Source organism: Phalacrocorax aristotelis, chromosome 24 (genome assembly GCF_949628215.1).
Source record: "Phalacrocorax aristotelis chromosome 24, bGulAri2.1, whole genome shotgun sequence".
Classification (NCBI taxonomy): domain Eukaryota; kingdom Metazoa; phylum Chordata; class Aves; order Suliformes; family Phalacrocoracidae; genus Phalacrocorax; species Phalacrocorax aristotelis.
In genome coordinates this window covers 1,876,317-2,147,217 of record NC_134299.1, presented here as the reverse complement: position 1 = coordinate 2,147,217, position 270,901 = coordinate 1,876,317, and the positions used below count along the sequence as shown (strand labels likewise).

Sequence of the window (270,901 nt, the reverse complement as noted above, 5' to 3'; positions counted from 1 at the left end):
GGGAAGTGTTGCTTGAGCTCCTCTCCTCGTAGCAGGGCTGGGGCTGGGTATTTCACATTTGTTACTAGTTTGGACAAGGTTTTGACTGTTCTCAGAGGTAATTTTATAGGAGATTGAAATTCTGAAGACCACGTACAGTGGCTTGATTGCTTCAATGTGTCGTGGCGACAACTCCAGGGCTCTGATTGCCCGTGGATGCTGCCAGCACCGACCAACATCCGCCGGGGCCTGAGACCCGTGCCAAGTCCCGTTCCTGTCCACGCGCAGGGAGCTCTTGGCTTAATGCTGGGGTTTCCCAGGGCCCCTTCTAGCCCAGCTCTAGAGCCGCTGCCCTGAGGAAGGGGAAGAAGAGGGGCAGCAGCTGTGGTTTGGATCAGGGAACACGAGTGCGAGCAGCTCCCTGGCTCTCACTGCGGAGGAGAAACAAAACAGGCCATTAAAGCAACGCAGAATAACCCGGGGGCGAGAGTGCCCTGGAGCAGCGGGGCTGCCTGCGGCGAGGTGCGAGCCCAGGCTCCGCTCAAGGTCCCTGCAGCCGCTCGGCACCGAAGTGTCGGGCCGTTCCCTTGGGGATGAGGCGCTGAAATCTTGTGTCTTGCTCCCAGCTCTTGTGCTGATGGGCGCAGAGGTGAGCGGTTCTGCACGGTGGCTCCTCGGGTCCTTGCGAGCGCCGGAGCTCTTAGAGACGAGGATTTCTTAACTTAGGGCTTGATTGGGCAAAAGAAGGCGGCTGAGCCCTGTGCGCTGTGGTGTTTTGGGATCGCGTCCACTAGGTTTGGAGCGCTGTGGGTGCCTGTTTTCTAAATCAGGTATCAGACAAGCAGTCTCTTCTCCATGTTGGTGGGGACACCCGGGGAGAGCAGTGGGCTCCAGCCTGCAGGCTCATCTTCTCCAGAAGGAGAAGGGAAAACCACCCTTGTTTTCCGCAATGTTTAAAGCGGGAGGCACAGCTGACCATTTTGGTTTTTTGGGAGGGGTCTCATGCTGTGCAGATGCTCACAAGATCTCTGAGCGGATACTGGACATAAGCCGTTTCCTGTTGCTGTTCTAGCTTCAGCTACAGGCTCTGGGACCAGCATCCTGCAACGCTGAGCACAGGAGGGTCATTTCTGCAGTGGAAACTTTGCTCAGTGGAAAAACAGGAAAAAAAAAAAAGAGGTAAAGATGTGGGTACACTGCTGATTGTCATATTTTTACTAACAGGATGATGCCGATCTCCAGGGCTCTGGGTTCCTACAGCTGACTCCCCGGGGCTGGGATGGGCCGTGGGATTGGTGCAATTGGCCATGGAAGAGCCCTTGGGGCTCTTGTCACTGCCTGGTGGGAGGCAGCGAGTGCCCGGACGGGGTCGAGTGCAGGTAGAGACGAGCTGGAGGAAGGAGGGAACCGCTGGTTGAGCGGCTAACGAGTGTGTGGGGCCCTGGGCTGCTTATGCTCCCAGGCAGAAGCGCATGTGGAAACAGCTTGGGAGTATGTGCTGATGAGTATCTCCTCTTTCCGACGCCCACTGCCCCGGCAAGATGTATTTATTTGGAGAAAGGAGTAAATTTCTTTTCCCCTCCAGGAAGTGTTGGTCCTGGAGAGAAACCGCATTCCCAGAGCCGTCCCTTGTCATCCTTCCATGACCCTCTTCCTCTGCTCCCTGGCGCAGGGTCCTGGAGGCTTCATTGCCTGCTTTTGATCCCTTTTGATTTGAAGCTGCAGTGAGCCGTGGCCTCAGAGAGGCCGAGCCCTGGGGGGAGAGAGGGCTGGGGGTAGCGCAAGAGGCAGCGGGGACATGGGAGGGGGGAGTGGGAAGGAAAATATTGAACTTAGCGTGAAAACCAGTGAAGCAAACAGGGAAGGCAAGAAGGGAAGAGTGTTAACTGCGGAGTGGAGGCCAGGAGGGCACGGAGCAGCGCACCCATGAAGTGAATGGTGTGAGTTTGTGCAGGGGATTCCTCCATGGCGTGGGGTCCCAGGGTCCCGGCAGGCACCAGGAGGCCACAGACCCCCCACGTGCAGGAGGGCCCCATGCATGCCACCACCCTGGACATGGCACCCTGTGCTTGTTGCAACCGGGACGCTACAGCAAGCTGTGGCATCGGGGCCTGTATGGACCACGTGCGCTCTGGACCACGCAGGGATCCAGCCCTCCCCGCTGACTCCCAGGGCTCCAGCTCAGAGCCAGGCTGGGCCGGAGCTTCTCGCCCTCAGGGAGGATGCTCATGTCCACGGGGGCTGCAGCTCTTGGTCCTGTGGGCCCCCACGGAGCCCCAGCCCCTGCCCACGGCTGCTCCAGCTCTGCACCGTGCAGGCTCCATCTCCCTCCCACGCAGGCTCCGGCTTCCCAGGACCACTCCGAGCTCCAGCCCGGGCCCACGGGGGACCCCACCTCTCTCCCACGCAGACTCCCACCCAGGGCGGGCGGGGGGGTGGGGGGGGGCAGGCGAGCCGATGCCCGGGGCGGGGCGGTGCGGGGCGGTGCGGGGCGGGCCGGGGGAGGCGCCAGGGCCGGCGGCGGAGCGCGGCGGGCGGGGGGAGGCGGTGCCGCCGGAGCCGCCCCGGGGAGCGGGGCGGCGGCGGGCGCGGAGCCGGAGCCCGTCTCCCGTCGCCCGGGGCCGGGGCCATGCGGCGGGCGGCGGCGCTGGTGCTGCTGGCGGCGGCGCTGAGCGGCGGGGGGACGGCGCGGAGCTGCCCCGCTCAGAGCCTGGGCTGCAAGTGCACGGCCGAGCGGGCCAAGGCTACCGGCGGCCCCGCCGCGCCCCGGCGGCGGGTGGTCTGCAGCGGCGGGGGGCTCCCGGTGCCGCCCGAGCCGCGCCTGCTGCCCGACGGCACCGCCACGCTGTGAGTACCGCGCCCCGGGCATCGCCCCCCGTCCCCGGGCATCCCCCCCCCGGGCTGCTCCGGCCGGGCATCTCCTGCACCGGAGCGCCTTCGGAGGGGTGGGAGCCCACGCGTGGGTCGCGCCGAGTCCCCTCCGTGGGCCCGGGGTGGGGGGGCTGGAGCAGAGCGCGGCGGGTCGAGTCCCGCATCGCCCCACGCCGGCGGGTCCTGGGCCGCGCTCCCACGGTGGGCAGGTGCTGGTGGGGGCGAGGGAGATGGGGGGCGAAGTCCCGCGGCGTCGGGGAGCGCAGCACGAACAGTTCCTTTTTCCCGTTATTTTCTTCACTTAATAAGTGAATCCGCACCAACAAAAGCCTTGGTCAGTTCTGCGTAACCTTGTTTAAATTGCATTAAAGCGGGGTGTTGTGGCCAAAGACTAAGGGACAGGACCCCGCTCTCCCCACGGCGCAGCGGCAGCAGAGTTTAAAGTGTGGACGTGAGCTGGAAATCCAGGAAACGGGCTCCTTTTCCACGCTTCCCTCCACAGCGTTTGCTGTCTGAGTGCTGGGGGAGGATGTTTTTGTTTGAAAGCGACTGTTCTCACTGGAAATATTTGCTGAAAAGAGATCAGGAGCAGTAAGTGGGGTTTGGGTTTGTGCAAAGCTGCCGCCTGCTCCCTAAAAGCTTTCTCGTGTCCTCGGTGCCGGGGAGGGTTGGGGTTTCGGCCGGCGCTGGCAGCCGGCGCGCCTGCTCGCTGCAGCAGCAGATTGTAGGGTTTATTTATAACTCCGGAGGAGACGTTTGAATTAAAATCTGGTTTGGAGGGTAGGGCCGGCAGCGCCGTTGCTGGAGGGAACATCGCTTTTGCCCCGAGTGTCATCCCATGAGGGTGGCCGTGCCTGTCTGCCTGTCCACGCGAGCGTGCCCGTGGCCTCAGCTCTGCGCCCGCTGCTCCTCGGGCAGGTTTTGCTGGACGCTGCGGAGGATTGCGCTGGGCTGGGGGCTGCCGTGCTCGTGGTCCGGTCTGCGCTCGTGTGTTTGAACCCGCTTGGCCACGTGTCCGCGTGCACGCTGGAGTTGCTGCTATTTCTAAAGCATCTGTGGGTTCCCCTGTGCTGTGCCGCTGGCTGCGATGAGGCTTCATTTTGGGGTGGCGATGCCAGCTTTGTGCAAATGGGGCGGCTGCGAAGGACACCCAGCCGATGCCGCCGTCCTGCCTGGCCGTCACGCACGTGGAGCACGTCATGATACGGGCCTGTGCTGAGCGGGCGCCACGAGCGGGGCCTGAAGCGCAGCGGTCGTGATAAAAGCGTAAATCATCCTGGAGCAAAAACACTGAGCTTGTCCTGAGCGTCCCCTCGATGGGGGACGCTGGGAGGTTGCAGGGCAGGTGGAGCTCTCTCTCTCCACTCGCACTCTCCCTCGGGTGGGCTTTACTCTTTGTTTCTTTCCTTCTATGGCCTTTTCTTACGTGTCAGCCCCTTGCAAATACCTGTGGGGACGTTCAAGTCCTTTGTCAAGTTGTACTGGGAGAAGCATCCGATTAGGTGCCTGCTCCGGTGCGTTCTCCAGCGCAAGCGAGTGTAACTGCAATGTTGAGCACGAGTTGAGCCCCACTGCGGCCCCATGCTGGCAGAGTGGCCGAGGTGGGCTGTGCCCAGTAGGACAGAGGGGTTTGGAGCTGTCTGTGCTGGGGCCGGCTCCCTTGGAGGGGCCGAGATGACCGTGCAGAAGCATCAGGGCATTACACGATCCCACTAAAACGTGACATGAAACCTACAGGCGTAGGCAGAAACCTACAAATATGTGGTGACCCTGGGCTCTGCTCTCGCGCAGTAAACATGATTTATTCTAAACCCTTTCCAGATGGAACAATCAAAACCAGAGGCTCCAGCTTCGGGAACGTCTCCTGGAGCTGCTGGGGTGCAAGCAGGGAGCGGAGGAGGCAGCAGGGCCCAGGCAAGTGGCAAGGGCTGCACGTGCCTCAGGGGACACCCTGGTGGGGACAGCCAAATCTTGAGCTCTGTGGGTGAGCAGGGTCCCAGCAGGGCTCCTATGTGTGCCCCGGGGATGCTCAGGTCCCGTCCGTGTGCCGGGGATGCTCAGCATCCGTGTTGCCCCAGTTGCAGGAAACGCATGGTGTGTTTTGTACAGAATAACGCTTAAAAGCAGAGCCCTGTTCTAGTCTTTGTCCAGCCTGACCTGGAAGCAGGCGTGCGTTGGTGCTAACGAGCGGCGCTGGTGCTGCGCACGGGGCAGAGGCTGCCGACGCGGGATTGCTGCTGTCCCGGCTGCAGCTCCGGCCGCCCGGGCGATAGCTGGGGAAGAGGTTGGGTGGCTGCAGAAGGTCTGGCGCCCTGTGGGTCCCTCACCCTGGCTCTCATTTGGCTTTTTCCCACACTCTCGCTTTGCTTCTTTATTTATCTTTTATTATTAGGCCTGTGCTGAGGAATCCAAGGCTGCCTCAATGGCAGCTGCTGCTTATTTACCCCCTGTGCCTGAGAAATGCTCGCTGGCATCGCAGCCTGCAGATGGGCAGAGCAGGGGACAAGGGATGAGGGATGCCTGCGGCCCCGGGGACCTGCCTTGCAGCTGGTGCTGGACTCGGCCGTGGTGTCCCGACATCTCCGGGGGTCGTGGCTGTTTCTCACGGGGAGCCATCCACCGAGCAGAGCTGCGGCTCCTTTTCTCTTCCCTCAGCCCCTCGCAGGAATTGCTGCTTCAGGAGAGAGCAAACCAGAGCCAAGGCAGTGCCCGCAGATGTGGAGCTGCAGAAATTAACTCCATGTGGGGAAGCCGTGGTGGTGGGAATCAGACCCAGCGCGGACGGGAGTGCTGGGAACCGGTGACCCTGCTCCGTCCTGGTGGTGGGTGCGATGCCTGGGGCTGTGGTGCTCCTCGAGCTGCAGAATGATGGAGGGACAGGGAGACTGGGCACTTCAGTTCTTGCCTAAATATCTACAGCCATCCCAGCTGTGTCCTGCTGGTCCTTGGTCCTACCTAAGAAACTCATGCCGTGGTGAGAAGAGCGGCCAGTGGGTACGGAGCAGCCTGCCAGGACCAGTGCAGGCAGAAGCTCTGCCTTCATCACAGAGCAGGCACAGGGAGCCGGCATGGGGATACGTGTGATGTCCGGTGGGCGGGATGATGCTCACAGGGGTGTGATATCCCTGTGCAACCCCAGCAGACATTACAAGGCTTGTGCTCTCTGACACTGGCCCTGTTTTTATACCTAGAGGTTAATTCTTGTCCACAGCTCATTGTGGGGAGGAAGGAGGGATGCTAGCCCTAATGGGTTGGCTCGTCATCCCTTTTTGACTCGTAGCCCTGCAGAGCTCACCCGGCTGTGGCTGTCTCAGCAGAGCTTGCACTGATGCAGCCTGGGGCACAGCGCTTCCCTCGGACCCTCCATCATGGTCCAGCCTCCCAGGACTGTGGCCTTCTCGCTGTTTGGGGCCAGAGGACTTGGCACCTCTCAGGGACATCCCTCTGGCATGGCTGCGAGGTGCTGGGGCTCTGCAGACATGTATTAACAAGGCTTTAATTCCCTCCCCCTCCAGCTGACCCCTGTGCTAATCGCCTAATGGAAAAAGCACTGTATCCCTAACGAGACCCAGATAGCCGCGCCGGCCGTGGCCAGCCCCGCTGTCACACGGGCGGGAGCCCAAACCTCTTCCAGATGTGGAATCCCAGCACAGGCCTCATTTATGTGCACAGCTTGATTGCACAGAAATTACAGATTGTCTGCAGGGAATAGAGGGCTTTGACTTATGACCAATTTCCAGTTCTACTTGAACTCCCCTTTCCGAGGCCGGTTTAGCCTGGGCCCTGCAGATGGTTTCTTTCTCAAACCTTTTTCAGCTTTTTATTTGTTATTTATTGCGCTGCAGCTCCGACAGGTTTGGTTTTTCAGGGGGCTGTGGGTCACGGTGCTGCCCGGTGCATTGGAGCATCCCAGCCCTGCCGCCCCGCGCTGGCTCTGGAGGTTTCGCCCTCTCTCTGGGGCTTATTTTTCCTGTGCTAACAAAAGCCAAGTGTTGGAACAATAATTTTCACCATCCAAAATAGCCCGGCGTGACGCCAGGCTGGAGGCAACGCCCGGGGCACGTCGCGGGGAGGGGAAGAGTCCCTGAGCACCCAAACAAAGCGGGGACGGGGCAGCCCTGGCCATGTCGGGGGGTCTCCAGTGCCTTTGGGCTGGGAATTGCGGGGTCCCCCCGGGGTTGCTGTCACCTCCAGAGCCCTTCCTGGTGCCAGAGCCCTCGGCGCCTCTTACCAGTCCCAGGGCCCCTCTTTTCTCTTCCTAAAATCCCTCTGCAAACCAGCGAGCTATGCTCGGGGCGCAGCCTGCGCCATATCTGCTGCGAGCATATGCTTTGAATTAATGCACTTGGAGAGCAAAGCAGAGCCGGCCTCCCCGCCCCCACCGTGCTCCCCCCCCCCCCCCTTATTAACCTCTGTGCTGCTGCCTGCGCCTTTCCCCTGCCTGCCCGGGCCAGGGAACCACCGTCTCCCCGCATCCTTTTTTGGTTGGGTCCAGAGGAAGTTTATTGTTTCAGCAGCCCAGTTTCTGGAGCCGTTATTTATCCAAGTGGATTCCAGCACGCTTGAAAAAACAATCTTGTTTTTTTCACTTTTGGCTCCTCTTTTTGAGATGAAAAAAAGAAGGAGAAGAAGGGATCTATCTACCCGCCTGCAGCTTTGCGGGTCCAAGCCCTGGCACTGGCAGGTTGGAGGGAGGAAACTGAGCCCCTTGCAAGGCTGAATCCCCTCGGGACAGGAGGATGCTCTTTGGGGGGGCTCCCTCCCACCGCCCAGCCACCCCGTCCCCGCCTGCTGCCGTGCATCCCCTGCCGTTGCCGTTTGACTCAACGCTCTGGTCCTTAATCCCCGCATTGTCCAGAGAGACTTTTCCAGCCGTCGCTCAATTAGCCGATTATTGTCCCGCCAGCAGGGCTGTCCCTGGCAGGCGGCAGGAGCCCACCCGCCCATGCACCACGGTGCTGGAGGGTCTCGGGGTGGCCGGGCAGGCTGAAGGTGCTGTTTTGGGCGGGAGGATGCTGGAGCAGCACAAGGGCGGTTGGGTGTCGAGCGCTGAGGGTGTGTAGGGGTCCCCCAGCCCTTCCCACCGTACTGTTCTGGACACGTCTCTCCTGGGTTTGGGGCGGGGGTACCTCTTGCCGCAGCATTTACTGGTGCTGCCGAGGTGAGGAGTCCCAGCCTGGGCCAGAGCCAAGGCGCAGCCGAGCAATGGCTCCTGAGGAGCACAGATGTGCTTTTATGGCTTGCCAAGTCCTACGGATGGCTGGGCTGGGACGTGGGGGCACCGCATCCCCTCTGCACCCCCAGCCCCGCACAGACCTCGGCTAGCATCTGGGAAGCCACCGCATCCCCTGCTCGGCACGCTCCCCGAGCCACCGGCAGCAACAGCCACCTCGGCCACGGCGAGCCAGGGGGACAGCAGGGTTTGCTTCCAGCCTCCCATTCATTTCCCTGCCCCGCTGATCCCTCCTCCCGCCGGGCATGAGAGCGGGGACAGCTCTTGGGGTTTGAAATGTGACCGAGGAGCTCGTGTCCTGCCCTGGTCCCGCGTGCTGAGGGCTGGGTCCCAGTGCGGGGTCCCAGTGCGGTTTGGGGGCTGCTCGCCCACGGCCCCCAGGTGCTGGGTCAGGGTGGCCTCATGGGCACGCTTACGCCATCGTATTTTGGGGTTTCTCAGTTGATGGCCTGTAAGGGGATAGTGCTGGCGACCAGCACATGGCTCTGCTGCCTGTGGACGCGTGGGGCTGGAAAGTCCCATGAAGCCTGATGGGAACTTCCTGGGGGGAAAAAAAGAAAAAAGGGAAAACGTTTTAGAACATAATAGCCATAAAAACATCAAAACTAAAATAAAACTGGGTTTGAGGATGTGAGTTGTAACAGCATGACCCTGCTGGCTTCTACAGGACAGGGAAAAGAAGAGCCAGGCTCACTACCTAGAAAAAGTTTATCAGGAAGAAAACTTTCAGTCAAATCGTTCTGGTCAGTGAAATTTTTGTGTGCCAAACACTCATTTTGGTTGAGGACCTCTTCTCCTTAAGGGAGGGCAAACCAGGCGCCGAGCAGTGGGGCATTGCAGGGGTGGGCAGTGCCCGTGGCTTGGGGTGCCCCCTGCGCCGTGCCAGGGTCCCAGCTGTTCCCACGCTCCCTGACAGCCCGTCTGGAGGGGCTGGCGGCTCCGGGGGTGGTTTCGCCCTCGGCCGAAGTGCAACACGGGGAAGGCGTCCTGCGGCTGCTTTCCCGGCCGTCGGCGGGCGGGTTGCTGGCCTGGCCGCCTGGCTGCAGATCACAGGGGAGGCTGATCCCATCGGGGCCGCGGGATCGTTGCCTTTTAAGGCGGGGAGTTCTGTTTTTATGGCAGAGGCGCTGATGGTCCCAGGGGTCTGTGAACAAAGCAAGCATCCCTGGCACCGGGGCTCAGCCCTGGGATGGCCGGGGGCTACGTTCCCAGCTGGGCGCAGCTCTCGGGTGTGCTGGTCCCCGGTGCAGGCAGCCGGCTGCCTGCTCTCTGCCTGCCACGCTGGTGGCATGTCCATGGTCACAATCCTCTGCAAAGCCCATGCGCTGGGAGCCTCTGGCACGGCCGGGCCCAGCTTGCCTGGGGTGTCCTGCTCCCCCCTGCCCAAAGGCTCCATGTGTCCTTGGCCATGCTGGGGACCGCCCCAGGACAGGACACGGGACAGAATGTGGGAGGTCTGAGACCAGAATCTTGCGCACTCGTCGTCTGGTTTCTGCATTTGCAGCTCACATGGCCCCAAAGGGCTATTTCAGCAGTGTCCAGCGTGTACCCCAGCTCAGCCCCCGAGACCCGTGGTTTCTGCTCACCCCTGCTTTAGCGGAGAGCCCCTGAGGTCCCCCCATGCGTGCACAGCCTGTGGAGGCTTTGCTGGGTTGTGAAATCTGCTGCTGCTGGAATTAAAACCTTCTGGAGCCATTGGGGCCAGCATGGCCTTGAGCAACAGCCCCCACCGACACCGTGATGGGGAATCAAGGCGTGCCGTGGGGCTGCTGTGCCCTGGAGCCGGGGCTGCTCCAGGAGCGATGCTGCTCTGGGAGCATCCCTGCTGCCCTCCGCGCTGGGCAGGGTCCTGGGGCTGAGCCGGCCAGCACCGGTGCTCGCTGCTGCTGTGCTGGGGCAAGCCAAGCCCTGCAAAAGCAGGGTCCCCACAGGGAGGAAGGGGTGAGACATGGCTCTGGCCGTGGCGGCTCTGGCCGGCAGCGTGTGGAAGCAATTTGCAGGCTGGCGGGGCTGCCGGCCGCTTCCGCTCCCCACCACTGGCCAGGTCGCGGGGCCCTGCGGACACGGTGGTGCCCGGTGGCAGCTCCTCATTAGCACAGGATGCGGCCCAGGGCGGGGGGCTGCACTGCCTGCCCCCAACCCTTCCCTCCCCACCACCCCTTGGGGGTTTGGCAGCCGCCCCAGCTGCAGCACAGCCCCCCAAGCCGGGTCCTGGTCTTGCCGCTCCCTGGGCAGCCCCAGCAGAGGAGCCCGGCCAAGGAGAGCCGAGCATGGCTGCCAGCGGCTGCCCAGGCTGGGTGTTCGGAGGGGATGGAGTTCTGCAGCACACAGCCGCCATTCAGCCCGGCTGCAGAGCCTGCCCGTGTGTAAACAGCCCCGGCTCCAGTGCTCAATAAGCCCTTTTTTCCCCACGCCTCTCTCCCCTGGCCAGGGCTCCAGGGTGCCCTCCCGGCCCCGGCTGACAGCTGCTCCCCCCTCGGTTTTGGATCACGTTTGCTGGCGGGAGCATCACCAGTGCCCGCGCAGACACCCAGGAGCACTAAGGAAGCACCTCTGGTCCCTGAGAGCCAGCTCCCATCCCCAGGTGGGGTCTGGCTCTGCTAATTGCCACTGATGTGCTTTAATGAGCTCCTGGCTGAATTGTTGGGTGCTTGTGCCTTTTCTCCCTCTCCTGACACCCCACAAGGGCCCCTTTGCCCAGCAAAGCTGTTTACTTTGGGATAAAATCTCAGCTCTGCAAGGTTCCTGGGACGGCCGTGATGCTGTGACTGGAGGGTGGTGAGGCTGGGGAGGGAGGGTAGCAAAAGCTGGGGGTGCTGTGGAGTCTCCTCCTGGCTGCAGGTCCTTGGGGGTGCCCTCTCAGTGCAGGTGCTGGGGTGGGGATCTTGTCACCCGCACATGCAGCTCCTTGCACCCAGGCCTAGGTACAGGAGCGATGCCCCAAGAGACAGCACAGCCCCGGGCACCTCCAGCCCGGTGCTGCCACGCGTGTGGACCTCAGCACGGCATCCTGACACGGCCGTTGCATCCCATATGTCCCCACCTGGCCATGCAAGCTTGTTCCTGAGACTTCACCATCGTCACCATGCCGGTGGCACAGCTGGGGCTGCTGCTTCTCACCGCGGGTCTGGCCATCCCCACTCCTCCTCCAGCCCCACAGGTCACCAGGGCACAGATGGGGCTGCCGGGCAGGTCAAGTAACGGGGCTGCCCCTCTCCCTCTGCTCTTCCCACAGGCTGCTGAGTAACAACAAGATCACGGTGCTGGAGAACGGCTCCTTCTTCGGGCTGCGGGCTCTGGAGAAGCTGTGAGTGCCCGGTGGGCAGCTGGCGGGGTCTGGGCGGGGGGCGTGGGCAGCAGGGTGCAGGCAGGGCTTCTGCAGGGTGTGAGCTGGCAGCACTGTGCAGGTCCTGCTCCCAGAGTTGCCCCTGGGTGCTGGAGTGGGGCCAGCCCGGGGGTGCGGGGTTTGCTGCCGGCACCCGCGGGTGTCCTGGGGACCCCAGAAGCTGTGCTGGGGCAGGAGGCACCGGGAGGGGGGCCACACTCTGTGGGGGCCACTATGAAAAGCGACATTGTCCCCCCAAACAAAGTCAACTTTCTTATCTCTCCATGAAAGGCATCTCTATGGAGGGAGCTGTAATAAGGGGAGATTTATGGCCCCCATATGGGTTTGATCTGTAAGTATGCAGGAGCGGGGACCAGCACACTGAGGGCGTTTTGTTCCCCGCCGCAGCCCCGCGAGGGTCTCGCGCATTCCTGCACCGAGCAGGGCCGGGCGGGCTCCCGCTGCAGGACGCTTGCCCGGTGTGACAGCGGCCTGGCTGCTGGCGTCCGCGGGCATCGTGCACCGCAGCCCGCCTCTGCCCTGGGCATCCCCTACGGCGCGCGGTGCCGGGGCTGCGGTGGTGGAGTCCCCTCGGTTGGGCAGCGGGTCCCTGCCCCGCAGTGCCTGGCCCCGTGCTGTCCTGCAGAGCATCCCTCTGGGTGCAGAGGGGCAGGGGTGGGCGGCCGGGAAGGCAGGGAGGTGAGGGCAGCAGGGCACAGGCAGGGGCAGGCAGCGCGCCCGCGGCTTGGGGACCCACCGGGCCAGGCGTTGCCCGTGCCGCGCTGCAGCTGCAGTGGTGCGCTCAGCCGGCAGCGGGCCTGGGGAGGGTTCCAGCCCTGCCGAGGGTTTGGCACAACCCTGGCATGCTGGCCCTGCCAGCTGGGGGGCTCGCAGGGGGAGAAGGGGCTCCCCAGGGGTACTGGGACCCGCACTGCCTGCGTTTCATTAGCCCGAACAAGGAAGCATTTATTAACGTGGATCTTGGTTGAGTTATACCTGCCTTGCCCTGCCCTGGCCCGCAGCGGAGCCCGGCTGCTCCGGCGGGCACGGGGACTGCAGGGCCGTGCTGCGGGGCCTGGGGCGCACAGTGCCCGCCCGTGGCATTGCTCTGGGACGTGCAGCCTCCAGCGGGTGCCAGCCCCTGGGCAGCACCCAGTGCACAGCGCTGTGCGTGGGGTGCACGGCGTCGGGTGGGGTGCAGGCACCCCGTGGCGCACGGTGGCTGGTGCACAGCACTGCGGTTGGGGTGCATGGCGCTGGGGTGGGGTGCAGGCATGACAGAGCACGCAGTGCATGGTGCACAGCCTTGGGACTGGTTTGGTATTTTAAAGCTGTGGAAACCCCTTTGGAACTGTTTTAGGGGTGAGCGGGAAGCAGTCACCTTGGGGACCCCGTCTCCCCCCAGTCCCAAGTGGCCAGGTCCTCCCCGGCGCAGTTCCAGGCATGGGGTCACCTCCTCCTGCTCCTGGCACCCAGCTCTCATTAGCGGGAGGGATTAACGTTAGCGCGGGCAGGGAGCAGCCGGGGCCGCTGGTGCTGTGCTCGCCGGGAAGGGCCGTGGCGGAGCCGGGGGGCAGCACCCTGGGGGACCACAGCTCTGCAGCCCCCAGGGTGCATGGGGTCCCCCAAAAAGTCTCCGAGCTCTGGAAAAGCAGCAGCCCCACGTCACCTCCCGCTCACCTCTGCTGTGCTGAAACCCCATGCGGGTTGGAGGGGGAGCAGTAGTGCATCTGGGGGGGCCGTGGGCAGCGCTCCCCCATCCCAGGCCGGCCAGCATCGCGCCACGCCGTGCCTGATTGCTCTTGACAGGAGCCGTAATTATTTTCATCGGGTCGATCTGGGGCCACAGCGCAGACGTGCCCCATGGAGGGACTGTGCTGGTGCAGCAGGGACACGGTGGGGGCTGCGGGGGGCCCTCACTTCTGGTCCTGGGGCTTGTGGGACCCAGTGCTCACCCCAGCTGCCTGCTGTGGGTGCTTCAGTGTCCCACTATGATGGGGGGAGGCATTCCTGGGGTGTTGGCGGCATGTGGGGTGCCCCTGTGGACCACCACCCCTCTGGGCTTGCAACTTGGCATCTCCGGTGATTTGTAGCGGCGTAATGAGATTAATGAGTCTGAGCAGGGCCGGTATGCAGCCGGGACGGCCGTGCTCATTAGCACAGCCCCGCTTGGGAACGTCCTGCCCTCTGCTGGGGCCAGTGCTTCCCCCCTTGGGGCTTCGGGCTGTGAGGGGGCTTGGCCAGGTGACAGCGGTGACGGGCATGGAGCCCATCCATCTGTCCATCTACACTGGGCTGCAGTGAGTGCTGCTGCACGCAGGGAGCAGCTCGTGTGGCTGCAGGCTCAGCCCCAGGGTGCTGGGCTCCTTGTGGCTGCACTGGGCTGGATCAGGCCCTTTGTGCCAGGGTTTGCTGCGCACATTGAGGCTCGCTGCCTCGGGGCAGGAGGCGGTTGCTTTGCGGGGTCCCCACACATACATAGTGGCAGGGGTTCCCCATGCACACGCAGCACCGTGCCGCTGCTGGCTCTGGTGCCTGCAGCACGTCACCCCGCCGGGGCAAGGGGAGGAGGGGGCTTGGGATCGGCGGAAACACGAAGGCAAACAACTGCGGTGTGGAGAGAAGAGCCTTATCGTATATCAGCAGCAGCAGCCCCGGGCCCCTGGCCAGGGGGAGGAAGTGGCTGAGCGAGGAAGGCTCCCCACTGGGCCATGCGCCGGGCTGATCATGAGCCCCTGGGGCCCAGCATGGTCCCCAGTGGGTCCCATCCCTGGCCAGTGGTCCCCTGCAGCCCCCAGCCCCGGGCTGCACACCAGCCACAGCCAGGGGCGCTGAGTTTTGGCAGCGGTTGTGTTTTGGCTGCTGTGGCCCTGACCGCTGCGGGCTGTGCTGGTGGTGTGTGCTGGGTGGGTGTCCAGCACGCGGGGGTCCCCGGGGACCTCCGGCTGGCCCCAGGCGGGGGACAGGGCTGGCACGGGTGGTCTCCCTGGCCGTGTATGGGTGGCTGTTTGCAGGACGGCTGTTGGTGCAGCGGGTGTTGGTGCAGCGGGTGTTGGTGCAGGTGAGCGGAGCTGTTCCTTCAGCACCGGCACTCACCTGGCCCCTGTGCACACCCGCCCGCACACCCGCCCACACACCCGCCTGCACACCCGCCCGCACACCCAGCCATCGGAGCTGCCAGGACATGCTTTTGCCTGTTGGGGAAGGTCAGGAAAGGCAGGCGTGGGCAGGGTTGTTGCATTGGCCGAGCACGGCCAGGACGATGCCGTCCGGGAAGGCATCACACCGCGTTTCCCTTCCCTGGGGTTTCCACTGCGGGGCCGTGCACCCCCTGCACCGAGCCCAGCACATTTGGGGGTCAGCTGGGGACCTGCAGAAGCCACTTGGGTGCATTGTAACCTGGAAGGAAAGCACGTCCATGTGTTCACGGTGTGCAGGCAGCATCGCCTGTGTTCCTGCTCCCTGCGTGGCCCCTCATGTCTTGCCAGTGGGACCCCCATGCCCACCTGCACCCCCAGGTCTGCCTGAAGGGTTTGCACTGCTCCCCTGTCCCAAGCTCCAGCTTGTGGCCTTGAAACAGGGGCTGCAGTTCACAGGGTGTCCCCAGGGCCGCACGCAGAGCAGCGGGCGACCCGGCGATGAGCACCGTGGAGCCTGCTATAAATAAACACAGCGTTGCCATGTGGTTCCCATTTCCTCTCCCAGCCGGGGCCGGTGCTCAGCAGGAGCAGCCTTGCCGGTCCTCTGGGAGCGGCCAAAGCCACCAGCGCTCCTCGGCTCCCCGCCGGGCCGGCAGCCGCCCCACGCCGGCGCACGCTTGGCATGTCTCCGATTAGATATATGCCTCCAATCAGGCTAATAAACCAAACGAGCTTCTTCCGGGCTGCAAAGCCCGTTAGGGGGCTGTGCTGGCAATTGCAGCATGCTCTTATCCCGCGCGCGGGAGGTGATAACCCACCGGGATACGGCTGCTCCGGAAACAGCTGTGCGGGAGGGGATGGTGGCCACCGCCGGCGTGCACGGGCGTGCAATGCTCTGCAGTGCGCGTTTGGAGCGTGCAGAGGGGCTGGCATCCCCCCGCCCCCGCGAGTGACGGGCAGCCTCGCACCTTCCCTTGGAGAGATAACGAGAGGGAAATGGGATGGGAAGCTGCTAATCAGGCTCCCGCATGGGGTTTTGCAGTGCCTGGGGCTGCCCAGGAACCCACGCGTGGGAGGTGGGGGCTGGGGGTGCGCTCAAGCCCTCGGCCCCGCTGCGTTGTGCCAGGGCTCCCTGCTGCACACCCTGAGGTCTGCGTCTGTCTCCCCACAGGGATCTGAAGAACAACCTGATCAGCACGGTCCAGCCGGGCGCCTTCCTTGGTCTCCTCGAGCTGAAACGCCTGTAAGTGTTGGCACAGCCCCCCCAGGGAGCACCCGGGGCCGCCCCGGGGGGAGCGGGGACTCCCCAGCCCTGACGGCCCCTCCGCTTGCCTTGCAGGGACCTCTCCAACAACCGCATCGGCTGCCTGAGCGCCAGCGTCTTCCAGGGGCTCCCCAACCTCCTCAGGCTGTAAGTAGCCCCCTGGGGACACCCTGGCCAGCCCCTCTGGCTCCCAAGGAGAGCCCACACTCACTGCCCTGGGACATCGCTGGCAGTTTTGCACCCTGGGGATGTCCCCATGCCGCAGCCCGAGGCCGGCTCCTACCCTTTGCCTCCGGCCGATGCTGGGGCTCCTCAGGCTGCGGCTGCCTTGTGCCCACCCTCGTCAGGTGCCTCTGGGAGGTGTTCCATCTCCCAGCAGGTCCCTGGTCCCCTCCACGCAGCCTTTCTCTCCTGTCCCACAGGAATATGTCCGGGAACATTTTCTCCAGCCTCCCGCCCGGCGTCTTCGATGAGCTCCCCTCCCTGAAAGTCGTGTGAGTTTGCGCCCCGGGATTTCGGCACCCGCGGGGTTCCCTGCCGGAGGGTCTCAGGGCCGGTGGCATGCCCTGGCCCTGTGGGCGCCCCGTGACGCCGGCCCTTTGCAGGGACTTCGCCACCGAGTACCTGACGTGCGACTGCAACCTGCACTGGGTGCTGCCCTGGGCTCACAACCGCTCGGCGCAGATCTCGGAGCGGACGGTGTGCGTCTACCCCCGGCACCTCCACGCCTTCCCCCTGCGCAGCGCACGGGAGAGCCAGCTCCGCTGCGGTGAGCTGGGGCCGGGGCGGGGGTGGCGGCGGCGGGCGGGGGCGCGGGCTCACCTGGCCGGCTGTGTCCCCCGCAGCGGGCGCCCCGGAGCTGCACACCCACCACCTCATCCCGTCGCTGCGCCAGGTGGTTTTCCAGGGAGACCGGCTGCCCTTCCAGTGCACTGCCACCTACCTGGACAACAGCACCCAGATCCGATGGTACCACAACCGCGAGCCGGTGGAGGAGGATGAGCGGATGGGTGTCATCGTGGAGGAGAGCCTCATCCATGACTGCACCTTCATCACTAGGTCAGGGATGGGGGTGGGGATGGGAACGGTGATGGAGATGGCGTGGGGATGGGGTGGTGGCAATGATGGAGGTGGGATGGGAATGGAGGCAGGATGGGGATGGGGATGGCAATGGGGACAGCAATGGAGATGGGATGGGAATGGAGGCAGGATGGGGATGAGGACAGGGATGGGGATGGGATGGGATGGGGATGAGAATGGGGACAGCAATGGCGATGGGATGGGGACAGGAATGGAGATGGGATGGGGACAGGAATGGAGATGGGATGGGGATGGGATGGGGATGGGGACAAGAATGGAAACGGGATTGGGATGGGGACAGGGATGGAGATGGGATGAGAATGGAGATGGGATGGGAATGGGGACCGGGATGGACACTCGTGGCCGCAGAGCTTGCTGGTTTGCAGGTACCAAGTGCCATGGGTGGGATGCCAAGTGTGGGCACCTCCTGTGCTTTGTGATGTGTGTCCTCATGTCCCCAAGCTTGGGGGACTGCAGCCGCCGGTTCGCTGTGGGCAGAACTGCTGTGCCAGCCCGTCCCCTCTGCCCACAGCGAGCTCATCCTCTCCAACATCCACGTCTCCGCCAACGGCGAGTGGGAATGTGCCGTCTCCACCTCCCAGGGCAACGTCAGCAAGAAGGTGGAGATTGTGGTGCTGGAGACCTCTGCATCCTACTGCCCTGCTGAGCGGGTCACCAACAACCGCGGGGACTTCAGGTAGGGACCGGCGGTGGTGTGGCCACGGGGCGGGAGCCACGGCGGGACGGGGGATGCTCATGGTGCATGCCACGTACAGCATGAGCGGTGTGTGCTGGGGCGGGGGGCTCGCCACAGGTGACTGGGCGTCTGGTAGCGATTAGCGGCCGCAGGGAGCACGAGCGCCTTTGAAAGGCTTCCCGTGCCGGCGGTGCAGCCCAGCTCCAGCAGCAGAGGTGTTGGAATTTCTCTGGCACGAGACAAAAGGCTCCAGGCACCCGTCGTAACCCTGGTGGGGCCATTACGGGATGTAAATTACTGGTACAGCCAATGTGGCTTAAATTAGTGGTGTCCCCTCCTGCCTGCTGTGTCCCTCTGTGCTGTGCTGAGCCGAGTGGGATATGGGACTGGGTGGGGGGTGGCTTTCTGGGGAGCATCACCCTCAGCCCCTCCCAGAGCCAAGGGAAGGCAGAGGCTTGTTCAGGGGATTTGGGGGCTGTGGTGCCCATGGGTCGCGGCATGGTGCTGGGCGCAGGGTCCACACGGGGGGAGGAGGCTGGGGGATTGCAGCCGGGAAGGGGTGTTGGTGGCGAATGCCCCACGGTCACCGTGTGTCTGCACCCGCAGGTGGCCCCGCACCCTGGCAGGCATCACCGCCTACCAGCCCTGCCTGCAGTACCCCTTCGCCGCCGGGCCGGCCGGTGGGGGCTCGGTGGCAGAGAAGCAGGCATGGCGGCGCTGCGACCGTGCCGGGCGCTGGGAGGAGGGCGACTACTCCCACTGCCTCTACACAAACGACATCACCCGTGTCCTCTACACCTTCGTGCTGGTGAGCTGGGGGACCAGCAGGGGCTCGGCCAGGCCGGGGGGGCTGGGTGCAGCCGGTGACCGTTCCCCTGCGGCCGTGCCGCTCTGCAGATGCCCATCAACGCCTCCAATGCCCTGACCCTGGCTCATCAGCTCCGCGTCTACACGGCCGAGGCGGCCAACTTCTCAGATATGGTTGACGTCCTCTACGTGGCCCAGATGATAGAGAAGTTTATCGGCTACGTGGATCAGATCAAGCAGGTAATGAGCGCTTCTCCTGTCCGCTGCTTGTCCCAGCCCTGCCAGTTATTTTTGGGATGGAAAAGCATGAATTGGGGTGTTTGCCACTGGAGATGGCAGTAGCTCTTTGTGGAGCCGCTTGCTGTCCTCACAGCTGACGGACGTGATCGTGGAGATGGCCAGCAACATCATGCTGGTGGACGACCACATCCTGTGGATGTCGCAGAAGGAGGAAAAGGCTTGCACCAGCATCGTCCGCTCCCTGGAGAAGATCGCCGCCCACACGCTCAGCAGCAACTCCCAGCACATGGCGGTGGTGAGCAGGGGGCAAGGAGGGGGCTGCCTGGAGATGGGGAGCTGAGGGAGGAGGAGGAAGAGGTTGGGCTGCTGGTGTGGGGTCTCTGCCTGTGCCAGAGGGTCTCTCTGCCCCTGCTGGGGGTCTCTGGCCCTGCCGGGGCTGATGGCCGCCCCGCGGCACTGTGCCCGGCAGAACTCACGCAACATTGCCTTCGAGGCATACGTGGTAAAGCCTGAGAGCTACGTGGGGCTGAGCTGTGTGGCTTTCCAGCGGCGGGACGGGGGTCTGGCCGGGCGTCCCACCCCGGCTGAGCGGGGGGCCGAGCCCATGGCCGACCAGCAGCTGAGGCTGCGCTGCACCACGGGACGCCCCAACGTCTCCCTGACCAGTTTCCACATCAAGGTATGGGTAAGCCGGGGGACTGGGGGTCCTGGGCGGGTGGTCTCTGCTCACTGGCGACCATGTGCCCGCAGAACAGCATCGCCCTGGCCTCCATCCAGCTGCCGCCAAGCCTCTTTGCAAGCCCCGTCCCAGCCACACCGCTGGCTGACTGCAAGCTCCAGCTGCTGGTCTTCCGCAACGGCAAGCTCTTCTGCAGCACGGGCAACTCCTCCCGCCTGGCCGACGACGGCAAGCGCCGCAGCGTGGCCACGCCAGTCATCTATGCCGGGACCTGTAAGGGCTGCCTGTTGGTGGGGGGCTTGGGGTGCCCTATGCGGGGCTTTTCTTGGGGGATGGAGCTCCATGAGGTTCCTTGGGGTGTGTCCTGGTGCTCTTGCAGAGCAAACCCACCCCTGGGGATCCTCATGGGGAGGTGGCAACATGCCTGTGGGATGTAGGGGGGAGTCCCGCATGCCCAGCCTCCTTTGAGGGTGCAGACAGAGGGTGTCTCTTGCCCTGCTCACCACCTTTCTCTGTTGCTGCAGATGGCTGCGGAGTAGGAAACCTGTCAGAGCCGGTGACTGTGTCGCTGCGGCACCCCGGGGAGGGCGCGGACCCAGTGGCCGCATACTGGAACTTCGAGGTGCTGGGGGGTATGGGGGGCTGGAGCGCCGAGGGCTGCCAGCTGGCTGCCCGGGAGCCCAACGTCACCTCCCTGCACTGCCGGCACCTCAGCAACGTGGCTGTGCTCATGGTAAGTGGGGGGTGGGCAGTGGGGTTGGGAGGCTTGCCTGGGAGTTGCAGAGCCTGGGGGGTGCAGGACGGCGGTGGGGTGGGACAGGGGAACGGGGAAGGGTGGCACAGGGTCTGATGGGCTGTGCTGTCCCGTGCAGGAGCTGAGCGGTTTCCCCAGCGAGGCACGAGGCGCCGTGGAGGTGCTGCACCCAGCCATGTACACCTGCACGGCCGTGCTGCTGCTCTGCCTCTTCACCACCATCATCACCTACATCGTCAACCACGGGTGAGTGAGCATCAGCGCCGGCCTTGGCGTGGTGATGGTTGGAGGGGGCTGCGCTTGGGTGGGTGTCTCTGTGGGCATCTGGGGTGGCTCCCCAGGCACTGCCGACAGCCCGGAGGAAGGGGTGCAGGGATGGCTGTCCAGGAGATGACCATCCAGGGGATGGCTCTTCAGGATCTTGCCCTCCAGGAGATCAGCTTTCAGGAGGTGGCCCTCTAGGACCTGGCACTTCAGGACGTGGGCTTTCAGGAGATAGCCCTCCAGGAAAGTGCTGCCAGGCAAGTGGTGCTGCCACAGGAGCCCCTCTTGGGGCAATGGCTGGATGTGTCCTGCCTTTATGGTGTTGGGGGTCTTGGGCTGGTTGGCTATGTCTTGTCCTGAAACATGAGGCGTGGAGGAGGTCAGTAGTACTATGAGGATGGGTGTGAAGACCCCCTGAGACCTTGTTGGGTCAGAAATGGTGAGCAGCTGGGGCTCAGTGATGGGGTCCCCCCATAGCTGGGGCCAACAAGCCCCTCAGGCGGGGGGACGGTGGGGCAGTGGGCAGCTGAGTGGTGGCTGGACAGGAGTGGGAGGGCCTTCCTTCTACAAAAGCAGTGTCCCATGGGCGACCGGGAAGGAATGAACAGGGCACTTAGCGAAGGCCAGGAGCAGGGCCAGCCAGAGCATCATCCCAGGCTGGTGCTGGGCTCCTTCTGGGGCCAAGGGGCCTCCGCCGCTCCTCCATCACCCCTGCAAGGCAGCAGCGGGCAGCACTCAGCAGCGGGTCCTGCTCAGAGCTCCAGGCACAGCAGAAGCCCCTCACTGCCCCACAATTAACACCGAGCCCCCCACCAGGATGCAGAGGGGCTCAGGGCAATAGGCACCGCACGAGCCAGAGTGAGACCACCTCAGCAAGCCACTTACCAGCAAGCTGCCTTCTTTAAAGCAAAAGAACACAGAAATGGTTGGATATAACAATGCAATGCGCATAGGGCCAAAGTAAGAGCCTCCTGCTATAAGTGAAACAAACACTAATGAAGCTGAGCAATGTTCTCGGGCCACATCTATTACCCTGGTGGAAGGACCCAACAAGTATGATGATATCTAACACTTAACAAACCCTTAATGAGATACATGTATATGTATCTCATATGTATATGTATATGAGATGTATATGAGATAATGTAAGGCCAAAACATTCCTCTTGTTGTAAGTGAAACAAACACAAAGTCAAGCAGCATTAGTAGCCCACATCTATTATCAGTTTCTCAGCAATAACCCATTAATAAGTATTATTTTTAACACTTAACAAGCATTTAATGAGGTGCACATAAGGCCAAACCATTCCCCTTACTATTAAGTGAAACAAACACTAACAAAAAGTCAAGCAACGCTATCAGTCCGTATCTAGCTATCACCTATTTGGAAGAACCCAGCAGAAATTATTGTATTAAATGATGAACAGTACTTAATGAGCTACATATAAGGCCAAACCATTCAATTTATGATAAGTGAAGCCAGTATTAGCAGTTAAACCCAAGGAACAATATCAGGCCACATCTTAACTACTACATGGTTGGAAGACCCCATTAATAATTATTATATTTGATGCTGAACAAGTACTTGTTTAGATAAATATAAGGCCAAGCCATTCCTGTTGCTGCAAGTGAAGCAAACACCAGCCAAGCTGGGCAGCGCAATCAGCCCACATCTCGCGGTGGAAACGTGACTGCTGCCCAGCAAAGCCAGGGACAACCCGGAGCTAGGGGCACTAGAAGAGCATCCCTTACCTCCAGCCTGGCTCCTGCCGCCCCCTTCTCCACACCCCAGCACCGGTGCCTCCCTGCCGATGGCCCCGTGGTGGTGACGTGGCCAGCAGCTATGACAAGACCTTCACCCGCATGTATGTGCATGGGTTGTTCGTTAGCCACGCTCCGTTGCCTGGGCAGGGCCTGTGTGGAGCATCCCTCCAGAGCAGCGGAGGCAGGATTTGTGCGGGTGGGAGCTGTGCCGTAGGAAAGGGCTCTCTCATGTACTGCAAATACCTGTGCTGCTTGGGGACGGGCAGGAGCTCACAGCTGCCCATTGTGCCTCTCTTCCAGCACCATTCTCATCCCACGGAAGTGCTGGCACATGCTGCTTAACCTCTGCTTCCACATCGCCATGACGGCCGCCGTCTTCGCAGGGGGCATCACCCTCACCGGCTACCTGATCGTCTGCCAAGCGGTATGTGCGGGGGTGAGGGATGGCCCCCGCACGCTGCTGCTGCCCGGGGCTGCAGAGCCCCGCACAGCGAGGTTTCGCCCCACTGAGACCCGCAGGACGGTGACTGGCGGGGACACAGCCATGTCTGCAGCACCCCGTTTCCCGACTGTCGCCTCTCTCCTGCAGGTTGGCATCATCTTGCACTACTCCTCCCTCTCCACCCTGCTGTGGATGGCCGTGAAAGCCAGAGTGCTCTACAAGGAGGCGACCTGGAAGGTGCCGCGGCAGCCGGACGGGGACGCGTCCCAGCCGGCCCCCAGGCCCATGCTACGGTACAAACACCCCTTCCCTTGTCCCGGCCCCCATAGGGGAGGAGAGAGCGCGGGGCCTTCCCCTGCCCCACGTCCAGAGGCTGGGGCAGGACTTGCTCTGCCGTACAAGCCTATCCCATCCACAGCTGGGCCGTGCTCTCCCGAGGGCTCGCTCCGGGTGTGCGGTGACACCATCCCCCCCATGCAGGTTCTACCTGATCGCCGGTGGGATCCCCCTCATCATCTGTGGGATCACGGCAGCTGTCAACATCCACAACTACCATGACAACAACCCCTAGTAAGTGCCCCTGCTCAACCATTCCATCCTCCCCAAACGGGTGGCTTCCGTCGCTGGGGCAGGGGAACTGGCAGCACTGTGAATCCAGGCAAGGTTGAGAAAGGCCAGAGAGATTTTTCCCAAGAGCTCTCCATATATTGGGAAAAAACCAGCCAGGCAGCCAGCACGCCTCTGCAGAGCCTGTGCCACTGGGGCAGGGGTGCCGAGCATGCCGGTACCACAGGTGGCTGATGGCTGTGCAGGCACCCAGGTCTGCTCATCAAAGCCCCTTTCCTCCTGTACAGCTGCTGGCTGGTGTGGCGGCCCAGCCTGGGGGCTTTCTACGTCCCCGTGGCTTTCATCCTGCTCGTCACCTGGATTTACTTCCTCTGTGCCGGGCTCAGCCTCCAGTGCCGACTGTCACACCAGAAAGACGTCCCCGAGCCGCTGGAGCCCCCGCCGCGGCTGGGGGGTGCCGGCGACCTCCTGACAGACTCCGGGTCCATCTCGGTCACGCTGAACTCAGGGCCACCCTGCCCTGAGGCGGACGGCGTCTACTCCCTGCAGGTGCAATTCTGGGCACTGGTGACCACCCACGCCTTGTATGTCGCCCTGTGGACATTCGGCGCCATGGCTGTGTCCCAGCGCTGGTACCTGAACATCGTCTTCAGCTGCCTCTACGGCATCACTGCTGTGGCGCTGGGACTCTTCATCTTCATCCACCACTGTGTCCGGCGCCGGGACGTCCTCAACTCCTGGTTCTCCTGCTGCCCCTCCTACAGGAACGCACTGCCCATGCAGGCGTACGTCCATCCTGGGCTGGTGCCAGAGGATGGCTCACAAGTCTTCATCGGCTGTGACCCGGAGGCGGCTCGCTCTGGCGCCTCTTCCTCCTCCTCGCCCAGCAGCGCTGGCTCGGCCGGGGGCCGCTGCAAGCTCACCAACCTGCAGGTAGCCCAGAGCCAGGTGGAGGCCCGCCCGGCCGCCTGCCTGGAGCCGGACCCCGCCGACGGCAAGACCGCCGGTGCCGGCAGGCACGCCAGCAACCTCCACGGCCGCAGGAACCACCGGGGCAGAACTAAGCAGTGCCGGGATGGGAAGCACCACCGCTTGAAAATGCTGCGGGGCGCCTCCTCGGAGCATCCCTCCAGTGAGAGCGGCAGCCTCCACAACAGCCACTCCGAGAGCTACCACAGCGGCAGGAACAGCCCCGTCTGCAGCGGCCGTGCGGGGCCGCGGGGCCCCCAGGACGGGGAGACGGCACCCAGCCACTCGGAAGGCAGCGACGGCGGCCGGCGGGCACCCGACTTCGTCGAGGCTCGCCGGAGGAGCGCCAGCAGGGACAACCTGCGGCAAGCCAACGCCGCCGAGAAGGAGGCGAAGCGCCGGTCCTACCCGCTCAACGTGGGCAGCCACAACGGGGGCCTCAAGGGCAGCAAGTACGACATCAATTTGGCCAGTGCCGACAGTGTGGCTGAGATGAAGACTGGCCTCTGGAAGAGTGAAACCACCGTATAAAGGCGGAGAAGGACCATACGGCCGCAGCGCCGCAGCGTTTTCCTCCGGGAGCCGCAGCCGGAGCCGCTCGGGGCGTCTGTGAGGAGGCGACGCTGCGGGAATCGCCACGTGCACTAGTGGGGATGGGCGGCGCGGCCAGGGGCTCTGGCTAACCCCGGGCAGAGGGCGATGCCGAGCCCAACCCGTCCCCCCCCCCCCCCGTGGAGGCTCAAAGCTTCCCGCGGCCGCGCCGGGGTCTCAAGGTGAAAGGCACTTCTTGCTCTTCAGCAGCCTGAATTGCAGCCGTACTTTAATCACTCCTGCATGTCACTTAAGACTGATCCTAAATGCTATTTTATAATATACAGAGGAAACAAATGTCTATTTTTCAAAGCTATATTATTGAATGTATATATGTATAGACAGATCAGTAAGTGATGCGAGTGCCTCGTTACCGACCAGTGTTCTCCGGGAGCGGGCATGCCCCCGGGCACTTTGGCAATAGCCCGCTTGTGCCGCGACTGCAATATCCCCGCTGAGGGGACCACACCGAGCGCCCTTTATGTATAGGCACCGTAGCACCGATGCCTATGTGACCCCAGCCTGAGCAAGCTGCTTTTAACATATGCAGAGAGCAGCTGCTCCATCTGAAATGTTTTTTTACATGCAAGACTTTTCACCCGCCTGTGTCAGACGCCAGGTTTAGCCCTGTGGGTTACACGGCTGCCAAAGTAAAAGCCATATTGCAAAGCAAGCACAAGGTAAGAGGAGCCTCAGCTCCAAGGCGAGGTGATTGTCTGCACTGTGTTAATGCCAGACACTAAAATCATGGCCAGAAAAGGCTCCCAAGCCCTCAGAGGCATGAGCTATGCAATGGGTGGGCTGGCAGAGCCACACCGCTGCCGGAGCTGAGACTGACCCTCTCCGCCAAAGCACCAAAGAGCCGAGCCATGGGCAGAGACCCAGAGCAAGGTCCTTGTCCTGAACCCAGGGGTGCACGCTCACAAAACACTTGGGTTTGCTCTTAGGAAGGCAGAGACCACCCTGCCCCCAGCTACCAGCCTTGCACTTGTGTAAGCCAAGAGGAAAGTGCTGGGGAGCAGGGGCCATTCCTGGGAAAGTGGGAGAACGATGCCGATTAATTAGGGACCTTCCCTGGACAGGCCACGGGATGCATTCAAAGGGCTGGAACTTGGATAAGCACTTATTTTTTCCCCATTTAAAAAACAAGTCCTCCCTTTTTTTTTTTCCCCTAGCATGCAGATAAAAAAGCCACACTGCAGGCAGCAGCAGGCTCTGGGAGCCTTCCCCTGCCTGCTCTTGAAGGTTTCCTAAAGCAAGAGGAGGTTGCTTACCCCGCAGCTGGGCAAGGAGCGCCCCGTCCCTGTGCTGGTACAGTACAGCGCTGCCTGCCCCTGCGCACGCTGGACCGGGGCTGTATTTCACCCCTCGTCCAGCACCGAGCCCAGCTGATGCTGACCACAGCCACAGCGTGATGCAGAAGAGGTGGGACAGAAGTCTGGTGCTTGCTCGGCCCTTTCCAGCCTCCCCCTGCCTCAGTTTTCTCCTGCGTACAAATGGGTTTCATTGTTTAGCTACCTCCCAAGGGGCCGCGAGGACGAGGCGGGGGCCGGCGGGGAGGGGGGGAGCCACAAGTGGAGGAAAAAGCACTTAGTGGCCGATTTGTCTGACCTTCAGAAGCTCTCGGGGAACCCTCACCCCGCAGGGCTGGGGAACCCCTGGGCCTAACGCGGTTCAGCCACTCCCCACCTGCCTCGCCTTCTCTGCCCAACTGACGGCTTAAGCCGCGTTTCATTACACCCGATAGTTAATACAATTTAAATCCTTAGTGTCGATACCGCAGCCTGCACGGTCTTGCTGATGCTGAGTTGTTATATATGCTTGCTGCACTGTGACAGTATTATATAAAAAGCTTTGTATTATTAATTACACTTTTTTTTTTGTCTGTTTACATTACAAGCAAATGACATATCAACAGAGAGCTTCTTGCAATATACGTGGGGGAGGGAGGGGAAAGTATGCCAAAGAAATGTCTTTAAAGGGGTCTTTTTGCATTTTTATATAAATAGAATGTTTCTAGCAGATATGTTTTGTTTAATATATTAAAGATTTGCCAATCTGCCAACACCTACTGTTATTTCTCACAGTCTTCGCGTTTAAATACAAGAGTCCACCAGGCATGGAGAGGGCACTGTTTTATTGAGCGAGCAGCACGCTGCCACCAACAGCACTAGGCACACGCAACCCAAAGCTGCGCCTTCGCCACAGCTTTCCAGCAGCTTCACATCCTTTATTTAACCAAGGATGGGGCAGTTTTCTCTCAGCAAGTTTCTCTCAGTCTTTCCTTGACGCTAACAAACCCATTCTGTCAAAGGAGGTGAAGCAGGTGGTGAAATCATCCATAGAAAAGCTGGAGCAGCGCTACAGCTACCAGTGAAGGTGCTGGAGACCTTCCCCTGGGCATCACCACCGCTGCAAGCCCACAGGCTCACCAGGCTCACTCGTGAGGCCGCCCTGCAGCACTGGAACTCACCAAAACACCTTTTGCCAGAGGCTGCAAAGAGAAACCAGCTCTGGCACCTGTGCTTTTATTGATTGCTAAGAGAAATGTAACATGACCTAAAGCACTTACTCCATAAAATGCCCCACTTTGGTCGAGAACATGCAAGAGGACATAGCCCACTCCCTCCTTGTAACCCCGCCCCCTTGGGCGACTTCCCTGCAGCGTGCGATGGCTCTGTCACCGTCGGGTTTCACACTTTTGGTCCCACAGTCCCCGCTGCCCCGGCGTCTCTGCCACCACCATCCTCTGGACTCTGCCACAGACGACCATCTTCATGGCCAGGCCTTGGCCTTCCTGAAGGCCCGGATCTCCTCCGGGCCCCGCAGGTACTGCTCGATTTCGCTGTCGGAGATGGGCTCATCGCCGGTGATGGCAGAGTCCGAAGCGCTCGGGGCTGCCGTCCGCAGTCTCTTCCTCGGATTGATAAGGCAGGGTGGCAGCAAGGGCCTCGGGCCGCCCTCACGCTGGCGTTTCCCTTCCAAGGGACAGCCCTCCTCCTGCGCTGCCCCTCCTGCCACTGGAGGAGAGCCGGGGGAGCCCTCGCCGGGGGCTGCGGCATGCTGCTCCTCCCCGTCCTCCAGGCAGAAGGCACTTTTCAGCAGGAAAATTCGGTGTTGCAGCAGGTCCCCGATGTGCTTGACCACTGTTTTCTTGTCCATGTTAAACACCCTCAGCCAAGCGAGCTGGGAGGCCATTCTCAGGAGGATCTCGAGAAGCTCCTTCAGCCTCAGGTGCGCCGGCGGCGGCAGATCAACACCCGCCAGCTTGCAGAACCGCGCGAAAGTGCAGGTGAGGCGGGCAGCAGGCTGCAGCGACTGCCACGACAGGAATGCCGCGGCTGTGACGATGGGAACAGGGTGACGGCCAGTGACCAGCCACGTCTCGCTGGCCAGCTCCACAATCTGCATCGTTCGGGCAACCATCTTCTCCTTGTCCTCCACAAATGGGGCAGGGATGTCAGCCGCGTGCTGGAACAGCCGAAAACTGCAAGAGCAAAGAGCCCATCGTTAGCACCAGGGTGCAGGGAAGCCTCACCATGCAGAGCCTCAGCTCAGTGTGGGAGCTGGCTGCAATAAGGTCCTTTAGGAAAAACACACCCTCCTCCTGCAATGGGCTTCTGCTCATGTTACCTAGCTAAGTGCTGCACTGCCCGCTCTCCAAACTGAGGAAAAGGGGGCAGGAAGAGAAGAATCACAGCCCAGACTGTGACAAGGGAGGCAAAAAAGCCATCACAGTCGGTAAAAATGCCATCACACACATGCACCATCGCCCCCAGCCCACCAGCAGACACCAGTCCTGCTCCTTCGGCTGCTCACATCCACCTCTGGGCTACTCTGTTGTGCTGCGATCGTTGGCTGGAGCAAGAACTCAATGGAGTTTGTCGTTCAAGTGACAACAGAGATGCACTCCCAGATCACAAATTTTAGATGCTGCTGCACCAGTACTGCCACCCAGCCTAACGGGCTCTTGGTAAAAATACCTCCCCCCTTAGCACGCAGGGCTGCGAACTGTCCAGGGAGTACTTTTCCAGATGATCTGGTTTTGCCTCAGAGCGCACAGCAACACCACACCTGCATAACAGCAGAAGTCACCCTGTGTGTGCTTGTGGGCTTCTGCCCTGGCCACGGCTGCGTTTCAGAAACTTTTCCACCCATGGTGTCAAAACTCAGGACTCTGAAATGGCTGAAAGGGGCCCCATTACCTGTTGAGGTGTGTCTTCACTAGATCCACCAGGCTCAGGGCTGGCACAGAGAGCCCGAGCTCTTTCTGAAGGCTCAGGTAGACGCTGGCAAACAGCTCCTGCTTCGCGTAAAGGAGGGAGCAGATCGTCCCCATCGTCAGGGGCCAGTTGCGTTGTCGACAAGTCACAAAGACACAGCAGCCCCCCAGGAGCTCCTTCTTCTCCAGACTGACCAGGTGGAAGGAAGGGTGCTGCAGAGCTCTCTGGAAGTATGAGACTGCTGTTTCCTCAAACACCGTTGGGAGCTGGAGGACTTTACAGAGATCCTGGACCCGCCTGATCCCTGTGAGAAGACGCCACCTTTAAAGACCAGCTCAAGCAGCTTCTGATATGCATCTCTCCTCAGTATTACCCTGCAGGCAGCAATCACACAGCCCCCCGCAAAGGTGTAAGAGCCCAGTCCCTGCAGCCCTGCAGATAGTGTGCAAATATCTCCCAAGTCCCTTAGCGCAGGTGAGGCTCTTTGCTGAAGGCAGGCACTGGCTGGACACAGAGCTAACCGCCTTCTTCAGGCTTTACTGCCAGCTCCAAAGGGTTTTAGCATTTCAGAGAGTATTAGAAACATGTTAAACAAACCAGAGTAGCAGCAAGAGAGAATCAGGGTGTGAAGGAAACCGAACGGCACACTCTTACCTCGCTGCAGGCAGCGGCTCAGCTGCTCTTTCTGGCCAGTGCTCTGGGAATATGCCACCTCTGAAAAAACAGCCAGTGTTAGGCCAGATAGTCTCACAGTGACCTTGGGGGACAGTGCCATTTAGATTTTGGGCAACCAGGTGCCTGTGGTACCGGATTTCAATTATCAGAACTGACAGGCCTTTGTGGCCACTCAACAAGAGCTGGCAGCATAGATTAAGTTAATAGTGAGGAGCAGGACCCCTCCACAAACTGAAGAAGCAAATGGACTCGGGGCTGCCCCACTACGCTTATGAGATTTAAATGCCAAAGAGCAGCTCACCACCAGTTCCAAGCCCAAAACTTGGCAGGGAAGTGCTGTCGGTCTGACCCTATAATGGAATAACCACACTGGTCTTTTGCTTAGGGAGGGAGGGGTAAAGCGGCCGGTCTAACCCCGGCAGCTCCCAGCGCCGCCCTCCACACGGAGGCCCTTTCGGACACCGAGACCCGGGGGTGGGGAAGAACAACGGCCCCTGGCCCAAAATGGCTGCTCGGGGAGTGCTTGGTCGCTCAGACCGACTCAGAAGGGTCAAAACAAGCTTTTCACGGGCAGTTCTGCCGAACGCACACGCTCCCGGGACGCTCGCCCCGCGCCCAGCCGTGCCCGTGACCCCGCCGGGGCCGGGCCCCGCCGCACCTCGCAGGTGCTCCTCCTCGCTGTAGGTGGTGGTGAGGAGCCCCTCGGCGAGGACGCAGCCGCAGGCGGCGCAGACCAGCTGCTGCTGCGCGTAGTGCGCGTCCTCCACCAGCGCGGCGGAGCCGCAGCCCGGGCAGTTGCCCCGCGCCGCCATCGCCGCCGCCTCGCCGGGGGAGCGCTGCGGCCGCCGCACCGCCGCCCACCAATAGCGGCGCCGCCCCGCGGTCCGTCCCGCCGCTCCCCCCGGCTGAGGCGCCGCCCCCGCACGCCGCGTTCCGGGCGTCGACAGTTCCGCCCGGGCGGGACCACCGTCCCCGGGCAGGAGGCGGCGGCGGCTCCCACGGAGGGGGACACCGCGCTCCCTCGCTCAGCGGGGAAACCATAAAAACCTTCCCTTCGGGAGATTCAGCAGCAGCAGGTCGCCATCCTCGTTGTTGTTAGAGCTGTCTGTGCTGAGGCGCGTCCTACCCCAGAGTCCCCCGCCCCCCGGTTGCCTCGCATTACGAGCAGAGGATGAGGGCGATGACAGCCCTCAGGGGTCCTAAAGCACAGATGGGTTTCAGGCCAAATGGCCCCGAGGCAGCGGGAGGCTGATTTCTTACTGATTTCTCTGCTTGTCTTCAGCTGCCCGCAATTTCACAGCCATTACAATTAGGGACAGGGGTGATTTAACTGGCTCCTGGCTCAGAACCTTTAACACATTTTTTTTGCGCTTTACAGAAACTCTCGATTCTCCTGATGTGGATGAGCTCGTCCATCAGGTTTCCCCACCCTGTGAGGTGTTTACCATGAACTTCCTGCATGGAAAGCTTGCAGGGATGGAACTAGCCCAAAAATACCTTGAGGATGAGGAGTTTCGGGCAGCAGAGCAAGTCACAAGGAGGGTATGAAGGCCTTTTGAAACTGCTCTTTCAGATAAAAAGACAAAGGGATCAGAACACTGGTTTAAAAGTATTTTTATTTTAGTGTTCCATGAAACCAAAAGGCATTTAAAAACAAGTAACCAGGCTAAAAGCAGACAGTATAAACAGGGAAAAACACATTCAGATCCTTCAATAATAAAACAATACATTTGATTCTTAAGGCCCTTAAAGTCAAAGGTGAAATAACCTTGCTGCACATAAAATGCCCATCCCTTTATGCCAAAGAAGGGCTTTAGCTATTATTGCCAATAAAAGATTGAGGTACAAGGTTTGTGCGATGCTTTCACGGCCATGCGAGTTGAAGCTCTGGCAGGCGGCTCAACACCTGCAACCACCGCAGAGGAAACCCCAGGGGCAAAAGCCAGACACAACCCGGGGCTCACCTCAACGGACATGGCTGTAACTGGCAAAAAAAGGCTGCCAGGAGAGGATATTACAAGTTTTAAGGCTTCATCTCTAAGGAGACGGCCAAGAGCGCATATTACCGCTTTGTTTCTGTGCGTGTAGCTTCAAGGCGCACACTCTCGCCAACAGGAACGCACACGATCCAAGCCTCAAAATCCATGCGCCAAAAGCATCGCACGCATCACCAGGGTGCCTTCTGCAGCCGCGGCTCAGTAGTACCCATATTGTTTTAAAACAAGGCCAGCAAGAGGGAAGAGCCCCATCTTGCTCCCCATGTGTCCAGTTATGACTACCGATAACACCACTTTTGGTTTTTGAACCGTTAGGTCACCGTTCAAAGGCACAACCGGTTTTTCTCTCTGACCTAGAACATCAGAAAGCTGTGGAATAATGTCTAGAAGACAAGTTTATTAGTGAGGTATAGGCAACCTTTTCTTTCCAGAGATCTGCTGAGGCACAAGGAGGAAACAAATTAATCCTTCATCTTCCTCACTATTTCAAGGCACAAGAAGCAGCAGCTGTTTTCAGTAAGGCCAACCAGTACCACTCAAAATTAAAAGCACCAGCCGAGAGCTGAAGATGCCGCTACGACCTTCTGCGTTTCAGACCCTTCATTCACAGAAGGGGGTACAGTAGGAAAGAAATAACCCCTTCAACTGAAGACATCTTCTCAAATAAAAATAAAATTAGAAAAAAGTACCTGAAGCCTTATAAGACTCTCAATGCTTAAGACTTTGTTCAACTCAAGCCTCCCATGAAGGAGAGCTCTGCCAGGAAAGCTCCAGACTTTGGTAGTTACTCAGTTTACAGTAATAAAAATGTAATTAACAGCATTTTTTGAGTTTTCCAATAAATGTATACATCTCTAGGCAAATATATTAAACTACTCTTCACTACAAAAATAGAGTATTTGAGAAGTCTCCAGTAGTTTTCAGTGTTTTATGAAAATAGTAAGCAGACTATTAAGAGGTTGATAGTTGATCCAGCTAGTCTAGTCCCTCAATAAAGTGCTTTGCTATAGAAAAATTAAGTTAGAAACTCACCCCTAAGCCAGGAGTGACCCAACAGACCCTTTCAACTTCCAAAGGTAGGAGCGTTTGCTTTGGTCCTCTGCTACCCTCTCTTTTGGTATTTCAACTTTCTTCTAAGGCTTTTACGGACTCTCACAACCCCGATACATCCCAGAGTTGCAAAGAGGCATCTTATTTTTTTTTGATCTTTGACAAGAGCTCACCAAAAACAAAAAGCCACATTTAGTTTTTCAGTGGAGGAAGCCTGTTGCGGTGGCTGCTCGATAGCGCTATGCTGTTATTTGCTATCCGATGAGACGGGGAGGAGAACATACCTGTCTCTATCGAGCTGCAAAGCAGCCGCACATTAAGGAGGCAAACTGAGGGTACCGATTGTCTAGCAAAACCAGCACTCTCTCTGTTATATAAAATTTTCATTCCATTCTGAGCAGCAAGTCACAAAGAAAACCGCATCAGAATCAGGCACTAGCGCTGTGATGCTCCCACCCCAGCGGAGGGCGGTTTGGTTCCTCTCTTGGCTCTATAACAAATGCAAGTAAGAAAGCCTTGTAAGACTGATCACCTTTGAAGGCCATTCCAAGGAAAGCCCCAGCTCCCAAATCCAAGGTATTTAAATGTAATAAACTGCAACAGTGTAAAGGAAAAATCGTCACAGAACACCCATAGAGCAAGAGACACGGGCCAGGCACGAGTACCATGAAATCCACACCTATTTAAGTCTACAGAACAGAAACCAGGTGTACCTTTGCCTCCCTCATTTGAACGACCTTCAAATCAGGAATTTGAAGTCCATAAGAGGACAGCTTCTGATTTAAAATGCACCTTCGGCCCAAATTCATTACTATCGCTCCTAAGGCAGACAAACGTACCGTGACATCTCAATGTTTCCTGTACCAGAAAAACCTGTAAACCTTCCCCTTGGAGAACTGCTTTGAACCAATACGCACCTTATGAGATTAACTAAGCTTTGCTTCTTCCTTTCCAATCTATGGTTAAACTTGCATTCAACTTTTAGGGCATTAATTACTTTTAAAATACAGCCCACACAGCCCTGGTCTGAAGCACACATCTTTGGACTTCTCCAGTGTAGTAGTTTTTTTTCTTTTTAAAAAACAATCAAATCCTCAAGCTCTACTGTACAAGATTTTATATTGCACTACAACTTAAGATATGGAAAGAAGAGTAATTGATCTATCAAAGCTGCTATGAAATAAAACCATTTAAAAAAATCTTTATAAAGGATCATCAGTGCCTTGCTGGCAAGCACAACACACCAAACCCCCTTCATCCTTCCTATCGCAAACAGCCTTTGGATTAGACGCCTGACCAAACCTTCCGAAATAATGGAAAGGAAACCAAATAAATATGGTAAGTTGACTCCACTTCTGGACTCCATACACAAGACCTGATGTAACTACTAATCAAACCGAGAGTTGCTCAAGGCAGAAACAGGAAAGAGGTCATTTTCTGTGGGCAGCACAACCGGTACCACCTACTTCACATCGTCTCCTTATTAATCAAACTCCACTGGTGGGAATTCAGTCCTTTGTTCCACCAACTTCCCGAGAGCTTTTACATCTTTCCAGCTTTTTTGTTGCCAGACACTGAAACACGAAGGATGTTTGGGGTTTCTTCCATGACTCTGACAAGCAAGTTATCGATGTAGTCTTCAAGCTCACGCACCTGGAGATCCTTCTTGGTAATTGTATCCTTCTGTTTCAAGACCAGCTGGATCAGCTCATCGTGTGTTAGCTGAGCATAAGCATAGGCAGGATCTGAAGGATCATATTTCTTTGAGAGAGAAGAAAAGCAGGGTCATTACAGACATACGGGCATTTCCACATAGCAACAGAATGATACCTGGTAGCTGGCTTGTGGGATTTAAAGCACCAATGAACAACTTCACACACGGTGTTTTCAGAACTACAGCTGCTCTTCAGAAGTATTACTGTGCTTTGTATCTCATTTTAAAAAATAAGTTCCATCCAAACAACATTTCGGAACATCAGTCATTAGCACTTTATGATCAAGAGCAGCAGGCTGCCCAGGGCAAAGCCGCGCAATGGCCAAGGCACTAACAACGACAGGGAGAGGCTGGCAGGCCAGGCAAGCTTTCTGCTACAAAGCACCTTTTGGGCCATTAGCAAACCTAGCCTGGAAAAATTCATACAAACCACTATCTACTCATGCACTGCCAGAATGCAGATTACCTTTCTGAAAGTATTTGGAGGAAAAAAGAGCAACTGCCTCAGAGTAAGTGTGTGCTATTTACGGCACAGCAACACCATTTACAGAGCTTAGGCAGTCTTCTCCAGGACAGGAGGCAGGCTCAGAGCCAGAGGGACATTAAGGACAGTAACCAGGCTGTCAGTTTTAGCATAAAATCTTTGCATAACATCAGTTCTGTAATTAAACTCTTCTCCAGTTTACGCTGAAAGAATGTCATGCTGACTCCAGGCAGCAGCTCATCCAGCTTAGCGAGGGTGCATGCAAGTTACAGCCATGCACCATCAGCTATCATTGTTTACAGACCAGCACAGGGACGGTTGACTAAAACATACCGAAGACTAGGAAAGCCGAATTCAGGTTAAACAGCAAGAAACACCCACCTACGCCTTTAGCATTTCCCTCTTGTTGTGGTTAGCGCTGTGAAAACACATCGCAACACAGTTTCTCCAAGAAGTCTGCTTTTAACCCTTCAGCAGATTTGGCAGGTACTGCCAGTTCCTCCAGCTACCTTTTCAGGCGCTGCACTGGAATGCCAGCCCAGGCTTTTCTTTCACAAGGAGCATGCCTACAACAGGCTCACGTGACTACATCAAGCATAATTTCTTATGTGGAATCAGAATACTAATTACAACTTCTCAACTCACTCAAAATAGCAACATGTCATTTTGAATCATTAACTCGGATTTTCTTCTTTCCCACTTACACCAGGAGGCGGCACTACAGTTATTTTGGTACTAACTTTTCATTTTTCCCAAAAAACCCTTAGAGACAATAATGGTACCCAGGGATTTTTTTCCCTGCTGACCCAGAGATGCTTCTAGCCATTCTGATCAACACGACTTTTAAGCTACGCCTCAAGCCTGCAGGTCTCTTCTGCAGCCAAGATTATGCAAAAAGCCCCTTGATAGCTGAGTGGTTATGCAAGCTGCACAGCTACGCTTTTAGGAAGCGGCTGTGCTTTAATGGCAGGCGCCTGGCTCTCAATCTGCACAGGATATTAATGCAACGCATTACAAGGCAACAGCCACCCTGAGGTTACTTTTGCCACCTTCTCAGCTTTAAGAGCCACATGCTTATTTCAGGGTGAAAATGAGCTTTGGGGACTAACCATGTCTGACAATCAGCAGTGACTAATTTGTCCAGTCTTTGGTGCAGATCCAAGTTACACGGCTCCCACACGTCACCAACGGGACTATCTTCCAGAGGGAGCGCCGCCCGTGAGTGACCCATCAGTCCTGCCACAGCCTCCTCACGGCTCACACACACCCTGCTCACCTCTGGGGTGGTCCGACGGCACCCTGCACACCTCTCCGCTGAGAATCCCCTCCGCAAACAAGAGGCACCCATTCTATTACAGATCAGCTTGCAAGAAAAAAAAATATTTAAAGACTGTCCTCAACTTTGGGGACTGACAAAAAGAAAGGTCATGCCCGCCATGGTCTGATAACCACTGTTCTTTTTCTGCTCAGGATATTTGAGGTATGACGCTAGGCAAACTGTCTTGAATACACAAACTCTAAACCAAAGCCTAAGCAGTAAATTGAACAAAGTGCCGCTTTCCTCCATACCTTCACGTTCATCTCAAGCAGCTTTTCATCCATAGTGCTGATGACATTCAGGTTTTTAGTTTGAGATTTGTTTGCTGTGGCATTCATTGGCTTCACAGGATGGAGTCTGCAATATTAACAAAGGTTTTTAATGCCTAAGTTATTTAGGCAGTACATATAACACCAGCACTACACAGATCTTCAGACTAAAAACAGATATAGCAAGAAATTGCGAAAAACTCCTACCCTTCTCTATCTCCAGAGAGATAAGAGATTCAGCCTCAGGAAGACAAGGCATTTCTGTCTAAGCTATAGGCTTTTTCTAAGTACACACCAGTTCTCTTTCCACTATCTTTACGGACTTAAGGCATTGGAGATAAAGAAGCAAAACAAGGGAAATACATCCTGAATGGTACGTCACAGAAGAGCCAGGCCAGTCTACATGAGAAGGCAGTGCACAGCGGCGGTTACTCTGATCTCACACGCACTAGTATTTGAGCCTGACTTTCCTAACGAGAACATATTTGTGGTTCTTGCAACATATCAAGTACTTCTAACTATGCTGGGACAAGCATGTATTATTCCTTTTCCAATCTGAACTTAAGCCATAAGCTGCCAAAAAAGTCATACCTTCATCTGCTCGAGCAGGGTTTACATATTGCCAATTTCAGTAGAGGAAGAAAATTTTACTTGTCTCAGCAAATGCCGGCCCAGAAGCATCCTAGACCCTAGACGGAGTTCTGCAGATAAAGTACTGAGGGCTGACAGGTCAGCGGCACTGCTCCTCGGACAACAGTACCCCAGCAGGCAGGAGGAGCTGCAGACAGCTCCGGAAAGCAGCCATGCGTTCGAGGCAGAGAGAGGCTTTAGCTGCATTGCTTGCTGCAATTCGCTTCGAGGCTCAGGAGCCCAGTTCAGCCAGGAAAGGAAGCACTGCAGTTTATCAGGCTTCCTGTGACCATTCTCCCATTTCTGAAAAATGGAGGAATTGCAGTCCATTTCCCCAATTTGATGAAATGAGCCTATTTCTAAAAACTGTGACTGAGCCTCCCTAACATTTCTCCTAAGAGGTAGCACCGTGATTAATGGCAGATCCCTCGCGTGCTCTGGGCGTCCTTAGTAGCTATACCAAGACATCTGGTGCCAGCAATGATCCTACGCTGGCATGACAGGACCCAGGCCCTGACAAATCCACAGGCTGGAGGAAGTTAAGGCTGTGCAATGCCACGTCACTGCAAAGTAAATTCCTGCAGCTGGAGAGACAGATCTGCGCTCACAGAAGGAAAAGCAAGGCTCACATCAGCACTGAGATACTTTCTGGGTATTTCCCGTATTTTCTCACCTGTGCTTAGGAGACACAGTTTCACCACTCTGCTGAGTTTGGTTAGGATATGTTTCAGAGGGTGAAACCCATGCCTGAAGAAGCTTCTTCTTGCCAGAATTTCCTGCTTTATCTGCGAAGCCCTCGGCTGTTGGCTTTTTCGGAGACTCTGCTCTACGACTTGGGGCATCAGAGGGGAGAGAATGAGAGAAAGAGTAAGGCTGGGAAGGACTTGACAGGGAGGAAGATGAAACGGAAGGCTCAAAGAAGTCACAGTCTGCACGCTCCGAAACACCTGCGCTTATTTTCAGTTCTTGTTTCTCAAAATGACTCTTACGCTCCCTGGAATGAGATGTCATACCTGAGCCTGAGTCAGCTACCTGGTTATTGACACTGTGAACATCTACTCTGGCAGGCAGCAGAGGCAGTTTGCTTGGCTTGCAAGCACCAGGAACGCTTCCTCCTCCTCCTGGAGCAGCTGGAGTTACTCGGGCTTCAGCAGAGCTATCACAGTGCTCTTTCAGTTCTTCATGCAAAGGCATTAAATCTAGGGACTGCTTTCCTGAAGTGTTTTTATCACCTGCAGTGACACCACAGTTCTCCTGGCAGTCACCCAGCAGCTCGTCATCAGAGCCTCCCTCTGGAATAACTGGAAGACCAGCCAGTTTCGAACCACGGTCTCCAGTAATGGGATTGGCAGACTTTAAATTTGTAAGACAGTCAAATAAATCATCATCACCTTCATGTTTGAAATGCCTATTGCTGCTGCCATCTCTGGGTGTCACTGGTGGAGCGATAGTCTCTAATGAGCCACTTTGGGGGAGGCATCCATGAGCATCCAAGGCTTTCTCATTAGGTAACAGCAGCCCAGGCACAGATTTCATACCATCGCCTGAAGAAGGCACATCACCACTTAACTCACCAGCCTGAGAAACCAGCAGGCACTTTTTCAGCGTTAAAGACATCCGTGGCGCTGGTTTTGGAGTGACTAACACCTCACAGCCAGCCTTCCCTACACTGGCTTCCCAAGTGGATGGTGTGTGAGCTCCCAAGGTTGGTTTGGAGGATCCTACTTGAGAAAGACAGTCATTTTTATCAAGTGGAGTTGCTTGGGGCTCTAATGTGGGTGCACATTCTTCTTGTCTCTTTTCACCAAAGGTCTCCTGCTTCTCATTCAGCTCACCCTGGGGGGAAGGTGGCTGTTCAGCACTGATCTCTGGCAAGAGGCTATTACTACACTTTCCATCTCTCTCAAAGTGTTTGCTGTCCTTTGTGCAGGGTTGAGTGTTTACACCACCTACTTCCATGCCACCCTGAACAGCGATCTTGCTGCCTTGGATGGGACCTGTGCTGTCACTAGAGAGTTTTGAGGACAGGTGGCACCCCACTTCCAGCTCTCCTGTTGCATCTGAACCTGTCAACATTTCACTGAAATCAGAGTGCTGTTTTTCACATTCCTGCCCACCCAAATCCTCATCACCTGATATAACACCCTGTGATCCATCAAGGAGAAAGGACACAGATTTCCCTTTGTCTAGCTTACTACTTTTCAAAGAATTGTCAACCTGAAGCTGGGGAGAATCCCACTGCTTCTTTAGAGCCAGACCAGGGTTGTCAGAAGGGGTGCCGAGAGGGTTTGATACAGCTTTGACATTACTAGTTAAAGCCATATCTGAAGAGCTCCCTGAAGTATTGCGACCAGGGCGTTCTGCTGAGGAACAGTCTTTATCACAAGGAAGGCAGAAAGGGGAAGAACTAGCAACAGCTTGGAAACCTGGTGCATCTTGCTCCCACCCAAGGTTGGACACAAAAGGATTATTGTCATTAAAATGACAATCAGAGGGGCAAGAAGGTGCAGGTGGGCAAGAGAGACCCCGGGAAGCCTGCATATCAGAGCTTTCAGGATCCCGGCCCCGTGAGCTCTGCCCCCATTCAGAAGCAAAAGGATTATTGCCACTACCAGAGACCTGCCCAGGAAGAGGCGCTTTGGGAAGGGAGGCTGCAAGATGATGGGACGAAGGGAAACAGGCAGTGCCTTCAGGATCCAGAGCTGCGGATGCCCTGCCCCACTCAGAAGTAAAGGGGTTCTTGCCATGAAAAAGCTCTGCAGCAAAAGGAGAAGTAATAGATGCAGGAGAACTAGTAATGTTTTCAGAGTCTGGCACTTCAGCTTTTTGTCCCGTTTTAGAAATAAAAGGATTATTGTCACTACTGATATGGTGTACAGAAAGAAAAGCAGGAAGGGAATCAGGTGCAAGAGTAGGAAGCGTGGCTTTGGTTTCCTCCTCTGAAGACACGCCCAGTCTGCAAAAAGGGACAAAAAACTCGCATGTCACTTGCGGATGCAACATGAGGCAGGAACAGACAAGCTTTAGCACCAGACTCCATCAACTCCCAACACTGGAGATGAGTTATACTTGCAAGAGACCTCAGAGCCTATCTGATAGACTTTACACACTTCAATGCATCTTCACAAAGCACTCAACTTATGTCAGAACACTTCTGCTGTAGAGTTTGCACAGGTTACTGTGGCACTGCTTTTAAGCACTATCTCATCTTTTGCACCCCAAGCAATTTTATTAGTAAGACACTTCATATGCAAGTCGTTTAAACATGAGAAGCACTGGAGGTAAGGAGTTAGAGACAGACACAAAACAGACTTATTAGTAGGACACACCCATACATATAAAAACACATACACATGCCTATATATATATAAAAAAAATAGACAGAGAGGGATAAAGGAGCAGGATTTCCGAAAAAGCCTTGTGTACAAATTAACACAAATGTCCTTCATGTTGCTGTGAACAATGCCAAAGCAGAAGGGCTCCAAGATTAACACTTTTGAAGACCACAGCCAAATAAGGAAGAGAAAAGTAGAGATATTAGAACTGGTATTTCAGCCCCTGGGTACGTTCAAGCCACGCAGCTCAGAAGAATGTTAGTTTTTGCAAAAGATCAGCAAGAAAAACCACCCCTACAATACCTGCAAAGATGCCTGCACTCAGAAAACCACTATCTCAGCATCACTTATAAGGAACAACCCTATATCGCTCTCTTTTTCATACTGAGAAAGAACTCAGATTTATTATTTCTTATCAAAGGGCCCAATGGCTAGTTTAAAACCACCAGGTAATGTGCAGAGCAACAAGCTTCAGCTGCATGCAGCATGCCAAGTTGTGAAGCGCTCACTGCTCTGTGGCAGGAAGCAGCCTAGTTAAAGCCTGTCACTGTCACAGCACATCGCTATTTATGTCAGCCTCTGAAGCAAACACGACTGACCTGGGCTTGACAGCTTTGGTCTTCACCGGCACAGCAGCTTTTTCAGGTTTCTGCTCTTCCTCGAAAGGGTTGAGTGTCTGCTTACTTGCAAAGATGTCTTCTGCACAGTGACTGTCTTCTGAGGGATTCCCTCTGCTTAGATCTGCTGGAAGTTCAAGATGTTTGGCCTCTTGTTCTCTTTTCTCTTCCATAACTTTGTTTTCCTCATCCTGAAGGGTCCTGTCAGGAATATTCTCAGCATCACTGGTCTTCACTGCTTCCTTCTTTCCTGTGACCAGAGAGAGCAAGGCAGACTTTTTGTGGTCAGTTTTTTTGGTCTCTTTAATAACCTCGACACTCGGAGGAACACTAGTTTCCAGGTATTCTTCACTGCTAAGCAACTTGTATGATGGCAAAGTCATAGATTTAAAGGTCTCCAAGGATGCAGACCCAGAGAAAGCATGACTAGGAGACGTTCTTCCCGTCTCTTCAGGTCCTTTAGTAGATCGGGAACACAGATCCTCTTCTGAAGCAAAGAGCTGCATCCTCCTGAAGTGGTGAGGAGAGGGGGAAGAGGCTGGTGTGTTGTCCTTCGTTGAGCTCTCTTCCATATATACATGACTGCCATTGATACACAGACTAGACTTGGAAACAGGATCGCTTTTGGATCTAAGGCCACTGAATAGAGAGAGCCCTTCTTTCTTGGTGTGGCTAGTGGCTGCTTGGTTTAGTTGCCTGCTGTCCAAAATTGCTGGTTTACGAGGTTTAAATACAGGAGAAGGAGAGGACTTCTCTTCCAGGGCATTTCCAAAGGCTCCTGGAAAAAATAAACGGTAAGAAATTCAACATGCAAGAAAATCCTGTCCTCTGGCACTTGCTACTGACAACCGCAGCACTTCACAGCCACCAGTGGACGTCAGCAACAGAAATATCCCAAATGTGACTTAATTAGAACTCTGAAAAGTGTGAAAAGCACAAGTGAACCTTTGGAAAAAGGCTTTGTGCTTCACCAGTGTAGTCAGTGCCAATACTCACTTTCTGAGGTCGGAGAGGTCTCAGACTCCTCGTCATCCCATTGCGACTGGAAGTCGCTGGGCCGAAGCCGAACCCTCTCGGTGACAGGCTGCTGCGTCGGTAGGACTGACATGGACTGGGAGAGGGAAGTCTTCTGCAGGCCCGGTTTGGAAAACAGGGTTTTGAATTTTGACTTCTTCTTTTCCTTCTCCACTGACTCATCCTCGCTGTCAGCAGGGGAGTGAGTCGTGCTGGGAATGATTGCCGACGCCGTGTCAGAAAGGCCACTGCTTCTCTTCCCCTTGATCTTATCTTTGAGCTTGCCAAAGGGAGAGCGAGACTTGTCTTTCACGGACAGATCAAACATACTGGCTGTCATGTTGCTCCTCATAAACTGGATATCCACTTCAATCTCCCCTCTCTCCTTTTCCTTTTTCCCTGGTTTGGAGCGAAGCTTGTACCACCTGCAGAAACAAGGAGATTTCTTTTCAAACAAGTTCTTGAGAGGCATGGGTAACTTAGAACAACAGAGGGGGTTTATGTCTTACAAACCAAATAAGCCTACAGTGTAGGGGGAAAAAAAAGCAAAGCCTTTAATCTTACAACTACATCATAATCATATGGCCCCAGGTACCAAGGAAAACATTTCTTATTGTAAATAGAAAGTTATTAGTAAAATCTGTTTTAAAACAGAAGGGGTTAAAAAAAGAAGAAAAAAATGGAAACACAACATGGAATTCCCATATTTCAGCTCATCCACTCTCTTCTCTGCTTTTATCTGGCTTCCCGAAAGAAATTTGCAGAAGCTAGGACTTTGAAGTGAGTGCGAAAGAAGCAGCCTCAGAGAGCTGAAACTGGTACCAGAGAGCTTGCACACACATCCCACGCCCTCATACCTTTCATTCCAGCCTCTTTTCAGTTGTTATCTTAATGCCTCTTAAGCTAAGGAACCCCTAATCAACACAAGGGGAGCCAAACCAAACCTTCCAGAGCGTCTGGGCATTTCCACTCACCTCCCGGAGCTCGTGACTGGGGTGCACCAGGAAGGACATTCCTTACAGACAGAATCTTATTCCTTTCTGAAACGCAGCTCCAGAATATTAAGCACTGCATATTAAGCAAGTGCTCAGGGTATCCTGAACTGCAAAAACACCATCTGCATGCCACTACCACATGTGCTCAATTACCACTTAATGACATTGAAACCACATTAGGGTCAGGGAAGAAAGTTATCAGCACTGCACACCAATACTTGTTTGTCTATTGCTGGAGCCGCAGACTTCCCAGCTCCGCAGAATCGACAGCAAAGGCCACCTAGAAAATGCAGCTTCTTCCTCCTTACCAGCTGGTACATGAAAATAGAGGAAGCGAACACAGCATGCAAATCTGCCTCTCCATCAGATTTGCACTTCATTCCTTTGAAGGTGCACTGGAAGCAATGAAAGAGAATGGGGAAAGGCAATTTGCTTCAGAGAAAATTCAAAACTGATGAGCATTAGCTGAAGGAGATGAATTCAGAAATCTGCTAGAGAGAAACACGTTAGAGGGAAATGAACACTCAAGCACCACGCTACAGTTAGAGGTTCAGACCTGAGGTTACAAGACACCAGCACCAGGGGAGGGATTTTATAAGGAGACATTCAGTTTTGTCAGGTCCCTAAAAGCTGAAGTCCCACAGCAGCGAGGGAAGCACGAATCCTTTGCCTTTAATGCAAGCCAGCACTGGGCGCTTTTGTTCTAAACCGCGTGATTTCTAGGAGCATCCCGCACTTGTACAGCACCACAACTACTCATTTGGCCGGCGCTTTGCCCCGGGGAACGAGCAGGCCCTGTTCGAAAAACTACACGTTCAGCAAAAGGCTGCTTCGCACTGAAACACGGCCATCGCTCTGAGAAGCACACCCCTGCGTCTGCCTCAGAGTGTCTGCAAGCAAACGGCATACCGACAACCTCCCCCCAAAACTACACAATATAAATCTTATCCGTTTATTATGTTAGAGTGCATGTGTCAATCAACACGCATTTATTTTCCAAATAAAGCCAGTCCTTTACAGGTACATGTCACCACAGCAGCTAAGCAATGACAAAAGAAACAGGCTTCAAACAGGAAATCGAGGGCTGGGGGCACGACACTAACAAACGGAAATATCAGGAGTTTTTCCAGGAGCAAAGCTGGGGTTCCCCCTCCCTTCTTTTTTTCTTTGGCACAGACACAAAGAAACCAGGCCGGGAGGACCTGCGACGCTTGCCTCGAAGGGCTGACTCTGTGAACTCTGCTGACTGAAGGCACATCACCCCTCCGCACTGTAAACACATTAGCGCTTGACACAACCTTAATGACAGCCACATTATAATTAAGGCTTCACAAGCAGTGACGGCTTTGTCAAGAAAGACGATGCAGATCTCTGCTTTGGCCAAGCTGGCGTTAATACCTGGATCTGCTCAGGTGAGTGAGAAGAGGAAGGTGACTCACCAGCCACCTCAAGCCACATTACAAGGCTGCTGACTCCCAGTAAAACCCTCCCAGTAACCACCCCTGGGATTTCAGCCCATCGTCCCAGTGTTTACATTCAAAGGAGCAAGTATGACACAGAGCTGGCGCTCGACATTAAAGGAAAACTCTCCCAGCTCGGCGTGCTGCTGACACCAGTGAAGCCAGCCCATACCACACTGAATTGCCTACTCTTACGCATGCTTCGGCTCTGCTAGGTATTTATTAAGAAAAATACATAAGCAGCTGGCTGTAGCCTGTGCTCACTCTCTGTCAGAAGGAGAAGGCATTTCAAGTACATTAAGTTTCTCAGGTCAACCTGCCCGTTCGCAGCGTACCTTGTCAGCACTTGCACATGAATATTGACAAACAAAGCCAAGCACGAGGCAGGACTGGCTGAAAAAGCACCACCTGCATTTCCCAGGCCATCCCAGCAGCCACAGGTCCCAGGACCCCCAGCCTCTTCCATGGGGCAGGCATCCTGGAGCTGTGGGGGGCTGACCCACATCAGGGGGGACCCTGCCCTGAAGGGGCACCCCACAGGCCCTCACAGGGCTTGAGAAGACCCCGTGGGGCACAGGGGTCCCTCACCACAACCCGTCTCCAGTGGGGGACTGGGGTCCCCCACGAGAATCCCAGTGGGGCTCAGGGGTCCCCACGGGGCACAGGGGTCCCCCACCAGAACCCCAGTCCCCTGTGGGACTCACAAGTCCCCACGGAGCACTGGGTCTCCCATCAGAACCCCAATCACTTGTAGGGCACAGGGGTCCCCCACCTGGTCCCCACACAGACACCCACCCCCCCTCCCCGGCCCCCATGAGGCACAGGGCCCCCCCACCTCATGTCCCCAGAGGCTCCCCCTCACAGCCCTGGAGGCCCCCCCCCCGCCCCCGTCCCCTCACAGCCCCGGAGGCCCCCCCCCGCCCCGTGTCCCCTCGCAGCCCCTGAGGCCACCCCGCCCCGTGTCCCCTCGCAGCCCCTGAGGCCCCCCCGCCCCGTGTCCCCTCGCAGCCCCGGAGACCACCCCGCCCCGGGCCCACCTGGTGTGCCGCCGGCCGCCATCGGCCCTCAGGGCCGCCAGATCGACTTCGGCGCGTCCCAGGAACTTGTCGAGGCCGACGAGGGCGCGGTGCAGCACGGTGAGGCGGAGGGCGGCGGGCCGCGGCGGCGGCGGCAGCTCGAAGGTGGCCTCCTCCCGCCAGAGCGGCTCCCCCTGGCACCGCTCCGCCACCGAGGTGGAGAACTTGTCGCGGCCCAGCGCCATCACGGTGTAGGCGTCGCTGCCGCCGCCGCCCGCCGCCGCCTTGGCCCGCAGCCCCCGCGCCCGCAGCACCGTCACCTGGACGTGGGTGGGCGCCCAGGCCGGGGCCAGCCCCGGGCCCGACATGGCGGCGGGAGCGGAGGGGAGCGGAGCGGCCCGGTGCGCGGTGCCCGCCCGGTGTGCCGTGCCCGGCCCGGTGCGCTCCCGCCCCGCCCGATGGCCCCGCCCCTCTCGCGAGAGCACGGGGCGGGGCCGGCGGGGGCGGGGCCCGGGCCCCACAGGTGTGTCCAGGCGCGTGTGCAGGTGTGCAGCGGGTACAGGGGACGCACAGGTGGGTACGAGGGGTGCGCAGGAGCGGGGGTGGGTACAGCCGGGTGGGGGTGTGAGCTGCTTGTGTGTACAGGGGTGTCTGTGAGCTCTGTGTGTGTACAGCTCTGTGTACAGGTGTGGGTGTATACAGCTGAGTGTGTACAGGTAGGGGTGTGTAGAGCTGTGTGGGTGTGTACAGCTGTGTACAGCTGTGTGCACACAGCTCTGTGTACAGCTGGGTGTGCAGGTTTGTGTACGTGTGCATACAGGGGTATGTGTGTATACAGCTGGGTGTACAGCCGTGGGTGTGTGTACAGCCGTGGGTGTGTGTGTACAGGGGCGTGTGGGTTTGTGCATGTGCAGGGCTGTCCGTGTCTGCACAGGGCAGTGTGTGCACATGTTTTGGGGGACACACAGGTGCCTGTGCATGTCCAGGGGTACAGGCGTGTGGGGGGGTGCAGTCCAGGGGCTGTAGGGTGAGCGGTGTGCGTGCAGGCGGGTGCAGGGCTGAGCCGGCTGACCTGTCCTGGCGCCAGCTCTGTCCCCTTGCCCACTCGGAGGCTGCAGGAAAAGTACCGGCGCTTCTCCAAAAATAAACTCGCAGGAGAAATGCCATTTCCAACACCCAATGTGATGAAAGCCGTGTGATTCATTTAATGAAACAGGCAGCTACTTACAGCCATCACGCCAGCAGAAGGCTTTTCACCCCTTCCTCGCACCCCCGCAGGCCCATTTCCTTCATTAATTTAGAATTATGATGCCGCAAGGCGCTGAAGCGAAGCATGCAGCCTGCTGCCCCTCCCACGGGGCTGAGCACTGCGTCCTCAGGAGCTTTGCTCCCCCATCCCACCTCCTGCTCCCCGGGAGCATCCGCCCTGCACACAGCAATGCTGGCAATGCTCTGGTCCCCCCCTCCGAAGCCTGACAGCCTCGGAATGAGGCTACAGCAGCCCATCGGACCGCAGCATCTCAGGGTGACCCACAGAGCAGCACATGCAGGGAGCAGCCAGCCCCGGGGACAGCCCTTGGGCCATGCACGCTGCCCTGGGGGACTGCCTGCAGCCAGGAGGGGAGAGGGCAGCCCCGTGTGGGTGTAGCCTGTGCCCCCCGCGGAGGTGCAGGTTCACCTTTTGGACCCTCACAGGAGGGATGGGCTTTGCTGGGGCTGGTGGGGTCATGGATGCGCAGCTGGTGACAGCTGTGGCAATGTTGCAGGGAAGAGCTGTAGCAAATGCATTTTTGGTCGTGCTGGCTGCTGTCCTGGAGGCAAAGGGAGCTCAGGGCAGGAAGGGAGCAGAGCCGAGCACCCCAATGCAGGGCAGGCATAGGGAAAGATGCTGCAGCGAGTGCTGCAAACCCCTGGGCAGGCAGAAGGGCCACATTTGCCTCCGGTTCCACAGGCAGGACAGGCATCCCTGACCCTCCGGCAGCGGGGAAAGCTCTGCCATGCACGGGACAAAGTGCACGGCCGCGGAGGGTCTGGGGAGTGGGACCCCAGCCTCAGAGCACGCCGCCAGCAGCCCCACAGTTCTTGGAAGGGATGATCTTCCTCTTACAGGTGAACATCTTCCGGAGCTCCCCACGGAAGCGGTCGTGCAGCCAGGCGTAGAGGAAGGGGTTGCAGCAGGAGGAGCTCATGGCAAACCAGTGGCAGAGCAGTTGGATGAGGAGGAAGTAGTGCTTGTTGATGAGGTTGATGTCGATGTCCCGGATGATGTTGAAGACGTGGATGGGGAGCCAGCAGACCCCGAAGGCTGCCACCACCAGCACAATGAGGCGGAAGATCTTCCTCTTCCTCAGGCGGTCGAACTCGGCTTGGCTCTGCGTGGGGTGGCCGGGCACAACGCGGTTCCTCAGCTTCACCGAGATGCAGATGTAGGAGAGGGAAACGGCAGAGAGGGGCAGGATGTAGGTGACGATCAGGGTGCCGTAGGCGTAGGCCAGGCGCTGAGTCTCCTTCTCCATCCAGAACTCCTCGCAGATGGCGAAGCCCTCCTGCTGAAACTCCACGTGGTACGTGTGGGCGATGGCGGGGGCCACCAGCCCGCAGGAGAGCAGCCAGATGCCCCCCACCACAGAGATGCAGCTGGTAACCGAGATGCGCTTCTTCAGGGGGTGCACGGTGGCATAGTACCTGCGGGGAGAAAAATGGGGGAGCCTGAGCCCCAGAGCATCCCCCCAGCAGCCCAAGCCCCCTGGCAGCCCGGGAAACCCACAGCCACCATGGCCACCCCCATGGCACTTCCCAGACACTTAACGAAGGCAGAAGGGCCGGCACGAGGGGCTGCGGGAGGCAGAGCCCCACCAGCTGCTGGGAGAGGGCTGGCTGGGGACAGGGACGATGACCATGTCCCCTTGCTCTGCCATGGAGCCCAAGGAAGCACCAGGTCCCCTTTGCTGTTTTGCAAAGCGGGGTGCCCAGCGGGGCTAGGCGTGGAGCATCCCTCCCACAGCCTGTCTCTGAACCTGCCTTGAGGACCACAGGCAGCACTGAGTGAATAACAATAAAAGCTGGCAATTCCTCTTTTACTTCCTCCTTCCTTGAACATCTTCCACTCCTCTCCACGCTGCCTCATCTTACGATCAAAGGCTTGCCCTAAGCGAGCTCCCAGCAAGGGATCTTCAGAGCCTGTAATTTGATTTTATGCAGCTCCTTCACACACTGAATGCTCTGCCCCCTGCGACAGCCCGTGCTGGTGGCTGCTTCGTATCGCAGCGTTCGCTATCGCAACGATTTGTATTGCAGCGTTTCACATTGCAGTGTCTGGTAGTGCAACACGCAGCGCGGTTGCCCATGCAGAGAAAAGCACCAACAGCTCTTCGGCACATGCTTTGCTTGAGGGCTCACACTGAAGTCCGAGACCGGCAGAGCCGGCGTGGCTGTGTGCTCCCCTCCGTCAGAGCTGGAGGATTTGGGCTGAAATCATCCATTTGGGATAAATCCCAATGACGTTTTATGAATGCGCTGAGGACAGTACAACTTGGTGGCTGCCTCTTTAGCAGGAGAAACATAAGCAAATCAGTTTCACCCCAAAAAAGGGGCTTTGCTGAAGAGCAAAGGAACAACGGTAGCGCTCCTGGGGACATCTCAAGCCCATGGCAAGGGGAGCATGGCTCTGCCAGCAGTCCAGGCTTTCTCAGCTATTCCACTCAAATCTTCCCTTTTATTTGGCCCTTCTCGTCATGGTCCTGCTCTGCTGTCCCCCAGGGACAGAGACGAACCAGCGTGAGAGGCACAAGAGGCACTCCCGCCCTGCCGTAGGCACTGCCGTCATCACACCCATCCCCGCGGGGTTTGCAGCACCTTTTATGAGAGGAGAATCTCTATGGAAACACGGTTTTTAAAACACCACCCCCCCACCGTCAGCCCCTGCTCAGGTGCACTCAGGGAGGTTCAAGTGCTCTCCACTCAGGGGCCAAAACTCAGCGTGATTTGGGTGCAAATTTATCCAGCAAAGTATGAAGAACTGGGTGCAAACTCCAAGAGCCTTGTAGAAGAGCTGTGCCTGCCGGCAGCGCAGAGCTGGCCGCGGGAGGTCTGGATTCTGGTAGAGATGGCTTCATACAGGCAGGCATGAAACCGCACAACATCACTTCCCGACGCAAAACAGCAGCCAGCCGAACACCCCCACTACGCTTCCTCCGCCCAAGGCCGAGTCCTGATGCTAAAGAAAAGCCCACAGAGAGACTGCAAAGATTCCCCTGGATTTTTCTTTTTCAAATTTTGAGTGTTTGGCATGTAACACCCTGAGCCGAGCAAGCAGCAGCCTCAGGGGGACCGGAGGAGGACAGACCCGGACCCCCGAGCCATCCACCCTTCCAGCACTTACCTGTCAACCGCGATGGCTGTGAGCGTGAAGACGGAGACATAGACCGTCATGGGCTGCATCAGGAAGACAAAGTAGCACAAAAACTTCCCAAAAACCCAGCCCTGGGGGTTGAAGGCATAGGCCAGGGTGAAGGGCACGCATGTGGCACACATCAGCATGTCGGAGAATGCTAGGTTCCCGATGAAGAAGTTGGTGACGTTGTGCATCTTCTTGGTCTTGCAGATGACGTAGAGGAGCAGGTAGTTGCCAAAGACGCCGACGAGGACAACCAGGGTGTAGCAGGGGATGATGAGGGGTTTGAAGGACTGGATGAGCTGCACCCCGATGAACTGCACACTGGTGTTGGAGCGGTTCTGCAGGGCGAGCTCGTAGACAGTGGCGTTGATCACGTCCCTGTCCCCATCGGGCTCCATGGATGAGGCTGAGACTTGAGAAGTCCCTCGTTTCGGCCAGCCTCGGCACCCCAAAAATCCGTCGGTCGCAGGTTTCAGCTGTCCATGGGGCGCATCTTGCTCCTCGTCACAGCTTTGCCGTGGCTGTCCTCCCCTGCAGCTGTGTGGGACCCTGCCCCACACCCAGCGAGGCTCCTTGGGACAGCGGCTTCGTCCTGCAGGCTCCTGTGGAGGGAAATGGAAAATCAGGCTCAGGAAAGGGCTGATATTGGTGAGCAGCCCTGCGTCAGGAAGGACAGACAGCCCTGGGCTCAGCAGCAGTTATGGCTTCGGGGGGAAGAGGAGAAGGAGAAAAGCAGCGGGACTGACTGTGGGCTCAGGGGAAGCACTTACCGAAATCTGGCCTCATCAACACCCCTTTAAACGAAGCGTTTACAGCAATCCTGCCTCTGCCCCAGCCCAGCTGGCACAGAGGGGCAGCTGCTGGCAGAAGGAAAAGGGAAGCGGCAGCTGAGCCAGAAAATAGCTCCTAATGTTTCTGGAAATAACAAAGGACATTAATGGATAAATGAATAAAGATGCTCTGCTCCTTTTAAACTGCCTCAAAGCCCCATGCGCCTGCACCCCACTCAACCATCCCCCTAACGAGATTAACCAGGCTCTCCTCAAATGCTAAGTCTGGCAGCAGCCAGCCTGGGTTTCGCTGCTGCTCCAATCCAGGGGCTCAGCCGAAGTATTTTCATAGACCCTGGCACAGTCCTACCAAAAGCAATGTTTTTGTGTAATCAGCTGCAAAGGTAATGGGACGGGGGCCAAGGAGTAAATTCAGGTGCAAAAATTAGATCAGTCCTGGCAGACAAGTCCCTGCCCACCCGGAGCTGCCTCCCATGGGCAGCAGGGTCCTGCCAGGAGCCCCTCGCCGGCAGCCGGCCGCGGGGGAGCACAGGCAGCACCTTTGCCATCCGCAGAAGACAGTGCTCCCTGCCAGACCCCCAGGACCCCCTGCCTGGTGCAGCCCTGCAGCCCTCTCTCCTGGGCTGCTCCCACATCCCCTGCCTTTCTCCTGCCCACTGAATCATCTCACCACCCACTACAGACCATCTTCAATTTCCTGGGCTATTTCCATATATTATCTTCCACTCTTTCCCAGGACAGGACTTGCCACCCTGTTCATTTCTCTCTGTACCAGCTGTTATTTCACCCTTTAGCCCTCATGAACATGGTCTAGTAAGACCAAAACCCAGCCAGCAGACTTTAGAGGTCCTCAGGGGAACCCAATGAAGAGCTGCACCCAGCCACAGTTTTGTAATGTGTCTCAGCAGCCCCCCAAAAGCTCCACAGTCCAAATTCATATTAACTAGGTTTTTAGATCAACTTCCATGCACCCTGCCTGCTTCACCCCACGCGTTTGCAAGGCACCCCACCTCAAAGGATGCACTCGGTGACAGGAGAGGCATTTCAGAATGAAGTACTTCTTATCAAATATTTGCTGCTGAATCCAAAGCTGGCCAACCACCTCCCCCCACAGCCAGCCCCGTGCTGCTCCTTGTTCTGCTCGGGGAGGGATTTTGCCAGCTGAGCATCAGCAGGTAAAAATCCCCTGTAAATAAACTTGTGCGTGCAGAAGCCTCCTCCTGAGATACAGCCTCAGCCCCACATGAGTCCTCAAACTAAGGGCCACTTTTCTAAAGGAAGCATTTGCAGCAAAGAATTAAGTTGTGCTGCCCAGCAGCGTTTAAAGGCAGCTGCCTTTGCTTGGACTGGGCAGGCGTCTGTGCGGGGGCTGCCCTGGGGACGCAGAGGGGAGCAGGACCCCCCCAGTACCCCTCTCACCAACTGCCAGCGTGTGGTGAGACTGCAGTGGATTTGATCCGGCTCTGCCCAGGCAGGCGGCTTGGCTGTGCACCCCATCTGCAGGCTGCGGCTGCCCCTGCTCCCAGAGGGGGGCCGGATCCAGCCCCCCATGCCCTTTGGATGAGGTGGGGAGACCAGGTCAAAACAACCTCAGCTGGGGGAAGTTTGACTTATTTTATTACAATCAACACAAGCTTCTCATCCTGGGAAAGGGTATTGAGACAGCAGAAGGTGTAAATAATTAAAAGGTATTTCGGGAAACACCTCCCCTGTCCTGAGATAGTGGGGGTTCATACCAGAGCTAGCTGGGCACACACCCACACCAACCAGGCACCCAAGGACAGTAATAGGGTGCCACGTGCACATACTGGGTGCCCAGGTTTGCACTATTTAAACCCTCATTCATTTAGTTGGGTACTCATGGGTGAACTGATGGGGTGCTCATGCATTAAATAATTGGCCACTTATGCACAAAATAAACGGGCATTCCTGCATTTATTAATCGGGTGTTTGTGCAGAAGGGCAGGAAAGGCTGTGACTTGTGCCGGGTGGAGGTGGGGGACCACCCCTGTGCAGGGGAAGGCACAAACATTTCTGCACAGGCAAAGCCTGGGGCGAGCCCTCGCTCCCTAGGGGATCTCCTACAGCTCCCCTGGGCTTTAGGGTGTGAGTGTGAACATCTGGAGGACACACACACAGCTGGAGCTGCACAGCACCGGGTACCCAGCAAAGCCATCCCAGACCAGCTCCCAGCCCTGCCATGCTGCGAGCGCTCGGGGCTGAGCATCGAGCACTGTCTTCTTGCTGAGCCCAGGACAAGTCATGCCCATCGCCCTGTGCAAAGCCCATAAACTCCCCAGGGAACAAGTCAGCCTAATAGAAGTCCCTGAAGTAGCTTCTAGCCTAACAGGAGCATCTTCTGTATTAAAATATCATTCTCACCACCCTCTTCTCTGCCAAAACTCTTCTGAGTTATTCCCCAGAGAAAGTCTTTAAGCCACCAGCCACTCAACTGACAGTCCTGCTGCTGTGTCACAGGCTGGCATCCATCCTGCGTACGAACGCTACGAGGAGCTCGGGGCTGCCTCTTCATGCCCAGTACCTGCAGAGCCCCGTCCTGCCCAGGGGATGCTGGCTGCCGCATGCCACCCTTGCAGCAGGGGTTTTCTTGCCATGGGGGAAGCTGAGCCCATTTCGATGCCAGCTGGATGGACACAGCACCAGCTGCACACACCGCACCCAGGGGCCGCATCCTGCGCTGGGGGCCTCCACACCCAGCTGGGCAGGCGTGCAGCCCCACGCCCCACACGCTGTGTTTGTGCCTGTTTTGTCTCCACAACATTGAGACTCATCTATTAATTGCCTGGCAGTTGCCATGGTTATGTCAAAGCCCTCTAGGAGATGCTGCTGTGCAGGATGCAGGACAGGGCGAACGCACCGCTGCCAGGGGCTGCGGGAAGGGGGGCAGAGCATCTCCCCAAGCACCCATCCTTCCCGCTGCCAGGGCTACACTGGCTCCACCCGTGGAGCACGACTGTCCAGGGTCCCACGCTGCATTTGCAGCCATGGCTGTGCATGCCATCCTGCAGACCAGGCTCCAGCAAAGGGCTTGCGCGGGGTGACAGCTCTGTCCCCGTGCACCCACCAGCAAGCACCCAGGAGTTAGTCCTCACACGCTGGGGGCAGCCGGGGGGTGCCTTGGTGCCAGGCCCCCGCCGCTCTTGGGAAGGCACCGGCACATCGGCAGCTGCTTGTGCTCTTCGCTGCCGGGCACTCCCCTGACACGCACTGGGAGTTGAAGAGGCCACTGTGCAAATTCACTGGCACTGACCTTAATCCGCTTTATGTTTCTTTTCATCCTAGATTTCTTTATAGGGCTTAATCTGCACTCAGTGAGATGTCTTAATGCAGCTGCTGGATCGTGCTGAGTGGCCAGCATTCACAAGCTTTCCAATTAACAGCACGTTTCATTCCCGCCTGAGGAATTAGGAGCAATGAATTCATCAGCCTTTATTCCTGCTCCTCGGTGGCTGGCACCCCTGCCTGTGCCCAGCACCTTCAGAGCATCTCTGGGAGAGGCAGTGGGGGGGGTTGCATTGCCCCCAGGCTCACGCAGAATGCTCTGGCCCCTGCAAGACACCTTCAACCTGAGCAGCCCTGGCAGCAGGGTGCAAGGGAGAGCCCTCACCTCCCAGGCAATGCATTGTCATGCTGACCAGCTACAACCAGAGACAGGTCCCGGAGCTGATCCCGGTGGGGAAAACAAGCCAGACTCACCTGTTGCCATGAGAAATGCAAGGGTTGTGGCTCTGACCCTCTCTCCAGAAGTAGCACATGCAGCGTTATAGGCTGGGAGCAAGGGCAAAAGCAAGCCGGATGAATTAATTGATCGTTATAGTTGTGCTCGTCCCCTCCTCTCCCCCCTCTCTCACCTCCAGAGCTCGGGGCCGTGCACAGCGCTGGCTCTCTGCTCCTCGTCCCAGCGCACATCTCAAACCCACGCATAGAGAAGAGGCTCAGGGTGCTCACTTGCCTTCCGGAAGGTGATGCCCAAGAAACCCCTTCCTGGGGCGAAGGCTGCGTGCGACCACCCTGCGATCCTGTCCACAGGACCAGGCACAGCCCACGCTGGGGGCCGACGTGCTGCCAGGCTGCAGCCCATCAGGGCTGGCAGCTGGTTTCACCCAGGCCCACCTCTGGCCTCTCCCAAGCCATTACAGCGTGACGACAGCAATCTTCCCTCCATGCGCCGATCAGCTCATCTCTGTGGCTTTTTTTTATTATAAATGGGGGAAAAAAAAAAAAAAAAAAAAAAAGACCTATGTGCTCCCTTCCCAGCCCACCCCATCTGCAGATTAGATTCAGGGTTCCTCTTTAAAGTCAACCTCGCTGCCAGCTAATATCATGCATATAATGGATTTGGGCAATTTTTACAATTGGGAGTTTTAATTATATTATTTCGGTGGCTGCTTGTTCTGGGCAGCTTTTGGCTGCGTTTCCTGGGCTGCCATGAAGACGGCAACACAACTTTTCCCTGTTTGGATCAACAGGACGTGGTCAGAGTGATTCCTGCCGGAACAAAAGGACCATTAGAAGGAATCACGCAGGATAATTGGTGCCAGAGCTGCATGGGGGAGACACAAGCACCTCGGCATCAGAACACCGTGTCCTCCCCAATACGGGGTGGCTGAGCTTATGCAGACACACAAGCCCCGAGTCAAAGCACGGTGCAGCCACGCTGGGGCTGGGACAGCCCCTGAGCCCCCTGTCCTGGCAGCAGCCCACAGCTCCCCAGGGGCTGCTCGCTGGGATCCCCAGCCCCCCCAGACCCACGGGCTAGCACCACGGCCCACAGCATCACAGCAATTGCACATGTGAAATAACTTTTCCCGGGAGGAGGCAAGGAGGTGCCTGAGGCAGCGGGGACAGGACAGCAGGCGAGAGCAGGCTGGCACGGGAGCACCAGAGCACAGTCCAGACTAACTCCAGGGTATTTGCACTTTCCCATTGTTATTACAATGAAAGAAAGAGGAAAATAGGGCATTTCTGGGAGCACAGTAGGAATGGAGAGGGCAGGGAGAGGAGACAAGGGGCGATATCCAAAGCCCAGACAGTTTGTGTCCCCCATTCAAGGATCATCCTGGCGCAGGGCATCCCCACCATCACACCAGCTCCACTCCAAGAGCCGCAAAGTCTTCTCCAAGCTGCAGCTATTCTATGAAGCTCTAGGATCATCCTCATCACCTATGTCTTCCTCTGAGAGCTCTTCCTCATGGGCATCATCTTCCACTGATAAGAGGAGATGCCGGGCTCCAGTGAGAGGGGTGGCCCTCACCCACTGAGGGGAGGCAAAACCCCCCAGCTGCAAACACAGCCAGCAATCCCAGCCCATGCTGGGAACGGGCACACGGACACCATCCCACCCAGTGGCAGCAAAAGCAGAGCCGAGAGCCGGCACAGACCACCAGATCCATCCCACAAATGCAGACCAGCACTAATCCCCACCACAGACTAGCAATCCCTCCGTCCCTGGGCAGAAGCAGCCCTGCTGAGGGCAACAGCTGCCACTAAAGCCACCACGGGAGCCAGGAGCATCCCCCGTGCAGCCCCCAGCCCACGCACTCGCCCTGGCCCTGCAGCCCAGCGCACTCACGGGTGACGTGTTGCCCGCTGAGATAGACCGGTCCAGCTCCACACTTGAGCACGAAGGTGACAGGAGGAACCAACTCCAGACCTCTGAGGCTGATCTGCAAAGAGTTGGAGCTCAGAGCCGCGCCAAGGCCAGCCCAGGTGGGCAGCAGCCCACATTAATCCCTGCAACACTGCCACAGGGCAAGCAACTCCTCTGCACCAGGGAGGGGTTTGCAGGCAGTCAGATGGTCACAGCCAGAGCGGGAAGGAGCCCCCAGCATTGCCCAGAACCTCGACCATGGCTCAGTAGAAACCAGGCCCCCAGGGTGAGGTTATTGCCCCATGGCTGGGGGCTGCACACCAGGCATTTGGCTGCCCTTACCATAGGGAGGACTGAGGTCCGCAGCGCCGCGATGGGCACCGGCTTGTGGTCTCCATAGGTGTTTTTGGAATCAACAGCCACCACGTGCAGCTCATCCCTGGCCTCAGCCCCCAGGCAGATCTGAAGAGCCAAGCAGAGCCCCCATGGCACAGAGCCTGGCCATCAGCAAGCCCCACTGCTGGGGCACAGGCTCACTCCAATGGGCTCTTCGGCAAATCTCAGATCTCACCGTTTTCAGCAGGACCAGGTGCTCCAAGAAGTCGTTGTCCTCCATCACCATGCAGGTCCGGGTGCCCATGTCCAGCTGGCATCCTGCAGGGACACAGCATCAACTGTGCACGCAAATGCTGCTCCCCCTGTGCAAGCCTCGGGCAAGCCAAAAGCAAAGGGGAGGCTTTGCTGGGTGCACACACCACAAGAAACGGTGAAACACACCCCATGCAAACCCACCCCAGCTGCCCACAGGACACAGCCACTGTCCCCTCGCTCACTCCTGCCACCAGGTCCCACCAAGCCAGCCCGGGGTGTGCAGCTCCGTACCCCACAGGGCAGCAACGGGCCTCTCTGACAGCAACCTGGAGAAGGGAGAAGAGCTGTTCATCCTCCACAGGGGATCCGACACTGGCAGCAGGAACCAGCTCCTGTGGAACAAACACCAGAGAAAACAGTGTTCAGTTGCTCTGCAGCAGAAACACGACTTAGTAGGACTGAGAACAAACTATCCAGCCCCAAGAGCCCAGAGCCAGGACAGCAGCATGCAGACAGCTTGCACCAGGACAGTGGCTGGACCAGCCTCCCCTGGGCAGGATAGCATTGCTAAGTGAAGAATAAAACCACCTAGGCACTTATGCATCCCCTGGGGAAAGGAAAAACCAGTTAAAGGCATTTACAGCCAAAGCCAGCTCTAAGAGGACAAGCAGCCTTTCTGCAGCAGGGGAGCTCCGCAAGCAGAGGCAGCTCAGGGCAGTCGGTGCACCTCCTCAGCACAGAGCAAATTCAGCTAATCAGAGCAGCTCAGGGAAGCATTTAATACAGAGAGCACACTTGCAGGCCTCCAAATGCCACATGGGCACCAAGGGCTTTGCCAGCATCAGTATTTAATCCAGCAGCACAGAGACTAGGGTGTCAGAGGGAGCTGCCCCCTGCCCCACACACAGCAGCAGCCCCAAGGGGCTGCAGGACACATCCCTCCCCACACACTGCCCAGCAACCCTTACCCAGCCAGGGAGAGCAGCACCAAGACAGGCAGGAACACCAACACCTAGTGCCTGCTGCTAATAAAGAAAAGGGGGACCCTCGAGGGAGGTGCAGTTTGGGAATGCAGCGCAGGTGCTTCAGGAGGGCAGGTGGCTCCCCCCAGCTGGCACCAATGCACCCACCACCCCCTCATCACCACACACCCCCCAGGAGGACATACAGCAAACCATTAAGCTTGAAGGCAGAAACAGATCTACTTGAACGAGCTTTAGCTTGATTGCAGGCAAGGATGCCAGCCCTGTGAGCAGGACACGCAGAGAGCTGGGGTCCCCCATTCCCTGGGACAGCCCCCCTTTCAGCCCCTGCCTGGGGCTTCCCTGTGGTTTGGGAAGTTATTCATTAACACGGTGGCTCTTGGGGGGCTAAAGAGCAGCTCCTGGACTGGTGTTGGACTGCATCCCCTTGGCATGTCACTTAGGGTACCCTGGGGACGATGAGGCTGTGGCAGGGCTGGGGGACACGCAGGACCTGTTTGTGCTTGGGGTCAGGTGCAGGGATCAGAGACCAGACCCCCAAGAGCCATCAGAGCCACCAAACTGATGTCTGAAGCTCTAAAATGGAAATGGGCACCTAGAGCTGCATTTTTCTCTTTATTTAGTGATTTCATCCTTGCTGGGTATTAAAACGTGCCAAGGGAGGATCCCAGCAGGGGAGAAACTCAGCACCCCGGTCCCTGGGGCTGCAGCTGGACCCCACAGGTTCCATGTGGGAGCTGGGGCTTCCCCAGTACCAGGAGGTGGCACTGGGCACCTCTGTGCAGGCTCCCGGGGAGGGACAGGATGGCCGGGGCAGCTCGGGGGCCTGCAGGTGCGTGGGGTGCTCCGGGCATCATCCCAGCAGAGGGCTCTCTGCCTCTCCTAAGCAAATATTCACCCTGGTAAAAAAAACTCCTCTTTTATGGTGGGATGGAGGTGCCTACTTTCTGGTGCATTCCCCGGCTGGGGGTGTACAAAGCTCCCTGCAAGGCACAGGGCTGGTGGGTGCTGTGCCTAGCCCTGGGGAGGGACACCCCTGCCTGCTGGGACCCCCGGCAGCGCCTGGCTCTGCCTGCCCTTTCGAGGTGCAGGGAGATGTGACAGGGCTGGGGGCTGGCACGGTGGCACACCTATAGCACAGCTTTTCCCTGCCTGCCCGCTCAGCCGGTCCCTGCCAGCCATATCCCCAGGAGCCTGGGAAGGGGACGTACCCCCGAGCCACGGGCAGCCCCTTGGGAAGGGAACGTGGAAGAAACACCCCTCTGCTCAGCACAGATTCAAAGGCTTCACAGAGTTTCAAAGGTTTATTTCACGCAGAGGGCGGGGGGAGACAAAACAGGACAAAAACTCTACAATCACCGCGACACATTTAAATCATCCCCAAAAGCCGCTGTGCAGCAGCCTAGTGTGGGCACAGCCACAAACACGAGCGCCCGCCTGTGCACGCACCCTGAACCCTGCTCGCACCGCAGGGTGTGCAGAGGAGCTGGACTGGCCCTGTCCCGCTTCCCACCACGCTGGCAGCCCAAGCTGGTTTTGAAGATAGAGCAAATCACCTCCCTGCCCTCACCCACTGCCCCACGTACCCAGACCAGCGTGCAGGGGCCCTGGGATGAAAACCTCCCTTCTACAACACTCTCCCATCTGACCCCACTGCTGCTCCTCCAGCTTCATCTAAACAACCCCCCGATTCCTGAATGGCAGGGAAACACAGACATCTGCCCCGAATGGAGAGGGAGAAACAGGAGATTTGACAAGAGTATAATTCACATTTTTTGCCCAGTCCCCCCTGCTCAGAGCACCCCTCGCTCCCCTGTGCTTTTCCTTTGCTAAAGGTATCACTGCAGCTCCCAGGATTGCACCCAGCCCTGGGAATGCAGCAGCTGGGGCAGGGATGGAGCGGAGATCCTGGAAAGGGCTTGTGCCTGCAGGAGTCTCTTCTCCCCTTCCTGATGGGCTGTCTGAAACCCAGCCCAGGACGACGGGGTCCTTTGTGAGAGAGCCACTGGCCACTGCATCCCAATGCCAGCTGCACCAAAAAGCACCCCCGGGGAGCTCGTCCCCCATCTGCATGGGGAAAGGCACATCTCCGAGCCTGTGCTGCCTCTTGGTGAGCTGCTTGGGAGCTTTTTCCCAGCTGCCTCCAGCCCTCCAGCACCAACTGCACAGACGAGCCAGCTCCTCAGGCCCTGCTGTGACTGCAAGTGCTCCCGAGGAAGAGCCCCTCTCTTCTCTGGGTCGGTGCCTGCACTGGAGGGTCCTTCCAGCGCCGTGGTCCCCAGCACTGCTCCTCTGTCCCCTTTGCAACACCCCGCCCTGCAAGAAGAGGGTGGGATGTGATGCAGCATCACCCACTGGGCTCAGCCCTTGCAGCTGCGTAGCGCCAGGGACAGGGACCCAAAGCAACTGCCCAAGGGGAGCAGCGTGCGTGGAGAGGGATCTAGGACTGGAGCCGGGCAAAAAGCACCATGCGCAAGGTCTGGAGCTCCAGCAGCCTGTAAGCCAACGCAGCAGGGGCAGCCACCCCGACGGGGGTTAAAGCATCCCGGGGCAGGCAGGGAGGTGTCAGCAGATGGCCGGGCTGATGCCAGGCTCACGTGCCCAAAAGCGGGCAGCTGCACGTGGGTTGGCCAAAGGCTGCGCTCCCCCAGGGAAGGCAGCGGCCAAAGCGGACAGAGGAGATGCCGTGAGGGATGATCGCCCCGACCCCACTGCAGGGCTGGCCGAGGGGGAAGCACACTCACTCTCTTCCCAGCTCTCGGCTGCTCCCAGTCAGATGGAAGGACCCGCTGGCGTCTCTCTGCCGGCAAACCTTGAACAGGAGAGCACAGTGTGTGAAGAGCCCAGACATTTCCCACGGTTTACCATCCATGTTCCTAGGACGGGTGAATCCTTCCTCAAAACACGCGACTCCAGGAAACGCTTTCTGGCACCTCTTTCTGCACATCTCTGCCGACAGCAGCTCTGCCTGCGCTCGCTGGCAGGAACCTCTCCTGCCTTCAGGTGCCAGGAGGAGTTTTGGACCAGAGAAAGCCGGTTAAAATCCACAGTAATCAGAATAATTCAGATTTTGCCATACTAATAAAAAACTCAGGGGGGAAAAGCCCACCCTGCAATTTGCAGGAGGTGTAAATCCATGTAAGGGTGCAGGCAGTGGGCTGGGAGGGCAGAGCCACAGCACAGGCACCCCTGCCAGCCCACTGCCCTGGCACGGGGTGGCTGGCTCCAAGAAGCCCACCTCTGTCCGCAGGGCTGACGGCAGTGAGGGACACAGAGTGATGAAATAAATTCCCTCTGCAGAATTACACTCTGTCAGAGGGCAAAGCGACCCGCAGAGCCCAGGCTGGCAACAGCAGCCCCCTGGCTGCCTCACAGCAGAGGGGCTCCCTGCATTTTCATTCTTTAACAGCAGAAAGTGGGAGCAGGGGGAGAAGGGGGGGAATCCCAGGCTTTGGGACACGTTCGTGTTCAGCTTGTTCACTTCCCTATTCACCACCAGCATTTTCTTTACCCAGGAACAGCAGACCCTGTCCTGGAGGGCTGGGGTGTTCCCCAGGAAGGCACAAGGTGGGACTGGGCTGGGACCCCAGTTTTTCAGCCCAGTGGAGGGGCCAGGGTTTTAGGGGAACCTAAAGGCAGAGGGCAGCGGTTCCCAGCCCTGCACCGCTGTGCCTCTCCCATGGACCCCAGGCACTGCCTGCCCTCCAGCTCCAGGGTCTGTCTGCCCTCCGGCTCCATGCTGTGCTGTCAGACCACGGCCCTGCCATCAACATCCCCCCGATCGCACCCCAAAGGGCTGGTCCCCCAGAGCCCCCTGAGCAAGCACCTGCGGGTACCTACTCATCAAGCTGCGAGCACAGTGTGGTCTGGGTGCCCTGCGGCCGGGTCTCGCCATGAGGCCGCTGCCGGTGGCCGTTGCCCTGGGACAGGCTGGTCTCCTCTGTCCGGCTGCTGCAGTGGTTGCTGCTGCTGCCGCCCCGAGCCTCGCTGTCATCCCCAGGGTGCCCAGGGGATGCCACCTTGCTGTCCTCCGAGGGGCCCCCCCGGGGGCTGAAGGCACAGGGGCAGTGCTGCAGGTCCTGTGAGACAGCGTGGAGCCGGCGGTCAGCACGGCGCGGGCAGCAGAGCAGCTTGCGGAAGGCACTCCTGAAGTCAGGGCTGCGGCAGTAGATGATGGGGTTGAAGGCTGAGTTGACGTAGCCCAGCCAATTGAGGAAGAGAAAGAGCTGATCGGGCACCAGCGGCCGGCAGAAGACCTTGATGATGTTGGCCACAAAGAAGGGCAACCAGCAGAGCGTGAAGGTGCCCATGATGATGCCCAGGGTCTTAAGTGCCTTGTGCTCCTTGATGGCCAGCAGACGGGAGGGCCGCCTCCGCCGGCTGCTCCTGGAGCTGGGGCTGGGGGGCTCCTGCAGAAACCTCACCTTGTCCTTGCCAATGAGCTGGACGTGCCGCGTGGCCACAGCGAAGACGCGGACGTAGACGAAGATCATGACGAGCAGGGGCACGTAGAAGGAGATGGTGGAGGAGATGATGGCGTAGGTCATGTTGGTGACAAAGTCACAGCAGCGTGGGTCATTGTAGCAGCGCACCGCCTGCTCATCCGCCCCGTCCCGCCACCAGTGGTTCATGATGGGCAGGAAGGAGATGAAGGCAGAGATGGCCCACACCAGGCACACCACAGCCCACGCCCTGCCCTTGGTCACTAGCGCCTCGTACTGCAGAGGTGATGTGATGGCGAGGTAGCGATCCACAGCGATTGCGCACAGCGTCTCGATGCTGGCTGTGACACACAGCACGTCCAGCGACGTCCACAGCTCACACACCATCGTGCCGTAGGGCCAGTGGCCGCTCAGCAGGATGGTGGCCCCCGGCGGCACCACCAGCAAGCCCATGACAAGGTCGGCGCAAGCCAGCGAGGTGATGAAGACGTTGGTCATGGTCTGCAGCCGCGGCGTCTTGGCGATGGCCACGATCACCAGCAAGTTGCCAGCCACGATGACCACCACGGTGAGGGTCAGGGCGGCCCCCATCGCCCACTGCCGGCTCAGGCTGGTGGTCCCGCTGCAGTTGCTGCCGCTGCCCAGCGCTGCCGCCCCCCAAGTGCTGCCGTTGCCTGCGGGCAGGGGAGTCATCTCGGCCGGGCTTGGGGGGGACGACCCGGGTCCTGCACCCCCGACGTGCGCTGCCCGCGGCCGCCGGAGCCCGGAGCAGCCGCCGGAGCCCGGAGCAGCCCTCGGGGCGGACCGGCGGGGCTGCAGCGGGGCCGGGCTCCCCTCCGCGCCGCTCCCCGGGCCGCTGCTGGGAGGAGGAGCCTTTAAAGGCGGGGGGCGGCCCCGGGCTGCCCCGCTCCGGAGATCAATGAAAGAAGAGCGGGCTGCGGCACCGCCTCCCCCGCGGCCGGGCACCCCCCGGCCCGCCCCGCTCCCCCCGGCATCCCCAGGGTGCGCCCATCACCGTGCGTCCCTGTCCCACGCCATCCGTCCTTCCTGCGCTCCGTGCACACACCAGCCCCTCACCGTGCGCCCCGGTCCTTCTCTGTGCACCCCTCACCGTGTGCTCCAGTCCTTCTTCACACACCTCAGCATCTCGCCCTGCACCCCTTGCTCTAAGCCCCTTACCACCGTGCACGCCGGGACTTTGCTACGTGCCCCCCCCCTCCATACACCCCTCACCGTGCTCTGGCTCTCCCTGGGCAGGACAGGCTGTCCCTGGTGGGGACAATGACACCCCTGTCCCCCCAGCACGAGCAGAAGGATGGCAAGGTGACAGCCCCGCTCCAAAAGATGACACTCAGTGCATCACAGTGTCACTATTTAAATTCTGCATTTATTACCCAAATCCCCTTCTCAGCTGATGGAGGAGAGCGGGCAGACCTTTGCTGCTCCCCCTCCCACTTCTGGGTGGGTGCTGGTGTTTCAGAGACCCGCACCCATGCTGCCTTCTCCACTCAGACTGGAAGGCACTGGGCTGCTCCAGACCCCTGGCCCCGTCGCTGCGCCCAGCTCCGCTCCTCCTGAAGGCCCCTGGGCAGACTCCAGGGCGGGTAATTTTTTCACTATCAGCTATTTATACAAATACTGGAACTTCTAAGAGAGGCACTCTCCAAATATGGCATTTTGAAGTTTCAGCCAAATGGGGGAATGTTGACAAAGAAGAAAAAAAATATGTGTAAAAAATTATCCAGTTGGCATTTCTTCCCATTCATGAGCTAGCAAAACAGAGCCCCATTTTACAAGCTTTATCTTTACAAGACTGTTTTGGTTTCTCAAAGCAATCTGATGTGGGTTTGATGCAACCCTTTTTAGGTCCCAGCTCTGGCATTAATTGCTGGCTTGGACCGAGCCCTGGACTTGCTATTTACAGGGCGATTTGTCTCTCCACTGGAACGGTGCATGGCACAAACAAGATGTGTGCGGGAAAAGTCATCGTCTTTTCATCATGGCTGCACATGAAACTCCAGCGTGCATGGGCACACGGAGCTGCAGCCGGGTTTTGTGTCTGAAAAATAAAGCGAGAGCATCTGTGGGAATGCCCGTGGATAACAAGGGTGTTGGGCTTGGCTCCATGGAGCCGGCAGAAGCTGGGTACAGGGTAGGATGCCCAGCTCTGCTCTCAGCTCTGCCACCCACCACCCTGCTGGGTGACCAGGGGCTGGCGGCTTCCCATCCTCACCTCTGCTTCCCCGGCAGCCCTGGCTGCCCAGTGTGCGCCCACCTGGCTGGGCTGTGCGCTGGCTCCTGGGTACCGAAAGGGTCGCAGGACTCAGCCCCGGCGGTTTTACAGCATATTCTCCCACTGATGGTCCTTCATGGCATGTTCAGACCATCTCCACACTACCATGCCCTGGAGGGGAGTGCTCCTACCACGTTAAAAGTGAGTAACAGACCAACGCCACTGCCCTGGTGGGACAAACAGCCAGGCTTTCTTGAGGCGCTGAAGCAGGCACCCAAAACACCACTTCTGATGTCTTCCCTCCAGCACTTAAATGACACTTTTCCTCCCACTCCCAGACAGGATTGCTCGTTGTCCTCCCTTCCCAGGGAGCTGACTTCACTGGGGAGAGGAAGGGAGGGTCCTGGGCATTTCATCAAGGCAGGGGAAGTAACATGGGTCAGCATCTTTGTCCCAGTTTTACAGCTGGAAAAGCTGAAGCACAGAGATGCTAGGTCTTGCACAGCTCTGACCCTCATCCCTGCTGCTCTAGAGTCCTGACCCAAACCCCCACAGTGCTGGAGACCCCAGCTGCACCCTGCAGCCCAGGGCTGAGGCACCAGGGGAAGCATCCTCTCCCTTGCCTGTCCCTGCCATGGGCCAGAAACGGTGGCCTGGCTCCTTACCTGCGCAGCCACCAGTAGCCACTGCTGCCATGGGCAGAGGGAGGCCGAGCCAGCCCCGGAGAGACCCTACAGAGAAGTGCTGGCCAGCAGGTCAAGTGGCTGTTTAGAAAACTCTGGGAAAATATGTTTATGCCATGGATCAGAGCAGCTTCTTTGGCTGTTGCTACAGAATAAACAATGGGTATTTAAAAATACTTCTTTGTACAGAGAGAGAGCCCCAGGATGGATTAGGGAAGATCCCTGCTTGGAGAGAGCTGGGATGCAAGGAATGAGCTGCGCAGCTTTCCCTGCACATGGAGCTTCTGGTACCCGTGGATGTGTTTTGAGAGAGGAAACAGATGCCTGAGCTGGTCCCAGACAATGTGAGGGGCACAGGGTCTGCCTGGTCATGGCATTAGAGGGGTGAGACAGCTCAAATAGCAGCTATGGAGCCCTTTGCAGAGGGTGTTCCACAGCTCCTCGAGGATGCCTCATCATGGGGCAATTTCACCTGCAAATGGATCCTAGCACCAGAGCAAGATGTCTGCAAGGTCCTGGATTCCTCTGAAGGTGGTGCTGAGGGCAAGGGGCTGCATACCAGCCAGCAGCATCAGGCTTCCCCATGCCCACTGATGCTCAGCACTGCCCTGGCAGCGAGCAGGAGCCACCCCTTAGAGCAGGGGAGGATGGAGCAGGGGCTTCCTCCACGCCAGTGTTTCTCCTGCAAGGAGCTCAAATACCCTTTCATAGATTCTGGGGGAAACAACTTGGGATCATTCAGAGATGCTGGACACAAGCCCACCTTTCTCCAGCTGGTGCACCAGCGTAGCCCCCCATGCAGGGCCAGGGGCACCTGCTTTGGCCAGCCCTGGCATCCTGAGCCTGTGTCAGCTGTAAATCACCCTCCCTGATCCTAAACAAAGTTTTTGCATGCTGTCCCTCCTGTTTAAGTGGATATACAGCCTCTGCACTGTTTAATCCCTGTCCCACAGCCTTATCCACCCCAACCAGGCTGCATGCACACCACATCCTAATTAAGTGTTTCAGGTTCACACATACAGCTCTGGTTCTACTAATCCCCCTCACCCAGGGTGTAGGTGAGGCACGATCCCAGACATGTAAAGCAGATAAACCGGTACCTGGCATTTAGCAGATAGAGGGGAGCTTGTGACGGCTGCAGGAGCTTGGCAGACACAAGCTCTGGCTCCAGCCCACTTAGGGGAAAGGCAATGCACCCCAAGGGACAATGAGCTGGTGTCAGTCGAAGGGTCAGTGCTGCAGCCTGCCTTGGGGCTGCAAAGTGAGCCGGAGATGCGGCGGAGCTGACTGTGTCACCAGCAAACTGGAGAGCCAGACCTTGTCCAAAGCAGGGGTACCCCAGCATGCCTGTGCAGATATGCATGGGATGAGGCTGGCCGAGGGAGGACAGACCATTTCCATCTGCCCAAGAGATGAATCCAGCCTGGGCAAGTGGAGCTTGAGCCTGTGCACAGGCAGCTGGCGGGGAGAAGGCTACCAGCTATCAGATCCCTGCCCAAGCTCCCATGACCTGCCACCTCAGGTATTAAGCACAGTTTTAATCCTCTGTCTCTCAAGTTCAATTCATAATTGCAACTGTGAGCTCACTAAAGCTGGCTGGGTCCAGAGATGGCAGGCAGGCAGGCAGCGAAGAAGGTCTGAGACTCAATGGGAGGAGAAGAGAGAACAGGCAGCAACAGGCAAGCGCCAGCTTTGCCTCCCAGCATCATTAAACGCAGCACATTCAGACTCTGCCAAGGCTGAGCCAGGCTGATGCCACAGTAGGATAAAACAAAAGCTTTTTATAGCTGGGAACTCTTGGTCCCTCTCTCCCCTGGCACACTGTTTGCATACTCACCATTACAGAACAAGCGATAAAACCCAGCACACAGCAGGAGCCACAGCGGCGTTGCTGCTCGCTGCCATCGCCACCACAGGCACCCTGACAGCAGGGATGTGGGCATCCCCCTCTGCCTGGGGCCTCACTGCTCTCCCCTTTTGTCAGCCTTCCTCAGTTTCCCCATTGCAGCAGAGGGTCAGGAAGCAAACCCAGCACAGCAAGTGATTGTACTGAAAGCGCCAACAGAGCATTTCAAGGTTTTTGCCTGTCCATCCCCAGCCCTCCCTGGAGCATGGGTGCAGGGAGCAGGGCAGGGGAGAGGCACTACTGCACCCAGAGAGATGTAGTTCAGCTTTGCACCAGAAAGAGTCTGTGCCAGAGTCCCTCTTGAGCCAGGCTTATGTTGCAAAGCATTGTCCATCCATGGAATTCAGAGCCAGAGCTGTGCTGGCGCAAGTCCCCAGCCCAGAGCAAAGGGCAAGGGCAGCCAGAGAAGTTCACCACCACAGCCCTAGGAGAGCCACGAGCCCCAGCACCTCTGGGATGGGTACCTCACCCCAACAGCCTTATCAGCACTCATTGCCCCACCATGCTTCAAAAAAAGTTTTCCAAGAAACCACACATACTTTATGCCCCAGCCTAGCCAGGGCAACCTGAGCAGCCACCAAAGCCCTCAAGAGCTTCAAAATGAGATTTTCTTGTGCAAACTCTCTGGGGGAGCACCCAGGCAGGTATAAGGCAGCAGTCTCAGGCTCTGCAGGCAGGACTCTCACTGCTGAGAGCTGCCAATCCACATCATATAAATCCTGCCGGCCCAGGACCCCACAGCATCCCCAGCTGCACAAGGGCTCTGAGCAAGCCCTGCCCAGAGACCCCATAAACCCCACCAGCCCCTGCAAGGCTGCCTGCCATAGTGCTGGCTGCCACCAGGGTCCCACCACCTCCCCAGACTCTTTTATTCCTCCCTCCCTAATCCCTAAATGCCTCCCAGGGTGGAGGGGGCTGCATCCCAGTCTAGCATTGACCCCCTCTTGCTGGGTGGCCTGGCATAGCCCAACACCCTGCCCACCCACCCAGGGCCACAGGGGACACCTGGGGCCAGCGCGGGAGGACGGTGAGGACCCTGTGGTGCTCTACCCTCTGCCTAAGCAAGAGCTGCTCAGGGAGCATCGTTTTACCCCAGATCCCCTTGTCTGCCCGGTGCGGTGCGGGGAAGGAGCCTGGGGTTTGGCAGGGTGGGCACAGGGCCAGGTCAGGCACTGGGCTTTTGGCAGTGGGTCCTGTTCTGCCTTTAATGTCTGCAGCGGTAATTAGTCTGGGGCTCTCCACACTGAGACTTTAGGAATAGTTTCCATATCAGATTCACGAATCTTGCTTTGAAGTTGTTTGGGATTATCTGTCATCATGTTTCCTTGTCAGCACATAAACACACTGTGATGAAGCTTTAACCCGCTGGGTACTGCCTGTCCTGGGAAGGCTGGAGGAAGCTGTACATAAACTCTCGGCTCTATATAAACTCTCCTCCCCCAGTAAATGCAAGTGCAGCTCTGGGAGCCGTAGCATCGTGTCAGCTGGGGATCAGGCACAGGCAGCGTCAGGAAGGGAAAAATTCTCTGTGTCAGAACAATAAATAATAAAAATGTGCTGTTTCACTGACTCTTATGCAAGCTGCTGGTTTTAGAGTTTGGGTTAGTCAAGACATGCTCAGAACCCCACTGTACTTGCACAGGGCAGCATATATATCACCTTTATGGGGATTTAAGCAGGGTTTGTGCTCTGCATCTGGGCAGCATATACCCATCACACGTCTTGTAGCTCCTTTGACCTGGCTGCCACCCTAGCGCAGCCGCCCCGGCAGCCCGCGGCAGAGCACGGCGGGTAATCCTGGTCCCCTGGCCGGCACAGGAGCCCCGGCACCACCATCCCAGCTCAGGGCAAGCCCTGCTTCCCACAGTGGCGGGGACGGGAGCATCCCGCGGGCTCTGAGCTCCTGCGTATTTGGGAAGGCGAGCGGCCATCTCACACGCTCACATCCTGTTTTCCAAGCGAAGCTCCTGGGAGCAAATGCATCGATAATGATGAAAGAGGCAGAGTGTACCCTGGGTACCAAGAAGGTCAAAGCCTGCTGCTGGCTGCCTGCGCAGGCAGGGCTGAGGTCACTTAAATTGCTGTTTATTAGCCTGTTCCCACAGTGTTTTGCCCTACAAACACACAGCTTCGGCCGAGGGAGCCGTGGTGCCCTCCGGAGTGAAGGATGGGGCTGGGCAGGGCTGGTGGGATCCCTTCTCTTCACCTGGGGGACACCAGGGTGGCCTTGTGGGGACAGAAGGGGCTGGAGGGGTGGGAAACCTGGCACGGTGAATGCAGCCTGTTACCCCCCGTGGTGGTGAGCAGCATCCCGTCCCACGGGAGAGGAGATGGAGGCATGGATCTCACCGCTTGGGCCGATCTGCCCTGTCCAGAGCAGGCAGCCCCGAGGCCGGGCACGGCTGTTTGCCACCCTGTGGCTGCGGCTCTTCCCGAGGCTATGGCAGTGTTGTGAGAATTAGGGAAAGGGGCACTGAGATCCTGAAACCCAGCCAGTGTCAAAGGCTACACTAAAGCAATCTCAGGTCCTTCTCCTGCTCCCCAAATCCCTGTGCAATTATGTTTTCAGATTTAAAAAAAAAAAAAATCATAATAAAGCTGTTTTCTTTCCCATGTTGCTGCGGGGAGGCCCTGCAGCAGCAGTGTGAGCAATGCCTGCAGGCAGTTATTCCCTGTTTCTGACATTTTGAACACACCTCACAGCAGGGTTTCATTTTTGGCATTTCCCGTCTCCTCCTGGCCGCAGGTACCCAGAGATGTGAGAGTCCTCGTGCTGCTGCCAGAACCTGCAAAGGTTTTACAGATTTTTTCACGAGTCCTTCTCCATCGTTCCTGGTTTTCCTGTGGCTATTGCTAAAGAAAAATGGGGTGGGGAGGAAGGAGGGAGAAGTTTGCAGTAACATTGGTACGGATGTCACAAAAAGTGTGGAAACTGTCGTAAAAAATGTCAGCAACAAAAATAACATCTGAGAGCAGCTGTGCTTTCAGGCAGAGGTTTCCAAGGAAGAGAGGAGTATCCCAATGGTGGTTTTCCCTGGCTCTGCCCCCAGCCATGGGGCAGCAGGGTCAGCCCCACTTTGGGGAGAAAAGGCTGTTTTGGGCGAAGCTGGGCAGGGATGGGGGCACAGGTCCCGCTTGTGAGCATCAGTAGCCCCATGCGGGGCCGCCTGCCAGCCCGGCCACGGCCACAGGACACCAGCCAAACCGCCACGTGCCACATCATGTCAGACCCCCGGTGCTGCCAGCAGCGGCATCCCCCTGCCCCTCCTCTGCCCCCATCCCTGCCCCGGGCACCGCCTGCTGCAGCTCCAGATTGCACCCCCACCACCTAACCACATCCCCGCTTCCCAGTGCCCCGGTCCCCTCCAGGGCCTGACCCTGCACCCGCTGCACCCGTGCAAGGGCTCGCCCCTGCTTGTGCAGCCCCCGGGCTGTGTTTGCTTCCAGCCCGCGGTGCCCTTTGCAGGGTGGGAAAACAACAACAACAAGGAGGAGGAGGAGGAGGTCAGGCGCTTCCCCTCCAGCTCAGGCCCTGGGCTCCGTCGTGGCTCCCATGCCATGGCGGCTATTTTTAACCTGTGCATTCCTCTTGCCTTCCTGACATTTCTCAGAAACCTCCTTCTTGAGGGAAGCAAATGGGGAAAAGGTTCCTCCTCGTTCCCAGCGCTGCACCCTGGAGCTCGGGTCCGGGCGCTGGGAGACGCAGCTGCCCCAGTGCCCTGTCCCCTTGCCCAGCCCACCAGGACAGGGACCCCCAGGGCTGCAAGGGGCTCCCAGTCCCTCAGCCCTGACAGGTGAAACTCCCTCCCCCAGACTGGGAGCTGAGCAAGATTTCACAGCTCCAGTTGCCCTTGTTGCTGCCCAGAGCCATCTTTCACAGCCCGGCTCCCTCCCAGCCCAGCTCCAGCACCCACAGCGCCTTCAGCCCGGCTGTTTCTCTTGGCATGCCACGCAGGCGCGTGTTTCCATCGGTACACAGTTCACGTCACACTCAGAGCTCAGCTTTTACGCTTATGCAATAAGCACTGCAAGCAGCTTGTTGTTCAGTGACTCCTGGGTGCCTTTGGTGGGGAGAGACAAGAATATGAATGGGGAGGTCCCACAGCTGCAGCCAAAGCAACAGAGAGGTGGGAGTGAGGAGGAGGAGGAGGAAGAAGAGGCAGAGGCTGAGCTGGTTTCCAAACCCTGACTTTCAGGGGAAGCAGAGCCCACGCTGGTAGCTCAGCCTCACCACCTGCAGCAGACCTGCCTGAGCATCCCAGTTCACACGGGATCTGAAAGAGCCGCGGGGCAGCCGAGCTGCCGAGGGCAGGTTACTCTCAGTGTAGGCAGGGAACGAAAACCTTTCCCTGTCCTGGGCATTTCTGTGGTTGCGAAGGGCAGCGGTGCCTTGCCCGGGCAGGGCAGGGTGTTGTAAGAGTGGAGAGCCTGCCAGCAGGAACTGCTGGGCTGCTGGAGGGACTGAGCCCCTCCGAGGTCAGGAAAGATCCGATGAATATTTTTTTCCTGGCTGGCACATGGGTCTTTTGGCTCCCAGAAGTGACTTGAAGTGACACGAATGAGGGCAATGAGGGGACTTTGGGTGCTGGGACCCCACGCCGGGGTGGCTGCGCAGGGAGCTGTGCAGCCGTGCCCACCCATGCTACTTCTTGCCTGCTTCTGCCCTGGGGAAGAGCCCAGGAGCCACACCAAAGGGCAGGAGGAATGCTCATGAATGCTTTCTGATCCAGGCCAGCTTCCAGCCCCATCTACGGAGCCAGCTGGAGCCGGCCGGCATGTGCGGGCAGGAGCAAACGCAGCTGGTGGCACATGGCAGAGGGATGACGGGTGCCCTGCAAAGGGCGCGGATGTGAGCCTGTGGCCGATGGGCAAAGGCTCCCCTCCCAATCCACAGATGATCCCAGCTCCTGTGAGCCTGACTCGGTGCCATTTGCTCTCCCTGGTCCATTTCCCCACCCCCCACCCCCACAGTCATTTCTGCCAGGCTTTCCCCCCACAAGCAGCCCGACACCCCCAGCCCCTGGCATAGGAGAGCCCCTGCAACCCCTCTGTCTGGGGCAGAGCTTGGTGCAGGTGCGAGCAGAGCCGTGGCTTGTGCGAGACGCTGGTGGCAAGCGTGTGCCAGCCTGCAGGGATGTCCCTGCCTCTGCCACATTTCCTTTGCAAGAGCGTGAACCGAACGGCACATCCCCGGGGTTGCACTTTGGGTGCTGAGCACCCCCGGCCAGTCCCAGCCCTGACCCACCCCAGGGGACAGGGACACTGGGAGCCACACTCCGACCCAGCCCTGGCAAGGGTTTTCCTCCCCAAGGGCTGCGGGCAGGGCGGAGGTGCGCTTCCCACGGGCAGGATGGGCTTGTTTACTGGGGGCAACTTTTATCTGCACAAACAGCCCTTGGGCGGGCAAAGTGGATATGGGTTTGTCGTTATCTCTGCCGGCAATCAGAGGGGAATGTAAACACGGATGGGGTGGAAATGCCGTGGCACAGGGACATCCTTGCCGGGGGGTCGACACGACAGGCAGCAGCACCCAGGGACCCACCATCACCCCGTCCTGCATGGGGCTGGAGCTGGGTTGCCCAGCCATGGGAGAGCCGGGGTGCAGCGTTGGGCTGGAGACAAGCCATCCCGCAGGGGATCCATGCAGACGGGGAGATGATGGATGGGGCGAGACGAAAGCCGCCAGTCCCTGCTGCCCACCATGCAGAAGTTTACCCTCCCCTCAGTTTATTTTCTTCCTGTCTGCAGCAAACCCTCCTGTAATCAGCAGCCCAGTTAGTATTGGTGGAAGTGCCAGCGGCGATAGCCAGGGATGGGCAGGAACTGCCCCTCACTGCCCGTCCCCAGAGGCTGCTCTCACGCCAGGGGCTGTGGGGCAGCGGAGAAGGGGGCTGTTCCTCACAGCAGCCCCCGGCTGTCGTGCATGCAGTGCAAACTTCAGTATTTCATGACTTATAAGACGTGTTTTGCAGGACACAAATTTCCCTACCTGGGAGCCTGCTAAGGGGGCAAGTGTTTTACAAAAAGCCAACCCTGCTCAGCTAAGAGTGATTTAAACCAGGCCAGTAGCAAAGAAACTGCAATTGCTGATGAGCGGGTGAAGAGACGGACACCTGTGAGAAGCACTTCTGCTCCCGGTTTAGAAGGCAATAGTGCGATAACCCAATATCGTGTGAGGATGATGAAGGGCTTTCCAGCCCTCTTAGCTGCCCAGGGAAAGGGCAGGTAAAATGCCCTAGAGACGAACGTACCGTAACCCGCAGGTGCTGGTAGCGTGGGCAGGCAGGCACCGGGGCCTGACGCCTCTTCCCTGCCAGCGGGCGCAGGGCGGGCAGCACCAGGGCAGCAGATCTGGCAGCTGGGGGCATCTCATGACCTCCCTGTCCAGGAGCATCCCTGGTCCCTCACGTGCTGCCAGGAGCACCGAGCTCCAGCAGGTGAGGGCACAGTGGCAGGGCTGGTGTCCCCACATCCCCCTTAATTTCTTTTCTTGGTGGTTGTCGGTGCCGTTCATGCACACAGAACTGCAGAGAAATGCAGGATGTCCCAGCGACAGACGGCACAGTTGTCCTGTCCCCCCCAGAGACATCACTGATTTATTGCCAGGGGCTGGTTGTTCCCCGGCCCTGGGTCCAGGTGTTTTCCCCTTTCTTTCTTCTTGCTTTTTTATAAATCTCCAGCCAGTGTGGGAAATGGGAGACAGAGATGGATGAGGAGGAAAGGCTATTGTTAGGGCTCTGGGCTGTGCATCCAGGACCAGCTCACTCGGTGCCAGCTGGTTTCTGGGGAGGTCTCTCCAGTGGGGGAGATCATATCAGCAGAGTCCAGGAAGGACGTCGCTGGCAGCCCAAGAGAGCAGAGTGTTCTCCACGATGGGCTGGAGCTCTGCAGGGCTCAGCAAAGGCAGCAAGAGCAAGCATCTGCATCCTCAGTCCAGGATGGGGACTGGCCATCTTAGAATCATAGAAATATTTAGGTTGAAAAGACCTTTAAGATCATCAAGTCCAACCGTCAGCCCTGACCCTGGGGTCCCCCAAGTGCTGACGGCAGACACCCCGAAGAAGCAGGGGCTTGTGGCCTCCTGTTCCACCTCAGCCAGGATATGCCCTTAAACCCTGACCTCCTCCCGGCTCCTTGACCCCATAATGGTCCATTCTCTGGGAGGAGGAGGAGGAGGAAATGGCAGTGGACCTTGTTATTTGGTGGCGGGATGCCTCGCTGGGTTGGGGGTCACTGCTGATGTCATGCAGCACGGCCGGATATGTTATTTTCCTGCCCCAGTGCTCGGTAATCGATTCAGCAGCTGGCACAGGGCGAGGGCTGCCTGCCTGGCACTGCAGCCTGCCTGGGGTCCCAGGGGTCCTTGGGGGGCACTTCAGCCTGCCCAGCGTCCTGGGGTCCCTGGGGAGCGGACCCCTCGCAGCGACCCTCTCCATCCCCCAGCCTGGCAGGAGACCACTGCGCTGACCACAAAAATGCTGCCCTGGAGAAAGGGCTTGGAGCCCCCATGGACCCCCAGCGCCCCAGGGCTGGACCATGGCTCCACCGGCATGAGGTGTCATCCCCCAGGGATGGGGTGGTGGTCAGGGGGCTGTGGGAGCTGCTCAGCCCTGGCTGCCCAGGGTTGGCCGAGCCAAGCGTGGGTCGAAGCAGGCAGGGAAGGAGAAGAAGGGCAGCGAGGTGCTGCCGGTTTGGCGTGCCCAGCTGCAGGCCCTGGGCCAGGGTCTGGCACAGCGTGCGGCAGCCGAGCTCCATCTGTTGGAGCCAGGGTGATGGCGGGGTTTGGGCAGGGCAGGGGCTGGCTGCGTCCCACCACCACCTGGGCCAGGAGAGCAGCCCAAGCCCCTTCCAGGGACCGTCATCGCCACAGCCCCGGCAACCCTACGGTTTTCCAACGTGGGCAAAACTTGGCCAAAACGATGCTCGCCTCCACGCTGGCTCCCTGCTTCCCTGCCATCGGCAGATGTCAGCATTGGGCCGGTGTCGCTGTGGGGGTCAGCAGATCCCTGCGGTTGCTGCTGGGGGAGCAAGGAAGGGCTGCAGGGCTTCGCCAGCGGGTACCGCAGCTCGCGATAGGAGAACAGGGGACAGAGGTAGGGTCAGGCCCTTGGCTTACAAATAGTGCGGGGATAGCGCTGCGATAGTGCAGATCCCAGGCTGGGATAGTGGGGGCACTGGTGGGGGTCTGCCCCCTTCCCAGCCATGCCACCCTTCTGACAAGCTCAGGGAGCCCCTCTCCCCACTGCTGGCAGGCAGGGCTGAGCTGCTGGCACTCATCACACTCGTGAGCGGGGGGTCCTGCTGGAGGGGGCAGGCTCTGCCCTGCCCAAGGGTGCGCGGAGTGGCTTTGTGCCAGGGCTTCATCCCTGGGTACCCCAGCTCTGTCCCTTGCCCAGCCGGGGACTCCCACACAGTGAGTCCAACCCGCCCTGCTGTCCTCCTGCTGCGCTTCGGCTTCTTTTTAAATGTTTTATTTAATAAAATTTTAAGAAAAAAATCCTTTTTTTTTCACTGCCCCGAGGCCCGGGCAGCCCTGACAGGAGCAGTCCTGCTCAGGGTGCAGCCCAGCACCCCTCGGGGGCACGGTGTGGGGGTGCCGGACACGCGTGCAGGCGCTGTGTGCCCCCCCCCCCCCCCCCCCGCGTTTGCTCCCTGCCCCCCGCTCCCTGCCGGAGGTGCAGAGCCATTTGGGATGGGGCTTTGCCACCCAGGCGGGCTGACATCTGTCCCCGCAGGATTCACACCAGGACCACCCGGGACCTCCCAGAGCGGCCACCCCGGCTGCACGCCCCGCGTGGGGCAGGCGGAGGGGTATTAAGCGGAGTGGGGGACTCCTGGGGGGGCGGGGGCCAGGGGGGTCTGGGACCCCCGACGAGGGCAGCACTGTCAGCATCCCCCTGCAGACCCTGTGGGGTCACTGCGTGGCGCTGGGTGCAGTGCACGGGGGGCAACGCGCCCCTCAGGAGCGGGGCGCACAGGCCTCGGGGAGTGGGGGAAACGGGACCGGGGGGCGCAGGGACCCCGCCAGGAGCCCGGGGCGCCGCGCCCTCTGACTAGACCCCGCCCCTGCTCAGGCAAAACCCCGCCCCCTGCACAGACCCCGCCCTTCCTCTGTCCAAACCCCGCCTCCCCGCGCAGCCCCCGCCCCTCTTCCGGCAAACCCCGCCCTCCCCGCCCAGACCCCGCCCCTCGCCGTACGTCCCGCGGCGCCCCGCGGCGGAAGGGGCGTATCCGCGGGCGGAAGCGGCGGGCAGGGCGGGCTGGGTGGCAGCAGCAGCGCCCCGCTCCCGGCGCCATGTCGGGCCGCTGCTGCCAGGGGCAAACCCCGAGTCGCGACATCCCGGGCCCCGGCAAACGCCTCGCCCTGCCCGACGGTGCCCCGCTGCCGCCCGGCGACTACAGCACCACGCCGGGGGGCACCGTCTTCGGGACCACGCCGGGCGGTGAGCGGCGGGCCGGGACCGCGGCCAGGCCTCTCCCCGCGGGGGGACGCTCCGCGGGCGCGGCGGGCGGCCCCGGTTTTGCGGTGGGAACCGGACGGGCCCTGGGGCGGGCGGGGGTGGGTGGGGGAGCTCTTGCCCCGGCGGGGGTTGCGGGGGGAGGCCCCGTGTTGGCGGGGGGGTGGGGGGCGCTCTCCCTTCGACCGCGGGGACGGGGGGGGCTCCCCTTTTGTCCGGGGAGCCTCTGCTTTGCCCGGGGACTTTGGGGGGGCCTCTCGCTGAGGCGGGGATCTATGGAGGGCTCCCCCCCTTAGGGCCTTCTCCCTTCGGGGTGACCCGGGAGCCCCCGGTGCCGGCTGGGGTGGGTCACCCTTCCCCTGGCTACGGTCTGGCTTAGCAGGGCCAGGCTTTTCCCTGGGAGCTTGGCTGCTGCTGTGCTGTGAGGTACGACAAGGGAGCCGGGGGGCTTCCACCTCCCCAGGAGCACGCCGGAGCTGGTGCAACGAGGCGGCATCTGCCTGGGTGTCTGTGCTGAAAAACAAAACTGCTGTTTGTGCTTCTGGGTAGCCCTGCAGGGAGCAACCTCATTCTCCCATTTTGGTTACTTATTAATTCTGATCTCTAATATTTGCTGTTTCTGCTGGCAGTAAGTAAACCCTGGGGCTTTTTTTCCTTTTGTCCCAAGTTGCTCTAAATTCTGAAAGTGCAGTGCTCCTTTACTGCAAAAAGGCAGTGAGTTGGTTCCCTCTTTCTTTGCTGCAAGTCTCTCTGCGCAGCCCCGATAGCTGTGCTGCCTGTGACTGCCAGGGTGGTATCTCTTAGGGGTTCGATCTTCAAATAAGGTCAAACTGACTGTGAAAGTTAGCTGTGCCCGCTGCCTGCTCGGAGTGGAGGCAGCTAATTGGGGCTGCAGTATGCAGCCCCTAAGCTTGGTGTTTATCTTAGCTACACCTAAAGTGTCCTCTATCCCCGCATACTACAGCGGGGACGTAATGTGCAAAGCTCCCCGAAGGGCTCGTCCATCTGAAAGGCTTTGCATGCACGCTGCTTGCTTGGGTGTCTGTTTATTTTGAGTAGTTTGGCTTTCGAGAGGAGCGGCTGCTGTTCCAGGTGATGACACCAGGCACCAGATCAGTTGTGTGTATTTCCAGCTACGGCAGCTGCCTGCGCTCCCGCCGATCGGTGGTTTGAGATCACTTTTTTCCATATCTTTAAGTCATTTTTTTTCCCCTCTGTGCTGCTACATAAAAGATCAATATGAACAGCAGGAATGATGAAACTACTTGAAGTACAGCCAAAAGAACAAACTAAATGGGAGGCGGTGGATGTTTTGTTTGTCCCTCAGACCTACTGGTCTCTTTACAACACAGTATTTCAGGCGTTAAAATGCAGAGAGAAGGGGAAGTCGGCATTGCTGACACACTGGGTTTTTTTGTGCTTGTGCAGAAAAGCTTTGTTGGGGAACTGAAGTTCTTGTGTTATTTTTGCCATATATTCTCGCTTCTCTGAAAGCAGCAAATAACTGAAGTACTTAAATAGCACTTGCAGTAATTATGCCATGGAAGGAGAATGAGTGACTTTCTCAGCTATATTCATGTGCTCTGAGTAACAGAATAGCAACGAACAATTAACAGTGCTGTACAGTGTAATGAGCCTTCCAGGATTATCATCTGTCTCTGGAGAGTTAATGAATGTCTAGAGTGTGGAGGAGAAGCACGAATGGTGTTTATTGTTAGGGTGTGCGCACCTGGCAAAATCTGCAGTGCTCTCGTGACTCTGGTGCTTTAGTCTGTCCCCAGCCTGTTCGAGGACAGCTCGTGCTGCCAAGGCCCAGCTGCAGACACTGGTGGTTTGCCTTCAGGTGTTGGGTTCGGGTGCTGAAGGGAGGAGTGATTCAAAACTCCTGGAGGACTTTGCGGGGTTGCTGTTAGCCCTGGGTTGTTGGTCTGCCTTCGCAGGCACTGTTGTAAAGAATTCCTTGTCCTGTAGTCTGGAGGAGCTCTCAGGAAAACATTATCAATACATTTCACAGCAAACTCCACAGGTTAATGCACTGAAGTGTCACTTTCAAGAGTGCTGGGGCCAGGCCAGCTTGGACTCAGAGCCCTGCTGCTTCCTGGGCCGTGCTATCTTCATCTGTTTTCTCCTAGCCCGCGTAGCCACTGACTCAGGCAGAATACTTTGCATTACTCCTTTGCATGTAAGCCCTGACTGCTGTAAAAAATAAGCTTGTGTTTCAGAAGCACTTGTTTTAGGTGCTTTTGTTGAAAACATTCAACATATGTAGCCCACTGAAGAAAGTCTGAGATTTCCTGCAAAACAGTAAATTAAATCTGAAGAATCGGAAGAAAGAAGCCAATCAAGCTTGTCGTGCAAAACCTCTGACTAATTTCAGAGAAGAATTGAGGACTGTAATCTCTGAAGTCATCCCTTTGGCTGTGGGCAGCGCTGGGGATGTGAGTGATGGAAAAAGGGCTCGGTGCCAGAGCTAGAAGCCCACAGCAGCAGTGCTGGGTGACTGAAGGCTTTTGAAAAGGTGGTGCTCCACAGCTATGGTATGCTGAGCTATGTGCGTCTAACAGCCGAGTTTATTGACTTGGAAAGAGTAGGGGAGCGCTTGTTTTTCCAGTTGTCAGGCACTTGTAGGTCAGCCTTTTTTGTTAACACCTTTACTCTGGTCTGGCTTTTCTGCTTGCAGCCAAGTACACAAGCTTTTCCTCCTAAGAGTTTTCAGTGCACCCAACACTGAAGTTCTTGGGCAGGTTGCTTTTGAGTCTCCAGAAGTGTTGAAGTGACATCCTGAAATACAGTTTGGATAAAAGGGGCCCATCTGAGGAGGGCAGTCAGTCATGTCATCTTAGGCTCTGAAGCATCCTCCTTCTATCCCGGTAGCAGCGGAGCGGCACACCCCGCTGTGGGACTGGTGTGAGCGAGCAAGGTTTTGTCATGGTTTCTGGACCTCGGTTTGGTGCCAGCAATCACAGAAAAGGACTTTATTTTCCTTTTTCAGCTACCTTCATGGGTCTCTCTGGGCTCCTTGATCCCCTCTGGAAGGGTTGGCGGAACGAAGGAGTTCCCTGTTCTCTGCCAGCACAGGCAGTAGTTGTTTTTCTTACAGCAGTGGTTAAAAAAAAGTATGAAGAAGCAGGGAGGAGCGTATAAGAGGTGATGTGTGACCTTTAAGCATAGTCTGTTCTCAGTATTGCCTGTGTGCCTGTCCTGGCTCCTCGCCCGCTTGCTGAGCACACGTTGTAAGTCAAGCCCACGTGTGGTAGTATCTGGGGAGTCCCAGATCCATCACGAGCCGAGATGTGCCGCAGGCTGGAGTGCTGGTGGTGCTTGCAGCAAGCAACGCAGAGCAGGTGGCCATCGCTGGCGCTCGCAGTGCTGCCGGCTCGGCCACGGAGGCGTTGGTTCCTTCAGTGGGGATGGGATGTCTCTTAGAGCTCTGCAGCTCGTGGTGCCTGTGCTCCATCAGGGAGCCGGAAAGGAACGAGGTGTTGTACTGAACACTTCTTCAAGCCTAGTGTTTCATCCTCATGAAAACACTCAAAGCAAGCCAAGTTCTCATCCAGACTTTGCAGGTTGCACAGTGAGGCGCTCGGGTATTGAGGCCATGGTATAACCAGGGCTCTCAGGGAGTGGAGCTGTTCCCGTGGGGTGTAGTCCTCCATACTAAATACTCTCCCTTACAACAGGAGAACTGTTATTAACTCAGCTTTACCTGTTGGAAGGAGCCCATTTATGGCCTTGGGCTGTGCCTGTTGTTGGCCGTGGCTGGCTGTCCTGCTCCGGCCGTCTGCAGGGTGTTTGCTTTCCTAAGCTCTGGGCACGTGACTGTCAGAGGAACGTGAACCAGGCGTGGAAGCTCTTGTCTGCCTGAACTGTGCTCTTAATACTTGGTAGATGAGCTTTAGTTCTAGGAAGCCCTGTCCTCGGCTCTGTGAACCTCCCAGGAATTTAACACTCAAGTTGCAGACTATTTGCTTGCCTTCTCAAATCCCGCTAACTGCTGGAGAGCAGGTCTCAATTGGGTTTGATCTCCTGTTGGATCTCCTGAAGCAACTCAAATTCAAAATCTTGTTAGTGAAAAAGTTTCCAGCATTTTGGGAGCTCATTAGCAGAGCTTTCTTGAAACATGATATCCAGCTACATTATTTTATAGCCATGCTTCAGAATAAAGTGAGTTTAATGTTCTTGGACAGATGGTAATGGGAGCTTGTCTCCCTGCACATGTGTATTTCAAGTTAGTTTTTCAGGAAGTGCACAAGGAGAATTTGCCTTTCCCTCTTGCTGGGGCAGGAATGGAGCAGTAAGGGCCTGATCCAAAGAAGAGGTTTGCAGGCCTCCTCTTGTGGGGCAAAAAAAGACTGATTTTCAGTCTTTTCTGGGTTAAGGCTGCAGTACGTCTGGAGGGATCCCTTTTCTGTGTGTGGTTTTTGAATTTTTTCCAATGCAATTCCTTTATAAGGAACAGGCTGTTCAGTCCAGTGGTATTCCTAGAAATCCGTGCCCATGGCTGAGCCCTGCTCCCGCAGAGGCTGGCTGTAATGCGCTGGAGCTGGCTTGTTCCGCGCAGGGCAGGGAGGGTGGGATGTGGTCTGGTTAACCATTAAAGCAGGCATTGACAACTCTCTGAATTCAAGCCTTCTGAAAGGTATGCGTAACTGTGCGGGACAGCCAGCACCCGCGACGCCAAAGCAAATGCCTGTGCAGGAATTTCTGCTGGGCAATGTTCAGAGTGACATAGGGAGGCAGCGCCTGACAACTCGGAAAAGCCTGTTATGTTTATGAGCTGAAATGAAAGTCAGTTAACTGTTTCTTCGGGGTTTTCTGTGACCTTGAGTTAGATCCAGCCCCCTCTATCGCATGCAGCATCAGTCTGGGCTTCGGAGTCTTGCTCTCTGCACCAGAGCAGTAGCGTTAGTTATTACTTGGGCTTCTGATTCTTTTGTGCCTTTTTTTGGCAGATACAATAACACCGTATCTGGCTTTCCTGTGAGGTAGGACAGAATGAACAGAGTAAGTGCTAGATAATAGGTATCATTTTAAGTGACTCCTGTTTTACACATCTAGCTGTGAAGATGGCCCAGCTGTATTTAATGCATTAAAACACTAAAAACTGACAGTGTTGTTCTCTCCCTCCAGGTACCAGGATTATTTATGATCGTAAATTTTTGATGGAGTGCCGCAACTCTCCGCTTGCCAAAACGCCACCTTCTGACCTTCCGGACATTCCAGGTGTTACAAGCCCAAATGTGGAGGAGTTGAAGATTGAGAACAACCATGTCCAAAACTGTGATGAGAAAGTGAGCGCAGGTGAGTGTGTGCAAAAAAACAAGTAAAGTGCCCTGCTGGCTCCAAGAAATACCGGAGTTTGCATGTGGGCTGGGGCCAGGAGATCCCTACAAGCTATGGACAGTGCTCTGATAGCTTCTTGCAAAATCAAAGTGTGCTTGATGTTATGGGGTGATATAGGTTCTCATGGTTATTAGGTTCTGCTGTGGTCCCGGTAATGTGATGTTTTTTCAGTTAGTTAAATGTTATTTGTCATAATCGCTTTTTTCCCGCTGATTTAGTGTTTGGGATGCTGCTATTGAATTAATATTCCTGTGGTGAGAGCATGGGTGCAGCTGCTGCTGCCTCTCTGTATCCTGGATCATTTTGCAGCAGCTGCTTTGCATTTTTGCAAAAGATCAGATTACAATTCAGAGTAGGATTTGCTTGGGGTTTTTAATATCAGCCTGAATTGTGAATCCCTTCTGCCTTTTTTTTTTTTTTGACACCAAGGCTTCTGGTGTACAAGTGAGCTCAACTCATGTAGCTAGGATATAACACCTGATGTGTGTATATCGATTATCCAGTATCCACTGCTGTCTGTAGGGGGTTCAGCAGAAGCTTGCAGGTGTGCGTAAGGCAGTGAGGTGGAGGTTAGTCCACAGGAGAACAGAGGCCGCTGGCCACTTTGTGCACACCACTGCTTAACTAAAGGCACCGTAGCGGTACAGTGAGCAAGTATTGCTCTCACACAGCTTTTTAAAGCTATGCAACATATTTCTTGAAGCAACCTGAAACTACCAACTATGACTATGTATCTTCTCTAAAAATAAAGACCTGGATGCTCATTAGTTGGCGTCCATGCTCACTCTAAGGAAAATCTTTCCAGAGTCAATATTGCTTAATGTTTATTACACGCTGTTGTGACCTTTCGTGGCTCAGTGGATTCTCTGGCAAACTGAAATGCAGGCTGTGTGCCGGATGCCAGCTTGGTTGTGACTCTCCCAAAGAAGCCCTGTCCTCAGGAACAGATCATCACTGCGCACGGTGGCACCCTGTCAAATTGCGTGAGCTGTGGTAGCAGCTGGGCAGATACTAAGCTGTGAAATGTGCGTTTGTGTCTTTGGTAACAGAAGTTTATGCCAGTGATTGTCATCAACATTATTCTTTACGTTCCTTTCCACAAGGAAACCAGGGGTAGAAATAAATTATTTAAAGGGCATCTTCTCTACTTTTGCTGTTGTCTGTCTGTGGGTAAGATCCCTTCTATGGACAGAGCTTACATTTTGCTTGTACAAGATGGTTTCCATAGCAAATGTGGTGCCTAAATGGGGCTTTTAAGATCCAATTGCCACATTTCTGGAGTATAGCTGATGGTTATTTCTTCAGTAGAATATTTGGTATTTAATGTGAAACTCTGAGGACTCATCTGTGGGTTATTTTTTTGTCCCTCTCAACAGGTGAGGAAGAGCAGTTTGACATGGACATCTAAAGCACGTGCCCTGAGAGTGCTTATCCAGTGAAGAACCAGGACCTTGTCTTGAGGATTCCCACCAGCCAGGCTTAAAAGTAGCCCATGCCTTGAGTGCCTTCCTGCTTCCTGGGAAAGGCGGCTTCTCCCCTTCTGAGAACAGAGCGTGTCCTGTTACAAGGACTGAGTCTCAGCCTCTCCCTGGGGGTGCGAATACACAAGCGCAGCCCCTGCTGATGATGGGCCTTGAAGTGCCGGGGGAGACACTCTCAATGATTGTTTTTGTTTCCAGTTTTATGCTTTTGTTAATCATTTTAATACTGTAAAAGTTACAGGAATGCAATACAAGGGAGGAATAAAAATCACCGAGTCTCCTGGTATGGAGATTAATGCAATAAATATGGCTTCTGTCCTTTATTCATTCCAGCAAGAAACTACCAGCTTGTTGCAGAAAATCAGTCAGGTGGTGCTGTGTATAGCCTTGAGATAAACACTGTGCTGTGGGGTTTCCCCTGAAAGACAAAGGCCAAGACGCTTTAAACCCCCTTGGCAAAACATCTGCGCATGTCCCACATGCAACACCTGGTTGCTGCGGGAAGTTTCAGTGTGCTCTGAGCCTGCTTCCAGAAATAGCAAGAGCTGTCCACTGTGTGTTTCTGGATGGTTCTTTTGCAAGGTCACGGTGCAGGTGTCTGAGCTCCTTCTGGTCCCATCCCTGATGAGGGATAGGGCTCAGGCAGGCTACAGCTAGAAGCAGCTGAAATGCGTTGAAGAGGAGCTACCTGTGGCTGAGGGCTGCAGAGAGGGTCCCTGACTGAGCTGCCTTCAGCCCTGCCAGGGAAAAACCCAAGCTGCCAGCTTCTGTGCTGCAATTCCTGCTTCCCAAAATCGCAGATCTCTTCCAGCATGCAAGCACTTAACTGTGTTCTGCTGCGTTTTTTTGATCCATGCTGAAACTTCCATGTTGCTTTAGGCTTGTTTCTCCTTTTTGTAACTTGGTGGGCAGGGATTAAGGCTTGGATTGACCTTTGGAGAAGAGGAGGTTTAACTGGTGGGTTAGAAACAAGCCTGTTTGGTTTTGAGAGGCAAATATTCATCTGAGAAAGTAGTTTTGCTGTGGGAGTGTTCAACTTGAGCCCCCAGAGGAGGTATCCAGGCTTCTAGCCTCAGTGCAGTTTAACAAATATGTACTACAGAGCGGTCTCTTAACACACCGCTGCCGTACTGCTTTAGAGAGGCTGCTGATGCTGGCATCTTGTGGTGGTGGTGGTTGAGGCGTCTCGGAGAAGCAGGAGGACACAGCCTGAGCCTCAGACTTCCGAAAAGACAATAAGTGTCTGTTCAAATCAGTCTAGTAGATAGCATTCAAATATCTGCTAATTAAGCTAAATTGTGACATTATGATATGCAAGCCTTTAATAATGAGTAACAGAAGAAACAGACAAAGCAATTGCTACAGATAAGCTTGCTTTTCTTTTTTAAGATAAGATTTAAGTGTTTCTCTGAAACCTTAATGAGAACAGATTCAAATTTATTGCCCTCAGGTGTCACTTTATCAGTCTTGCAGCTCCATACCAGTTGCTGGATTTTGTTATGATGTGCATTTAGAGAGGAGCTGCTATTGCCGCTGGGATATGCACTGTGACCTGCAGCTGCCACTGGCTTGTCTGTCTTGCTAAATTAATATTTTCAGATAGAAATGGCACTGCTAGATAGCTGTGTTGCTGACAGCATTGTGCAGCAGTTCAGATCCACGTGCCCTCAGAGCCCGCCTGCTCTGGTTGCCACACATCGCAGCAACCTCCAGCTTTGGTTTTGGGGGGAGGCGACAGAAGACTCAGCTTTAGGAAAACTTTGTGTTGATGATGATTTTGTCCAAAACTGGTTACTTTAGGGTAGACCAAAAAAGCCATGACAGGCTGTGGGGTGTTTGCAATAATTAAGTCTATGTGCTCTGCATAGACAAGCTGAAGCTTGTTTTCCTGCTCTGTCCTAAGGAAAATGTTTGCAATTATTGCTTGAGCATGGGTTTCCAACTGCAGGAGGGTATTGGTGGAACCCTTGGCAAATAGGTTTCACTGGAAAAGGAGATCTATAAAAAAGGATGGGGATTTACCCCCCTTTCTCTCCTGAAATACCCACAGCTATAACGCCTGCTTTAGCCACCTTTAAAGTGGTGACAGTGGTCAGGGTTTCTGTGCAGCTTCCCCGGCCCTGCCGTGTGCTTGTCCTCCTGGCACTGTCCCGCGTGGCTCAGAGGTACCCGGCCGCGGTGCTGGGCTGGCGCAGGGCCGTGGGCAGGGGCCGAGGGCTGCCCTTTGCAGAGCAGCCGTGAGATCTGGCACCCGCTCTGTGCCCGCGCCCTTCGCCAGGCAGCGTCCCGCTGCGTTACCCGGGGGTGAGGCTCCGGTGGGGGACGTGGTGCTCGTGACCCCGGCTGACCCGGGTGGCAGCGCTGTCCTGGGCCCCTCTCGGGGTTCCCCCTGCCGTGGTGCCATCCTGAGCTCTAAGGGCTGTGCCTCCAGGCAGCTCTCTGGGCTGAAACAAGCTGATTTCAGCCTTGCTGCTTTTTTTGCTGTGAGTTTCTGTCCTGCGGTGGCCTGAATGTCGACGGGAGCCTTGTGGTGTTGGGTTTTTACGTTGGCATGAAGGTGACTGCATGGTTTTTTTTGCAGTGTCAGCTATTGCAAGCAATGCTTTTAAATTCTGTTCCCTCCCACCCCCATACTAGAGGGTAACAAGTGTTTAAGTGTTAAGTATTTTGTTCGTGCCAGTGACAGCTTTGCATCGGTATCTGCGTGCTTATGTAGATCTGGGGGGAGCATCAAAGCGCCAGGTGCCTCCGACAGCGATTCATAGCCAATAATTTGGAGAGAGGGAGAGCACCCTGTGAAGCACCCGGCCAGGTGCGAGGGGGGGTCCGGGAAGGTCAGGGCTCCTGCTGGTTTCCCGGTGCGGGGCCCTGGGGCCATGGGCTGATCAGCGAGTCACTACCAAAGCTGTGAACATGTGATGCAGCGACATGGCACTTGTGTGCATCTGCTCTGGTGCAGTTTGTCCCAAGCTCGTGCCTTGAACTTCTCTGTCCTTGGTGTGGGACTGGGCAATCTTAGCATCCCCTGCTCCAGTCCTTTGCAGTTCCTCTCCCTCCCTTACATCCCCAGCCAGTGCTGCATCCTTCAGCCAGGTGGTTTTGGATCCGTCCCCTGCATGCATTCATGTTTCTAGCGCTCCAAGCTTGCCTAAGCCATGTAGGGAGCAGCTCAGTGTTTCCAGGGCAGACCCCTGCTTGACCAGGGTTTGTTCCTTGCGTGGCACTTGCACTGACAGGCTGAGGAGCTGCTTTTGCCGCAGGCTGAGCCCCCAGGCGAGCGCAGGCTGCTGCGTGGCTGCCCTTGCATGCACAGCAGGAGGGGAGGCAGCCGTGGGTGGCTGCCTCGCACAGCTGGGATGCTCCGGGGAGGTCCGAGGGACAAGTGTTGGCTTTGTCATTGCATTTTCTATCCCTGCCCCTTTTTGCCTTGAGCAGGGCAGAGCAGCGTGCCCAGAGTGCCTGCGTCCTGTGTCCTGGTCACGGGATGAACAATACTTGCCTGACCCAGCCAGTGCCTTAATCCACCGTTTTTACAAATATTACCCTGGGCCTTTGATAAGCCTGTCGGTCTGTTTGCTCTCACTCACTCTTTCCTAGTGCGTCCAAAGTAAACCGTGCCTATCTTCCCTCCCCGACTGCGTGCTGTTCCTCCCGAGGCGCGCGCAGCAGCTCACCCGCAGGCAGGTGGGCTGCGACTCGCTGCCGTCGCCAGCAGCCCCTCCGTGTACAGCGCAGTGCACAGACGCTGCTCTTGCTTGCATTTGGGAGGGAGCGTGCAGGCTGCAGGGTCTGGCCCCACACACGGCGGAGGGAAGCTGGGAGGCAGGTAGGGTCGCAGGTCCCCATCCTAAGCCCAGCTGGACTGTGGCTGCCCCACGCTCCAGTGCCCCCCGAGTGCTCACTGCTTGCATCCAAGTCTTGCAGCATCGGTAGGCAGTGCTCCCATTACAGCCAGGGCGCTTTTCCTGCCAGAAAACCTTCCTTGCATTGGGAAGGCTCCATCCTTCCCATGCCAATGTGTAAGGATGCTAAAGCCAAGCCAGTCCTTTTCAAAAGCAGAGACCCTGCCAGCTCCCCAGCCACTTTGGGAGGGCAGCAAGATGCTCTGCTGCTGTAGGGTTTCTGCTCTGCCACAAAACTCCCACTGAGAGGCTGGTGCAAAAACCCATCCCTTCTGCCCAGGTGAGGCTCACGAGAGCATCTCTGAGTGGGGAGACACAGGCAGGGTCTGGCTGTGTGCTCCGGCCAGACCATTCCCTGCCCATGCAGCGGGAGTGGGGTGAAAGCCTCTGTGTCCTGTTCCTGCTGACCCACCACCCGTGCAGTGTCCCTGCCTCAGCAGCCTCTGGCCCCGGGATGCCAAAGGGTTGTGCCGGTCCCTTGGAAAGGTGCTGAACGCAGGGCCCGGCGATGCCCGCAGCCCATGCTGGGTAGGACGCCCATGGCAAGGCTGGAGCTGTCCCCCCTGCTTTATTGTCCTGCGTGTCTGGGCTCCCTCTGTCACAGCTGATGTGTATTGGGGCAGGAGAAGGGCCAGGCGGCAGAGCTCCCTCTGCTCAGAGATTAGGTCTCTGCTCACAGCCCAAGCCTCGCAAAGCCGGACTTACTAGCAGATACCTTGCCTAAGCATGGCAGTGCAGCTTTATTGTCACCATCTGCGCTTTGATGTTTTCCTTACAGCCCTGGAATCTCAGCCTTTATTTTTCCACCCGGCTCTTCCCAGAGAACGTCTGCCTGCCTCCTCCTGCCCCATGACAACTTTTGAACCCACCGTTCGATTTCAAACAGGCTTGATGGAGGGGCAGAGGTCGCAAAGATACAGCTTCCAGCAAGGCTGATGGATGCAGGGGGCTGGGGAGGACAAGGGGGGGTCTTGGGGGGGGGGGGCGACTTGGACCAGGTGACCGTGGGAGTGTGAAACCTCCTGGTTTCACTGCTGGTGTGACAACAGTTTTTGAGAGGGATTAGCAAACCTGTGGAGGAAGAAGCAAAAAAAATTTAATTTTAAGAGCCCAGTTTGCCAGATTTCTGTGCGCATCTGCCTCCTGCCAGGGGTTAGCCCCACGCCTCCCTCGCCCACCCTTGACAGCTCCTGCAAATGACCCTCTAATGACGGGATGGTCCCAGTGTGAAATGCTGTCGGAATATGTAAGCGGCCCAGGGGAGGGTCTGCGCAGGAGGGGGGAACCAGACACGCTTTGTTTATCCGCCGGCTGGGATGTGGATTGGGGATAATCAGGCTGGCCCAGGGATGTGGAGTCGGGACTGCTGGTCCCAGGAGGGGAGGGATGGGATGGCCCTGTCCCCCACGGCCACCTGGGCCACCCGCTGCCAGCCCCAACGCTTGTGGTCCCACTTGTCCCCTCCACCATGCTGGCTGTAGCCAGGGGCTGGCAGTGGGACCCCACGTGTGTGCTGTGTCCCCATCCACAGCTGTGCGAGGGGGCAGACGTGAGCCTGGGGGAGCCCAAGACCCACGGCCGAGGCTGCAACGGGGTGAGTTCGGCCAAACCCATGGACTGACCCTTGCTGCCCCAGGAAGAGTGTGTCCCCCCAGGGCTGGCACACAGTGGGGTAGAGTCATCCCCAGGGGCACTTGAGACCCTGGGCATTGAGACCCCAAGCTTGTCCGGAGCCGGAGCTCTCCTGCTCCAGCTCCCAGTCCCATCACCCCCCTGGGTGGGTGACCTGAAGAGAGCCTCCTGCACAAGCATGGCTTAAAATTCATTGCTATTAGAGAACATGGACCTTCCCCTTATCTCCAAGGGGTAAATAAAGGTGGAAAATCCCCTCAGCCCTCTTCAATGCCTGCAGGTGCTTCCCTTCTTGCTCTTGAGCAACCCCCCATCAGGGAGGGAGCAGCTGCTTCATTATCTCACACCAACTTTCCCATTCACGGAGCTGCTGAGCACCTTTTGCACCATTTCAGGAGACCCCCTTGCTCTAGCAAGTCACGGCAGCAGCCCCCTCGCTCTGGCTGCTGCTGCCCGGCATTGCTGGTTTTGCTGGGCAGTAACGGAGCAAGCTGCGGCCAGAGGTGATCCCGGGGCAGGGAGAGCCTCTGGGTGCAGCAGATGCACAGAGACCTGGAGGAAATTGCACCCTGAAAGATCATTCAACAGCAAAAATGGACTGTGGAAATCAGCAGAATCTACCAGGCTTTTTAAATATATATAATTTATTGACGAATTATACAACCACGACCCTTTCACTACCACGTCATCCAGCGAGTGGTGGAAAAACTTTGAGCAAAGCTGTCGTTTTACAGAGGAAAGCAGCACATGAGCTGAGATGTTCAGGGCAGGTAGGAGGGCTGGTGGGGCTCAGATCCACCGAGACTGACCTTGGGGCTGCCTTATTTCCAGGGCACCTCACTTGCCCGTGCAAACCCTCTCTGGCTCTTGGTGAATGGATGATGCTTTCGAGAGGGATGAGGGAGCTCCAGGTCCTTTGCATCATTCCCTGCGTAGTCCTGGGTGAGGAGTGTATCGATGGAGGCCGCTGCCTTGCTGCCTGCTGCCAGCCAGCCATCCCTCCCAGGGCTGTGCTCAGCCCTGCAGCTCAGGGCAGGAGCAGGCTGAGATGAACCCCTGCCTGCTGCTGCCCACGTGGAGCTGCTGGGTGGGGGCTCTGGACACTGGGCTAACACATTAACTTGACTTAATTCTAATAGAAATCTGATAGAGTTTTATAGAAATATAATAGAACTCTTAAGAGAAATGCCTAAACCCTGGGGCAGATTGAAAATCCCGATGGTGCAGATGCTCAGTGTGGGTGGACACCAGTGCTGCAGCGTCCCGCCGAGAGCCCGAGGCTACCAGCGATACCTGTCGTGGGCAAAAGGAGCATTGCCATGCGCAGTGTGTTGGGGCAGGGAGTGATGCTGCCACGGCTCCAGCCCCCCGCCCTGGCTCCGGCCCCTGTGGAGCAGCACCAGCCCTTGGCTGCCCCGGCGCACAGCAGCCACCAGCACCACAACTCGTGGCTAAATGCAGCCGTGAGGCTCCCACCACCTCAGTGCTGCAGCGAGGTGCCTGATGGCCTTCCCCACGCGTAGCCTGGATCCGTCTGTTTACTGTGGCCACACAGCGCTGCAGAGCAGCTAACACCTGGGCACCCCACTCCTTCTCCCCTGGCACAGCCAGAGCTTCGCCAATGCGTGGGCACACAGGATTCGGAGGTGGCAGGGGCTCAGCGACACCCCGGTCTGCGCATTGGTCGTGGGTTAGGCGGCCAGTCCTCAGGGCCAATTTCTGGGCAGAGATGCTCCCCTTCCCGGCAGGGGATGAGCTGGCCTCAGTTGCAGCCGCACTCCTCGATGATCATGTCCTCGTGGTGGCGGACGACGATTTCGCCCTTCTCATAGTAGAGCATGGACAGGGGACTCATCCTGATCGGGGAGCAGGCGGGGCAGGGCACCTGGTTGGGCTTGTAGAGCTGCAGCAAACTCTGTGGGGAGACACAGGAAGGGCAAAGCATCATCCCCTGCCACGGGCCGGTGGGACTGGGGGTGCGTGGGGAGAGTGGAGGCAGCAACCCCCTCTTACCTGTATGTAGGCATGGTTGGTAGGCTTGAAGGTCTCGTCCACAGGCGACGGACACTGCCCTTCGCACCGGTAGGCATTGTATTTTTTGGGGTAGACGATCCAGCTGCCCCAGCCTGTCTGCTCGAAATCCACCATCATGTCCACCCTCCTGCACAAGGACCTGCCCTCCTCCCCAGGGACGGCAGTGGCAGCATCGCTCACTTTGATCCTTTGCTTCTCCTTCCTGTTCCTGCGATGCCGGCGGGTCCCCATGCCCTGGGAGTCGCTGTCACGCATGACGTGTTTGGAGGTCTCTGCTGTCCTGATGAGGCTGTGGTCTCCCGGAGACTTGTCCCTGGAGAAGATGAGCAGCAGGACTCTGTCCATCACATCCTGGGGCAGGGCAGGCTCCCCGTGTCCAGCGTCACTCGAGGTGGGCAAGTGTGTCGTGGCAGTGGCCAACCCGCTTGCCTCCCACCGCTCCCTTCCCATGGGACCACGGTGCCCAGGGGCCACAGCTTGGTGGAGCCAGGACCGGAGCAGGCTGGTGACCTCAAAGACTTTCCAGGAGGCCTGGGTGGAAGAGGGGCTGCCAGCCACAGTGCCTAGGAAGAGCTGGTGGGCACAGGTCCCGCCCTCCTGGCACCTCCGCCGCTGGCTGTGGTAGATGTCCAGGGAGACATCGCGGGATGGAGAGAGACCGGGCAGGCGGACACGGAGCTCGGCCAGATTCACCTCCTGGCTGCTGGAGAGGGAGGACATGTCGAAGGAGAGTGCCCAGCGGGAGCCGTTCTGCAGGGAGCCTGAAACCCAAGGGGCACGGTGATGGGACCGCCGGCTTTGCCAGGGACTGCCAGCGCCAGAGGGGACGATGACCTTGCATGCTGATGGGGCATAGTCCCTGCCACGGGAGCCTGAGGGTTGGGAGAGAGCAGCCAGCTCCACCCTGCACCCCCAGAGCCAGCGAGAGCACTGGACAGTGCTGGTCCCAGGGAAGGGGATGCTTGGGGACTGTGCGGGTCCCTGGACAGGGATGCTCGGGGATGGTGCGGGTCCTAGGACAGGGAAGCTCGGGGGCAGTGAGGGTCCTGGGAACAGTGTGGGTCCCAGGGACAGGGATGCTCGGGGATGGTGCAGGTCCCAGGGAACAATGTGGGTCCCAGGGACAGGGATGCTCGGGGATGGTGCGGGTCCCAGGGACAGTGTGGGTCCCAGGGACAGGGATGCTCGGGGATGGTGCGGGTCCCAGGGACAGTGTGGGTCCCAGGGACAGGGATGCTCGGGGCCGTGGCCCCACTCACCGTGCGGGGAGAGGCTGAGGGCAGCGGCGGCGGCGGCGCGGAGCGGGGCGGGAGGGGCGCGGAGCAGCTGTAGCATCAGCGGGGGGCAGCGCGGCGGGGCGCGGGGCGCGGCGCGGGTGGGGGCGCGGGTCGGGGCGCGGGTCGGGGCGCAGCCCAGGCGGAGCACGGCGAGGGCGCAGAGCAGCAGCGCGGGCGCGGAGCGCAGCGGGGCCCGCATGGTTGCAGGGGCCGCCCGCGGCTGCCCTATTTGTACAGCGTCCCCGAGCACCGCCCCGGGCGGCCCCGGCAGCCCCCTCCCTGCCGCCCCGGCCCCCTCCGGCCCCCCCCTTCTCCCCGTCCCTCTTCCCATCCCTCCGACCCCGGCTCCATCCCTCCCTCCGTCCCTATCGCCATCCTCCCTCTCCTGCACACTGCATCTCCCCCCCCATCCCTCCCCATTTCCATCTCCCCCGTTCCTCCCCTTCTCCCTCCGTCCTTCTCCCCCTCCTTTCCTCCATGTCTCCAGCCCTACCCACCCCTGCCTCTTCCCTCCTTCTCCCTATCTCTTCTCCTGCTGCCCGTCCCTCTCTCCATCCATCCCTCCAGGGCTCGTCCCCACCACCAGCTCTCTCCGGCCCTGCCCTGCCGGGAAAGCGGGGAGCGGCCACCCCCTCGCTATGCGGGGACACTGCTGTCCCCAGCACCCCGCACTGCCCGGCGCGTGGGACCCCTGGGGACGAGTAGCCCCAGCACCCCCCACTCCCAGCAATCCTGTCCTGCTCCTTGGAGAAGGGACCGGGACCTGGGGTACCCCTGGGCACCGCCGCCGTCACTCCCCCAGCCCGGTCCAGGCAGGGGCTTGGGCCCCCGCTTTGTGTCCCCTTCTCCCGGCGCCGTCCGGAGCAGGACCAGGGGAGAGGGCAGGGGGTGCAGGGCCGGACAACGGGGCTCGTACTGCTGGGGGCGGTGGGGGGGGGGGGTGGTCGCATCCAGCCGCGCAGCGCAGGGGAACGGCACCGGCACCGGCCTCGGGTGGATCTTCCCCGAGGACCCCCCCGAGGGGGAGCCCGATGCGGCTGGGGCTGGGGTACTGCTGGGCCAGGCAGGGGGATGCGGCGCGGGAGCCCCTCTTCCATGAGCCTTTCGCGCTGCAGAGCGAGCGGGGGCGGCCGTGGGGGCTCAGGTCTCCGCGCCAGCCCCCCGCACAGCCGCGCCCGGTCCCGGAGGTGTGGGGGGCCAAGCTGGGGGGGTGGTCCCCGGCTTCGGCCGGCCCCCCACCCAGCGGGAGGGTTTCGCAAAGCGGCAGCTGGCGAGGCGACCCTCCTCCTTTCCGCGGGGGGAACGTGCTACAGCTTCACGCAGGACCCCCCGGCGTGGGGCCCCGGTGTCAGAGAGGAGCCCACGGGCGCTGCGGGCGGCACCCTTACCCCCCCGCCGGGCACAGGGGACCCGTTCCCAGCGGGGACGTGGGGGCTGTCACCCCCAAGTCAGCCCAGCAGCTGCTTTCCAGGCTTTGGCCGGGTGTCGTCACGGCCGAGCTGGGTGACGTCACGGCCGGGCAGGGTGACGCCACGGCTCCCCCCACCTAGACCCTGTCCTTCCCAGCGGTCGCCGGCAGGTGGCGCTGCTCGGCCGCCGGCTCGGAGTGGGCCCCACAGGGAACTGTTGCCCTTTGAAGAGGGAAGTCTCGCGAGAGCGGCGCGCTGCCTGACTCCTCGCGAGAGCAGGGCCGGCGGGGGAAAATGGCGGCAGCGGCGGCGGCGCCAGCAGCGGTGGCCGGGATCGTCCCTCCCGCGGCCGAGGGCGCGGAGCCCCCCCCGGACCCTCCCGCCGCGGAGCCCCCGGCCCCGCCCGAACCGGGCGCCACCGACACCGACACCGGGTATGGCCCTCCCCGCCACTGTCCCGGCCCGCCCCCCCCCCCCCCGGCCCTGTGGGGGGCTTTCCTCCCTCCGCCACCCCTGAGGGCACTGTGAGGGCACCGGGGGTCCTCGGGGCGTCCCGCTCCCTCTCCTGGGGGGACCTGGGGATCCGGGTGGTCTCTCTGCCTTGGTGGTGCCGGCGTGGGGGTGGCTGGGTCCCCCCGCCGTGTCGCCCCGGGGGTGCCGGGGGGTGGCCGGGTCCCCCCGCCGTGCTGCCGGGGGCCGCTCTCAGGTCTCGTCTCTCCCTGCAGGGGCGATGCCGCCCTGGCCGATGTCACCGCAGCGCTGGACACCGAGTCTGCCAACGGGAAGGAGCCCCTGGTAGGTGCCCGCGGGCAGCCGGGGCACGCTGGGAGCAGCCCGGCCTGCGGTGGGTTCTGCCGAGCTGGGGCAGGCGGAGAGTGCGGGAGCGTCCAGGGCTGAACGTGCAGCCCCGTGGTGAGGACACTGCCCCGCCGCCCTTCGTGGAGTCACGGCATGTCCTGAGCTGGAAGGGACCCGCAGGATCATCGAGGCCAACTCCTGTCCCTGCACAGGACACCCCAAATTCACACCATGTCTCTGGGGGCCTTGTCCAAGTGCTTCTGGAATATGGCCAGGCTGGTGCCGTGATGCCTCCCTGGGGAGCCTGTTCCAGGGCTCCACCACCCTCTGGGGGAAGAGCCTTTCCCTGATACCCAGCCTCACCCTCCCCTGGCACATCTCCCTGCCATTCCCTCGGGCCCTGGCGTTGGTCACCAGAGAGCAGAGACCAGCCCTGCCCCTCCTCCTCCCCTCGGGAGGGAGCTGCAGAGCGCCATGAGGCTGCCCTCGGCCTCCTCTGCTCCAGCTGAACAAACCCAGGGACTTCATCCACTCCTCGTACGGTTTCTCCTCTAAACCCTTCACAGCTGTTGCTGCTGAGCACCACAGTTCACTTGTCCCTGCAGTAGAACAGCCTGTGTGGTGATGTCTGCAGGTCTGTGAGAGCCAGGGATGCTGGGCTTGGAAGTTGTTCTTCCCCCCTGTGGGACGTCGCAGGCTGAGGTTGAGGCTTATCCTTGGGATGGCTCTTGGCCAAGCTGCTAGCCCTCTCCCTTATCTTGTTTTGTTTAGTCTTTTTCCTCACTGCCAAAGAATTCTTATTTGTTAGCGATCTAGTGTCTTCACACAGAGGGCAGGGGAGATGCAAATGCGTAAGATAACTGTGGGTTGTACATGGTGTAGAAAAAGGGCAAGTACAGAATTCTTTTTCTCACAAAATCACAGAATGGTGGGGTTGGAAGGGACCTCTGGAGATCGTCCCGTCCCACCCCCTGCTGGAGCAGGCACACCCAGAGCAGGGGCACAGCGCCACATCCAGGCGGGGGGTGAATGTCTCCAGGGAAGGGACCCCACAGCCTCTCTGGGCAGCCTGTGCCCCTGCTCTGGCACCCGCACAGGGAAGGGGTTTGTCCTCATGTTCGGGTGGAACTTCCCGTGTTCCAACCTGTGCCCGTTGCCCCTTGGCCTGGCGTTGGGCACCACTGAAAAGTGTCCAGCCCCATCCTCCTGACACCCACCCTTTAGATATTTATAAGCATTGATGAGATCCCCCTCAATCTTCTCTTCTCCAGGCTGAACAAACCCAGGTCTCTCAGCCTTTCCTCATAAAGGAGGTTGGTTTTTTTTAGCTTTCAGAACTCAAATGTTTCCACTTAACAAACAAATCTCTGGCAGTGCTTGATGCGTTAGGACTAATCAGCATCGCCAGTTTTCCAAGACTGCAAAGTGAGGGGCAAGACAAAGTTGTAGAAGGCAGGAGGTAGTTACTCAAAACCAAAACATGTTCCTGTGGTTCAGATGAAAAGGACTTTCCAACCTGCTAGCTCCAGTTTTAGTTCTTTAAAGAATTATTTTGGAAATTAAGTTTCATCCATCTGACAAGTTCTGTCTGAATCTGCACAACACTTCCAGCTCACTCAAGACATGGCCATGTATTAGGGGGAAAGAAATTTATTTCCTGTAAATTCTTCTGCCTTGACGAGTTACTGCACAAAACTTCTTTCCTGTTTGATTCAGTCAATCTTTAAGCCAGTCCAAGTTTGCTGATCTGCTCTGGTTGTAGGAGGCCGCTGGGGACAACTCTGAAGTCTTGGATGCTCAGGCAGGCTCAGTGGATGAAGAGAACGGACGGCAGCTTGGAGAGATAGAGCTGCAGTGTGGAATTTGTACCAAATGGTTCACAGCAGACACCTTTGGCATTGATACCACGTACGTAAACTCTGCTTAATGCTGGGCATGGCACTTGGGTTAGCAAAAATGGAAGTATTTAGGGTGTCAGTTCCCAAGGACCCCGTCCTGGGCCTTGGGCACTTGGAAACCAGTGTGTTACGTACATAACGAACTTTACCCAACACAGCAGGAAGTGTTTATGTCTGTACATTTCAACTTTAAACAATCTTTGTCCTGACTGTGGGGCTGTCAGAGCCTCCCTTGGGCTCAGTGCCTTAGAGGCCCGTAAATGTTATTTGACAAGCAGAGGGGGCTTCAGCAGACACTCTCAACTGGCGTGAACAAAAAGTAAAATATTCCTGTAAGGGAAAAGTAAATTCAGCTTGCTTTCTAGAACTTATGCGGGACTGACCTTAGGCTTATTAAAACATAACTTTTTTGGTTGTACTTTGCCCCTAAAGAGTATTCTAGACTTCCAGTTACGACTAATTGACTCAGATGGAGCTCCTTGTCCAGAGCTCCTGGATTGTTCTCTCTTATTTTGCTGAATGAATTTCAAGACTTCTCTAAAACAAGAAGATGGCACTTAGCTTGCTTACATTTTTCTCAAGAGCTTTGTGGCTTTTCCTGATGCCCATGATAAACCTGATTTCATGAAATTATCCTTGAACCTGTAAAATGTTTCTGGTTTTGGAGAAAGAGAGAGAATAATTAATTTGTTAACCTGGAGTAATTAATTTCTTAACCTGATGTGGTAAGTGAGGTGTACACCAGAACTTACAAATCAGCGTGCTCTCTTCCAGGTCATGCCTGCCTTTTATGACCAACTACAGTTTCCATTGCAACGTTTGCCATCACAGCGGGAACACGTATTTCTTAAGAAAACAAGCAAGTAAGTGTAAAAGCACATCTGTTGAAATCTTGTGCAGGATAATCCAAGAGGCTTCATTTTATCTAAAGTCAGTGGGAAGGTTCTGCTGAAACTTCTAAAAAATGACCAGAAAATCCCATATTAACCATGAGCATATATGGCTTTTTTAAAAATGTTTTGCTGGTTTGCTACTAACTTACTAAGATGGTGAAAATCTTCTGTTTAGTGAGGGCTGCTGAGTTAGGACAGACCTTCTGAGGGCATCACTGTTATTCAAGATAGCATGGATGCTGTGTGGTTAGCAGTCGCTGTGTACGTGGGTGTATGTTTGATCTTCCCCATGAAGTGTAATTCTAGCTCTGGTATACTTTTGTTTTTAAGATCTCAAGGAAATGTGCCTTAGTGCTCTGGCCAACTTAACGTGGCAGTCAAGGACACAAGATGAGCACCCAAAAACTATGTTCTCAAAAGATAAGGTATGGCTGTTTCAAAAATCATCACGGTTTTATGTAAGCTATGATTTCAGCGAAGAGCAAGTGCAGTCAAATAATGGCAGCGAGACTGTCAGACCCGCACTGCTAAGACTCAGTTTTGTTTTGTTTTTTTTTTCAGGATATTATCCCATTTATTGATAAATACTGGGAGTGTATGACAACGCGACAGAGACCTGGGAAAATGACTTGGCCTAACAATATTGTTAAAACTATGGTAAGTATTTGGGGTGAAATTCGTGGAGGATTTTCTGTGAGTGGTACAGGTGTCTGACACTAGTTCGCTGAGGTCTGGGCTTGGAGCTGAACGGTGAAGATTCCGATGGTGATTATATAGTTGACATGCATACTATGTATTAGTAGTAAACACTATGATTTAAACGCTTGTTAATGAACTTGAAATGATCTTACCCTGTGTAACCTGAACTCCTGCTGTTTTAGTGTAAAGAAAGAGATGTGTTCTTGGTGAAAGAGCATCCGGACCCAGGGAGTAAAGACCCAGAAGAAGATTACCCCAAGTTTGGCCTTCTCGACCAAGTATGTAATGAGAGGTAGAAGGAAAATGTGCCCCGGGGAGCTGGGAGGAAGGGGTGGGGGTTCTGTTTGCTGGTGGCTTGTGCTCAGTTAAATGAGCAAAACTGAGCCAAGCCATGCCGTGAGCCTGGGTTGTGCCACGCCACGTGCCGGAGTACTCCAGCACCTGGGGGTGCTGTGTTCAGGCTTTGCGTGGTCAGTCTGGCCAAGTCTATACATCAGATTTTTTTATCTCTTTCAGGATCTTGCCAATATTGGTCCTGCATATGATAACCAGAAACAGAACAACGCGGTATCCACAAGCGGAAGCTTAAATGGCAAGTTCTTTAATCAGGTGGTTTTTCAGTATTTGGGACTAAGCTGGATTTGCCCACCCCTACAGCTGGGTGTCTGCGCAGATACGTCAGTTGAGATGCTACGGTTAAACCTGTTGTGTGAACCGAGGTTATGCTTCTTATGTTCAAAACGTGTTCGGCCAGTCTTAGCGTGCCTTTCTATAGAGATAGATGAATTGTACCTTCTTGTGAAGGTTCGACTTATTTCTTCGTGGCGGCCAGCTAAATCAAGGTGCCTGCAAGGAAGCTGAGCTTGTCAGCTTTCTTCCATAATGATTTTAATTTACCTACTTGTATTACTCAGATTTCATGTTTCCCTCACCCTGAGATTTGAAGGTAGTTGGGGACAGACTGCTTTATTCCTTATAATCGCTGCTTGCGTTTTGCTGTTATTTCTTTCTGCGGAACGGCAGCTGTGCTAACAACTTTGCCTGCTCGCGGAGATTACTTACTGTAGTAATATTAACTGCTGATGAGATGTCTTTGTGCCCAAGGCTACGCCGTTTTATATTAAACACATTCAAATGGTGCCTGACAGGAGGTGTTTGGGGCTTTCTAAAACCCGGGTTACTGATATCTAAGGCTGCGTTGTCTCCACTTCGTGCACTGGTTGTTTTTTATCTAATTTCTGGAGGATTGACAAATATGTGGTGCCACTTCTGTTCTTACAGGTGGAGCCTCTTTGGGAGGTGAATATTTACGTTTCAGCTTCTAAAACTTAAGTATTATTGTTTGCAAAGCTTTTTTTGCCCAATTACCTTAGAAGCTAAAGTCAATTAAAAATCAAAAGCGTGCCCTGATGTGATTGCAATAGTACTTTAATACAAACCAGCAATTTCCATTTTTAATCTTTAGCAATTAGAAGCTTTTAATTATCATATTCTGCCCCACTTGACTGGTTTAAAGTTTTATTTTCACTTCTGTTTATTTCTGCTTTGTATGATTTGACCTGATATTGTTGTGGTTTTAAATCTTAATACCTAAACAAGCGGTCTGAATCTGCGAGCTGGTGTGGTACCGTGATGGTTTAGGTGGATGAGCAATGACAAACTGGAGAGCCTAAATGTTTATCTGCACTAAAACTAGCAAGTGCAGTTGAGGTCATGTCATGTTTGTGCAGAATATGGTATTCCTTCAATGGTTTGAATCCCTTACGCCATAAGGGGAAGGCTGATAACTAAAAAGATAGTCAGCTTTTGAATTATGACACAGTGTGCGGTTTGTAAAGGTGTTTATCTACAGTACATGAAAACTCTATAGTTTTCCTCGTAAATCAAGTGTTCTCTTATTGAAATAGTGTAATGACAAAATGAATATACAATTTGATGTATTAAAACGTTATACTGATACAAGTTTGATAACATTTGACATGTAGCTTTTCCTATACTATAGTTTTATTTATGAGTAAAAATGGGTGCTGTAATACGAAACACACTGTTCAACCATAGTACTCATTTTGGTGATACTGAAGAGAAACACCTCTATTGCTTTTCATTTTCCCTCAACTTAGGTGTATTTCATTTTATAGATGGAAATTTAATGTTAAGTGCTTATTGCTTATCGGTGTCAGAGTGTTTTGCCAGCGTAGCGTGTCACTGGGATGATGACTGCCTAAAATCAGATAGTTTGTGCTGCAGGTTGGGTTTTCTGCCACGTTTGCAGAAATAAATTTGAACTGTGACTGGAATCTCCATGAAAGGAAACAATAATGCTTTTGAACCGGATCCCAATGCCGCTGTCTGTAGATCTTTTGATGACAGAAAAGATTAATTCCCACCTTAAAAGCTTGAGTTGAGCTCCTTTCATTGATAAATCTCACTTGGCTTCCACTCTAGATGTAGGCGTCTCAAAAGCTGACTAGTGAGCTACGTAAAAGTTCTGGATTGTGCTATGCTCATTTTCAGCGAAGCCTGTTTCACGTGCAGCTGTGGAAGAAGGTACCTGAGCTCATGAGCCGATTTTAATTTGGCCGCTTCTGCCCCTTTCTGTTTGTGGAGATTCCATGCTCACGGGCTCTCTCTGATCATCAGCTGCGTAACACGCCGTGGTTTCTGTGTTAAGGGGGAATTGCTGCAGGAGGCAGTGGGAAGGGACGGGGAGCGAAGCGCAAGCAGCAAGATGGAGGGACCACAGGAACAGCCAAGAAAACCAGAAGGTAAGAGGAAAGGTGATGCGGTGGCACGGCGACGAGCGTCTATAGCAAGGTGTTGCACGCTAGTCAGGGACAGCTTTACTTCTGATGCCGTAAGCTGCCCTCTCGCCTGTCTGCCCTTGGTAGATTTATGGGGAATCGTGCCATAACCATGTGAAGTTATTGATGGGTCCCACGCTAGAAATTATTTGAAATAGTTGAGTATAGGCTCATTTTGTAGGTGAGCGTATGCTCGTTTCGCACAGACTCTTGGAAGCAAGGCGGCGTGCAGGCCGTGAGCGCCGCAGGTACAGCTCTGTAAGACGTTGTCCTGGGTTGACTTGTGACTGAACCACAGCCACCGTGAGATGCCAACCTGTAGTTTTTGTGTTTCGCAGTGACCCGTTGTTTTCTGCTCAGCGCTTACCACCCCACGGTTATCCCTTGGAACACCCCTTTAATAAAGATGGATATCGTTACATCTTGGCTGAGCCTGACCCCCACGCACCTGACCCAGAAAAATTGGAGCTAGACTGTTGGGCAGGAAAGCCTATTCCTGGGGACCTCTACAGAGCCTGCCTGTATGAACGAGTCCTCCTAGCACTGCACGACCGAGGTACAAAGCTTGCTAATCATATGCAAGTTGTATAGCCAGCTCTTCTTGTGAGGGGCCGTCTTCTGTAACCTCACGCTGCCGGTTATGGAAGTTTCAGACTTAATTGCTTTAAGAGGTGCAAATGTTAAATCCGCTTCTGTGTGTTCGCTTGCCTTTTTGACATCGCCGCACATCAGAAATAGCAAGTGAACCGCTCGTTTCCTTTTCTCTCATGTACTGCAGCTCCTCAGCTAAAGATCTCTGACGACAGGCTGACTGTTATTGGCGAGAAGGGCTATTCCATGGTACGAGCCTCCCATGGAGTGCGGAAAGGAGCGTGGTACTTTGAAATATCCATGGACGAGATGCCTCCAGACACAGCTGCCAGATTAGGCTGGTCACAGCCACTAGGTAAATAATTTTACCAAATATTTCTTAGCAGTGCATTCCAGCTGGTTCCTGTATTTCTTTCCCCAGTAATTCAGACCTAAGGAGGGTAAGGCACGTTCAGCTTGCCCGCTTCTTCACTGCTTTTCTGAAGGGGAACCTCTGCAGGCGATCTAATCTGAGCAGGGCTGCAGTACGGGTGGATCCTTTATGCTGTTGCATGCTTAGCCTTGCCTTAACGCTGTAGTCAATGCAATTGTACTAATGGCAGTCGTATTCGTTAATGGAATGCAATTGCTGTTCCAAGACCTGAAGCGGGACACACAGAGGTGCTCCTGCTACACTGCCTATGCTCACGGTGAAACGCTGGTTTCCACAGGGAACCTCCAGGCGCCTCTGGGATACGACAAGTTCAGCTACTCCTGGCGCAGCAAAAAGGGAACAAAGTTTCACCAGTCGATAGGGAAACACTATTCATCTGGCTACGGACAGGGTGATGTACTGGGATTTTACATCAGTCTTCCAGAAGATACCGAGACCGCCAAATCGCTGCCTGACACTTACAAAGATAAGGTGAGGTGTGGGGTTCACTACCGGATTAAGCGTTGTCTAGGTGGACAAGTGGAAAACGGGTTGCTGTAGCCTCACTTTTGCCCCCTTTGAGTGCATTCTTTCCATCCTACCTCTGGGTACCACTGTGGCTCATAGCAGAGAGGTCCAAAGTGCTGCTCTCAAGAAAACAAAATACCCAGAACCACCCAGAGGTTCTGCAAGGGAAGGCTCTGCATGGGCTACTGAACGAGATTGCCCATACCTTGTTTCATCTTCTCTTCTCCTTCTGGCTCTCAAATATTTGAGATATGTGAGTCACTGTCCATGCGTACTCTCCCAGAGCAGGGCTCCTGTAGGTCTGCTGTTCTGGAGTATGTCACTAAAGGTAGCAGTTTTTCTGGCTTACTTCTGAGGTGGTTGTTTTCTAATATTTTCAGGCTCTGATTAAATTCAAAAGCTACTTGTACTTTGAAGAGAAGGACTTTGTGGACAAAGCAGAGAAGAGCCTAAAGCAAGCACCTGGAAGCCAGGTAAGTTAAGCATTGGTAGGTGGAGGATGCAGAACCTCAGGAAGAGTGGCGAGACTGGCTCGTTGTATGTATTAATTGCTTGCATTTAATGAGCACAAAGGGAGGCTGAGCATTAGTTCCTCATCAAAAACAAGAACACTTTTATTGATGCAACAATGACCTTAGCCAACCAGCTGTGCCCTTTGCTTGTAATGTCGTTGCTGTCACTTAAGCAATTGTCTGGCGTCAGGTAAAGGGGAGCATAGGTTAAGCTGCCTCTGGAGGGTTGCTTTGTAGTGCTCAGTAAGGTCATGGAAGTTAACATCAGTGGGGAAAAAAGGAAACCCACCTGTTTTATTTTTCTTTCCAGATAATATTCTTCAAGAATGGTGCCAGCCAAGGAGTTGCCTTTAAAGATATCTTTGAGGGGGTTTATTTTCCCGCTATTTCTTTGTACAAAGGCTGCACGGTAAGTACATATCTTTGAGACATCATTCCTAAGTCCATCGTAGTTTTAATAATGCATAGAGTATGGGCGCTCTGGGCCTGTGTCAAGCAAGTGAAGAGGAAAGCTGGGAATTATTTTAGTGAAGCGACGCTGGAACAATGCTGCTGTGGTGGGACTTTGTTCAGCGGTTTGATAAACACCCCCCTTGCATGCCGAGGGTGTTTGTTCATGCGGGCTTGCACAGGGTCCAGGTGGACTCGGGTAGGAGGGGGTGTGGATTGAAGATTAAAGAAATTTGCCCAGTTTTCTTTGGATCTCATCACAAATGTCTTCCACAGGTTTCTATAAACTTTGGGCCATATTTCAAGTATCCACCTAGAGATATCACTTACCGTCCGGTAAGTAACAACTGAAGCTTTTTACCCCCCACTTTCTGGTAGCCTCATGGTATTTAAACAAAAGGTGTCTGACTTTGTGGTGGTGGTGGGTGTTGACCTATACTAAGCCTGTCTCTGCCCTCTTTGGTCTTTGTACTCGGGTAGTGTAGCCAAAAGGATTGTATTTTAAAATATTTAAGGACAGATAGCCTAAAAAATAACTAAATTTTAACTACATAGTAGATGCTGTCTTATTCCTCTTGACAGACTGTGAAGTCCCTGTTCTTGCCTGTGTTGGCCTCTTGTATCAGTAAGAGGGCTGAATTCCTGTTTAAGGAAACACTTGGAACTTCCCCCTGCCCAAAACTAATGGTTTCAGGAGGGAAACAGTCCTGGAACGCTGCTGCACAACAGGGCTAGTCCCTCTTTGCCCTGAGCCTGTACTTCATGACACGAGCTAACTGTCCTTCATTCCCTTTGCAGATGAGTGACATGGGCTGGGGTGCTGTTGTAGAACACACGCTGGCAGATGTGCTCTATCATGTGGAGACAGAAGTTGATGGAAGACGAAGTCCGCCCTGGGAGCCATAAATAAAGTAGGCAGCGCAGCATTAACAGAAACAACACAGTGGGCATCCAGTCAACCGGTTTTTATTGTAGAGGAACATGCATCACTCCGAGCGATCAGCCAGTGCACAAACAAGCCGAAGCCACCGCAGCTCTTGATGGCAGGCGTTTTGTATATTTGTGACCTGCTGAGGATTCACACTCTACCACTATGCTGGAGTCTAAGTGAATGCAGTTCTGGTATGTATTGTGCTAGTTGTGGGCATCTCTTGGAGTCTTCAGTAACTTTTACAGTGTAGCTAGCTGAGGAGGCGAGTATTGTGTGCGGCAACGCCTCATGTGCTGTACCTGGGTTGTAACAGTCACTTGTCAGGGAGAGCAGGCGCCAGTGGGACCTACCTGCCCTACGTACGCTTGCGGAAGCGACACCGGTGCTTCTGCTCGGCAGTGTTTGGCTAATTGTAAACACCAGCTTCCAGCCAGGACTGTTGTAACAAGACTACTGCATGTAAGACTGAAATTTGGGCTTCTGTCCAAACTGTATTTTTTTTTTCCACACAAACTGGAAACCAGTTGAAAAATAAAGGCTTTAACTCTTAATTTTGGTTTGGTTTTTTTTTTTGTTTTTGTCTTGTAACTTGTTATGAGTGAGATTTAAACTCAAAATAGCTACACTTCAGCGATCTCTCAAGCTGAAGAGCTCCTTCTGCTCACCCCATTGATCAAGTTATCCAGGGCCTCCTGCCAATGATCATCATTGCAGAGCTTTGAATGAATAAATAATTTGACACTTTGTGGGTGTCTCTATAGGAAAAATAAATTAGAGTTGCTTCACTGGGGCCAGAAGGGAATGAAAGCTGTGTTTTGGGGGAAGGAGGGAAGTAAAATTTGAGGATAAATCTTGTTTGTCCAACTGAGCATGTGCTGGTTCTCCTGCCTTCCCAGGCAGGTGCCTGGGACCTCCCTAATAACTAATTACCCAAGGCCTTTAAGAGCAGACACCACTCATTAAAGCTTTATTTATTGAAAAGAATTAGTTAGGGAGGTGCAGGGGCCTGACTGGGCCCCCACACACTCAGCAGAACAAATGCAGGACTTCTACCTCATATTTTTGGTCCTGCGTTTGCACAATGAGCGTGTGCTGGCCCAGTCAGGCCCCTGCGCCCTCCCTAACTAATTTGTTTCAATAAATAAATGAATAAAGCCTTGTTTACTGAAATAATGTATTGATTGGTGGTGTCTACTACGAAAGGCCTTGGCTAATTCCAGCCTGCGCTAATTAAATGGTGTCTGCCTTTCCCCGTTACAAGATTCCCTGCTTTACCCCGAACACAGCATTCCAACTCTAGGTCCTTGGTCAGCAGCTCCCGGCCGCCGTCTGGGCCAGGCGCCCCCGAAGGTGGTTGGCAAAGTCGACCTGCGTCTGGGACAGGACCTGGTTGATGATGGTCTTCGGCAGCCAGCCCTGGAGAGGAGCAGGTACAGCCCGTGAGCGGAACTTGCCTCAAGTGCAAGTCCTGCTTCTACCTTGAAGCGTTTGCTGCAAAGCCTACCTTCAGGTCAATGCTGAGAAGCCACGTTAGCTTGGTTTGCGAAGGACAGCCGGGCAGCGGGCGCAGGACCATACACGTGGGGCCGTTCTCAGCTCTGTACAAGGACAGGCGCGCACACGTTAGACAGCAGCGTCTGACTTCGCCTCAGACTTGCAGCCCTGCTGAAGCACGGGGGGGAAGTGCAGGTCCTGCTACTGCGACAAACCCAATTACTCTGAGCCCATGCTAGAAGCTAGTGTGTAAATCTGACTCACTAAATGCCCTGTAAGTGAATACAACAGCTGATGACCTTATAAAGCCTTCCTGTTCTGGCATAGCTCCATATTTTGTGGACATGCCGGCCAGGATGCAGGTGGAGCCACGTCTCTTAGAGCACCGGACGCTCACGAAGTCCCGTGGTCCGACAATGTTACCGGGGGTAGCGGCCGCCTTCTCGTGGGTGATCACTGTGTCCTTTCCAATCTTCTGGAGAATCTGGACAGATTAGCATTAAAATGTTAATTTGAGGTATTTACTGCTGACGTAGCTAAAAGCTAGCTTTGATTACTGTGTGTTCAAATACACGCGCTTACAAAAACAGTGCTTATAGCGATAAAGATTGCAAGTATGTGCTTCATGCCAGCCCACAGACCATTAGCTTTCAATACCTGAAAAGGGAGGGTGTTTCTCTTACTCCAGACAAGCTGTGGAATAGCAAAATGCTCATCCCTGCATGGTGGGGTACTGTGTAACTTCTCCAGTAACAGAACAAATTTAACAACAGAGCTGGCCCGCCTATTTTGCAAGTGCATTCCCTACAGAGTAAGTAACACGCACAACCCCCATCCACGGGCAAGCTGTTAGAGACTCACTCCTGCCGCAGTCGCAACGTGAGCACCGCAGAACAAGCTCTACATCCGCGGTAGGACGCAGACAAGACAGTCTGGCCTCTCATTTCCCAAAGAATGGGTGGCGAAACCCCCGTGCTCCTGCCACGATGGGCAAAGCGAGTCTTTGGCCCTTCTGCCACGAGACAAAGCAGCACGTGGGTGTGAACGCCTGGCTGAGACAAGGGTCCTACCTTGATTTCTTTGACATTGGGATTCCAGTCTCCCATCTGCTCCATGTTGTCCACCAGCTCGCTGTACACTGCGTCGAGGGGCTGGTCCACCACCACCTCGAGTCGGAACACCTTGCCCACGTCCGGCAGCACCTTGCTCAGCACTTTGTCTCCATTATCCTGGGAGAGGGGGAGGCAGAATCAGTATCATGCGTATTTACAGGAGGATCGTGTCATTCTGCTGCAAAGCAGAGCACCTACCACCACCGTCTCTGTCTTCCAGCCCTCCTGGTCGCCGAGGATGCCGAGGGATTTCTGGAGGGCTTCCTCTCCTTGCTTGACGTAGGACATTTCCGTCTCGCTGAAGGGCTTCTCCTCCAGCCTCGAGCCTGCACGGGATCGGACAAAAGCAGGGGTGAGTGTAAGAACGTCGCACGGTTGGCTAACACATCGTAACACCAGCTAAGCTTTATCTATATCAAATACACTTCTCTGTCCCCTGGGGCTGGGGCAGTAAACTCAATTCCCACCGCTTGCCTGCCTTTGCTGTTTAATAGCAAAAGCGCAGGCGACCCATGAGCAGGTTTTCCTCCAACCACCCTCCTGAGCCCTGACCCATGACGGTCACCACCCGGCAGAAAAGGCCAGACCCCCCCACCATTTTCTGGTCACTTACTGAGCAAGGAGCTTCTTCTTCGAACCTGGTTAATCCACGTGCTGGGTCCCGTGCCGTGGCAGGCAAACTTGCTCAGCTCCTGGCTGATGGTGACAGCAGCTTGTCTTCTCAGACCTGGGAGCAGAAAAGTGCGTCACTCGCCAGCTGCAGGAGGCTTGCTGGGCTTTGCTCTTTTGCAATTTAAACATACAACATTGAAAAAGCCTCTGCTTGCCTCCTTTTACCTGCTACCCTCGCTGAAGCCCCCACAGGCACAGATTGCAGCTGACTGCCATTGCACGGCTCTGGGACAGGAGCTGTCCTACACAACCTGGGCTTTGCTCCAGGTTCGAGCCACGCAGCACGTGAGGAGCAGATAAAAACTCTGAGAAGCAATTGTGCAGGTGCCCAGGAAAGGCCAGAGGAACCAGAGTACAAGAAAACAAAATCCTCGCAGCCAGCAGGAGCATTAGCTATAGCTACTCTCCACGTTCAGCAGTGGCACACAGCCGTCCCCCTCGGGCCCCAGAAATAGGTCTGGTGGCAAGAATGGGTCGCGGAGGCAGTAAAAGACAAAACCCAGAAGGCAGCAGAGCACAGGACGGGGAGAGCATCCACAGAGACCCCCAGCCACCCCGCCGGCACTGCCCACCGCAGGGAGCCTGTGGAGAGGGGCTCCCCCATCCCCGTGTCCCGGCCCCCCAGCCCCTCACCGGTCATGTTGCGCAGGTGCCGGTAGGAGATGGCGGCGCAGAGCTTGAACGTCGCGGGCAGCATCTCCCTGGTCAGGCAGGAGCCGTGGGCTGCAGGCGGGTGTCTCTGCGGCTAGCACTCCTCTGCCCGGCCCTCCGGGCGCTCGGCCTTAAATACACCCGCTGAAGGATGTTGGCTTGTCAGCAGAGAGATAAGAGCCATCACTTACGGCAGTGCCCCGGGGGCCAAGGCCAGACCCGGCTCCTCACGCATCTGCCGGTGTCGGGCGAGCAGATGCACGCACAGGGGCGGGCGCCGCGCTGGCACGATGCCCCCGAGCCGCGGTCCAGCCGCGGGGGGCACAGCCAGCTCCCGAAACAAGATGAGGGCAGGAGACTGGAGACGGAGGCACGGCCTCCCCGCTGTACGGTGCTTTGTACGGTGCTTTGCGGGCGACCCCCGTGCCAGGGACAGACCCTGCTGCGTGTGGGCCTGGGGTCCACGGCACGGCTGCCCCCGCGCGGATCATCAGCCGTGGATAACAACAGATAACAATCAATTATGACAGGTAGCAACACATAAAGGTGGATAACAATGGATAACAATGGATAATGATGGACACCACCTCACAGCACAACCATCCCGGGATAACCGGAGGCAGGCGCAGCCCAAACTCAGCTAACACCAGACACAAGAACGGGGGCAGCCCGTCCCTGTCCCGGGGAACCGGACCCCACCGCAGAGCCCTCGCTGCGGCAGCACGCTAAAGCCCCGCTGCACGAGACCAACCCCCGCAGGCAGAGCGGGACCTCCCGGCATCGCTGGCAGCGTGAACGTGCGTGGGACCGGTGGGCACCCGGGGTGGCCACGCACGGCAGGGCCGCGCCAGGGATGCTTTATGCACATCGCACGGACAAGAGTGTTTTGGAGGGTGCACAGCCCTCCCTTTTGCCCCACAGAGCCCCGCACTAACACAGCCTGTCCTTCAGGGTATATAAAGCTGAATATTAAGTATATTAAGCCACTGAGCCTGGGGCTGGGAGCGAGGGGCAGCCTCTGTACCTCCCCCAAAGGCCAGTTTATCTGCCAGGGCTGGGAGCGGTGGGCAACGGCACAGCGCCGATAACACTCAAGGATGAAATGACATTTCTGGGATGAGTTATGGCCCCAGAGACCAGCGCTCCCAAGAACCCATGAATCACCAGCTGCTTCCTTTGACGTCAGCCCCTGCACCCTCCTGCGGGGAACCTGACCTTCCTCCCCGCTGTTGCAACAACTTGGCCAAGGGGGAGGTCAGCCACTCGCTGTGCCGGCAGCCAGGCCCCAGGAAACCCCTCACCTCCCCCAGCTCACCCACCAAGCCCCCGAGACATGATTTGGGTCCTACCTGCCATCCAGGAACGGTCCTGCTGCTCCCCAGGACGGCTCCTCTCCAACACGTGCAAGAAAAGAGACCTTGCATTGACGCTGGCGCAGCACAATTAGATGGAGGTGCTGGTAGGACCAGAAGGAAGCCAGAAGCTGCACCATCCCTTTCCCAAATCTTTACTGGGGAAATCCCCACTGCAGCCGTGCTCCCGCTCGCCATCCGGTGCTGCAGCTCCACGCAGGTGTCATTCCCAGGTCCCTGCCGCAGCTCTGCCCCCGGGCTGGTCTCCATCCACCCAGTCCCCATATGCCTGCACATGGTGGGAGGCAAAACCAGGAGGGTTGGAAAGCCCTGAGCCCCTGCCGGCAGCTCCCAGCCCTGCAGCCTGGAGCTCGTGCCAAACACACCCCAAACACCGGCGGGTCTGTGGTGCCTGAGGAGAGTGGGCGAGACCCTCTGGCAAGGTGTGCAGCCCCCGGCCCCCCCACAGCTCCCCCCGCCTTGCTCTCCCCTGCCAGGGATGCAGCTGGAGCACCCAGGCTGGGGGATGCAACACCAGGGACGAGGGTGGCAGGGAGATCCCCCCTCAGCGGCAAACCAGCGGGGACCACTGTTATCCCAGCCGGAGCAGCCGCTCCCAGGCACAAGGCCTCGGCACAAGGACACGCTGTTGTTTGCGAGAAGAACCAAAACAGAGCCTGGGCAGAGCCACCCCTCTGGCTCCAGGCTGGGGGGATGCAAGGGTACGAACCCCTCTGAGCCCCCTGGGAGGGGACACGCAGGGACGGTCACGCTGTGCCGCGGCACGCAAGGCAAATGCTCTCCCCAGAGCAGCGCACAGAGACACGCAGCCTGCTGGGAAGCTGTGCCAAAAAGGCATCAGGGACCCTCAGGAAGGTCAGGTTAAGTGGGACCCCCCACCCCCGACCCTCACTGGCTCCCAACACCACCTCAGCATCTCCTCTGGACGTCCCTCAGGGGTCTCACGCTGTCACTGTGCTGCTGGGCTGCCTGCTGCGTCCGCTGAGCCTGTGAGAAGGGACAGCAGCCCTCCCGCGGCACCGGGGATGGTGCCGGGGAGCAGCAGCGCTGCGCGGTGCCGCAGGCACTGGGGACAGGATTCGGGTCCCAGCACCTACCTCGGGCACCGGGAAGGTGCCTCTCCGTCGGGGCAGGAGGGAGCATGGCTGGTCTCGCTGGCTGAGTCCACGCGTGCTCCAGCACCACTTGTGTGCCTGGGGCAGGATGAGGCCCCAGCCACAGCTTGGACTTGCCTGGACCCACCCGGACCCTTGGCTGGTGATGCTGAGCCTGGCCCTGCCAAGCTGAGGGTGCTGGGGGCAAAAGGGGAGCACGGCCGCATCCTGCACACCAGCAAGGGGACACCCGGGAATTGGCACAGCCCCCCTCTGGGACAGGCGCCCAGCACCCTCCCACCCACAGGACAGGAGAGAGAAAACACTGGGGGAGACAAAACAGCCACAAAAGCCCCCGCAGCACCCGCTGAGCCCCTGTCCCCCATGAAACGCCCCCCATGTCCCCATGCAAAGTCACCACGCAGCTCCATTTGCAGCTTTTAGCTTAAAAATGTACATCCAGGCACTCAACGTACAAATATTTACAACTGTTTACAAATGTACAAAACCGGATCGAATGTAAACCAAAGGCGCCGGAGGCAGATTCGCTGGGACCCAAAGTCACCGGGGCCTGGGCACCCGTGGCACGGCCCCCCCAGCGCGCGTGCGCTGTCCCTTGCACGCCCACGTGCACTGCCTGTCCTTTGCACACCCATGGGTGCTCGCTGCCCCTTGCACACCCAGCCCCATGGGCACTGTGCCCGTTGTGCATCCCACCAGCCCCGGGGCAAGGCTGGGGCACCCCAAGGCTGTCCTGAGCTGTCCCGTAAGGACCAAGGGAGCCCCCCCTACCCACCCCCAGACCAGCCACGTTGGAGAAAATTCCCTTTTCTGAACCTGGTTCACTTTGTGGTGGCTGGAGCAAGAGGGAGGGGGCAGCGTCCCCCTGGGGAGGGGACTCTGTCAGGACGAACCCATCCCTCCCACTGTGGGGACCCTGCAGCATGGCTGGGGGGAGCCGGGGGAGCCAGGGGCACCCCCTGCTCCAAGGCTACCTTTGTTTCTATTTGGAGAGCGCAGATAAACCCACAGCCCCCCCGTGCCCGCAGAGGTCACGCACTGAGCCAGCGATAAGATAACGGGCTCAAACGCAGCAAAAATAGGTCCCTGCCCTGGCCCCTTCCCCAGCAGCGGCTGGGGGTCAGGTGGGGGTGGTCCTGCAGCAGGAGCCCCCGAGAACAGGCTGGATGTGGGGCTGGGGGAAAGGGGGCTGGGGAGCTGCCAGGGTTGGGGTTAGGCAGACCCTGCTCCTGCCCCAGTGCCCCTCCATCACCCCCTGCCCACGCACGTCAGCCCGCATCCATCTGCGCCAGCATCCTGCCTCGCCTTTTCGAGCATCCCCGGAGACCCCGGCCCCTGAGCCGGTCCAAGATAACCCTGAGAGGGCACGGGGGGGGCTGGGGGCTGCCCCGTCCCAGCGGCTCCCCCGGGACAACGAGAGGGGTCAGGATGGTGCCGGTGCCGTGGCCGGGGCTCGGCAGGCGGAGTTGGCCGCGGGAGGGTGTGAGTTCACGGCGGCCGCGTTGGGAGGGTGGATGGTGGTGCCGATGGTGTACTCGGCCGGCTGCGAGGGACAGACGCATGCAGGCAGTGAGTCAGGGGGACCTTGGCAAGACCCCAAGGCACATCCTGCCCCCCACCCCCTGAAAACACTCCCCCATCTCTTACGTGGCGTCGGAAGAGCCTCTGCAGAAGGCTCCGCTTGGGGGGCTCAGGCAGTTGCCTCCAGTCCAGGTCGGGGGAGCGGGTCCCGTTGGGTCCGAACACATTGAGGTCCTTGAAACACTCAGTCTCGATCATCTGGGGGGGGGGGGGGCAGGTCACCAGGGGGACAGGCATGGGCAGCCCCGGCGGTGCTGCAGGAGGGCAGGACCGCACCCATGCCCCACGCCCCCGGTACCTCGTTCTGCCAGGGGATGGAGACGCTGCCGGTGGCAAACTTGGCGTAGAAATCGTTGTCGGTTTGGTCCAGGTTGACGCCCTTCACGGTTGAGAACTGCTCGATGTCCAGCACATCCTTGCAATAAACCGCCCGGGGCTGCGGGAGGCAGAGAGCCGTCAGCAGGGGGAGCGGGGCTCGCCCCCCCCGGTGGGTCCCCACCCCACCCCAGCCCCTTACGTCCGGCACGAAGGACGGCGTCATGATACCGGCCTCCAGGCGCTTGAAGTTGATGGTCCTGAAGAAGGGATGGCGCTTCACCTCGGCCGCCCCGTCAGCCCTGCAGCCCAGCCGCTGCTTGGGGTCCTTGGCCAGGAGCTGGGGAGGGGGACAGGAGGTCATGGCAGGGGAGTGGAGCCAGCCCTGGCCCCCGCGGGGACCAGCCGCTCCCCAGCTCACCATCTTGCAGATGGCCCGAGCATCCTCACTGAACTTGTCCGAGTACAGCTCCTGGTCCTCCTGCACCCGCTTCTCCACCTCCTCCCGCTTCACCCGCTCCTTGCGGGCGCGGAAGGGCGACTGCCCCTCGATCATCTCGTACACCAGGCAGCCCAGGCCCCACCAGTCGGGGCTGAAGGTGTACCGCTCGTTGTTGATCACCTCCGGGGCTGCGAGGCACGGCCCCAAACCCATCAGCCATCAGGCACACCGCGACACAGGGACCCCCCGGGCCAGCCTGGCCGGCGCAGCCCCCCACGCTCACCCATGTAGCCGACAGTGCCCACGCGGCCCCGGATGGTCTCGCCTTCAGGAATCTTGATAGCCAGCCCCAGGTCAGAGATCCTGATGTGGCCTGGGGCAGGGAGCGGGTTGAGGGCAGCATCCCAGGGAAGGGCCACCCCACGTCATCCCCAAAACACAGCCAGAGACCCCCCAGGAGGCATGTGGAGACCCATCTCCAAAGCCTAGAGCCAGATCCAGTAGCTCCCTCCTCACCATCATCATCCAGCAGGATGTTCTCTGGCTTCAGGTCCCTGCAGGGACAGACGGATGGACGGCTCAGCACGGAGCGATCCCACCCAGCCGCCCCGCCGGCCCTGTGCCCACACCCCGCTCACCGGTAGACGATGCCCTCCTGGTGCAGGTGCTGGAGCCCGCAGCAGATCTCCGCCGCGTAGAAGACCACGCGCTCATCCTCGAAGCCGGGGTTGCCCATGTTGTAGATGTGGAACTTGAGGTCGCCGCCGTTCATGATGGTCAGCACCAGGCAGAGCGCGTCCTTCGTCTCGTAGGCGTACGCCAGGCTCACCTGCGTGCCCGCCCCGGCCGGTCAGTGCCGGTCCCGGCCCCCCGCTGCTCCCCGGACCCCAGGAGAGCACCACACGCACCACGAACCGGCTGTTGACCTTCTCCAGGATCTGCTTCTCATTCAGTGCCATCGCCTCCCCTTTCCGCTTCTTGATCCGCTTCTTCTCCAGCTTCTTGCAGGCGTACATCTTCCCCGTGGCCCGCACCTGACAGGCACACACCTTGCGGGGGATGGGATGGACAGCAGCTGGGTGAGCCCCCACCAGCCCACCATCACCCTCCTCCCTCTCCCCGTGGCTGTACCTCTCCGAAACCGCCCTTGCCCAGGATCCGGTACTGCCGGAATGTGTCCTTGGTGACCGACTGCCTGAAATGCATAGCCCCAGGTACGTCAACCCCGCTGCCCCCCAGACCCACCTCAAGACCCCTCAGACCCCGCCAGACACCCCGCTCACCTCTCCAAGTACTTCCACTGCAGGAACCGGTCGAAATACATGCTGTCCTGGTAGTCGGCAAAGGGGTCCCCACTCAGGTACTCATGCAGGGGGCTGTGGGGGGAGAGGGGATGGTTGGTGTCCCCCGCAGAGCCCCCCAACACCCGTCCCCAGGCAGGGCACTCACCGCAGGCAGCTGCTGAAGAGGTCCTTGCAGGGGCTCTTCTGCAGGTCCTGCAGGCACCGGCTCGCGTGGGGCTGGCCGACCTCGGGGAGGAAATCTGGGGACTGCCGAGGGGAGCAGACAGATGCACACCCACGCCCCGGGGTGCATCGCTCCCACATCCTGCCTGCGATCCCAGCTGGGTGATGGGTGCCACTGGGATGGCCGGAGAGCAGGGATGTGGCTCTGCAGCCACCAAGGGACCCCCTGTGCACCCCTCTGCTGGCCCTGCTCCCATCCCATCCTCGCCCCGTCCTGCTCTGGCTGCCTGGGGTGGGGAAAGTCCCCCAGGACTCACCTCCTGCTTGAGGAACCGACGGATAATCTCCTCCCCCATCTCCTTCCGCTTCTCATCCGGGGAGAGCTCGTAGTCCGCCTGGGATGCCCAGGGAGAGGAGGGTGCTGCAGCCAGCGGCACCGGGTGCAGCCCCCCGCCGAGCCCCCGGCTTCCCCAAACAAAGCACGTCTGTCCCAGCCACGGGGTGAGGGAGCCGTCTGCACCCGTGCCACGGGCAGCTGCCTGCACCGGGGCTCACACTGGTGCTGGCAGCCCTAGGGGGTCTCCCACACTGCTCCCGCAGCAAGCAGGGGAGGGGGGCTGCCAGACCCAGGCCCCCTGCAGCCCGGGCAGCTCTGGTTATTCAAAAAGGGAAAAAAATGTCCTGCAAGAGCTCTAAGAGCCGGCACAAGCAGGGGCTGTTTTACAGGCACGTATTTCCCATTAGCAGCCCCCATGGCTGTCGGGTCTCTGCACGTCCGAGAGGCTCTGGCTGCTCCCTGCAGGGCGCCTGGCCCCCCGGGCAGCCGACCCCACTGCGCAGGGCACGCGCCCGCTGCTGACAAACCGTGCAGTAATGGGAAACACAGATCATTTCATGATGCTCATGCTTCCCATTTGCCAGCATCTGAAATCTCCTGGGACCGGGGTAAACCACGCAGCAGGCATGGGTGGGTTCTCCAGCAGCATTCTGAGCTTGCTGGGATGGAAAGCTCCCTTCCCCCGGCACCACCCAGAGAGAAACCCGCAGTGCACTGGGACGGGGTGGTCTCTGCCTCCCCTGCAGCCCCCCGGGTACTGCTCCACAGCCACTGTCCCGGGCTCATGCTGCAAACCTACTATGGGACTCGGCAAAACCCCGACCAGCCCCAGCCCGGGAAAACGCCTCTGCATGTCACCGTCCCCGAGCAGAGCCGGAGCGGTGGCATCCCGCAGGGTCCCTCACCACGGCGTCCAGGAAGCGGATGCAGCGCAGGAGCTCCGGCCGCATCTCGCAGAACTGCCGGAAGAGCAGCCGGCCGATGGGCTGCTTCTGGCACAGGCTGCCGTAGTCCGGCTCTGCAAGGGAAGGCGGGACGTGCCACGCGCCGTGCCGAGCACATGCCGCGGCCCCACGCCCGCCAAGCCCCAGCGCGGCTGCGAGCCGGCACCGTGCCGGGACCCGCGAGCCGGCTCTGCCCAATCCCAGTGTCCCCCCGGCTCACCCAGGCCCTTCCGCAGCTCATCGCACTGGCTGATGTGCGGGAACCGGAGGATCTCCCTCCACTTCTTGCTCCTGCCTTTCCGCTTGCCACCACCTCCTGCAGCCGGGGGGGGGAAAGGGAGAAGAGGTCATGCTGGCGGGATGAGCATCGCTGCCCCAGCCTGGCCAGCAACAGGATGAACGGGGCAACAGAGCCCCTGCCCAGTCCTGCAGAGCGGTCTGGTTTGGGGTTTCCCTCCCATCCCACCGCTGCTGGTCCCCAAAACCCATCGCTCACACACGTACCCGCACCAGGGCTTCAGGCAACTCTAAAATCATGTGGGAAAACGTGCCCTCAGCCCTGGAGAGGGCTCTGACCCCGAGGAGACCCTCACCCCGAACAGCCGAGGGGACCCCACACAGTCACAGCTCCCAGCCCCGCTCTGGGGCAGGAATAGGACCCCCCTCTGCACTGGCCAGTGCCGGCGCAGGCCGAGCCCGGCGGGTGCAGACTTCGTCCCCGAACAGTGCCACAGCCCCGCATCGCTCCCTCCTGCAAACATCTGGTTTCCTTATCTCCCTGGGGCTGCAGCAGCCCGGCCTCTGCCTCCTCGGGGACGGGGACTCTCCGAGGATGAGGAGGGGGCAGAAGATGGCCCCGCAGCAGCAGCCGCTCCTCCCGGGCTCGCGGGCGGATGCTTGGCGCGTGAAGTCATCCCTGCAGGGACCTGACATCAGCGCAGCTCTGAGCTGGTGGCCGGCCAGCACCGCCCGCCGCCGGCCCCGGTGACGCCGAGGCGAGCCCGCGGGACGCCGCAGTGCTGGGCTCCGGCGGGGCCGGCGTTTCGGCCGGGCAGAGCTTCCTGCAGTCATCGGCTCGCTTCCTCCGGCAGGAATCGGCCCGCGTCAGCCAGCGGAGCAGCCTTGGTGGCGAGAGGGCGCAGGTCCCCGGGCACCCTGCTCACCCTGACGCCGGCAGCACAGGGCCCTGAGCACTTGGCGCCCGAGGAAGAGGAGCAGCCGCTCTCCTCACCCCACAGTGCCCAGTCTGAAGCCCCACAGGTGGCTGGCAAAGGGGTGATGCCCAGGCAAGGACCCTCCACCCGCCCCAGGAGCCATCTGACACGGGCAGCCAGGCAGCCCCGACCTCGCAGGGATGCTCAGAGGCTGCAGCTTCGTGGCCGGGCTCAGGGGCATGCTGCCCACGCTATTCCCTCCCTGCTGCTTCCACAGACTCTGCAGGTATCAGCCCCCGGCACCCCGCACCGCCCGACGCTTTATGGCGCTCCTTCCGACTTGTTTGCTGTGACAATGAAAATAAATTAACGCTCATCACCCGTGCCAAACACATCTCCCCTGGCTGAACCCTGGGAAAATGCTCTCAGCCAGGCTTCGCCGGAGCTTGCTGGGGCTGGGATGGTGCTGCTGGGGAAAGGCTGCGGGCCGGGTGGGAAGGAGGGGAGCTGAGCGTACGGGGAAGTTCATACCAGAAATGTTTTGCCTCCACCCATGCTCCTGCTGCAGCATCCCCCTTCCCCAGTCCGGGCCCCCCTGCAGCGTGCCAGGCATGGCATAGCCAGGGCAAGCAGGAGAGAGCACCACGTCCCCAGTGCCTGTCCCGTCCCCAGTGCATGCCCGGTGAAACTGCACCAAAACTGACCTGTGGCAGAGCCACCCCAGCTCCCACTGAGGCCCCAGGGCAAAGGGGGAGCAGGGCTCGGAGTGGGGCCTGCTCCTCCACCCATAGCATGCCCGGGCAAAGAAAAACCTGTCCTGTTCCCCTCCCAGTGCCCCAGCCACCACCACCTCTCCCACCCCAGCCAGTCGCTGCAGCGAGGGAAGCAGAGACATGGGTCCCACCAGGACATGGAGCTAGAGCCTGCGCGAGACCCAGAGACCTCGAAGTAAAGGGGGAAGAAATATATAATCTACAATCCTTGTGCCGAGCCAGCATAACCCTGCCGGGCAGGCGGGAGCCCTACTGAGTGCTCAGTCTGTTCCTGCCGCACAGGGCTGCTGCTGGGGGTTTCAGCTCCCCCTTCTCATCCCAGAGCATCGGGCTGCGCCCCAGGGCCCTGGACCTGTGAAGTGGGGCCCCCCCGAGCCACGGCAGCCCAGGCAGCTTTCCACGCCAGCCAGAAAAGGAGACATCGCTGCCATCGCCACTGCGGGCAGCGCACGCACCCACGCAGGCAGTGCGTGTGTCCCTAAGGGCAGGGACACCGAGCCCCCATCCCAGCCCGCCACGGGTAGGACCACCCAGCCCATGTCCCCACCACCGCCTGCAGCCCCCCTGCGGAAGCGACTCTGCCCTTGCTTCGGCTTCCCAGGGTGGAGCCAGATCCTGGCAGCCGGCGGAGCCGCACGAAGGGCTGGCAGCCCTTCCTGGCCCGGCGTGGGGCTGCAGGCAGGGCAGGGGGCCCGGGCACAGCCACCCTCCCGTCAGCACGGACCCCTCGGCGCTGGGCAGCAGAGCACCGATGGGGACATCCCAGAAGCACCCGGCCCCTCTCCCGCAGCATCCTCCGCAGGGTCAGGGCAGCCGGTAAGGAGGACAGGCGGGGAGCGGCCAGCAGCCGTGCTGGGGCACCCCGCCGCTGCCCGCTCCCTGCCTGTACAGACGAGAGCCAGTCGCCTGCCCGGTGGCGAGATGCAGCAGGAAAGATAACATGGGAAATCGGCGCTCCCCTCGGCCCTGCTCCCCCCCGGTGAACCGTGCCGGGAAACCCCGCGTGGATGCTGCCGCTGCCGAGCCAACCGCAGCAACCAGAAAAGCTGCTGAAACCAAAATAAAACTGTTCCTCAGCGGAAAGGAGCCCACGTACCAAACGGCACGGCGCACGTGAGGGGGTGTGTTACACCAACACAGCTGCCAGCAGCGAAAGCCCCGCGGCAGGCAGGAGCGTGTCCCCCCCAGCTCCCCCTTCGCCAGCGGGCGTGCTGTGAGGTGGCACCCGATGCCCGGCGAGGCACGGACCCGGCTGCCCCCGCCCCGGCGAGCCATAAAGCCTTACTCACCGCCTGTTATCTCCTCCGCGCCCGCACGCTCCTGGGTTTTTATCCCGGGCACTTCCGCGGGCGGACAAGCCCTTCTGGCTCCCTCAGCTTTAGGAGCCCTCGGGGACGTCAGCTCTCCCTCGAAAGCTCCAGTGGCCCCAGCACAGAACTGGTCAAGAAGCCCAGGGAGTCTGGCTGGCCAGAGACCCCTGCAGCCCTCGTGGGGGAGCAGCCCCCCCAGACCACCTTTGGGGGGACAAAGCCCCCGGGAAGGGCCGCAAGGTCAAACCAAGGGGCCCTGCAGCAGAGCAAGGCCCTTTTCTTTATGCAGCAGGCTGCAGCATTTCGGGGAGCCCCTCAAACCATGGAGACCCCGAACCCACAGCTCGTGGCACCCGCCTACACCACATCTGAACGTGGTACGCGACCACTGCTGCCAGCGCCCCCAAAAGCACCGGGAGCACGGGGTCACCTGGCCAGGCCAAGCTCCCCCCAGCACACCCCGAGGATGGAGGGATTTGGCCAAATGCAATTACAGGCGGCACCGACGGCCACTCCGGGATGTTGGGGCTGGACCTCACCAAGCCCCCTGAGCCTTCCAGCACGAGGCCAGCCTGTGAGCCCCAAGCGTGGGGACCCCCAGCCATGGCCAGCGGGGTCTCAGCTTCCTGCTGCAGCGGCTCCGGTCCTCCCCACGCTGCCGGGGAGGGAAGCGGCCGCCCGGCCGGGACCCAGCCCTCGTCCCGCTCCACTTCCCGGCTTCCGGCGCCTCTCACAGCCGCCGCACACCGACATTAACCCGCTTGGCACCCACGGCGGTGGAGCCCCCCTCGCCCTCGAGGCCAAATCCCCCTTCTCCAGCTCTGGCCTGGACAAGACTCCGGCTCGCGTGGGCGGCCGTTGTGTGTCCCGTGGGACTGGAGCAGGGTCCAGCCCCGTGCAGGGAGCATCGGTGCGAACGCTTGGCTGGCGGCTCCAAGCTCCCGACGCCAAGCCTCTCCCTCCCCAGCACGGGCACCGGCACCTCTGCAGCCCTGCACATGAGCCGTCCCCATGGCGTCTTCAGCGCTGCTGGAAGTGACCACGATAGGGGTAAGGGAACCTTTAGAAACCGGGATTTAAAAAGAAAAAAAATATGGGATCACCTCTGAGCCGCCTTTTCCCCCGCCTCGCCCGCAGGGCTGTGCCAGCACTGGTGGCTCTTGGGGCCGTTTACTTTTCGGTCACAAAGGTTTAGCGACGAGGGCGCCGGTTTTCCAAAGGAAACCAAAAGCAAACAAAGGCGCCCGCGCTCCCCCGGGAGCCCGTGCCAAGCCCTGCTTTTGGAGGGGCGCGGACGCCCGCAGCCTTTCGCCCCCCAGGCCTCGCCCCAGCTGCTGGCAGGGCCCGAACCGGGGCAGCGGCGCCGGCACCACCCCAGCTCCGCCGGCGCACCGGCAAGGCCATGTTTTTCCTGGCAGCGCCCGTTTCGCTCAGGCCTGCACCGAGCCGTCCTGGCACCAGCAAAGTTTTGCTCGCGCCAGACACGTCCTGCTGGCACGGACGGACAGACGGACGGACAGAGCAGCTCTCGGCGGACCAGAGTCCCGAGCCCGGGGTGTCTCGGCACATGCACCACTTGGGGAAACGGCACCTAAATTGCTTTTTAAATTCTCTGCCCCGCGTCCCTGGGTCTGCAGGGTGGGTGGGACAGACGGACAGACACGTCCCACAGCACCGGGTACAGCGGCGGGGCAGCCGCCCCCTCCCGGGGGCTCGGCGATGCCAACCGGGACAAGCCCACCCGGCCACCCACTACGGAGGGGTCTGGGGGTGCCCACGGGGTGGTGCGGGGGGTGACCCGGGCCGCGGGTGCCCGTCGGGAGGGGGACGGAAGGAGGGTGCGTGGGGAGGGGAGCCGGGATGCAGCGTGGGAACGAGGGCGGGGAGGGGGAGCGGGACGCGGGCCGGGGGGCGGGTTCGGGGGGTCGCGGTACCTTCGCGGGCCTTGAGCAGGACGGTGTTGGCCACGATGTTCTCCAGCTCCATGGCGCGGCGGGAGCGGCGGGCGGGGGCCGGCGGAGCAGCCCCGCCGCCCGCACACCATGCCCGGCGCGGCGCTGCCCCGGCCCGGCGGCGCGGGGCGGTCCGGGCGCCTCCCGCCGCAACCGGCCGCCTCCGGGAGTGCGTCACCGCCGTGACGTCACGGGCCGCCCCCTGGCGTCACGGGCTTATGTAAGGGGCAGCGCCGCGCCCCACCGCACGGGAGCACCCACCCCGCTTTGGGGCATCCCCACCACCACCCGCAGTTTGGGGGTTGGGCGGCACCACCTCCTTGCACCCCACACGGGGTTGGGGGCACCGGCCCCCGGCAGCAGGCTGCAGCAGAGCAGCCTTCCTCCTCCTCCTCCTCCCACCCAGCACCCCACAGCCCTCCAGAATCGAGACCCCAAACCGACGGGGGGAGCCCCTTCCCACCCGCACCACAGGGCTGAGCACAGGGAGGGGACACCCCCCCCGCCAGGGCTGGGGCAGCCCTCGTGGGCATCACCGCCCCAACCCCCCCCTCCCCTCAAAACACCCCACTGCCCCCAAAGCGACAGGGGTGGCAGAACAACAAAACCAGAAAAGCCGTTTCCTCCCGGCAGAGATTTTCCAGCTCCAGGAGCCACCGGCCTCTCAGAAAACCTTTTCTTTTTCCCCCCTCGTTAAAGCAAAAGATTACATTTCTGTGTTTACACTTTTTCTACCACCAAACCCACAATATCCCACTCGACCCTACACACACAAACACACCAGGAAAGACGCGTTTTCATCCCAAAAGAAAGAAGTCCATGCTGCAGGGAAGCGTGTTTCTGGGCTGCCCAGCTGGCAAGGGGGGCCAGCCCAGCCTGCACCGGCTATTTGCTTTCCAGGACGGCTGCAGTCAGACCTGTTTGTACTCAGTCCGTGCACCGGCAAGCGGAGCAGGGCTCGTCCTGCAGAGAAATGAGACACTTTGGAAAAGAAACCCCACTCGCGGGGACCCACTCTGCCCCCCCACACAGGCACTTCCCCAGGAGAGCATTTCACTTTGCAGGGAAATGAACTGGAAGAGGTTTCGCAGGGAGAGCCCGCTCCGCTCGCCGCCGAGGTTTGCTCTTTCCTGCCTGCACGCAGGAGGCTCCCACGGCCTGGCAGCTGCCCAAAGCCAACCCAAACCCAACCGCTGCCTCTGCCGCTCACCGCCGCGGCACAGGAAGGCTCCCGCCTGGCGCCGTCACCGAACGCCCTGCACAGCATCGGGACAAGCTCGACACGAAGGACTCTCCTACCTGCTGCAGCCACGCCAGCTCCTCCAAAGCACAGAGGCAAGGAGAGGCTGCCGGTGCCCCAGGGCCAGCCCAGCTGCGGCCGCTCTGCATCAGCAGGTAATTAGTGGGCTCAGCTGTGGGGGAGCAGCTGCAGCCTGGCTGGGGGGAGCTGTGGACCTTGTTGGGGTGCAGGGGATACCCAGGTCCCGCTCCCCATCCTAGAAGGAGGGATCTCACTACATCCTTTAGCTTTTCCTTGGAGCGAGCCCACCCCATGGCAGGACCAGGGGTCCTGTTTCCCCCCCTCTGCAGCACCTGGCGGGGAAAAGAATTGGCATGAGGGTGGTTGTCCCAAGAGAGGGGAAAGCATCAGGACCTGAACAGAGGCAAAACCGTTGTTGTTGAGATAGAGGATTTATTTACACGTCAAGGAAAACTCTCACCCAGAGCCACATGAGGAGGAAAAAAGCAAACAAACCCAAAGGACCAAGCAATTTGCCTCCTGAACACAAACACTCATGCTCCCCAGCACGCCTGGCCACCTCAAAGGGCAGCGAACGCCTTCTCTCCTTCTCTGCAAGGAGAAACTAAAGGCATGATTTTTTTTTTTTTTTACAGTTAGCTGTGCCACAGAAAACACAATCTGAAATAAAAACTGCCTTTCCAAAGAGATCTGCCCACGCAGGGGCAGATCACAGAGCACCCCTCGCTCTGCTGCGGAGGACAGGTCCAAGGGGCAGCACAGCTAGTACTCGTCCAGGGTGTCTGCCCGCGGGACGGAGAGGCCCCGCTCCTTCAGCGCCTGCACTTTCAGCTTCTCCGACTCCTGCTTGGCCTGCTGCTCCACCCGCTGCTCCTCCAGGATCTCCTCGATGGAGACCTGCTGCAGAGGTGTGTCACTCTCCTTCTCCAGGTCCTGCAAGAGAAACAGCCTGTTTAGCACCTCAAGGCAGCCGCCGTGGCCGAGACACGCAGCTCTGCTCACGGGATGCTCCAGGCACGGCTCTGCCTGCGGGGCAGCTCGGGGCTGGGCTGACATCGCCTCCGCCGAGCGCATCTTGCCAGGCTGGCGGGGCCGAAGGCCGTCAGGGATGGCAAAGGTCTGGGGTGGATCTGAACTTGAGTCTCCACAGGGACCCTGACGCACACCCCTCATCTGCTGGGGCTTCAGTAATGTCTGAGCGCTTCCTGCAAGCACCTGGCCAGGCTCTGGCTCCCGGGGAGAGCGGGCATCACTGCGCCACGGATGATGTGCTCCGTTGCCCTCGCCAAAGCTGTTGGAGCAGAATGGCTCCTGAGGCAAGCAGCCGAGCCGCGGCAGGGTCTGCCTCCCAAGCTCTGGGCTTGCCAGCTCGAAGGCAGCCCAGGGGTTTGGTCTTGTAAGTGCTCGGGTTCCCCTGGGTCACGGTCAGACTTGCATGTGCAGGACAGTCTCCTCCAGGCAAGCGCCCCTGAACTGCGGTGCCCACTTGTTGTCCATGAGTCCCGTCAAAAGGTGGACGCGATGCAAAATGGAGGCGCACAAGAGGTGGGGATGCAGGTAGGGACCCCCAGGACAGCTGTGCATGGGAGGGGGCTCCCAGGGATCAGCTGGCTGAGCTCAGCCCAAAGGGCCGAAGCAAACAGCAAGATGCTGCTTGATGACTCCTGAGCCCATCCTACAGGGTGGCCCCTAGTGCCAGCAGGTAGGTGACAGCCCCACAGGCAGCCACTACCACCACCCTCAAGCAATGCCACACACAGGCCAGGGCTTCCCCACATCTCCTGCTGCTCACCAGCCCGCATGTTGCTCATGTCATCCCAGAGGGGCTGCAACTGCGGGGTGGCACCTCGTCCCCCCCGCCCTCGTATACATGGTGGTGTTTTCATGACGGTTCAGCCTGAACTGGCCCCGGGAGGAGGCTCACATTTCAGGGACAGTGACTGTATTTCACAGCACACTGACAGATGGACACTCAGCTCCAGTGTCTGACTCGGCAGGGCTGCTTGGAGACAACGTCCCAACGCCACCGGCTCCGTCCCAGGCGGCAGCAGGCAGAGAGCAGGCAGGACCCGCTTACTTACTATTTCCCCCAGCAGAACAACGTTCTCGCCTCTCACAACGAAGATGCCTCGAGGGATGTCCCCATACTTCTTGCCCACGTGGATGCGCTCCACAGTCTGGTGCAACACCAAGTTTGCTGCAGCGATCAAGAAAGAGAGAAAATAACCTGTATTTCGCTATGTTTTCTAGCTATAAAAAGAGTGTCTTTTCCCAGCCAGGCAGAAAACCCATTGCAGCAATAACACCGGCGCTTTCACGCCTCTCGCAGGTCCTCTGCGCCAGATGACCAAAGGCACCGAGAGTCTCCATGGTTGCAGTGATGGATACGGCACCTTGGGAGCAGCCATGAGGAAGCCTCTGCCCTCCAGCTCCCGCAGCCCACGCGGGCAGGGCAGCAAGCTCGGACCACCGGGCCCGAGTCCACCCAAGCACCGTGTGCCGATGGCAGCAGAGAACACAACAGCATTGGTGGTGCTGCAGGTTCAGGGCAAGGAAAGGCGCTCGGTCATAAGCAAAAACATCACCCGCGCGTGTCTTGGGCCATTTCTGCCCAAAAAGGGGTGCTGGAGCATCGGTGCTGGACGCAGCCAGGAGGGGGGAGCACCCAGTTCGGGGAGAAGGCGCCACGAAGCACCAAGTCCACGAGGACACACAGGCAGGTGCTTCATCCACAACACAAACAAGCTCTAAAAATGTGCCCTGCGCTCATGTCACTCTGTGAACAACTAAACCAAACTTTTTTAAAACTTGTGTTGGTTTTAGCCAAAGAAACACACCCTCCTGTTCAGTGGGGTCGTTCCTGCAGGTGCTGCAGCCCCTGCCCTAAGCCAGGACCACAGAACGGGGGGCTCTCACTAAACCCAAACTTTACCGTTAAGCCACCGTTTGGGAAGGGAGCGGCTCTGGTAAGTGCGGCCCCGACGGGCACGGGAGCATCACCCAGCTCGTGTGAACGGGACCGTGGGGCTCTCCTCCTCCTCCCCACCAGCCCCTGGCACCGAAGCACGTCCAAAGCCCAGCCTAAGCCTCCTGCGGCGCCCAACACCCGCCAGCTGCAGACCTACCGAACTGGTCGATGCTCCGCAGGAACCCGATGAGCGTCCGGCCGTCCCGCAGCAGGACCAGGTGCTTCTCTGGGGGGGAGAGAGAGCGGGAGGGGGTCAGCCACGGCCACGCGTGGACACTAACGCACACACACACCCCCCGCAGCCCCCCACCGTACAGCGTGGGGAAAGCAGCGACGTGCGTTGAACTGCCCCAGCAGCGCGAAGCGGAGCGAGGGCGCCTCCTGCGCAGCCCACGCGTGACCGGTGCCCACAGAGGCTGACGGGTGCAGTTCTCCTACGGAAAGCAGTAGGTCCGACCGCCCCACGGGGGTCGGAGGGGGGCAGCACCCACGGGGAACGAGAGGTCCCACGGGCGGGACGGCACCCATGAGAGCAGAGCGAAGCAGCCGCCCCACGGGGGAAGGGGGGGGCCCAGCCGCCCGCTGCGGGAAGGGCCCGGCGCACTCACTGTCGATATCCTGGATGAGGCTGGCTGTGCCGGGCATGTAGTTCATGGTGCCGCCGCGCCGCCCCCAGCGGAAGCGCCGCCATGCGCCGGTGCCGCCGCCGCCGCCCCGGAACCTCCCCGCCGCCGCCGTGGGGCGGGGCCCACCGTGGCACTGCCCTTTTAAGCACGGCGCCGACCGTACGTTCGGGGCGGCCGCTGATTGGTCCATTCCGACGGGGCCTGACCGGCGATTGGCGGCGGGACCCGGAGGGCAGCGGCCATTGGCGGCGGGACGGGGCGGGACGGGGCGGGGCGGCGGCCATGGAGCCCCGGGGCCGTGCCGCCGAGCCGGGCCCGCCGTGGCCCCCCGGGTCCCCCCGCCCGCCACCGGCGGCGGCAGCGCAGGTAACGGCGGGGAACCGGGCCGGGGAGGGGGGGGAGGCGAGCCGGCCGCCCCGATCCTGGCCGTTGAGCCGAGCCACCGGGGCTGGACCCCGCCCGCTGCCCGTCCTGGGGGCGGCCGGGGCCGGGTCTCCGTCCCCTCGGTCCGCAGCGGGGCCGGGGCTATCCCGCGCCGGAGGGCGGGGCAGGGCGGGGCCGCAACCCTTCTCTCTGCCCCCCCCACCACCCCCGGTAACGGGCAGCCGAGTTCCCCGCCCTACGGACACAGCGGGACGGTTCCGCCGCCCCGGGAGGGCAGCGGAGGGAGGAGGGAGCCGGTACCTTTTTCGCCCCAAAATACACCGCAGGGAAATGCCCCGACCGCCCCCCCCCACCCCCACCCCCGAGCCACCCGCACCTTTCGGCTCCTCTCCCACCGCCCAAGGGCCGATCTGTTTATTTCTCTCACCTCTCGTAACTTGGTTTCCGAAAGGATCTGTTGGCATTAACGAGCCGCTCCCCCGTGCCGGGGGGTTTGGGCCGGCGTTTAACTGGAGGGAAATGCATGAAACGATGAACGTGGCCAAGTTTTACCTTCACATCCAGTTCAAGGTGACATTTCTAGGGCATGTATTTTAATGAAGAGCTGACCGAGGAAACGCTGCCATCCTCGGTTGGTTTTGCTGCCGAGGCGGCTGGCGAGAGCCGGCATCGCCGGCCGGGACGTGCCGTGGTCCCGGCTCACCGAGAGGCAGAGCTGCCTCTTCCCCAGGTCAGTGTGGGGCTGCAGCAGCCCCCTCTTTCAAGGCACGGCCAACTAAAGCCGCCAGCCACAGCGGTGGCGGTGTTGGTACGACAGACCCCGCCGGTGGAAAGGAGCCGGCGGCGGCAGCTCGGGGCAGAGTGGGGAGAAAGCATCGCCGGTCCCGTGATTTGCTCTTCCCGGGATCTGTTATTGTTCTTATTGCAGCAATAGCTTTTTTTAGGGGCCATTGCGCAAATACTGTGTGAAGGGGAAGGCTTTACTCTTTCCAAAGAGCTTGTCTGCTGTCCAGGCGTAACTGTGGTTTGTTTTAATCCTACGGGATGGGTAGATTTCATCCGGCTCTTTCACAAACCTGGGTGTGCAGGTGGTACAACCTCTCGTCCATGAAACAGCTCACGGGCAAAAAACTGCTTTGCCCAAAGCTACAGGGAGTCACCCGCGAGCTCCTGAAATCCTCAGCGTAATTGTTGCCTGTGTGGTTAGATGGAAGCTCACGTTCAATACACATTGATTACCTGAATGCATTCAGGTGAATTCTCACAGACGTTCTGGACGTATGGACCTTTCATACGACAAATTCAAAGCCGACTGCTCCCCCGGCTGCAGCATGACCCGCGGCTTGGTGATCTGAGCACCCTCGGGCCCCAGAACTGGTAGATCTTGTCCCCTTGCATCATTTCTGTTTGCAGACTGAAAGAGGAAATGAACTTTCCCGCAGTGCTTTTCATCCACCAGTCGGTGACTACCTTGGTATGGTTGAACCTCCTCAAAGCTGCTTGCTGTGAGGAATTGTACATGCATTTCTGAGCAAAGCTTAGCTGAGCGAACCACGGTTAGCTTTTCTTCCCGCCCTCCAGACAAATCTATCCCCCTGCAATGCCCCGACACTGCGGGTCTCCCCGAGCGCTGCGAGGGAAGCACGCGGCAGACAGGCGTTGGCTAGCAGCCAACAGAAAGCCACGTTAGAGGAGGAAAACCTAAAACTGGGGTAAATCAGCTTTGGGGCGAAGGAACCCCCTGGTTAAACACTGCAGGGATGGTCAGTCCTCTTTCCCCGGGCTGCGGCTGGGCCAGACCGGAGGCCCCTCTGCACTGTGTCCATGGCCCATCGCCTTTCCTCTGCTCTTCCCTCCTCCCCAGGCAATGGATTCTCCCTACACAAACGGAGCCTACAGCCCCCCGTACCCTCCGGCTCCCGGCGCCGCCCCGCACTACGCCGGCCTGCCGCAGACACGGGGGTACTACTGCTCCGGGCCCTCGCGGACCCCCTACCCTGCCGAGTCCACAGGCATGTACCGACCCCCGTCACCCGCTCCCCCCTGGAGCTACGCCCCGCCGGACTGTGCTGCCGAAGGGTCCTCTCTCAGGAGGCAGCAGGTTCCTGGCTACTCCCCGCCGCAGGTAAGAGGCCGGGAACCGGCCACAGCAATTTCCAGCCCCGGTATCGGTGCAGCTGCTGTGTTTGCGGTTCCTGGGGCACAAGAAGTTGTTTTATGGGGCTGGAGCGGAGGGAAAGACCACAGTGCCTCCTCTGCTGGATGTGCAGGTCCTAATGGCTGCTGTTCCTTGAGCAGCTTGCCCTGCCTGGTTTTATTCTTATAAAAAATGGTGGTCACCCTATTCTCCAGAGACTCCAAGCTTGTGGGCTTGGAAATCAGGGATCGGACAGCAAGTGTGAAACTGCGGCTGTTCCCCGGGCTGTCTGGAGGGGAACGGTGCTTGGAGTGACGCCGGGGGTAACGCCTGTTCCTTTACTTGCAGACCCCAGGAATGCCCATCCCACAGTATCCATACGGAGACAACAACCCAGGGGTCACACCACAGGGGCCTCCACCACAGCCCAGAGCCCCGGAGGACACATGGGCTCCCCCCACGGTCTATGGGGTGCAGCCGCGTTACGCGTGGCCTGCTGCTTCGGTGCACGGGAACCTGTTCGTCTCCGATTCGCACCCACCCTGGACGGGCAGCGGAGCTCCCTCCCATCCTCCTGCGTGGGACCCAAAGGTACAGCTGATGCTTCTACAGCACGTGCCTGTGCTGGGTCCCGGCTGCCGTCAGACCTCCTAGATTGTAGAGCTTTCCTTAAAGCCTGCCTCTGTCCCCTGGGAATGCCCCTTTCTCCGAGCACAGTTAGTTTAGGTAGAAACAAAGCAGCAGGTATCCAGAGTACTACCAGCAAAATCTCCTATTTGCATATAGAAAACCAAAATCCATGGCTGTAATTCAGGTACTGGAGATACCAGACGTCCCAGGGCAGGTCTTGAAATGGGTCTGACCTTGTCTCACTTGTCCGGCTCCTTTCTCTGAAGCAGAAATCTCTCAAGCACTGCCAGAAATCCTCCCGTAGAGCATGAGACTGACCTGCGGGTCGGTTTGCAGGCTCTGGTATTCCTCTACAGGCACGTGGTTTGGGCATAGTCATCCTCTACCGGGGAATGTTTTAAGCAAAAAAATCTAAGGAAATGATGCCTTTGGTGGGGTCTGTTCATCTGGACTTCCTCTGAGTTAGATCAGGAGTCAAATGACTCTCTGGAGGCTTGGTCCCCGGGCAGCACCGCTGGCATGTGCAGCAGCAGCCCTGATGGGGGAATGTGTGGATTCAGTGGGGGCTGCTGTTATTTGGGAACAGTCCAAAGCGTGCTGCCTGCAGAGAAGTCTCTTTCTGGAATATCCAAATGGGACCATGTTGAAATCTATTTAGCCTCTCCCCTATTCACGGGTTACGAGCATTCGGTGGCTCATGCTGTTTCTTTGAGGCACACGCCTCTTGCTGGGGATCTGCTCTTTAACGGCCAGGGGCTGGAGCAGGGGTCCCGTGTCCCTCTCTGGGACTTCTCACAGAAGCCAGCCTGCTTGGCAGGGCACAGCGTGCCAGCCCGCAGGGACATGATGTATTATGGCATCACAGTGTGTGACAGTCTCTCAAATGCTGCCCAGATCCCTGTAACGTCATGCATAGCCCGGTCTGCCCTGTCCTCCCAGGCAGGCATCCCTCAAGGCAGTCACAGTGTCACCTGCTGCCCAGTTCCCTCAGCCCTGCTTGCCTGCTTTTGGAATGCAAGATTAAAAACCTGGCTTTCAGGGAAATACACTTGAAGATTTTTTGGGGTTTTCTTTTCCCTTCTGACTGCAGGATACTGCTTACGACAACCCCGAGCAAGGCGCAAACCAACACAGCTACTATTCCGACGTCAATCACCAGCACTCTGGGACAATGAACGACCACAAGCCAGCCACTCCGCTCAACGCCAAGCCATCCCCCTTGAACCCCAAGGTGCAGTACAGCGCACAGCCCCAAATGTACGACAGTGCATCTCGGAAGCTTTCGGCTGGGAACCGGGAGGCTGGCTTTAAACCCGGTGACCAGCCTTCAACAAATTCTGCAGCCATCCAGCCAGAGATTCAGAGAATCCTCCACGTTTTGGGGGAGGCTGAACAGCTGGAGCAAGAGGTGGAAGAATTTGTAGGAAAAAAGACAGAAAAATCATACCGGCTTCTGGAGGAGATGTTGACCAAGCTGCTGTTGGAACTGGATTCCATCGAGACCGGTGGCCAGGACAGTGTTCGGCAGGCCAGGAAAGAGTCCGTCCACAGAATTCAGGCCATACTGGAAAAACTGGAAAGAAAGGGATTGTGAAAGCACATCGGCCACAACACACAGCCTGTTGTTGAGGTTCCAAAGAGTTTTAGTTCTCTTAAATCTCAGCTCTTTCTGCTACGCACTAATGACAATGGAATAGCAATAAGCCCCGAGTTAAAAAAAAAAAACAAAACCACCACCACCAAAAAAACCAAAAGCCCAGTGCCAACAAATAACTTGGCAAGGGACAAATTAAGAGAGGTCTGAAGCAGCGAACTCAATTGTTTGTTAGTTCCAGGCTTTGGGACAGCAGCACCACCCGAGGTACTTACGCTGGAGAGGTCTCCGTGGGGATCCGCATCCTCTTCATCAGCAGGAAGAAAATCACTGTACAAAGCTCCCCAAACCAGGCCCAATCTATAGGTGCCTCCTGCAGCCACAGCAGTTCTTTGAACAGCTGGAACGCTTGTCAGATGTTGTCACGACGATACCGCAACGTGCAGCCACAAACCAGGACTCTGGGCTTGTCAGTCACTGTGTGTATTTTCAGCTTCAGCTTCCTCGCCATAAAAACTTGTACGTCGTCGTGGGGTTTTGTTTGGTTTTAGTGCACTCAAGTAGCTACACTGAAGTGCTGCAGAAAGGGACCACGCTGGCAGCCCAGTCAATGCAAGCAGATGTCACGTCGTGCTGTCCCTCCTCTGTCGTGAAGAGCCAGTTCGTGGTGTCCCCCGTGGACGAGGGAACGCAGCCTGGAAATCTCACTTCTGCCACTGAAAAGGACGGGTACAAGCAGAGGAACGATGTCAGAGCAGAGCGGCCCAAAACGGCAGGATGCTGGGTAAAAATCCACTTTTTAATTGTAACGTCCTTCCACACACTGCAAGTTTTGTATTCCACTGCAACGCCATACTCGTGGCACTGTACAATACGGAGGGGAAGGGAACGGCTCAGCCTACTGTTAACCTTCTGGTTACAACACGTTAAGTGAATCATTACTTTGTGTGACGAGATAATAAACCCTGACAACTTTTAAATGTTATTTTGTAATTAAGAGGTCTCAAAGTCTCTTTTCTTTAAAAAGAAGTTGTAGGTAAGGTTGTGTAACTTAGACCTGCCTGTAACCAAAACACCAGCCAGGCTGTCTCAGTGGCTGAGGTTAGGGATCAATGCAACAAGTTACCTCCAAGAATGCTTGTTTGGGGGGTGCCCGGGGGTAGAGTGGCCCCCATCACCTCCCAAGCAGTGCAGATGCTCCAGGAGCCTTCAGCCGTGGCTCTAGGGCCAGTGGCTGTGTTTTGGAAGGGGTCTGGAAGGGGTCTTGGCACGCCTGAGGCTGGGAGTGCCCTGACCATGCCCTCTGCAGGCTGACAGCCAGCCGATGTCCTGAAGGCACCCGGCAGATCCCACATCATTCCCAGACGGGGCTGTGCGCGCAGGCCTGACCTTTGCCGCTCGTTGGATGTGTCTGTGATCATGTGTGGTGGTCAGCCTGCAAAAGTGGCCCCGTCGGAGGTAAGCCAGGAGGGAGCTGAATGTCCTGGGACACGTAAATGCCTGGCTGCTATTTTATTTCGTCCTCTTTGTCAGGCAGAGAGCAGCCAGGCCAAGCTGTCCGTGCTTCGGATACAGCACGAAATCTGACTTCTGAGGATCGCTGGCTATACTGGGTGATAAGGCAGATCGCAATAACAGACGGATGCCCTGTTACTGCGCTGCATACAGAAAGCGACAGCCCAGCCCCAGTGAACGCCACCTTTCTTTCTCTGATAAAGGCAGCGGTGTCCGCAGCATCTCCAGGAATTAATCTGGGATTTGGATTTGGGGTTTTTTTTTGTGAAAGTACTCACGGTAGGGATGGTTTCCACACAACCGGCCTTGCTACTAGTGGCTCTTTAAACCCAGAGGAATGAAGAGCAGCGCTGTGGTGTCTCTACCCTTTTTGTTTTATGGTTGAAAGTCTTGTTAAATGCTGCGCTAATGTCCTGAAATCTTTCCCAAGAGGCTGCTGCGGGTTCACTGAATTAGCCTGATATAGTGATAACTTTATTTATGTTTTTTGAAAGGGAATATGGGCAAAAAAACCCATCAACCACTCTGAAGAAATACTTGGTGCAGGGGCAGAAAGCTGAGTCCTTGTGCTGCAGGATTGCTAGCAGACTCAATTCCAGATTTATTGAGTCCTATTCTTCTGATCCTTTAGTATTTCCCACAAGGTTTGTCTATAAAAGGCTAAGGAGGAGATGAAAAAATAAAGAAGGAATGTAAGTGCCCAGAGAGGCCTAACTTGTCACTTTCTAGAAAAGTCAAGAAGTGAAAAATCCAGCCAGCGGAGCGGGACGAGCCGCTGGGCTCACAGTACGCGGGTAGCAGCCCGAACCCCGCTTTGCAATAGGCAAAGGCTGCAGGGGAGCCTGTGCTCTCGGGAGGCGAAGGGAAGCTCAGAAGGAGAGTACTGGTGATGGAGGAGGGGAGAACAGCCTCTGCTGCATTTCTCCTTGGTGCTCGGGGCATCGCTGAGGAAACCGCCTGTACCTGGCTCAACGGCGCTCCTCTCTGCTGGAGGCGGATGCACGTTTGGTCCCCGTAACTCATATCGGGGAGTGGAGCCAGCCCTGATGAAAAGTGTGACCACCCTACCCTGCCGCCTCACTCGCCAGCCATTTCGGGTTTGGCACCAGGTCCAGGCCACAGTCTCACCACATTTGTGCTCTCTAAGGAATTGCCAAAGAGCTCATTTCTTCCTCTGTTGCCACATTTGGTTTTTTATTTGCTTGGCATAGTTGTTGAAATAAAGGTTTGGATTCCCGTCGTGCAGGATCCAGCCAAACTTGTTGTTGCAAGAGATGGTCTGTGTCACACTTCAGCAGAGAAAGTGAAATCACTTAGCTCGATCAGCACATACTGACTTCCACAGCACAGAGAGCTGCTAGAGCTGCAGGGGACAGCTCGCAGTGCAGGCAGTCCTCCTTCACACCCCTCCTACCAGCAGGGTCTTTCCCAGCTTCGACGACTCAACCCCCTTATAAAACCACCGGAGAACAGGCAGAACTGCAGCCCAGCTTTAACCCTGCACACCCCCCTGGGAGCTCTGACACAAGCGCAAGGGCCATCAGGGCAGGTCTCCCTCCCCGCTACCGACAGGCTCTCACAGCTCTTTCTGCTCCTGTCGCTTGAGTAAGGCAGCAAAAGACAAACAGGGCACTGATGCGCCAGCCTTGTTGCTTTTTTGAGGACGTGGCGTTATCAGCAGGAGTGCTGTGGCGAGTCACTGCTTACAGGTACACGGAAAACAGCAGCCAGCTTCAGTTAGTCTGGAATCCGTGGAGCTGGCTGAAACTTTATTTTCTGTATTTGTTTCAGTAGCAAGAATTGCATCAGGAACAAAACTGCATTGTTTATTGCATCCTGTTTGCTCCAATACTCATTTCCCTTCCCTGTCAGTTGCCAGGGAAAAGGGGTAAGTAGGTTCTAGCCGTGCAGGGAGGAGCGTGGAGCAGCCCTGATACCTTGTAAACTCAGTAGCACTGCAATGCAGTCAGCTAGGGGAGAAGGAAAAACTGTACACTCAGCTGCTCTATCACCAGTGCTCTGTGGACTGGGACAAAGGTTTCCCGCTGTGGAGACGTAGTAAGAATGATACCTTTATCTATTTGTAAGAAAAACTGAAAGTACGTGCGTGGCATATGAGCCAAAGTCTGGGAGGAAGGAGGGAGGTGGGTTTCTTTGCTATTTTGGTGCTGAACCTATCAAGGTAACATATTCCTCTGCAATATTTCCTCTTCCGGAGTTTAAGTCCCTACACGTGGGAAGGGCTTGGCAGGGGGTTATGTAAACCTCTGGCTAAAAGCACATGAAAGACCAGTAAAAAGTGGGCTGAAATGGCAGGTTATCATTCCAGCGGGGCTGGTTATCTGAACAGCTCTGTGAGAAGACGCATCTGCCTGTGACGTTTCTGAGTCCCTCAGGCAGATGGTGGGTTTTACGTGTTTCCCCCAGAGCTGAGCCGAACGGAGAGCAGGGATCAGGCCATACCTTCCACACCGAGCCTGCAGAACGCTCCCGCCGATGTAACCGCGTCCGTCCCCACCGCGTCCCTGCCGCCTTCGTCTCCTTCAAAGCAGGAGCAAAGTGGGTCACGGCTCGAGTGGCGATCTGAAAGGAGAAAGACGCTGCAGCAGAGGTGCGGGCAGGAGCTGTGTCAGCGCCGAGCTGGCGCGGGTCCTGCGCAGGCAAAGCTGCGTGGACAGGGTTTGCAGCTGTTTGCTTTACAGATGCAAACCTGAGGATTTTAGCACTTCTGGCCATTCAATCTTCCTAGCCCGTAACTGCCATGGTGGAGGTGAGCACTGGGATGACAATTCCTGGCGACTGGTTTATCTTACAGCATCCACCCACACCACAAAACCCCAAATTAGAAAGCGTGTCCCTGTTTTTATCACAAGGCTCGTCTCTACAGAAACCAAACTCTTACTCCAGGGTTGCCAGTCGCTTCTGCAAGCAGCACCGCCATCAAGTGAGGGTTCCTCGATCTCCACTAAGGTGAAAGGGGCACGGAAGGATTGAAAAACAAACATTAAATCACCATCTTGTGGTTTCTGCTGCAGAGCGCTCTGTGCCCAAGTGTTTGTCCACACCGCACATGAGAGGCAACTGGCACGAAGGCACATGCTTCCCGGCGACGCTGCGCCAACAGCACAGGCCCCTGCCCACCCGCATCCGCCTTAGGGGCGTAACGACCAGCCTGAAGTCAAGACTTGGGCCTGAGAGTCCTAATTAGCGCTGGCATCGCCCGCCTGCGAAGACGTTGGGCATGGATCCACTCGGGCCGCTGCCAGCTGCAAAGGCTGTGCAACTCCCGAGAGCTGCAGGTGCAGGCAGGGCCGCAGGCAGGAATTGCAGGCAGGGGCTGCAGGCAGGGCCATGGGCAGGGATTGTAGGCAAGGCCATTGGCAGGGGCTGCGGTCAGGGTCACAGGCAGGGATTGCAGGCAGAGGCTGAGGGCAGTGGTTGCTGGCAGGGGCTTTGTGCACCTGGGTAGCAGGCAGGGCTGCAGGCAGGGGCTGCGGGCAGGGGCCGTGGGCAGGGGCTGCAGGCACGAGTTGCAGACAGGGATTGCAGGCAGGGCTGTGGGCAGGGGTTGCAGGCAGGAACTGCAGGCAGGGCTGCTGGCAGGGGCTGCAGACAGGGATTGCAGGCAGGGCTGTGGGCAGGGATTGCAGGCAGGGGTTGCAGGGATTGCAGGCAGGGCTGTGGGCAGGGGCTGCGGGCAGGGCCCCGCTCCCTGGAGGCCGCCCCACCCGTGAGGGCCGGCGCGGCGGGGCCGGGCGTGGGGCGGGCCGGGCGGGGAGCGCCGCCCCGGGCTGGGCGGTCTCCGGGGCCGGGGCCGGGGCCGGGGCCTGCGCTGCCGCCGCCGCCGGAGGAGCCGCCTGGGCAGCGGGGCCGCGCCGGGAGCCGGCCGGGTGGCGGGGCCGCACACGCACGGACACGCGTGTGAGCCACGGGCGGTCGGGGGGGGGGGGGGAGCCGCCGGGTCCGTCCCCCCCGCGACCCCCGGCCCTGGCGGGGGTTTTGCGGGGAGCTTCTTCCATTTGAGGGGGGAAGAAGCGTTTCTGAGGCTCTCCGCATCCACCCACTCGCGTCCCGCCGGCGGCGCGGGAGCATCATGTCCGCGCCGCAGCCGCAACAGGCGCAGCCCCCCGCGGCCGCCGCCCCCGAGGCTGCGGAGCCGGACCCCGCACGCAGATACGAAGCGGTTGTTCCCCACTGGTTTTACTGCAAGGTCACGGACTCCAGGGAGCGATGGGTCCCCTTCAGCACGCAGGACTCGGAGAGGCTGGAGGAGGCTCACGGCTCAGGTAGGGCAAAAACACGCGTGGGCAGGGGCTGCCCCGTCGGGAAAAAGCTCCATCCACCTCGGCGGGTGGGGGGATTTCACAGCACCGCTCGCCTTCAGCTCCTATAATTTCTATTTTTAAATTGCCCTTTGATTTTAAATACCTTGTCCCTGCTATTAAAATCGCTATAAGGAACTGGCCTGGTAAGATCAATGGGAGAGCATCAGGTGTGCGCTCAAGGGAAACACTGTCCGGGTATCAGCAGGAAATTCCCTGAACGCATCCATGGCTTCCACACGGGATGCAAAATTTTCCCTCGGGAATTTTAAATTGGGACTTTTTTTGTTTTTGGCAACGTGCCTACTCCTAGACCTGTAAACGCATGAACAGCTAAGCCGTTCGGATGCATCGAATGGTCTGACCTCATTAATTTGATATACGATCTAAATTATATATAACCACACGCAAAGCATGGTGCGGATGGGAGAGCGCTGGCAGGATGGCAGAGATTCCGCTGGGGAGATTTCTCCCGTGCAGATGCGTGCTGCTCTGCCTGCCGGTGCCTGGAGGGTGCTGCCGAGGCAGCGGGCTCTGCCCCGAGCGGCACCGCTGGCCACGCAGCCCTCGTGCTGCCGAGCATCGCCCGCCTGTGCAACCCGCTGCCAGGACTGTGCTCAAAGCACCGCTGCTGCTGACGGCCGCGGGCAGAGCAGCGATTGCCCAAAGGTTGCTCCCATCCTCCCTCTCCCAAGATGCTTTGGATTAAAGGCCGTGCTGCCTGTCCTCAGTGCCGCAGCCGAGCCGAGCACAGCCTGGCACGGGCGCTCTGCCGGCAGCCTGGCCATCGGGCAGACCCAACCAACAATTTTAAGCCTGTATTGGGATTTGCCTGGAGTTCTCCGTTTTAGAGGAGAGTGGCTCAGAGACCCAGAGACCTGCACCTCCACTGTTAAGTGATAAACTTTGCAAGGCCACAAATTCACAATTTACCGTTGAAGTGAGGCGGGAATAGTTCCTGTAAGCCTGTGCCTGAACTAGAGAGGGAGATAGTTGTAGCTTAATGCCTTCATCTTACCTTCTGCCTTGGGGGGAAGTCTGACCCGGTGCATCTCTCCTGGGATGCCCGCCGACGCTGTTCTCTGTGCTTGGGTACATCAGTGTCTACTGCTGTTGCTGATACATGCTTGTGTGTGCTGCCCGCAGAAGACGCTCCAGTCTCATTCCTCTGCTCTGGCATGGTATACAGCCTTCTGGTAGCATGGCTTTCTGGTCCTCTGGTGATTAATATCAGGCCTTGGTTCCTGCAGGGAGAGACAAAGAAGATCTGGTTGTCCCAACATCGGGGGGTAGGTACGACGTGCATCTGAAGAAGAGGCAGCGCGTTGCAGTGTACTGGGAGGAGGAGGTGTCCGAAGTACGTCGCTGCACCTGGTTTTACAAGGGAGACAAGGACAATAAGTATATTCCCTACTCGGAGACCTTCAGCGAAGAACTGGAGGTAAACAAGCCTTTCCTGGCAGCATCCATCTTGCTGAGAAGCATCTCGGCTTCTCGTTGCCAAATACTGGCCCTGATGTCCCAAACCCCTGCCGGGTGACTGGCACCACAGCCACGCCTGAGGACATGAACTCAAAAGAGGCTTTGGCACGGCATTTTTGCAGCTGATTAATGTAACTGCAAACACTGCCACTGTCTCCCTCCCAGCCTGCTCTAGCTGGGTGCCCTCCCCTTCCTCCTGCCCTCGTCCAGCCGCATCAGCATCCTTCTGCTACGCGCCGAAGTGCCTGGGCACTCTTGGTGTGCCGTGCGGCTCCGGCCTTGCTTGCAGCATTGTTCTAGCAGCTTTGCTGTGTTTTTTCCTGACCCTGCCTGCTCTAACTTCGGTTTGACTCCTTGTGAGAATTATCCTTACTATGCTCACAGTTTCACCAAAGCCAAGGGAGTTTGAATGCAGGAAAGAAGAATCATCGTTACAGGGGCCCACTGAACGCTAGGTAGTGTTAGAGACTTCAGTGGTCTGTACTGTTAATGGCTGGAGGCTTTCTTTGGAAAGGTATATATCAGAGATGTATAGGTGTATGTATAAAAACATACATATTTACTACAGTCTGTACTCTGATGTACCTTTTGGTGTTTTTTAATACAGTTCTGAATTGATGGGGAAGTGTGCTGCTGCTATTAAAGCGTGGGCTCCTTGGGAGCTCTCTAGTAGGCTGTTGCTCCTTGACCTGGCTGATTTCGCTGCCTCTTTTGCAAAGTGTGCTGATAAGAGATACCATAAAATGGGCAGGGAATGTTCCAAGTGGCTGAATCTTCCTGGGAGTACCTTCAGCTGCCTGACAGAGGGTGTTCTTTTCCTCAGGAAGCTTACATGATTGCTGTGACCCTGGATGAATGGAAGAAGAAACTGGAGTCCCCTAGCAGGGAAATCATTATCTTGCACAACCCAAAGGTGAGGAGGGCCTGGTGTGCTGACCAGCAAGGACATCCCTTCAGTTCTCCTGAGGGCCCAGCTTTATGCTCTGGCTTTATGCCATTTCTTTTAATCATGTCTGCTGAGAAATCAATTTAGCCCCAATGGCTGTCCTCTCGCCTACTTGCGATGCCAGCAGAGAGTCTGCTTCACACCTTAACGTTTCTTTTCAACACACCTTTCGCCCTCACTGTGGAAAGGGCTCGTACCAGCGCAGTTAAACATCACGGTCTGGTACCACCCCGTATCACCTACCAGCTGCTGTAGCGAAATGTCTCCTCTGCTTGATCATGGTATGCAGCGCAGTTTAATGACAGGCTCTTCTTGTTTACAAGCTGATGGTGCACTATCATCCAGTTGCCACCTCCGACGACTGGGGCTCAACTCCTACAGAACAAGGTCGACCTCGGACTGTGAAGAGAGGAGTAGAAAATATTGCTGCTGAGATCCCCAACGGTGAGCTCACTTCTCCCTCCCTTCCACCCATCCAGAGCTATAGGGTCTGTTTTCCAGCCTGTTTTCTCAAAAAGAAGCTTCCACGATCCTTTACATGAAGGGGCACATCTAAAAAGTTCGTGCTGAAAGGAGCTGAGTGGTTTTCAGAAACCCTCCTCGCAGCTGAGAGCCCGCAGTGTAAACAAATGCGCAGAGGCAGCAGCGCTTCCAGCTCCTGCACCGAAACCAGAGCTGTTGAAAGCACTACAGTGCCTGAAATTCCCCCTGAGGTCTTGGCCTGTATGTTGTAAAGGAGGAGTTTCTTTCTGTGGTAGGGATACAGGGGTTTATCACTTACCTACATGCAGGTGACTTTCTGGTGCACGTGCTCTCCCTGTCTCTGAAGCTGTGTGTCAGCTCTCCCCCCTCCCAGAGCTCCCGGTCAGGCCTCAGGACTTGTCCCCGTGGTGAGGACAAGCAGTTACTCCCATCTAACCCCTTCATTTTCCATGTGTGCACGCCTTCAGGAAAGTGCATATGCAAACTAACGTGTGTGGGAAGTAGAGAACAAGTCGTAACTCCACCTGGTGCCTACCTGAGGGGTGCAGCTACGCCCGGGCTGGGTGGCCCAGCAGAGCTGAGCTGGGACAGGGCAGCTGGACTGAGTCCTCCTGGTCCTGCCCTCTCGCATGCTGAATGTGCCCCACGGTCGCCTGGGTGAGCTGGGAGGACCATCCACTCCTGCTGAAGTGAGGGTGGTGACAGAAGGGGGGACGAGCCGCCTCACCTTTCTCTACTGTCGATCCGGATCCATCCCAGGGTGGGCAGCTGAATTTAGCAGGACAAACAATTTAGAAACGTGAGAAATCCCACTACAGTTTAGGCATAAAATCCAGGCACTAACTCAGGGTTTTTTCACCTGGCTGAGGTGAGGATGAGGGGATCCACTCTTCTGCAGAGCATGCGGGTCAGTTCCCCATTAAGGGATCTCTCCTGCAGGACCTGTGCTCTGAATTCTTCTTTCCTCCTTAGGAGAGCCGCTGCAAATTGATCACCTGGTTTTCGTGGTGCACGGGATCGGCCCAGCATGCGACATTCGGTTCAGGAGCATCATCCAGTGCGGTAAGCGTGGGGCCTGGCCTGGGTACTCTTTCCATACGCTGCTTTTAGCAGAGCCAGTAAACCCTCATCTGCACGGACAATGCGAAACACTGTCAGAGGGCATTCAAAGCATCCCGACACGGTCACGTTGGCAAGCCGCATGGTCGAATTTGCTGACTGCTGTGGGGAGCAGGAGTGCAACGCTCACTAACCCATTAAATCCTACCATCTGGAAAGGTTTGGACAACCACTTTTCATCACTGTGTTCTGCTGCTCCTCAAAATAGTGAGCTTCCCAAATTGGATACAGATTTTCCAAGTAACTGTCTAAACCTGCTAAACTAATTAGTAACCTGCTCAGTCTATTGCTAGGGGTTAATCTCACTGGGTGAAGTCTAACAGGCAACACCCCACCCAGCAGCTTCTGGAGTGGCTTTGGACCAAAACAAGGGACGCTGCTTCTGGCTCAGGAAACCCCCAAGCTGCGAAAGCCTGGAGGTTAGGAGAGCGTGCGAGAAGTATCGCTGGTCTTACACACTCCTCTAAGCATCCACTGTTGATCAATATTGCAGACAGGGTACTAAACCAAGTAACTCTGGTCTGACCTGTTCATTATTATTTACTCCGAGTGCCTCAGTTCTGTAGGAGAGGTGATCGCTGAAACTGCCTGAAAGCATGACATGATTTAACTTGTAGAGGTCAAGGAGGCTGAGATATTTCAGAGCAGACTGTCTTTAGTTCCTATAAAATATACCTTTGCTTTAATGCAGCCTAATCTTCTGTATGTTCATCCGATGAAACTACAAGGCTGCTGACCACTTGAAATGAAGGAAATCAGCCTTTCTCCCTCACAACTGAGTAATTTCAGGTTCATCTCCTCCCTTCGGACTCCCTTTCTGACACATGCATTGCTGCAACAGATATATTTTTTTGAGATTCCTCAGAGTACTTTTCTTACCCTGACTGCTGCGTTGAAGCCCTGCCCATGTAGAAAAGTTTGTTACAGATGGGACAGAAAGGTCCAGTAAACACACTTAAGGACATGGAGCCTTCCCCTGATCTTGTAGTTAAAGATTCAAGGTCTTAGGGTAGCAGCAGCAGATTAAAGACCCTGGTGGGATTTCCCCTGGTAATGATCTTTTCTTTTATCGTATTAAGTGTTGTTGATGCAGCAGGCTTGCCCTGTAGCCTGGTGGATCTCAGTAAGAGTTCATGCTCTTTTCCAGTGAATGACTTCAGGAATGTCTCCCTGAGCATGCTGCAAGCGCACTTCAAGAAAGCCCAGGAGCAGCAGCAGATCGGCCGGGTGGAGTTCCTACCTGTGAACTGGCACAGCTCCCTCCACTCCACCGGGGTGGACGTGTAAGTGTCCCGGGCAGCCACCTCCTCCGGTGCCGGCGTCCGTGGCAGTGGCAAAGTGCACAGACGGCCTCCTCCTGTGTGAACTCCGCTTTTTCCGGTGGCCACTGCAGGCAAAGGGAAAGCTGGGAGTGTTTAGGCTGTGAGCATACAGGGGTAAGCAGGACAGATGGGGTCCCTTAGAGCACCTCCGTGCCAGACCTCGTCCTCACCCTTCTTCTGCAGCCCTATTTTGCAGAGCACGGCTGGTGCCTGCTCTGATCAGCATCAAGCGGGAGAGGAGAGACTTCTGCCTTTCCCTGGCTGATATCAGGAGGGTCTGGGGACATCCACACCTCTGGAAACTGAGTACCCAGTTTCTGCACTCAAGCACTGGCTCCCCCCTAGGGAGTGGGGAGAGCAGGTTAGGCTCCTGGGGAAGGAAGGCCAGGCTCTTTACTCCTGCCTGGAGTGTTAAGAGCACAGGCTGTGCTCTGCCTTCATTCTTGGCGTGAGCTGAGGGTCTGGATTACAATATTATGTTCTTTGAGACGGTGCCAATCATCCTCTGACTTTACCTTTTGCTTTAGAAACGTGGTGGGATTTATTGGCACCCCTAACTGCAATTCCCTCTCTCTTTTGCCCCCATAGCGACCTGGAGCGAATCACTTTGCCGAGTATCAATCGCCTGCGTCACTTCATCAACGACACCATCCTGGATGTTTTCTTTTACAACAGCTCCACCTATTGCCAGACCATCGTGGACACGGTGGCGTCCGAAATGAACCGCCTGTACCAGCTCTTCCTGCAGAGGAACCCGCTCTTCAAAGGGGGGGTCTCCATTGCGGGGCACAGCTTGGGTAAGGGGTTTCACCCGCGGGTCCCGTGCGTGTCGCCGTACCGCGGGAGACGGGAGGGTACTGGTGTTTCATCCCAGAAAGGAGATGGCTTGGGGGTTTTCCCCGATGCGATACTGATGCTCTGCCTGCCTGTGCCTGGTTTCTAGGGTCGCTCATTCTGTTTGATCTCCTGACGAACCAGAAGGCTGCTCCCGAGGAGGACGAGCACAGCGAAGAGGTACGCGCTCTCTGGCGGCACACGGACCCGCGGGGTACTCCTGTGGCACCTGCATGGGTAGCTGTGCCGCTGCAGCCTCACACCGACCCCCTGCTTCTGCAGCGGCTTGGGGAAGAGACTCCAAAATGCACAGGAGAAAATAAGTGAGCAAAATGGGTGATCCCTGATGGGTCTATTCACAGGGGTCCAGGACAACCTCAAGCAACAGGGGTATTGAGGAAGTAAAAGAAATCCTGAAGAAGCTGGAGCTGTCTGAATACTGTGATGTTTTTGAGAAGGAGAAAATGGACAGGCAAGCACTGGTAAGGGGCTCTCCTGTTCTGCTGTCTGTCTTGTTTCTTCTTTGCTTTTCTTCCCAGTCCTCCCACCCTGTGCACATCTTCCCGGTACTGAGTCACTCGCACAGGGAATGTCTCCGAGGAGCGCAGCAGGAACAGAATGACAGAGAACAGAAATACCTCACCGCACACACCTCTCTGCTCCTGTAATAATATTTGGGTTGCTTATTTTCCAGTTCTTGTGCACAGAGAAAAACCTTAAAGAAATGGGAATTCCCTTAGGACCAAGAATGAAGCTACTTCATTACACCAGCTCCAAGACGGAGATGCAGGTTTGTCCTCTGCATTGCTTGCGTTCATCAGGTCACACCCCAGACAAAGACCAGCCTTCACCATTTACGACCAGTCCCCGAGCACCCCGACCTCCTCGTTCCTGGCCGCCTTCGCTCAGGCGGCTATCACGGCTTGGGTTTGGCCGTGGCGACAGAGGTGCTTGCTGTTAACGCTCGTGTTACCCTACAGCAGGATTGCTTTGTCCCATGGCCTGTAAGGGTGCTCGCAGAGCGGGAGGGCTTGTTCGTGGTGGTAGAGACTGAAGTTAGCGATGCCAGCTGGAGAGGTGGTTGGCTGGAATAGGACGATGCTGCCAAGGCTGCTGTGGTTCTGGAGGATAAGGGATGCTGGGCAGTTCTTTGCTTCGCATACTTGCTCACGGGTGGGTAGGACGGGCCGTGGCGTGGGCTCGCTGCAGGAGCTGTGCTAGCTGGGTTTCCCATCTGTGTTGCTGCAGGACCAGAGAGCAGCAGCTCCCAGGCCCAGCCGGGAACATGGAGCCGAGCCCGGGTCGCCGTCGCAGCGTGACCCTGACAGCACAGATGATGGCAAGAATTGCCAATACCGGGACATTGGCTTAGGACAGGTAACTACCGAGCTCAGCACCGTGCTCTAACTGCAAAAACGCGGCGCTCCTAACACCAGCGTGGCGTTTGTCTCATGAAACAAATCTGAACCTCCCTCTCTCCTAGGTCTCGGCAAACTATCCTCAGCTGAACTACAAGCCCACCATCTTCTTCGCTTTTGGGTCTCCCATCGGGATGTTTCTCACGGTGCGAGGAGTGAAGCGGATCAACCCAAACTACAGCCTGCCCACCTGCAAAGGCTTCTTCAACATCTTCCACCCTGTGGGTATAAGAGCCAGAGCCCTCCTGCGTGAGACGCGTGGAGCAGGAGCCCTGGCTTACTGTCCCCCTCCTCCGTACAGTTTGACCCGGTGGCGTACAGGATTGAGCCCATGATCGTCCCAGATCTGGAGTTTGAGCCCATGCTGCTGCCTCACCACAAGGGCAGGAAGAGAATGCACCTAGGTAAGGGCAAGGGCAGCCCCTCTCATGGAATGGTTTGGGTTGGAAAGGGACCTTTAGAGGCCATCTAGTCCAACCCCCCTGCAGTGAGCAGGGACACCTTCAACTAGATCAGGTTGCTCAGAGCCCCATCCAGCCTGACCTGGAACGTTTCTAGGGATGGGGCACCTACCACCCTTCTGGGCAACCTGTGCCAGTGTTTCATCACCCTCATAGTAAAAGATTTTCTCCTTATATCCAGTCTAAATCTACCCTCCTTTAGTTTAAAACCACCACCCCTTTTACTGTACCCCTCTCCTGCTGCCCTGGGCAGCTGTTCAGCCCCCAGCCCGACGCCAACCCATCCTGCCTTTCAGAGCTGAAAGAAGGGCTGACTCGCATGAGCGTGGACCTGAAGAACAACTTGCTGGGGTCCCTGCGGGTAGCCTGGCAGTCCTTCACTCGAGCCCCACTGCCAGCCGTGGAGGCGGCGAGTACCGACGCCGAAGCAGAAGCAGAGGCTGGCGTGGAGAAGCAGCCAGGTCAGTGGTACGCGTGGGGTGGTGGGGAGCCGGGGATGCAGCATTGCGACCTGCCCACGGAGCAGCGTGCTCAGGCTCCCTGCAGCCAGGCCAGCGAGGTGCCCATCCTGGCGTCAAACCCAGGCGCTGCTGCCCTCTTCAGTGCTCAGCAGAGGGGTTGCCTTTGAGCTGCAGATGCACTTGGCTCTCCAAGTGCTGCGGCCTTCCCCTGTTATTGCCTGATGAAGGGGGAGAAGAGGCAACCTGCCTGCTCAGTAACAGCCTCCTGGGGCTCTTGACACCCCACATCACTCTGTGAGCCCGCCGAGCCTGGCACCACCCTTCTCTAGCTGTCTCTTGCAATACTATTTTCCAAGAGAGAGCCCTGGCAGGGAAGGACCGAGCACTTAAGCTGCCTCTCCTCTGCAAGAGCCCACAGTGGGGCAAAGGGAGGGCACAGTGATGCTGTTGTACTGTTGTGGCTCCTGGTGCCCCTTGGCTGAACCACATTGCACTTCTTCATTCCTTCAGACACAAAGCCAGAGGAGACCCCTGCAGTGGTGAAGGAGGAGGCCTCCCTCATTAACGTGGGGAGGCTGAATGGAGGGAATCGCATAGACTACGTGCTGCAGGAGAAGCCAATAGAGAGCTTTAACGAGTATTTATTTGCACTACAAGGGCATCTGTGCTATTGGTAAGCTTCTGCATAACTGGCAAAGCTTCAAATTCACGTCTGATGTAAGCAGAACGCCATCATTTTTGAAGCCAACATAAGAAAAGCCTTAACTGAGTAAATACGATATGGTCCTGCCTGTAATGCAGGCAGAGCGGGTGGGCAGGGCAGAGGAAGGAGACCATTGCAGTCCTCCTTGCCTAGTACTGCCTGCATGTGCTGAGCACTGCACCTACCCCATAACCTGTCCTGACAGAGAGGAGGGAAGTGTCCCCCTCTAATTCCCATGTTCTCCTCCTCTGCCAGGGAGTCGGAAGACACCGTGCTGCTGGTTCTGAAGGAGATCTACCAGACACAAGGCATTACACTCGATCAACCTTTGCCAGGAAGTCAGTGACCAGCCTGTGCTGTTCTGGCCCCTTGATGTAAGTCCTCTTGCCTACACCTTCCTTCCAAACTTCCTAGGACGCATCAGAGGACATCTGGTCCATTTGAGGGAATAATATTCCTTATTTACAGTGCTGTGTCTAAGGCAGGAGTTTGCGTCGGACTTTTTCTTTGGCCTGTCAGCACGTTTGCTTTCTTTCCTCTTATCCTGCGTGTAAGCACTAACAGACACGAGGAGAGCTAATAAACTGCTGCTGCTGACAACAAGGGCAGCGGCAACCATGCCTAGTTACAATCAGTTCGATCCACCAAAGGAACAACCAGGTGCGCGGCCCATACTCCAAGTCTCCTGGGCTAAACATTTCTTATAGATGGGTAGCGAACCAGAGCATGGACCCTGCAGTTCTCGCAGGGGTGCTTTCACCCTCCGCTGCTAACTGCTGGCCGAGGGTAGACTAGGGGTAAGGCACATCCTTGCTTCCTTGCCCTCAAAGCCTAACACTATTAATTGCTGGGTCCGGGAGGTGGGGCTGGATGGATTTTGGTCTGCCCTAGGGCAGCTATTCCTATGTTCTCCTTTTGCTTTCTTAGATCCAGTTCAACCGAGTACTCACCAGGAAAGTCCAGATTTCTTCTCTGCCTTCCTCTCTCCTCTGCTGCTGTGTCCCCCGCATGCTGCTTCCCGAGTACTTGCTGCTACCTGGAGATAAGGATGATTTTCCTCCATGTTGGGTAGTTGCGGGGAGGGGAAAAAATATCAAGGGAAAACACTTCTGCTCAAACACACACAGCACTGGCACTGTGGCTCCCTGTGGCAACATGTACTTTTAACCCTCCACCTTGGAAGTTATCACACCAGCTCCTCTAGCACCAAAGCAGACGAGCTGTCTGGGCTAGGAACCGACACTGAGGGCCTGACTCTGCTCCTGGCATAGTGAGGAAACTCGCAGCTTGTGACCTTGAGGAGTAAAAGCCTTAAACGCACAGCATGGAGAGAGCTATAGCAGCCTTGTCGAGCGAAGGAGATTGCTGACTTCTCCCTGCCATAACACAGAGCACCAGGCGCAAGGACTGCGGTCTTTGGGAGGTGAAGCCCAGGGCACAGGCGTCTGCTATTAGGTGAGCAGGAATGCATCTACCAGCCATTCTCATCTCCTTGAATTGCTGCTGTGTGGTTTGTGCACCCCTGGATCGTGCCAGGCAGGACTGGCCCATAAAACAGCTCGTGCTAGCGGCATGTTTGTGCACACTTGACCCAGGTGCTCCCGCCTGCTGTAGTGACTTCTCAGCATCCTCGCCCAGCCCACGGCAGCCAACAAACCAAGGGCCTCCCTGAGGCACCACCTGCATCTTGCATAGAACCAAGCTAGCGGCCAGGTGTAACTGCACAGGAGGAAAGCTTCACCTCCAGATCCAGCTAGAGCTGTACTGGGGGAAAGCAGCTGCTCCTCAGCAGCATCCGGGCAACTCGGAGGCCCGGAGGGACAGCCCTGCTGTGCTTTGCAGGGGCACAGAGCAGTGCTACCGTCCTGCTGCAGTGTGGCTTTCAGGGTGGCTACAGGGATCTCATGCCAGCCAGGCTCCAGTCATTGTTTTTTTGGTTTTAAATACAGAAAATGCAGCCAGCAAAATCAGAGCCCAGATCCGTAGGGTCTGGACACTGTGTCCCAGTGACCCCACTGAAGAAACAACCCCAGCTCTGCAGGCAGCTCAGTCTGCAGGTGCCTCGGGCATGCTAGCTCTGCTCCAAGGGGGACGGGGCCAGAGAGCCTCTGGTGGTCCCCCCTTGCGACCAAAACCACTGAGGCTGACTCGCTGGGCTGAGGCTGGGGCCTCAGGGCCAGGCAGAGGCAGACGCTTCAATGGTGTGGAAGGTCGTTGCCGTGACAGCCTTTGGGAAGAGCCAAACCACTTTCCCTCCCACTGACTTTTGCCCTGCATGGGGTAAGGAGCCTTTTTTCCACAGCCTGTTTGTTTTTCCTCCGTTGTACTACGTTATTTGCACTATTTGAAAGGTTTTGTTTGCAGCCTACAACCCTCCTCCCATCCCAAAGGGACTGAAGCTGTTCTTTTACCTGACTGCAGAAACAGACAAGCTGCTTGGTCGGCGCCTGAACTACTGATTGCTAAAGCGTCTCCTACAAGAGTAGGAAAAGGAACAGTCTTAACACGGGACACTCTCATGATCAGCTTTTTGAGTTATGCACTTTGTAAAAAAAAAAAAGTTAAATACATTTTAAATGTTATTTAATGTCTTTTCCAGTAAAAGCCAAAATAAATAAATAAGTAGATGACCATGGTGTGTGCATGTCTCGGGGGGAGAGGGAGGGGAGGGGGTGGAAGAATTCACACGTGCGCAATTTTAGGGGAAAGTAAAGCTATTTCTGTAACTTCTATTGAAGCTCCAGGGCCACAGACAGCTTATGTGGCCCAAACTGAAGATGAGGGGGTGGCGTTTTCATTACTCTGCTGGGCAGAGGCACACATGCCTCGCTCTGCTACAGCCTCGCTTTTGCTGTTTGCAGGTACATACACTTGGTCAAGAACACACACATCTCTGGAGGAGACCAGTGACACATAACTACTTACACCAGTCCTGCCATACAGCCGTGCCTTGAATTTCTACCCTTCCATTGTCTGAGAAAACAAACCACGGTGTAGAGAAACAAGCACCTCTGAAGGGATGCTTTCAGACACCATTTTCTGCTGTCATCTCTTTACAACCGTGTTAAAGCTGCAAGGAAAGAGATACAAAATAAACACCCACCTAGAAACCTCTGCAGACACACCAAAGGAAATGGTTTAGACAGCATTAAACCCAGTCCTTGAAGTAAAGTTTTTAGTACCACAGCTCGTTGAGAAAATTAAACTCCTTTATTTGGCAAATTAGAAAAAAATCAGGCCTAGCACAATAATACAAATAAGGACCATGCTAGTTTCATCTTCCCTCTCCCTGATTTTATCCATGGTTAAAGACTGCAACCTTGTGCTCGTTACTCCCAATTAGCTCAGCTGCGATTGAAAAGATGGACTCAAAGCCGGCGCCAGGGGCGGGTCCGGCATTTCCTTTCGGCGCACGCTTCCCCTAAGAAGGGACAGGACAGCTCGGCTGGATTGAAGGGAGACCAGTGATGGCGCTTTCTCTGGACTGGACACAAGAACCCCTGCTGGACGGGGCACACCAGATTGTCACAATTTTTCCAGTTCTTGCTCCGGGACGTTTCGTACCCGGGCTGTCCTCCTGCAGGCTTGTGTGCCGAGTGCCTGGCTCGCTTTGCAGTGGGCCCAAAGGGAGGGATGCCTACAAAATTCAGTTAACGAAGCAGCACAGGCTCCTGTGCAGGACAACTTACCAGCACTGCAGAGAGCGCCTGCTTGGGTTTCGGGTGCATCCTCATTTGAGCCACTTGTCGCAGACCAAACTCCTGAAAGCCTTCCCCTGCCCTCGCACAAGGAGCAGCAGGAAAGGTGCTGGCAGGACAGAGCCAGAGCCCATCGCTATATATCTAGGTGAAAGCTGGAAACTGCAGGCCTTTCTTGGTGCGCTGGCAGTTGTTTGGACTTGTACAGGAATGGTTTGTGGCACATGGAGTCCATCAGAGGAGGGTAATACTGCCGGTAGCAGAGGTACGCAAGCACGAAGCCGATCGCTGAGCCAACCAACACATCTGCGGGCAAGACCAGAGGAGAGTTAGCATCCCTTTACCCTCACAATCCTCTTCAGCATCTTCTCCAGCAGGCAGCTTTTCAGCCTGCTCAGACTGAGCTGTATCGCCAACTTGACCCTTGGCTATAAAACTAAGCTTGGCACGTATTTCAAAAACAAAGACAAAGGCATCGTCACCTTGCAGGCAGCAAAAAACCTTACCACTGGAGGAGTAATCAAAAAACCCAAGTTGCCATCACGGGCTCTGAACTCCTCTGCAGAAACAGGGACTCTCCCCACGCTCAGGGCACCCAGTTGTGCCCCCCCGCCCAGGTCCGCAGGCAGATGCTGACCCACCTTCCCAGTGGTGCTTGTAGTCGCAGGTGCGGGACACGGCGATGAGGGTGGCAAGGAACAGTGGGAGGAGGAAGGCACAGAGGCGCAGAGCCCTGCTTCCCCGGCCAGGAGTGAAGCAGTGAAGCTTCCCAGCTATGTAGAAGGCAGAGAAGGCGAGACCCGCGAAGGCGACTGAAAGAGAAGCGTGTCACATCAGGATCGGCTCCAGGCTCTGCTGTAGGCCCTCAGCCAGACCTTCACCCTCTCCCCCGCTGCAGTAGAGGGGCTCAAAGAGGACATCTGTCCTGCCCACATGAGCCAAGGGAAGCAGCAGCTCACGAGCAACAGAGGAGCTGGAGAAGCTGGCACTTGGCAAGCATCCCTCCTCCCAGGAGTTACAGACAGCTTCAGATTACATTTGTCACCCCACTGCTTTGCAGAGGGAAAGTTGAGGCCCCCAAACAGGCCAATGAATGTAGCCAAAGCCATTGGGGAGCATGAAAGCAAACCTAAGCTGCCCTCCCCACAGGTTTCTGCTCACCACTGTTCAGTGCCTGGGGCTGCAGCGGGGAGGGGATGTGGAAAACTTACACGAAGCATGTCCGCTGGGGAAGCTTTTGCGTCCCTCAGTCACTATGCCAGGGTCGCCTGTGCAGACCAGCTCCGTGTTCGCTCGTCCATCTGGGAAGCATCGATAGAAGAAGTCTGGCCGTGGCCTAGGGCAGAGAACAAAGCATGCAGCCCTCGGGCGCGCAGCGCTCCCAGCACGGTGCTCAGGAGACATCTGGGCACACAGCCCTCCCACGGAGCCACCCACGTCCGAATGCAGTCGCCAGCCACCTCGCACACCTCCCTCCATTGCGCAAAGGGAGGGCGGCATCACCCAGGCTGTGAGAAATGCAAAACAGTGTCACAGCCAGCTCCAGTCCTGTCTGGGCAGGCAGGGCGCAGCAGACGAGAGCCAGGCTGCTGCAGCACACCCTCACCAGCCCACCGCTGCCAGGCAGGACCTGGTTTAACTCCTGAGGATTAGCACAGGTGTAATCCTCCAGCCCAGCAGAGCAAACGCCATACCAGAACCAAATTCCTACACGGCCTCAACATGCCCTGGTTGCACGCCCTGTGGGCACACCGGAGCAAACCTCTCAGGACAGGTAACTTTCTGCCACCCTGACCATGTGGCCTGGGAAGATGAAACCATCCCATCCACTCCTGTACGCATGCCAAAGCACTCCTCCCTCCCTGGTGCAGGCCTGAACACACCTGTCTAAATGGTGCCCAGAGACAGAAGGTCCCTGCCGGTGTTTGTTCTAATACTTAATTGTCTTCACAGCTAGAAACCCCACATTCTTTCCAGGCTGAGGATGTCCAACTTCAGCTTCTGGCCCTTGCTCCTGCTATTGTAGTTCTGCTGTGCAGATGTGCCTCCCCTCCCCTCCCCGCACGCACGGCGCAGCTAGGAACAAGCAGGCTTCTCACCTCCCCACAATCAGCTTCAGGGCATTTGTAAAAACCCCGTTCAGGGCGAGAGCAAGGCTGGCAGCTAGGAGAGAGCAAAGAGGTCACATCAGCAGGGTCCCCACCTGAATGTGCAGCTTTGAGGCACATTCAGGCACAGGCAGTGCTCACACTTCAGCTGGAGCCACACAGCTCAGCTTTGATACCCCTGGCACAACCCCTGTGCCCCAGCAAGAGCAAAGGACTCATCTGTGAGACCCCTGGCTCACAGCCACAGCACCAGGGCAGGCCCCTCGGGGGGCTGCAGCTCTCTGGGATAAGAAGGAGCTCACCAAGGCAGGCTTCCTGCGTGTCTTCTCGGTCGGCATTCATGAACACCCTTGCCAGGACAATGAGCAATAAGGGAGACAGAAATGCGATGAACTGCCACAAAACGAGGAGATTGTTAGGTGTCTGTTAGCAAAGCAGATTTAAGCACCCTCACCAGAACACAACAGCAATTGCTCACAGACTATACGCTTTCCCTCCCCAAAGCCAAGCAGCAACCTCTCCTCTCCAAACACAACACTTCTATCAGAAAGCAAAACCAACCCCAGCTGTATTTGCAGCAAACCTTGACTAACCCTGTGCTCCCAAGAGCACGGCTATTCCTCCTGTTTTTCATCCAGTGGCAGCACCTCGTGTACAAAGCCAGCCCATGGGCTGCTGGATGTTGCCTGTACTGAAGCATGAGAAAGAAAATAAACCCAGGCAGCATAAATAATGCAGCGCGCTAAAAAGCCCCTCTCTGCATCCCACTGCTTCCCGTGCTTTACCCACTCAGTACCCACCCGGCAGAGCCTTCCCTCCTCCGAGGGGAGCCCAGCACACCCTCAAGCCCTCAGGCAGCACCTCTGGCACCAGAGCGCTGCTTTGGCTGGCTTCACGCCACTCCTGCCTGCAGCCCCCTCCCCTCCTGCTTGCGGGTGTCCCCCCACAGCATCAGCCACAGCACCTCGCTTCTCCCCATCCCCGCAAGCACAAGGATTAGCTCTTTGTCAGCAGCACCCACGCTGCTTGTCAGCAAAAAATACAGAAGCTGCTGATTCAGAGCAAACCAGTTATCATTCACAGCATCTCAGGAGAGACTGCGGCTGTGGGATGTCACCTTGGGACATCCACGGTGTGTCCGACAGGCTCCCAGGGAGTCTGCTACCACCTAAGGTCTGGCACACGTCGTGCTTCACAGCGCCAAAGCCGAACGCTACACCAAGGTTTTGTCCTTCCACACTTGGTGCCCACATCTTGCAGAAAATCAAAAGTGCTGTTTGCTAAGAGAGCGGGTGCTTGCCCAACCCAGGAGCCAGCGTACCTCGCCGAAACAGCCCTGCTTCGAGGAAGAAACGTCCCCTGTGTTGGGCTGCTGTCTACCTGAAATCCAACACTTAAGAGTGAACAGAGCCTAGAGACCTACGCAAAACACTTTCACAACAAAATGATACTAAAACTTTGCTGAGAAGAGCTGCTCCCAAGCAAAGCGTTCCCATAGTGAGAGAGACGCCATCCTCCGTGGTCCCTCTAACCTCGACGTGAAACTGATTAAGAACAACAGTGAAAAGTCCCCCTTAGTTTTTATAAACTTAGTTAAAATCCCAAAGACAGCCCTGGACGGTAAGGCCTAAAAAGGTGACAAAAATCATTTGCAATAATAATCGCACTTTCGGCGACATGCATTAAGAGCTGCAGGTACTCGCAACACAGGTGTTTCAGCTAGCAGCTTTGCTTTAAAAGGGTAGTTTGTAATTAGAGAAAAAAACCTAAGTAAAGGCAGGAAACCGCTGAACTTACAAACATGGGCACTGTGGGGACGTGGTCCGCTTCTACGTACGGGTTCTTATAAAGCCACATCTCTTCAGGCTGTACCACGCGCTGAAACGGAGGCAAAAACTCCATGATCCTGGGGAGGGAAAAGGGGAAAAAAAACCACCCAGATTTTGGGCAGGCTTCGCGCACAGCCTGCGGGTCCGGGAGAGCAGGGGCTCGGCCTCCTCCCGCGGCCCCGCGGGAACGGAGGGAGGGGAGCGGGGCTGCAGCCCCGCAGCTCCCGGGGATGCCCGAGCACCGCAGGGCCTCGCCCGCAGCCGGCGGGGGCGCGGGAGGGCCGGGCCCGGGAGCCGACCCCCCGCCCCGCACTCACTCACAGGAAGGCGGCCAGCAGCAGGCCCCGCACCGCCGCCTCCGCCGCCAGCTCGGCCGCCCGGCCGCCCCGCACCGCCCGCAGCATGGCCCCGCCGCACCATGCCCGCCCCGCAACGCCGACGTGGCGCCGCCGCCCGCCCCGGGGCGGAGCGGCCCGGCCCCACCGCGGGAGCAGGCCGGGCCTGGAGGCAGGCCTTCCCCCACCACCCGGAGGCAGGCTAGGCCGGGCCTAGGGGGCAGGGCCCCCCGCCCCGGAGGCAGGCCGGGCCGGGCCCAAGGGGCAGGGCCCCCCGCCCCGGAGGCAGGCCGGGCCGAACCCCGGCCCAGCCGCAAGCCCGGCCCTGCCCCGCACACCCCCGGTCCCCGCCCCGGTGCCCCGCAACGGGAGGGATGGAAAAGCGTTTCGTCGTTGGAACATTCAGAACAATTTATTGAAGTCAACCTCAAGCAAAAGTTCAAATCAGTGGAATGTCATTAAAAACCTTTCCAAATTAATCCTCACGGAAGCAAAGACACATCTGAATTCCAAAGTATTTGTAAAATAAAAAAGGCAACATCTCAGTAAATATAATGTACAAAAATTATATGTTCCTACCATCACACACATTCAGTAAGAAGCTAAAATATTACAGGCAATTCTAGATACACTATAACTAGTTGACAGTAAGCTAGCTATATACAGGTTAACCAAGCTTTACAGGTTTCACACTATGCAAGAGAACATAGGCCGAACAACAAAACCCCCAAAATATCGTATATCTCAAAGTCTATGCGGCAACATCAAGTCATAATACAGTAATGCCCCAGTGGAACATCGCCAGGGAAATTTAACACTACTTCGTTAGTGTCGAGAGCTTCTAGTCAACTTCCAAAAACTCTTAAGATACCGACTTCAGTGAATATTGATGCTTTGCTGTTAAAGACTTGAGTGATTTCGTTAAAATAACATTTCACAGAATCTACAAAGTTTGTTACAGTCTACAGAAATAACGACTCTACAAAGGTCATCCTTACAGATAAAGAGTACATGGGAATGGAAACGGAATCTGCAGGTATCTGTGTTGTGCAACATCTCTCGCGTGGAAACAAACGGGTTTCGTTTCTGACAGCAACCCCCGGCGTGCGCGCACCCCTGCGCGGAGCAAAGCCCCAGTGACCAACCAGCCGAAACAGCAAGTTTTCTGTGGCAACGCATCGGTTGGTTCGGAAAGTGACACCAGAAATGAGATACAGCTCGACCAGTGAATAGGAACAATTTTTTTTTCGGTGTCCCGTTCCCCCCCTCCCCATCCAGTCTGTTTGGAACCCAAAAACGAGTAAGAGCTGCTGAGCAGGGCCTGGCGCCCGGCTGCGCTTGGCACCCTGGAGAAGAGCCCACGGCCGCCCCGTCTGCTCGGCGAGGCGGCTCGTGCCTCTCCCGTGCCCAAACCCCCGGGCCGTCGGTACCGCAGGGGAAACGGAGAGTGAGCGAATGGCTTTGGCAAATTCACACGCGTTTTCCCTTTTTGATTTCACATTAATTACAGAAGTCTTCTATGCAAAGCACAGACAGAGTTTCAGCTTAACAACTCCCCTCTCTCCAGAGCAGTGAGATAGCCCCTCACAGGGGTAATAAGGACCTGAGCTTGCCGCTCAGGAATAGAATATAATAGGAAACGGCTTTTTTTTTTTTCTTTTTTCTTTTTTGCCTTTTTTTTTTTTTTTTTCTTCTCCTTTTTCCTCAGAACAACATTGTGAATACATCCAAAGTGTAGGAGTGTATCGTAAGTGCAAATGTTTTTGCTACACAAAGATAAGTGGTAGGGGAAAGTTGATGGAAAACAAAGCGAACGGAGAGCGTTACTCCAAGGCTGCTGCCTCTCATGCAACACACGGCTGGAACACGCACAGCTCTGGGACAGCCGCTTTGAAAAACACTCCCGTTCGCCGCAGAGTCACCGTACGGCGGGAGCAGAAAGTAACTTGAGGGAAGTCAGAGACATTTTCAATGTAGTATACAAAAAAAGTTATGCATAAATAAAAAAAAAAAGCTGTATAAGGAACCGCAGAGCTTCAAGTACATTAAACCCTGAATTCAATGAGGCAGAGGTTTCAATGTTAAAGTGACTACTTCGTACCAGCGTTGGACATCCCCCCTCCCACCCTCCTCCCCCACCCCACCCACATATTTCTGTAAAGTTTCAATATATACAGATTTTATGCTCATTGTTAATTACGTCTAGTAATTGTGTCTTTCCCATTCTCTCCTGAAATTAAGATACGAGAAGTTTTTTAGAAGAAAGGCCAAAATTAAACATTCCAGACCTATTACTCCATTTTAACTGATTCTCTAAGACCATGGTGGTGACCAGAGAAGGTAATTTGCCCACAAAATTGCCTTTAACGTTATCCTTCCTGAGCTGCAAACGCCTTCAAGAGTCTATCGACAGGACAAGTCTACACTAATAATCTGAAAGCTACAATAACTAATGCTTGCACCATGTATTTAGAAAATGGTAGTAACCAGCCATTGCACCATTTGGCCACGGGCTGCAGAACGTCCGTGCTGTGCTAAGGTGCGAACTGTAGAGTAAAAGCTCCAGTAAACAACAAAATCCCGGTAACTTTGCAGAGCGACTCAGACACTGCATGCTATAGAGAGCGCACAGGCGACAGAGCTGGAGTCAGGCGCGTGGTGCCACCTCAAAAATGTAAAACAAAAGGGAGAAGTGTGGTGGTGCGTTCCCGTTACGGAACAGCTGAGACTTAAACAGCAGATTTAAGCTCCCCACATTCTATGGGTTTCTTCCAGGCCTGAGCATGGAACGACCAAACTACCCAATATTACTTATCCCGTTTTGGAGACCACGCAAATTTAACTCAGCAGCTGACTCCCCCTCTGCTGATGCCAGTTATCAAAACACAGCTGTGCAATCTTTTCCTTCCACAGGAACTGCATTATTGTTCTACTCAGTTTGCAAAAACGTGGTTAAAACGCGTGCTTTAACATTCTGTGCTTGGCATATAGAACAAACCCCCTACAGTTACCAAGATACTTCAGATTAGGTTATCTTCTCATCTCAGAATGTTAAAGCTTTTTTGAAAGATTCACCTGCTATCCAACAGCATGAAATCCAGTCCAGACTTTTTGTTCACAAGTAAGCTCAAACTTATAAACCCATCTCCTCTTTTCCCTTTTACGTCCGAGCCCAGCTGTCAGCTATCATTAATCTTTTTTTTGGTGGAAAAAAGCAGCACCTGTAAGAAGTCTGAAAACAAAGTTAACCAAGACATCAAGCGGCATGGCACAGGAGGAGCAGCAGGCCTCAATTCACAGCATTTCACAAGTTTTTAAGCCTTCCATGAGCCATCACGAGTTCTGCGGTACTCGGCGCACCGGCACGCCACAGCAGTACATCGCACGTGGCGACTGACGCTCCGTGGCTCTCGTCTGCTCCCCGCCACGGCAAGCGCTCCTGAGGGCCCATCTCCCTCCGGTCAGGAAGTCGCCACGGACACAGAGTGAAAAAAGCTCGTAGGTGCGCTCACATGATAGCATATTTGCAATATTCAGAATGCTCTAAGAAAATCATCTGAACGTTACCAAGCCTAATAAATAATACAAAGTAAATACATCGGGCCTTACAGATACTGTAGCAAGAGCTATGTTTGGAATTTCTGAAAAGGTTGAACACCCCCAGGAAAAGCTTAAAAAGAGACATTTATCACACAAAATGTTAAGAAAAATAAAATCCTTTTTGTAAATTTTTTTTTTTTTTTAAAATACCAAAATATAGCACTGCTTTCAAGCAAGAGTAGTGTTTCAGACATTCACTGTAGTACGGACCACAAGATGAAGTGCTTTATAGATCCCATTAGCCCTCTGCACCATAAACTGACCTGCGAGGTATCTGCGCAGTCAGGCCACCCCAGACACCCACAGGTCTGTAGGAAAGGCATCTGCGGACCGTTCGGAAGATGAACTGCCAGATCAGTTGAAGGGCACAGCAGCGGCTTAACGAGACTGTAGTGTATTCTGTAATTTTACAATTGCACACAAAAAAAATTTCCCCCTTGTTCATAAATTTGAGGACGAGAAGGACACTAGCCAGAGGCAAGACGTACTAAAATCCCACACGTCAGGTACTTTTTCAGCCTACTGCTGTCTTGAACTGAGAAGTCACCATGTTCCTGTAGGTTCACATAAGCACTTTTCCAGAGACAACGTTCTTAATTCAAAGGCTTAATTTAGCCAGATGCCAGCAACACTTGATACCAATTCTTTTCATTCAGGATTGTTTTCAATACCCATTAGCAAAAAGTTAGCACAAAGTTAGCTAATATCAGTATACGGGTAAAAAGTACACTCTAACTATACCGGGGCAGGGGGAGATGCACAGTGCTTTGTAGGATCGGGGCTAGGGGAGAAGGTTCACCAAAAACCAACTTCAGCCTGGGGAAACTAGTCCCCCTCGGCTCCTCACACAAGAAATGGAGGAGGATGAAAAAACACTCTGGGGCAGGAGCCTCCCCAAGCACTCCAAAAGCCTCAGTGAAGGAGCCTGTCTCTGCTGATTAACAGAGGAAATCCAAGAGAGAACTGTCTCATGAGGCTGAAGTTGGCAGCTGTGAACACGGCCCGTTACCCAGACAGAAAATACCCTGTTCGTTGCAGAAGTGCTGAGATGATTCTTAGCTCCAGTAACAATGAAGGTTAAAGTTAGAAGATCTCTCTCAGCAAAAAAATCTAAACATTCAAGCAAAACAAACATGCACGTGGGCCGGATTCCTTAAGCGCTCAAATTTCCTTTGAAGCTAATGGGAGTCTGAGAAGGCGGCAATAAAGAATCACACTAATATAACTGCCGTAAAACAAGCGCAGGCTTGGCAGATGACAAATGCGTGCGCACAAAACAATCCTCCATCTAAAGAAGTCCATGGCAGAGCTCCCACTGGCAGGATTAAGACTTCAGTGCCGGGTGTGCTACAGCATGTGACTGAGGCCGGGAGGCTCTCCTAACTATAAAGGTTTTCCTAATTAGGCAGGATAAAGAAATGACCACTGTGCACTTAAGCTCTTTCTGAATTTCCACCTGTCTGCAAACACCGATTATAGCTCTCCAGCAAGGAACCATGATTTCTTCCCTCCTTAATGCTAGATCTCCTGTTACGAGCATGTCCAAGAAGCCATACACCTGATTTCTCATAGCAAAAGCTTTACAATAATATCCCTAAGCTAACGTGACATATAACCCACCTTCTCAAAACGCCTTTTAAAATAAGTACGGGAATGGAGTAATTTCAGGGTCACCTGGTCCAAAACCCACATCTGTCTTTATGGCATCTCAATGTTACAGAGTGGGGAGGCTTTATTCTTTTCATAAACTAGACATAAAAGTTACGTTGGCTTTGCTATTTTGTTTTTGAAGACACATTGACTGATCAAAACCAGATCTTCAACACCCTTTAAAAATTAAATAAATAAATATGTTGCTATGCTTTGCTTTCTACAAAGAACATATTTTAAACAGAATACTCTTTTCACTGTCAAAAGGTCTAAGTTTTTCTTTGAAGGCCAAGATGTTTCTGGTTTCCGACAGTAAGAGCTGCTGTAGCACATTCAAGGGTAAAAGAAAGACCGAACAATAAAAAACAAACACCACTGCCTGCTTCTGCTTGCTAAGGTTAAATGGTCCCATTCCCAGTTCACACACGACGGCTCCGATGACAAAGACTGAATGTGTCATAGCAGTCTCTTCAAGTTCATTGCCTGTTTGCCCCTCTACTCCCCTCCCGTTGTTTGTTTTTAGCCAAATTCACTCCTTTGCTTCTTCTACAGGATTCTGTGGTTCCAATTTGCACTTTATCTTGCTCCAGTACTCGGGTGCCACAGGAGATTTGGGGTCATGTGCGGAGCAGCAGAGACGGCCGTCCAGCGCCGATGCCACCAGGGCCCCCTTCTCGTGATCTTTACAGAATGAATGAGGGCAAAACTCACAGAATGAGACTGCAGGATTGCTACAGACGTCGCACTGATGCCATGGACATTCCCACTTTCCTGAGGATGGGAGGGGAAGGGAGGAGAGAGAGACAGGAAGCTGAAATTAGTGCATTTCGGGGACAGCACTGGCCTTTAACCCTTACTTCTTGTTGTAATTGTTCAGATGGATGCAAAGAAAGTTCAGAAAAATCAGCTCTTACTGTAGTTGCTACTTCTGCTTCTCATTTACAAGAACCTCACTGGAAACACTTCTTAGCTGTTTTGCATTTTTCAGGTCTCGCTTGGCCCAAAACATTGCTGCATGCATAACCAGAGCTTAAAACAGTTAGATCAACCTCCTTTGGCATCAAGGCACCAAACGTCCTTGCAAGACGGAGAGGTTGTTTTGTGTATTTTTCTGATTTGTGAGCACCCCTTACTGATCTGGACACAGACGCGTTATCTCCAAATTAGGTTTTAGCTCAGCTGCAGTTACTTCAATGCAGAAGACTGAATGCATTTGAAAAATAAGTGAGAAACAGCTCAGAGAAGAACAAGTTGTGTAAAAACACGTTTGAGCATAAAAAACCCCAGATCCTCCAAAGCATTCAGACACGTATTGGTACAACCATGTGCTGAACCCTCAGACTGCAAAGGTACACTGAACATAGCAAAAAAACAAAAGCAAAAGCTTCTTGGCACTGTGTCCAAGCCTCGCTGAAGTCCCTTTTGGCTCCGTTCTGAGAAACGGAGAGCTCTCTCCTCACAGGGACACGACACACCGCATCTAGTGTGTCAAGACCCGCGTCCCCACGTGTGAGAAGAGCACCCAGGTGGGACTCCAGACCTCTAATGAAGTTGTAACCAGCCTACCCAGGCCAGGCTAACACCACCCCCCCGCCCCAAACTTCAAAGAAAAACAAAACCAAACAAAAAAAACCTCACTCAAGTTGCTCTTGGTGCCAAGACACTATCATTTCTTTCTCCAACAAATAAGCTATTTTCAGGATAGCTTCCATGTTTCTTATATGCTGAAAAGGCACATGACAGATTCAGCTTCACTCATGGCAGCCTTTTGGCTCATTTAATCATAGACTAATCTGGACTTCCAATTATTTTCACCAAAGTCTTTGGAATCAGGAAGATTAAAGAGATAATCCGATTGCAGGATTTTGTAAAAGTCCTTAAGATGTTGTATTGCTAAATGATTTGAGCCCTGGCTACAAAAAGCTATGCCTTAACATGGAAAAAGTCAAGCGGAAGATACGTGCCATCAGGACACAGTAAATCATTTAGACACACTTACTGATTAATCGAGCCCTACACAGCACGCTTGCTATGTCAGTGGTTTGAACGGTCACTTGATTTGCACTTGGTGACCTTGGGACATCAAGATGATGCTTACATCCCAATCAAAACAAGAGGAGGACATTTGATCCGAGAAAGAGATACAATTAGAATGACATTTAAAAGTATTACAATGCCTCTCCGTCCACTGGTTCTCATTTAGGAATGCCGCCACCTGATGTATTGCTAAAAATGAGTGGTGTTGCAAAAGCAAACACGCTGCATTTAATGTGAAGGAATCCTGCATTTCAGCCCAAACAGTGCCTTGCTGCACGAAGGAAGAGATGAATAGGAAGCCATACGATTGCTCTTACCAAAAGGTGGTTGAGTCAGGTTAAGGCATAGGAGGTGGTATGCTTTGGGACAGTCCTTTTTATCACACATGACTAGTTCTCCCCCATCTCCACACTGGAAACAGTTGTCTTCATGCATCTGCTTCTGTTCTGTTTTTATTTTCCGTTTCTTCTGCTTTAATTTTGCATTCTTCACCTTCTCTTCGTTTGCCGTTGCAAATGCTGTCTGACAATTACAAAGATCACAGCATACAGTCACTTTAGAAACCCCTTGCGTTAAAATTGATTTAATCAGCTTTGGGTTGCTACTTGCATGAACTATGCTTAAACTACATCCACTCAAAAAAGTTTAAGCTATAAAAGCCAGAAACGCCCATCCACATGTGTCTGAATTAACATAATTTGGTAAATTAACTTCACCCAAGACACAGCAGCACTACAGTGCACAGCTAAAATCTTTAGAGACTTGCAAGGGTGGAAAGTATTACACAGACTCAAGTAGAAAGTTAAATAAAACTAACACCTCCCTTTGCCCTACTCCCACTGGACCTCTGGATTTGGGAAGAGAAGCTTCAGTTTTCATCCATGTACCTTTGGACGCACTCCTAGGAAACCACTGCAGTTTTCTGCTCCACAATGACATTCGGTCCTACCATTGCCCAGGCAATCCAAATTGTAATTAAATGTTAACTCCATTCCTAAAATTTAAAGACAAACAATTCACCCACACAGACACTGGGGAAAGACAGGCTTGTGACAATGACATTTCATTAGCATTTATGTCCTCATCGTCTGTGAGACCTAGCAGCAATATGTTTTAAAAGGACAAGCTTGAAATAGAGCGCTGATTTCATAAACTTTGGAAGCAGCAAATTCTGCCTAGATCAGATATAAGTAGCAGCTACGCTATCATACGGAGCCAGGTAAAACGGCAGGTCAGGTAAAACACTCAACACGGAAAGAGAACCCCCACTCCAGACAAATATTAGTGAAAGCATCAGCGCTACGGTAAGCGTTTACGTGACAGAGTTAACGCTGCACTTTGCAGCAAGCCCTGTAGTTAGCTTTCATGGTAGCTTTCAGCTTCCAACGATTTCTAACTGCAAGATCCCTGCTAAAACTGGAATTCAAATATTTGTCTCCATTCCAATGAATGACAAAGTTCCTATAAAAGTCACTAGTATTAAGTAACTTCAGAGGGAAAAAAAAAAACATGGCCACGTTAGGAACGCAGCCATTTCAAGACAAAAGAATACATACAGAATAGTGCCATCTTTTTACCTGCAGGAATATCACAAAGAGCAAATAGCCCAACTCTAATGTCACCATTCACCGTCCATTTCTGTGTTTCACAGTTTGGATTACAACTATGGTTCATAAAACGAGAATAATTCCCCTTTGGGCCAGCATCTATTATCCGGTCCTTCAAATAAAAAGACAAAGACATATTAGTACTTACAAACAAAAAATGGTTTCCTGCTGACAAGTAACTACTAATGGCGAAGGCAGCAAAAAATATGCTTATTTCACATTAGCTAAAGCGGTAAGTTTTCCGTGCAGAGTTAGTTTTATGAAGAAGTGTCTGAATATTAGGGCTTACAGAAGTGAGGCAGGCACAGAGTGCACAACCTAAGATACAGGCTTGCTGTTTCACCCCTCCATCCACTCCGTTAGAGAGACACGGAATGATGCTTCTGCCAGCATTTTGCCCCCAGTTTCAAGCACAAACAGTTATATTGATCAAGACAAAACAGTTACCTTCGTTACAGTTAACATATAAAAATTGGTTACGCTGTTTTCATGTGCACGTTTGATCCGCAACCTGCACTCCTCTTCATCAATTAGCTCGCCGACGTATTCATTCACAAATTCACCCTGAAAAGCGAAGGAAAACAAAAATAAGAACTCCATGCTTACTACTACTTACGACAATAAAGGGAAGCAGCACAGAAAAAAGCATTTCCTATAAGAACATACTCTAATCATCACAAAAAGCATTAAACTTTAACCATATACCAGGCAAGACGTGAATACGTGCACCAGGTGTTTGTTCCCTAAGCAATAAGCCCGCTCAGAATGAAAAGGCAGCCGAAGCAAGCACTGATTCTGTACTCACACCACAAGCCGTGTTTGTCGGCTCTCTAGAATCCTTTAAAGTTTCGTGCTTTGTTTTAAAAAGGACAATGAGACAATATTCGTAGACTCCTAAGGAAACGGGAGCTATTACTGTGGCAAGTATTTTCACTATATACTTCAATTAGGACTTTTCATAGTCAATAAACGCAGAACATTCACAGTAACAAAGTTTTAATGAAACACAGATTATACAAAAATTGTAAATTTTAAAAAATTAATTGCTAAAAAAAATGTTTAAAAGTAGCCCTCCAGGCCAACCACGTGTCCCCAACTTTTTATCTCGGGGAATTCAGAAGAGCTGGGATGTGACTGATACCTTGACGCAAGGGAGTCAATACTCAGCACTCGCAGCATCACTTTATCAGGACAGCCAGTTGCTGATGGTTTAAAAACACTTAAAAAATAGCTATTTGAAATACTCAAATTCAAGTGTCCAACAAGCACCTGCTCTTTCAAGAAGACTCTGGTAACGTGCAGTACCAACAGGTTAAGAAGCGCTACCGTCAGCCGTGCCCGGGGCAGACGCCTGGGCGAGCGACTCCTGAGATGCCCTGAGGGATGCGACGGGGCTCCAGGCAGTAACGCATGTCCCTGCGTGCCCTCACCACGGCTGTCACAGCCCACCCGGGAATGAAGGAGGGGGCAAATGAAAGGGATAAGGGTGCAAATCAGGCAAGTTGGGTCAGGTTTCCAAGAGGTAATTCACCTAAGTGACTCACAAGCCTGGCACCCGTTAAGACTGATTGCCAGTTTGGAATAGTCTGAGTCTTATCTAACACACATTCACTTGATGCAAGTCACTTAGATGCTTCTGAAAATTTTAGCCCAAATCAAAGGGGAAAAACCCAAGCCCCTTTGCTGCCAAGCTGCCTTCAGTTCTGCCTGCGTGTTTGGGAACTCCCTGACAACTCAGCAGAACCACCAACAGTCTTCAGTAAAGCTCTTACAGGGTGCAAGTGTATTTATAAAGTTTGCACATTAAATTCACAGGAGCTCTACTGTAAAAAACCCACCAAACCTACTATAAGAATTCACCAGGTGCTTGGGACAGGAATAATCACAGTGTACCGAAAGGTTTTTAAACACAGCTTTTCCCCCCCGACTATTCCTTTAGCTCCTTGTCAAATCAGTCAGATGTGCATAGTTGAAAGAAGTCCCAAACGCAGCCAGAAGTTTCCACCTATAACCAACGAGTGGTCAACGGCACCCTCACCGAAACTGGTCTGTTAAAACACCTCCAGTATCACCTTGCTTTCAGGCATGCTTGTCACAAGCTGCTACATCATAATTCTCTCAGAGCTCTAGAGACTGTAAGCTACATTTTAGAAAGCCGATGAGGCAGATGTCTAGTAAAAATGGACAAGAGCAAAGATTTCACAGTTGAAATTACACAAGCCCAAAGCTTTCATCTTGACATTGCAGGACCTCTTCAGTGGATTATCCTACACTCTACCCATGCATACAGTTAACTACCACTTTGCTTAACAGTAAAAGCATCAATTCAGGATTTCTTTGCTTTTTCTATACTTTCTGATTACACTGGAAGCTAAACATGTCACCCCACAGTAATCTTCCAATCCGAAACATCTCCGCAGATTTCCAGTCTGAAGAGCGGCCGCTTTCTCTCTATGGCGCAGAGCAGCGTGGCCCTCGCATCAAGTCTGAGTCCACCAAAACTGTGGCCTCTTTCCTCCTAAGGAGAAGCTCCAGGATATTGTTGCTGTTAAGACGAGTGTAAATTCAAACTGAAGAAACTATGAAGACAACCAAGAACAGAGTTCTCTAGAGCAGAGTCTTGAGGATGTGGGTTACGTGACAAAAACAACTTGTCCTGAAGTCTTAAAGCGTCCAGTTCCATCCGTGGCCACAACTGCACCTTCTACTCTTCATGTATGCTCAGCCACCTCCTTGTTCAGAAACAAGGAAGGCTGCGTGAGTAAGAGCAAACCACACATCCAACCATCAGGCCCATTCCTCTGCCTGGCAAGTTAAAGCAGAGGTGAAATCCAGGCCCATCCTCCTCGCGCTTGCCTCAAAGCACAGCGAGGCTGCAACCCAGCTAGGCAAGGATGCTCACGCTTAGACATGCACGTGTACGATTTTGTTTTTCCGTATCAAGTGTTGCGTATCCCACCTGAATCGCCGGCTGGTAACCCCAGCACCGTGTGCAGCGACACGGTGTAAAGGAAAACCAAAGCGATCCACATCCAGTGGCTTCCTGACAGTCAGGGATGAATACTGCCGTTCCCCACCTCACTGACTGCACCCACCGATCCTCTCAAAGGCTCCAGCCGTTCCAGTATTTAAGCCAAAGCCCGTAACGCTTCCTGAGGCCAGTCAGACCTTGCTGCTTTTTGTTACAATAGCAGCGTCATTTCCATCAACAGAAATCTCTGTAGCTTCATTATTCTTCTCTGCCTTCTTGAACTTCTAAGAACCTTTGAAGTTTCTTGTCCAACGCAGCCTGATCACCTCAAGCATTTCATTAATCCCCTGCAAATTCTTCCGAACAAATCCAGGCTGAAGAGCTGAACGCCAGGACGGCGAGGAAGCTGACTTGTTACCAGATGTCTGTAAGAGTAATACCGCAAACTCCCCCACTCCAAGCAACCCACTGACGGGAAAACGCCGTCAGCGTGTTGCTGTGTGACAGCGTAAGAAGAAAAGGCAAAAGGAAAGACCTAATAACAACCCCCTGAAAAGGGGCCCACGATTCAGGCCAACTCCACCCACCCTTTGAGCTTCTCTCATATTTTGTAACCGTCATTTGCTGGCTTATGATAAGGACGAGGGGAAGAAAACGAAAAGAGAAAAAACAGGCGACTTATTTTGCCAGCCCCCTAAGATCTCTTTGTCTTCAATGGTGTTATTTAGGGTAAGAAACCATCATTCAGACTACTTTTTCCCAGACTGCGCTCTCCCTTTTCGCCCATTAGGCAGTGAGAACGCATGCACGTGCTCTTTCCCTCCACCAAGAGAACTGGCAAATTCACAATCACCTGGAACTGGCTTTTCTTCTGCAAGTATCAAGGTTAAGATGCTTCTGTCAGAACAGCTAAGCAGATTCACCGTTACCACTTCACCTACAGAAGTTTCATGCCTTTTTCACACAAAGCATTTACTTGCACGTGCTGCAATTTTCGTATGCATTCGCGGAAGGTACACAGAGTTGCAGCGTTGGCACATAAAACCACACTGATGGCTACCCACAACCTTTGTCCTCCATAATTCTACCTTTTTAATGCTCCTTTTTGTCCTGAGACCCCATCCACGTCGATCAGTTTTTATGATTTCGGCATCGGGGTAGAGTCTTTTGGTGAAACACTGGTTCTGACATCGCTCTCCCGCTGGGCACACCTGGGGATGACACTCGTACTGCAGCATCCTGTTCAGACACTCTGACTCCAGGCCACAGGGGTTCTCGTCCGATGGCTTGCAGTTGCAGCGAGGGATTTCTGACAGATCAGCTACCTGGATCTGAACCTTCCCTATTACCTTGTTGGACTGTGGAATGAAGGGGAAAAAAGAATCAGTGAAGATGACAATGCACACGGAACACAAACTCAACAGCTTTATCGGAGGCCAATCATCAGCTGACATGAGGAGGCAAGAAAATAACAATTACATCATTATTTGTCTTCTAGAGCCCTTTGAGGGCTGGTGTGTCACAGCAAGCGTGCTGCCTGCAATCCAGCAGCAGTCACATGCACTTCTACAGACGGCATCTGCTACCACTCAGCTGCCGACATAACTGCAGACGAACGCCATTCAGGGAAGGCAGCGGTAAGCAATTTAAGTGAAGAACATTGGAACTCATGACTCCAGAGAGTACAGCGTGAGCCTCTCCCCAGTAAACTTACTGGTTCAGTAACTCAAAGCACACAAAGTTTATTAAGTACACCACTGGGATTTCTTCCAACATAAACTAAAGACATTAAAGAAACAACACCAAGCCCTATGTGTCCAAAACCGCTGGCAAGAGTTAGACCCTGCAGCCTGCATGAGGATGAGCGGTCAGTATTCCTACCGACACAGAGTTCAGCGTTAAAGTTTAGTACGCTGTAATAGCCAGCGTGTACCTAAGACACATGCCATGAGCTTGAACCAGCAAGATTCTACCTTCGGTAAAACTGTTTTTCAGCCATTAACTCTCCTTCACAAATACTCTGCTAAAAGAACGTTTTAAGGTACCAGAGGAGGAAAAAAGATTCTTGAAAAGAACAGCAAAATTATTTATTCGTATTTTCTTAAGCTTGAGCTGTTGCAAACAACTCAATGTCGGTTTAAATACATAGCTTAACAACGCACGGCATTAAAATAGGGAAAGAAAGAAGCCAACTTACTTTAATGTGTTTATAAGGTGGAGGTTTCCTTGAATTCCTTTCAATTTCTAATGCCTCTTTGCTTTCTCTTTGTGCTTTCAGCTCCTGGAAGCGCTTTGCCGCTTCTTCAAGTGCTGTGCAAGGGAGTTCAAAATAGAACACAATTAGCACCAGCTGCTGCTAATCAACTATATACACATATGTATGTACTTTTTTTTTTAAAAAAGCTAGGAATAGAACTCTATTATAAACAAAAACACAAGCTAAAAAATTACTTATTGCATTATATTATGAATCTATCATCAGGTACTTTTCAGTAGATATGGAGATACTGAACAATGATCCCATGCAGCAGAGCCCAAGCTCCATCTTAACATTTCCCAGTTTGTGGGAGAATTGAACTTGCCCACAACAATACACAACGAGTAGGCACTTAAAGAAACATATTTGTATCTGCAGTCAAGGGATCCACATAACGTTTGCAATTTTACGTGAACACAGAACACTAGTCACATAATATTCCCATGCAGGTTAAGTGGTGATGGAGACACAAACACGTGGAATTTTTGTCATAAACCACTATAAACTTTGATTTTACCTTTCTTGAAGGTCTTGTTAATACTAGTTTGCCCCTCAGCAAAGCTTTTATCTCCTTCAACATAAGGGAAAACTCTGCCCTGGTGTACCCAATAGTAGTCATGTGAACCAAAGAAAAATACTGGGAAGTCCCCGATATCATGTTTGAGGCCCTGTATGTTGAGAGGCACAGACCTGGGATTGCAGATCTCTGCTGGCCACCACCTGACAAGCAGAAAAAAAACCAGAGAAGCATGTAAGTTCCTTCAACTAAATAGCCTTAGCTTCTGAGTTTGCCTAACTGGACTGAGAAATAAAAGCCAGTTTTCCTTTCTTAAAGAAATGAGCTCCCTCCTTATGCCATCAAGGCTCCCTTTAGCAATCCTTGGGAAGCGCCATGCAAAAGACAAGAAAAGCTCTCATTCCAGATTTTGGAAAAGCCTTGTAAGAACATATGTGGCACAAGAGCGGACTTCTAAGATCACCTATAAATGCTTGCATTCCTGCAGGTGCCTAACAGCAAACACAAGCTAGGACATCTTTTGTTCTATGAGCCACCCCTGGTTTTCATATGGCTATTTCGCTCTACAGAGCAAACGTAAGCCCAATCAAGTATCCTTCATTGCCTGGAAAAAGCAGGAGAATTTAATTTAGAGGGCGACATCGATGCCTGACACAAAGGAGATGAATTACTGTATTTCTAGTCCTTGTTTACAAAGGCTGAGCTGCTTTGAGTTATCTTCCTGTAATTCCGTAGCACATAAAAAACATCCAAAGCATTAAAAACCAGAAGTAGCGAACTTGCCTGTAATTTCCAAGCTTGACCCAAACGATCTGCTTGTAACGTAGCTTCTTGCCAGCTTTACAGTCATTGCAATTCCAGCATCCCTCAGGCATTTCTATGTTGAGACACTCAGGGTGAAAGGAGGCTGGGCAGGACTCACAGCATAGCAGTTTTCCACCTTTAAACAAAGAAACCCTGCTTGGTTTATAGAAGTAAGGATTTGCTTCCCCTGTGCACAGCAACTGACATTCATTTTAAATCATCCGCTCTACATTCTCGCTTGCCTCACAGGAAAAATGGCAAAAGAAAGGGATCAAGTCAAACTTAACAACGTTGGTTAAAAAAGACCGTGCAGTGCAATCGTCTAACGTGCAAGTTGTAACTCCCGAACCGCATCACAGACACACAAAAGAGCAGCCGAGTATTTTTTAACCGTGAGGTAAGCTGGCAGGAGAAGGCACGTTCCCAGAGGAAGCGCTGCATCTGCACGTGGCGCCATTAGCTCTTATTTCTTTGGTGATGGCCAAAACAACGAAAACCAACCAATCTCTTAAGAAACGCTTTTTCAACCAACGTTGTTATGACTGAATCCCTCAGCAATCAGTTAGTGTGCATTAAAAAACCCCACAGCCTATAGGTTGATCAATGATTTCTGTACCAAGGACGTTATAAAAGAATTGTAGTAAGTCTGTGTGTTCCACAAAAAAGAATTAACCAGTATGAGCACAGTACCTAATGCAGAATGAGACACCACACGAGTTGTCCCCATCCCAAAAGTTCCTTCTGCGCTCAAAGGAAGCCTCAGCGCAGTGGTTAATGTTCGTTTCTGACGTTTACGCTCATTTGGACAAACGTTGCTGTGGCTGGCTTCTCTTTTGGCAGATGTATTAGATGCGGAGAGCCACAGCACATCTCTAAGCCACCCTCAGCAAACAAAGCAGCTCATACAGCAAGACTTGATACATTACAAATATTGTTATATTTTATATACGTATGTATATAAAATATATACACACACATTTTTATAGGTATAGAAATTTTTAAAAAATTAACAAGTTTTTGTGTTCCAGACGGAAAATCTGGGAGAGACTTGAGAGTATTTAAAGCAATTTTCCAGCAAAATATCAAAAGAAGTAGGAATAGTAACTCTCAAACATTTATCAGAAAATCTTGTCCACCTATAGACTTTCCAAAATGTCACTGCATTAATTGATTGTTGCATGTCACAATAAGCATTCCTTAAACAGATCAGGTGCATGACCAATACTGTATTTCCTCTGCTAAAAACAGCAAAGTCCAACCGTATGGATTTTCCAGAGCTCCCCAGACCCATAATAAAATTTTTAAAAGTTAAAACTTTTTTTTTTTTTTTTTTTTTTTGCAAATGCTGTTTCAGAGGAAATACAGACCCGGCGGAAATTACCGAAACATTATCCAACATGGTAAAATGCCAAGAGATGCAAAAATCAAACAAAATTAAACACAAAACTTTCAGTGCTAAGCAAGGAAAAAAAACCAACACTTTGCTCTCAGGATGCATTAGTAAGATATTGCTCAAGCTAAGCAGAGGGCTCAAAATAATTCTTGTTTTCAGGAATTACAGGAACTACTGAAAGCCATTAATCTAGCAACGTTCAAAATAACCTAACTTTAGAATGGTTAATTGGGCACCGTTTCTGAACACTCTCGGGAAATCAAATTTCTGTGGGGAATAAAATATTACATCTGAGTATTTCGTACAGACAACAGTTATCTCCCCAGAAGGAATTCTGAGATGCTACAGCACCGCCCACACCAGAAGAAAACGCTCTCTCCCCCCCAGAGCTGCAGGGATCTCTGCCCAGGCCAGAAGGCATCTCCCGCACTCCTCCACGCAGCACCGCTTCAGAAGGCGAGCACCCGTCCCGCGAGGAGGGGAAGGAGCACTGGCTGTCGCAGGCTGGCGGAGGTGGAGCACGAGGCCCTAATGGACACATACATACGCAGGCAAAACCTCGCTGCCTTCCCCCTTCGGACATCCTCTGCACGGCAACAGGAGCCACCCGCATTCAACCTGAAAATTCCTGTCTTCTCCCAGGCTCTGCATAAGCTACCTAAAAGATCTGAAAGAGAACATCCCCCCCTCTCCTTCCGCATATAAAATCAATTTAAGAGGCTGTTGTACATCATCCTGGTAAGTACTGAACTGCAACGGTATCAAGCTCTATTTGCCACCCCTTCGCGATAATGCGTAGCTTCCCTGAAGCTGGAACAGCCCAGGCCAGATACAGAGTGATTTAACCTCTTCCAAGGAGAATTTAGTGACAGTAATTATTTTAAGCCCTTTTGTAATAAAAAAATTGCCAACAACATGAACACACGCTCACAATAATCAATGAGTGAAGTTTACTGAAAAGCAATAAGTGGTGCTTGACAAGCAGACATTTCTTGTTTGATTTAAAGAGAGAGAAATAATAGAAAAAGCGAAAGTAAAATAAAGAGAAAGAAACTATTTTGGTTACCTTTCTCACATTTCTTTTTGGAAGCTGACGAAGGAGGAGGAATCATAGGTAATTTCATCAACTCAGCACGATTTGATTCATTCAGTAGGTAGTGGGACTTATAGGCATATGAACTGAACAGGGGGTCTGAATGATCCTGCACTACCAACCCTATACGAAACAAACAGAAAGAGATGAGTTGCAATGAAACTACCCATGATTCCGTAAAGGAGAAAATAAAATAAATCGAATGAAAACCTCTGATGTATTTATGTGTGAATGAAAAAAAGGTAAAATGAAGAAAAAGAAAAGTCTGACAGAAAGTGTCTTCACTAAGAAAGAGGTTATGTGTTTGGGAGACTAAATTAAAACGTAACTGGAAAAACCTATGATGAATAAGCTGCTCCTAAGTGGAATTTCAGTTGTGCTTTTGCACTTAATGTATGCATTTATAGAAAAGCACAAGAAAAGCAACCAATTTTATCCCTGGGTGAACCACCCTCCCTCCCAAATGAAAAAACCAAGCTAATTCAAAGAGCTGGGGGGTGACGGTCACTGCAAAGGTCATGCTGTTAGCTGGGGCTACAAACTGGAAAAGCAGGCGTAGACAAGAACTCCCCATCCCACTTCCTACAAATCTGCCTCTAACACCTTACCTACAAAAGAGTTTTGCCTTTATAATTGTGTTGGAAAAAACAGCGAGGGGGGGTCAGTGATTCTGCAAAGGCACCGGAGGGGAAAGAACAGATCAGAGTTCTGCCCTACACCATTTGTTTTTAAGTAAAGCTCCACCAACCCTGCCCTCCCACAGCCACCAGATTAAATGCTTTGGAGCAGTCACACATTCTGTTCTCCTACATGTGCTTGAAATAAACGCTGTGTTTGCATTTCTCTGTCTTTCTCCACCAAGAAGAGTTTTCCCTCATTGTTCCAAAGAGCCGGGCAGCCCAGGTGAGAGCCCCATAGCTACAGATCAGAAGCATTAGGGCAGTAATTCATGGGAACAGCAGAGCGACTGAGACCCAAAGAAGCAGCAAAGATGAGCTACCAAGATAGCCACCAATTCCTTCCCTCGTGGGACACTCGCAGAGCTGAGTGCTGTAGAGAAGCTTTTGAACTGGGGTGCCTGAAAAACTGCGGGGAGGAGAACGGCGTCAGCCTACCTGGAAAGCACGTCCTCAGGAGGATTCAAGTATGACCCACACATGTAATTATGTGCTATAATGTGCTTAACAAAGGATATTCGGGAAGGTCAATAAGAAGTCTTAAAACATACCGTATTTCAAGTACCTCATGATAAGCAAGTTTGTATATTTTATAGATCGCCTCCTATCTACATTTTCTCTCTTCAGTAATGTTTTGCATCTAAAGACAAAGTTTCTCCTTCTGATATCAACTAAAACTAACTAAGTAACCGTTCTCACATACAGATGCCCAAGTATTTCTAAAGCATTCAGTTCCCCATCTCTTTCGGAGCAGGGACTCTCAGCGCTCCTGCCACAGATGCTGTCCTCACCTTATGTCCCTCATGCTGACCACATATGACTAGACAGGACTCAATTCAACCCATCCAGGAGAGTTTTTGCTAAATGTAAACCTTGCACAATCTTTCTTCGGTGAAGCACACTGGCTCCTGATTCCAGCTACGCCTAGTAGAAACAAACCCCACAAAAATTTTCTAGAAGAACAAGTACATAGTTGCTGTAAAATACAGAGGATTCAGTCAGTGGTAGTGGTTCGTAACTTTTCAAGTTCTCGTAACTAAGACTCAGTGAATAGACAGGGGAGGAAATTCCGTCTGCTGGGGTTCAGAGGTTACTTATATTGCCAGAAGAAAATACAGACTTCTGTAGTTTCATCTCTGATGAAGCTAGGTTCAGGTATAAACAGAATTACTAAAACAATGTCAAATGGGGGGAGGGGAAGAACAAACAAAAAAAACCACCCCGAAAACCCCAAACCAAACCAAAAAAGCATGAAAACTTTCTTCTGCACTTCATTTATTTTTTTTGAAATAAATGCAGGTCTGCATCTTCAGCAAGCATAAGGCTCCCTTACTGTAATTCAGTTTTGGAATCCTACTCCTAAACTCTGATTTCTGTGCCGTATAGATAAGAGGAATGCCAAGCGGCCGGTATTCCTCTTCATAAAGCTGGTACACAGGTTCCACCCAAGGAAGGGTAGGAGGCCTCTATTTCACACCTTTCTGTCACAAAGTAGGCAAAACTTGGAGAAAAATTTCCCAAGGAGATTCACCTTCATACCTATCTGTAACAAACTACTGCAGATTTGTGATCTAGAGTAGTTTCTTCTGCCTTATCTGTATCTTAAGTCAGCTTCAAGCACCTGTAGTAGCCACAGGGTTAATAAGCACAACTTCAAAGAAAATTATTTAGCTCTTTTGTATCATGCGATGTTTTTTGATACTACAGCTTAACAGTGTTTTGAAATTGGTTCAAAACAAAATATTTAGGCTAAATCCAACGGCAGAAGCCTGCCGTTGCTTTCCATTCACATCGTAGTCCAAACAGCTTTCATAATCGAGATCAGCGATGTTTGCATCAGCGCGGTTCTCTAACGGCTAGGGTCCTATGACCTACCTCATGGGGGAGCGGAGCAGCAGGACGAGACATCATCCCACCATACAGAATGCTTCACATTAATACTTACAGGGGCAGACTAAAGCCACCGTTGGACCTTGCCAAGAGACATTTCTAATCTGACATTCAAACCAGGGAAGATCCACAGAAACTCTTCTGTCATAAACCTGTATCTGATCCTGGCACCAGACTAACGGATAACTGAGATAAAAAACCAAAACCAAAGTGCTGAAAATATTATGGAACTCTTCTACGTACCACAAAAACGCTTTTTAATGATTCTACTCCAGCTCTAGAAGACAAACAACTTCCTTCTGCATATTTACGTCGGGCTTTTGGACGTAACTATTGGTCAAATTAATAACGCTGAAGGACAGGTGCTCGCTTTTCTCAGAGGTAGCATCTGATGCAGAACGCCCCAAAGCATCTACCTGCTAACAGAACGCTACGTCACACGTTTCCAGCCAGCTCTGTGTCACAGACAAGGCAACTAGGTTCGTTTTGTTGTTCAGCCTATGCATTTGTAAGTGCGATAATACTAGCAACCAAAATTAAACAATATATAAGGCTACCTAAACACCTAAAATAGAAAAGCATAAAGACACATGCAGTGTCAAATCTGCACGTGTACATTTACGCAATGCTGCCGGGATTCCCACCACGCATACACTGTTTGGGGTGGCCCCAAAATGTTCAAATAAGCCCACAAAAGGCAGAACACTGACCCATGTTGCAAACCTCTTTTTACACATTTGGAGGCGCTTTTCTAAGGCTCATTCTAAAACTCACTGTTTCTCTCCAAGCTGCTGGATTTTTAAAATTTTACTTTATTTTAAACTCGATTCTTTGTGATGGCTCCTAGATTACTTGGAAATGAGGAAAGAGGAGGAGAGAGGTAGGAAGAAATTATTCTGCCACCATCTTTCCCTTCCTATTCAAAGGTCTTTAATTACTACTCTGCTCTCCCAAATCCAAGGCAATCTTGCCCACCCTAAACCTCCAACTGAATGAACACAAGTGAAAACAAGTAATTTCAGGATTCATCTCATTTTCACTTTCTTACTAGTGACCTTCAAAGCTGCCGACAAGAATACATCCAACAAAAACTTCTGAAATACTGTGTAAGATACATATTATTCAAACACCTAACTGCACCGCTTCGACTAATCTGAGGGAATGAGATTTTGCACGGTGTGGCTAAAACAACTGATGTACCATAACTTTTCAACCTGCTACCTGGCAGAACGCCAGTGACTTAGAGAGCCATAAAACAAGTGGGGAAAAAAAAAGTAAAGTAAAAAGTAAAAAAAAAAAAGAAAAAAAAAAGAGAGCTTTGTCATATGGAAAATCCCAGCATGAAACTTGTTTATATGGTACTGTAAATGTTTTCCTTTCAAAGTTCTCAAATGTCATGGTAGATATAAATTAGAATTAATTTTTCTAGTTCATGAGTAAATCCTACCTTTTAGCCTTAAAAATTTAAACAGTTTTAAGTTTGTGAGTGGTGAAAGAATCCCCTTCTGCTTAACAGACAGTGAATAACAACACAGCATCCATTCTCAGCTCGCCAACGGCTGGAACTGGGGGCTCGGCATCCACTTTTTCCTACTGGCAACACAAGTAGGCCTTCTGAGAACCTATTGCTGCTTCTGAATATCAAATATTACAGACCAAAATAGCAAGTGGAAGTCTCATGAGAACTGTCGACCAGGAAAAAAAAAAAATTTAAAAAAAAAAAAATCACAGGCAGCATTTAAATCCCAGAGAGCCCTAAGGGAGGGTTTTTTTTAATGAAATACATTATTTTTATCACTAAACTGCACAAGTGACCACAAAAGAACTATAAAAACAGGGGAAAAAACAAGTGTGCTCACCTCTTGCACAAACGAAACAAAAGCCTACATTTACAGCTGATGAGGAGTGATTCCTTTTGGAATGGTTACTACAGATGAGAATGTGGGATGACACAAACAAGCTTCCTGCAGCAATACAGCCATCTCCTGAGTGATAGGCAATGGGACATCTGAAACATCTCACCATGCGACCTGTTCAATATAAATGCAGAGAAATGCACCGTGTCACCCTGGAGTCAGGATATGGTAGAAGACACCACAGACAGATGCACGGCTGATTTTTATTCCAGTCAGAGTACTAGATTTAAAAGAAGCATTTACATCTTTAAAAAAAAGTTTCACAAAAGTCAACTTTTAACTTTCACTTTAAAACTCAAGGTTAAGAAAAAAATACATGGTTTTAATCATTCCAGAGTCTACTTGTTTTGTTTAAATATTTTGGTTAATTTCTAAAGGGATTCCTTTCTTCTTGAAAAATAATTGTTCTAAAGGCCACTACCACTGTCTTTTTAAAAAAAAGACCATCCCTTGGCCTTGCACTACTCACCCTTGGCTCCCAATAAACCCAACAAGAAAAGATGGCTTAGGTGTTGCGGATCCGGGTGTACCTGGGCAGCAGGCTCAGGCCGCTGGCTGCCTTCCCCACCCGTGACAGATTTAAGTTAATGACCTCATTAAGAAGGAAACCCTTGTTCCTTGCTGCGCGCTGCATTAGAGGGCAGAGTTACGCTCATTGTGATCATGAGGACGCGTTTCAGTTTCCTCCTGCTGTTCAAAGCCAGCTCTATTCTCACCTTTGCTTGCTTTATGAATATCCTTATCCATTGCGCAGGCGGTACAGCAATGCTGCGGGCACCGAAACCCTCGCGACTCGAACAGGGCAGTGGCGAACTTGCGAACGCAGGCCTCGTGGTAAAATTTACCGCACGTGTTGACGGAACAGCGCTTCACATCTTTGCCAGGAAGTTTGCACGAAAAGCACGTATGTTCTCCTTGTAAAAGAAGGGGTAGGGAAGCCCGACTGTAACGGCCAAGTCTTTGAGATACAAATGTTGTTAAAAAACGTTCTGAAGCGAACAGAGTTACGCTGGTTTGAGCAACACAGGCTCCTGCCCTTCAAACAGGTAAGCTGGTTACTATAATCCCCAATAATTATAACTGCTGTTAACATAGAAGTCCTTTATTCTGAGTAAAACCCTGAACAGTTATTGCCTTTTTTTTTTTCTTACCAGGTACTTGCTAAGTGGAAAATGAGAATCTGGCCTCAGAGGTTAAAAAAAGTAATAGAATAAACCCAAACCCGGAGGCTTGCCACCGCAGTTTGTTCTGACCAGAACACAGCTCCTCAGCAAAGCAGCGAATCCCTCCCCATTTTTCAGACCCGGGAACGCACTCACCGTTTTTACACTCAGTGCAGACGAACTTCTCATCAGGCATCGACTTCAGGCCGAGACACTCCATATGAAAGACGCTGCAACACTCGCCCTCGCAGGACACCAGAGACTCGCCAGAGCTCTCGCAGATCTTAAACAAAGAGACAGCTAGTCAGAGAACAAAGGGTACCTGACATACTTGAATGCAAATGACTGCCAGATGTTAACAAAGACTAGAAAGTGGCTGAAATCTCATCAGAGCTAAGATAAGGCAGGAGAACTGGCCTACAGCCCAGGGCAGACCTGCTACGTTCTCTGGGCTGAAGACAATCCCAGCACTTTCTGCACCTTGCTCTCACAACAGTGCGAGCCGGGACAGAGGTAGGAGAGGCACTATGGGATCCATCCGGGCTCCTCATTCCCTCACGCACCTGAGGAGCAAGAGCAGCCTGTTCCCTTACTATCGCCCAGGAAACCGGCCAGAAGATTCCAGGATTTTCTCTCCAAAATACTGGAAAATTCTCACTCTGCCCTATCCTTGAAAGACCATCTGAAATCTTTGAATGGAGCAGGAAATGGCATCTACTTTTTTTATTTATGCTAGCAAGTATGAAGTAGATACCACTCTCTAGCTTTTGAGCTTTCTAGCATGCAGGAGGGCTTATGAGTCATTTCCAGAGCATAAAAACTCCTAGAAGGCTTGATATTTTATCTGAGAGGTCGAATTATGAGACATGGTTAAAACGAAGTAGCGTAGTTTGAAAAGTCCGTCAGCTCAAACTAACAGAAATGGACGACACATCTCTGGTTTCGTTACAGCACCCCATTTACCTGACAGACAGTGTCCTTTTTATTTGTTCCAGTTCCTCTCCTGGATAAGCTAGAGTCTACCGACTGCACATCAGAAGCATCAGCATCGGCAGTAGCTGATGGGCTGTCTGAACGTTTTCCAAAGCTACCCTACAAAGAGGAAAAATCCAAGGCACTCAAACAAGACACTTTCAAAGGACAAGCACATTCTGAAAAAAACAGCTAAGTCACCACTGATTAAAAGCTCATTCAATATGCCAAGAGATACAAAGGTCCTTGGAAGTTGCTGAACATCGTTACGGCGGTACGAGGAGTGCTGCTTTCCTGACATACCTTTTACCTGTGCAAGCACAAAACCCTAAGAGATCTATTTTGCTTTTTCCAGACACCTCTCAGTTTTACACGGAAGTACAGTGGCATCTCCTGATTCCCAAAGGCTCTAAAAACCTTCAAAAGCAAACCACGTCAGTGAGCTAAACCACTGTTTTGCCAGACAAAGTAGTAGGAAAATTTGTGAAGAAAGATTGTATCTTTTTTAATATCGATACGATGGAGGGGATCAGAAAGAAAGCGACTAGGCTTTATTTTTTAGCCAATAAAAGACACAAAATTTGTAGGAAATACAGCATTCACATATTTAGCGATATGCAACTGAAAAGCCTATTACACTGACAGATTAAACAAGTCCCTGTGAGAAACAATATGCCTTTACCTGTAAATCATTAAGTCCTCTTGAATCAGAGTCAGATGTATCTCTGTAAGCTGAGCTAGTCAGTTCTACATCAGTTGAGGCACGACTCCTTTTCTTTAAAGGTTTACAAGAATCTGAAATCTCGCTGGCACCTTAACACAACATACTAAAATTAGTTTTAATATATGTTCTCAACTTTTTGCTTAAAATCAATAAAGGAAAAAGAAAGATGAGAGACAACCTGAAGCTGTACTTTATTTGCTAGCCTTAATTTTCAGTTTGAACTTTGATACTAGTCTAACTCTCCCTGAAAAGCTAATTAACTGAAAACCACCTTAGGAATACCTTCTGACAAACTTCTGAACGTGGTGACACAGTGGAGGAAGCTACTACATTGTCCGACAGAGGATAAGCCCTTTGGAGATCACCTCTTCATCATTCATATTTAAAATAGGGCCAACCACTTTTTTTTTTTTTTTTTTTTAAATTAAGAAATGTCCAGAAGAAGGACTTCTGTTTTGCGCTTGCAGCACACAAACAAACACGACCTTTCCAACTGGCAATGCACGAAAGAACCACCACCACCACCAAAACCCCCAGAAATCCCTCACAAGAGAAATTAAGATCAGCATCTATCGTGTTCATCACCAGAAAGCATTAAGACCTCTGCAGTTTACACAGAACGAAAACCATTGCCGAAGTGGGATGAGCCAGGAACTTTCAATAAAGTTTATTTTTGTGTGTAACTCACCTTTCTGCAATCCTGTCTTCACTGCTGTCAGTGGAACCATTTCAACCTGTTTGAATAGGAAAATCCATAGTTAAAACCAGAGGAATTTTTCTCCCTAGTATTAAAAAGAAAACATTTAAGTTTAAGCGATTAGCATCTCAGAACTCAGATGTAGTCTGTCATCCCCTTCTTAGTGTGAGCCTTCTTGTCCTGTTGGATTTAATCCTAGCTGCCTACGCTGAGTACCAGGAGACAAGGCAGCCATACGTTCACTAGCAAGGTCCTTTCCCATCACTCCCTTTGGGCATGAAGATGACAGGAAAGCTTTATCCGTGTCCGGCAGGCAGGAGCGGGGCTCGTTTTGGCAGCCAACCCTGATGCTTTTGTAAAACCCCACACCTGTGTAAGCGCAAGCTCCCCTTCACAGGTATGACGCTCGGGTTAGTGAGACACTTAATGCGTTGCCATTTACGGCGCTTCCACCAAGCACGCGCTCTTGAGCTCCTGGGAAGAGGCTTTCTCTCTGTATAGAGTGCTGCAAGGCGCCCAGCGCCGGCGAGACAGGTTCGCCCACAGCGTTGCAGAGCTCTATACAGCTGGAAACTCAGGGGCAGCGGACACTTAAGCAGACAAGTTTACAATCTCGCAAAAGCGGCTCGAGCTCTCGATCCTACATCGGAGGGACAAGTTTAGAAACTGTTCTGCCAATGTACACGTAACATGTGAGAATTTGGCGACTGTATAATAATTATAGAAGAAGGTTGTTGCCTAAAATCCTGTTTTTAAGGTTAAGAATTACAAGTTATTTCTTTACAACGTGGTTACAAATGCATGTAGAAACACATTTAGTAAATATTTAAGGATTATTCTATAATTTTTTTAAAAAATATTTTATTTTGTTGTACAATAAGTAAAAACATACAATAGAAGGATTTGTATAGGATACATTTCGTAATACAAATATAAAATCTAAACAATCACTTTTATTTCTCCACTAGTCACTGTAACAGTAGCATTAACATTTTGTTTTTCCCATTAATTGTATTCGTTCCAGTTATAATTTTATACCAAGTTGTTGCAGACTAATTTGGGAATCAGTTGCAAGAAAACTTGACTCTGGGTAACAAATATTGTTGCATAATTGTACGAAGTTAGTACGATTTTTTTTTTTTTTAATATAACTTAATACATTCAAGGTTATGCACATTACAGTGCATCTGTGTTTAATTTTTAGTCATATACTTTTCCTGAGAAAAGCACTTTAATGTTCATAGTCTTAGTTAGCTAGATAATAGAAGCAAGCAAAGCTAACTGGGATCCATGAAGTTCATATTGTTGGTTCTTATACCTTTGTTAAATTAAGAAACATTTACTAACATAAAATAACTCATTTGAAAATAGGGAGGCTGCAACACCTCATGACAAGAGGCGAAAGGGACTACGTCAGGTATCTTACGCCCAACATTTAAGTTGCTTTAAAGTTTCAGCAAGAAACTTTACTGAAGTTAGAGCATTCCTCGGCTGAACACAGATGTAAATGCTACGGCATCGAAAGAAAAATATGAAAAAGAACAAAGCAACTGGGTCCACTTTCAATCTCTGAAGTGAATGAAGTGCAAAACAAAGGGTAAAGGGCAAAGAATAAATTAAAATAAAAGAGATAAAAACAATTTTCCCCATCCCATATAAATCTTTAGCCCGACTGTCCCTTTTAAAAAATTCTCACTGATAAAAGCTGTCCTATGCAACATTTTATATAAAATTCTCAGGTTTCAAGCGGAGAGGCCCTTGAGGAGGGAAAAATAAACCATGGATTAAGGACAAGAACCAACAACTTTGACAAACTTGTTGAAAAGTGTACTCAGTTTTTGATATTAATGTCCATCCACTGAACTTTCCTATTCATTTCCACGCAGAATTTTTAATAATTTTTTTTAAAGCAACAACATTTGTCTGCCTGACATCCAGATTAAAGGAATGCCCTGTACATGTTAGATCTACTTAAGGAAAAGAAGAGGAAAAAAAAAAGTATATCCCAGAAGATCTGTTCTGCTGATGTCTGCCAACATAAAAGTCTGACTATTCATCTTTTAAGTTAAATCATTCTTAAAGTCCATTTTCAAGAGTGGTCAGATTAAATCAGTCTAACTTCATCTGAAAAACAAAACCTCAATACAAACCAGCAGCTAAATCAAGAGCAAAAGGAACCTGGTGGCAATTCCATCAAATAGAAGTTACTGAAACAAGATCGTTTTGCTCATAACAGAAATCTCAAAGGAAACATGGCAGGTTCGTTAGGAGTCTTGCATCATTGGGTTCCCATTTTCCATAGCCTGACTGATACTGTGAAGATGCCAGTAGCAGAGTCACAGCAATGGTATTGACAAGGGGATTTCATGAAGGATAGTCCAAAACGAAACCCGATGGGGAAAAATGGAGAAAAATAAAAAGGCACCAATATAAGCCACAACATTTATGAATACAATATATTTTAACTCTCTACATGGAGGAAGCCAACCTGCTCCTTTTTGATCTTCTTCTTTGGCACAACTTCAGTGGATTTCTCAGACTCTGAGCGGGTTCGAATCGATCTTCTCTGTTGCTTCTTTTCTACAGAACCTGAAGAAGGAAAAAGGTTTCCATTATACAATTCCTTGTATTTCTGCGGCGCAGCAAGATGTTCAACACCAAATCAACAGATAAAGTAACGAAACCAAGACTTTTTCCTCTTTTGAATGTTTTATTTTTAAATTCAGTCCCAAGCTATTTGCCAGCTGGTGCTGTGGTTGCAGACAACACGTTCCCATTCCATAGACAGAGATCAGCTTCTGAAAAAGACACTAATAACAGAGCGAAACAAAAAGCTGGAATCCACTTTAGGGCAAATAGAATTTCTTAACACACCTCTCAAGCAGAGTCTTCACTTTGGTTAATTTTTAACCAAACAGTCCATCTTTGGTGTTTATGGAAAGGTATCGACAATCAACTTCTTGAATTAAAACAAGCTCGAAATTTAAGACGCAGAACACAGCTTCCGAGTTTTCACTTGAAACGCCAGCCCAGTGTGCCTGCTCTGCAGGGGGAGAGCCTTCTCTCGGACCTGGCTGGCACAAAAACTTAAAGCAAGAACCACGCTGTAACACGTGCCATCATCAGGAAATCTGAACGCTCAGCTAGAGACTTCGAGAGGTGAAGAAAAACTCAGCACAAACAGAAGCAGTGATTGTGAAGTGTTGTTATAACTAATGACAGTGAACCATGGAAAACTACTCTGATTAATGAAGGTTATTGTGACGTTCAAGAGATGAAGTAGGAGCTCCCGTTTCTTTGACAACTAAAGTTGGCAAGATCAGAAGGCCTTTCTACGCTGCGGTACCGCCGAAAAGGGCGTATTGAGAAACATGTGCACGACACTTAACACCATGTGCAACTTCTGAAACAAAGTACACTGAGAGCTGTACTGACGGAAAACGGAAACGTGAGGATTTACAATTATCTGTTGTGAAGTGTTATTCTTGTTTTTCAGTTTTGGGCGTTTCACCTAAAGATGACATAAATGTAAAATACTTTGTATTCTTCCAGGCAAAACTATAAACTCTTGGGACCAGAAATTAGCTTACTGTGCCAGATGGACGCGCTGGTAGAAGTTCTAAACCTGTGTCTTCTTGTTAGGAGAGAAAATATCTAGAGACATAGGCAGGCTTTCATCAGACACTCAAAGAAAACCTTTCAGAAGGACTCCAGAAAGGCAGGGGGGAAACCACCAAAAAGAAGATTCATCTTGATTAATTGGATGAGCATTTTTATCAAGGCTGCGTGGCTCAGGAACATTTCAATAACTAAACTTTCCAGATGAAAACATTGTCGTTTTGTAATAACTATTTCTGGAGGAAAACAACTTGTTTTGTTCAAGGGAGACAGGGTTTTACAGCATATTAACTAACTAATAATTCAGAAATTAATAACTCGGCTCAACACCCGTCATGTTAGCACACATGTAACTTTTGGCTGCAATAAGCAGCCTCCTTTCAGAGACACGCACAACTATGACGGATGTCGGCACTAAAGCTAGGGGCCATCTTTTGTCACCTTTTGTGTTCAGCCGAAATTCTCTGAAGCAGCTTAAAGTAAATTTGAGCAAGCGTGACCAGCCAGTTCGTTTAATGAGTTACGTATTTCCTCCCTGTACTGCCCCACTGTAGTAAGGGAAGTAAGAAGCAAGCCCTCCATCGGAGGGGAAACTCCAGAATCAGTGCACCTAGCATTGGCTGAAAGCAATATCGATCAATGCAACGGGCACTTCTCCTCTTCCCGCTCTCCAAGGATCCAGTGCAACACCTCCACAATGCTCCTATCCTGTCTTCGTGCATATTTTGATCCAGAGTTTCAAGACAAATTCCAGACCAGCAATCCACCTCGCTACTGGCCAGGTCAGGCCAAACCTGTTTTCCTGTTTCAGCTGTATGTGGAGACCAGAGGCACTACGGATCCTCACAGCTGTTCTCTTATTATCAGATTTCAAGTTACAGAATTATTTTCCCGGCATTATGGAATTCTGTATATCTAACTGCAGGTTATCAACAAGGACTCCCAGAGTCATTCTGTAAAATACTTTACCGTAAAGGTATTCTGAAGTTCCGGTGACCTTAAATTTGAAAAAAGGACTTCGCGGTTATGTTCCATGAGAGGGGACCAATAACTGTCTGGACTTTGGAAATGGCTTTGAAAGTGACTGTTTGGAGTGTATACTGAAGGAAAGCTCATGCACTCTATAGGGTGTTATCAGGTGGAGTTTTACGTATCCAAAAAACCTAAGAAAATGAAAAAAGAGAGGCTCAGAATTCTCACCCCGCTACGTCTGAAGAGCCACTGTGAAGGTGAAGCCCTTAGTTCCCAGGCGAGAGAAACAAACCAGCGATCACCTCTCCTGCTGCAAGGCGATTAAAGTAGCAACTGTTTGAAAAAACTGAAGTAGCTACAGAAACTAAAACTGGAAAGAAGAACCACTGTTGACAACAGCAGAGGAAACCCCACTCGCACCAGGACATCCGAGGTACTCAACCTGTGTTGTAAAGTCCCGAAATACCATCCATAAAACAACGTATATAAAAATAAGCCTAATCTAAAAACTATAAAAATATAGGAACTAAGCGTGTTTGCAGGGGACCGTGATCCTGTGTATGTTAACCACTGAGGTTTTTTACCTCAAATCTCATTTATTTTACATTTGGAAAGGGAGGAATAACCAGACAGATAGTTAAAGTAGAAGTGACACGGGGCGAAATTATGAGGTGTTTTTCTCAAGAAAAGAGGGGGTTTTACCATGGGTACTGTAATAAGTCTGCCATCTTTTTTTTTTTTTTCCTTGCATGCCATGAGCATCTGCACATCCTACCGTGAAGGAAAAATCAAGGTGTTCTGCTGCAACCTAAAATTTACTTTTACATACCCAATGTAAAACTAAGCGTGTCTGGGACTATACCAAGGACATGACTACAAGCACAGCAACGAACATGCAATAGTTAATGGATTTTACAAGGCCTGTACAAAATCTGTGGCTGAAAAACAGAAGTCTCTGGAGGAACTTGAAAAGCTCTTGGTTTAAGATGACTCAAAACTCTATCTTTTCAGGAACCTCCATCCTTTCACCAAAGGGTATCTGTCTCCTCTTGAGGATGATGAGAGGACATACTGCAGACAAATTTCTGCTGGTGGGGAAAACAATCTCTTTGGAAGAATTCCCATTAGCTATTTCTCAAAAAAAAAAAATCAACACATGAGAAAAATGTTGGTTTTCTGTTCCAAGTCTAGAAAGCACTCACCCGGTTTATCTTTCTCATTATTCTCTACTACTGTACTACAAATTAAACTTCAAATAGCTTGTTCCAGGCTTTCCCTTTTCAGTCTCAAGCTCCATTATTTGCTTCAGTGATTCTTCTCCCTCAGACATAACACTTCAAAACTTAGTGCTTTACAGTGGGGCCCCTAAAATGCCTTCAGAAGCAAGCATTATCTCGTTTTGCTGATGGAGTTAGTTGAAGCAGTTAAAAAAAAAAATCATTTGCTTTTGCAAAGGTCATGCAGGAACCTAAAGTCTAGGAGGGCACCCATCCTGATTCAGAGCTGTTCCCTGCTGAACTATGCCACTTCCAGATTCTCTTCCTTTGATCCCAGCTGTTGTATTTTACATTTGGTGCCAAAAGCCATTACAATACTCTGCTAACACACATCCACTACGCTGTCCTCTAAAACAACTTGCCATCTGCTCTCCACAAGGCATCCATCCTTCTAATACGCTGACTTAGATGCTGCAAGTTGCAGACGCTAGAAGTTCAGAGGCCAAACCAGCTGATCCCATCACCAACACATCCTGTGTGTCTCAAGCATCTGGGCCCATCATGTGTTATATTAGCCATGCTTGTTACAACTGTTCCGTAAACAGAAAGATGTTAATCATCGTTTTTAACTAATGAGAAAGCGTCGGGTTTGATATTTGAATTTAAATGCTGGATTGCCAAAGTTCCGACAAGGGTTCTGCAATTTTGCCTACCTGTTGACCCAGAAGTTGTTTCAGGAGAGGACGCGTTTTGCACCGCTGCTTTTTCATTTCTCTGATTCAATGAAGAATTAAGTTTCTCTTGTCCTTTGACGCTTATTTCTGTTTTGTTACCAACTCCCTTAAAAAGAAAAACAAGAAAAGATTCTCTTACAGTCTTTATGCATGTGCTGTTGCTAACAGGCATATTGATCTGAGCCTCACAACAAACATTCAACGCTCTTCAATGCAACACATACACATGATATCTACTACTGCGCTGCTTCCTTGCGGAACTTTCCATCCCTCTCAATCTCCCCTTACACACAAGAAACAAAAAATATATATTCCAGTGACTTTTCTAAACATTACCTTCTCTCTAATGCTTAGGATGAAATAAATACCCTCCAGGTAGAGAGGCAGAAGAAGGAGGCAGAGAAATAGTCCTAAAACTTTTCCTTACACTGACTGTGGGAAGCTGCTGTGCACCTGAAGGAAGCTAGGAGGCAGAACTCATTTTAAAAGTCTGTTACACAAAATGTAGTGATTTTTTAATACATTATTAACAGTTTTGTCATCTCATCTGTTTCCCACAAATCCAATGATTTTAAGATTTAGAGAATTTCTGGATTATTTCAATTAGGGAGCTGGAATTAAACAGCTTTAATATTTTAAATGTGTCATGAGCAAAAATGTGACCATCTGTAGGGAGCTCCTCTGCCACCAGCCAAAACGGTTACTGCCAGAGACTTTTGGATGCACTGAAATTAAGAGTGCAGTGCACTAAAAGATTCTGTTGCCACATCTGTCCTTTGTTAGATTTAATCTCTCCAACTAAAGGAACACGTATTGTGAAAGCCTGGTGGACACAAGTTCAAGCTCCACAGTAAGAGAGACTTGCGATAATTTATGAACAAAAGAGGAGTCACTACACATAAGAACATACCTTAGTGGAATACACAAACTGATCGATGAGTTTTCCATCCCCAGCAGCATTCTGAAGGGCAAAAACCTGTTCAATTTTAACAACTGGAGACATGTTACATTTTTGAAGATCCAAGTTGTGCATGGTTATTGAGGCTGGTAAGGATTTTCTAGCTGCGGCTGTTTTCCATGCGATTTTCACAGGAGGTGGCTCCTCTTCTTCCACACTTGACTGCCTCCGTTGGCTTTGTCTTCGCACCTCAGCGTTTGAAGGCGAAGCTGCCATCACGTTGGCATGTTCTGGCTGGGTGTTCAGTGCTGGCTTCGGTCGCCGGTTCTTCTTGGTCTCCGATTTAGAAGCAGCAGTCTTTTTGGCTTTTGACAAAACCTCCTCTGGCTCTTTGTCTATATAAATGAAGGTGTATTGTTCTATCCTTTCTTCCCGAGTCATTTTCAATGCTTTCTCAGCATGGGCAATACCAATATCCCACTGAGCACGCTCTCTTTGCGGCCTTGGTTTGCGAATCTTAAGGAACAAAGACAAGCAGCTAATTACGCTGAATATTTTGCCATGTATAGCACTTAAAATGCAATCCTGAGGTTCTTTAAATCTCTCAGGCAGCAAATATGAGTTTACTCTCCATTTTCACGGTATTTTTGAAAGATGGATGGTGAACCCCCTGCTCAGAGCACAAGCAGACACTCAAGCTGGACCGTTATGACCATCACAGTTAAAAGTGTCTACCCTGAGTTACAACTTCACTGAAGGCAAGAAGAGGCAGCATTCAAGCCCGTAATTCTGTTATGAGACACAAAATTAGCCCTTATTTATCTACTTTTTAAATCCTCCTTATTTTTCTATAAATTCGTTTGCTTCCACATCAACATTTTGATTAGCATAAATATTGACTGAAGTAGTCCATCTACACAGTAAGTAATTCCTGTAGCTAACACTTCCTTTCCAATAAAGCAATGGAAAAGGACATATCCACTAGTATCAGGGCCTGGAATAATGTCCTTTAAAAACTGTATTTTCCAAAGAAGAGGTTAATAGTGAACACACAGACACTGTTTTTATTTGATATTCTAATACAGATGTAAAATTATCTCCAACGCCCACGATGACTACCATCATGAGGAACCAAGAAAGTAGGTTTGGCTATCACCCTTCTCACATGAAAGTCATAAGAGTAGGGAAACATTTTCGGTATCTTTGCGAAAAACCCTTCTGCTAGTGAAATGCAGACAACCCTGACAGGGTAAAGTACTGCAGCGTCCCGGAACTGCCCCACGAGAGTTTCACTTACACAGGCACTGTAGATAACCCTCTACATAATTAGCATTCATCATACCTTCTGTTTCTCAGAGTGGTTGCTGGCTTGCTTAGCAGCCTCAGCCAATAACTGCTCATACTGTTTGTGTCCTTTGTACTCCCGAACCCGCTTCTCGTGCACCCACGCCCTCTCTGGCTGGTTGCTAAAAAACTGAACATGGTATTCACGGGCACCTGAAAATGAGAAATTCTAGTCAGCCGTTTCATCAACATCGCTTTGCTGGTTTAACTTACGCTTTCCTCCTCCGCATCACTCAATTCCTGCAGATGGAAGTGCCTGGTTAAAGTTTAGAAATAAGATGGGTCTAGATCTAGAACGGTTTAAGATGGGAAGGTAAGTATACCTTGCCCACACTGAACACTCACACTTATCAGTGTCTTCTCACACGTACACTGACTTGAGAAAAGCGGGAGCATCTGTGCGCAAGCCTCGTTTGCACAGGCTCATCTGCAGAGGTAATTTAATGAGTACAAGTTTTATACAGTCCCGTTTAGCACACACACAAGCAGAATTCATCCCGCAAAGGGAGTTCAAAGATAAGCTATTTTTAATAAAGGAACAACTACAGACACTTGATATATTCTGGCAAAGATCTTCCTCCCTTACCTCTTGTATTAATTTTGGTATGAACATCAAGCTGTGGATCACATGAAACCATGCAAGGCCACCATGGGTACGTTCCCACCTTGGACCAAACCAGATCGCCAACCTGAAACTTGATGTCATGGGTGACTTGTGTTGGAAGAGAAGGCAAGAACTGCTGGACCTACAAAGAAAATGCAAGCTTAAAGCCACAGAAGAGAGCTTAGCGCACCCAGAGATGTGCACGCTATCCACAGGGACCTGCTGTTTTTCTCTCAGGTATCCCTGACGTGCGATAATCTAACATGAGGTAAGTACTTCTTAAAAACATGACAGAAAGGCATTACATACAGCTAGGATTTACACAAGATAGTCACTGATAAACCAAGTCACGCAACAGCAACCACCACCCAAAAACATTTCTGCTTTGTAAGCTGGTTAAGAATGTTGGTTTGGGGATAAAATAAAGCAATAGATAGAGTACCACGAGAGATGTTTTGATGCAGTAATGATTAATAAGACTTTCAAAGAAATAGCAACTGATTTTTCTGACACATTAAAGGATCCATGTAATAACCACTCCAAAAATACACACACCAGAAGTGCAAAAAGTGTTAATTCATATATGTACTAACCGGGGTTTCCTCCAACACTGTATCTTCTCTTGGTCTTTCTGATAGCATGCTAAGCCTCTCATTTGGTCTCTAGGAAATGGGTAACAATGAAGGGAAAAAAGGAAAACAAACACAAACAAGGTAAGGGGACAATAAAACAAACACACACAAGCATAATAATGAAACCAGGCAGAAAAAATAATTCACAAGAGAAAGACAACCTTGAACCCAGAAAATATGAATACGATGAATCCTTATGCCCAGTTCAAAACACAGTAGCATCACAATCAAAAAACACCTTTTTTCCCCCTACACTATTTGCATTCCCATCACACCCACATACAACATTCTCCTGTAACAGGAGACAGAAGAACATACACTCAGGGACAGTAAACCCCAATAATTTTCCACTAAATCGATATACAACTTCCAAGAAACAGAGAACAACATATGAAGGATATCCATAATCACGTGATGAGTCTCACTGTATACCAGTTATTTGCAAAAACTACATTACAAAAATCATATTAAATACACCATACGAAAACTTTTTAAATTGATGTTAAATTGCAAATAGTTGACAAATATATTTGGGGGATCAAAAGTCAACAACATAAAGCCCACGGTGCATTTAAAGTCAGACTGAGGCACGCACGCAGTCTGTTCTGGCAGAGCAGGGCAGGAAGCGGGATCGCCACCGAACAGAAGCGGGGCAGTGGCCGTGATAGGGCACGGGATGACACAGCAGGTGAGAAGATAAGAGGTAGGCCCTGAGCTATCTAGTGAGCCAGAGACCAGGCATTTGCTTTTACTACAGCAGAGAAGTCATTGGTTAAAGGACTCAGCAGCAAAAAGAGGAGTCGGATACATGCAGTGAGAAACTATCAGACTATTAATCCAAATTATACCTAGTCCATTTAAAATGAAGACCCCACGTTAGTTAATACTGCATGCTTCAGCTCAGGGGAACTAGGAAACGCACGGAGACATCAACTAGAACAATTAAAGTCAGTTCCGGCATAGGTCAGTTATCTCATTTAGAGCTGTCTGTAGAAAATGATCATTTAAGACCGACCACGTTAATATTTGCTGGGCAGAAATCATTCCTCCCTGGTACGCAGGAAGCGTGGCGACCACTCCTGCCTTTCTTTTGCTACAGTGAGTTAGTGGAAACTTCACCTCTGCCAGAAGAGCCGAGCTGATTATACAGATTGCAAACTCCTGGCTCCTCGCAGGATACAACTAACAGGCAGAGTAACTTCTTCTCAAAACAAGTGTTCAGAGCTTAAAGTTCAACAATGTTTTCATAACATTTTCATTTCAAATCAGGCTTTCAGGTATGAGCATTGCCCTGCAGTCAGCGGGCTTCCACAGAGATTACAGTGTCAGAGCGAGGAAACAACTGCAGATCACCTTAATCTCAAGGAGCCACACTGGGATAAAAGCGTAAAACAACTCTTGTACCACAAGTTTTGTTTGTTCTGTTAAGATGGTCCCAAGTCTCGTACCATTAATACTGAAGATGATGAAAGTGTACGTGATGAACATACATGAAGATGAAATCATGCAGTGGAAAGCCAAATGGTGGGAGAATGAAACTGAGACTGCACTGGGTAATTCGTAATGAAAACCACTAGCACAAAACCCTGTCCAGGTCAGAGCGATCTGCTGTCTGAAACAAGGGTGAATAACATGAAAGATTTTATTGCAGCAACACCTTTTGAAAGGGAGATGGAAGCTACAAGGAGGGCAAAAGCAAGACCAAGGTTTCAGTGAATTCTGGACGACACATATGAACTGGAATTTGGAATTTGAGAGGCGAGCTTTCAGTTCATTCTGGGAAAGACAGAAGATGTTGTTCCCGTGATAACCAAGTAACACCAGTCAAACAGAGGGACACGCACAGCTGAAGCTTCAAGAGTAGAATCAGAGTCCTTGGTAAGAGGGAGGACAAAACGATAAGGCAAAACAACAGCCAGATGCGGGGGTGACAGAAGCCTGGAACAGAGGCCAGAAAGCCTGGATAACAGACCAGGCTTTAGCTGAACTCTGAAAGAACCAAACTCACTGAGGTTTGATTTAATTGACACTTGGGGGATTAACTGCAGCAGCAAACAAAGGACAGGTGGACAAACAACACAGGAGCAGCAGAGGCATTCAGCAGAGAGCTGAGCATGAGAACAGACCCTCTTCCTACCTCTACACGCAGGCATAACGCGGGCGCGAGGCAGATGCCGTCGGGGCACTGCCTCCCCACCGTAGCTGCCTCCTGGCAGCAGGCTGGACACCTCAGCTGCTACAGCTGCTTGAAAGCGGCTTCAAACAGCATTTCCGAGATCAAACGCAGTCACGGATGGCTCGTGTTTTAACTGGATAGTCCATTTCAAGTCTCGATTACAATGTTTATTAAGCTCTTACTGGGCTTCATTAGTCAACTATGGTCATCAAATGTAGTAGAAGCTCGACATCTTGATACATCACCACCCTGACCTCTGAAGAGGCCCGCCCACCAGAAGGGAGATTTCACAGTTGTAAAACTTGTGAATACCCCTGGTAAGGTGTGTGTTTCTGAAATCAGCATGTCTTCCATTAAAAATAACAACAATAATACATTAAGCATATGAACCTGTTATAGTAGATCGGAGTCCTGATCCCTACAGGACAGGACCTTCTCCCAAACCTACCAAAAGCAGCAAGTATCAACGGGTTTCACAGGAACTTACGAGAAACTCAGCGATCTACTGTAACAGCCCAGCCCGAGCTGGGCAATTTCAGTCCTGGCCTGATACGGCAACTTCCCCATTCCTGAGACCCGCCCTGCTCTCTGCTACCCATTCCCTTCAAACGGGGAAATACAGAAACCGGTATCACAGAATTGGCACGAATAAGGAAGAGAAAAGGAAACAGAATGAAGTGGCATATAAAGCTGAAGAAAAAAAAAGCATGGCGGAGAGCACTGAAGGCTGGTAATTTTGTCTCTACTTCCCGGAATCTAAGTCAAAACACCGCACATATATACACACACCCTGTATATGTACAACCCCACTACAAAACTTGACAGAAACAGTAACATACATCAATACTAAAATTTCCCAAAGTTTGCTGAGTCAACTGGTACTTCAAATTTGCCTATCGTTTTAGGATACTGATTTCTACCGGCTTCTACGCATGCTACATAGCTCTTGCGTTCTGTACATCATCACGATATTGAGAATACCTTTCAAAAATTAATTGCAAGCTGCAGCACTGAATACTCCAAGTAACCCCACTTTCCACTGAATAACCCCGCGTTATTTTGAGAGGCACTTTTAGGAAATTATGCTTTTGACCAAAAGCTCCACTTTCAACACTGTCCAAAGTGTAGCAAACTCTGAACATGCCAAAACACTAAATATTTTAAAATATTATACAACCTTTTCTAACATTTATTTTTATATGCAGTCGTTTCACCAAAACTGTGTTGTCCTAGAAATACAGTTCCTAGCAACCTAACATTGAGTATCTGACAAGTACATAAAGCCTCACAACTTTATGTGTACAACTAAAAGTAAGGAAAAACACTGCCGAAGACGCACGCTCCATCAAGAATATCAGGTATACAGATGGCTGAAGCTATTATTCCACTTACATTTTGCTCCTCTGGTTCTAATTTGGGGATTTTGTGCGACTTGCGCTCTTCCGATCGGGAAGAGTCATGCTTGCTACTTTTTTTTCTTTTCTCTTTCCTCCCTTCATGTTTCGCCTTAGCATACTCACTCGCTTGTACTTCATTTAAAAGGTCCCCACACAGAGAGGACTCAAACAATTCCCTGCCGTTCTGGATAGTTTTGGTTATTTTTAATTTGATCTCTGGTGAGCCAGTCTTCTTTGGAATCACCGTTTGTGAAACTGAAGGTGGTGGTGGAGGCGGTGGCTGTGGAGGGGAAGGTTTTTCCAGAACTTCGTGCGGCCTTGCGTTAGAGTTTTCCATTTGGTAATACTCTGGGGGACTAAAGTTTCTGACTGTACCAAACCCGTTGGCTGAACCATTGGGGTACTGACTGTACGTCTGGTATTTGGCTTGAGGTTCGTACATGTTGATTGTTGGCGGGTAGCCATTGGTGATGGGTGGAAGGTCCTCCGTTGTGGGCGTGGGGTACTGAAAGCCTTGCTGCAGGGCAGTGTCGTACGGCGTTCGTCCACCATCTTCAGCAATGTCGCTGCTGGCATCAAAGGCATCCTCTTGGCGGATGTTGGCTGAGTCAATGAGTTGAGGTGGTTGCTGAATTGTGTTTCCCATGATCCCTTGCATGAAAGAGAAAGAGAAATCCATTGTTCTGCTCCAGCATCCTTAGCTTTCCCTTTTTCTCATAGGGCCTAAAGGCAGGGGAAGGGAAATAAGAAGTCAGTGTAAATCAAAAGACAATAATTAAGCAAATTAAACTGCTGAGAAAAAAAAAAAAAAGAGATCTAAAGACCAATTTCCCCCTCTCCATTCAGTAGCCACCCTCTCATGGATTTAGAGAGGGATGGTATTACTGAATCTTTAAAAAGGGCTCTTTACACACTGCAGAACAGTTTTTTCACACGACCACTTACTTCTTTTCCAGGACATTTAAAGACATGCTATAAGCACCTACAAGGGCTTAAAAACTATGAGGCCGAGTGTTACAAAGTCAGAACAATGGTGCTAAAATCCCAACCACTCCCTGTAGCCCTCCTAGTTTGGCACCAGGAAGCATTATTCTAACACAAAGCAGTAAGACGGCAGGCTTTGACCCTCAAGCATACAGAAGATGCCAAGTTCTCTGGACACGATAGTCACTGCAAACTGAGCAAGCCAGAAAAACCACAGGAAGACCACTCAAAACAAGAGAAACCTCTTCTCTTCCTCCCCACCTCCTTACCAAAATTCGAGACAGATGAGCAGCCCTTAGGCCAGCAGGAGACCTAAGCCACGGGCTTTTCTGAACAATGGCACAATTAAAGGGAAGAGGTCATTCCACCTCAGCTGCTGGGAAAACCAGTCCGGATGCTGTGACAGCCTCAGATGGGGTTTCCCAACCTCTTCCCTCCTCAGAAAAGCAGAGCAGAGTTTGCACCCCTTGGCTCTCAGCAGCTAGGGAGGAGGGCTATCCTCCTCACTCCCTGCCCCCCCACCTTATTGTAATACTAAACACTTGGGGCTTAAACACTACGTGATTTTGAGGGAGAGAAAAATAGCCCCAGCATCAAAAGATCTCCATAACCTGAGGCTATTCACAGAACTGCAGCCAAGAAAGCTGTCATATGCACTTTCAATTTTCCATTGCATATTAAAACACCAAAATCAGACTAAATCAAAGTTAGATTACCAAAACTCAACTACTGGCTCAGAGAAGGCTTTTGCATCCACCTAAGAAACCTCGATGTTCAACAAGAAGAAATACAGTGACCTAAACTTCAGGTAAGAAATACAAGTTTGCTTCCAAGCAAGGTCAATTTAGCCCTTCCAGAACAAACATAGCTCTGTATTATTTATTCTGTCTCTGTGTAGGCATAAAGGAGGGTTACCGTGCCCTTTTGGTCAGGGTTTGAAATGGCATTAACACATCCCACAGATACTTCTCATAACATGAATCTACATATAACCCTGCCCACATCAAATTCTCACCCTCCCAATGCAAAGCATCTCAATACCTTATCTAATAGTTTTCAAAACACTAAGAACACTTCCCTCCTCTGAGACTGCAAAAACAAATTGAAGTTATAACAGTAACAACTAAGAGCTCGACCAGAATTTTCCTGTATGTTTTCTGGACTCCATACTCAGATTATATTAATGTTTGTCTTCATATTTACTGCCCTATGGAAACAACTAGGAGCACATTTGTCACCGTAATTAAGCGACTTAGGGAAACGACTTAATAGCACAATGTTATGCAGCAAAATTCACTAATTGCAGTAACTTTTAAACCTCGTGGCTGTAAAACCATCCGTTCTCTCCAGCAGCTCTCTGCACATCACCCACAAAACCAACAGGAAAACGTTACTGTCGAGGGGACGGCATATCTGAGGGACAGCACATGGAGCAAGCAGGATTGTGCATCAAGGTCAAAACAGAAAACCACCACCCATTCTAGGAAGAGGAAGTGGGACTGTTCGTACTATTTACCAATTAATTGTTACTTTGCATCTGCCAAACTCAAGAGCAAACAACAGATTTCTCACACTAGTAAGAAACTGTACCCGAAGCTGCTTTTATTTGTTACTAAAACCAGGTTCAATCTTTTTTTACTTCTGAATACTTTAAAAAAAACGCTTATCTTGAGAAGCTGCAACAGCCCTTCAGTCATCCTGGCACGTCCACTGCTGCATGGACAGAGTCAGAGCAGAAATAGTTTAAGAACTTTTAGAATTGCTCTCAACTTTCCGTTTTGTTATTGTTGCTGTTTTCTCTTAATAGCAATTAAATCACCTTCTTTTACCCAAATTCACCGGAAGTAATACCACCCATTTAGCTTAGCAGAACTAAGCACCAGAACGATAAATAAGGCATCTGTTAAAGTATATCACGCCAGGACCCGAACTTTGGTGTGGCCACACCAGAACTACAAAAAGCAAAAATCAACCTGCAGACAGTGAAACTCTGTAAAACAAGACGCTACACAGCACTCTGTGCTTCGTTAAGACTAAAAATTTGTTCACATCACATGGCATTTAACAATTATGCTTTATGTTCTCCTGCTTATAAGTCTGGCTAAGAGAGGAAACTTCATAAGTTTGGGGTCCCGCTGGAGGATTCTAATCTGACGTGGTAACATAATTTTAACGCTTTTTTTTCTCTCGAGGGAAGAGAAAGGATAATTTGTTTAAAAGACATTTTTTCCCCAAGTGCGGGTTCTTTGGCCTTACAATGTCAAATATCGAGGCAGACTACTCATTTCACTAGACAGTACAGCTCCTCTAACGAGCACGTACCTTATGGTGTAAGAGGAAATAAAACCTCACCCCCACTACCAGAACAACAACTCCTCCTCCAGGCATCACCATCAAGTTTAGAGCCTCCTCGAACCCTCGTTCGCAGATCAGCAAGAGATATTTACATTCAGAAGACTGCCTTGAAACTGTACATCTGTATAACCACCTTCTAGTCATACAACTCCACAAGTACCGACTGAGAACTTGGGCCTCAACTGTTGCATCAGGGAGGAGGAAAAAAAAACACAACCACCCTCTCCCTGACTGTGACCTGTGGGTTACGTGATTTGGTTATCCAGTTCATTCCTCTGGCAGCAGGTCAGTGGCATGTCGATGTGGACAACGTTACAGAAATTCTGATCTGTTGCCAGGCTGGTATGTTGAATTCACTTAAATCTTCCTTAAAGACTCCCTAAAATTGAGCCACAACATCAGGTGAGGCTGCATAAAGAACACCAGAAAGCTGAGGGTACAATCCACAGCCAAACATTTCAGTTTGAGAAGCACTGAAGTTGTACAACAGCCGAAGTTAAAGGTTTCTGCCCTTAAAAGCATTACCCTGTCCTGTCCCTCTGAAATAAGAACAGGCCTTTTTCTATTACACTGGCAACTTTCAGTCTTTCATTAAGATCTTCCACACTTTAAAAAGTTGGGGTGTAAACCAAACTACTCTGTGCAGCATTTCGCTAGGACACCAAGGTTTGTTTATTCTCTGGGATGTTACGTGCATATATCTGGCCGATTACCACGTACTGTATTAGGCCATTCATAACCACCCATTCTAAATCCATCTATAAACATCATTCAAAAGTTGATGATCTACAGACTGCTGAGTGATTTAATACTGTTTATGAGCCTCAGCCCTGCTCCTAAGAGGAAGAACTCCCTGTCACAAGGCTAGAGCACTAAGCCGTGACAACACTACAGGCTTCTCGTCACGGTCACGTCCATCTTGGGTCTACAGTAAGATGCAATACTTGACCAACATAGCCAGGAAAATCCTTACCCTTACCTTGCCAGGACAGTTTGTTTTTCTCAGAAGGGCTGAAATAAGGTATAGCAGCAAAAATGCAGTTTTGCTAGTGTGGCTGCTAGAAGTTCTCTGCTGATACCTCAGTACAACTATCCCACCAAAGCAGTATTAATGAGATCCAGACACGGCATTAACAGAATTCAAAAGCTGCATTAGAGTGTCTGGTCCCTCTTATCTCCTCCACATACAGCCCTCCAGGTCAAAGTCTGCCCACGCTGTACCACTCTTCACAGCAGCCAGTCCCAGCTGTGAGTTCCTAAAGCTCTCAGCGCACTCACTTCCACAGGCACTAACTGAAGAGTCATCAGCATCCTTCACTTTGTTACCCGACAGAAGTTGTGGATTAGTGAACTTCAAAACACTACTTACGCTGGTTTTAGGAGTTACCAGTAAAAGGAAACAGTTTTGATCATTATTTTTAAGTAATTCCTTTCTGGAGCTCACCTGTGTAAAACAGCCCTCAATGCAGCCTATGCTTCTGTCAGGACAATTTGTACACCAGCCTCGCTGTCCTCCTGTACAGGCTGCAGGAGCAAGGATTATTGCTTCACTGAATTGCTGCTCTCAACAGCCTTAAAACACAGGAGGTTGTTCTCCCACAGAGCTTACATCACTGAGAGCTCCTTCCTTCCGAGTCTTTCGCTGTCATCATGGTTTTGCTGCCATCATGGTTAACATACCCAGGTTTTCCCACCCTTCCTCCTTTCCAAAACTCTGCATCAATTTTTTTTTCATTCCTCAGTCACCACCCAGTGAAGCGGCATCTGGGCTGTGTTAGGCTGAAAGGACAGCCCCTGGAGCTACCAAAATAACAGAACAAAATGATGGATCCTGAACATATAAGAATCTCAGCGTTTAAACCTAAGGAAGGATTACTTTGTAAAAGTCAATCCCAAGTTCTAATGCAAAGAATACCCCACTGTCATCGAAATATCAACGACAGGCTCAAGAGCCGTACCCACCCTTCCTCAGCAGAGGAGAGCCACCTAAAATTACAAGTGAATGTGGTTTTCAGTGATACGCGTTGATCTTGCAGAAAAGTATTTCAGAACAAATTCTTCTCGCTACAACAACGATTACTCTATTACAGCACCAGCCTCCTCCAAATTTAGTTTCCAAGTATGACCTGTAACAGAGACTGTCTGGAACTCAACCAGCAGGTAAAGAAATGATTTAATTATTTCATGGTTTATAGAAATGGATACTTTACAGCAGCTGGGAAACAACTTTAAATCAACCGTACCTTCAAAACTGCAACTGAATTTCCTAATGAGAGCAAGGGAGTTTGCTCTCTAAAACTGGGCAGCCAGCATTCTGTATCTGTCCTTCCCCACAGCTGTAGGATCTTCTGACCGAGCAGGAAAACACAACTCCCTACAGGCACCAAGACTCTACACAAGGCCACTCTGTGAGCAAATATTTTCACACTGCCCGTGGGAGAGTCAATTCAAAGCATCAGACGAAAAAGTAAATGAAAGAAAAAAAAAAAAAGCATCAGCAGTACAAGATAAGGCAGGTCAACCTAACAGAGCTCTTAAAGTGCTCTTTCTTCCATTAACAATAAGTTTGTTTCACTTCCCGTACCAAGCTTCTTAGCTTGCCTGAGTGTAACTCGAAAAAAATCAGCTACACCTTCAATGGCGAGTGCCCAGTCATGAGAAAGTTTCAAAGAGATTAGGAATCCTCTGGGTTCACATTTTTCACCAAAAATTGCACTTATTTAAAGCCATTTTTAGCATGGGTATTTTGCAAGTTCACTCGCAGAAAACAAGACGCTTATGAAGTTCTCAAATATTGCTTTCACGCCGCAGTAAACTAAATAGTAAGTGACCTCTCAGATTATCAAACAATTCTGAACAGTGCTGCTCCCATTTGATGAAAGCTTTTCTTCCTCGCAAAGACGGAGTTTTGTAGGTTTGCACAAAATACAGCAACACTGTAGGACACAACCTATAAAATATACGACCATGCATGCACCCACTGTGTTTATTCCTCAGTCAGCAAGAGCTCAAAAAAAAAAGTGAGAGAAGATACAGTAGCTCTGGAGTGCGTAAGAGAAGTTTCCTGTATGTCAGAAGCACCCACCGCTATTCATCACCGAACAGGAGCCCAAGGTAAAAGCTCCCAAGCCTGAGGAGGGAGGACTGTCTCCAAAGCCTGCTGGATGCAGGCCTCGGAGGAACTGCCCGTACCTAGCCAGAGGCAGCCAGGAGCCAGCGCAAAACGACAGCGCTCTCCCTGCCCAGCTGAGACCTGCGGGGTTCTGTGCGCCTCCTGCCCACTGCTACCAGCTGACGAACCCTGCTCGTCTGAGGCTGGCTACCGCCGCGGTGACAAGCTGACACAACACAACTACTGATAAAAGAGCGTAGAATGCACATATTTTAAACTGCATTTCCACAAAACCTTTCTGAAGTAATTTCACCCTTTTCCGTTGACAGCCACCACGTGGGTGGCCCTGCCTAGAGCAGCTGGGGTGGCACTTGCTCGAGGACAGGCATTTTACATAGATGGAAAGTATCTGCTGTGAGAACAGGAACTGTCCTACTGGCTCACTGACTGAGTCGAAAAAGCAGCTATTTGAGTCACTCTTACGTGTTCAGCGAAGAGTGTCACTGCCTCGTCACCCTGAGCTGGACTTTCTATCAACAGTCTTGAAAGCAGAAGTTCTAGGCCATCTTTATACACAAACAGCAGCCCAGCTCCTGTCCACATAGATGTAAATCAGAGAGATTCAAAGACCTGTTCACATCCTGCCACTCTGTCGCTACCCCAGTCACCACACGTACCTTTACTGCCATTTTCCGCGCTGTTTCATTCCAACGTATGCCTGTATCTACCCTGCGCTGGTACTGCCCACCTCAAGGCTCTAATCCACGCAGCAACTATCCTCCGCAGATGTTGGCTGCTACACGTGTTTTACAAGCAGATAGCTGGTTGGCTGGAACACGCTAGGTTGGTCGGGATTTAAGTGATGCAATCGACTACTGTCCTGTTTCCATTCCTCCTCCCAAAACCTCAAGGCCGCCCAGCTGGAACCACATAAACGTACAACCTGGCTTTCACTGAAGTTCAGCGCACACCTGCCACCAAACCCCTCACTACAACTGAACGTACCCGCGCTTTTTCTACAAGTCGTGTCAAAAACCACCTGGAGGGCTGCCTTTATCAACTGTGACAGCATCCTGCAGTCGCCAACTTATATGAACTGTAGACGGAAATAAAAGTTATCCTTATCGATTCCTGCATCCAGTATTTGCTGTCTGCTTTGTCACGTTTTGTTCTGGATGTCCTTAAGAAATCATGCATGGAAAGTTTTATTTATGTAGGTTAAGACAATGCCAAGTTTTTCAACAGCACGTAGACTCACTAGCAGAAAAACTCTAGCCTGTGGATTTCTACTGACTTCAGCCGGACTGAGCAGTCTCTACTGGCAGACACTGACGGTGAATCAGAGGCCTCCTGACAAACTTTAAAGCATGTGGTAAGGCTGACTACTTCCCTGTATACCTTTTTAAAGGTGGTTTGGTTTTTTTTTTTAAATGCCAGAAGAAACAGTCATGTCTGTAATATGGTTTTGATAAGGCGACTTTTAACAAGTTTCCCAGGATGACGTGGAAAGAAACAATGGGAGAGCAGCAAAGAAAATGCTACGCATTAAAAAGTAAAAAAAGAAAAAGACAAAAGTGGTGTCTCATTTGTTTTTAGAGCCTCAGGACTGAACTGCGAAACACAAGGGAAAACCTTTTTTTGTTCAGGGACAGTCACAGACTGATATTCATGTAACACCACCAGTCAGATCTGTGGCAATACCAAGTACTGTAAGAGTCATGACAAGCTTTCACACATCAAAACCAGCGTAATAACTGCAGCGTATCTCGTGTTTCACCTCAAACTCAGGCAAGCCTGCCGAACTGAAAATTGCAAAACACAATTGTATTAAAGCAAAACATGCAGCCTTTGGTCATCATCCTCTACTCCTAGTTTGTAACTTCAGAAAGCCCAGGCTCACTTTTTGGAGCAGTATCTTTTCAAGCAGTTCATTAAAATAAAAATAAAAGAGAAACCCAAAACCCTGCCAAAGCATTCTGTGGGTGCCTCTACAATAAGCCACTGGAAAACCTAAACACTCATCAAAACAGGCAACAACTTTTTCTTCAGCTATGATTATAGGCTACTTTTCATTGTCTTTTAGGTTGGTTGGTATATATAGAACTACATTATCGTTAATATTTCACTTTTTCTAACAACAAATTGGAAATCTTAAACCTGTATTGAAATTTTTGAGTGTACTGGCAGTCAAAAAGAGCCGAGTGAGGCACACAACAAAACAGAGGACGATGCAACAGTACTTCAAAAGAAAAACCAGACACAAGAACCAACAAAGCCTCCGCTTAAGGGCAGCTCATCAGAGCACGCACTGGGAACCTTCGGGTCTGAGCACAAGTTGACAAGTGCGCGGTTCGGCCACGGAGGCGGCCCCGCACGCTTCAGGAGAGCGGGGAGCTGCCTCCCGCCCCAAGCTTCTCCCCACGGGAAGGTTCGGGGCTCGCCGGGACCGGCCCCGGGCGCTCTCCCGTTACCCGCCGCGGAGCCGGGAAGGGGGAGCCGCCGGGGGCCGCCGCTCGCCCGAGACCCAGCCGGGTGGGACGAGCGACCGGGCCCCGGCCTGCCCCTCCGCCTCACGGGGACGGCGTGCCCGGCCCTGCCCGCGGGATAGGATCGGCTCGGGACGGCCCGGGGCCCACCGCCCGACCTCCCTCCGCGGGGGCGGCCCCGGAGGCCGCCGCAGCAAACATGGCGGCCGCGGCCCCTTTAAGCCCGGGCGGGCCGCCGCCGCCGCCCCCGCCGCCCGCCCGCCCGCCCGCCGCCCTCACCTTCAGTCTGTTCCATTCTAACTGCCCCCGCCGCGTCCGCCCAGCCCAGCGGAGACAAAGGCCGGCGGCGGGGGCGACGGCGGCGGGCCTCCTCCCGCAGCAGTAGCAGCACCAGCACCAGCAGGCCGCGACGGAGCCCCGGCCTCGATTTCCGCGCCCCCGCCGCTGGCGCCGGGCTCCGCCCCGGGAGGCCGCCCGCCCCCCCCACCCCACCCCACCACCGCCCGCTCCCGGCCGGTGAGGCCAAGGGGAGGCGCTCGGCGGGGCGCGGGCGGGCGCGGGCGACCGCTGGCGGCGGGGGAAGGCGGCGCTCCGTGCCGCGCTGCCCGGCTCCCGGCCCCGCTCCCGCGCCCTCCGCCTCCGCCCCCCCGCCGCCGCCGCGCACCGCGCAGGCGCGCGCGCACGCGCCGCCACCGCCGCGTCCCCATTGGCCGCCCCGGCGCGCCCGCCGCAAGGCACGCCGGGGGATGTAGTCCCGAGGGGGCTGAGGCGGGCGGGCAGCGCCGTGACAACCCGCCCTCACTTCAACACGGCTTTAAACTCAACGTCACGCCGTGTCCCGGGTACAATAACACATCTTCCTACGGAAGCTGGCGGCTCTGGCAGGTGTACCCTTCGCTGGGTAAAAAACTGGCTGGACGCTGAGCCCAGAGAGTTGTGGTGACCAGAGCTAAACCCAGTTGGCGGCTGGTCACAAGTGGTGTCCCACAGAGCTGAGTTTTGGGGCCAGCCTTGTTTAATATCTTCATCAATGATCTGGACGACGGGATCGAGGGCACCCTCAGTGAGTTTACACGTGACACCAAGTTGGGCGTGAGTGTCGATCTGCCCGAGGGCAGGAAGGCTCTGCAGAGGGGCCTGGACAGGCTGGATCCATGGGCCGAGGCCACTTGTGTGAGGTTTAACAAGGCCAAGGGCCGGGTCCTGCCCTTGGGTCACACCAACCCCAGGCAACGCTCCAGGCCTGGGGCAGAGGGGCTGGGAAGTGCCCGGCGGAGAAGGCCCTGGGGGTGCTGGCTGACAGCGGCTGGGCATGAGCCAGCAGTGCCCGGGTGGCCAAGGAGGCCACCAGCCCCCGGGCTTGTGTCAGCACTGGTGTGGCCAGCAGGAGCCGGGCAGGGATGGGGCCCCTGTGCTCGGCACTGGGGAGGCCCCACCTCGAATGCTGGGCTCAGGTTTGGGCCCCTCGGGACAAGAAGGGCCTTGAGGGGCTGGAGTGTGTCCAGAGAAGGGCAGCGGGGCTGGGGCAGGGTCTGGAGCACAAGTGTGCTGGGGGGCGGCTGAGGGAGCTGGGGGGGTTTAGCCTGGAGAAGAGGGGGCTGAGGGGAGCCCTTCTCGCTCTCTGCAGCTGCCTGAGAGGGGCTGGAGTGAGGGGGGGGCTGGTCTCCCAAGTATCAAGCGATAGGATGAGAGAAAATGGCCTCAAGTTGTGACAGGAGAGGTTTAGATTGGATATTAGGGAAAATGTCTTTACTGAAAGAGTGGTCAGGGATTGCAACAGGCTGCCCAGAGAGGTGGTGGAGTCACCATCCCTAGAGGTGTTCAAAAAACTTGTAAATGTGGCACTTGGGACATGGTTTAAGAGGCATGGTGGTGTTGGGTTACAGTTAGGTGGTGACAGTTAGACTTGATGATCTTAAAGGTCTTTTCCCACCTTATTGGTTTTATGATTCTATGAATAAAATCCACGCTGGGTGCCCTGGTGCCACAGAAATCCAGCCGCTGGGATGGGGACTGCGTGCTATCAAGCTATCACTCCATGAACCCCCGCCTCACCACAGCACCCACAAAGCAAGGCGAAGCATACCACCTGCTGACGAGATGCGCGATGCCTGAGCCCACTGAGGCAATGGCTGTTCCAGCAGCCCTGGCTTACCGGCACAATGGCAGCTGTGGGCACTGAGCGCTGGGCATGGAACGAGGCATTCTGGCAAAGCCCACTGCGTGCTGAGGGGTTACCGACCCCACTGTGCAGCTGGAACAGCCCCAACAAACTGTGCCGCGCGTTTGCACTGCTGTTAGGAAAGAAGGACAGCACAGCTGAGACGTACCGCGCACATTAATGATGGCCGGGCAACATGAGGCCTGGGCAAAAACCAAGTTCTGCAGCAGAGATCGTAACACACCTTGCGGGGTCTAGGTTTACCCCCTGAGGTTTGGTGTCTGGGTTAGACAGAGAAAGAAAAAAACGCTGTCATCCTCAGCAGTTTCTAATCCTATTTTGGCTGAAAAGTTATGCATTGAGATGTTTGCAATTAATTCCCCTCCTCCACAACCCTCAAGTCTATTTTGCAGAAGAAAACACAACTGAAGTGCACACAATGAATCTTTCCTGCAACAAAAACATTAATGTGCAAGGAAAAAGAAGGAAAATGGGAAGCCAGAAAAGCACAAGAGAATGGAAAGTAAACAAGATGGGAAGATAAGATGATGTCTGTTACCAGATAAAAAGTCAGATAATAAACCAAGAAGAATTAGGTAGAGGGAGAGACACAACCCAACATGAAAGAGGAAGCTGAGGAGATACGAGCTTTATGAGCCACTGAGCAAAGATTGAGCAACGATTTCCAAATTCACGGCACTTCCCACTGCCCAGAAAGCAGAGGCTCGGAGCCCACAGCGAGGAGGCGTTTTTCTTGTCTGGGGCGGGGAGGCGGGAATTGCTGTAAGAAAGTGAATGTAAGAAGCGATTCTCCTCCTCCTCAAATACAACAAGGCACCAAAAATGGAGGTGACCTAGAAATGGCTTTCTCTCTCTCTCCTCCACCCTCTGCAATTATAAATGCTTAATATTAAGCACTAATAGTAAGGTTAACATTAATATATGGGGGTCCTGATGTTCCTGCAGCTGAAGTAGTCAAGGGATGAGAATATATTTTCTTCCTGATTCCTTTTGACAACTAATGAATGTTCTGACAGGAATTAGAGTTCTTCCTCTATTTTTCTCCTGGTCACTTTTCTTTCACATAACTTTTTTCTGCACCTGATAGTTTTTACTAGAAATGCTCTGTTGGTTGGGAAAGGACACGCAGAGCTACAGCCGAACGCAGATGAGGGAAGCACCACGACAGCAGTTTCACCTTCCTTGGCCCCTGAGGAAGGCTAGATGATCCATGCAGGGAAACACAAAACGCCGTTTTGCTTGCCCTGTGCAGGGACTACAAGATCCAGCAGCTACTCCCAGAATAATGCACGATCACAGTAATTAGCGATCCTTGCCAGGATCGCCACTCAGCTGGCACTGACGAGCTGGCGGGCTCTTGACCCCAGCCCTCGGATGAGCACTTCTGTTGCTCTGCCGGCACTCGGGACCCCAGCGCCAGACTCCGCATTTCCAGCTCCAGGAGATCATCGCACATGGTTCAAGCCAGCGAGCGACCGCAGCTCCATCAGTAACAGACCCCAGCATTCCTTTTACGCCACACACTTGGGTGCTTTACAACAACCCCGAAGACGTACGCAAGAGAAAACAATATTCTTGAACAATCAAAGAGGTGCTGTGGTCTCCCTGAAGAATGCTCCCCTCTAAATGTGGCGTGCTAATCGCTTCCAGAAGCTGTACCCCAAACCGCGCTGCCTGTGTGCTTCAGAACGGTTCAGACCGCTGCCTGTTCCTGGACAAACGACCTGTGCCCGGTGCCGTTCCCAAAGAGAAGGGGTGGCTTTGCTCAGGGGGCTCGGAATGGCAGTGCAGAGGCTGCAGCTCCCTAACAGGGCTTTCAGCAGGCAGCGTTGAAGCACGGCTCTGACCCCTCACCGCTTTAGTGACTTTCCTGAGGGCCTGGAGCTTAACGCGGCGAGGGAGCATCCATCCATCGGTCTCCTTTGGAACAGGAGAGCCTCGCCCTTGTTCATGCAGGAAACTCTTGAAGACGTAATCTAAATACATTTAAATTGCAGTTTTGAACACTGTGAAAACTAGAAGGTAAATAAGCATGTCCAGCAGACTCTGGTCTGTGCGGTCCTAGAAGCCCTCCCACGAATTCACGTCGAAATACATCTCTGAGGAGACAAAATCAGTGTTTCCAAGTTCTTGAAAGCTGGAGCGCTAGCGCAGTAATGCAGATCTCCCACTCTAGCGTGGCGAGCAAAGGACACCTCCTTAAGCCGGGTTCAGCAGACAGGCATTTGTGTTTGCCTACTCATCTAGTTTTAACTCCTATCCCATCGCTTCCTCGAGCCTCTTGCAAGGGAAAAGAAACCAAAACAAAACCCTCTTCTGCAACCCCAGGGGACGTGGTTTAGCAGAACCGACTCTGGCAGAAGAAAGCACACAGGAACTGAATTGCACTATTACACGGTCTGCATTAACAACGCAGAAATGTTTTTGACAGTAAAAAAGTATTTGGATCAGCGCTGGGGTGGGCTTTTCTTTTTTTCCAGAATTGGAAGGACTTGGAGACCAGCCCTTTCTGGGAAATGTGCTTTCCAACCAATGGAAGACACAGCAGCGCGCCACAAGCTCTGGCGCCAGACCTCGGGAGCTTCCTGCTGCGCTTCTTACCCATCTTTCCCCATTTTATCTTATACTTTTTAAAATATTGTTCATCTGTTTAGGCACCCAGAAGTGAAGCTGCCAAAGGGTTACAGACCCTCTTCATGTGGGCAATAAAATGTTTCTTCCCCATTAGTCTCCCAAACACAGGAGCCATTTCGAGACCAGGTCTCCTGTCACCTACGAAGAATGCTCCTGCAGCCGCCTACGTGTCTCACCAGATCCACAGACCCACAGCATTTGTCTCAAACATGTGAGGGCTTGAAACTTCCTTCTGACACCTAATTCCATGTGCAAGCTGTTCTTGGGTGATGATAACACACCAAAGGAGACTCTACTCTTACATGCCCCGTTGTACGCGCAGCTGCTCGGAGCACATTCTGCTGTGTTTGGCTACAGACTCCAATCGCTTACACGGGAACTCTGCACATAAAAGCAAAGTTTTGTTCCATACGTGAAACTCAAGGGATGCTATCAGTGCTCAGCCGGAGAGCAGTGGCTCGCTATTGCGGGCTGCCAAGCGGCTGATGGCGTTTTCCCTTTTGAATTTGACCGCTTCACGAGCTCTCCTACCTCCCTACCAGGACCGGGGCCGAGGCTTGGCGGGGTGCAGCAGGCGTGCGGAGCGTAGCTGGGGGCGGCCCTTCCAGCCGGGCGCCCGTCTCCCTGCACGGCTCCCAGCTTCCCCCCCCTCCCCCCCAGGCACTACGTAGTGATGACGCCGCTACAGCTCATTACTGGCGAGCGTGTGGAGCCGGCGGGAGGGAAATCCGAGAGGAGGGTCGCCAGCTCCCCCCAGCCGCGGCCCGCGCGCGCCCCCTCCTCACTCTCCTTCACGTCACGCCCAGCCACACCGCCTCGCTACGGCGTCACGCGCCGGCCCGTGACATCACCCTCCACGTCACGCCCACTCACACGTCCCCACCGCCCTCGCAGCCAATGAGCGGTCCTTTTTAAGGGCACCTCGGGTCAATCCCCGCCCCTCCCTGCTCCCATTGGGTGGCCTCCTTGAGGGCCGCAAGCCGTTCCTTCTGATTGGTCCCCGCCGCCGGGGTTGTGACGCACGGCTATGGCGTGATTGGGGGGAAGCATAGAGCGGCGCTCGGCGGGCTAGAGCGCCGCCGGCAGGGCGCGATGGGACAGCCCGGTAGGGCCGGGGGTGAGCGGGGACCGGTACGGCGGGGAGGGCCCGGCCGGGGCGCAGGAGTCCCGCCCCGCCCCGCAGCCCCGCTCACGCCCCCCCTCGCCGCCCTGGCAGCGGCGCGGGCGGGCCGGTGATGCTCCGAGGGCCGCCGCGCTCCCCGCCCGCTGCCCGGGGCTCCCCGGCCCGGTGACGGCGCGGCGCCATGGCCTCCCGCGGCTGCAGCGCGCTCCTGGCGGCAGCCAGGGCGAGGTAAGGCGCGGGGCCGGGGCCGCCGGCGCTCCGGGCCCGGCGGCGGAGCGGGACAGCGCCGCTGGGGGGGGGGGGGGCGCGGGGCCGCCCTGGCGCGAGAGCGCGTGTCCTCGGCGGCTCGTTCACGGCGGCGGGCGCCGCTCCCACCGTCGGTGCGACATCGGCCCTTCAAACCGGCGTGCTGCTGCGGGGCTCTGCAAAAGGGAGCCCGGCTAAGCGCGAGAGGCGAGGCCTTCGGCTTGTCTAAAACGGAGGGGGTTCGGCAGCTCTCGCGGTGCGCCGCAGCCTGCGGGCTCTCGGCTCTTTCCTCAACAACAGATCGAGCTGTCCAGCCCCTCGCCTCCCGTCGGCGCACGGCATCCCTTTGCCAGCCGACGTTGCTGAGGTGGGAAGGGGCAGGAAGCGCGGACAACTCCGTTCTAAACGCCTGGGGAGAGCAAAAAGGGGCTTTGGTTTTATTTTGGTTGCCACTAGCAAATTTTAGCCAATGCGATTGGTAGAAGGGCTTCCCAGAGACAGCCTGAAGTCTTGAGCTATTCTCCCCCAAGAGAAGAGTTGTTAGCATGGGACAAATTCTCAATATTCTATGCATTGCGGAAGGATCAGGCACTCAGATACTAAGCGAGCCACAAAATTAGTTTCACAAGCTTAACTCGGCGCTGAGAACGCCAAGTTGCGTGTAACGCCTAGGTACCTTAGCCACAACACACTATCACTTGCTTAAATACCTCTCCAGTTTCAGAGGCTCCCATCTTCTGGTGCACTCCAGTTCTCCATACTCTCCAGCAGTTCCTTTTCTCCAACTCCTGGATTCTCGTTTAAACTGGACTTGCGTAAAAGACTCCGAAAACCAGCCACGGCTGCACCGCGCACGGCTGGGCACCGGCCTACCTCACTCGCCAGCTGACGTTGCACGAGCGTTTCACATGTCCGCCAGCTTGCGTCAGGAGCTCCGAGACGAACCTCCACCCCGCCGAAGTACTGTAAACCAGGGCACTAAGCCTGCTGAAACTCCAACAAAGCAAGTTGTAGAGACTCCCGTGGGAAGAAAGTCTTTACGCCAAAAAATCGTGGATGAACTGAAACACTATTACAATGGATTCCACTTGCTTTGGATTGACACCAAGGTGGCTGCCAGGATGGTGTGGAGGCTGTTACACGGTCAGGTCCTCACTAGGAGGGAGAGACGAAGGGTAAGTGCCAGACGTACAAACGCTGTGCTGAAGTGATGCTCGAAGAGGCTGACTGTAACGAAAGCAGTTCAACTGCTCAGTTTCCACGCTTCTTTGGAACATGTTTTTTGGGTTTTTTGGTTTTTTTTGTCTGGTTGAATAATAACTTCTGCTGTGCTCTTCTCCGTACAGCTGCTGAGAACTTGCGCGGATCTCTTCCGGCTGGTTCCCTTCCTGGTGTTTGTCATTGTCCCCTTCATGGAATTTCTCTTGCCTGTATTCTTGAAACTCTTCCCTGAAATGCTGCCCTCGACGTTTGAGACCGAGTCAAAAAAGGTGTGTGTCCTTTCTGGCGATGTAGAGTGTGTGCTCCCGCTCGTTAGAACAGCTGTACAACTGCATGAAGAGCTGTCGTTCCCCGCCTGCCGCTGTAAATGAGTATTGGCCTGACAGCCGTGTCTAAGCCAGGCATTCCTAGCGCTTCCCTAGGCAGGACAGCAGAACTTGAAAATTGTGCTGTAAACAGTGACCAGTAGGAAAGCGCACAGCAATTTTGTTTTCTCCAGTAACCAAAGCCTATTTGCTTTCAGTACCGAAGTCTTATTTCACCTCTCTCCCAGAATCCCCTCCCTTTGGATTTTCAAGCAGAATTTATAATTGTGTTTCATTTCCTACATGAAGGAAGAAAAGCAGAAAAAGAAATTAAATGCAAAGCTGGAGTTAGCAAAGTTCCTGCGGGAGACCATTGCGGAGATGGCCAAAAGGAACAAAGCAGATGCGGGACAAGGAAAACAATTCTCTTCTTACGTGCACGAGGTAAAGGGGCTGTGCTGGGGATGACGGCAACGGTGCTTGAATCAGCGTTAGTGCTGCTGTTCGGGGCAGAGAGGATGGGATCTGGGCAAGGACTGCAGGCAGGTTTGACGGCACAGAGCTGTCCTGTCAGGTGCTGCTGTTAACCGGACGCCCTCTTGCAGCTAAAACCCTACTGGCACGAGCTTTTGACCCGTCTGTCAGAGCTGTCTGCACAGACAAGCACTTCCATCCCGGAGCAACAATGAAAGTTCTACCCTGTGAAATCCTTTAAGCTGCTGCTCAAAACCTCTGTTTCACTTTGGCCTTTTAACTATATCATTCTGTTTCCATCGAGAGACGGGAATACCAGCGTGAGAAATGGGAAGGGCTTCTTCCTTCGAGGGGGAAGAGGATTCGCAAACTGATTCTGGTTCAGTTTGGCTTTTGGCTCTGACGTCTCTGCTTTGTTTAGATTCGTCACACCGGCCATCGGCCCAGCACCCAAGAGATCGTACGCTTCTCCAAGCTGTTTGAGGATGAGCTGACCCTGGAACACCTGGAACGGCCGCAGTTGGTAGCTCTTTGCAAATTGCTTGAGCTGCAGCCCATTGGCACCAACAATCTGCTCCGCTTTCAGCTTCTGCTGAGACTCAGAACTATCAAGGCAGATGATGAAGTAAGTTTAAAATAGCACAGGTGGACCGCTTTGGTGGAACGCACGCTTTTTGCAATCTCAAGTTCTGCCCTCTGAATCACAGACCGCCTGCTTTACATAAGCATGTGTCACTGCCCACGCTCCATCCTCTGATGTGAAGTTTGATATCGATGGGAGTGGGATTCTCCCCAAGAGAGATTCCAGAAAAATACAGAATGGGAGTTCCATCTTCCTGCGCCCTTGCTGCCTTTGGTGAACCGAATGAGTGTGGCACTGCAGATATTGTCACTCTTTAGAACAGCCTTATATTCTTATTCTGGAGCCATACGAACTTGTAAAAATGGAGGTTCCAATTCTGGAATAAATATTGTATGGAAACAGCAGATCTTAACCAACTGAATTGAGGATAAGTTCATATCAGTTTATAAAGCGGCTGATTTATTTAGCCTGGAGAAGGCCAAGGGGGAATGCTTGCTGTTTTCAGCTGCCTAATAGGGTTATTTAGAAAATGGAACCAGACTTAAAGGTGCATAGCAGAGGGGCAACAGGTAATGGTCATAAGTTGCAGCAAGGGAAATTCCAATCTGATAAGGGAAAAAAAAAATAATCGGTGGGTGGGTAAACAGCAGAACAGGTTGTCTGGAGGTTGTGAAATCCCCGTCTCAGTCCCTTCCAGCCTACATTTTATGATTGTGTTGGAACTGTAGTTTGGAATGGTGTTAAGAGTCCTATCACGACATGGAAGATATCCCGGAAAAACTCTTGCTAGTAAGAGGTGGCCAGTTCTGAAAGGCATGTGCTGCTAACCACAGGTTCAGCTTTAAAGCCTGCAACGCTGACAGCTCTCAGGGTCACCTCTCTTTGAGGGGAAAACCAAAATAACTAGGATCAAAGTTTTTCATCCTCTGTAGCTGAAGACCGTCAACTTTCAAGGACAGAATGAATTATCTAAAGGCAGTTCTGTCTCATCTTTGTATTGGTATGACTCTGCCCATTTACCTAAGCTGACGTTTCTTTGGGCTCAAGCTCATCGAGTGCATCAGGGTTTTGGCTCACTCGGTGCCTAGATAGGAACATTCCTTCTCATTTCAGATGATTGCCAAGGAAGGAGTCAATGGCCTAAGCGTGTCTGAACTGCAGAGCGCATGCAGAGCCAGAGGAATGCGATCACTGGGCCTCTCAGAGGAGCAACTAAAGGAACAGCTCAGACAGGCAAGTACGATCTGCTCTGCTCTTGTCTGACAAGGCTTCTCCTAGGACAGAGCAGCGTGCAGTGTTCAGCTAGAGCAGGCACGGTTTCACTGAGAATTCGTGCAAGTGTTTCTAGATGGATCCTCACCTGCATAGCTGAGCTTTAAGGCATGAAGTGTCCAGATTATGTCTTAGACTAAAGACAAAACCAAGTAGCACCAGGGCCAGCTAGAAGCAAGATGAAGCAGGGGGGGCGGAATATGTTTTAAGCTTCTAAAGTAGCCAAGATTTGTAGCAGAGCCAACACTAGTCTTTTATAAGCGTTCAAACAGATTTCAGCTACTCTGTAGGTGCTGTATTTCAGATAAGCTGTAGATAATTCAACATACTTAGCTTTCAATATTGGCTGTTTGTCAGTGGTGATGTTGGTACCTCACTAGTAGCTGGAAACTTCCTCCCTAGCGTGTATTCCATACAGTGTTCTTAACTCTTCAAAACGCTTTCTACTCATTATGGTAGCTTAAAACTGTATTAACTCAAGATAGCCTTAAGATCTTTAAGGACAAAGAGCACTGTGTAAATAAGTACTGACGTAGAGCCAACATGAAACAACTTTTCCTTCTGTTTTCTTCTAACAGTGGCTGGATCTGCATTTAAAAGAGAACGTTCCACCTTCCCTGCTGCTGCTGTCCCGTGCCTTGTACCTAATAGATGTAAAGCCACAATCTGTTCCGGTTCCACAGAATAAGGTGAGTTGTTTGAATAAAACTTTAAGGTTAATAGTTTAACCATTGCGCATTATAAAAACGAAGCACTGTGACATGAATCTTGTTCTTTGATCCTCCCAGTGGACTGAAGTTATAACTGTACTGAACTGTATGTTCTTCCGTAGATAGGTGAAACTGCTGAAATCATGACGTCCGTTCCTGAAGGTCAAGAGGCCCTAGTGGATCCTGCCCCCATTGTACAGGGAAGAAAGGTTAGAAAATATCAGTCTACGAGTAGGAAAATGAGTGTGTAGTGCTGTAATCTTTGGGAAGAGCATGTGAACAAACCTTTCCAAAGCTGGAGAAAGCCCAGTGTCTGACACCACTGCACAGAGCGCATAAGCAATGCCTGCTCTCGCACTGTGTACACGTTTTTGCCCGAGAGCCTCACAGCTGCATACTCTGACCTAAGAGACAATGGAAGGGTGCAGAGATCTGCTGTGGCACATCTTGTCCTGTGCTGGAAACAGCTGCTTATTCGATACCATGTTACAGGCACCCAGCAGAGGAGCACGCACAAACTTCTAAGTTGCATAAAAACAGAGACCTCAATCCAAGAACATTTAGCTCAGAGAAGCCAGTTAAAGGTGACTTGTTCTAAGCTCTCCTAGTGAACTTGGGCTGAGTTGTCCAGGACAAAAAGAGCCAAAATTCCTAGAGCAAGACAGCCAGAGTGTATGGTTATCAGCATACGGCTAAAGTGAATTCCTTAGCTTAGTCCAAGCTGACAAAAGCAGCGACAGAAATTAATTTTGTGACAATATTTTGTCAACTGCTAGAAATATTTCCAAATCGCTCTGTTAAATTGTGTAGGGGAAGTGATGGGAATGCCAACATACAGCTTTCTCAAGCGTGCGTTGCCGGGAGCAGCCTTATTCAGAAGGGAGAAGGGGCTGTCGGGGTCTAGCCAGAGCTTTGTTTTCTGGGAGGGTTCTGTGACTTAAAGCTGCTTTTTCCTTAAAGAATGAAGAATTTGTATCTCAGCCAGCAGAGAAATTGCCAGTGTCAGACGTGTCAGTTAAGCCTCCCCCACAAGAGGTAAGCTTCTAAAAATTCTTAGATTTTCCAAAGGAGATTGTTCTTCACACAGTTTATAGACAAACTGTGGAAATTTGTGCTACGTGATGTTGTGAATGTTAAGTTCAAGGAGCAAGTGAAGAAGTTGTGGACGAGAACTGCATTGAGGGCTGTTAACTACAAAAATACCACATGTGACTGAGGGACTGCAGTCAGACTGGGGAAGGTAGCAGAGCACTGGGGAATTACCGGTATGTCCTTTCCTTGTGCTCTGTCTTGATAACCTGCTTTGGACCACGAGGATGAACCAGCCTCCGTCAGAACCACCGCAGTGTTAAGTGCCATTTTCTATCTGTAAAAAGATTCCTACAGTGACTTGCCTTTTCTTTCACCCGCTTTCTTTCTGTGACTATTTTATTTCAATTTAGCTGCTCACATATACATCTAGGATCCCCACTTAAGGCAAGTTTGGGAGTCCAGACTGACTTTTACCAACAGGAGAATGCTCCTTTACCCTGAAGAACTTTGTTCTTAGTCAGCTTTCATTCTCCAGAGCCACTTCCCAGAGTAAATGGGAAGATACCTTCTTCAAAAAAAGTTTTGAATTTTGAGAAGCATTTGCATTGGTACTGCCTAAAATCTGCAACTTTCTCTTGCACCTAGACTAAATCGGAAGCAGCTCAGAGCAGCAAGGCCGGCGCCAATGGAGTCTAGCCCGAAGCCAGCAAGGACTGCCTAACGTGGGAGAGAAGAGCTTTCACGTCTGCACCTCCTTAAAGGGAAGAGTGGTTTTCCAGGAGGCTGCTTTACACAAGAAGGTGTCAGTAGCCCTCAGGGGCCCCTCTCTCTGTTCCAAGCTTATTAGCAGCTAGGCCGTGCTAAGGCTATCTGGGTGGCACCAGCTTCTCACTTGTACTGGATCCCCGACCCCCACCTTTTTAACTTATGTTGTAAATAATGTTAATAATGATGCTACTGTCTGTGCTGTTCCTGAACAGGTGTTTGTGCTCTTAAACCTTAGGAAAGGCAGCTTTTCTCAGAATCACAGAAGGGCAGGGGTTGGAAGGGACCTCTGCAGATCATCTTGTCCAACCCTGCTGCTTGAGCAGGGACACCTCGAGCAGGGTGTTTTCATTGTCAGGAAGGCCTGGGCGCAGAATGAGCTAGGCTGGAAGTCCCGTAAAGCCTGTTCTATGGTTTGAAATCATCTGCCAGAACATGAAAACATCTGCCAGCAGCTTGCCCTGCTGCTGCAGCTTTACAAGCTCACGCTCTTGGTCATAGTTAGCGTGGTTTAACCAATAACTAGGGAAGGGAATGACCCGTGTGGCTGTTGTATTTAACTGTCACATTCATACGAAGGAGAATAACCACAGCAGAGGGAGAACCAGCCCTCCCCGCAATGCTGTATTTGAACTTAACTGTTCAGAAAGACTTAAGAACATGCTGGACAAGAGCAGAGCAGTGAAGAGGGCAGCTCCTACTGCACGAGCGTTTGCATTCATCAGTGAGCGCCACAGCAGGTGCCAGACGCTGTCACAGGAGGCAGAGACTTCCATTTTTAGGATCCCACTGGGTCGTGTGAGGTAGTGACCTGGGACCCCCCCCCCCCCCCCACATTTCACAAGTCCAATGTAAGACTTGATTAAACTGTTATCAGGCTCCGAGCTACACATCAGCAAGTGCTCTCAGAGTTAATCCTCTGCAAAATGATTCTTCACACACTCCAGTGTTGACTGTTTTTTTTGGTAGACTCTACAGGAGGGTACTGAGAAGCTGGTTTTAGCATTTGTTAATTTTTTACTTCGTCCTATGTAAATGTTCAGGAATTACATGGATTTTTGAATACGTGTATTTATACTTACTGTAAAATTAAAGTTAGACTTGGTGCTAAGTAGAATGGAATGTCTTTTCTAGAGGTCAGACAGCCTTTAGAACAATCCGACTCAAAAAAAGCCAGTCATCTCAAGGTCAGGTGTTATCGGCACTTTAAACACGTGACTTGAGGCTCTTACTGGCAACGCGGAAACACCTTGCAGAAGACGGCCACCGTGTGCTGTGCTCCTCGTTCTGTACCTGCACCCCTGCCGTGTTAGTACAGCCCGCGTGCAGTGCTGAATAGCTGTATTTAATCGGTGGTTCATAAATGAGAGCAAATGTTATTTCAATAAAATAACCCCATTGCTCAAGCGTGACTCCTGCCTCTGCGTAGCACAGCTGAGATGCTGCTGGTAGCCGTTACTCTGCTGACTGAGACAGAATAGCCCTTGGCTACTCGTCTGGCCGACAGAAGCCGGGGCTCCCTGGTAACACCCACAGCTTGAACAGAACCGTGCCCCAACATCTGCAGAGCCCGCCTCGTCTTTCACCCCCTATCGAGCGGTGTACGAGTGTCCAGTGCAGGATTTCACTGGTGTCCAGCACTGAGATCGGTGTGCAGAAGCAAAAGAATGCCAGTAATTTCTGTGCGATGGCTAAAGCATGTAAACAGGGCGATGGAATTCAAGGTGAGCGGGCAGAGCTGCGCGTGGGAAAAGCCTCCCTGTTTTAAAGTGTGCAAGCTGGGCTTGCAGAGCCAGCCTCGTTCACTAAGCCGTACCAAGGCAAGAACATCACAGACAGGAGGAAGGTTAGCCTTTCCGATATGGTAAATGAGCTCAGTGTAACTGCGGATGGGATTTGAAGGGCAAAGGAGGGGCAGTGAAATAAGCTTGAATAACTTGTTACTGTGGGGATGGAGACAACCCCAGCCAAGCCGGGTGATCGGCAGCGGGGTTACCTTCGAGTCACCGAAGCTGCTGTGTCAGTTCTGAAGCCGAAGGTGCGTGTGCTTTCCTGCAGCTCCGAGACACGCAGAAAAGCGGGTGCCGTCACCCAAAGGGTCGCTGCCACGGCGCCCTCGGGTTTGTTTGCAAACGGTGTCGGAGAGCCGCGCCTGGGGGATGGCGGCTTAGCTCGCTCTAATGAGATCATTGACCCCAGCCCCGCACCAGCGCGTACAACAATTCCATGACTATCGGTGATGTTTCCAGCTCCGCCGCACTGCCCCAACCCCCCGCCCTTGGCCAGCGGTCGGTAGTTTATATTCCTGTTTCCAAGGGACGTGTTTTTCTAGGAGAGGCACACGCAGACCCCAGCCGGTGCTTGCCCTAAGCTGGGACCCGCCGCCGGTGCCCGCGGGCTGCGCCCGGCAGCACACGGAGCTCCGCGCCCCGCACCCCGAGCACGCGTGGGGCGCCGGGCCCGCAGCGGGGCGCGGCCGGTGCCGCCTCCCGCCGGCAGATAGCAGCACCGGCCAGCTCTTGCACCGAAAAGGGCCCGAAACGGGCTGCTCGGAGCGAAACCGCCTCGCTCGGGAGCGGCCCGCCCGGCGCCGCCCCGTCCCGCTGCATCCCCCCCACCCCGGGCTCCCCGGCAGCTCGGGAGAGCCGGGCCTCGCAAAGCCGGGCCTCGCAAAGCCAGGCCTGGGCAGCACGTGCCAACGAGAAACCTGCAGAAGCCCATAAAACCACGTAAAACCTCACGCCACCCGGGTGCAGGTCCTGTGAAGCCCTTTGCATTTAAGCCAGGATCCCGCCTCCAGATATAAGTGACATTCAGCAACCGGGATTAAAGGCACTCGGTCCCTGCCAAGTCAAGTCATCCCGTTACCGCAGCGGGCTCTCGCTTGCTGCTCCCGCTGTCCCTGCGACCTGGGGCTGCCTGAGCCGGCGCGGAGTGGGGACGGCCGCAAGCGTAGCCCTCTCCTCCAGCTCCCGCCCAGCCAACAGCCTTGCTGGGTTCGCGCTCCAGCTCCCCAAGCAACACATAAAAGCCACATGTACGAGGTGCGTTGCGAGCCGTTCTCATTTTAAAGAGCTGGCTGCGGCCCTGTAACAACAGAGCAGCACATGGAGAGTCTGGTCCTTGCACGCAACCCTCCCATAACAACCAACGTCTGTGTCAGGGAAGGCAAAATGGGGCTGAGAAATTGTGTTTATTTCCAGGGCAATTAAGAGCCACAGGAGGGAGTGTTACCCAGAAATGCCCCCTCGGCAGAGCCCGTCTGAAGGCACCCATCAGGGCTGAGGAATTTCAAATTCCCAGAATCAGCCATTCATTAGCGCAGCGTAATGAAGTGTTTTCAGCACCAACCAGACTTCAAAGCTTTCTGGTTTCTCCGCGCCTGCAGCAGCAGATGAGCTTCAAAGCTCAGACCCCGGCATTGCGTCCAGACCAACTCCAGCCAACAGAGGCAAAACGAACCCCCTCGGACGAGCGCGCTGCGGAGCTGGCCCCGCGCTTTGTGGTGCTGCCACGGGCAGGGAAAGGCAGCGGGGAGATGCTGCCTGCGACCCGGCCTCCCCACAGCCCCCACGGGCAGCGCATTGGGGGGCACAGGCGTGTCAGAGATGGGCTTCCCCAAGGCTCCCACGCACGCGTGGGCAATGGTGCCTGGTCGCTGCTGCTGCAGCCTGCCCAGGAGCCAGTGCCAGAGCCACGCTCTGCCCCAGGGCCCCCAGCTGAGCCCCCCCGCAAGGAACACCAGCACACAAATACGCTTCCTCTGCTCCCAACAGCTCGTCACTGCTTGCAGCCTGTGGAAGCAAACCTGCCTGATGCTGCGGCCAAGCCCAGCAGATACCTGCGGCGCAGCAACAACAGGCTCATCCTTCCCCTGCCCTAACGCTGCATCCAGCACAGACCGGTTTGCCAGCAGCACTAACAGCTGAGCAGGATCAGGCCGTCAGCTTCCCAGGGTAAACAATCCAACAGGGACAGGCTTGGAGAAGCTACAGGGTGGAGAGTCACTAAAACAGCATTATCGGAGGTGTCTGAACACCTGACTCTGGGAACAAGGGTTTTGCATGAATGTGTGTGCCCACAGCCCTCTGGGGAGGCAAGGGCCAAGCACCGAGTCTCTCAACAGCCAGGAATGGGAGTCAACAGCAGCATCATTTCCAGAGAAACCCCAGCTGAGTGCTTGGGCAGGGGCAGGAGCGAGCAGCTGCGGGGAGGAGACCCCTCTCAGCCCATTTCACAGCCTCAGTTATGCAAAAAATAAACCATTCCCTAGAGAGCAACAAAAGCACAGCCCCAGAACAGGGAAGCACTTACCAGTCGTGCCCAGGATGCTCTGGAGGCTGCAGGCTATAGGGCAGGAGCCCTCCTCCTGCTCTGGGTTTAAAGGGACCCACTCGCCCCCCGCCCAGCACAGGGCTCCCTGGGGGTGGGGCCGGCCCTGCCTCCCCAGGGGCTTGTGGCAGAGCCAGGGTGTCCAGCAGGTGAGCAGGGCTTTGCTTATGGAACCGTTCCTGCTTGCAGATGGTGGGGGGCACAGCATCCTTGGGGTGTACCCAGCCTGGGAGCCGGAGGAGGCACCCACCCCCCTTACCAGGGGTCCTGCTCAAAGCATGGCTGTTCCAGGGGGCAACATGGGGCTGTGACAATGTACAAAGCACTGACAGCTCACGGGTTGGGTCCGGTCACCCAGCAAAGGGGGAGGGGGCTGCACCCCAGTGCTGCTGTCCCCAGAGGAGAGGGAGCAATGGCTCCATCCTGCCCAAGCACATTCGGAGCACGGTGGGGGCTTGCTGGGGCTGCCCCGGGCCGATGCCCCAGTCCCTGGGGACAGGCTGCTGCCCGCCTGCCCCCGCGCACGCCTCGGAAGCGCTCCGCAGGCCTTGGCCCTCTGGGGATGCTCGTTCTGGGGATGCTGCACAGCTCAAACCCCAGCCCTCAGCCTGCTCCAGGGTGATGTGCCCCACGCAGCCAGTGGACCTGCATACCGGGAGATCCACCCATGGCCACTCGAAGGCTTTTCTCCCCCCTCCTGAGCACCACAGACCTCTCTGCCCCAGCTCCCAGCACCCGGGGGGCTGTTTGCTCCTGCCCTAATGCAGAGGGCAGTCAGGACCCAGCCAGGGAAGAGTAAGCTCTGCCAGCGAGCCCTTTGGCTGCGGAGGGGCAGAGACACGTGCCCCCCCTGCCAGGGCTGCTTTGGCTCTGCCAGGCTCACAGGAAGGGGGTGCCAGCCCCAGGGAGAGCCCAGCCAGCACCTGGGGCGCTCACGTCACCCCCGAGCCGCTCTGCATCCCCATCTCGAGAGGAAACACCCCTTCCCACCACCAGGCTCTGTGCTGCACGGTGCGATGGCAGGCCTGGCCGGGGGACAAGCACTGCGTTATTCTGGCAGCCTGGAAAGTTAGCAGGGTGTTCGGAGAATTTGGAGTTGAATTTCAAATTGTCAGGGGCTTTTCTGGTCTCGGTGCAAGAGGTAGGCAGAAAATTACTGAGATAATACCCTTAATTTCCTGCAAGTGGGTAATGTTCCCTTGAAAGACTGCCACTCCGATAGTCCTTAAATACATCTTAGGAGAACATCTTACACCACATAATACAGGATAATGAGGGAAGTCATCTCCTGCCTGGTGTTGCAGGCCTGTGACTGCTCCAACTTCTGTGACTGAACCCTTCCTGGCAGTATTTAGCAACCGCCTAGGGAAGTCTGAGGTGAAATGATCAGATAATAGCTCTTTCGGCAGCTGCTTTGCCAGCTGGGCTCGCCCAGCCCAGAGAGGAGCAGCAGGTCTGTCCAAAAGGTCTGGCAGCCCTTGAGCATCCTGCACTGTGTCAAAGATGCCTCTGGCCAGGGATGGGTTTATCTGCTGGGGTCAGGCATCCCTCCAGCCCTGCAGTCATTGGAAACTCACCCACCACTGCCATCCTTAAACAGGGGGCTTAGATACAATATATTTCCTCCGGGTAACCCAAGATCCGGACAAGCTGCTCAGCTCCATGGCCTTGGCAGCTTCACCGGGGTGTCAGAGGCTGCGAGTTACCCGGCCGAGGTGCCGAAGCACGAGGAGGTCTGTTCTCTGCTGGTTTTATGGTCGTTAACAGTAATTAACATGGGAAGCAGTGGTTGGCACCCAGGGCCGTGGTGGGAACCCAGCCCCGTGGCTCGGCTCAGCCCCTAGCAAGCTCGCAGCAAGCTCGCAGCAAGCTCGCAGAAAGCTGTCCCCATTGCCTACCTGCTCCCTCTGAGCCCCGAACCTGTGCCGGCTCCCCAAGGCTCCCTCGGGATGCTCCTGCCCCCAGCCCCTGCTCAAGGCGGAGGGAGAGGAGGAGGCTGGCGGGGTGTCCTGGGCGGGACGAAGGCAGAGCCAGCCTGCGCCTGCCGCAGAGGGAGCAGCACATTCCTCTGCTGAGAGGTTTTGCAGATGGAGAGCAAAGAGGGGCTGGCGGGGAGCCTGCGGCATCACCTGGGCGCTGTGCTTCGGCCGCCCGGCCGTGGGCGAGCTCAGGGCGAGCCAAGGTGCTCCCTGCAGCCGTGTCCTCCTGGCTGGGCTCTGCTGCGACCACACCATGCTGGCGTGTGTGTGAGGGGTCGCTTCGTGTCTGTTTTCCTCTTGTGTTATTAATTTAGAAAGTTCTGGAAGCCAGGGCTTGCTCCTTCCCGGTTTTCCTGCGGCGACCCCCAGCCGCGCAGCAGGGTTGCCAGCTTCGGTGTTTAGCCTAAAGGTGAGCACAAATTGTGAGCAAAGCCACCCTTCTCCCGGGGGGAACAGGGCGCTGGAGCCAGGCGGAGGTGGGTGAGCCCAGAACAGTCTTGAGCTACTTACACATCTCTGAACAAACCCCATTTTCAGACCAAAAAAATCGCCGCACCCCCAGATGCTTCCCACAGCCCTTGGAGGTCCTTGGCTGCTGCAGGGCTTTCTGGGGGGACAGGGCTCAACCCCCTCCCCCCCCAGCAGGCAGCCAGCCCCTGGGCTGGGAGAGGCAAGTCCTTCCCCGGTGGATTTGTGCTGCAGAGCTGCGGAGAGGAGCTCTGGTCCCCCATGCCCCTCGGCAGGCGCCTGTGGGCACTGCGGGGCTGGTGGCCCATGCCTGAGTCTCGGCTCTGCCCGGCGTGCCGGGACCCCAGGCACTGTCCTGGGACCCCCTTATCCCTCAGGCACAAAAAGGGGAGAGTCAGCGGTTTTGCTACATGACCCCCCGAGCGAGCGGAGGAAATGAACCCAGCAGAGCCCCATAAATTACTGGATTCTGTTCTGCAACATCGGGCAAATTAAACCTTGCAGAGATCCAAGGCCGTGTGTGCTTTGGCGTGGGGAGAGCTTTTCCAGCCATGCTGGTGCCAAACACCTTTCAGCCCTCCCCTCGGCTCGGAGAGCCGGCTCCTCCAACGGTTTAGCCTTCCCTTGGGCATCCCTGCATTCACTGCTCCCGGCTTGAAGCCAGGCTTTATGGCACCCGTGCCTGCTGCCGTCCCTCCAGCGGATGCCATGCCGGCGCGGGGGCAGCGGCTTGCCCGGGAGACGGGGGATTTCTGCTGGATGCTGGTTGGAAGCATCTCCTGTGCCACAGCCAGCCCTGGTCCTTGCATCAGCCTCTTCTGCAGAAAGCTGTTGGGGAAAGATGCACTGGTCAGCACTTTCATAGTAGATTAATATTCAGAGGGAAAAGCACTGATTTAGTGAGGCCCAAGCACAACAATGGCTGAGATTTATAGTCTCCTGTATTCGAGCATTGCATTCCTAGCAGGCTTTCTGTCTCTGTTATAAATTTGTAACAAAGGAGACGGAGGCTTACACCAGCCTAAAGTAACATAGAACAAGGGCTCGATAGCCAAACCTTGCACAGAACCTCACGGAGTGCAGGCAGCAACGTCCCCGCGTTGTCTTCCAGGGATGGTCCCGTCCCGCCTCTGCCCATCCCCGCGCCCCCGCACGCCCCGGCTGCACCCGATGGAACCCCGGCTGCGGCGCAGGGGTGCTGGGGGGATGCTCGTCCCCCGCCTGTGCTGCAGGGCTTCCCCCGCACCCAGAGCTGAGCCACGGTGCTGCCACCGGCCCGACACAGGCTGAGCTCAGCATTTGGGAGCATCCCATCCCAGAGCCATGCTCCGAGGCCAGCTGTGGAGCGAGGCAGCACGCAGGGGTGCCGAGGGTGCAGGATCCCTTCTGAGCCCACCGCACAGTGGCAGGGCTTGGACGGGAGCAGGAATTGTCTGCAGTTGCCCTGGTTCATAACTGATGTTTTGTTTGGATGAAATGAAGCCGATCCGTGGTGTTTGACAGGGTCTGGTGTGTGAGCTGTCAGGGCGGTGATGTGCAGCAGGGGAGCCTCGCTGAGAGCCGTGCCAAGTTCCCGGCTCGGGATGGCCTGAGCGGACGGTGCGACCGGGGCCGGGACGCGTGCCAGGACACCAACAGCCACCGCAGGGCCCGGCACAGGCGCCAGACCCCCTGTGCGAGCGGCCCCTTCCAGAGCTGCCCTCCTCTTCCCCTGCCTCGCAGCCCCCCATGCCCAGCATCCACCCCACTGCCCCAGGGATGGGGCTGCCCGAGGCGGGGGTGAAGGGACACCCACTCCTGGACATCCCCAGGCTTTGGGGAGTGCTGCCCCGAGCCCCGGGCAGAAGACAGCTGCCGCAGGCTCCCTCCCCAGGGGCTGCGGCCGTGACCAAGCTCCCGCTGAGCCTCTCACGGCCTCCGCTCGGCAGCTCCCCGCCTCTCGGGGCAGGGGGCAAGCTTATTTCCTCACAAGAAAGCAATTTACAGCTGGAAAGCTGCCCCAGCTTCACCACCACGACCTCCCTCGCGCTCCACTCGCCATCGGCCACGCTGTGAGAGGGGCTGTGTGGGGCCATGCGGTGCCGGGGGCTTCTGGCACCCCTCTGCCCACCCCGCTCGCCTGCACGGCTGGCAGAGCTGCCTTGCCCGTCCCGCTGCCTCTGCCGCACAGAGCCGGGTCCTGCTGCAGCTCCGAGGCACAGCAAGGGTTGTGGGGGGGGGGGCCCGCGTGCCCCTTCGCAGGTTGCCTCTGCCGCAGCTGCGCACATCTGGCTCCATCTTTGCTCAGCTGTGGGTGGCCCGGGGGGGGCCGGAGTCAGACCCTTGGGTCCCGCTGACCCTGCGGCTGGGTGGGACGTGGTGGGCGGAGGGGGTGGCCGGGGGCAGCGATGGCCCCGAGCGTGGGGGTTGCTCCCTGCACACCCACCAAGCCACGCTCCAGGAGCCGTGCCATGGGACTCTGCCTCAAGGTGGAATTGCAAAGAAGGTTTCCTGCCATGGCTGGCAGCCGGACAAAGCCGAGCTCAGCGCTGAGCGGAGCAGCCAGGTCCTGGGCCTGGGCCAAGAGATTGTCTTGGTCCTGCACAGCCGGAGAGCTTTAAAAGGAGAGAAAGAGGAAGGCGAGGAGTGGAAGAGACAAAGGATGCTGTGAGAGCCAAACATGCTGCCATGGGCCAAGTGCTCGGCAGCCACCAATGCCCCTGGCCACCCGCTCAGGGGCTCCCGCGAGCAGTGACTCCAGATCCCCCATTGCTTTGGGGTCATTTCCCAAGGGACCCCGTGCCACCCACCTCCAAAGTTCAGTTGCAGCGTGAAGGGCTGGGGGCCAGGCAGCCCCCCCAGCAGGGACCCGGCAGCGCTGGGCGATGGGGGCGGACTCGGTCCCGCAGGTCCCCGTGCAGCCCTGAGCGGGGCTTGCCAGGGCGCCCGGCACAGGGGTTGCAGGATGAGCTCCTGCAGCCTTGCCCCAGGCTTGCTGCTGCCCTCGGGGCTGATGGCTCGGGGTCCTGCTCCGTGCGGGGTCGGTGGCGGGGGGGGCCACCCGTGTGTTGCCTCTGCAAGTGAAGGGTGCTGATGCCAGCTTTGGGGTGTCTTCATCTCCTGGAGTTGCCCACGTGAAGAGGATGCCATACCGGGAAGAGCAGAGGAGCCAGAGCTCCCTGCTCTGGGGCCAGCGCCCAGGCAGCACCATCCCTGCAGACCTCCAGGGCTTCGGCTCGATGAAACGCTTTGTGGAGGGACCGTCCTTCCCCAGGGCACGGGGGGTGCAAATCGGGCACCTGGCTGTGCGTGCCCATCCCTTCCCCAGCCCTGCAGCGTGCATTAGCAGTGCTGCTGCAGTCGCTCTGCTTATTATCATATTTAATTGCCCTCCTGGTAACCCCAGGAAATGAGCAGAAGATTGTGATAGCAGCAGTTTCTGATGATGTAAACACGAGCTCCATCTCTCCCCGCGGCTTTGCCAAGTCGGTCCCAGGGAGAGCGGTGATTTATGGAGCCCCCCCAGCCCCACTCCCCCTGCTCCTGGCTGCCTGGGCTGCAAGTTTAATCTAGGACTGTGAATTCAACATAAATCACTTGATTAAAAGCTCTACTTAATTTAGGGGGGGGAGGGGGGGGGCAGAGCGCAGCTGATCGATTTAATTTACACAGGGAAATAGCAACAAGCAGATGCTTTTAAAAGGGCCGGTGAGGCTGGTGATCCTCAGCCGTTTCGTCTTAACCATTTAATTGCTTGGTAAAAGGGCTGGCAGCCTCTCACCACCCCCAGGTGAGCCACCACCTGGCACCCCTGCCTGGACCCCTCCTTGCCTGAGCAGCTCAGGGGGCTGTGGGGTGCAGGATGACCCCCTGATGCCCTGATTGAGCATCTTCGGCAGCATCTTTAACCGCCCTGGGCTTCTCAGGCAATGAAACGCCTTTCCCAGGGCCAGGGGTTTCTGGAGGCAGCAGGTCAAGTTTAAATGCAAACAGGCTGGGGCTGGCACCGGCCCCAGCCTGGGAGGAGAAAAAAAAAGACAGGAAAAGTGGAGAGAGGGAACCAGAGCTGCCAGCGGTTACGTCAGGAGGGGAGGGCTGCCCAGCCAGACCCGCAGCGCCCCAGCCCTGCTGGATTGCGGGGCCCCGGGGCTGCCTCATCCCGAGCCCGCAGGGATGGCAGCACCTTCTGCAGGGTCCTCGTGTGGGGACCGGTGGGACCCGGTACCTCGTCCCCGGGAAGGGACCTGCCAAGCAACACTTTCTGACACCATCACAGCCACGCATGCCTAGTTTTGGTTGCAAAAAGGAGGCGAATGGGTTTTGGTTGTTGGATGGAGGCATATTTTGACAGGGAATTTTGAAGCCATGGAAAATGGAGCTCCCACAAAACCAGCTGCCATTCCTCGTTACTCTCTGAACGTCACCTTCCCACACCTGTCCCCTGGATGAGCTTTAGTGTCTGGACCCCTTAGAGCCCCTTCCCCATCACCCACCAGCCCAGACCATCTCCCACCGCCCCTCCAGGGATGGGGCCACAGCTGTAAATCTCGGTTAAAGTCTTTAATAATTACAAGAATTCCAGATTCATTACAGAAGAGTTTACAACAAATAATATTTCTCCATACAAAGGCAAAATAAACTTTTCAAGTAATAGCGTCCTGGCTCTGGAGTCTCAACACCAGTGATGGGGAGGGATGGGGGCAAGCGTGGCCCCTTCCCCGGCGAGGGGCTGCCCCCAGCCAGGGAAATGCCCCGTCCTCCCCAGCACAGCAAACCGGCACCGGCTCCGCAGAGCAGAGCTCGGGCAGCCAGGCACCGCGACCGCCTGCGGGACAGAGACCGACGGGCACGGACGGGCAGAGCCGGGGGGGCACGGCCGAGGACGCTCCCCCGGGCGCCGGTAAGGCACTGGCGGGCATCGCCCGGGGAGCGGGGGCTGCGCAGGGTGTGCGTCCCCCAGCCGGGGCGCAGTGGGGCTGGGAGCGCGCACCGAGTCAGGCTGGAGGCATTGGTGCCACGCGGCACCGCTCCGGTGTCCCGGTGCTTCTGGGGGCTGGCGTGGGACTGGCGTGACCCCCAGGCCCCCCGCTCCTTCCCAAGGGAGCCAACTGCCGGGGCAGGGGCTGCAGCCCCCTCCCCAGGGCACCGTCCCGACCCCTCACTGGCACTGCCTAAAACGCAGGGCACGCCCGCGCCCCGGCACCCCACGCACCAATATGGTGCCGCAGGCGCTGGGCAGGCGGTGCCCGGCCCCGCCAGAGCCCGGGGGGTGCGGGGGGACGCGGGGGCCAGGAAAAGGCCAGGCACACAATGACAACGTATTCCCAAAAGGCATCGACACATTATTATTATTATTGTTTAATACAACCCCATATAAAACTGAAGCAGCAGCAGCAATTCTTATTGAGGGACCTAAACTGAAATAGGTTTAGAACATAATTTAAAAAAATAAAAACAGCAAAAGTAGCAAAATATATGAACTTTTTTTTTATAGCAACTGATATCTACCAGCCACTAGTACCTTACTACCAAACTGGTATATCTCTGGTAACAACCCTTTTAAAAAGACATGTAAATATATATTCATATTTATACATTTTTTTAGCTATGTACACAGGACTTTTGTTTTTAGCACTGGTGTATTTGGCTGCCTCTGTTATCAGTGCTGAGCAATGTATACGCTGCGTCTCCCACTTCCAAGGTACCAGGGGTTTGGTCAGCAAAGCCCGCCGGTGCTGGCACTGCTGAGCTGCGGGACCAGCCCCAGAGCACCTCGGGCAGCGCGCGCCGTGCCGGCAGGACTCCCGCGCCGGCCAGGCTTCTGGCACGCCGACGCTCCCCGGCTCGCGTGGCCGCAGAAACCTGGCGCCGGTCTCGGCTCTGCGAGTTCTCCAAGGCGCAGATAAGCCCAGCTCTCCATGCCCTGATGGGACGTGCCATCCCGGGAAAGGTGGCTGGCTCCCCGGCTGGGCGCTGCCCACGGGGGAGGATTTCGGCTTAACCAAGTGGAAATATTGAAGCACAGACTTCATGGAAAAGAGGTTTTTAAAAAAAGAAAAGGAAACACCAAAAAAAAACCACCAGAACAAAACCTTTGGGCTGCAGAGAGCTCACAACTAAGGCGGCAGGAGAAGCTGGCATGAGAGGTGGGTGGTTTTGGTTACGTGAGATGCTACGGTTGGGTCTCTGAACCCTATCTGCGATAGCTCAGCACGACCGGGCTGCGCAGGCAGCGTCCGGGCAGCCCGCGGGCGCGGGCACGGCGTGGCAGTCCCCGCCGGCAGTGCCACCCTCAGTGTCGCTTCAGTCCGCCGTTGGTGTGCTGAGGGGGGAACTTGGGAAGGCACGGCTCGTCTGGAAGAGGGTCGTGAGAAAAAACAGAGTCCTCTCCCGAGGAGCAGGTGGAGCTGCGGGTGTCTGGGAAGCCGGGAGAATACTGATCCAGCGGCATGGAGAGGTCCAGGTACTCCTGGCAGGGACAAACCCCGAGGACGGGCTCAGGAAGGGACCGGGCATCCCTGTGGGAGCACCCACCCCAGGCAGGGTGGGTGCAGGGGGTGGCTCATGGGTGCCACCTCTCCTACCTGGTTGGAGGTCATGGCCACGATCCTATCCAGGTCTTCCACCAGCTGCTTGAAGGTGGGTCTCTGGGAGGGGACGGCGTGCCAGCAATCCCGCATCATCATGTACCTGGGTGGGCAGAGGGGAGCCGAGGGCTGAGCCCAGACTGGAGCAAGCGGCTGGGGCTGGGGACCCCCACCCACGGGAGCAGAGCAACGCCCAGGGATGGCCACCGGCACTCGGGCTGGGACCCCTGGCCAGCAAAGGCGCTGCTCGGGGGATTCAGGGTTAATCCCCTGCATGGAAGGAAGGGAACTCCCTGCCCACCCTCCTGGCCATGGGTGCTGGGAGTGACACGGGGCTGTTTTGGGAGGAGGATGTATGGGAGCTAAGCTAGTCCCTGCTCTGGGGTCATCCCGGGATTCACTCCTGCGAGAAATAACAAAGGGAGATGATTATTGCAAACAGATTGAGCTGATGTTTCTGCAGGGCTGGGAACTGCTGGGAGAGTAACTCTGAACATCTGCCTGTCCCCCTCCCCGTGCACCTGCCTGTGCCCTGGGCTGGGCGGCCGCACCCGGGGGCTCCTGACCCCACGCCGCCGCTGCAGCCCCAGCTCCGGGGGCGCAGGGTTGGGACGCAGTGCCGGTCCCCAGCCGGGCGGGGAGTGTTGGGGTGCCAGCATCCCCCTCCTTCCCCAGCCCAGCGCTGCACTCACAGCTCGTTGGTGCAGTTGCTGGGCTTGTCCATCCTGTGACCTTCCTTCAGCAGCTTGAAGAGCTCCTCGACCGGCACGCCGGGGTAGGGCGAGCCACCCAGCGTGAAGATCTCCCACAGCAGCACGCCAAAGGACCACCTGCCGGGGGCAAACACAGGGCAGATGCTGGGGCACCCGGCTCTGTGGAGCTGACCCCCCCACTTCAAAGCTTCGGGTACAGTTAGAAGTTTGCTTGGAGGGACAAGCACTAACAGCTTTGATCTGCTCTGCAAGACAAACGAGTCCCAGCACCAAATATAATTTGGATTCAACATATTTTGTCTACTGATGCTGATTATATTTTCATTACATTAAGACAAATCACATCTGGAGCACCTCGCCACGGTGCATATTGCGTTCAGGAGCGGGCGGTGCTGCACGAGATGCAGCAGGGTGGGACAGGACCTCAGCACGACGCTGTGAGATGCAGGCAGCAAGAAGGGCCACGTCCCCCAGCTTACAGCAGAGCGCCCAGCAGACAAGCGAGGGTTCCCCTGTGCTGGCAGTTTTGGCTCCCCATCTCCCCCCGACCCAGCCCATCGCTTGCGAAGCCGGGCAGGGAGCAGGCGTCCCGCGGCTGCTACTCACACGTCGCTCTGATGAGTGTATATTCGGTCGAAGAGAGCCTCTGGGGCCATCCACTTCACTGGCAGGCGACCCTGGGACACAAGAAAGCCCCACGTTGGCTCCGTGCTGCCAGGGAGCGGGTGGATCTGGGGTGGGGGGCAGCCCTGCATGCCTGTAGCATCCCGAGCACAGAGAGCACTGCTGCACTCACCCACCCCAGCGAAGCCCCTTGCCCACCACTCACGTTTGTTGTCTTCTTGTAGTAATCTATGTGGTGGATGTCACGGGCTAGACCGAAGTCAGCAATCTTCATCACGTTGTCCTCAGTCACCAAGACGTTCCTGGCCGCCAGGTCCCTGTGGATGCACTGACCGAGCGCGGGGCCGTCAGTTGGTCCCCGAAGGCCCCGGAGGGATCCCCACGATGGAACGGGCTGTGAGGGAAGGCTGCATCCTCCCCAAGCCCAGCCACCATCCCACCACAGCCCCCCAGGAGCCCCTCACCTTCTTGGAGGCCAGGTACTCCATGCCCCGGGCCACCTGGTAGGCGCAGGAGACCAGGTCCTTGAAGGAGAGCTGCTCCTCGGGGACGCGGGTGGGGTTGTAGCAGTACTCCATGCCGGGGGGCCGCCGGGCTTGCAGGTACTCTCGCAGGTTGCCCTTGCTCGCATACTCCACGATCACATAGAGGGGTCCTGCAGGGATGGCGGGATGAGTGGCTGGACCATGGAGGGGGCTCCTGTCCCCGCGGGTGCAGGGTCAGCCCTTTCCCAGCACGTGGAGGCAGCCGGAGGGGCGGCAGAGAGGACGCCCCCTCCCCACTCGTGCGCCCTCACCGTCCTGCGTGCAGGCTCCCAGCAGGTTGATGATGTTCTTGTGCTTGCCGATCATCTTCATCATCTCCATCTCGGAGATGAGGTCAGACAAGTCCTTCTCCGTGGCGTCGGCTAAAGTGGCGGAGAAGGCAGTGGTTGGGGAGGGGGCAAGGCTGGGTCCCCCTGCATTTCACACACCTGGCCCCAGCCAGGGCTGTGGCATCATGCCGGGACCCCCCGTTTTCACCACCACTTACACTTGAGCATCTTCACTGCCACCTTGGTCACACGGTTTGGCTTGTCCTTGTCAAGGCCGATGGCTTCTGCCAGCACCACCTGCCCGAAGCACCCTTCTCCCAGGGGCTTGCCCAGGATCAGCCTGGCGGGAGGAGAGACCCTGACGCAGGGGCCAGCAGCCGCGGGGGGATGCAGGTCGGTTGCCGGTGCTGGCAGACAGCATCGGCGGTGCCGCCATCCTCACCCAGCTCCCACCCAGGCTGCTCCGGCAGCTCGTCCCCGGGGCAGAGCTCACCCAGCAGCAACGAGACCTCACCTGTCCCGGGGCAGCTCCCAGCGCGGGTCCTCTGGGAGCTCGTACTCGGAGACGCCAGCCAGCATGGGGGTGCCGCTGGAGGAGAGCCGCGAGGGCCGGACCAGCATCACGCCCGAGTTCATGGAGGAGCTGGAGTCGGCCGACACCTGCGGGAGGGGCCGTGGGTTACCTTCACGCAGCGCCGGGTGCCGCCGCTGGCTGCTCCCGCTGGGAGGAAGATGCTGACCGGGAGCCTTCGCGCCCCAACCTGCAGCCCCCTTCCCTTGCTGCCCCCAGCGCTGCCTGCGGGCGTGGGGCCCCGTCGGTCCTTCCACGTTGGACCCGGACTAAATAATTTTTAAATTAATTTCCAGCATGCAAATAACCCAATATACAGCCTGGGAGTCCTCCTGCCTCCTCAGTGTGCAAGATACACTCTTCTGCTTGAATATTAAATTGCTGTAAATCCTTCCAGTCCTCCTCATCACCCTCGCTGATCCCCGCTGAGCGGGGGACGAGGTGTTGTGCAGCCCCCCCACTTGCTGTGCTGCCGGTCCAGGGCAGAGCCCCTTGACGGTCCCCACCCCGCGCCACGGATGGGCACAACGCTGGAGAGGGCAGCACGTGCAGCAGGGTGAGATGGCCCCGGATCTCCCCCCATAAAGCCTCACCCAGAAAACTCCCCCCAGAAAGGGCAGGTCTCCCAGGAGGGGCAGTAGGTGCAATCAAACCCCCTCTCTACTTTCTGTTACCTGTCTGCGCAGGGGGATGCTCTTGGCCAGCTTGTGCACGGCCAGCTGGCTGTTGAAGTCCGTCTTCTTGGTGGTGCTCTTCATCTTGTAGATGATGACGGTCACCACCATGCAGGAGATGAGGAAGGCCCCAGTGCAGTAAATGATGATCTCCAGGTAGAGGGGGGACGTCATCATGGCCGGGGTGTCTTCAATAGCTGGGTCGGTGTGAAGAGGGTGTTAGCACCCGCGAGCCCACTCGGGCCAAGGAGCAGAGCGGTGTTGCAGGGGGACCCCCCGGCTCCTCCCCGTGCTCGATGGAGACATGCTCTGCATCGCCAGAGGTCTCAGTGCAGCGTGCGGGACAGGGATTAGGGGGGCTGCTCACCCACCCCAGCGGGGAAGGTGCGTGCGTACCCCCGGGGCTCCTCACCCCTGCAGCCAGGCAATGCCTCTGCCGCATCCGCAGGCACGTGCCTGGGGCGGGATGGGGCCCAGGGCTGGGAAGGTGTGAAGTTGGGGGGGACAGTGCCCGTGTCCCCTCAGCTGGGGCCGTGCGGGACAGCAGCGGTGGCTGCACCGAGGCGGTGGAGCTCTCCCATCAGGGCCTGCTCTGGGGATGCTCTCCTGCATCGCCCCCCAGGCACGGGGCATCGCCGACACCCCCAGGGACGGGTCCCCTTCCCAGCTGCTGTGCTCTGCCCACACTCAGAGCTGCAAGTCCCTCAGGGTCTGGGGGTTACTCTGAGCACGGTGGGACAGAGACAGCCATCCAGCAGTGCCCGGGGCTGTGGGAACCCAGGAGTTACGATAACAACTGGGAGAGCTTGGAGCAGAGCAGCCAGAAGCACCTCCAGTGGCAGCGATTTCCCATGGGACCCCCAGGCTGGTGGGGAGGAGGGTCCCATCCCCACCGTGCCGTGGGGCAGACCCCGCCTTGGTGGCCGCTGGTGGCAGAGGAGGTGTCAACGCTGTGAGCAGCTCAGAGCAGCTGCAGCCACATGGCTCGGTCCAGCGCGGCTGCAAACCATGGTGAATCTGGCAGGGTGGGAGCTGCCATTGCATCCCCCCAGTAGCCCCCTGACCTGACCCCCCCAAAGAACAGAGCCTCAGAGAGAAGTGTAAGGAGGAGTTGAAGCTTTCTGTCCCACCTCCGAGCATACCCAGCTGACAAAGCAGCAGCTGATAACGGGGAAAGTTTTTGGCTGGAAAGCAACAACCATGCAGCACCCCAAAAACTTTCCTGGCTGCTGTTATCAGGCTTTGGTCCGTGCCACATTGATGCCCGAGGAGCAGCATCAATGGGGACAGGGGCAGCTGTCCCCGGCAGCGCAGCAGAAGCGACACACAGTCCCAGCACGGGTCCTGTGCCGCAGGGCAAGGCCAGCTCCCCAGGCAGGCAGGCAGCGCTGCCAGCACCCCCCAAACCCCGCTGCCGCCTGGGCACTCCGTGCCCCCCTGCGTGGGCAGTGCTGGCCTCGCCCCGGGACACGGGACCGTCCTGCTCCAGCGGAGCAGCCCCTGGTTAAGTTCCCCTGGGTATGCATTGCCTGGGCCAGGGAGAGAGCGGGGGGGCAGACCCCAATTGGGGGCGGGAAGGGGGGCACACAGCGGCGGGACGTGTGCCCTGTGTTGCTCCGGCTGCAGAGAGCAGCCCTGCAGCTCTCCTGCTGCACGCTAACCAGCACCGGGTGGGCAGGGGCCGGGAAGCGCTCTCTCCCGGACCACAATGCATACATTGGAAAGGAGGGAGGAAAGGGAGAGGAAGAGGAGTATATACCTTCGAGAACTGTCAACCATGCAGAGTGATGGGAGATCCCAATAGAATTACCCGCCAAACATGTATACTCCCCAGCATCCTCAAATGAGACATTCCTTAAGTGAAGGACTTCCATTTCTTTGTCTGTTGTGTTAACGCCAGCCGTCTAGAAGGAAAAATGGAAGCAGAAAACGGAGAAGCAAAAGACATGAGATCTTCTGGGAAGGAGGCCAGAGAGGAGGGAGAGCCCAGTCTCATTTGCCAGACCCCCGGGGAGCAGACAGAGACCACTGCAGACCTGCTAGAGAGACCCTCAGGATGACCACTCATCCAGGCGGACCTAAGGAGATGCTGGTTAAAAACCCTTCACCAAACTGAGTGCCCTGCCCATCGGAACATGCTGGCAATGGGCTACATGGAGAAATAAACCTCAGGCAGAGGCGGCCGGCTGACTTGTGTGACACGGGGAGGCACGAGGACGCACGAGGACCGAGACAGAAGGACGGAGACAGGAGGGAGACACAGATGGGGGGTGCAGCACCGTGTCACCCCCAGCCACGCGCAGGCGGGGTGCCCGGGCTGGCTGCGAAGGTGCGGGCTGGCCCGACGGCAGCACCTGCAGGGACCCAGGTTCGGTGGTGCCGAACCCAGCAGGCGCCCAGGCAGCCCCGGTGTCTGTGTGACGGGGTGGGAAGCGCACAGGAGAGACATCAGGGGACACACACACACACACACACACACACACACAGAGAGCACAAAACCTAGCCGGCCCCGCTGAGTATTTTTCCATGGCTTGTTGCACCAGAAACACAGCAGAAACAAGAGAGCCCAGAGTTTTGTTTTCCACCGCCGGGGACTGACGGTCCGAGGAAACACCCCGCCGGGCGTTCTTCCGATTACCTTTTGCCAGAGGTCTGGTGACAGTGAGCCACGCAGACTGGTTGGCCTCGCCAATATAATTGGAAACCTTACAAACATACTCCCCGCTCTCCGCCTCTGTCACATTATACAGGGTCAGCACCTCCGCATCAGAGCTATTAATCCCCGAGTGCTGGAACAGACCAACAACATGGAGTCACATTGACGCGGTCAGAAACGGCAGCGCCCGGAGCATCAGCACCGGCTCCGCTGGCGCAGGGGGCTCCTGCCCCCCGGTACCCGCTGCCGGGCGGGAGGGATGGCACGGTGCACGGGGGGGTCACAGGAGGCACGGGTGGTCAGGGGGCTGTAATCCTGCTCCGCTGCAACCCGGCCAGAGGCATGGCTGGGGACGGCCACATACCCCGGGGGTCGGGGGCACGGCTGGGGATGCCCGCAGGCCCCGGGGGTTTGCACAGCAGTCTGTCTGCTCGCTGCGAGCGGGATCGCTGGTGCATGGGGCAAACTGCTCTCGCTGGGACAGATCAGGGGCTCAGCTGCCCACCTCCAGCACCGTGCTTGCTCCCCAGCTTAGCCCACCCAGCCCTCCCTGTCCACCTCTCGCCCCGTGCTCCCCCAGGGCACCCCGGTGTGGAGCAGGGCAGGCTGGTGATGGCTCTGGGGCTCCAGCTGCCTCGAGGTGGTCCCCAGCCGCAGGCGGCTCCTCTCGCCCATCAAGCATCGCGGCTGCCATCCCACACGGCTGCCACTGCCCCCTGCTCCTGCCCCCCGGGATGGGCGAGCCTGCGGGGACGTGGGCTGGGGCAGCCCGGCGTGCGGCTTTACCTTCAGGATCTGCACGTAGGGCAGGTTGTCAGGGCCAATCTTGCTGCCATTCACCTCGATGTGCTTCAGCCACTGGATGTGGGGCTGGGGGTCGCTGTACACCTTGCAGACAAACTCCACGTTGCTGCCCAGGGCCACCGTCTTGTTGGCAGGCAGCCCTGCCTGCAGGATGGGCCGGTGCGGGGACCGCTCTGCAGGACCCGGGGAGACAGGGCACCTTAAGACGGGGCTCGGGGTGCTCGGCCATGGGGAAGCACCGGCCTTGTGCAGGGATGCTCCTTGCAGCCCCCCCATGCATGAGGACCCCCGGCTGGGGTGAGCACCGATGCACCTGGCAGAGCCGCGGTGTCCCCTCCCCCAGTGGGGCGAGAGCAGCCAGGAGGGGCTGGGGACAGGGACAGGTGAAATCCCAGTGCGGGGACGGGGACCTCAGTACCTACTGGGGGGTCAGAGGTCAAACAAACCTAACGAGGGCCCCGGCCCTTAACAAAGCGGCTGCCACTGTGGTGAGTCAGCATTAACAAACCCCTTTGTTCACCTCGCTGACTGTTCCCTTCAGTTTGCTCAGTGTAATCAAATTAAATCACATTTTTAATGGTTCATTTACTGGCATTTAGAGCAGCTCCACATGTGGAACTGTTCAGACCAGCCTTCCCAGCTGGGAATTATGGCTAATAAGGCGATTAGAAAAAGTTTCTGTCTGGTCTATGAAATTATTTTCACCACAATTAAAAATCCCCAGAATGGGTTGAGGTGGACCTTCCGCCTCGCCTGCTCGCAGACCCACTGTGCCACGGAGGTCTGCGCTGGGGCGGGTGGCCAAGCATGTCCCGTCCCCGTGAGTGCACCCCCATCTTTGCAGGGTGCAGCACCCGTTCCTGCTCGGGGAGGGTGGGGTGGACGGGGACCGAGGGTAAGCCCTGCCAGCGCTGCACTCCTCACCCACGACATCCAGCTGGTAGGTGTGGTTGATGCTCCCGTATTTGTTCTCCACGATACACGTGTAGTTGCCCTTATCGGACGGCACCACCGAGTCCATGATGATGCTCCAGGTTGCGTAGCGGACCTGGGGGCACGGGGATGACGACAGAGCTGGTTACATGCGAAGCGCCAGTGGGCTGGAGCACACGAGCCCTCGCTCCCCTTCACGTCAGAGCTGGCTCAGCCCCCTGCCCCTGCTGTACAGGCAGGACATAAATCTCCCTTTGAGGTCACCTTTCCCCTTTCCTACAGAGGGACCGTAATTGCTCCCAGCTGTCCCAGGACAGCCTCGCCACGGAGCCAACTGCGCCAAGAAGCAGATGTTGTGAGCCGAACGTGATGGGCTCGCCCGGCGCGCAGGGACACCCCTCTCCAGCGGCCCCAGCATGTGGAGGGAACAGACCGGCATTGTTTCCCCGCTGCCACAGCCCGGGAAGAGCTGCTTCCCCCGGCTGGCCCTGGGGCTTGGACCCGTGCTGCTCCCCACGGCCAGCCCCGCCGGCAAAAGGGCACCGTGCCGGTCGGGGTGCAGCCTGGGTGTTTTACACTGTGCGCCCAGAACACCTCCGTGGGCGCTGCTGACCAGGCACGTTTCCTCTGGGATGGGCCTCGGGCTGAGCTGGGCTGTGAGAGCCCCCCAGGTCCCTGCCAGCCATGGGGCACAAGGACGGCTTTCCTATACCCAGCCCCAGCTGCTGCTGGCTCTGGCTGCGGCTCCTCCTGGCAAGACCTTCCCAAGCCCTGCTCCCTGCCAGCGCAGGCTGCATTCCTCCCTCCCAGCTGGAAACTGGTTATTTCCACAGTTCCACATTACAGCCCCATTAGCTATCCAGGGCACCACGCTGGCACTGCCCGGGGAGCCGTGGCGCTGCCAGCAGCCCCTCTCCCCCCAGCCCGTGAGCCTGCGTCCCTCCCCGGGATGTGCTACAGGGAGCCGCGAGCTGTGACGTGGCCGCATTCCTGCGGCGCGTCCCTGGCACCTGGCTGGAGCCCGCGGCACGCAGGGCCACGGCTGGATCCCATTTGTGCATCGAGCGCAGGACTCAGTGGCAAGCGAGCACCCAAAGCCGCAGCCCCGCGGCACCCAGCGGGCTGGCTCTCGGGGTCCCACCCCAGGAGATGCCTGCTGAGGGGCACAAGCCCAGGACAGGCTGAAGCCCCGCTCCAGAAAACAGAGAGATGATAAAAGGGGACGATAGGGTCCCCAGGGGGGTCCCTGGGCTGGAGCTGCCACCAGCACAGTAGCAGACCCAGATGCGGCCCACCCTCTCCTCAGGGGAGGGGAGAAGCTCAGGGGGTCCTGGCATGCTGGTCCCACTGCTGGGACTCTTCTGCAGCAGCAGCAACACCACTGTGAGGCTGGAGCCGTGAGAAGGGGAAAGCCGAGCCCCCAGTCCCGCCCGGGGGGACCTGCAGCGGGTGCTGGGGAAGCAGCGCTGCAGCCACCTGCCCAGCTCAGGGAGCGAATGCGGCCCCTGCATGTGGGCAGGGGCCCCCTCCCCGCTGAGCCGGTACCCCTGGGCTGCTGGCACAGCTCCTGCCGACCACCGCTGGGTAATGGAGGGGCCTGTCCACCCCTGCAGCCCCAGGGCTGCCTGGCCACCCGTGGGAGCCCCTGCGCCCGCTGGGGACGCCAAGACCCCCTCTCCTTGGTGCGGGGATTAGGCGCAGACAGAAAAGGCAGGCTGGCTTCATCCTCCGCCCCCTCCCCCAGAGGTTGAGCTGGTGCAAACATGACCCAGAAGCAGGTCACTGCCGTAGGGCTATTTTGCAACAGGAATGTCAGAGGGGCCCATCTGCCCCCGCCGGGGGCTGCATGGACAGGGGGCTCGGTGCCTCTTAAGCTGCAGAGCCCCTTCTTGATCCTCCTCCTCCCCGCGCCGCCCCAGAGCAAGCCCTCCGGCCCTGGCCCCTCGAGGTGTGCAGAGCCTGCACCCGGCCAGACTGAGCCCAGAGCAGCTGCCCGCAGCACCAGCACAGGCAGGGCCAGGGGTTGCCTCCCCATCGCCTCCGCAGGGTGCTGCCCTGCACCGCCCCGGCCCCCCCGGCTCTGGTACCTTGTACCCCCCAATGCGGTGGTCGGGTTTGAACTCCTTGCCGTTCTTCAGCCAGCGCAGCGTGGGGTTGGGCGTCCCGCTCGACGGACACTTGAATTTCACCGTTTTGGCAGCAGGGACGGCATGGAGCTTCTTCTCCATCTTCTCAGGATAGGTCCAGTAGGGAGCAATGGCCTCTGGGGAGCAGAGGGAGGGGCTCAGCAAACCCACCAGGGCTTCAGCCACAGGGAGCTCCAGCATTTTGCTCCTGGTTTATTCCCCAGGATGCTCAGGGCAGGGCTGATCCGGGAAGCTGGAAAGGTGCAGGCAGCTGAGCCTGGCTCTGGCAGGGAGGAGAGCTCCCAGACACTGGGCGTTACCCGTGAGTCACAGCAGCCCTGTGGGGCCTGTTCTTTGCGAGGTGAACGCTCGGCATGCGTAACTGCAGCAGCAGTTACCCCAAAGTCGCCGTGCTGGCATGTCCCCTACCTCTGATCAGGCTGCTTTGCCCAGGTGCAAAGACCTGCCCCCCGCACCGAGCCCTCGCCACTGGTGAGTGCCCTGGGCTGGAGAGGGAGCCCCTGCCCATCCTCGCCTGCCCTTCTCCATCCCTGGATGATGCTTGTCAGTGTGCCCAGCTTCCCCTCGCACCCCCGCCAAAAGCCAGGGCAGCACCAGGGGCAAACCCATCTCACACGTACGGTTTGGCTTGGTGTTATCCGCCTCCTTCTCCTCTGAAGAGGAATCCTCTTCATCATCATCATCCTCTGCGGAAGGGAGCGCGTCTGCAAGAGAAGAAACGGCCCGACTGAACATCCATGCGTGGACCCTTCCCGAGCGGGGCCAGTCGGGGACTGGAGCGTCGTGGGCTGCTGGCGCAGGACTGTGCCCAGCGGGGCGGCCGGGGCAGGGAAGCGCTGATGGGCGGTGGGAAGGCGCGGAGGTCCCGGGTTAATGCTGCGTGTGCCCACCCGCACAGCCAGGGCTGACAGTGCCTGCCATCCCAGTGCTCACAGCCCGTGGACATCGTGGAGCAATTTGTCCCCAGAGGTGATTTCAGAGCTCTGCGCCGTGTGTCCAAGCACCGCTCCTTGCCTGGTGCCACCAACCCCTCTGCGGTGACAGCCGAGACCCTGGGGCACAGAAATGCCCCAAGGCCTCAGCAGACACCTCCCAAACTCGAGCGTTCATTCTTCTCCAGCCTCACGCTCCATCAATGCCAGTGTGGACCTCGGCTCAAGCCCAGCACATGCCCACTCCTGCTATCAGCCCCGCAGCCCCCCCGAGACCCACGGAGACAAACACACGACAGCCTCCAGCCGCTTCTACCCGCACCGCAGCAGGCGGGAAGTCACGGCACCGCGCTGGTAACTCCTCCGGGCGCCCCCAAATCGCAGGTCTGCCCTGAACTCACCGCGCAGCCGGGCAGATCCGCGCGTGCACCGTGCCGGCGAGCATGCAAAGGCGTGCGGAGGCAGCCTGCTTCTTGCTCCGCAGCCCGGCCCCGAGGCTGCCCCTTCCCTGCACGCCCAGGGCCACTACGAACCTGAGACGTTCACGGAGAAGTAGGTGGTCTCGCTTCCCGAGGGGCTGTTGGTCATGCAGGCATAGAGCCCCGAGTCCTCGGGCACCGCGTCCCTGACCTCTACCTCCTCCCCGGTAATGCGCGTCCGGTTGTTCTCGGCCAGCTGGACGCCGTCGCGCACCCAGTTGATGCTCTGGACGTCATCCCTCAGCCGGCAGCGCAGCTGGAGGAGGTCACCGGGGTGGGCCGAGTAGGACTCCACTTCGATTTTTGCTTTGGGCAGAACTGGAGGAGTTAGGAGAGAGAAGAAGAAAGAAAAAAAAAAAAAAAAGGAGAAAAGAAATAGAGACCAAAGGAAACCATGCTGCTGCTGCCGCGGCGCTGTGTTAATGAGGCAACATGCGCTGCTGGGATGCTCCTGCGGCGGCACCGAGGACCGGCCGCCCCGGCGAGCCCAGGGCAGGGGAGCCGGCAGCAGCGGCTGCAGAGCGGAGGGGAGGCAGAGGCAGAGGCTGCGAGCACCCCAAGCAGCACCAAGCACCTCACCCCCACGGTAGGACCTGCTCGGTGGCCGGGGAGTTCAAAAGCACTCACGCGCCCCTTGGTCTTTTACCGCACTGCTCAGCCCAGAGGGGCTTTGAAATGGGGGAGAAACAGGCAACTTGAAACATCCCAGGCAGTTCCAGCTGCTTGGGCAGGACCTGGCCTCTCCCAGGAGCATCCCAAATCCCTCCTCAGCTCTGCCACTGTGCAGGGGTCCCGGGATCCCCACCACCATGAGCGGGCAGCCAGCAAAGCGGGCTAGGGTCCCCATGCCTTGCCCCGGTTAGAGCGCTTCGAGGCAGGGGTGGGAAGGCCAGGGGGATGAGGGGGCTGCGCCAGGACAGCAGGCAGCTGAGAGAGGGTCTGCGAGAGTGGCGTCGCTGGGAAAGGTCAGCCCAGGGGAGCTCCAGCAAAACAGGTGCCAGCTGCGGTGCTCCCATTCGCAGCGACCCTGGGCAGGGCGAGCTGCAGCTGCTCCCCGATGCGACATTTGTGTGAGCAGCACAAAGATCCTTTCTCTCCATCCCCTGCTACGTGATCTCGCCTCTCCTGGCCCTGGTAGTGCAGACACGGCTCCATCTTCAAGCGCTGCCCTCCACCCTCCGTGGTGGTGCACGAGTGGCTTTCCCAGTCCTGGGCTTGGTGCAGACAATGGGGTTTCAAACCATCTCTTCAAATTTTGTGGCCCGAGGAAGGGTTCAGGCTGTTGCAGCCCCGCGGGTGCTGAGGCTCCCTCTGATGGGGCAGGGTGGACGCAGGGTGAGCATCATCCCAGGAATGAGCACCACGGGCTGGCACACACAGCTCCGGGTCCTGAGAGCTGCGGCAGGAGCAGCATGAAGGGGCACACGGCGCTGCTGCAGATGCTGCTTTCAGGGGCCAGAGGTGCTCAGCAGCGTCCTGGAAGGAAGCACTGCATTTCTCCTGCACCCCTGGGCCAGTGGCAGGCCAGCTTCAGCTGGGCCGAGGGCAAGAGCTGATGGTGCCGTGGGGGCATGGCCGAAGGTCTCCACGGTGCAACTGCTCCGGACCAGAGGGGTCCAGAGCGGGGCTGGAAAATCTCAACGAACCCTGCGCAGGCAGCCCAGCAGAAATGGTCTGGAAACGTTCAAACTTCAGCTGATCCGTGCATGTCTCGAGGGCTGTCCCCCCACCAAGGACCGAGGTGCTCGGTGGGCACGCAGCCCACAGGGACCATACTCTGGCCAAGGGGGCAAGAGCAAAGCCGCAGCTCTCCCTTGGGACCCACGCAGCCCCCAGCGAGGAGCGTGGCAATTTGCAAAAGGGCAGCTAATTACAAACACCCACAGCATCGGGGCACGCTGGAAGGGCTGTCTCACTGCAGAACTAGCACACCTTATCGCCCTCACCTCTTGGTGCCCGCCAAGCCGGACAAGAGCAACCTCTTCCCCCACCCACACACACCCCTGAACAGCCGCGGAGCAGCTCGTCCTGCGCCATCAGCTGCCGAAAGCCGGCACAGGGGCTCTGCCTGCACTAAACCCTCCTGGTCAAACATCGCCGCGAGCCGAGGCGGCGCAGGCAGGGAGCGCAGGCAGGCAGCGAGCAGCGCGGGGCTGGGGCCATCAGCAAGGCATCGCTCCGCCCAGGACTCACCAGCAGCTCCGCACTGCCAAAACCGAAAGCTCAGCTCTCCAGAAGCTCTCACACACCACATCGTGACCTGCACTTTGCTTTCTGGCCACTTTTCTTCTCATACCGACGAGAAGCTTCATGGGGAAAACATCTACGAGCACCTTGAGAGCTTCTCCTTTTTCTTTTGCTTTGCACTTGAAGGAAAACAGCGTGCTGGGGAAGAATTCACTTTTCTCAGCTGCTAGAAGGCCAAAAACCAGGGCTCCAGATCCATCAGCAAGAGGTTACGAAGCATTATAATGTGGAAGGTAAAGACTGGTGGGAGTCCCTTAAGTGGCGGGGGAAGGGTCTTCCTTTTGCAACCCTGATTTTCTCTCACAGCCTCGCAGGATGGGCACTTCTAGTAGCTCTGATTTGTGTTTCAAGTGATTAGTCACAGGCATCTTCCAACGCACACAATGCAGCAGTGATGTCCCGTTGCCGTCTGTCTGAACACCACGGGACTTGGTAACACAACGTCCTCCTGTCTGTCCCGATTCCCTTCTCAAACAGAGCAAGGTCAGCGAGCGATAAACAGCCATGAAAACCCAAACCAACACGAAACACAGAGCTGCAGCCACAGCCGTATCTGCCCTTATCTCGCTCCCTCCACCCCGCCGCGCTCAGGTCTGCCCCTCCTGCCGACAAACTTATTCCTTATCGGACAGAATAACCTGCAGAAGGTGGCTGGAGCCGCCGAGGACCCCACCATCCACGAACGTCGTGACGTCCCTGTCGCCTGTCCCTGTCCCCCCGCACGCCGGCACTCGAGGAGTCACGCGCAGGCTGGGGTCTGGCGTCGTCCCACGGCCGCGGTGCTGTGGGCGCTGCCGTGGGTGCTGCCGGACCCACGGGGTCCCACCACGCCGCAACTGAACCGGAGCTGGGCCAGCGCGGGATCGGTTCTAGCCAGCAAAACACCCTGTGGTCCAAGAGCTCATACAGGTCACCTCCTTGCCGAGCCAGCCCTCAGGACCCCAGGGACTCCTGCCCATCAACTCGCCCACAAAGGTCTGCAGGAAAACCTGCCCGTGTTGGCACAGGGAGGGAAGCTCCTGCCAGCCCTGTGCTCCGCAAACACCTCTCAGCTGGACCTGCAGACTGGGGAGGAGGTGGCCTCGGGGGAGAAAAGTTCTTTAGGGGGAGGGATAACTTTAAGCCACCCCAGTCTGACTCTGGGGCTCGGCGAGGCAGCGCCCCAGGCTCAGGCGGGTCCCTTCCCATGGGCACAGAATCGCGCGTGTCCCCGGGCACCCCACGCAAGCACCTCCGCTCCTTCAGGCCATGGAACTGCAGGCTTTGCTGCGCCGAGGAGCCCGGGAAGGCGGGGGTCGGGGGTCCGCCGGCGTGCGGCCACATCACCTTTCAAAGGCGGCAGCCCCCTCCCCCAGCCCCTCCGAGTCAGAGGCTGTTTTGCATTAACAGCATGACCGGGGAGGCGCGGAGGCGTCGAGCGTGATGGACGGGCGAGGGGAGGCAGAGGGCGAGGCAGGATCCTGCCCTTTGGTAACCCAAAGCACATCTCTGGCACTCGGGGATAAGGCGGAAAACACGGCATGGTGGGAACGGCCTGAAAATGAATTCACAGGCTAATGAGCATGTCCAGGTTAGCTCACCCTCCGGGCGGGAGCGGGGCTGGGCCAGTGCGCGGGCTTGGACGATGCTGCTGCGGGGCGGCCCTGGCAGGCAGACAGCACCGCGGCCGCCGCGACGGCCCTGCTGGCACCGCGGCAGCTGATGCACAGGAATCTCCTTGGAAATGCAGCCTCTCTGCAAAACCAGGCATCGCAGTGGGTGCGCCAGGAGCAACGTGGTCCCGCGCTGCCCCTGGCCTGCGAGCAGCCAGCAGCGTGAGCCGTGTAATGACGTGCCCTCCAAGTATGTTAATCAGGGTGAGCCCATTTGACCGCTGCACTCCATCAGCCTGAAACATCTCTTTCATAGGTTCTGCTTTTCTGTAACCTAAACCAAAGCACCAGGTGCAGCCCCTTTGCAGAGCCGCCAGCCTGGACGGCTGCTCCCATCGGGGCACAAGCAAGCCCCAAGCAGGCCACGTTAGCAAAAGTTTAATCAGCTGGATAAACGCTTGGCTCTCCTCCCTGGGCTGTTGCCTGCCCTCACACTGCACGGCGAGGCTCTGGATGCTCCCAGCATCGCACAAAGGTTGGTCGGCACTAGGCAAGCCCTGGCCAGGTGGGATTCCTCTCCCCAGCCTGGCTGCAGCAAAGCCAGGCTGCAGCAGCACTGGCCGGGAGCTGCACAGCTGCAGCGGTGCTTTTGGCTCCTTTTGAGCAAAACTGGGCACTGCCGAGGAGGAGAGCAAACGGAATACCAGCAGCGCCCGCTGCTCGCCTGCCTGGAGAAAGCAGCAAAACACACGTTAGATCTGGCACATCTAAACTATCTGCTGTTCCCTTTTTAACTTAACTCTTCAGGTTGGGGAGGTACACCAGCTTCCCAGTTGGGCAGAGCCCCATCCCGTCCCGGTGCAGCAAAGACAGGAGTGCTTACAGCCCGTGGGGAGCCCCGGGGTCCCGGGCGAGGCGAGGGGCAGCTCCAGCCCCAGCAGATCGCGCCTCCGCTTTCAAACGAGCCCGAAAAGTAGATGCACGCTCCAACAGCCAGAGCAGCCCGCGGTGGTTTTATTACTTTATTCCAGCTTTGAAATGGAACTGAAAGCGGAGCTGAGCCTGGTGAGAGCTGGCCAGATGGACAGTGTCACCAAGTGCATATAACTGTCACCGGCTCCCCCGAGGCTGGCCCCCGACCGGGACGGCGGCGGACAGGGACACAGGGCAGCGGCCCTGGGGAGAGGAGCAGCACGGATCAACCTTCGCCCCCGCCATTCCCCGCGCAGCCCGTGCCTCCCCAGGCCTGTGCGCACACACGGCGCAGGAGCCCGGCGCTCCCGCCGCGGGCTGGGCCGGCGATGGCGATGGCAATGGCAATAAAGCGGCCGACAAAGCGGCGCGGGGACAATGCGGGCGGGGGGCGCGGGGCCGCGGCCACCGGTTGCCCTGGAGACCCCAGCGGGGCTTTCCGAAGGTATTTCCTGAAGAAAAAGCACACACATGCCCAGCAGCCCCACTAATCCCAACAGGAAGCGCTTACCGGGACGTGGGGATTGGCTTCTTTCTTATTTAAAAAGCTCCTGGCCCTGCTGCCCCCCTCCCCATCCCGGGCTGTGTTGGGGGGACACTCCCAGCAGCATCCCTGCACCCCGGCTGCTCCCGCGGCGAGGCACATCCCTGCCTCCCCCTCCCCGGGGAAAGGCTGCAGCGGGGAGATGCCAGCAGGCAAGAATCAGGGTCTCAAGGCACCCATGGCTCTTCCTTGGGGGGCTCAGGGGCACCACCAGCTCTTCCCGACCGAGCCAGCCTGGGAGGCAGTGGGCTTCTCCCCACGCTCCTGTCCCCGGATGCTTCCTCCAGCAGGGAGAGGGGGATTTATGTACTGCTCTGGGCACTCCTGCTCTTCCTAGCCTGCACGTCAAATGAAGCAGCACTTAATTAACAGGCGTGTTGGTAGTTTGCAAAGCTGTCAGAATAAATCCACCCCTTTTCCCCTGGGACACCCCCGGCCACGCTCGGAGCTCTGCAGCAGAGAGGAGCCCTCAGGGGCAGCAGCTCGGGGCACAGACACTCACCCATCGGCTCCCCCCAGGCGTGGGACAGCTGGGGGTGCTGCCCACCCCGCGGGGCACAAACACCCCAATCCGCACACATGCCTATGGCTTTTTGCAATAACCGCTGGCTCTGCCTGGGCCCTGGCTCACTGCCGGTGCAGGCAGAGGTTGCGTTCCTCTCCCCACATCTCTCCTGAGCAGCCCCAGGCTGTTGCACGTGGCAGGGGGCTCAACAGCCAGCCAGCCCCCAGACACACGGACACCCCCTTGCACCCCCCTCATGTGGCTCTGCTCACCGTGGGGCAGCTCTGCAGCCCAGGCTCTGGCAGAGCGCTGCTGCTTTTCCCAAAGACTCATATATCCTTTTTTCCTCCTCAATTAAGGGCTGGAGCGACAGCATCCGAGTGGAAAGGCGGGAGGCGGGGAACAATGCCTGCTCGACAGGCTGGGAGGGGAAGGCCAGCAGTGTGATGCCCCAGAGGACACGGCGATGCCTGGGGGAGCTGGGGACAGAACGGCTGCAGCAATTGGGGTCTGGGGGAGAGGAAGGCTCGGAGGTGGGGGCTGCTGGCCCCCCCCCCCCAAGCTCCGGGAACAATCCTGGGCTGCTGCCATCAATAGCAAAAGTGCAGCAGGCTTCACGGCTTGGCACGGGATCTCTAAGCTGCTCGTAGGGCGCCAGCGAGGAGTCGGCTGCTCCAAACCTGGTCTCCTGGGGCAAGGAGGGGGGAGACACCGAAAGCTGCAAAAATGAGGAGGGGGGACACAAAACAGCAGGGAAATGGGGAGGGGAGGACAAAGCTGAGGGCCAGCAGTCCACCCGGGGAGCAGCGGGAACAAGCCAAGGAGCCTCGCTGTGCCACCTTCGGGGATGCCGTGGCTGGTGCCTGCATGTCCCAGGCTGGAGCTGTGCCGAATAGCCCCACACGTCTTTGCTGCCGGGGGCGGGGGGCGCCGAATACAGCCCCCGGGTTAATGTTCCTGCCAACACTGAGTTTTGGAGAGAGGAGGAGGAGGAGGCAGCAGCACAGCCCCATGCTCGCAGAGGTCCCCAGAGCTGCCTGGGCTGAGCACGCTTCCAGCCCTGGACTTTTGGCTCCTGTTGGGTCCAGAGCAAGACCCCCTGGATGAGCCGGGCACAACAAAGCCCTGCTCCCTGGAGCCGGGGCCCCCGCTGGCCCCGCAGATGGGGCCGGGGGGAGGTTAAGCCTGCAGCCAGCTGGGCGGACGGCGGCACTGGGAAATGGGGCAGCCCTCTGCTCCCCACCCCTACAGGGGCCCCGAGCCTCCAGTGGGGGACTGCAGCCCCGGGCTCCTCTACCAACCCCACCCTGCTCCAGAGGACAGATGCACCCCCCAGGAAAGTACTTGTTGCACTGGGGCAGCCACTGGGGCTCAGCGTGCCCCAAAACGAGCTGCCCAAGGCACGACTCCCCTCCCCAGGACACGGCGGTGCCTGGCTCCCCATGAAAACCTGCTCAGCTGCTTCGCACCCCCAGCACCCCCCAGGCGGGGATGAGGCAGACCCGGAGCCGTGGAAATGCCTGAACAGCAACGAGGACAATAGCAGACAAGGAAAGAGGGGAAAAAATCCCCTCGGCAATTTTCTGCAGGTTTCTATTTAACCTGAAGACAAAGAGTGGCTTTGTGAGGGAGAGCGATGGAGGTTGTGCATGGAAATTTCTTGGCTTTTCCCCTTAACTAGAGGTTTTTTTACCACCTCCAAATTTAGGTAACTATAAAATGCAGTAAGTGCCCATTAATATTTTATTTGCTGTAGATTTTTGAGTAACAGGAGCGAGCCCCTGATAAAGGCAGAGTTCCCAAGCCCCCTCCCCACGCCACGAGGAGAGGCGGGCCAGTGATTGAAAATCCTCCTCTGCAGCAAGGCAGGGGCCGCTGGCCGGGCGTGGGGGATTACTCGCTCCCTGAGAAGGGAGCTTAGCTGCCTCAGAACTGGGAGTAAACTGAAACCCCATAAACATCCAGAACAAAGTCCGGGAAAGCTGCTGCCTCCGTCACGGAGGGGACCTGAGCGCAGCCGCCGCTGCCCCCCGGCCGGCGCGGGCGATGCTTGTGAGCCGGGGGCGATGCGAGGGGAAAGGCAGCGAGCCATTTTGTCCGGGGACGTGACGCCCCACGGCGCAGGAGCTGAGCCCCCACGCACACCAATCTCCCCCGGGGCCAGATCCAGAGCCTGCCCTGGCAGGTGACCCGCAAGGTGCCGGTGGCACGGCCCCAGCTGCGGGTCCTGGCCCAGGACTGGCTCTTCCCATCCCACATGTCCTGCCGGGAACATTTTGTTCCCAGCAGCCGGCCACGGAGCCAAGGGACGGCTCTGCCCCAGCCGGGCTCCCGCTGTGGCACTAATTGGGCCGCCCTGGTGAGAACCGTGTCGGGAAACATTTCCAGAGGTTATTGTTAGCCCTGGCATGAGGCTGGCGAGGAACCAGCTCCCTCCTCTCCAACCTCTCCTCCTCCACCGCCTGCCGCTGCTCCCCAAACCCTCCAGGGGGCACAGGGCTCCTTAAGCACCCCAAAACCCACCTCTGCTCCAATCAGCCCTCACCCTGAACACCCTGACAGCTTTCCCAACGCGATAGTCGGGGCCAGGGCTGCCAGTGCTGCTCTGCCGGTGGCACAAGAGCCATCCTTACCCCAAACCCAGCCAGGAAACCTCTTCCAGGAAGAGCAATCTCCCGAGAAAAACATGTTTACCACTGTCAACCGCGTTATTTACAGAAGCGGAGAGCGAGCATGCCAATGGAAAACTCTCGGAGATCATCCCAGGAGTGATGCTCTGCCCAGGCTCCTCTCTGGCGCCCGCAGCTCCCCAGGGACCACGCACAGCTCCAAGCTATCTCATGGGATGTATCTGTGACCAGGGTACCTGCTGCTCAGACCAGAGGCACTGACCCCAGCCCACCGGCCGCAGCATCATGCCATGCTTCCAGCAGGGATCACCCAGTCGTCCCCCACCGAGGCCGGCGCGGGGACCCCCGCCGCAGCGCGGTTTTCTCGCCGGTGCCAGCTCCCGCCCTGTCCCAAGCCCTGAGCCACAAAGGGAGCTTGGCCTTGGGGACCGGGACCGCGCCGGCAGCACCAGCAATCAGCCTCTCGGGGCTTTGGAGGGAGGAAGAGGAAGGGGGAGTGAGCCTTAAAAAGAAAAGCAGTACCCCACAGACCAGACATTCTTGAGTAATTAAAACCAAAAGGCAGTAAGTCAGAAGTCTTGCGCAGTGCTGCCTGGTCTGTTTATTCTCTGCCTCACCGAGGGGAAGGCCAAGGCTTTGAAACGCTAGAGCGGTGCTTTCTGTCAGGGCCAGCTGTCTCCAGGGCCAGGTGACCCCACTCAGCCCATCCACTGCATCTTGGGGTGCCACCGGGCTCCGGAGGTTACAGGGCTGCAGCAGGAGCAGACCCCCAGCCTTGCCCATCACGGGCCACAAGCCCTTGGGAGGCTTTTAGGGGAAAGCAGTGATGAAAAGCGAGGGGGATGCCCTCGTCTGGGGCTCTCCAGCCCCAGCGATGCCTTGCAGTGGTGCAGAGATCAGGGCTGCAGGAACCGCCTGAGCCAGGGCTGGCTTTGAACCCAGCCCTGTGGGCATTCCCCAGCCAGGGGCAACGCTGGAGCATCCCGGGGGTCTCCGTGGGCTGTGTTCATCTCGTGTTGCCAGCTGGCAAAGCCTGCACTAGTACCCTGCACCCAAATCTTTGTCCCCACCTGCTGAGCCCAGGATGACCCCAGCGCCAAGTAGGGGTGGGGGAAGGCTTCACACACATCTTGGGCTACAGACCGTCGCAGGGAAGCAAGTGCCTTGACACACCATGACCATCCTACCAGGGACACAGCCCCCAGGGCTTTGTATCCTTCTCCAAACCAACAACATCGGGTTTTGCCACAATTTCCCTCCAGGTTTAAAACATCCACTGGCAATGCTAGAACCATGCACGCACTTTTTGTGCCCACGCGAATTGCTCTCAGCAGACAACATGTGCCACGTCCCCACTGGCACCAGTCAGCACCTCCCGGGCAGCCGGGTGGCCGCACAGCACCCTGCTGCTGCCGGGGGATGTGCCCGTGATGCCGCTGCAGCCCCCACGGCTGGACCTCGTGCCAGCCTCTGCCTCTTCTGCAAGAGACACCAGTTGTCTTATCGCCAGAAGAGAAACGCAAAGGAGGCGGGAGCTGGGCGCTCCCCGGCGCGCCGCGGAGGTTTGCTCGTCTTACCTTGGTCGGGCAGGGTGGGGGCCGGCCTGGCAGCGGAGAGCGTGGCTGTGACCAGCACAGCCCAAAGGATGAGGCACCGCCAGGTAAACATCCCACTGCTGCGGCTACTGCTCGGCGACTGGGCTCCGCAACTCCCACTCCATGGGGACCCCGGGCTGGCCCCGGGCGGGCGCGGGGGGGGTCTCCGCCGGGCTGTCAGCCCCTCCGAGCTGCGAATGAGGAAAGCAGAGTCAGGGCAAGGCGAGAGGCACCCCCACATCCCACCATCCAGCCCCCTCTGTGCCCGCAGGTGGGCCGTGCTCGCCATCGCAGGCGATGCTCCTCGAGCATCCAGCCCGGACAGCGAGGTGTCCCCGGACCCGCGGTGGCAGGTCCCCGGAGACCCCTCCGCAGCCCGAAGCGACCCAGCGCTGACTGGCAGGGTTATGTTTTCCTGTATAAAAGCGCTGATGTGTCGAGAGTAAAACCACTGGCGAAGCAGAATCAAATGCATCAAAATTTCCCAGAATGGTGGGAGAAATTTTCACATGCCAGTTAAAGAAAGGGAGATTTCTGCCCTCCTCTTCCTGTGCTTAGTTTGTGCTAAGAGGAAGCTCCAAACAGATCAAAATGCTGCAAAAGTTTTGAAACAAAACCCCCCTCGGCCCAAGCCAGGCCATCACAGTGCGGCAGCTCTTAGAAATGGCTCCGTTTTCTTTAACTTTACTCATATGAAAAATAATCTCAAAATCTTGACAAGGTCTGTGGGACAGGAGAAATGTTTCTATTGGGCTTAAAAGGCCACTTCTCCCCTCCGTGAGCACACCCGCAGGCAAACGCCCTCCTGCCTCTCTCCCTTGTTTCCACATCTTTGGCCCCAAACACCCCAGGCAGTGCTGGGGCGCAGCCCAGGACCCCCGGGTGCTCCAGGACCAGCAGCACCTTGCTCTGCTGCTCTGGCCCAAGGCTTCGCTGTGGCAAGCCCCACATATCCAGACCAAAATCCGATGTTGTCTGTGTCACCGTGCACCCCCAGCGAAGCAGATCCTGCTGCAAACCCCAGCCCCTGCCATCCCCTATGGGATATATAGGGCATGCACGCAGCCACCCCCTATGGAAACACCTTCCTGGAGCTGAAGGGGTTAGCTGGCGCCTCACCCCGCTCCCTCGCGCAGCAGATCTCTTTCCACCAACAGCTGTTTTCGGAGCGGCCATTTGGGGAGAAATCCCCCGGCTTCCACGGCCAACGCTGCAATTTGCTCTCATCCCTGCCAGCTCTCACGCTGGGCCTTCCAGCCCGCCCGTCCCTGGGGTCCCTGTCCCCTTCCCCTGCCAGGGGGCTGTTCTGTGAGGGGAGGTACCAGAGCTGGGTTCTGGCACAGGGAGACCCAGCGGAGCCCGATCCCGGCTCAGGGTGCCCTGGGGATGTGCCCTCTATGGCCTTCATCCCTCCTTCCCTCTGGCCGCCCCTCCTTCCCGCCGCACTAGGAGTGTGGAGCTCTGCCAAGACACGTTCGGGGGGGGATGCCGGAGCCAAAGCTCAAGCCCAAGCCCAGCCACCCCTGGCCAACTGTTTCTAGCAATGTGGATGCGAGCGAGCCCCTGTGCTCCACCCCCGCGACACATCTGCGACTCTGCAGAAGCCTGGGATGGAGGTCCTGACGCTGGCCATCGCTAATTGTCCCCCTGGGCTTGGCCGAAGAGCTTGCCGTTGAGATCCCTGCCCAGTCAATTGCACAACCCGAGCACGGCCGTGCTGGCCCGGCCAGGGTGCTGCTGGCAGCAGATGCTCCGGGAGAGGTGTGAGGACCAGGGTGCGGACAGGATGATACCATTCCCAAAACCCTCCTCCAGGCTCCGGCAGCCGAAGGCCAGAGCACCTCCCCGGGATGCAGCCGTACCTCCATGCCCCGTAGCCCTTGCCGAGTATCCTGAGCTCACCCTGTTTCTCTCCCGACCGACTCGTGCTCCCCAAAGCCCGGTGCCGAGCCGCGTGAACAAGCATGAACTTTGCCATAAGGCATTTGTCTAAGTACGCGCCGTTAAAAGCGGTGAGTAATAATTGTAGTGAGTAATAAGCCGCTACTCATCCTCCCCACGCACTCGGTCCGTCAGAGCTCCGGCCACCCGGCCACCGCCTCTCCCGTTCCAGCGAGGGAGCGAGACCCTCCGTTCCTCTTGCCCAAAACGCCAGCTTTTTCCCGGGGCTGGGCTGAGCAGCCGCCAGTGCCAGCCCCAAAGGGCTCCCCTTTAACACCGGGTGCTGCCCAGGGAGCTCAGAGCCGCTGAAGAGCCTCTGCAGCCCGAGGAAACCGAGCCGGGGTGCAGGTGTGGGGGCTCCACCTGCCTCCTCCCTGCCCCAAGTGCTCTGGCTCCGACCGGCACAGGAACATTTGGGACCCAAAATATTGACACAAGCAGTCAGGCAGGGAAAAGCGGCAAACACCGCCGTTATCTCCAAGCGCCAGCGCTCCCAGGCGCCGGGCAGCACACATTAAAATAGTTATTGAATGTTAACAATTTATCAGGGTTTGGAAGGGGGAGGTGGAATTCTTCATGGAAAAAAAAAAAGTCTCTGGTATTTCTGGAAATTATTTTCTGTCTCTAAGTGGTTTTGTTTATCGACAGCACATGCTCCCCGGAACATGCCCTAATGCGGAGTGTCTGCGTGGGCCTCCCAAGCCAGCCCCTCGCCGAGGGGAGGGATGGAGGGAGGGATGGAGGGAGGGAGGGATGGAGGGGAGCACAGCGCCTCCAGAAGCAGCAGTTCCTGAAAAATGAGTCAGTGCTGGCTCGGCGCAGAGCAAAGCCCTTCTCCAGATACACCTCGGAGCAGGCGCCTTCCAGCTGATTCAGGGGCTCAACAGCAGCATATTTCCATGGCGTAGGGATCACTCGGCAGCAAGGAGCTGCCCTGCATCTGGGAGAGTCACTGGGAGGGAGAGGAGGGAGGGACACATCCCAAGGTCCAGAGGGAGCGCACGACCCACCGACGCTCAGCTCCCCGGGGCGGAAAGGGAGGTGGCAGCAGCTATGGCCTTGCTAGAAGGCAGACAGGTGCAGGGCAGGGACGCATCCTGCACACGGGAGTCAAACCGAGCACCCTGCCTGCTCCCCCCGGACAGGCTGAGCAGCACCCATGGAAATCCTGGTGTCCAGAGAGGGGTGGATGCTGAAGGGAAGGGGCAGCGTGGACCCTGCCCTCCTTCCCAAGGCAAAAGGGAGCCCGGGGAGCCCCTCGGTGCCTGCCCCTGACCCCCCAGGGGTTGGCAAGGAGTGGGGAGAGTGATCCTACCTGTACAAACAACGGCATGGCTCTTCTCCGTGCTTACACTGCTTTTATATAAATCTCAACAGGAAACCGTTTGCTCGGGAGGATGGCAGCTTGAGCAGGGTGGGTCTCCAGCTCCCGCCGGGCACCGTCCCCACTCCCCGCAGCCCCGGCACACTGCAATTTACTGCCCAGGGGTGGATTTAAACAACTAAAAATGGAAGCAGTAAGAGAAGGGCCAGGGCTAACTGCCCCTCAGAGACCTGCCTCCAAGACTGCAATTACAGCTGGCCATTACACCCACGGAGCTATTTCAGAGCGGTGACGGACCCCTGTGCCCACCTGTGCACCCTCCCAGGGGCACACACTCCCTGCACACCCGCGCGTCGGGGAAGATGTTGTCATGCAGCCTTTGCACGCCTGTGCATTCACGAGAAGCAGCCTCGTGCAACCTGTCTCCTGTTGTCCTCGGGCACCCCGAGGGCTGCACTTTCACCTCTCGTCTCTCCCAGGCCCGTGAGTCACCAGGCTGAGCTGTCCCAGGGACACGGCACAAGACGGGACCTTCCACGCTCAGCAGCCTGTGCCAAACGTTTGTGAGCTGAGTGTAGCAGGGGAAGCCCCTTCCCGTCCCACAGCTCATCCCCAGGAACACATCCAAAATGCCAAAAGTAGGAGCTGGTGCTGGAGCAGGGTGCCTGGCTGAGGCACCCGGGGGTCGGAGCCCCGGCTCAGCCTGGGGTTTCCCGCGATGCTGTGCTGTCCCGCGGGGGAGCCCCTGATCTGATCCCCCAGGAGCAGGCTCCATGTGCTCGCATGTAACGGCGGGGTAGCTGCTGCCGGTCGGCCGGAGCGGCTCTGGAGTGGGGCAGCTTGGCCCCCGCGCACGCAGCCGCCGCCTCCCCGTTGGAGCAGAGCTGGCCCGTGCAGCATCCACCATGTCAGAGCGTCCCCAAGGCAGGCGCGCGCCAGGGTGCCTCGGCGCCAGCAACCAGTGTGTAATGCAGCAGGCAGAAAAACAACTGGGCAAGGCCAAATTCAACAGGGAGAAGAGTCTGAGCTCGGCTCCCAGGTCCGCAAGGCTTCAGGAGCCCGGGGTGGGGGGCTGCACCCAGGGAGGGGCCACACGTCCCTTGGGGTGGAGAGGCGGTGACTGCCAGTGGGAGACCTTGCCTGGCACAGATGCACTCCAGCTCCACAATACAGAAAGGAGCCTCAATTTTTCTCTGAGGCTCAACACAAGCAGCCCTCCAGGTGCCCTTGGGGAAGAAGGGCATGCCAAAGGCAAAATTCGTGGGCGACACAGAGAAGAGCCTTCCCCTTGCCCAGTGCTCCTTGCCTCAGCCTCCGGCTCAGGTCAGGAACCAAGTATTTGCTGAAATAAAAAGCAAACACAACTGCAAATGTAACGATAGGGAAAAACTATAATGCCTAAAGCAGACACATGCTTGGAAAAATAAATATCCAACTGTGCTGCACACATACTGCGTTAACCCTTCCCGGCCATATGTGCCGCAGCTGCCGCGAGGCCTTGCAGCTACCAGGGGTATCTCTAGCACCGAGTTCACTGCACACTGTGGGCAGCCAGCAGCGGGGGAGCCTGGTGTGCAGGGCAGGCGGGATGGGGAAAGGTCCAGCCTCATCCACAGATCCGTGTAAAACCAGTTCAGTTTTAGAAGCATCCTCAAATTCAGGGATCCCTAGCCAAGGGCTTGATTTTCAGATCTACAGAGCACCCGTTGGTACCCGGAAATCTCCACTGGGCTGGTACCACCGACTGGTCCAGGACAGGGACGCTGGGATACAACCACAGCCTGCCATTCCCTGCAAGAGGCAGAGGCCCATTACTGGGGCTGGATGGGGATTTTGCTACATTCAGCTCCCGCAGGAAGGCTGCTGGGAGGGGAAGGACATACACTTCTCCAGCACACACATCCCCAACTGTTCATGTTTGCCTTCGCGCCCAGAAGCAGAAGGTCCCCAACGGGGGAGGAAAACTGAATTGCTGGGATGGGACAAGCATCTGTGACCCAGCCCCAGTCGAGTGGCCCCTTCTAGCAGCCAGGGCTTTGTGGGGCCAGAGCATCAGGGGGAAACCAGCTGGGGCTGGAGGCAACACAGCTCCTAGTTCAGTTTACGATTTTAGGTAGATAAATAAACAGGGATCTCCAGTTCACACCTGAAAGCAACCCGGGCTCCTTCCCAGCACGGCTGGGGCGGAGAGTGCTCCCAAGGCGGGCACATCACGCGCAGCAAAGTCTGGAGCCGGCGGATGCACACGCGGGGTGCTTTTGCAACGGCCGCTGCTCCTGCCTTCGCCCCACCAAGGCAGGGACTGTTTATTTTAATCCTCTCTGAGCAACACAACGAAGAGGCAACAGTGCATGCCAGCCACCACAGAGATTAAGGGAGGAAGTGCTCCTGTGTGGGGAAAATGGCTGCTAGCCAGAGCGGTCTGCGGGGGCCGCACTCCTGCAGCATCCCCAGGGCTGGGCAGGGTGGCTGCCCCCCGTGCCCCCCGCACCCTCCTCTCTGCACGCACGCTCGCATCCAGCTGGTCAGCACCCAGGGATCCCCAGCCAGCGCAAACCACCGCCTCCCCCTCAACACAAATCCCAATTTCGCTCTGGCTGGGACCCTGGCAGAGCAGCAGCCTCCGAGCCCGTCTGTTTTATTAATGCAAGCAGTTGGGCGAACCGCACTGTTAAGGTTTAAACATTGACGGGAAGGAAGCTGCACCAGCCAGCCGTGACACTCAAGACACGGGGCGGTAACTCAACAATCCGGGCAGAGAAGGGAATCGCGAGGTGGCTTCGGTGCTCCTCGGCGTAACCTGAACACGGACGTGCTCCGCTCCATCCTCGCACAAGGCCAGCTGGCTGCGGGTGCGGCTCGTGGCCCCAACAGCAAAGAAACCACAAACGCCGCAACCCAAAACGCCACCCAAAAGCCACGCCGGTGCCGAGGGCTGCGCGCATCGGCCCAGCGGACAGCCGAGCACCGCACGCGTAGCCGGCCGCCACGCCGCGCTCCCGGCGCGACCGCCACGGACAGGCGAGAGCAATTCCCAGAGACCTGCAAAGAGTTTGGATAAAGGAGGCTCTCGGAGTCCCCCACCTCCCGGCGGGCAGCCTGCAAACACAAAGGGAAGCATAAACTCTAGGACCGCGGTATTCGGAGCGCCTCCGTCCTCGCTGACCACCCCAACGCCCCAGGATCCGAAATCTTAAACAAAACCAAACCCAACTCCTTTTCCATCTTTTTCTGGAAGCCGCGAGGCTCCCGCTTGGCAACTTTTCAGGAACAGGGACCGGGCAGCGACTCGAAAAACACCCCCCAAGCCCCCCGCCGGGCTCCCCCGCAGCCGGGGAGGGGGGTCCCGGGCCCCAGCCCGCCCCGGGGCTGGCGGGTTTCCAGCCCCGGCTCGGCCCGAAGGACGGGCTCGGACCCGCCGCGGGGCTCCGACCGCGAAGCGGGGCCCCCGCAGCCCCCGGGGGCTGCAAACCAGGGCCCCCGACACCGGACCGCGCCGCTGTCCGCAAATCACCAGCTCCCGCAAACCGGAGTTCCGCCCCCACCCCCCCGCCGCGGTGACCGCAAACCTCCAGCACCCCGACCCCCACCCCCAGCTCCCGCAAATTGGAGGCGCCCCCCCCCCCCGCTCGGGAGGGCGCCCCGCGGGGTCCGGTGGCGGCGGGAGCCCGATCCCGAACCGGGGCCGCCCCCCGACCCGCGGGTCCCCGCCGCCAGCGGAGCACAAAGCCATGCCCCGCGGCCCCGCTCCCCGCCGCGGGCAGCCCCGGCCGCAGCACGGCGCCGGTACTCACCGGAGCCCCGCGGTACCCGCCGCTCCCGGGAACAATGGAGGGGAGCCCCGGCCGGGGCGAGAGGCGCAGCCCCGCCGCCGCCGCGCTCAGAGCGGCCGCCCCATGGCGGGGCCGGCCCCGAGGTGGCGGCGGGAGGCGCTCCCGGAGCCGCGGCCGCCCCGACGAGCCGCCGCTGCCGCTGCCCCGCGTCCCCGCCGTGCGCCCGCCGCCGCCGGACTGAGCCGCTCCCGCACCGCCCCGCCGCCTCCCCCCGGCTCCTCCCCCGCCTGCCTTCCTCCCACCCCCCTCCTCCTCCGCGGCCTGATGGGGCTTGTAGTCACCGCCACCCCACCCCCTCTCGGCAGCCCCCCCCCCCCCCTCAGTGGGGTCCCGGGGGTCCCCGCTGGGTTTTGCAGGCGGTTGCTGGCCCAGGCCGCGGCGGGATGCTCGCCTCCACACTCCCACCCTGGTGTTTCCACACTCCCACCCTGGTGTTCTCCATCGCACCAGGGAACCAGCGAGACCCGTGGCGCAGGCAGGGGTGAAGGGGTCGCCTGCACCCCGCTGCCCTCCCTGCCCGGCACCCAGCCCCGAGGCGGCAGCACGCAGGCAGCCGCCCGGAGCCCCCAGCCTAACCCTTCTGCAAAGGGAGGCCCCGGGGCACCCGCTTTCTGTGAGCAGATTTTTAAAGGGTTGCCAGACCCAAATCCTTCCCAGGAGCCATCCACAAAACACCGCTGCTGCAGTCCCTGTTGCTTCCCAGCTGTGTACATCGGCCAGCCTTTCACGGAGCTTTGGAGCAGGAACACAGCAGCTGTAACACAGAGGACCCCAAAAAACTCTCAACGTGCACAGCAGCACGCGTGCCTTCTGCTCAGTGTCAGCCAGGACCACGCTGGGTCCTTGAGCTGGAGGGCAAGGTGGGATATTGCCAGGCCAGCGAACCCAGGCTGCCTTCTGTGCCCTCCCAGGGGGGAGCCCACTCTGCAGAGCCCCGGTTTGTGCAGCTCAGACGAGCTCCCCCAAAGCAGGGCTGGCTCAGGGTCACACAGATGGCATGGGGCAGTGCAGCCCCTGTGCAGGAGGCACAAATATGGAGCAGCCCTGAGCCAGACTCCAAGTCAAGGTATCCCAAAATGAAGACATCCCTGGCTGGCAGGGAAAGACCTGCGCGAGGCAATGTGTAAGTGATTAAGTTATAAGAGAGAAGAGGACAGGCTGAATTAGCCCTGTCAATCACCAGAGCTATATTTGAAACAAATGCTGGGCATCCATCTTCAGCAGCAGCCTCTTGCTGTTTCAGGCAACTGTTCTGCTTGCCATGCCAAGACCCACTGAATATTGTCTTTCCAGGATGACAGATGTGTGGTCAGGGGGAAGGGGGGGAAGATAACACACCTGGTGGGACACCCAGCAAGCTGAACATGGGGAGAGTTTTGATGACAGCAGAGCCAACCCCAGACCCCACAAGCACAACTCACCCCACACACCTTTGGGGCAGCCTGGGCAGCTGCTCACCCACAGCCCGGCTTTCCTCATCGCCTAACAGTTGGGGTCAGGCTGCTTTGTGCTCTAGTCGCCCTGCAGGCAAGGCTGCTGGGGCTCTGGCTGGGCACGCACATGAGCTGGGGCAGCTGCACAGCAGCTCCTGACCCTGCTCTTCTCCAGAGCCGCCGTGCCTTCCACCGAGCTTTAGTCCCAGGTTTATTAACGTTGGCTCTGAAATGGACCTCTGGGATTGCACCCTCGTGATGGAAGGGGAGAGGCTCATACCTCTGCTGCTGCTGTTCTGTAGGGATAGTTTCTGCTTGACTGCATCAACTGGACACAAGTTCTTGGGCCTTTATAAATAAAGGTGTTTGCAAATGGCAGAAAAATGGGGAGAACCATCCCCTGCTCCTGGGAAGCTCAAGGATTTGGCTGCATCCCTGGCCTCAGCATTGCACTGGGGCTCAGCGCAGGAGTGACCATGAGCTGTCACCATCTGGTGGCATAAGCAGAGCATGAGCAGGTCCTCCAGGATGGACAGGGAGACGAACGCTCCCCCAGAGGGAATGGGGGACTGCTGAGGGCCGTGGCCAAGTCTGAGGAGCAACAGGGCCCCAAGGACCAAGCTGGAGCTCACTGTCTGCCTGTACTTGCAGGGATGGGCAGCAGCAGGCAACACCAGCCCCTGCCAGCCCATGGCTCTTCTGGACCCGGGCCGGGGTGATGTGCTGAGCTTTTCCACACATGCCTTTTCATCAGTGACGCAATTTCGAGGCAATGCGGATGCTAGTTTCACATGAACCTGGGCTTGTTTCAGTTTAGCCGCAGTTAATCAAGAACAGGATTAAGAAAAACTTAAAGTAGGTCTCAGTTACCACAACAGCTGAACAACTTACCGTGTGTCAGGCAAATCCCTGGGACAGCCCATGAGCACCAGCCAGTGGGGAGCAGCATCAAACACAGAGATTCAGCTCAGCCAGGGGGGTTTACCATGCTGTTGGGTACTGCCCAGTGCTCAGCTCTGCCGCGGAAATCAGAGCACCCATCTTGGGGTTTGCGCTGGTTTAGCGAATCCCACCTCAAACCCCATGGGCAGCAGGGCCGGGGCAGCTTGCTCCCGAGGGAATGCTGTGTCCAGACCAGGACAAGGAAGCCAAACAGGCACCATGCTGTCCTGCCCCGGCTCCTCTGCTCTCTGCCCACACCACTGCCTCCTCCAAAGAGCACTGTGGTTCCCCAGTCTAAGCTTGGGGGTTTTCCTGTCCTGCTGATGGGCATTGCTCCTGATGTGGGAGCAGCAGGTTCTCAATTAAGAAGTAATTCTTTCTGCCTGGGAGAGTGAACCAGCTGCTGCTGAAACACAGGAGGTGGTAAGGCTCACGGCAGGCTGGCACAGACCCTGTGGGGAGATGTCCCCTCTGCATCTCAGGGAAGGTCTGCATCACAGCCGAGGGGCTCCTGGCCTTGGCATGGCCAGTGTGCAGCTGTGGTCTGGACTCTGCCTCCACATGCGGTCCTGCTCCAGGCTGGTGGCTGTGTCTGGGTCATCCACCTCCTCGGGGGAGTGGCAGGGGGTGGCTGGGAAAGGGGGGGACACTGCGGAGCTGCCCTCACACAAAACACAGCCAGAGAAAGAGGCTTGCGAGGCTGGGGTTCGCTGGGTTTTGTCTTGGCTGTGGAGTAACAAAGGCACTTGGGAGCAGCTCCCTGGGACTTTGCTCCCAGAGCCTGCAGCTTTCACAGCCTCCCTGCAAGCCCTTCGTCCTCCCACAGCGTGGGGCCACGTGCAGGGACACCCACCCGCTCCTGCCCTGCCTGCGGGGACACCCCGACACACACCACCCCTGCGTAGGGTCTCACATACAGGCGCACAGACACCTCCCGGGCTCCACGCCTGCCCACGCAGCGCTGTCAGGCTGCCCACCCCTGCCTCCGCTCGCCAGCCCAAGACCGAGGGGTGGCCTTCCTCTGCCGCCCAGCAAAACCCACCATGGGCGAATCCACGCCATCCCCACGGTCGGGCACGGGAACTGTGGCGGCGATGCCAATGGGCACCGGCACAGCCCCTGGAGCGGGGCTGGGGGAGCAGCCCGTCCTCCCTCGCCCACCCAGGCAGGTTTCTCTGTGTCTCCAGAGTGGTTCTAGCGGGAAGCAGAGTGTGAAGAGGGGGCACAGAAAGTGCTGAGCTGGAGGAGAGTCACAGCACAATAGAGCTGCTCCCCCCTAACCTTGCTTCCCAGTTAAAGATCTCTCCCCTCCTCCCCACTACAAAGAGGCTCTTTTCAATCCCTAATTCTGCATTTAGAAAACAAAAGCAGATGCATCTATTTTACGTTTGAAGAGGGGGAGGCAAGAGCAAATGCTGAAGAACAAAGAGCTTTCCCTGGCAGATCCGACTGACAAAGACTTTGTCAGCTCCGTCTCTCCCTGAAAAGGCCGGAGCACATCAGGGTGCGGGGCTCCTTGCAGGCAGCTGGCTGGCTTGTGGCTTCGAGCCTGTGCGAGAAAGGCAGAGCACACGCGTGGCGGGCACGGCTCCCCACGGGACGTGCACGCAGCGGCGGGACGGGCACCAGCCCCACCGCGGTGAGCGCCGAGCGTGCACAAGCGTGCACTCCTGCTAACGGGTGTGCTGCGGGATGCAGCCTGGCCCGGGGTTCAGGCGGGACACCCACATCTGTCCCCAGATGGGAGCCAGTGCCAAGGGCAGGCTGTGCCTGTGCCACCCTCCTTCCTGATCCCCAGGACTCGACCGCAGGCTTTCCCCCAGTCCCCTCCCGACCGGGCAGCAGGGCTTGCTCAGCGCTCTGCAGAGATTTCCAGGTGCGTTGTCCAACCTTGGCAAACTGCTTCCCATCAGCCGGAACATCTGAGTCACAGCGAGCGACTCAGCGTGCTGCCCCAAGGCCAGCAGCTCGCTGGTTGGCAGCGGGGCCGCAGGGACGGGGTCTGCCTACGCCACCTCAAAGAGAAGCCGAGCCCCTCTTGAGGGCCAGTGGCCGACCAGGCCACCCTGCCACCAGCTGGCAGGACCCCGCAAGCAGCCCACCCTCCAGCCTGCAAAGCACCAGCTTCCCCAGGGAAACGTGACATGAAAAATCAGCAACACCAGGGATAAAGCATCAGCTCCATAGCACAATTTGGAAGCAAAGCACTGCCTTTTACGGGAAGCCCAATAGAACTGCTCACCTCTCACACCTCTCCACTCCAGCTCAATAAAGCATTATTAGTGGCTCTGGCCACAGCGACAGGCGCTGCTGACGCTCAGCTGGACTTCAGCTGCCCAGCCAGGCCGGGTCAGCGCCGTGGCAGCACTGCTCGGCTGCATGCAGCCCTGTCCCAGCCCACACTACACCTGCCCGGGAGCAGCAGCTCTGGGGTGCTGCTGTGCCAGGGTAAAGCCCTGGCCGCAGGGCTGCAGGCTGGCTCCCCAGCACTGTCCTTGATCGGAAGTTTCTCTGTCAACATCGAACCAAACTGGTCTTTTCCTTCCTTGGTTGCATCTTAACAGCACTGTATCATCCCCCATCTGCTGCTGCTTGGCTGCTCTTCTAATGGGGATGAAGGGAAGGGAAATGCATCCTTCAGAAGCTCCTGCCTACAAAACTGCCCAAGCATCATCTCGTTCGCTGAGGAGACAACCAGCCCCAGGGCCAGAGATGCTCAGGGCACCCAAAGGGTCACACCACGGTCTGCCCACAGACACAGCATTTGGGAGATTAAGCAGGAGCCGTATCAAACAAGCTTAGCCAGGGAGAGCAAAACACCAAAGCCATCCTACTTGCCTTCAGAGGGCCTGAGCCCACCTTTTGTTTTTTTAATCACTTCCCTGACATTAGGGCAGTATCTCATTTAAGTCAGAGCTGATGTGAGCTCTCTGCCCCTGCCCACAACATGCCCTCACAGGGCAGAGCCAGGCCAAGGGTCCTGGCCAGGTGGATCTACCATGGAGCTTCCCCCCTGCTCAGGGGAGGGCAGCTCCTCCTGCCCCCCCACACCGAGCTGCTTCACAGCAACTGCTCACGGAGAAACCAGCGCTGGGAGCGGGGCAGGGTCCAGCCCCGCCGGGCAGTGAGCTCTGCTACCCTGCAATTGTCAAATACCAAGGAGCTCATTAAGACATCACATGATATTTTATTGTCTGCAGACAACAATTGGGGCAGACAGTTGCACGGCGGTGTTTGCAGCCAGGCCAGCAGTTAGGCACGTCCCCAGACTGCTGGCCCTCCAGGACAGGCTCCCACTTCCACTCCGGGCTCCCCCAGGGCTGCTGGGGGGAGAGCAGAGGCAGGGGTGAAGGATGCTCGGTGCTCTGCATCCCCTCAGGTGCTCCCAGCACAAAGCTGCAGCCTTCCCCATGCTGCTCTTCTGCCAGAGCCGCCAGGTGAAGGATTGAAACATCCACCTGAGAAACATGTTGCTTGAGAGAGACCTGCTGGGTTCGGTTCATGCAGCCTGGACTCGCCACCAGGGAAGTGCCCTGGGCAGCTCTGGCAGGCGGTTCAGCCCCGCAGTAACTCACTGCGGCGGATAATCCATCACGGAGGGCCTGCAGCCTCGTCTCACCTTCAGCCCATGGGGGAGGCTCTTTAATTTGCTCGGAGGTGAACAGCATGCCCTCATAAGCGCAGCATGGATCACCCGTCCACGAGGATGATTATTCACTGCAGTGTATCTCCTGTACCAGGCGGGCTTGACTTCTGGCCCCCAATTGATTTGCAGAGGGAAATTAATTACATTTGTTTGATATTGCCCCTCTCGCACCGAAGCTGAGCTGGCGTGTGAATGTCACACTGTTCCAGCCGGGCTCTCTTGCAGGGCTGTGATGTTTAATAAGCTGTCCCGGGGGACACCAGCACATCCCATTAGCTGCGCTGATGCTCTACGCATCCCGAGGCTGCCCAGGCTCCGGGGGAGCACCCACACACCCAGGCAGGCTCAGAGACCTGGGGACAGAGCGGTTCAACGCCAGATCCGTTCCCTGCAAGGGGGAAAGGGACCAGGCTCTCCGGTGGGTGGTGGCTGCTGAGCTGCCCTGGTGACATGAAATCAGGATATCCTGATGGCTGCCCAGGACGGCTGCTATCTCAAGAGCTGGGGCAGGGATGGGGCACTGCCCATCCCCTCGGCTCCCCACCCTGTAAAAGGCTCCTGCTGCCTTTGGATCAGGCCCAAAAGATCTCCAGGGGTAGATAAAGGTGCTGAAGTAAATCGGAGTAATAACAGCAACCTCCTCTGGCTGTTATCTTGCTTTAGCAGGAGGAAGAAGGTCCAGATAACAAATGTCTGTAATTTACAGCATTTACAGTGATACAGGCAAAGGGCAAATGACAAATCACTTGGGCAGATCTCCTCCAGCCCATGGGGGCACCGTCCCTTATCGCACCCCTGCAGCGGCACCGGCAGAGCCCAGCCCAGGTGCCAGCCCACGAGGGCCGCTGCAGCCCCTCTCCTTGCTGGGAACCGGGGATGTGGGGACACGTCCCCCAGGCTGGCAGGATCGGTGCAAGTTCCAGGGGCAGCAAACAGCCTCGGCTGCCACAGAGATCCATTCGGCTGTGGGATTTGCCTCTCTGGCTCTCGCACTCCCGTACGGGCTGGGGCTGAGGATGATGCTGGCCACTCTTCCTCCACGGGGACGGACACAGTTTGCCTCCTTGTTGCTGCAAAGATTCTGCCACTTGGATAATCTGATAATGGTGTTTTCTGCACACTGTCATTTAGAAGCCCAATGGCAGCTCCTTTCATCAGGAGAAAGGCTGTAATTATGTGTCATTACCCATGGGCTATGATTTTTCTCCCACTACCTAGAGCTGTTTTCTTTTTTCTTTCAAGCAATGCTTGGATATTTATAGTGAAAAAAAGCCACAACCAGGAACAAAACAACTGGGATGAGGACTTTCCCCTGCAAGGGTATAAAATGAAAGCAATGCAAGGCAAACTCTAACAGGTTCAGGGCCTGGAAGCAAGGACCCAAGCAGTTGGGTCCTTAAGTTTTTTCCCAGAGTGATGAGTGAGGGATCCAGCAGATTGCTTCCCTAGAGCTGCCCTCACACATGCTGCTTTGCATCAGCGTAAGGACAGGAGGCAGTGGGACCAGTTGGGCTCAGCCACTCTGCCTCCCCATCCTCATCCAGGGCCTCGGACCCCCCAGATTTGGGAGCAAGGTGCTTGCTGCAGGGCTCTCCCCATTCCCAGGCAAGGGAAGAAGGAAGATTTCGGGAGTCTTTGCACTCTGAAGGATAAGTCAGACACAGAGGGCAGCAGGGCATGGCGTGGGCTGCAGGCAGCAGCTCCTGCCCAGCTGATACAGGGCCAGGACCTCACTACATCCAGCCTGGCACCCAGCCTGGCAGCAGCTGGGTCCGAGGCCCATTTCAGAGCAGCTTTCTGGGCACATCTGAATATTTCAGTAGCTGATTTTCCCTGGGCTCCCAGCACAGGCTGCCGGTCCCCTTTAACACAGGGAGTTTTCTCCCAGTTCGCAGGCTGCTTCCTGTCTAGACAGCCCTGGAGAGGCTGCTGTATTTATAGACCAGGGCAGAGAGCTGTGCCCGCTTGCTTTTCCAAACCCACATGAGCCTGATGCTGCTGGTGAGGCCGGACGAAGATGCCTCCCACACGCTGGAAACAGGAGGAGGAGGAAGGCAAAACAAACCACAGACAGACCCTAAACTCTCTAACCCCCTCCAGACTGCAAACAGCTCCTCTCACCTTCCCGTCCGGGATCGCTGCTTTTCTCTTGCCCTTTCCCTGCTACTGCAAACAGCCAAACTTCTCCCTCCCTCCATGGAGGAGCATCATTCCCAAAGCAGAGCCAGGGTTCCCATCAGACCAATGCATGCCCTGCCCAGAGCACCTTCCCCAGGCACCACTGGAGCTCGCCAGTCCCCCCCTACCAGAGCTGCGCCTCTGGGATGAAGCCCCCGTCAAGCTGCCCTACACCGCATGCCTCCGGGGTCACATGCTCCCACTGCTCCCGTGGCTTCCCTGGCTGCATCCTGCAGGTTGGAAATGCTCCTTTGCGTTCACAAGCACTGGAAACCTCCACAGACACCTGAGGGTCATGGCAGGGGTCAAAGGCACTCTTCTAGAGGTGTCTCCAGCAAGGAGAAACACCCTGTCCCTGCTCATTGAAGAGCATTAAGCTTGTAGGAGCCCCTGGTGATTATATTTAGTTTTTTTCCAGCTCACTTCTTTCACCACCTGCTTTCAAAACCCTTCCTGCCTTGCTCACCCTGCCCTGAGCAGCCGCATCCCCTGCAACAGCCCATCCTCCCCATCACCATCTCCAGGCCCTTGGAGACCTGCCCAGAGCCACCACCTTTGGCCAGGCAGGGCTGCAGCACATGGCCCCGCGCAGCCGAGGGGGAGGGAGGCCCCAAGCCAGCCCAAGAGGGGTCCCTTTGACCCCACTGCCTCTCCTGTGGGGGGACCTGGCATCCCTCAGGCAGCAAGGGACGAGGCCCAGCTGCCCCTGGATCCCAGCGGGACAGGGAGGGCTCCCACAGCGGCTGCAGCTATGACTTACCATCACTGGGTTTCCTGCGGGCAGAGCAGGCACTAACCAGTCCAGGGCCACAGGATCACATTTCCCATCACACAGGAATGTAAACTCAGGAGCAGGATTAACCCCTTGGGAGGGGCGGCCAAAGATGCACGCCTGCTCCTGCATACCCCGAGACACAGCTTCAGCCCCCCCCGTACCCCTGCCCTCAGCCTGCAGCATCCCCAGGAGTCCTGGGTGGGCAGGGGAAGGCACTCACTGCAGGGATGGGAATGGCTTAGCATAGTACCTGCAGCTAGCCATGAAGTGGTCACAAGCTCTCCCCAGGGCCTTTCCCTGATCAGCAGCTTACAAGAGCACCTGCAGTGCCCGGGCAGGCAAGTGGTGTATATATAGAGAGAGCAAGAGCCACACAGGTGCATAAAAGCTTTTTAAATTAGACTCTTATTGATTAATTCCTTTTGGCTTAACCTGCAGGGGTAGGAAACATCCTCTGGTATGTTCACCTGCCAATATTTGACTTCAAAACACTTACCCTTCTCTTTGCTGATGAGCCGTGATTTCCAAGAAGGCTTTAAATCCTGTTTTAACCGTTTGGTGCTAAAGAGCACTGCCTGGCTCACAAGGTGGCCCTGGCAGGGGTCTCTGGCCAGCTCATGGAGAGCCATTGCAGAGGAGTTTGGTGCCCAAAGGGTGGGAGCTCCTGTCCCCACTGCTGAGCACTGAGAAGGTGACACTAGGCGGGACCCGGACTGGCAAGCTGCAGAGATGCAATGTGTAAAGCCCTTTCAGTTTGCCCTGCCTCCGCGCTGGCAGCGGTGGGGACTCTGTGCATCAGGAATTAGAGGAACAGAAGCTGAACTGGGCTTCCAGGAAGCTTCCCCGTGATGGATTTATAGGCACGATGCCCTTTTTACAGGAGTTCATGCTGAAAACAAGCTGCAGATGCTCTCCTTGGGGTCTCCAGCAACGAGCTCAGATTTACTGCTGCCGTCTCGCAGCGAGCACTGGACGGCAGCTGCGTGCTGGGCTGGGGGGTCGGTGGCTGCGCCCACCGCTCCCTGCGCGGCAGCTACTGGGGACGGCTTCAGAGAGCCGAGCTCCAGCAGATTGCACTGCCCAGGGCAGCCCCCCGCGTGCGTCCCCCTCAGCAGCCTTGTCCCCATGCTGGGAGCGTGACCACTGCAGCCGCCGGGGCCAGGCACTGCCACAGAGCACAAGGGTCCCTCTGTGCAGAGCCGAGCCCCGTGCCCGTGCCGGGGGGCAGAGGTTTTCCCTGTTGTTCCTCAGAGACCTCAAGGTCAGGCGTTCGCAGGAAGAGCGTGCCGGGTGGCTGCAGGGTCGGACTGGGCACAACGAGGGGGGCCCTTCGCCTGGGGGTGTCTGTCTGCTCCTGTCAGAAGACCTGGGTCTGCCAGGCAGACCGCAAACATCACCAAGTCCTCGGGCTGTGCTTTCCCTTATTCACCAGGGTATTACCACAGGGCTCCATGCCTAATACAGTGCTGGGAAATCTCAGCTCAAGTGTTAAACAGAGACTCGCAAGATCCTGCTTCTGAGCAGCCCTTACCCCAGCAAGCCATCCCCCTGCCCGTGGCTCTGCCCGTCCCGAAGCACTCGTTCCTCCACCGCGGCACGCTGCAGGGCTGTGAGGACCGAGCGGCCGTGGTGGCATGGCCCCGGAGAGGAACGCCTGCCTGAACTCCCCGGGGAGCTCCGCGGCTCTGGGAGCCCGTGGCCGAGCCGTTGGCTGGCGGAGCGGCGCGCACCGCACGTGGCGGAGGTGAGAGCGGGGCAAGGCTGGCCGGGGAGGGAGCCCTGCACGGTCCTGCCTGGCCGGCCGGCGCTTTCCTGGAGAGTTTGGGCAGAGGGCAGAATGCAGGCTCTGTGCTGGGCTGCATGTCAGGGAGGCAGGTGATGCTCCAGCTTCTCAAAATGCAAACCGCCCTCGTTGCAGCAGCCTGAGTGACATGAGAGGCGACCCCGTTGCTGCGGGGTGTCAGCCCAGCTGCTGACCCGCTGCGGCCCTGTCTCCGGCAGCTCTGCGTGCCGGGCTGTGGCACCGCGGCCCTTCGGAAATGGTGACCCCTGCCTATGCCTTGTTCAGTAAGAAAGGCAAATTCATGCTGAATAATCATGCAAATTATGTGTCACCTATTCCACTGCTCACCCCCTCCCGGCTCAGCCTCCGGGCTGTGGGGCTGCCCAGCCCCCAGTGAGCCAGCACAGCCGCAGAGGGGCCAAAACGCGGAGCAGACCCTGGGGGCGGGGGTGGCAGCTGAACCCTGTCCCCACATCCCCATGCTCCTGTGGAAGCCAGAGGTGCGGCTGCCCAGGCTGCAGCGTTGCCCCCAGTGTGCTGGGTCCTGCTGGACCCACCAGCTCTGCAGCAAACCCTGCCTGGCTCCATCCCTCCTTGGCTGGGGGTGCTCACCCTGAGCCCACCCACGGGGCTGCAGGTGGCCCTGGGGTGCAGGACCTCCACTGGTGCTGTGTGTGCGTGGCCCCGATGTTTGGAAGCTCTTCCCTGAAACGCCTGGGAACAGGCTTCATCCCAAACCGGTGCTTCCCATGCTCCGGCCACGCAGCGAGGGGCTGCAGCCCCAGGCAGGAGGAAACGCTGAGCCACTGGCAACTCTCAGAAATTCCCTAGACGTGCTGTTTCGTCCGGGGGTGACCGGCGCAGAACAGGCAGAGGTGGGGGAGAAGCCCCTGAATGGGTCCCTTGTGCACACCGAGCGCTGGGGCAGGGGTTGCAAAGTCCCCTGCCCATCCTGTCACAGCCCAGTCACCTCCCTTGCCATCCGTCACGCCACAAAGCTGGATAAAGAAGGAAAGACCCCGAGCATGGGGCCAGGGCCATCCTGCCTGCCCTGCCTGCGTGCAGACCTGACAGCAGGCTGGGTAAACTAAGGAGATTAGCACTGGGATTGGAGCTGGTGTGAAAAATTACTCCCGTTTTGAATGGATAAAGATGCTTTTCTCTCCTGTGCACCAGGACCGCGGAAGCAGATTCAAAGTTTAATCCCTTCCGCCTGATCCTTCTCGTTAGACATAATGTAATTAACGGGACGGCGAGAAGCTGCAAAGCGGTTTGTGCTCCAGGGTCACGTCGGAGAACAACAGGGCACCAACTGCTGCTGGGGCAGGGTGGCCAGCGGAGGAATTCGGGGGACTTGGCGCACGTGGAGCCTCTCAGCAGAGGGCACGCTGCACGGGAGGCAGCGACCACGGCGGCTCCTGCCATGGGCTGCAGGAGCCGAAGGAGGAGCTGCCCCCATGCTCGTTAAGAGGAGGACATGGGGCTGCCCCACAGACCACCCCCATGCGCTGTGAGCCGGGGCAGGGGGCCAGGGTGGCTGCGGGAGCTGCATGCATCCCTGACTGCGCCCATCCTGCCGTGGTCCTGCCGTGCTCCTGAGCTCTCCACACTGTCCTGATGCTGCATCTTGGCAGACAGCTGCTGGGCCGGACCACCAAACGCTGCTGGGGCTGGACTGGGGGTCCCGGCACCAAGGGCCCATCGGGGGGGACAGAGTGCCCTCTTCCCCTCAAAAAAGCAAGGTCCGGACTCGGCCGGGAGCCCCCAGGCTGCCCCCATCGCACCGGCCCCTCCCCACCTGTCATCCTCCGACTCAGCGGCCCCGCTGGAATAAAAGGGCCCATTTATTTCAGGCGTGCTAAATACCTCGGCGCGGCCCCGCTGGCCTGGCTGAAGACACCCCTGGCTGTCCTCGGGAATGCTCCTGGGGTGCCAGCTCCAAAGGCAGCTGTGGTGGGCCTTAGATCTTTATGGCCAGTAAAGGGGTCCGTGGCTAATTTATGCCCCTCCTATAATTTACAGCCTCTTTACAGCTGCTGTAAAATGACCTATAAATCATGGGCAACATCATAGGCCAGAGACAAAGCCCCAGCATCGTCACCTGCCAGCTGGCCCCGAGCAGGGGGCGGTGGCTGTCTGGGGACGGAGAGGGGCTGAGCCCGTGGCAGGTACACCCACGCTGCAGCCAGGTACCGGGAGCACTGGTTGGGGTTTATCAGCTGCAACGCGGCAAGCTCGGGGCGAGGAGGGGTGTCCGGAGGTGCTGCAACATGGACAGCCCAAGGTCTTGATCGCCTGCACTGTGCCATCGCGCAGGGGCACGTGGTGCCTCCGGAGGCTGCAGCCGCATCCCACGCGGTGCTGGCAGTGGGCTTCCCAGCTGGCAGTCCTGAGGGGGCCCGGGGTGCAGGGCAGGGGGCTTTATTCCTTGGCTGCAAAGGTGAGGCCATCTGTCCCCCCCATCTATGCAGCTCGGAGGTAGCATGAAGTTCAGAGCAGGCAGCAGCGTGGGCTCGTGGCGAGCGCGATGCTCTTCAGTTTGCAGCCCCAAAGAGGAGCGCGGGTGCGGTGCCCGCAGCCTGGCGCTGCACAGCATGTGGAGCACCACAGCCAAAAAGCAGCGCTCATCCCACCCTGGCCTCTCCTACAGCCCTGACGTGCAGGACCCAGGCTGCGGCACTCGTTAGCACCGCTCCTCGTTTGCCCGGATGTTCTTGCTGGCTGGGGGCCAGCGGCTCCCCGTCCCCCCATCGCTGCCTCTGCCAGCCAGGGGAGCCCATTCGCGGTGGGGCCCCGCTGACCGCTCCCAGGCAGGGAGTGCAGATGCAGCCTCGAGGGTCACTCGGATCCTCGTGGGGTCCAGGGTGGGACCAAAGGGAAACTTGGTGGCTTCACGTGGAGGCACTTGCAGAGGCTATTGCTCCCAGTGCGCTGCAGAAAGGGCTGACTCAAACTATTGGTGGGGAGGAAGTAAAAACCCCCAAAGCCACGGCATCCGAGCTGGCAGGAGGTGGTTTGCACTTGGGCCTGAGCAGAGGCTCTGAACTCCTCTCTGCCTCTTCCCGCGGAGGCAGCAGCCTGTGTTGGCTTTGGCAGGGCTGGTGTTTCTGTTGCGCAAATCCCCGGGGAGGACGGGGCTCAGCTGGCGGGGGTGTCGCGTTCCCAGCACAGTGGCTGCCTTTGTGCCCAGGTGTAAGGGCAGAGCAGGTGCTGCCGGGGCACCCCCGGTCCTGGCATTCAGCATTTGCTAATGCTAAACCTTCCCGGGGCTGGTGCTGTGCAAGCCCCGTCTGCCCATGGCTTTGGGGTGCTGCGGCACCAGGCATCCGTGCCCCTCGAGGGGAGATGCAGGGGGTCACCCGCAGCTCGGCTGCTCTGCCCTGCGCCACCTCCGGTGTTTACTTAAACTTCCTCCAACCCCTACATACGTTCCTATTTTTGCCAGGCGATGGGTCCGTGACCCTGGAGCGCAGCCACCGTGCTGGGTCTGTGTCCTCAGCTTGCACCTATGCCCTGTTCCTAAAAACCGGGCTTGGCGCTGGTCCTCCTCCTTGCCCGGGCTTTAAATAGCACTCCTGCTCAGCTGTGTGTCTGTATATCTATATATTTATATGCACCAATTATAAACTACAACAGTGTGCAGGAAAACATAGGTGGTATTTTTAGGTGACAAACGTCCTAAAGGGCCAAATTTACATCTGGTGTCGCAAGCCTAGAGGCACCTGGCTGCTCTGGGGGTGGCTCAACCCCA

General features: G+C 55.5%; 18 protein-coding genes across 41 annotated transcripts; 6 read left to right on the top strand and 12 right to left on the bottom strand.

Annotated features, from left to right (window-relative positions):
* Window positions 1-2,500: 2,500 nt before the first annotated feature.
* ADGRA2 (adhesion G protein-coupled receptor A2) lies at window positions 2,501-26,732 on the top strand. Of its 2 annotated transcripts, XM_075117394.1 has the most exons (19): window positions 2,501-2,826; window positions 11,319-11,390; window positions 15,720-15,791; window positions 15,888-15,959; window positions 16,235-16,306; window positions 16,418-16,581; window positions 16,658-16,871; window positions 17,425-17,589; window positions 18,196-18,397; window positions 18,487-18,636; window positions 18,770-18,931; window positions 19,106-19,315; window positions 19,387-19,588; window positions 19,840-20,048; window positions 20,188-20,315; window positions 22,397-22,520; window positions 22,686-22,831; window positions 23,019-23,108; window positions 23,393-26,732. In XM_075117394.1, the coding sequence occupies exons 1-19, from the start codon at window positions 2,609-2,611 to the stop codon at window positions 24,603-24,605; spliced, it is 3,885 nt and encodes a 1,294-aa protein (XP_074973495.1). In that variant the 5' UTR covers window positions 2,501-2,608; the 3' UTR covers window positions 24,606-26,732. The 2 variants fall into 2 exon arrangements, with proteins under 2 accessions (XP_074973495.1, XP_074973496.1); XM_075117395.1 differs by lacking the exon at window positions 11,319-11,390.
* A 445-nt stretch (window positions 26,733-27,177) lies between these two features.
* On the bottom strand, window positions 27,178-30,441 carry BRF2 (BRF2 general transcription factor IIIB subunit). The gene is made up of 4 exons (XM_075117396.1): window positions 30,222-30,441; window positions 29,543-29,602; window positions 28,871-29,192; window positions 27,178-28,152 (listed from the first exon to the last, which is right to left on the bottom strand). Exons 1-4 carry the CDS (start codon window positions 30,373-30,375, stop codon window positions 27,441-27,443), a joined length of 1,248 nt encoding a protein of 415 aa, XP_074973497.1. The 5' UTR covers window positions 30,376-30,441; the 3' UTR covers window positions 27,178-27,440.
* Window positions 30,442-31,161: 720 nt separating this feature from the next.
* RAB11FIP1 (RAB11 family interacting protein 1) lies at window positions 31,162-45,921 on the bottom strand. 3 transcript variants are annotated; one of them, XM_075074793.1, is made up of 6 exons: window positions 45,484-45,921; window positions 41,974-42,416; window positions 40,960-41,755; window positions 37,699-39,981; window positions 36,378-36,483; window positions 31,162-34,371 (listed from the first exon to the last, which is right to left on the bottom strand). In XM_075074793.1, exons 1-6 carry the CDS (start codon window positions 45,828-45,830, stop codon window positions 34,153-34,155), a joined length of 4,194 nt encoding a protein of 1,397 aa, XP_074930894.1. In that variant the 5' UTR covers window positions 45,831-45,921; the 3' UTR covers window positions 31,162-34,152. The 3 variants fall into 3 exon arrangements, with proteins under 3 accessions (XP_074930894.1, XP_074930895.1, XP_074930896.1); XM_075074794.1 differs by having other exon boundaries at window positions 37,699-37,857; XM_075074795.1 differs by lacking the exon at window positions 37,699-39,981.
* Window positions 45,922-47,451: 1,530 nt separating this feature from the next.
* LOC142048157 (prolactin-releasing peptide receptor-like) lies at window positions 47,452-50,291 on the bottom strand. Its single transcript, XM_075074796.1, has 2 exons — window positions 49,844-50,291; window positions 47,452-48,147 (listed from the first exon to the last, which is right to left on the bottom strand). The coding sequence occupies exons 1-2, from the start codon at window positions 50,254-50,256 to the stop codon at window positions 47,514-47,516; spliced, it is 1,047 nt and encodes a 348-aa protein (XP_074930897.1). The 5' UTR covers window positions 50,257-50,291; the 3' UTR covers window positions 47,452-47,513.
* Window positions 50,292-55,804: 5,513 nt separating this feature from the next.
* LOC142048011 (nucleoplasmin-like) lies at window positions 55,805-57,263 on the bottom strand. The gene is made up of 5 exons (XM_075074485.1): window positions 57,143-57,263; window positions 56,832-56,914; window positions 56,603-56,722; window positions 56,243-56,336; window positions 55,805-55,878 (listed from the first exon to the last, which is right to left on the bottom strand). The coding sequence occupies exons 1-5, from the start codon at window positions 57,201-57,203 to the stop codon at window positions 55,805-55,807; spliced, it is 432 nt and encodes a 143-aa protein (XP_074930586.1). The 5' UTR covers window positions 57,204-57,263.
* A 1,860-nt stretch (window positions 57,264-59,123) lies between these two features.
* Window positions 59,124-63,110, bottom strand: ADRB3 (adrenoceptor beta 3). The gene is made up of 3 exons (XM_075074621.1): window positions 61,675-63,110; window positions 60,579-60,646; window positions 59,124-60,150 (listed from the first exon to the last, which is right to left on the bottom strand). Exons 1-2 carry the CDS (start codon window positions 62,967-62,969, stop codon window positions 60,607-60,609), a joined length of 1,335 nt encoding a protein of 444 aa, XP_074930722.1. The 5' UTR covers window positions 62,970-63,110; the 3' UTR covers window positions 59,124-60,150; window positions 60,579-60,606.
* Window positions 63,111-76,308: 13,198 nt separating this feature from the next.
* Window positions 76,309-83,685, top strand: EIF4EBP1 (eukaryotic translation initiation factor 4E binding protein 1). Its single transcript, XM_075117543.1, has 3 exons — window positions 76,309-76,541; window positions 81,687-81,857; window positions 83,276-83,685. Exons 1-3 carry the CDS (start codon window positions 76,394-76,396, stop codon window positions 83,305-83,307), a joined length of 351 nt encoding a protein of 116 aa, XP_074973644.1. The 5' UTR covers window positions 76,309-76,393; the 3' UTR covers window positions 83,308-83,685.
* Window positions 83,686-89,576: 5,891 nt separating this feature from the next.
* Window positions 89,577-92,424, bottom strand: NODAL (nodal growth differentiation factor). The gene is made up of 3 exons (XM_075074497.1): window positions 92,208-92,424; window positions 90,928-91,709; window positions 89,577-90,829 (listed from the first exon to the last, which is right to left on the bottom strand). Exons 1-3 carry the CDS (start codon window positions 92,422-92,424, stop codon window positions 90,677-90,679), a joined length of 1,152 nt encoding a protein of 383 aa, XP_074930598.1. The 3' UTR covers window positions 89,577-90,676.
* A 1,475-nt stretch (window positions 92,425-93,899) lies between these two features.
* On the top strand, window positions 93,900-104,698 carry ASH2L (ASH2 like, histone lysine methyltransferase complex subunit). 2 transcript variants are annotated; one of them, XM_075074732.1, is made up of 17 exons: window positions 93,900-94,068; window positions 94,360-94,429; window positions 96,195-96,340; window positions 97,105-97,193; window positions 97,554-97,648; window positions 97,785-97,880; window positions 98,105-98,200; window positions 98,439-98,514; window positions 99,204-99,221; window positions 100,594-100,687; window positions 101,062-101,279; window positions 101,502-101,669; window positions 102,025-102,218; window positions 102,635-102,727; window positions 103,077-103,175; window positions 103,493-103,552; window positions 104,015-104,698. In XM_075074732.1, exons 1-17 carry the CDS (start codon window positions 93,929-93,931, stop codon window positions 104,120-104,122), a joined length of 1,860 nt encoding a protein of 619 aa, XP_074930833.1. In that variant the 5' UTR covers window positions 93,900-93,928; the 3' UTR covers window positions 104,123-104,698. The 2 variants fall into 2 exon arrangements, with proteins under 2 accessions (XP_074930833.1, XP_074930834.1); XM_075074733.1 differs by lacking the exon at window positions 99,204-99,221.
* Window positions 104,167-109,910, bottom strand: STAR (steroidogenic acute regulatory protein). The gene is made up of 8 exons (XM_075074736.1): window positions 109,426-109,910; window positions 108,059-108,234; window positions 107,367-107,480; window positions 106,952-107,079; window positions 106,712-106,870; window positions 105,941-106,125; window positions 105,652-105,745; window positions 104,167-105,563 (listed from the first exon to the last, which is right to left on the bottom strand). Exons 2-8 carry the CDS (start codon window positions 108,120-108,122, stop codon window positions 105,456-105,458), a joined length of 852 nt encoding a protein of 283 aa, XP_074930837.1. The 5' UTR covers window positions 108,123-108,234; window positions 109,426-109,910; the 3' UTR covers window positions 104,167-105,455.
* A 1,059-nt stretch (window positions 109,911-110,969) lies between these two features.
* Window positions 110,970-120,998, bottom strand: LOC142048130 (G protein-coupled receptor kinase 5-like). Its single transcript, XM_075074734.1, has 16 exons — window positions 120,821-120,998; window positions 115,870-115,965; window positions 115,611-115,723; window positions 114,686-114,763; window positions 114,352-114,452; window positions 114,186-114,278; window positions 114,034-114,097; window positions 113,811-113,951; window positions 113,541-113,731; window positions 113,419-113,456; window positions 113,186-113,275; window positions 112,882-113,090; window positions 112,663-112,800; window positions 112,444-112,581; window positions 112,212-112,343; window positions 110,970-112,107 (listed from the first exon to the last, which is right to left on the bottom strand). Exons 1-16 carry the CDS (start codon window positions 120,870-120,872, stop codon window positions 111,988-111,990), a joined length of 1,794 nt encoding a protein of 597 aa, XP_074930835.1. The 5' UTR covers window positions 120,873-120,998; the 3' UTR covers window positions 110,970-111,987.
* Window positions 120,999-122,511: 1,513 nt separating this feature from the next.
* LSM1 (LSM1 homolog, mRNA degradation associated) lies at window positions 122,512-127,423 on the bottom strand. 2 transcript variants are annotated; one of them, XM_075074742.1, is made up of 5 exons: window positions 127,317-127,423; window positions 126,505-126,586; window positions 125,225-125,293; window positions 124,181-124,296; window positions 122,512-123,032 (listed from the first exon to the last, which is right to left on the bottom strand). In XM_075074742.1, exons 1-5 carry the CDS (start codon window positions 127,368-127,370, stop codon window positions 122,862-122,864), a joined length of 492 nt encoding a protein of 163 aa, XP_074930843.1. In that variant the 5' UTR covers window positions 127,371-127,423; the 3' UTR covers window positions 122,512-122,861. The 2 variants fall into 2 exon arrangements, with proteins under 2 accessions (XP_074930843.1, XP_074930844.1); XM_075074743.1 differs by lacking the exons at window positions 126,505-126,586; window positions 127,317-127,423 and adding an exon at window positions 125,676-125,883.
* On the top strand, window positions 125,916-131,435 carry BAG4 (BAG cochaperone 4). Its single transcript, XM_075074735.1, has 4 exons — window positions 125,916-126,059; window positions 127,942-128,202; window positions 128,563-128,805; window positions 129,935-131,435. Exons 1-4 carry the CDS (start codon window positions 125,976-125,978, stop codon window positions 130,436-130,438), a joined length of 1,092 nt encoding a protein of 363 aa, XP_074930836.1. The 5' UTR covers window positions 125,916-125,975; the 3' UTR covers window positions 130,439-131,435.
* Window positions 131,436-135,937: 4,502 nt separating this feature from the next.
* Window positions 135,938-148,137, top strand: DDHD2 (DDHD domain containing 2). Its single transcript, XM_075074731.1, has 17 exons — window positions 135,938-136,239; window positions 137,526-137,716; window positions 138,581-138,670; window positions 139,027-139,147; window positions 140,159-140,248; window positions 141,453-141,588; window positions 142,216-142,424; window positions 142,571-142,641; window positions 142,824-142,943; window positions 143,156-143,251; window positions 143,710-143,838; window positions 143,945-144,100; window positions 144,181-144,283; window positions 144,637-144,801; window positions 145,312-145,474; window positions 145,760-145,878; window positions 146,432-148,137. The coding sequence occupies exons 1-16, from the start codon at window positions 136,047-136,049 to the stop codon at window positions 145,848-145,850; spliced, it is 2,124 nt and encodes a 707-aa protein (XP_074930832.1). The 5' UTR covers window positions 135,938-136,046; the 3' UTR covers window positions 145,851-145,878; window positions 146,432-148,137.
* On the bottom strand, window positions 146,487-153,633 carry PLPP5 (phospholipid phosphatase 5). Of its 6 annotated transcripts, none has more exons than XR_012657414.1 (10): window positions 153,461-153,632; window positions 153,108-153,216; window positions 151,613-151,703; window positions 151,302-151,365; window positions 150,414-150,538; window positions 149,844-150,014; window positions 149,194-149,508; window positions 148,430-148,574; window positions 147,916-147,978; window positions 146,487-146,540 (listed from the first exon to the last, which is right to left on the bottom strand). XR_012657414.1 is itself a non-coding variant. In XM_075074741.1 (8 exons), exons 4-8 carry the CDS (start codon window positions 151,650-151,652, stop codon window positions 149,339-149,341), a joined length of 570 nt encoding a protein of 189 aa, XP_074930842.1. In that variant the 5' UTR covers window positions 151,653-151,703; window positions 151,904-152,001; window positions 153,108-153,216; window positions 153,461-153,532; the 3' UTR covers window positions 148,693-149,338. The 6 variants fall into 6 exon arrangements, 4 of the variants coding, with proteins under 4 accessions (XP_074930842.1, XP_074930840.1, XP_074930838.1 ...); XR_012657415.1 differs by having other exon boundaries at window positions 153,457-153,540; XM_075074741.1 differs by lacking the exons at window positions 146,487-146,540; window positions 147,916-147,978; window positions 148,430-148,574 and adding an exon at window positions 151,904-152,001 and having other exon boundaries at window positions 148,693-149,508; window positions 153,461-153,532.
* A 3,454-nt stretch (window positions 153,634-157,087) lies between these two features.
* On the bottom strand, window positions 157,088-202,420 carry NSD3 (nuclear receptor binding SET domain protein 3). Of its 10 annotated transcripts, none has more exons than XM_075074723.1 (24): window positions 202,251-202,420; window positions 193,030-193,757; window positions 189,423-189,491; window positions 188,812-188,971; window positions 188,224-188,378; window positions 186,894-187,397; window positions 185,963-186,089; window positions 181,931-182,031; window positions 179,434-179,479; window positions 178,704-178,834; window positions 178,013-178,141; window positions 177,206-177,332; window positions 176,603-176,800; window positions 175,830-176,000; window positions 171,377-171,526; window positions 168,897-169,053; window positions 168,114-168,316; window positions 167,537-167,649; window positions 166,428-166,697; window positions 162,816-162,932; window positions 162,339-162,480; window positions 161,649-161,755; window positions 161,079-161,283; window positions 157,088-159,495 (listed from the first exon to the last, which is right to left on the bottom strand). In XM_075074723.1, the coding sequence occupies exons 2-24, from the start codon at window positions 193,711-193,713 to the stop codon at window positions 159,254-159,256; spliced, it is 4,308 nt and encodes a 1,435-aa protein (XP_074930824.1). In that variant the 5' UTR covers window positions 193,714-193,757; window positions 202,251-202,420; the 3' UTR covers window positions 157,088-159,253. The 10 variants fall into 10 exon arrangements, 8 of the variants coding, with proteins under 8 accessions (XP_074930824.1, XP_074930826.1, XP_074930825.1 ...); XM_075074725.1 differs by lacking the exon at window positions 202,251-202,420 and adding an exon at window positions 200,163-200,260; XM_075074724.1 differs by lacking the exon at window positions 202,251-202,420 and adding an exon at window positions 198,617-198,802.
* A 5,526-nt stretch (window positions 202,421-207,946) lies between these two features.
* Window positions 207,947-215,924, top strand: LETM2 (leucine zipper and EF-hand containing transmembrane protein 2). Its single transcript, XM_075074503.1, has 10 exons — window positions 207,947-208,138; window positions 208,875-209,331; window positions 209,503-209,646; window positions 209,992-210,126; window positions 210,578-210,781; window positions 211,853-211,972; window positions 212,590-212,700; window positions 212,844-212,930; window positions 213,682-213,756; window positions 214,399-215,924. The coding sequence occupies exons 1-10, from the start codon at window positions 208,092-208,094 to the stop codon at window positions 214,447-214,449; spliced, it is 1,431 nt and encodes a 476-aa protein (XP_074930604.1). The 5' UTR covers window positions 207,947-208,091; the 3' UTR covers window positions 214,450-215,924.
* A 9,897-nt stretch (window positions 215,925-225,821) lies between these two features.
* On the bottom strand, window positions 225,822-256,590 carry FGFR1 (fibroblast growth factor receptor 1). 5 transcript variants are annotated; one of them, XM_075074649.1, is made up of 18 exons: window positions 256,355-256,590; window positions 249,278-249,486; window positions 239,265-239,528; window positions 238,420-238,503; window positions 237,740-237,915; window positions 235,644-235,767; window positions 234,702-234,892; window positions 233,019-233,163; window positions 231,254-231,456; window positions 230,529-230,674; window positions 230,233-230,354; window positions 229,997-230,107; window positions 229,665-229,855; window positions 229,406-229,528; window positions 229,183-229,253; window positions 228,556-228,693; window positions 227,861-227,966; window positions 225,822-227,745 (listed from the first exon to the last, which is right to left on the bottom strand). In XM_075074649.1, exons 2-18 carry the CDS (start codon window positions 249,366-249,368, stop codon window positions 227,569-227,571), a joined length of 2,463 nt encoding a protein of 820 aa, XP_074930750.1. In that variant the 5' UTR covers window positions 249,369-249,486; window positions 256,355-256,590; the 3' UTR covers window positions 225,822-227,568. The 5 variants fall into 5 exon arrangements, with proteins under 5 accessions (XP_074930750.1, XP_074930751.1, XP_074930752.1 ...); XM_075074650.1 differs by having other exon boundaries at window positions 231,260-231,456; XM_075074651.1 differs by having other exon boundaries at window positions 239,265-239,516.
* Between the last annotated feature and the right edge of the window lie 14,311 nt (window positions 256,591-270,901).

Bases quoted from the DNA above. Each gene is read 5' to 3' on its own strand.
- ADGRA2 (XM_075117394.1), top strand. From the start codon at position 2,609: ATGCGGCGGGCGGCGGCGCTGGTGCTGCTGGCGGCGGCGCTGAGCGGC. The intron at 18,398-18,486 runs GTGAGCTGGGGG...GCCGCTCTGCAG, and splicing joins TCCTCTACACCTTCGTGCTG to ATGCCCATCAACGCCTCCAA. The intron at 23,109-23,392 runs GTAAGTGCCCCT...CCTCCTGTACAG, and splicing joins TACCATGACAACAACCCCTA to CTGCTGGCTGGTGTGGCGGC.
- BRF2 (XM_075117396.1), bottom strand. From the start codon at position 30,375: ATGGCGGCGCGGGGCAACTGCCCGGGCTGCGGCTCCGCCGCGCTGGTG. The intron at 29,603-30,221 runs GTGCGGCGGGGC...CTGTTTTTTCAG, and splicing joins CGAGGAGGAGCACCTGCGAG to AGGTGGCATATTCCCAGAGC. The intron at 28,153-28,870 runs GTAATGGGGCCC...TTGCTCTTGCAG, and splicing joins GTGAAGACACACCTCAACAG to TTTTCGGCTGTTCCAGCACG.
- RAB11FIP1 (XM_075074793.1), bottom strand. From the start codon at position 45,830: ATGTCGGGCCCGGGGCTGGCCCCGGCCTGGGCGCCCACCCACGTCCAG. The intron at 42,417-45,483 runs GTGGGCCCGGGG...TTGTTTCTGCAG, and splicing joins GGCGGCCGGCGGCACACCAG to GTGGTACAAGCTTCGCTCCA. The intron at 34,372-36,377 runs GTATGGAGGAAA...TCTCTCTCAAAG, and splicing joins TGCTTGAGATGAACGTGAAG to AAATATGATCCTTCAGATCC.
- LOC142048157 (XM_075074796.1), bottom strand. From the start codon at position 50,256: ATGGAGCCCGATGGGGACAGGGACGTGATCAACGCCACTGTCTACGAG. The intron at 48,148-49,843 runs GTAAGTGCTGGA...TTCTCCCCGCAG, and splicing joins ACAGCCATCGCGGTTGACAG to GTACTATGCCACCGTGCACC.
- LOC142048011 (XM_075074485.1), bottom strand. From the start codon at position 57,203: ATGAACAGCTCTTCTCCCTTCTCCAGGTTGCTGTCAGAGAGGCCCGTT. The intron at 56,915-57,142 runs GTACGGAGCTGC...GTGTCCCTGCAG, and splicing joins GCCCGTTGCTGCCCTGTGGG to GATGCCAGCTGGACATGGGC. The intron at 56,723-56,831 runs GTGAGATCTGAG...TTGGCTCTTCAG, and splicing joins ACCTGGTCCTGCTGAAAACG to ATCTGCCTGGGGGCTGAGGC.
- ADRB3 (XM_075074621.1), bottom strand. From the start codon at position 62,969: ATGACTCCCCTGCCCGCAGGCAACGGCAGCACTTGGGGGGCGGCAGCG. The intron at 60,647-61,674 runs GTAGGTACCCGC...CTCCTGTTCAAG, and splicing joins CTGTGCTCGCAGCTTGATGA to GTTTGCCGGCAGAGAGACGC.
- EIF4EBP1 (XM_075117543.1), top strand. From the start codon at position 76,394: ATGTCGGGCCGCTGCTGCCAGGGGCAAACCCCGAGTCGCGACATCCCG. The intron at 76,542-81,686 runs GTGAGCGGCGGG...CTCTCCCTCCAG, and splicing joins CTTCGGGACCACGCCGGGCG to GTACCAGGATTATTTATGAT. The intron at 81,858-83,275 runs GTGAGTGTGTGC...CCCTCTCAACAG, and splicing joins TGATGAGAAAGTGAGCGCAG to GTGAGGAAGAGCAGTTTGAC.
- NODAL (XM_075074497.1), bottom strand. From the start codon at position 92,424: ATGCGGGCCCCGCTGCGCTCCGCGCCCGCGCTGCTGCTCTGCGCCCTC. The intron at 91,710-92,207 runs GTGAGTGGGGCC...CTTGGGTTTCAG, and splicing joins CCTCAGCCTCTCCCCGCACG to GCTCCCTGCAGAACGGCTCC. The intron at 90,830-90,927 runs GTAAGAGGGGGT...GTCTCCCCACAG, and splicing joins CCAACCATGCCTACATACAG to AGTTTGCTGCAGCTCTACAA.
- ASH2L (XM_075074732.1), top strand. From the start codon at position 93,929: ATGGCGGCAGCGGCGGCGGCGCCAGCAGCGGTGGCCGGGATCGTCCCT. The intron at 97,194-97,553 runs GTAAGTGTAAAA...TTTGTTTTTAAG, and splicing joins TTTCTTAAGAAAACAAGCAA to ATCTCAAGGAAATGTGCCTT. The intron at 102,219-102,634 runs GTGAGGTGTGGG...TAATATTTTCAG, and splicing joins CTGACACTTACAAAGATAAG to GCTCTGATTAAATTCAAAAG.
- STAR (XM_075074736.1), bottom strand. From the start codon at position 108,122: ATGCTGCCCGCGACGTTCAAGCTCTGCGCCGCCATCTCCTACCGGCAC. The intron at 106,871-106,951 runs GTAGGTGCTCTG...CCCCTCTCCCAG, and splicing joins GGAAGACAGAGACGGTGGTG to GATAATGGAGACAAAGTGCT. The intron at 105,746-105,940 runs GTCATCAGCTGT...GTCCTTGTACAG, and splicing joins GAACAGGAAGGCTTTATAAG to AGCTGAGAACGGCCCCACGT.
- LOC142048130 (XM_075074734.1), bottom strand. From the start codon at position 120,872: ATGGAGCTGGAGAACATCGTGGCCAACACCGTCCTGCTCAAGGCCCGC. The intron at 115,724-115,869 runs GTGAGCCGGGGG...CTTCCCTTGCAG, and splicing joins TGAGCTGCGGAAGGGCCTGG to AGCCGGACTACGGCAGCCTG. The intron at 113,457-113,540 runs GTGAGCGGGGTG...CTGTCCCTGCAG, and splicing joins CAGGAGGGCATCGTCTACCG to GGACCTGAAGCCAGAGAACA.
- LSM1 (XM_075074743.1), bottom strand. From the start codon at position 125,883: ATGGACCAATCAGCGGCCGCCCCGAACGTACGGTCGGCGCCGTGCTTA. The intron at 125,294-125,675 runs GTGAGTGCGCCG...TCTCCCCCCCAG, and splicing joins CCTCATCCAGGATATCGACA to AGAAGCACCTGGTCCTGCTG. The intron at 123,033-124,180 runs GTAAGTAAGCGG...TTTCTCTTGCAG, and splicing joins TTGTTCTGCTGGGGGAAATA to GACCTGGAGAAGGAGAGTGA.
- BAG4 (XM_075074735.1), top strand. From the start codon at position 125,976: ATGGAGCCCCGGGGCCGTGCCGCCGAGCCGGGCCCGCCGTGGCCCCCC. The intron at 128,203-128,562 runs GTAAGAGGCCGG...CTTTACTTGCAG, and splicing joins CTGGCTACTCCCCGCCGCAG to ACCCCAGGAATGCCCATCCC. The intron at 128,806-129,934 runs GTACAGCTGATG...TTCTGACTGCAG, and splicing joins CTCCTGCGTGGGACCCAAAG to GATACTGCTTACGACAACCC.
- DDHD2 (XM_075074731.1), top strand. From the start codon at position 136,047: ATGTCCGCGCCGCAGCCGCAACAGGCGCAGCCCCCCGCGGCCGCCGCC. The intron at 139,148-140,158 runs GTGAGCTCACTT...TTTCCTCCTTAG, and splicing joins TGCTGCTGAGATCCCCAACG to GAGAGCCGCTGCAAATTGAT. The intron at 143,252-143,709 runs GTTTGTCCTCTG...GTGTTGCTGCAG, and splicing joins GCTCCAAGACGGAGATGCAG to GACCAGAGAGCAGCAGCTCC.
- PLPP5 (XM_075074737.1), bottom strand. From the start codon at position 153,543: ATGCTGCGGGCGGTGCGGGGCGGCCGGGCGGCCGAGCTGGCGGCGGAG. The intron at 153,217-153,460 runs GTGAGTGAGTGC...TTCCCTCCCCAG, and splicing joins CTGCTGCTGGCCGCCTTCCT to GATCATGGAGTTTTTGCCTC. The intron at 149,509-149,843 runs GTGGGTCAGCAT...TCTTGCCCGCAG, and splicing joins CTACAAGCACCACTGGGAAG to ATGTGTTGGTTGGCTCAGCG.
- NSD3 (XM_075074723.1), bottom strand. From the start codon at position 193,713: ATGGATTTCTCTTTCTCTTTCATGCAAGGGATCATGGGAAACACAATT. The intron at 187,398-188,223 runs GTATGATGAATG...TTGTTCCTTAAG, and splicing joins ACCACTCTGAGAAACAGAAG to ATTCGCAAACCAAGGCCGCA. The intron at 167,650-168,113 runs GTAAAATCAAAG...TCCCTTGCACAG, and splicing joins TAACAAGACCTTCAAGAAAG to CACTTGAAGAAGCGGCAAAG.
- LETM2 (XM_075074503.1), top strand. From the start codon at position 208,092: ATGGCCTCCCGCGGCTGCAGCGCGCTCCTGGCGGCAGCCAGGGCGAG. The intron at 209,332-209,502 runs GTAAGTGCCAGA...TTCTCCGTACAG, and splicing joins CTAGGAGGGAGAGACGAAGG to CTGCTGAGAACTTGCGCGGA. The intron at 210,782-211,852 runs GTAAGTTTAAAA...TTCTCATTTCAG, and splicing joins CTATCAAGGCAGATGATGAA to ATGATTGCCAAGGAAGGAGT.
- FGFR1 (XM_075074649.1), bottom strand. From the start codon at position 249,368: ATGTTTACCTGGCGGTGCCTCATCCTTTGGGCTGTGCTGGTCACAGCC. The intron at 239,529-249,277 runs GTAAGACGAGCA...TAACTCCTCCAG, and splicing joins CCCCACCCTGCCCGACCAAG to TTCTGCCCAAAGCAAAAATC. The intron at 227,967-228,555 runs GTGAGTGCAGCG...CTGCCCACCCAG, and splicing joins AGCAACTGCACCAACGAGCT to GTACATGATGATGCGGGATT.